The sequence below is a fragment of the Helicoverpa armigera genome, chromosome 20 (genome assembly GCF_030705265.1).
Source record: "Helicoverpa armigera isolate CAAS_96S chromosome 20, ASM3070526v1, whole genome shotgun sequence".
Lineage (NCBI taxonomy): Eukaryota > Metazoa > Arthropoda > Insecta > Lepidoptera > Noctuidae > Helicoverpa > Helicoverpa armigera.
Genome location: NC_087139.1, coordinates 1141230 through 1385022, shown reverse-complemented (window position 1 = coordinate 1385022; position 243793 = coordinate 1141230). Strand labels below are relative to the sequence as shown.

Genomic DNA, 243793 nt, shown 5'->3' with positions numbered 1-243793 from the left:
TAAAACACTGGTACTCAGCTTCATCCATCTAGAAAGGAATCCGACTCCAACAAAGTTGTGAAAACTGGTAGGTATTCAGCTAGGTATATCTGGCTAGAAAGAAATCCGACTCCAACAAAGTTGTGAAAAGGCTAGGCAGATGACATAAGAAGTTATTTCAAGTAAATACATATTTACAAGAAACTCATTACCCAGAAAATAAGCAGGTATCGATAACAATTACTTACAACCGCAATAAAAACCGTAAAAGTACTTAACGCATACAAGTGACACAAATCAATAAATTACTTACAAATTAAGTGAAACCACACTGAAACTTGAACATAGGTACATAAGTAGTTTTGTAATAAACTATGCTCAGCAATTTGTAAGGCAATATATTTCTTGTCACAGCGGAACGAATATCGGGAAACAATAATTAAAACTCGTAGTGAAATCGCGTGAAATATATGGTATGGTTCAAAGTATAAGAAGTAGCGATTACCTTGCAAGGGGCAACTTTTTCAGTAGGTATGTTTGACGATTTAAAAGTTTTTATAGCGGAGACAATTTGAATAAGAAATTAAGTATTATTGTTTATTAATTCTATTATATTTTTTTATCGTAAAGGACTTTGTTTAAGCTTATAGCTGGTAGCCACAGGTGGTTTAAAACTACATGCTCTGAAAAAATGTGTGTAACCATACGAAGTCGGGCGACTAGAATCCGTTGTACAGCCGTCTCACATTAAATAGGAAATATGATTAGGTATGATACAACTGTAATGACAGAATCTATAGCTTATTTTAGGCCTTTGCTTTTTGAATTGCTGAAAAGTATTTCCTAAAATGAAAACACTACACTCGTGTGAATAATGTGAATAAATCGACAATATGGACTACGGGCAACCAGAATCAAATGTGTATTTATATTTTTGACGTTCCTACGTGAATGTAAACGCCTAAATGAAATAAAATTATTTGACTTTTGAGTTTGGCAATTTCCTGTAACTTGTACCATCGCCGACAATTAATGCACCGAATAATCTCTAAACGTATGACGCCTGCGCCTCGCCAGACTACTTATCGAGCTCACTAAATATCCTACACTTTTTAAAGGATTTTTCATAATTTTAGCTCTATTGAATTTCCTACTTTTTAGTTTTTGTGAAATGCCAGACATCTTCGCATCGTTCCAGCGTTGAAATGTAGGTAAGATACCAAAACTGTTTTAAATAAACCTTTACGAAATTAATATAACTGAGGCATTAATAGATAGTTTTATGCAAAGACAAACAACATATGTTATGATTATGAATTACAATGTGGTAAGAGGTAGGTAAGTTATCAGAGAACACACAAAAAAACTGAATATATCCTCCTTTTTTTAAGTTAGTTAAAGTAAAAATACTAAGCAACAATACACTGATTGCAAAGCGTGTAAGTATTTCACAACTTAATTCCACTTAAAGTAAAAGACAACTATGCAAATGACAATTTGATATGCCTAAGTGAGTATTAACTTATACAATACTCGAGTTGGTCATTGTTGAGAACTAAGGTACTTTCACTGTTTGCTGTAGTTATCCTAAATAACTGGTTACATAACGTTTTCGATGTCTCGGAAAATGCTTTTACCTTAGGACAGATTCCACACGAACAACCGATGGATCGATTATTTCAATCCGAAGATAGTCTTTCTCACTATCCATAGATCGTGTTTTGATCGTCTCCTTCCTCTAACTAAAAGTTAATTAGTAAAGAATATTTTGACGTAATTATTAGCTCGTAAAACTGACTGAACACTAACATGTAGAAAGAAAAGAAAACAAAAAATTCACCTTAATTACAAAAATATTCATGTTTGAAGTTTTTCACGTCATGAAATCATAACTTATTCGCACAATTAACACTTATGTTCTGTACGTCAGTTAAAAACTGCAAGTCATCACGATGTATGCTCTGCTAGCAGGTTCATTCGTATATCCATTCTCTTATTTATGTACCTAAAATGTTCGATGAAAAAAACCATCTCTGTAAACATTTTTGTAAATTATATAACCGATATAGACCCAGTTACACTATTTAATTATAACGATAACCAAACCACAGCCAGCCGTATAATTGCCGCCCAGTAGCCAAACCGGCGATTTTACAACTTCAAATGTTTCGATTATCGTTAAGGTTAAATATTACAACACAAAGTAAATACCTAAAATCATATGTACAAATTATTACAGGCAAATTGAATTAAAAGAGACGTGTGCACAAAAAAGTATTCAGTTTGGATTTAATTAATGCAAATAAAAAAGTGAAAACAATCTTTCCGAACAGAGTAAGTATAATACATATATCTATCTTATCTCGTCAATACAAGGGTGACCATGATATTCATATTTTGTAAGACAATTCCATAATACATCTGTTTCATTCTGGCAGGACTTAATCGAGGTTTAAAGAATGTCAAGTCTAAGAATAATATATCATAAAGATTTTACCAGCTCTAAATCTACTTATAAAAATCTTTATATGACTAAGAAATTCGAATATTTATTTATAGACGAAAGAGATTAGAATCTAATTTTTTTAATTCTAATTTCCATAACACCTAGTTTGAATTAAAACATATGAATCACAAAATTCTTCCAAAAGGAAATAGGATTGTGATAATTTTTAATAAAAAAAAATAAAGATTCATTTTTATATTTCCCAATAATTATATAGGTACATATATAAATCAAAGAAGCCAGTAAGTTTGGAAACCAGTCGTATCCCTATAGGGGTATTGAGTTGCCCGGGTAACTGGATTGAGGAGGTAAGATAGGCAGTGGCTCTTAGTAAAACACTGGTACTCAGCTGCATCTGCTGAAACTAGAAGCCGACCCCATCGTAGTTGGGAGAAGGCTACGCAGATGACGATATAAAACAAAGAAAGTATCCTACACTAAAACCCGCATGATTCTCCTCCTACATTATACATGTCTGTATAAACTGCATATCTCCAAAACAGGTTTATCCCTCACACATCAGAACGCATAGTCACAACATTCGAGTGTACAGCCTGCGTACGTTTTGCAATACGAGAGTGAAAGCTCTCGGAAGAACCCACTGTGTCACTGCGCTGAGAGCAACGTCACTCGCTACACGACACCGGCGTAATGGTATGTAATACCTCTTTTTTATATATATTTTTAAGTAAGTCCTATTTTTTATATATTTTTAAGTAAGAAGATAAGGAATACCTGTAATGCCAAAAAACAGACAATTATTTGTAAAAAAATATACCTATAATTTGGTAATTATCTGTTGATTTGATTTTTGTTGGTTTTGACGAAAAGCATCATTCTTATATTTTTTTTTTTGGTAGTGTGCTAACCGCATTTTGCAGGGTTTGTTTAGCTTAAACTTAAGTCGCGTTTACACAGAAAGATCGTATTTACTATATTTTTCTTTACTGAATCTTATTGCAACAGGATGAGTAGTGTACATAATGCATTTTTTCCCCTGGACCCAGGATTATCCTCTATGTCAACTCGTTCTTACTAAAACGAACATACAAAACGGATAGCTGTGTGAATACTGTGTGTGAATGCGCCCTAAGGTGAAACAAGTGTTTGATTAAGACGACAGGTCCGTTTTGCAATGTTTATTTGACCTACAAACAGTTATTGAAGAGTGAGTGATTGTGCGTGAAAGTTAACTCTACAACAGAAATTGCGACGAAATGGTCACATATAAATGTCATATTGTGGAACGACACAATACCGATAAAGCGTACCTAGAAAGGCATTATAGGTATATACCAAAAAGCCTCATATTGTATTGTGTAATGTTTGTCGATGCAAATGTATATACAATAGGAGTATATACATTTGCATCGGTTAAGCTTGGATTCACTTTACCAATAAAGTTAATAAGGCTGTTTTACTGTGTCGCTAAGTTAATGTTGAACAAGCTAATATCAGAAAGTACTGGCCTGATTTAAAGAATTTTCACTGATAGAAAACCCATTTATTGAAGGAAGCTCTAGCCTACTTTTTATCCAGGTTCTTCAAACAGTTCTCGCGGAACGGAGGTGGACCCACGGGTATAAAGCACTAGTTAAGAATCTTGCATGATAATCTAGATTAATTACTGTAATGTAAAATATATTTACGAGTCTGTTTATTTATTAGAGCTCATTAAACTCAAAACTTAGAATTTTTCAGTTTGGTAAATATTTAAATAGGGCTTAATCAAGAAGAATATTAGATTTGTTAAAAACTTTGAAGTTTAAATACTTATAAGACATTATTTAGGTATTTTATTGTAAAACTTAAAAAGAAATGAAACTTGAATAAAATACAGCGCCTAGGTAGCTAGTGCTCATAAACATTTTATTTTATTACCTAGCCTGGGCTTAGAATGTTAGATTAAAAAAGTATTTAAAAACACAAAATTATGGTCATGCTCATAATATGTCTTGTTAGAAATATACTTTAAGTGGACATTTTATTTCATAACCGATCTCCACTCATTTATAAGGTGTTAAACAAACCGGTTGAAAAAAATAACTATAGCATATTAGAGGTATCCATGCTTGTGTGCTCAACGTGAAAAAAAACTTTTCGGTACTTATATCTTTTGTCTCATTCCCTCAACTTGGGAGACTCTTTTGTCCAGCATTGACATCAGCATTTTTTTTCTCATAAATCAATCAACAAAACAATTTCAGTGAAAATCTCAATTATTCTCTCTATACATTCCAGGGTGCCTCCCAAAGCGAGCACTCTAAGTCAGAGAAAGCTGAGCTGGTGAGGAAGATCAAGGAGCGACTAGCCTCCGTGGACCCCGACAAGGCGAAGTCACTAGGAGGGGTGTTCCTCTTCAACATTTTCAAAGGAACCAGCGTTTATTGTTGGAGTAAGTATTCAAGGTTTTAATTCGTGAAGATTTTTCCATCTTTTAATATGTAACTGGCTGAACATGTCAGCTAAATTGGCTCCAGACATGTTCTTTTTGCAGTTTTTTTTTTTGTTCCTACAAAGATGTTCTTTTTCTGAACAAAACTAATTAGCTGTTTCGCGCTGTTTTCTATCTCGAGAAAATTATTTTGAGTATCCGGATAAAAGTAAGCCTGCATACTCATCGATAAATAAATAGATTAACATTAAAAAATATTTTCAAAACAGGCAAGCTTTTCCACAACTATACCCTTGCCATTTCAAAGAGTACCTTGTCATTTATACCATGGCACATGATGAGGCGTGTAAATCGGGGAAAAATAATAAAAAATTAATGGATTTAATTGGGACAAATTTAAAAGGTGGAATGAAGAAAGAAAAGAGAAGTGCGGGATGCGGGAGCGGTGATTTCAAATCTTGAAAGTCGAATGCGGGAAAAACAATATGGCGGTGAAACTCAAATCGTAATTCAATTAAATCCCTGCCGATGATATTCCGTTAGACACCAATACCCACTACAACTATTTGCAGCAATAAAGCCCACGTACCTTGTGAATCCAGGGACCTCACTTAGAACCAGCGAGATGTGAAGATGCCTCGTTCCAGGGCGCGTGGTCGCGGTAAGGGCTGCCGGCCGGCGAGCTAAATCTAGGTTCATCCACCGGTGGACTGGTTAAAACTCGTGAAATCAGCACTGCACTATAAGTCCGCAATGTCTTCTAGCAGCAGGTTCAATTATTACACGAGAATCTTCAGGAAATCACATATAGGGAAATAATGACGCGGAGCGGTGTGTATTCGACACAATGCGAATGGCGGCGGGAGAAGTACTACGTCCGTCCTTGGCGGTGGCCAGACGCAACACTGCTAGCTTGTTGCGAGTATCTTCTAGAACACTCGATACGCACCAATGGGCGCTGCGGTAGCTAGTATTGTCGTTCGGATATCATCACCAGAGACTCAATTGGGTTATTATAAGTATGAAAATGATCTAAATAAAGTTTTAAGTTGCGGGAAAAATAACTTATGTATTTAATTTATTATTGAATAAATATTTGCATAGAAAAAAAAGACATTGACGCTTCACCAGCACAGTTACTGATGGTCATACAGCCTAGTACCAGCCTGTCTACTCGCGCCAGTAGCTCACCACTCGACTGGCTTATCTCGGCACACACTCGCGTCTAAAGATTTATGCTTGCACGATTTGTTGCTGCTTACAACCTATCTAGTTGTGGTTAGCCGCCATTTGTTACGAGTGTACAGACTTGTAAATTTTTCATCCTTTATTTTGCAATGAATAGGTAGGTTTATTACTGAGTAATAATCTTGGCAGTTAAACTTAGCTAGATTTATTTTCGTAATATGTTACAGTGATGAAATCAATGAATTGCGAAGTTGACACTTAATTGTTAAAACTTAAGCCCATTACAAAGATCACTGAATACTTACGATGAGTTACGCCATTTACACCGCCATTAAATATTTCTTCTCAAACCGGCATCGAAATTAAGGCTTTATGTAAAAAAACCGGCCAAGTGCGAGTCGGACTCGCGCACGAAGGGTTCCGTACCATAATTTATAAAACGGACAAAAAAATCACGTCTGTTATATGGGAGCCCCCAAAAATATTTATTCAATTCTAGTTTTCAGTATTTGTTGTTATAGGAGCAACAAAAATACATCATCTGTGAAAATTTCAGCTCTCTAAATATCACGGTTCATGAGATACAGCCTGGTGACAGACGGACGGACGGACAGAGGAGCGAAAACAATAGGGTCCCGTTTTACCCTTTGTTATACATATATGTACTTATCAATAATGGATTAACCTCTTCACTCTTGTATGCAGCTTATTAGAGAACAATAGAAAAATCAGTTGTATCTCGCGTGGATCCGCGCTCTGGCATACAGGGGGTGAAGACCTTCTTACTTCTACAATCCCTTACCAAGAACTGATCTCACCAAATACATATGGCAAAGCTAATCTCTAACCTTTGTTCCAGCCATGGACCTCGACCAACTGAGGGTCTACGAAGGTGAACCCGACCAAGACCCGGACACCACAGTCACCATGAGTGAGCACTACTTCAAACAGATGGTGACGGGCAGAGAAGACCCCAAGGTCATCTTGCAAGCTGGCCGCTGTTCCGTCACAGGGAACATCATGAAGGCGATGCAACTTGAACCTTTTATTAGGCTAGATTAGAGTTTGTTTTAGACTGTAAGTTATTGTTAAGTTTGGTGTGTTCAAAATGTGGAGTTAGTGTTTTGTTTTATGTAGAAGTGTTTTCGTCTCGGTTTGCTCAAATAACATAATTAGTTGTCTATTGATTCATTATCATCCATAAAGTTCATTTTCATCATCATCATCACACATTATTATCAATTTATCATCAATGGATTTCGCAAGCACAATCCTTAAGTATTATTCAAGTTCTCTCTCCATGTTAGAACAGTCTGTTCTCTTGAGATTGAACTACTATTTTTTGATAGCTACGCGTAGGATGATCATTAGTGTCAGAAATACTTTGAAGACATAAGATACGTTTGTGTTACTATTTTAAAATGTTAGTACCATAGATAACATGCTTTTGTAGCTGAATTAAGCACTAAGTTATACTTTATATGCACATTGTTACTTTTAAGTTTGTTAAGCTTTAAATATATGTTAATAGTTGCCAGTTTGTTTTTTTTTCGGTATTCTCTAGCTAGACTAATCTTTAGGCATATACGTTTGATTGATTTGATTGAACTGAGAATGACAATTAAGAAAAGGGCTGTCGTACCTTTTGCATTATGGGCCTAGAAATTGAACAGAGATTTCTCAAATTATTCCAAAATTTGACAAGGAATCGTACTTAATCACTTCCATCAACGGCTTTACAAAACCAGATACAGCGATCACTCTTGATCATCAGCGCATTTAGATAACCTAGCTTATCCGTCTTTTGCAAATTAAGAGATAAGATCCGCAGCAAGTCTGTATGTGAAGCCAATCGAAAACAAAGTAAGATATAACCTATGCCCAATAAGGTATTTATAGATTCGGACTTTGGCAGACTTTTTGTTAATATACCGTTAGCAACGGTATTTAATACTTATAAATTAATAGTTCATCTGATAGATTGACGGATGTGGAGCAAAAACTACTTTTATAATTAGATAAATTAAGCTTGATTGAAATTGCCAGTTAGCTTTCTTGTTGGTGAAGCAAAAAGTGATTTTAATGTGAAGCGATATTATCTGTAATACACGTGTCTTTTATTATTAATAACTAGCTGTTCCCTGCGGTTTTACCTGCATCTTATAGGGTCTGTTCTGCAAACCTAAATATAGAGTAATCTTCAGCCCCGGATCTTCAATTTTTTTCAGGCGGGGCAAAAACTGAAAAATGCCGCCCCACCCACCTACCTACTTATGTTTATTTTCACCAACGAAAGTCACTTTTTTGGTAGGTAAAGGACTTAAAAAATGTGTCGAAATGATTGTAGTGAGCCTGTTGGCCGGTTTAAATTATGAAAGTCGGAACAGATTAATGTACACAAAAAGTTAATAAGTTTTAAAAAGCGCTGTGAAGTAACAAGCAGTCGGAAGCGCAAACTTTTTTGTTTTTGAGGACTCCATAAATATTTTTTTTCCTACATTTGATTTATAAAAGGTAAGACAGCGTGGATTTGACTCAACAAGGTAATGTCTGTGTAATATTGCGCGAGCGAAGCGAGCGCGAAATTTTTTGAGTCTACGACACCAAAGTCCCTGATTAAGTACATTATCAAGCAACAAGTAGCCGCGAGCGTAGCGAGCGCGAACTTTTTTAAGTTATTTGTTTGAAGACTCACAAATTTTACTGGGAATCATGTACAAATAAAAAGAAACCGTGATTAGAGCGAGTGCCATTTGTGTTATTTGATTCGGTGCGTCAATAAAAAATAATAAACAATCAGAAAAACAGTATATAAATTGTCATTTAGCCGCGAGCGTAGCGAGCGAGAATTTTTTCACTTACTTGGAGGATGCTACAAGTGAAAAATAATCAAAATGATCAATTAAACAAAGCGAAGGCGACTTTTTTAGAAACTTTGCTTGTCAGTATCATGATACAATAGAAGTTCCTTATCAAACGGGTGTAATTTCATCGAAATTTCCTGGTGGTGGGGCGTCCCGCGGCGCCCCTGAGACCGAGGCGCCCGAGGCTCTTACACCATAGGTTAAGACGGCCCTGTAGGTAACTATTATGGTAATGTGTGATGTAGGATTTAAAATCAGGCAGCCGCCTGATTTTGCCGCCCCCTGAATTTGCCGCCCGGGGCATGGGCCCCGGCTTGCCCCCCCCTAGATCCGGGGCTGGTAATCTTCCTCGATAAATGGGCTATCAAACACGGAAAGAATATAGGCGATAAAAGTTAATGGTCTCCCATCTTGTAGTGGACAACCGGATTAAACATCTGCAATGCTCATCTCATCTGCAAGCCAACAGGTTTCAATACTTTGTTCGTTAATGGATTTTCTGGATTATAAAAATAGAGAAATATCAAGAGTTTATATCATTAGTCTTATGAGAATTGACAACTTGCAGATGACAAGGTATATGCAAAAACGCGCAGTGACAGTTGAACATAAAACGTACCGATTACCAAAAAAGTCTATGTACCAGTGGTTTCTCGCGGTAGTATACTGGTGTTTTCTCGCGGTTCTATCCAGCACAATACCTCAAACAACCAGATATCAAATAATCTAAAACTATCTCCAAAATCCCACCAAAAGTAACCAATTTCCATCCCAGTCGATTCAACCATTTCCCATAACAGTACTTACAAACAAACAAACTCACAAACTACATACTAGCAAAATCATTATCCTCAAGATCAGTCCACAACGTCAGAACCATTAAACTATCAATTAATGAACCAATAAGATACAGTAAAACAAAATGATCAGGTAGGTATGTGAACTGGTTTGCGAACGGTATCCACGGGTCATGCACCTTTGATGCTTGAAATAGAGACATTTTAATGGGTTAAGTTAAGGCCGTGTTTCGTTGTTAATTAGTGGGTTCTGCATGACTATTAGGAATTCTCCCTATGAGGGAAAGTGGTGGGTTTGGCTATGATTATTGAAGAGGATAGAAAACAAAGTATAAGAGATTGAAAGAAAACGTCTCACAGATTTTATGACAACATTTACACGGCTATACTTTTATCGGCTGGTCTAACTTCAATGCCTGAGGGCATTGTTTGCAGAGTTACCACAACCCTGGTATACTTAAGGGTTCCAGAGGGAACATGAGGGGGTTCTAATCAGTAAAGTTTTGACACTCAGTGCCTCCACAGCACCCACACCAGAAGCGGTCATCTGATGTTTTCTCACCTCAAAAAATACCAGCATCCGAAGGAAAGAAATGGTCTAGATTTAATAATATTTTAAGAGCGTCAATTTCACTGAGGGCTATATTCATAAAATAGCCATGTTCATATCAACACGATACATTGATAGTACTCATAGATTTTATATCCGTTCATGGAACCCATATAAATGTTTTAATCATTATAAAACCAGTCGACTTCGGTTGCAGATGTCAAGTCCGGTTATTAACTAGTAGATAATCTTTATATAGATCACTATCTGTGTCCCGTGGTTTCACCCGTGTGCAGCTTTTACGAAGCTGGATAAAAATGATTGTATGATTTACCGCACAGGTCGAGATATTTCGAGGCCATTTTTTTTCTTCAAATATATACTTAGTTAGGTACAAGAAAGGCTATAATAGGCTCATTATATGTAGGCTTCCTCAGTAAATGGGCTATCGAGCACTGAAATAATTTCTAGAGAATAGTGTGTTCAAGTGAACAAAGAAACTAATTCTTCAGCTCTATGAAAAAGTTACGAGAGTGTATGTGAAGAGGAGTTACTTTTACACATTTTTTATTTAAATAGACAAATAATCCACAAAACCCAAAGCACAGAAATATCGAGCAGACAATTCCTTAAATCGATACTTACTTGACAATTTTGATACAGACCTTCCAAATACTGTTCCAAAACCAATATTAATCAAGTTTCAGATATATAATTAGCCAGTGCACCACTCACAACCAGTTTTGCTAGCTAATTAGTTAGATAATCGTTAGAACGTCCAGGTGTTAAGGACAACTGCAAGACCCTTTGCAAGGAATAAATATGCACTTCATGTACAGGCGAGAACAGAAGTGTTAACTGTGGGAACAGCGCAATAAAGAAAAAAATATAATTTATATCACGATGTCAGACACTGGAATCAACAATTTACGCCTTTAATTAGAATTAAGGGATGATGCTGATAAAAGGGGCTTGAAGATGAGGCCATCTGAACAATATGTAGGGTTCGCTACCAGCCCAACTGGGTAGGCTCAAAGTTCGATAGGTACCAGTGTTTTCAATGAAACGTACTACCAAAAAATTCTATGGATAACACTACAAATATATACTGCATTTTAGGTTTCCCGGAAAAGCTGATATATTTCGTCTACCAACACAGCTAAGTTTTTATCATTCTTGATTCTAACACTTCTTTAACACAAACGATAGCAGGCAAACCCATATTTCTCCAAACACAGTGCAACACAAAATAAACACTACACAGACAGAAATACGATCTATATTCGCTCGGTACCATCTTTAGTACCAACTTCGCGTCTCATATCTGTGGCTCATCACTTTTGAACTCAACTGTACCGGTAAATCCAGCTTCCTAAGTCGTAGTGGTTTATTTTATTATTTACACGACGCTCTTGAACGGCGACCGTGCCAAACACACGCACAAACAGTTGAATTTTATTTTAATTTTTATATTTTTGTATAATCTGTGGGAGAAAAGAGTTTTGATAATGTATAAAAAGGTTTTGTTTCTGATTTTCGCGGCTACGCTGGCGAGTAGCGATGGTGAGTTTTAAATTTTTTTATTAAATTTTGGAGTTTAAAAACAGAAATTTTTAAAACCAACATAGTTCAGTTCAAGACAATGTGTTGCTAAAATGTAAATCTTCATCAGTATTTAAAATTCATAAGTTTGGATAAATTGCGCTCGATTCTGCAACATGGCTAGGTATTTTCGGGACGTTTTTCCTGGTCAAACAATGTTTAATAAGATGCCTTAGGCTTTTCACTTATTACGGCACCTACATGTTTTTTGTGACAAGAAAAGGGGATAGTTTTTATTTGTTTGAATTAAAACCAAAAAGTTTTTTTTGTTACACATTAAACAAAATCGAATAGGTACAGCTAGTATAATAAAATACTAAGTGCGAGTTATCAAGAAATAGATGCAAATGTAAGTAATCTAGTGACATACTTAATTATCTCTAAGTAATTAGCCAGGTACTAGGTATTTTAGAATATTCCATCTAAAATAACTGTGTCTAGAAGGTACAGTCAACATAAAAACTTCTTAAACCTTTTCAATTCAACGTAAGAAAATACTATGAAAATTCTAAGAATGTTTCTATTTCTAAGTATTTTTGTATAAGTCTTAATTCCCACGCAAGATAAAACACGATTAAAATTATAAAGAATAATATTTAGCCTTTCTACTGACGTGTACATTTTAATCATACTTAAAGTTATTCCATGTAAATCAATAGGTGTTCAACCCACAAATTACGAAATAAGCCGAAACCAAGTTGGCGGCGGCGGTAAGTTTTTTAGACTTTGTCATTACCACGGAGGAAGGAAATATAGCGGAGATGCCATAAGGAAGGTAGGCCAGGCGCCTTCTTGTAGGTCAAGCAACGTACAGTAGGCGTGATCAGTTACAACAATACAACAATCTAACGAGGCGTTCGGGTTCCTAGTCTAATCAAAACCAATCAGAAACTGATCTTCATTGACTGGTGATTTTATTTTGAAAATAATGGAGGGTTCCAAAGAAGCCGTGCAAGGGTGGCGGAAGCTAGTAGGTACGTTCTTCGTCCCCCGATTTTGCGTTATGACATCTCCGCTAGTCATTTTGTTCTCCATGGTCATTAATATTCACAAACTGACTGGAATTGCTCGTTACCATGGTATCCATAAACCATATCATTAAATACCATTCATATCACTTGTTATAAGCGCATGTGATTTCAAATTGATGATTTATTTGTCATAATATTTAATCTAAGAGCATGAATTCATTTCTGGACATAAATTCATGGATATGGGATCATTAATGTTACTAGGTATTTACCTACAATAGGCACCTACTATATTGACTAGGTAGTACCTAGTAGTAGTAAGTGATGACAATAAACTAGTTTTATTACTATCGGCAGGTAATGACGACAAAACTAAAATAATTGTACCCAGGACACGTATTTGTACCTACATAAATTCTTGTAATTATTACGTATTCAATAACAACGTAAACTACGTCTAAATTCATGTCATATCTCAATCATTCGTTCCACTAAATTAATTTCGTTTCGAGGAACTCCACCTTTACTTGCAAACCGAAAATACGAGTACCTACCTAGTTTAGTAAATAATACCCAACTTAATTACATGTTATTTCTAGTTAAATAACCAACTGTAACTAAGAGTTAAATAATTCTAGGAAACTGAATTGATTTGTCTGATTAAATGTTGGTTTGTATATAACAAAATGAAAATACCTACAATATATAAGAGTCTGAAATCGGCAATCCGCCTTGATCAAGCGAAGGGATTAACGCTCATTCCTTCTCTGTATGAGAAGAGGCCTGTGCCCAGCAGTGAGACAGTAAAAAGGTTCATGATGATGTCAGGCATACCGAAACTGCCATTGTAGATTAACTTACCAAACACATCACAATTTTTTTCCCATCTTGCCACATTAGAACGAGCAATGGTCACATAAAAAAAGAAACGTGTCATCTTTTCAATAACGTTACGGTAGACAAAACGTTAATTAGGTACGAACCTACACTAATTGCCTAAAATAAGGAAACTTGCAAGGCCGACGGTTTTTCATCTTCATTCGAATTGTTCTACTATATTATCTAGATGCGAAAATGTACCTTCTTAATTTATACGTCAAAAGATGCATATCTTGTTTAACATTATAACAATTAATTTGTTATAATGATGTTGTAATTAAGCACGTATTCGCTTCCCATTTAATTAAGGGCGTTTTGTACTTCAAATGCATGTTTTTGTCAAGGCTTTTTATTGTTATGTCATGGGTCGTGTGAATGAACTATGATTTTGGAGGCTTTAAATATAACATAATACTTAAGTATCTGTTATTATAAAGTAAACAATTTATTACAAATATTTTTAAACCTCATAATTAGCCACCTATTATTCTGCGTCATAAATATGGATTAGGTATTCGTTTTAACTATGTGCTATCCTATCAAAGGCTATGCTTGGTGTCCATCTAATTTAGTAATTTGTAAACCATCCTGCTCAATGGTGTCTTCTTTGCAATCAGAGAGACTATTAGATACAAACAAGCCATCTACTCATTGGTTTAACTTGCTACTGGCTGGCACTTCTTACCACCAAGGTACTACAGGCTTGAAACGCCAATAAACCACGGGACTCCATCTCACAGGTGCCATCTAACTAACATTCATAATCACCCACATTTAACAGGTTTCGGAATAAGAGAAATGCTGGGCTATTTGTTAGGAGGCAACTACGGGAACTACTACCCGCCGGGCCACTACGGACCGGGGCAGTATGGACCGGGGCAATACGGGCCGGGGCAATACGGGCCGGGGCAATATGGACCGGGGCACTACGGGCCGGGGCAATACGGACCGGGGCAATACGGGCCTGGGCACTACGGGCCTGGGATGTACGCGCCGCCCGGCCCTCCTGGAGCGCATCCTGGATGTCCCCTGTGTGATTCGTCTGTGTACAGCTACTGTTCCCACAAGCAAGCCCATGATGCGTGCTGCTGCAGTTCTGTTTGTAAGTATAAAAAGACATAACTTTTTTTTTTGTTTCGTCACTGAAAGACAAATTTCGTGTCAGTGACGCTACGTTGAAATTCCCAAAACTGACGGGCTTATGTGCTCTCCGAGGCACGGGTGTATTATATTATTACACACCACTAACTTCCAAACTAATGCTTCAAAGTTGCGTAATTTGTGAGTTTCTTGGAACCTAGAAACCGATTTCTGAATCCAAGTTCCTGAGCCCAGCAATCGCGTTTGACGTGCAAAAATTGAGAACTCTCTTTATTTCGAAGACGGTTAAAAAAATACTATCAGAGACACTACACGAATCACAGTCTATTGACAGCTTCTCTTACGAACTTCTTCATCTTTCCAGTCAACCCCTACAACTGCGGTAAAACCGACTGCAAGTTCCTGTACGCGAATTCCTGCGAAGAACATCAGCTGATCACCAACTGCTGCTGCGTAGACCTTTACAAGAGCAACGTGCAAGACGTCGTGCCTGTTGTGCCGGTCGCATAATAAACTTTATGAACGTAGCTATGACTTATATTCGTAGATTGTAGAGCCGATTGCATCAAACTGATGCGGCAAGGTTTTTGTTTGTTATTTACAGTACAAAATTTTCTAATTACTAATCTTTTGCACAAATATACGTATAAATTATGCCTTATATGTAGACGACTTGAGCTCGGTAGTTTATCGCTTTGAAAAGCGAAATTTTGCTTATAGAATGAAAGTTGATAAATAGTGAAGAGACGCTATTCAAAACCTTATTTAGTTTGATGCAACGGACATTTTATAGTTTAGCTTGTAATCCATGAACTCATTCAGTCATTGTAGCATTAAAAGTACATCGAAACTTTGTAATTACAATTTTTACTTATTTTTTCATCCTTCTCCATAAACAAATAGGTATTACCCATTATAAATACAGTTATTCAAAGGCAAGGAGTATTTTAAGAAAGTGGACAAAATACATACATAAAAAGAATCATTTTTTTGGGGAGTTATTGAATAACGAGCTTTGAAAATGGTGCTAGGGTGAAATGGAGCAACATTGAAATTGGGCCGGGTTAAAATTGTTGAAATTGGAAATACTAATGGCCTTACTACAAAAACTTTAAACCCTGATTTACACTTGTCTAATAAAATTTTGGCGGCAAAATGAACCATATGTCAACGTCATAATTTGTCATTTTTTTAGACAAGGCATAAACTGACGTTTAGAAGTTTTTGTGGTAAGACGGTAAGGGCCTTACTACAAAAACTTTAAACCCTATTTTACACTTGTCTAATAAAATTTTGGTTGCAAAATGAACCATATGTCAACGTCATAATTTGACATTTTTTTAGATAAGGCATAAACTGACGTTTAAAAGTTTTTGTGGTAAGACCGTAATAGTTTAGAAATAAAACAACAGCATTGCTTATAGGTACTTATTCATGAATGCACCACAAATATTCGTACACCATACACACAGTTGCTAAACCGTAGAAAACGCCACTGAGTGGCACATTGGCATCGGCAGTTGAACATCAACCTTACTTCTATTACAAGTGCTCAGTATAAACTAAACAATAGTCATTTTGTTAATGGCAGTTCTGAAGTTCAGCTTGGGGCTTTTAATATCAAAAATAGATAACATCAGCAAACGATTTTCTATGCTCCTAGTAATTATTTATGCTTATACTATATGTTGGAACATTATTAGAACGGTAGGCACTCGAAGCAGTGTTGTTATGTCCTTTCAAAGTATGTTTTACTTGGTTTGATTTATTATATACCTTTTACTGTCTGCTATCGAAGGACTTGTAGGTGCCTGAAATTTATTCTTACCGAACTGCAGTCCTTGAGAACAATACGCTACAAAAATAATATCAAATCTGTCATGTGCAATGTTCTAGCTCAAATATTATACCTATCGTGCTAAATATATACCTAAGTCTAAAATCACTGGGTTCACAGCTAAACTCTTGCGTACAAGAAGTTACTGGCATTTCAAAACTGCCATTAACACGTCATTTATGAATACAACAAAGTATCTTAGTACAGTGTTATGAAAATTCTATAATAACTCCCTTTGTAGGGCTTCGCAGTATCGTTTAGGCGGTCATACAAAAGTGAGATACCTAACCTAGATCATAAACATCGTCAAATTACCCCAACTCACTTTATTCGAGCCGACAATTAATTAAACAAAAATACTGATTGGTAAACACTGACTTTGTAAGTCAGTTTATTGTATTCAATTCGATAAACTAATGGATCTATTTTAAAACATAAATCTGTGTTGGATAACAAAATTATTTTGACAGAAAAACAACCATTCTAGCTCGACTCAATTTTATTAACATCTGATATCACTCAACCATGCATCAAAGAAACATATCAAAACGAAAATATCGTATCACACAAAAAAATGGAAATAAACCGAATAAAGTGAGTGGAAACAACTTAATTTTTAAGTAATTAAAAATTACGCAGCGACCATATTTCTTAGTATTGTTGTTACAAAATTCGTTTACTAGTTAATTACCAGCCTTCGGACGTTGTTATACTTGCCCCTATATACAAAGCGACAATAAAAGTATCTTTATATCGACATCAATTGTACATAAAGATAATTTCTCAATAATAAACTAGTCAAGCTAGCATTAGGACAGTGCCACAGCGAAAATGGCCTAACAAAAAATAGTGACCCCATTTACAACTCCGTTTATTTTTATATATAATGAATCAATTGTTGAGACAATTTATTAAAAAATAAAAGATATTTAAGTGTCAATCAAGCAAGGTTCAGACTAGAGTTAGGCCAATTGCACGAGCGAGATACATGCACACAACATTATATTTTCACAAGAACAAAGTAATTTTTAACTTTGAATATTATCAATACAAAAAGTTACGTTGACGACAAAGCAGTTGATACTGGCTGAATAATCACAAAATTTATTTTATTTTATCTATGGCCTCAAACCATGAAGTATTTGCTGCATAAAATCTAGATTTCTGATACAATCTGTGGCAAGGGAAACTGGGTATAAAAGTGTAACAGTGAAGGCTGGTTATAAACGCTAGCTGTCTCAGCGCATCCTATAATGATTCTTCTCCCGAACTTGGCAGAGTTCGCCTTTGAAATCAATTTCGATCTCGAAGTCCAAATCGCGGTTGTTCCGCGCGTTTTGACGCATCGAGAATGTTCCTGTGATCTCCTCGAACTTTTTTACCTGCAGTAATATTAAGTTTTGGTGAGTATTCAATTGATGGAATGTTACAGACTTATGATAAAGATGGGAGGAAAAAAAAGAGACTAATATGTAAAAAAAAAATGACTGATTATATATATACTGTTTGATACACATTCCTAGTTTCCTGAATGTAATAATGTAAAAAAAAAATATTTTATATTCCTAAACACAACTAATGATGTAACTAATGTCGCCCGTCGCCCACTTTTAAGATCAGCTTTGAAAATCGCATTGAGCGCACGTGGTGATTAACGCTCTATCCTCTGCGTGAGAAAAGACCATGCTTAGTAGTGAGACAATAAACAGGCTGAATATGAAATGTAACAAGTCAACAAAGGTGTTAAACACTTACAGTCATATAATCGTCGAAGTAGAAGACGGTTTGCTTCCAGTGCGTGTAGGGAGCCTCGGGCGCGGTGCTGAAGCCGAGCCGCTTGTGCGACTTCGTGAACTCCACGTTGAAGAACGTTACTAGGGCTTGGATGAAGTCGTTGCGACGCACCTACAGTTGTGAAACACTTTAGTATTTGCTGAATATTGTAGATATTATACGCCCGATCTCTCTCGGTTGGTGTTGGATTGCCACCCCATTGGACTATAAAAGTGAGGGAATAGTGTGCAGCTATATCGCCATTCAAGCCTATACTTGCTAAATAAAGTTTAAATTTTTCCTGTACACCTCTTTCAAAGACTTCCAAGCCACAAAAAGAACTGTGAGATTGGTAGTGACAATTTGAAGATCCATTTTGTTACAAAGATTTAACTGTATTTTGCTCTATCAAAATTACAATAACAATTTCAATACACTAGACTTCTATTACTTGTAGAGTAACCAATTATAGTGAATTTGAACTTACTTGTAGGTGGAATTTGGATTCGAAGTTAAGATCCTCCTTCTTAACTGTGTACAAGTCTATTTCTTTCAATAAGCAGGAGTTAGTCACCACCTGAAGATAAACAAAAAACAAAGTGTTACTTTACATATTGAAATATAATAATTATAAAAGTTATACAACATGAAATAGACATATGTAATATTCTTTTCCGAAAACATTTCAGGTTTATTTATAAACTCTATAATCACTTCATGGACTTTAATGAACTTCACAGCACAAAAATCGCTGCAACATTTGACGTCACAAACTTTTGACAAAAGAGCTATTCTTAGCCAACAAAAAAACAATAATACTATTATCTGCACAGTGGACAGTTCACTTCCTAAAAGACCTACTACAGACCCAAATATCCAGCTTCAGAACAAAACTTACCTGTTTAGCATCAACAACATCAACAAGAGGCTCGGAGATGGCCACCTTCCTGATGGAGCTCATGTCGAAGCCATACACATCGTCCCACCAGTTGATCTTCTCGTCCTTGTACTGACGGTCTTCAATGCCGCAGATGAATAATGTGCATCTGTTCATAAAGTTAGAAGTTTATCAAATAATGCTTTGATGCTTTGGAGTTAGCATTGTTTTCTTGTACAATCAATCATATACTATGAAACATGGAACTCAGTTGTACTGCTAGGAGAACTAAGTTTATTTTGGGTTTTATACCATACAGTTGGTAAAATATTGCTAGCTATGGTTCAGTGAACATGTTCGAAAAACGCTTCATAAAGGAGCTTTTTATATAAGTGATTTTCTATAGCACAATCTTGCCACAACTTTATCTTAAATGTAAGTATGTAATCAGGAATTCACAAATCAGAATATCTAAAAGGTATTAACCATCACATGCATACCTATAACTATAATCACTATAGAGCAAAATCAAGTGGCAATGTTATCGCGTTTAAATCCCCATTGTTTACAAATCTATTCAAATTGTGAAAGTTTAATACTTGAGAAGCTGGTTTTTAACTACTGAGCCTTCAACTATATATATTTTCTAGACAAACTGATTCTTACCTGTCAGGGAAGAGCATGCCATCAGCTTTGAGCCACTTGTCACGTGCATACAGGACGGTGTCCAACATGCTCTCGTAGAACAGGCAGTAGCCCATCCACTCCGAGATGATGATGTCCACCTTTTCCACTGGGAGCTCCACTTCCTCCACCTGGAGGGAAAAATTTATAGGAATCTGTGTAAGTTTGTTATTTTACTGGTATGTTGGTAAAGGGTGCAAATGGCGTGGTCATTTTTGAAATCTTTGAATGTAATGTATAACTGATTCCAAGGGTAAAAAAAATCAGAAGAAACATTAGCGTGCCTAATATTTCAATTTCTATTCTACTACTATTTATCTATATTTATATATATTTTTGGCACTATTTACCTTAACTATTTCATTATTGTACTTTAGCAGGCATCATTTTTTAAAATGTTGGAGTGAGCAACTAATGCATAAAAGATGATGAATTATGTACATTGTGATGAAATACACCAAAAAAAAAGAATAGATAGGATAGAAAACATAAATTCAATTGCAGGTAATTGATTTCTCACCTTTCCTTTAACAATCTCAATGACATCACTGAGTCTGTTAGCTTCTACAATCTTGCGGGCGTAGTCCACTATGTTGGAGCACTCCACCGCTATAACTTTAGCTGCACCAGCCTTCGCTGCAAACATGGACAAGATGCCCGTGCCGCAGCCAATGTCCAGGACTGTCTGTGGGTTGGAATAAAGAGATATGTTAACTGCAGCTAATTAGAGAACGATTGAAAATCTATTGTCTGCGTGGATTCCCCACCGGTATACAAGGGGTAAAATGTTAAGATTTTGATGGGAGCTTATGGCGGCCAATATTTATTTCTTGCAACAGGCATATAGTAAATAACCATTCTCTGTTACTTGGTTTTGAAAGTAAGTCTGATTTTTCAAATTAAGATTTTTAGTAAGAGGTGTTTTACTATGTAGCATTTTTTGAGTAATTTGGAAATAGGCTTGGTTTCTCAAAATGTATATTTAAAATAACTTTAGATCTTAATTTAAAAATCATTCAAAGTAGTTTCTACCACTTTGTAATGACCTCTTTGGCACAATGCCATTTTCAAACACAAGTTCATGGCTACTTGGCAAGTTCATGATTGTGTTGATGAATTGCATTATTTACAATACTCCTATTGTGTAATGCTTCAATGCAACCAACATAAAATGGCGCCAAAATTAAATGTCAGCATAAAATGCATGGTGCAAAAAAATGCAGGAAAATAGTCATTGTTGCAACCATAAACAAGTTTTTATATCGACAATAAATCATTCTGATAATGAAAATGTAAACAATGCGTGAATATTTTAGGTTATAAAATGTTTATCTTGTAAAACATGCATTGGTAACAAAGAGATTAGAGGCTAAAATGTGGCTTTCTGGGTGATGAATTAGAGGCTTGAATAAGTAACATACGGCATTTTAGATCGAATAACGAACGTATACTTACTTTGCCCTTGAACAGGTGCTTATTGTGGTACATAGCATTTCTGTAGGTAAGTGTTCGTACTTCGTCCTTCAGCATCTCCTCGTGAATACCAAAATGTGCGTAGGAGTCGAAGTAATAGTCCCTGGAGGTCATTTCTTCCGCCGTGACATTCTTATCAGGCCCTAAACGACAAAAGAACAGAAAAAAACTATAAAAAACCGAAGCACGTTTCCGTACACCCAAGCGGTCGGCTTAAACAAAATTTTACTTACCATTTTCACCCGCCGGCGTCGACGCCGCAGACGTACCTTCTTGTGCAACATCCATGCTCTCCATTTCGATAATTTACTTACAATAAATCAATTAAATCTAACTATTTTTCAATATAACCTGCAACTTCGCAACGCCGAATCGATCTGTCAGTAATTCACTAGCGAACTTATAAGTAATACCACTTTGGTTTGACGTTATTTTTAATAACAGCTAGTTCTTACAACTAAATTATGAGATTAGACGAACAATTATCACAAAATATAACAATAGTTTTACGCAAAATGCTCGAAATCGCTCAATACGATACAACGAGCTTTTTTCACGAAAATTGAAAGACCAATTTAGAGTTGCCAGTTCATAATTTAAAAAAGTATAAACAAAATGTAGCATTTTTTTACTATTAGGCGATTATCACACTGCCCCGCATGATGCAGCGTAGTGCGTGGATGCGTTTTTTTCCGTTGCCTGTAAATATCTCCGTTTGTATGGAAAACACGCATAGTCCAACACACTGAAAATGCATCCACGCGCGTTCATGCGGATCACGCACATACATGCGGAGAAACACGCACCCCCGCGCGTAGGTGCGGGGCGAAACGCAAGGTATGGCACACTGATCCCGCAGTGACGCGCATAGATGGTGACGCGCGTGATTTTGAATGGGCATGACGTGTATATTTGAAAATGGAACTCGATGAGAGCCGCTGTGCGTGAATTTTCAAAACGCACCTACGCGCGTGATTGCGTGAAAAACCCGCACGATGATGCAGATCTGCACTCCCGCAAGAGCGCGCGTAGGTGCGTCGACACGCAAGATGCAGCGTGATGCGGGGCAGTGTGAAGATCACCTTAGTAGGTAGTCGGTAAACTAAAATTACATTTGAAAAGTACATCAAAATACTAATTCTGTATTACAAAATAAATTAAGAACAAAATAAAACACATTAGATGTATATTTTCCTCGAAGAAATTATCCCAGGTCACAGGTATTTTTATCCTGGTAATACAGAACATTTGCGTGAAATCATGGCTGGAAACATTGAGATAGTGCTTGACCATAATGATAGCTGTACTCGATTGGGAAATGTATTGGATTGAAATCGATATTTATTAAATTGCAAATATTAAAAGTCATTCGATATATGATTAATTTTCTACCTTTGCACTTAAAGCATTGAACAATTTAACCTTCATTCAAGTGCATGATCAGAGAGTAAAGTAACATTGTGCATGATTGTCTGAAGGTTGCATATTTATATTTCGCACAATATTGCACTTTTTTACGTTTTTGACGTTGTATCTAAATATGAATTCTAAATAATTATTCTAACTTTAAACCTGAATGTTAAGTAGTTTCATATGGGTTGATTTTTTTAATTAAATGCCCAAATGTTTTTATCGATTGTTTGATTGAGGACCTATTTATTATCAACATTGATACTTTCTTTCCTTCTTACGAATTCGCAAAGCGAGCATGCTTACCACACATATGGGTAAAATACGTGTACTGCGGCGTTTTAATTTAATCACTTTTAAATAAAAGTAAGCCAGAGGTCGTCAGCCTTCATTCTGAGTCCACTTTAGTTTGTGACATTATACCAGTGCAGAAGCACGTCGATTTGTGTAATTTTTGGCGGGAAATAAACTTTATATCGAAAGTGATAGCGACATCAAAAGCAGTAACGTGAGTACGTACCTAAATAAATAAATTCGTTACCTATTAAAAATCTTCTTACGAGTGAAAATTTGAAGTTATATTTTGTAAAACGTATGATGGAAGTTTAAATTTTAAAAATTCACATGTTTGTTACGATAACGCTGAATTTGTAGGAGTGGTTTAGGTACAGTAGGTAATTTATGAATGTAAAATAGTGCGGTGTTTATTCAGATTATGATCTGAATGCCTTTTTGTACCCAGGCAAACCTATAAGAGAAATTATTTTGTTGATAGGTATATAGGTAGGTACCTACGTAAAGTTATAATTGCTATTTTGCGGGATGATTTTGTGTCTGAACTACCATGTATGTTGTGTATGTAATGTAGGTAGGGCTGCCATCCGTCCGGGTTTCCCCGGATTTGTCCTCGTTTTGACCCCGTCCGGGGAACGTCCGGGCGGGTTTTCAAGAAGCGTCCGGGGAAAACTCGGACACTTTTCATGTAAGTAAGCACCTTACTGTATTTATGTATTTATCGGCATTATGATACAAAACACTAACTTCATTCGGTGTAAGAGTGCCCGGGAAAAAAATGCGATTTACGTCAAATGTCCGGGTTTTTTTTTAATTTTTGTCCGGGTTTGGCGAAATTCGAGATGGCAGCCCTAAATGTAGGTAATACTGAAAAGATTTCAAGGTGGTCATGTTTTATCAAAATGACACACAAACCTAAGATAAATTAAGATTTAATAAGCCATTTATTTGAAATTAAAATGAGTTTGTTTTATTGTGCTGTAATAGCAAGCCCAGATATTAATGTGAGTAAATAGTTGTAAAGATAATAACAAACATTATATCCATGTTGTTTCGTATTTATTGCAGAGCTCATTTTCCTCATATCAAAAACGTGTTTGCATTTAAATAAACTAATAAAACCTGAATGTAAGTGCAAAATTATGTTTATCTCTTTTAGTCTGTAAAGACCCGAAGCATTGTAATTTTATTCATTTTCAGCAGAACCTATCTGTTTGTTTTTGAAATATTTTTCAATTAGAAACAAAAACTAGTTACTCATTACCGTAATTGCTTTCATTCAATTAATTATATTACCGCTAAAGCTACACGCTCACTTTACTCAAGCTAATCATGTCATTACTTAATTGAATTAAATTAACGTCTAACGCCACCATAAACAAGAATTATAACCCTATAAAACCTTTACCGTAATTCGTGACATCTGTGTAAACTTTTTTTTATTTTGTTTGTTATCAAACCTCTTTGTATTTACTTCGACGGAAGAGGCAGTTGAACGCCAGTCTGATAGCGGTAGTGACCAGAGAGTGACGTGTCTGTACGTTTGTGTAAATACAAGTGATCACCTCGTGATATCTCGTGAAATTTAAATAAACCTTGGAGTAAGGTAATTTGTATTTAATGTGGGATTACGATCTTGATGAAATGTTTATTTTAGTTAAGAAAAATCTGAGACGCAATATTTTTTATTGCCCACATTTTTAACTTTAGATAAAATATTTTTGTTTACTACGTGGTCGTATAGTAAATCATTCATTAGCAATAGTAGTTCGCAGAACTATAATTATGTCACTCTATCTTAGAGAAACAAACATTAATTTATGTTGTGTATTGTCTGGGTTTCTAATCATTAATCAGTTCCAAACTACATATGTTCATTATGTATTAGTAATTATTATTTTCCTAACGCTGTTTAGAATCAATCAATTTTTCTCATAAGAAGGTAGGTACCTGCATCTACTGTCTAAAACTTAGTTTAGTCTCGGTGTCTCAGAAATACCCACACCAACATTTAATTTTGTCCACAGTCCTAAAATATTTAACGTCGTTGTCCGTGCTTTACGCATATTTATAGTAGGTTTAGGAATAATACAACTTTCTATTAGCGAAAGAATTTCCGCAATTAACAAGTAGGAAGTTTCAGTGATTATTCCCGCTTACAAACCTAATTTTACCTCTTTATGGTTAGCTATTTATAAAAAAAAAACAGTCAACGTGATGCATCTGTGGAACACATGCTAACACTTGAAACACGTTATAATATTTACCTACGTTCTTTTATTTTACTACAAAGTATTTTATCATTGGAGACGTTTGTCTGTATCGGGCGTTACAATCTAACACGGCTGTCGCTAACTTGATAATAACGATAAACACGATAAAAATTACTTTATTTGGTAATTTAATGTTACAAAATTAAAGGCAAATAAAAATTGCAACACAAAATAGTATCAATAAAAAAACAGAAAAATTTAAGACCATAGATCACGGTTGAATTTTGATTTTAAGAACAGAATTTCCCTCCATACAAATGACATGCGCTGTCAAAATTTCGGCAAATAAATAAATCGCTTCAAAATTAATTTTATTCCCCGTTTTAAATCCTTTCAAATGCAGGAATAATGTAGATATGTTGATAAATAAATTGTATAAATATCCAACAATCTTACAAGTGAACTCCGAAGCCTTACATTGACCGGTCGTGTTGCGTGTGACGAATGCCATCGCGGCGGGATAGAATTCCAACAATAGACAATGTTTGTGTTATAGGACCCGACTCGCTCAGTTATGTAAATAAGCCCATGACTATTGGGATAGTAATGATTGGATGTATCTTTCTTAAATGAGATTCGTTGGAATTTGATTGTAATGCAATTTAAGAACTGGATTCTTATGTTTACGAGTTTTTATGACATAAGTTTTTGTTGAGATAGGGACGTACCTACTTATAGGTGGTCAACGTTTTTTAAATTTTATTTTTGCTTTTGCCCAGCTGTGGGACATTAAGTAAAGGTAGTCCTTAATTTTTAAAATTCATACGATACTTAGGTATACTCTCCTTGCCTAGAAAACTTAATCCTAAAAATCATAACACAAATAAAGTAATTCAATAACAAACACAACTATCAGAAAATGATGAAACGAAAGCAATATTTGATCAAATGACAAAACTGTCCGCGCTTGAGTGCAATGCCAACAGAAATATGAAGAAAGTTAAATATACTATAACAGTTGAACATCAGCCTTGTTACATGGTCTTGTCAGGACAACTTATTATAAATAATGAGCAAATAGTCATTTGTTTGCTGTTTGTTTATCAATGCCCTAAGACATGCTTTGTAAAAATAACCTTTCTTCTTTTACAAGCTTTTTTAGCTTATGTGTTTACAAGGGCTGATCTTTTTGAGGAGTCTTTGGTTTTCGAATAAAAAAAAAATTTTTTTCTTTTAAAAGTTTTACAAGGGTTCAAAATCAAAAAAAAAAATCAAAATCTTTTTATTTCACATAGGCCTTTGCAGGCACCTATGAAACGTCACATTAGTTGCACGGTTCCAAAAAGTTGGTCTCATGGAGAAGAGCCGGCAAGAAACTCCATAGACACTCTTTTTTAAAAAGTAATATATATATAATCTTTATTTATCAGACAATACACAGTCCATTTTGTTAGTAAAAACACAACTTAAAATTATTGTTAGTAGTTAAACATAATTACACAAATTTACCCTCACGCTATCCTCACTACCAACTTCACAAAATGCCTAAAGATAGGAGAGTACAGATTCTCCGCCACTGTTTTTAGGATTCTGTTGTTACTAGCCCGAATCCTAGTTATTATTGATGCCGTTTTTTTTCTTATTAAGGCGTAAAAGTCATCGGTTCGATTTTCCGCAAACATTTCCGACGCACTACAGAAGCGGGGTAATCCCAACATCATCCTAAAAATATTATTATATTGGACACGCAGGGCGTCCAGCGATCTTTTGGTACAGCTGATCCATAGACCCCCCGTGTACAGACCTTGACAGTACGCTTTAAACAGCGTAATTTTAACCTGATCGGTACAACGGTGAAATCTACGTGCCAACATATTACCTCGGACCGCCAGCGCCCTACGCTCCCTTTCAACGTCTGCATTATCTTTAAGGTCGTCTGTAAGTATATGCCCGAGATATCTGAAGCTATTTGTTCTTTTTATGTTCATGCCATTCATGGTAAAAATGGGTATCTGATCAGGGCATTTACCAGCGGCCTTAAAATCATGTACTCACATTTTTCGCATTATACACGAGACCATGCTTAGCTGCATAGCTCTCGCAGACTTTCAGCATTGATGCAATAGAACCTGGAGTCGGGCCCAGCAGCACCATATCGTCTGCATAGCTAATGCTGTTGATGTTTACACCACCAACCGAACAGCCAACACGCATGCTACTGAGCTCGTCTATGAGGTCATTTATATAGGCATTAAAAAGCCTAGGAGACGTTAGCCCTCCCTGCCTTACACCGCATTCTAACCTATATGTATTAGATAATTTGTTAGACCACTTTACATTATTTGTTTGGTTAGCATACCAATACTGCAATAGCCTAAGGAGCTCGTTTGGCACATTCCTGTCCCCCAGCTTTCTCCAAAGCACATCATATGACACAAGGTCGAAGGCTTTGGAGAGATCCAGGAAACAGGCATATACCGGAGTTTTGCGGTCTGTGTAATACTGAACAGTATTCTTGAGAGCCAATATTGCAGTTTCAGTTGAAAGTTTGGGTTGAAAACCAAACTGAGCGTCGTGAAGTTGTAGGTGATGTTTTAAACACGAGTCAAGTAAACTGTCCAGTATTTTAGCCGCAGTAGTAGCAAGAGAAATTGGGCGGTAATTTCCCTTATCAGATATATCTCCTGTTCTGTTCTTAATTATTGGCACGACAATAGTTTTCATTAGGTCGGTTGGTAGATACGAGTGACTAATGCACAAATTAAATAACAAAGAGAGGACTCTGGGTAGATGAAAACCTGCATATTTGAAATGTTCGATGCTGAGTCCATCATGACCAGGAGATTTACCTCTGTTCATGTTTTTGATAACAGATCTTATTTGTTTGGGTGTAAAGTACAAAAGGTTGTTTCCTGATACATGATCTGACTCAGCATCAAACGCCGTCACTGAGGGACCTAGAGGAGACTGTACTCTGAAGTGTTCCATGAACATGTTGGCTATATCCTCTGAATCATTTTTCTCACCCACACTCACCGGCAAGCCAGGCCGGATATCTAGTTTCCGAGTAGCTTTCCAAAATTTACTAAAATTTTTAGTCGCTCTTTGTTTCGCAATATTATCCATTTTAATTTTATCTAAATTTCTCTGACACCATTTCAAACGACTCTTAAATATTTTTCTTGCCTCACGCATATTTTCAAAGCTAGATCCAGTCATCGGTCGCTTATTACTAACCCATATCCTAAATAAACACCTGGCCTTCCGATAAGCGTCCCTGACATAATCATTCCAACCACATTTACAAGGAACTCTCCCTGACTTTTTCAAGGTTTTTCTCCTACTGCTGTGCTCGGCAGCTTCACGCAATGTTTGGATAATCTTGTTATAAAGGCTATCCAAAACCAATTTATGCTCAGCCTTACTGCATACACCACGGCTACACTCTGCAAGCTCTTGGGGAAAATCTATGTCACGAAGTTTATTATTACACATATTCCTGTATTCATTAATTTGAGAATCATCTCGTACACCCCAAGTGACCTTGTAATATAGTCACAGTACAAACAGTCTATTACATAACAATAGTATGCTCACAGAATTATACAATGCAAGAAAGTTTATTTGTAAATCTATACAATGCAAAGGGAGAAGAAAAAGTCGTTTAATTGCCAGGGAAGCCACACATGGAGAGATGAGTTATCGCCATATAATATCTTTATCGTCAACAAAGTCTTGAATTTTATAATAAGCTTTTTTAATTAGGGTGGATTTTAAAGTGTTCTTTAATTTTATATCCGTGAGATCGGTTACACACTTAGGCAGCTTGTTGTAAAAACGGACACAATTCCCTAAAAACGATTTATTTGATTTCGTTAATCTGAATCTCGGAACTACTAGCTTGTGCTTGTTTCTTGTATTAATGGAATGTATATCACTTTTAACACTAAATTGATTTAAGTTTTTGCGTACGAACATGATATTTTCTAGTATATAAAGAGAAGGTAGTGTAAGTATATCAATTTCTTTAAATAATTCTCTTAATGACTCGCGAGGGCCGAGGCCATAAATTGCACGAACTGCCCTTTTCTGGAGAACGAAGATTGAGTTTACGTCAGCCGCTGCCCCCCACAGTAAAATACCATAGGACATAATACAATGGAAGTAAGCGAAATACACGAGTCGGAGCCCAAGTGACAGACACGGACATAATCACAATTTTTTATTATTTTTGAATCTTATGCGGATGACACACCGCTTCATCACCATGTATTGCTACCCTCGTGAGTCGTGACAGCTCTCTTACTTCTAAAATTTCACATCTTACGCCCATATCTTTGAGATCTTTTAGTTGAGAAATTGGCTATGTTATACCTCTTCTTTCTTTACTGTCCCTCAAAAGTTGATAAAAGCAAATTGCCAAGTAAAATGGGGCTAAAAGTCACCAAAAATAGATTTTTAGGGAAACGTTTTTCCGTTTTCATTCCGTGATCAGGTAAACAAAAAGCCATACGTTGATACGGGCCAAGGTTATGAGTAGGTGCGACTCGAAGCTGAGTTTGTTCTCCGCACGTGCATGCGTGCATAGGAAGTAAAATATATGCTGTCAATAAATATTCAAATCTTGTAGCTATTTACAGACACCATAATCTGTATGAGCGAAGATACTCATTAAAAGGGTTATTTAAGCATATTCGTCTGTCAGACTATTGTGGTAAAATGTTTTTTCCAATATTCGGTGGGCATATAAAGTGTATTGGGTACATGGCTGCCAAAAGTTATTGAAAAATCTTATTTGTGTTTATTAATCCAGATTCTATAATTGGAAAAGTATCCTGTACGAATTATTGTCTGATTTGATAAGCCATAGGAAACTTCGAGTTACAGTTAAAAAATACAACATTACATGTGTTATTTCATCATAAACTAGGTCATATCAGTTTCCGCATATTTTCCTCAAATAATGTAAGAAGCGTAGCTGAAAAATAACACTATTGTTTTCATATTCAATGGATAAATGTTAATGAACGATTTCATCATGATACACTTCAGTAACAGACGCCTAATACCAATATACATATTCTACTTCTTCTACTGAAAATATTAAAAAAAAATACCAAAACAATAAACCCTCATAACAGTAATTTAAGATGAAAATTCCCACACCTACCCAAAATTAAAAAAAAAAAAAACAAATTCAAACGAATACGAGTATTAAGCCCGTCTTACGATTCTCTCTGCTGATACCCCTAACACTTCACTATCTCCACTAATTATCGTCTCATTATTATCAGTATAATTTATCGTAATTATTACGTACACGCTTACAATATATCCTTTATAATTATCACTTGGCAACAATTCTTTAATCATTAATACAAAACTTGTAAAAACACGTCATGTCATTGTTATTTCGATTATTGCTTAAAATATTAAAACGATTATTTAACATGTTTATTATCATGTTTTTTTTAATTGGGCAATTAGCCGAATAAATTATGAAAATATTTTTTATAACTTTATGTCTGTTTTTGATTAAACGACATGTTTGTTAAAGTTTAATTTTGTTAATCAAAAAATATCGAATCTACAACGTTACTCCTGACGTCTAGAGTGAATAATAGGGGTGACCAGGCTTTTGTGATTTTCATCAAGGATTTTTTAAGAACTATTTATAGTTAGTTATTTCTGTTTTAATATATGCCGCATCTGTACATATGTAGTTATTTAGTTATAGCAATATGTAGGTGCTTAGACCCGCTCACTTATCTGGCATATGGCAAATCAAAGAGATAAGTCGGGCAATTTAGTGTACGCAGGTTACATCTGTCTAACCCCATAAGTAAAACATTCGGAACGCCATGTTTATGCATGCAGTAGTATTACGACTCAAAGTATTAAAAAAACGAATAATCTCGCCAGTAGTAATAGTAATATACATAAGTAAGTAATAGAGCAGTTTGTACTTAGAGCCGCGTGCGTTTCAGAGCGTGACTTGAATATTATATTATTTTTTATAAGCCTTTTATTTCGGACACATACAATAGTGTTTCTTATACTACTACAGTTTTCTATAAATATCTACTTTTTTCTTGATTAAAATTATTCGCGTATTTGGTGCTTCTTTATTTTCTGTAAGTCCGTTTGCCATTTGGCCAGGCCTCTTTCCGTCCATTCTCTTCTTTCTTGGCCACTCTACTCCATGTTATCCACTTCTGATACCATTGACCTTTTCCACTTTCCTTCCCTCTTTCATGCCCCATCATTCCACTTCCATTTTATTTTTAGGGTTACATCCTGTACCTTGGTTTTTTTCCGGATATTGATGTTTCTCATTCTATCCCGCCTTTTTATTCCTAATATGCTCCTTTCCATAGCTCGTTGACAATTGGCTATTTTGTTGGTTGTGTTTTTCGTTAATGCCCATGTTTGGCATCCACACATTAATATTGGTAGGATGCAGATATTGAATAATTTACTCTTTGTTGTTGTGTTTAAAGTCTTGTCTTTCATTATTTCCCTTAGGCCCCAATATCTTTTCCAACTATTTGCTATTCTTCTATCGATTTCTTTATTTATGTTATTTATTTGAATATAAAGGTTATCTAATAATATTGTTCCATGCAGAGAACATCAGGTATCTATAGGGGAAAGAAGTTCTGTTTATAGATTTTTTTTTAATCAAAGAATATTTTGCTTCTCAAAAAAAGCTGTGTCCTTTTTTATTTTTAAACACTTCCCAAAACTGAACAGTAGGTCATCACACTTGCAAGAATTTAATAAATTAACATCGAAAAAAATCAACTTGCAAACTTCGTCTCGAGTTCGAAGAAGCGCAGTGGGTGTCATAACTCGTAAATCATGCAATTACAACAAAAAAGTGCATTGAATTAACGTGCATTAAATTCGGAGAAACTGATTTTCTGCTGTCACGCCGAGTGTCAAGTTCTTTTTGTAAAATAACCAGTTTCGAATTTTGTGTACGATGCACCGGCGCGGCATAATTAGAATGCAGCGTATATCTCGGATGCACTCGCACTCAAAGAGCATGTAAAACAAAGAAAATCCCTGTTCAAAAATAAAGCTAATAAATACTGACGTATTATTTGACGTTGGATGCAGGATGTAGTTAAAGATAACAAAATACGTAGCTGTATTATACTATTCACGGATCGGTAAATGCGGTGTCGTTGCACTTTGCCACGAGTGCAGCAAATGTTCCGTATTTGTGAAATGACTTTCGCGTTTTCAAGGACACTGATCATCTGTTTGCTATAAATTATTCCCGGTGTTTTAGCTTTAGTATAATTGTATAAACATGCCGTTTATTTTCATTGGTGAATATTTTTATAGGAGACGTGACCTAGTAGTCTGTATTAGACTTGACCTTGATTTCGTCAAATAGACGAAGGTCACGGTATTGGAAAATTTTCGCTATTATTTTCTTTTTCACAAACATTTGTGAATTTATTAGCTAAAGCTCTCTCAAAAAATATTTATTACGAAGAATGCAATGATAGGGTGACAATGACAATGAGTTATTCAGGACAATCCCATTCGTGTTGAACACATACATAGGTGAAGCTAATTTCGCCTGACAGCCCACACAAATTGTAAAACATAATTGCGGGAAACGACTAATGGGTTAATAGGACCATTCGCTGCTGGTGAGAAACGAGTTGTCACTGCACCCACTACATACACACAAAACTTAGGCAAACTTTTTTTTTAAAATAAAAAACGTGTTAAAACCTGTATTATATCCTGAAATTATTTTTGTGAAATTATTTCTGTAATCTTGAAATACTGACCATGAAAAAACTAGATGCGGAAAAGTATTTTTCATTGCATACGATTATTTACACCAAAGTGACCGTTACGCCCGGCGCTATCTTAAAAAAGAAAACCGTTCACAATTCTCAACAACGTAAATAAACGTAACCTTCATCGATCATATATCGATTCTTATCGATAGTTGTTACACTAATCGATTTAAAACGTAAGTAACTATGTGGAAATAAACTTCGGTTGCAGCAAGGACAACCGCTTACTTAGTTTAAAATGCAACATCTGGCCGATTGTGGTGGTCATATGACGCAATTTGTGTTAATCCTATAACAGCATTCGTGTTTACACTTACCTACTTACTTAATAAATCAAATATGTACACAAAATTAAAAAAAAAAAAACAATTGTAATTACGTTGTTTTAGATTCTTTGATCTAGCAGGCACTTGCACTTTCCTATCAATTTCATTATCGCCGAAAATATTTGCTTATTTTTTTTATTTTATCGCTAAAAACACGTTGTAGTAAGCGTACTGTTTCAAGCGACAAAATATCCGCCCACTTTTCGCTTCCTAGAAACAATATGACAAGTGAAATTATCAGTGTATTTTAAACCCTTAATAAATATGAAACTGCTGAACGTAGATGCAATGTCCACAAGTTTTTGCACAGCTATCTAAAATATTTACTTTATTCAAAAAGAAGCAGCTGATGCCCTTGAACGAAGTATTAAAGTACTATATTCGTTTCCTCTGCTTTATTTACTTTTCTGACTGCAGAGATGAATGCGACTTTGTCAAAAAATATGATAAAACTAGGCCAAAATGTTACTAAGGTATTTACATACTCAAGCATTTCGCACAAATTCCACTTAAAAACCTTCACATTTGATGACAAAGTTTAAGAAAATTAAACAAAACGTTTTACTGCGTTTTTATTTACCGAGATATAGACATAAACACGTCACAAACACGTGTTTAGGCGGCTTCGTTACCGTGACAGATAACTACATTGAATGAAGTAATGATCTAATAAATAATAACAGAAGCTGATGATATGTAATCAAGCGACGGAACAATGTCCTATCAACTGCCTTATCTAAATTGCAATTTGTGAGTCTATTAGATTAAGAGTATTGGCTATCATAGCATTTACGTGTATCGTGTAAACTTAATCAGAGATTAATTAATTAATTTTCTTGTGCCATGTGTAATGCTTATCATTTACCTAGATTCGGACCTTCGTCGGTACATCTTTTGACGCACTGTTTCTCAGTGACAGTGGCCATCATACTTACCCTTCTTGGTAATTAAGACTGTATTATTACATAGGTAATGCCTTTTTCTTTCTACATACATAATCATATTTGTGTTCTCTTATGAAGATTCTGGATGAATTACTTTTAACTAAGACAGCTATTGTTTCTGATGGACGGAATATCATTAAATGTCATCCTATTTTGGCTTAACGGGTGTTTGTGTCTCTAGTTGCTCCTTTGCTTGCTTAGCCTTCCAGTCCCACAGTTCAGCTGTCTCAATACCCTCTCCACTACTCCATACAATGGATTATTCTCATAGCAAGACAAAGTCTGCTTCATCAATTCATTCGTAATTCATCCACAAAGGGGTCATCAAATTCTTAGTCATACATCTGACGTATGAATTCCTTCATCCTGGGTACTTTAATACATATTTATAGCTGTATGTGAGGATGGTTAATCAATATTGTTATCTTTAGTAATACCGAAATAGGCAATATGTTGCTATCTAAGTAATCTGCGAGCTTTGATTAATACCCACCCACCTCAAAGATTACTAACGGCCGGAATTCGGATCACAATTCAATTCTCTCCGCGAACCTTTTAGCGGGATTAAATTCTATTTAGATAGCTAACAGCAGTAGGTATCGACAGATACTTGACTCCAATCAAGTTATTTAATCACGACTTCACCTACCATAACCAATTAAATTGACCCCTTAGTCTGGCTACATTTTGTTCATATTTTTGTACATTATTGGGTACATTTGAGCAGTATTTGATGTACTTAGATGTTGTACCTATCAGAATATTGTAACTATCAATAAGTCTTCATGTGTGAAGACTTCCTTACAATACCTACTGTCATTTCGTAGGCAACGACGCGTTTTCATGTATAAGTAATGTTTCATTCATATTTTTATCGTGTCAGTCAAGGACGGATTTAAATCTTTATCGGGCTAATTTTCTCCGATAAGTTGATTTGGCAGCTAGTCCTACTAAAATATAAAACTTTTTGGAGTATGCATATGATAGGTTCCATATGTAGTGTTTTATCACGGCATGCTGTTGACTTTATCAAAAATAATTCCTTTTCAAAAACCCTGGTATTTTTAAATATGTTCTACGAATTCCTTAATTGATCATGAAAACCGTGAAAACGTGACTTGTTATTTAGAATACTCGCGCTTTATCACCTTGATTGTGCTGTAAGTTTGCTTGACAACATAATACGTAGATCTTCATAATATTCGCAGAAAACTACGCATTTCATAACCGTTATATATACCTAAAATATATGTTAGTTTTGCAAATAACCTTTGAGCCTCTTTTTCATTATGTGTGTGTGTGTACCTAATCATGTTGTGGATCGATTTACCCAAATAATATCGAAAGATAAGATATCTACTGCATATGGCCACTCTCAAAAACTTAACCTAAATTGCTCAACAGTCCAGTGATAAGTGTGTCAAGCTTTACAATAAAAAGGGATATAAAATCCTGTCTTCATATGCTATTTATATTTAGAGAGTTCACCATAGTTCACGAATCTCGAGTGCCCAAAATATCAGCATTGCCATCCAACGTATGCGGGTGGTGTGTATGTTGACAGCAATGACGACCAGTATTTTGTTTTCTTTTTTTTTCCTTTAGAATTTGGACGGCCGCGGCATTTGTAACCAGCATTATGACTGCTAAAGTTTTGTATGCGATTTGTATTTTTTTTTCGCGACACACATAGAAATGTCATGTTTGGAAAAGGTCCTGTTAGGTATATTTCCAAAGGATGGTCAACCTTTTGATAGAAGCCACTCAAAACCTTTTGTAATTTTAAGTGGTTTGAAGTCATCCCTTAAGGCATTACTATTTTTAGTATTCTTAAGTTCTAAACCATGACAAATTGTGAAGAGTTGTCTTGTCAGACAAATGGAGACCCAAGTATTGATTAAATCAGACACCCACCCCATCAAATCAGTCGCCTGCGAGTCTGTGTACTTGACCTAGAACTTTGTTTGCCCTCAATTGTCACTACAATATTATGGGGTGACGTCCTGTGAGTCACCAGTGTAAACAGGGCATAATTATCACTGAACACACTAACTTCCCTTAAGTTAACATACCAGAAATGGTCTTTAAAATAAAGAAAAAATATTACGGGATTAGGTACGCCGCTAAGACGACCCACTGACCAACCTTTTCAGAAAACGGCGTCTAATAAGTATAATAACGAGCCGGCGAAAAAAAATTGACCAAAAAGTACCAAAAACTCAAACCCTTGCTGTAGTCGATAATCCATGTAAATAATTGTAAATACTTCTTATTATGAGCAGCATGACTTAAATTGTGCTCAATAAACTGTAATGATATACCTAATACCTTTGCCTATTGTTCGCGCTCGTTACAAAGTGCGGAATTTTGCAGGACAAATATTGAGTCACTCACAGCTGTTGTACGCATACGCAATGCACGTTATCGGTCAAACGTAGAAATAGAAATAATTGACTGTGCATTCACATTGAAGTCCAATAACATTCGTGTATACTACCTACCTATTTATAGTTTTTCGAGACTCTGTAATAAAGGATTTATAATACTGACCGTTTTCCAGCGGTTTCTCCCGCGACCCGTGGGAATGACTGCTCATAGTGCTCATACCCGGATAAAATATAGTCTATGTTAATCAATCTCAAATTTATTCTGTAAATCAATATCTTATAATTTTCGTCGGCACATTTGAACAACTGGAAGCACTATTTTTATCGTTTTCACATTAACACGATTCCTACGCATTTTATCCAGCTATAACTAATGGCATAGTATTATGTAGGCCGATAAGAGCGTTTAGCCGCTATACAGAACAAAACACCTAAATAATCTTTATGATTCATTTGTTTTTTTAGTAAGCACTTCATCCTCTGTTTAAAGAGGTACCTAAACCAGCAAGTTTGCATTTGTTTTTATTAGGAAAAAGTACTTATGTGCGAAGGTGGCAACCCGTCATTAACTATAATGATTATAATGATCCAACAGATCAAAGATAAAGATTTAATAAACAATAATGAGGAAAATGAGTAGAATATAGTAGAAAGTTCAAAAGTCACAGAACTGTCACGGATTAGTCACAAATGCAAATAATTGATAACCTACACAAGACAACTGTATTTAATAGGCTTACCCATACCTACCCATATAAGTACCTAGGGGTTTTTAACCAACTATCCCAGTTCCAGACTTAATGAATGAATATCGATTTTGTATGGAACTTCTCCCTTCCCTAAAGACTTCCATGACCTATTGCGTAATACTGGGTCTGCCAAGGTTAACCTATTGTCTATGGAGGCGTCTGAATTTCATATTTGAGGCAAACGAGCAAGGTTGCTAATATTCTAGCACAAAAACACTTTGGACATTGCCTCTCTCGAGTCACTTAACATAAATCCGAATAAATAGTTACTTTTTAGTTGAACAAGACTAGACTACGACAAAGGAATGAGATCTAGTGATCCTCAATGAAATAAAAAGGCCCTTTCGACTTTACTCTATCTCGCGTTAATCTGGGAACCAATATTGATTTGCCACCACCATTGAAAGCAATTTAAACAAAGCTTAACTAAGTAATAAAACTAGGTATACATAGAGTTTGCATAGTGCAATTTTCAGTTTCATGCACTAATCTTAAACGAATTAAGTGCAGTTACGACCATCGTAAGTTTTGTTATTCAGCTATTACGAGACAATCCGTTAGTAAGACCTAATCGATAAAAGGAGATATAGTCCGATCACTGTAATCAACACTTCACTATACTGTATTATCATCATAAATTGACAGAAAATGAGGTTTTTTATCAGTAATGCCTATATCGTAAAACGTATGAGATGTGTACGTAGGTACATTGGGTAGGTAGATATTGCTATCGGACAGAGATCGTCTACCACATTTTATAGCTCCTACTCATCTTTGTCTTGTCATAGTAGATGATAAAGAAATTCTTAGTCATCTTTCTTGCTATCCGGTGGGTCCAAAATATTCTCACACATGAAGACTATAAGTACCTAACTAATCAGATAACTACAATGAGTGAGTAACGTAATAGAATGCGAAGCCGAAAATAATCTACCATAAGGCCGCTGCCTCGAATTTTGCGGGCAGCGGGGCGGCAGCGGCGGCGGCGCGGGAGCGGCAGGATCTTACGCGTATAATCAAATGGACCGGCCCTCGAATACAGCGGCGCGGGGAGCGGGCAACGAGCGGTGAGCTCCAGTCAAAACGGTGACCGCCCGCGCCGCCGCCGCTGCCGCCCCGCTGCCCGCAAAATTCGAGGCAGCGGCCTAAGACTCATTCATAAAAGCCGACGACAGCTATATTATCTTGATTGGTTATAAGTGGGTTCACCTTCCTTGATTCGACGATGAGGTCAAAATTATTCCCATGCGACCTCTTACGTAGGAATCCTTTACGAACACGTGAGGACCAAGTTCATTCACCGTTAACTCGATTACATCCTTATGACTTCACTCGATGTTCCCATTCGATACTTACTACTCGATTAAAATGTTAAGATTTCAAAAAGTATCAGTAGCTGCAATGTACCATGCTGAATTGATGGAGTACAATAGGTAATTTGTGTTCAATGAATAAAGTATTTTATTATACAGAAAACTGGCTTTACCGTTGATAAATGCAACACTTAGGTGTTTTTGTATTACCTAACAACCAACTCCTTATGCGGGCACAATAGTCTTAAGAATATTTTAATGATTTTATTATGCAAGGCTTAGACCAATCTCCGTAGATAAACGAATGGCTAAATGGCTCGAAGTATGAGCAGTTGAATGCACTAGAATTCAAGAAATAGCTGTTCTTAGACCTAATTCACAAAACCCGATGAAGCGCGAAACGATCTGACGTCCTTGACATACCTATTACCAAATTAACCACTCGTTTCCTAATTCAACGCAAAGGAGTTACTCGTTAGACTCTAACAGCTACCGTAAAAGTCATTGTAACTGTTGCCTCCGCGTTAAAAATGATAATTTTAGAGAAAAATCTGAATAATAAAGGTGACAATACACGAAACTCGGTCACGCGACCCAATTAGTCGTGACGTGAAGAGTCTAATCAAATTGTATAATTTCTTGAACTGCTAAACATCCGTTGTCTGACTCGTACAAAGCTAAAATGCAATTAGCACTTCAAAAACATAGGATAAATGTTGGATTTTACGAAATAAGAATCTAATATCCATGTTCTCTCTCTTATATCTATGTAAATAGGTACTTACTTATGTATTCAGTTTACAATCCAATACTAAAACTGCTCAAGCAAATCTATTTATTATTGCATTTATGAATGATAATGTAATACAAACTTCACATCATAACAAGCTATCGTATGACAATACATAAATGCGTCTTGTTTTCATTGTTACAGGTAAACAAAAATGCCTGACAAAGAATCGGAACTGATTGAAAAGTGTGAGACCGGCAACGGCATGGCGAAGGCGTGCGGAAGCGCCGTCAAACTGAAACGAGAATTAGGACTCTTCTCAGCCGTGAACTTGATACTTGGTGTTATGATCGGATCTGGCATCTTCGTATCACCGTCCTCCGCCCTCGAACACTCTGGATCCGTAGCACTTTGCCTGATTATATGGACGGTTTCTGGAATAATATCCTTATTAGGTGGGTGTAGGTAAGATACCTATGATCACTTAATAATTTGCTTATAATTCCCACGTTAATACAGTGTTTAATGTATTATTGTATTTTAATTCTAGGAGCACTGTCATTCGCTGAACTAGGAACTGTAGTCGGCAAATCCGGCGCAGAATACTCATATTTTCAAGAAGCATTTGGAAACACACACAAATTTTGGGGGCCGTTGCCTTCATTTATATGTGCTTGGATATACGTTGTTATATTAAGACCTGCAGAAGTCGCCATAATAGTTATGACTTTTGCTGAATACGCAATTCAGCCTTTTACACCACATATACAACAAGATAATAAAGAAATAGCAATAAAACTTGCTTCTATATCAGCATTATGTAAGTATTATTACTGGAAATATTTTTTGTTAACTATTCCATTTTAACCGATTGGGAATTATTATAGCGATTCCTACTAATCGATTAGTCATCATTGGTTGGCATACAACACTACACTACACTATGCCAACTGTCATTCAAGCTTAACTGTCAGCGTCACTGTCAGTTATGTCAATTTCAATTTCAAAATTCAGTTGCAAACGGCATTGAACGCGGTGTTTTATGTTTGTGAAATTGTTTTCATCGAAACTTTTTCTATTGTGAGTGAAAAACAATCAATAAGTGATAAAGTTTAGGCCTGATAATCATTACTGCTTGTTCAAAGTAAGTAAAACTCTTTATATCTTAAACATTTGGCGTTGATATCAAACTTGTTTTGTTATGAACTTCTAAACATGCAGTTAAGTTTTAGGATGGCTTCCGATCGTAATAAAGAAACAAAAGACGACGTTAGACGTGAAATAAAAGAATTACAAGCGCGATGCCTGCACCAGTGGAAAGTTATCGACAATTCGCCTTTAGAAGCGCCGTGTGAAAGCTTAGATGAAATAAACGAGAAAAAGCTGTGTTACCTAGAAGGACTGGGCATGGAAATTCAAAATTCGAATACCCCGATAACGCTCGATGAAAACCTTCTTACCAGCCAGTTTCTGAAGGAAATTACCGACAAAACTGCACAAGTAGAAGAGTATACCGCATTTATAAAAGGAAGTATACATGATACTGATGCGGAGATAAATAGGTAAGCTTTCTTATATAAAAAGATTATTAACCTTCTTGTTATAAACCTCTTCACAGTGAGATTATCATCCACATTGATTGAACACAGTTTATACAAAGTAAAAAATGCTAGTATAAAAAATATTTAAGGTTTTTTTATGTGCTAACCAGGTCAATATTATTAATATTTCAGATTAAAAACTGTGATTACAATAACACAAGAAGCCAAGAGTCGACCAAAGACAAACAAGCTAGAAGTTAAGCCAGAACATCTTTTTAGAGCAAAGGAAAAGTTTAAGAGCATGAAGGCTGAATTACATGGATTGATACAGTCCTTATTTCCTAACTGTGATCATTTAGTCTTTGAGATTATGGGGGTAAGTTAAATAATTTTATTCATTTTGTTTTTTGTTTGCGGTGAGGATTATAAAGATACAATAATTTAAACTAATTTCAAAAAATAGTATAATTCCATAATATAACTTGCACAAAATACATACATTGTGACAAAGTAATTTTGTACATATAATTACAATTTCAAGTTATTTTTAAGAACTTTCAATAAAAATAAGTTTCTGATAATTTTAGTCCATACCGCAGGACTATTTTTATATTGTTTTTTTAACAATTCCTGGACATTTGCTAAAACTAAATTTTAAAAACTTTTTCTTTTCAGCAACTGATGGCAGAGAATCTAAATGAAACATCAAACGGATACATACCTATCACATCAGAGACATTCCAAATTATAGAACTACTGAAAGACATGAATCTTGTAGCTGTAAACCCTTATAACCATATGGAGGTCAAATTAGCTTGATGATAATCATCATAAGCATAGCATGGACATATCGCACCCTTAGAATGAAAGTGACCGAATCCAAAAAATGCAATTTGTGGGAAATGAGCAAAATCGTCATCAAAAAATTATATTACTGAATACATCTTAATATATCTCTTCCGTTTTTAATGGCTTACTATTGATTTTTACCAGATTTGTGGATTAGCCTTTTGAGATCACAATGACAATGCAAATTTATGTTTATAGTATTTTTTTATATATAATTTAACATAAAATATAAAGTAGTTTCAAATTAAGTCACTTTATTTCAAAATTATGTTTGCCATTCTATGTTTTTTTAAGAATTAAGTCTGTTTATGACACATATTGGAAATAATTCCGTAGACACATTAAATAAATAGGACACTGTCATACTGAAAGTTATTTGGACATAGGGTATTAAATTAAAATGCAATGTTATAAAAATCTGAATGTATTTATTTATTTCAGTCTTAATAACATTTATTCAAGTAACTGATTCGTTATCAGTAATTGAGAAAACAAAATCTACGGGACCTTTGCTTGTGTTTGTGAATAAAATAACAGAATGTATCCAAATGAGCAGGCAATGTCTATTAACCTCCTGCTTCTATTGTGGAGCCTTAATGTGGCTATAAGTAGAACAGAGGATCAAATTCCTACTTAAGTCTGCACAAAATAACAAATCACTTCTGCAATGAAACCTTTAGTGGCAGAAAAGTGATAAATATATCTTTTAAACAGTTCCGTTAAAAAGTCTACAATTACAGTCTTTATGCAGTTCTAACGCGTACATCAGCGGCAATAGAAACTTTTTAGCAGCTTTAACCCTTGAACATAATTGTTTGAACTCTCTTTTAAAGATGTAGGCTGCAAATGGGTTGTAGAATGATCTCTTGTAAAACCCAGAGTGACATTTGGTTCAGTTACTGCTGCCTTTAGTGATATTTACAGCTATGAGCAGCTATGAGCAGCTACGGAAGCAATAGTAGAACTTAAAGATACTTTCAGAACCCCTAAAGCACTACTGTACAACTAACAGTTGCCAAATAGGCTGCTATTTCCACTAGTGTGCTAGTTGGGATGGTTCTACTAGTTGGTTAGACCACTGCGTAGTGACAGACGCGGCGTGGAACACTGTTAGAGACGCTAGTGTGCTCTATGACGTGTCTTGGTCGGACCATTTACCTCTAATTATAAAGTGTGATCTTAAGTTATTAAGGCCAAAAGTTGCACCTGCACTTCCTAAATGTAACAAAGTAACATGGGGTGACAGAGCTTTGCAGCAGACTGAGTTATATAGCAATTATTGTAATGATCTCTTGAAAAATGTAGACTTTCCCTTAGAATTTACTGAATGTAGTAAAACCAGATGTAGAATTAAGAAACATGAAACTATTTTAGACAATATTTATGCGGAAATTGTGCGTATACTCTGTGAAGATCGCAAGTAACTGTAGGAACGGATTACAGCGCAAAAAGAGTTACATAACGGGCTGGAATAAGCATGTGAAGGACGCACACAGACAGGCTCGGATTTTCAAACCTGGACGTTGTTTGGTAGACCGAAAAATGGTGATTTATATGAAAAAATGGTGGAAAGTAGAAAGGTTAAATTGAAATGGTGCCAAAATAATAAGGACCAAATAAAAATGGACATCATTGCAAGTCATCATGACGCAAAGAATTTTGGTAGTTTTTGGAAAGCCACGAACAGTTTGAATCAAAGGTCGGGTCTGCCTGTGAGTATTGATGGCCTTAGTGATCCTGGTGATATCGCCAACCTATTTAGTAGAACCTTTAGGATTGGGTCTCCCCTGGGTACGTCGTCTGGTGGGCTGGAGGTGGTGTGGGGGTCTGAAGGCATGCCTATTAGGTTTACGGCCAGGGAGGTAGCTACTGTCATACGCAACTTAAAGAGAGGCAAGTCGCCGGGTCATGACAGCCTAAGTATAGAGCATTTGCTTCATGCTGGTAAGCACTTACCGCGAGTGCTAGCAATGTTTTTTAGCTTGTGCCTGAGTCACTCGTATCTTCCAGCGGATTTACTTAAAACTATTGTTGTGCCTATTGTTAAGAATAAAACTGGAGATGCGAGTGAAAAGAGCAACTACAGGCCTATATCCCTGGCTACCATCATTGCAAAGGTGTTGGACAGTCTGATTGACCAGCAGCTGGATAAGTACTTAATACTTAACGATGCCCAGTTTGGTTTTAAGCCAATCTTATCCACGGAAGCAGCTATACTATGCCTCAAACAGACTGTTCAATACTATACAAGTAGGAAAACACCTGTATATGCATGTTTTCTGGACCTCTCCAAGGCTTTCGACCTCGTATCTTACGACTGCCTATGGAGAAAATTGTGGTGAAAATGGAGAAAATATCAAGAACTTCCAAAGCGATATCATTAGGATGCTAAAGTATTGGTATAAAAACCAATACAATTATGTTAAGTGGGCGGGTGCCCTGTCGGATGCATACGGGTTGGAGTGCGGTAAAACGGTGTAGGAAAAAAGCCACATCAGGTTAATAAAATCTTATCATAACGTGTTGGAAATTAAGGTGAGAATCGATCAATAAATTGTAGAAATTCACAGATCTGAATACACTGATGTGTGGCTCTGTGTACCTAAATATCTTAACATACCACACAACTTTAATATTATAGGGGCATATTCCAAAAAAATTACAACTTAAACTTTTTAATTTTAGTAATAAACAGGTTCAATATTAAGAATAACAAAAATAATGAATATGCCTTTAGTCATAGACAGGCCTATTATTATAAGTGTCGTTTGTCTTTTATAATTATTTTTTACTAAATAGACCTAATCCTTAAAAGGTCACTGAATACTACCTACATATTTTGTTCTATAAAGACGTATTAATCAAAATATCACTTTATGACAAAAAATATTGTGTAACTTACCGTGGCAGTATTCGCAATAAACGGACACTTTTTGAGATTCGCCGATGTTTTACATGTTCACTCGCAAGCGCATCTGACGTAATACTAGTTCTGGCTCTTTCACACAATATGCGTAAACGAATAGCGGAACCAGTGAAAGAGACCGAAATAAGCGTAGTCTCTGTTATAGTTAGAAATAGGTCTCTTTTTATTTACAGGGTTATAGATTATGCTTTTTAAGGTCAGTTTATTGTAAAAACGAGAATTACAGGAATTTTGAATTAAGTCACTTTCATTCTAAGGGTGCGATATGGAATTCCCCCAATTTATTGTGCCATCTGAAAAAACGGAAGAACTCATCATGACAAATGGTCACCCATCCACAGGCTGACCACGGCTTAACCTTATCATAGATTGATCTGCGTTTTAACTCTTTTTAATAAAGTATATTTTATAATGGAATTTTGTTTTTGACCAACATAGCTACATACAAATAATGAAAATGTTTATAATTCATTGTATATTTTTGTTATAATGTTAGCTTTGGGAATAAAAGCATGTTATCTACAAAATGTATAAGTTTGGACAAAATTATGTGAATTCAGAACCAATGAAAGAGCAAGGGACCAATTTACGACTGCCAATATCAATGCAAAACTAATTTAGCACTAAGTTTAAATAAATAAACATTGTTTTTATTTTTATTCATTTTGTTTCATTTCCGTAAAAATGACATTTCCTGTGTGTTAAAAATATTTTGTAACCAACTCCCCGAAAGGGAACAAACAGGTGTTTATGTTCATACATATTTAGTTATTTTTCAAGAAAATAAATATTGTACCCATACAATACAACCTTGGTGATTATTTCTTAATTAACCATTCTTCGAGCCGAAAATCTCAGTGGCGTGCACTTGGAGAGGCCTATGTCCAGCAGTGGACTGCGATAGGCTGATGATGATGATGATGAACCATTGTTCATAATTATAAATCTGTAACTAATAAAGGCCCTATTTTTCTTCCAGTTGTAATGACCTACATCAACATAACAAGTGTGAAGCTGTTTGTTAAAGTACAAAACATATTCGGAGTTTGCAAAGTGTTTGCATGTCTCATCGTTATTGGAGGTGGCATTTATGAAATCTATAAAGGTAACTTTCCAAATATATATTCATCACTAGTCATTTTTCCTGTTTCACCCGCGTCTCATGGGAACTACATGTAGTAGTTAGGGAATACTGCCAATGTTACTCTGGAAGAGTGTAGCTTTCCAACAGTGAAAGAATTTTTCAAATCGGTTCAGTAGTTTCGGAGTATTTGAAGTACAAACAAAGAAACAGTAAAAAGTACAAACAAAAATGTTTCCTCTTTATTGTATCAGTATAGATAACACGAAAATACCCTTGCTAAGTAGAACTACTATTGATTCAAATTCGTGCCATACATACCTACTTTTGCATTCTGAGGTTAACTACTTTATGAATACCGGTATGACAAACCTCAAGTTAAGTTAAAATCTGATGTTTCAAAAAATGGAGATACATACAGTCATATTTACTTATTAACAAAAATCTTGGTCCCTTTAGTTGAAAACTCCTGAATATCCTAACCCTTCACTATGCAACATACATTTTTATAATTTCAGGTAACACAGAGCACTTAAACAAAGGTTTTGAAGGCAGCACTACAAGCCCTGGTGGAATAGCCCTCGCTTTGTACTCGGGTTTATGGGCCTATGATGGATGGAACAGTGTTACTGTCGTCACTGAGGAGATTATTAACCCTGGAGTGTGAGTATTTTATCTTGGAGACGTTTGCTACTAACCTACTTTGGCACAAGTTCTTACATAGGTAGAGAAGTACCTGTCTTTCATAGCTGCATGCTGGACTGCTTCAAATGCATGTTAAACCAGTGGTGTTTAAGGGTAGACACCACAATGTCTGACGAACTGTCCTACCCTGTGACTGGTCAATGTCAGATATACAGTCTTATTCTAGATACTACATTCAAGTTGTATCCATTCAAACTAGAAACTAATACTACATTTAATGGGGACAGACAAGGCAGAATTTTTTTTTTTTGAAAAATCAAAAGATAGATAGGCTTTATTAGGTTCACCAATTTTTACATGTTTGATTTGTACTAATTGAAGTAGATGACATAATGGGCGGTCTTATCTCTAATAGCGATCTCATCCAGACAACCTTTTCCAGACAAAAGATTTTTCATGAAGTACTACAGGTATACCTTCATATTAAACCATAATTTTTGTCCACAGCAACGTCCCCCTAAGCATATCAATAGCAGTTCCCCTAATCACAGCTCTGTACGTCTTCATGAACGTAGCGTACATGACGGTGCTAAGTTACGCGGACATGACATCAGTGCCGGCGGTAGCCGTGGCTTTCGGAGCCAGGGTACTGGGCCCGGCGAGTTTCCTGATACCGCTGGGAGTCGCTATAGCTACCTTTGGATGCGCTATGAGTGTGCAGTTTGGTGTTACTAGGTGAGTTTCGGATATAATAGATCTTGTGTGTGAGGGTGTAAGGTTTGAAATAAAGATACTTATGTTGGAATTCCATTGAAATTGAATTCTTCGCAAGGGTAAAATAAACCGGAAATAAAAAACTTTTAAGTCAGATCTTGAGACTATTAATCAGCTTTTTTAGTAAAAGTCCTCTTACTAAGCCTGCCCCTAATGTCTTATGTTCAATTTTTAATACCTATATGTCTTGTTTCAGAGTATGCTACACAGCCGCTCGTGGTGGTCACATGTTAGAAGTATTCTCATACGTTAATGTTAAGCGATTAACACCCGCCCCAGCTGTGGCTTTCCAAGTAAGTAGTAATAACAAAATTGTAATGTTAAAAAACCTGTAAAATTAATCAACTTTTCATTTACATTAATTAAAAATCTCTTAATTATTTATTTTTTGTTTCAGGCAATACTAACATCAGTATTCATACTGGTTGGCAACATCAAAACTCTAATAGAGTTCGCCAGTTGGTTCCTATGGTTCTTCTACGGTCTCGCCATGGTCGCTTTACTAGTTCTAAGAAAAACACAACCAAAGAAACATCGCCCATACAGGGTTCCGACAATAGTCCCGTGCTTTGTGTTGCTAGTGGCGATATTTTTATCGATACTGCCAATCGTACACGACCCATCCCTTAAATATTTGATGGCTGTGGGCTTCATATTGATGGGCGCTACGGTGTACACCGTGTTTGTATATTATAAGAAAACTCCGACTGCTATTTTAAGTGAGTATGAATTAGAAAACTAAAACTAAATTAAATAATATGTACTTTAGGTGATATTTTGTTTTTAAAATAATGTTGACATTTCAAAAATCTATTTTAGTTTGCACGTCACTATGACGTCACAAAATCGACTATCTAGTATTAACAATTGGATCAATAATATTGTACTTTCTCTTTTTTACAGGAAAATTCACATTCCTCACTCAAGTCCTGTTCGAAAGTGTGCCGCCAAGCGATCGTCAAGACTGATTTTATATTACTGTAATAATAAAGTTATATCTGTAAATATAGTACAAAAGTATACAATAATAAATATTTAGAGATAAGTTCAAAACGTAGTTTAATTTTTCATTTTAAGGTTACATACTGACCAAAAACGGTTACTGTCCATTTAAAATTCCCATAATTTCCTATGATTATTCTAAAACTTAGAGAACCTGAACCTGATGCTACACAGACAATATTAGTTCAATGAACGTGAAAGTAATCAAAGAAGTATAACTAGGCTGAGAAAACGTACAAGTTTAATACGAACTGCACACAGTACTGTATGCTGTAGAAGGGAAGACTAACAACAACAGAATCTCGAGTTCGATTCTCAGATTCAAAATCAGTTAATAGATTTTAAAAAACTAACACCAAGCGGCCCGTAGTCTGGAAGTTGGTTGTGATACAAATCTAACTCGCACCAACGTAAACTTTGGTCCTGTTTCTGATTCCTCTCCGGTTGATTCGGATTATCAATTGAGGGAATAAAGAGTGGAGCCGTGTTTGCACACGGGCTTGTACACTTTACAGATTCTGTTCTCCCGTTCCGTTCCCGTCTTCCATCTACTTCCATCCCGTTAGTTGACGTAAATTATGAACTAGCATCAAAATGTTAATTACTAATTATTTTAGTCGATGCTTCGTAATCTGTGCATCCAACAAACAATTCGAAAAATCTCGTTCGTTACAACACTAGTGGCGACCTCAAATCGGCGAATTGTTTGCAGAAATCCAAAATATAAATTTTATACACGATTTATTGTGAAAAATTAATGTGTGATTAGTGAAATATCATCATGGCTTACCACTACGTGGTTACTGCACAGAAACCAACCGCCGTGATATCATGTGTTACCGGTAAACGTCCATTTTCACCTATGTTATTGTCACATTGAGGTTAAAAAGAATAGTATAGATCTCGCGCTATTTTCAGATATCAATTGATTTTGATGTGATTCGAGGGCAATTCGAGCCATAAATGTATCATTTTAATGTTTTGCAGTCCGTATGATGTACCAGAACATATTTTTCATCGAGAGAATTTAAATGGATCGCAGATTTACCAAATCCTCATGCATGCTATTTTGCGAAAACAAATGTGTTATCGTAAACTTTTTCACAATGTTGCACCATATATTAGTTCCCTAATTCAATATTACCTATAAAAACAATAAGCTGGATAACTTGAGAACTGATTTAGGCGTTTAATCGGGAGCTAAAGAGTTAAATATGGCATATATCTATGAAGATATCTGAGGGTTATGAAAGGCGCACGTCAGGCGTTGCACTGCACATCTCACAACTCTGTACAGATCTTGGAAATAAAAACGAACAATTCTAATAGGATTTATTATCTTATAATTAATTTTATTTATTAAAAAAATTAAAATAGAATATAGACCAGCTGTTCAAAATAAAAATGAGTTGGAACAAGGACTATTCAAGACAAATTTTTGCATTGCATTTTGGCATTGGCATAGAGAAATACATTCCTTCCTTACCTACCTCTTGAAGCCTTATGTGACTACCTGCATTTAGTCACTGCTCTCACCGATTCTGTTAAGACTTTTGTATGATGATATATTATATTTATTTAATTTTGATTGTGGGTAGCAAACAGCTACTTGACTATAAACAACAATGTATGTAAACTAAACGAACATGCCCTTTTTCAAGACTTACTTTCAAACTATCTTGTTCTGTATCTATTGTTATTAAAAACAATTGACAGGCAACTTCACTTCACCAACGGACCTGAACCTCCTGGTGGCGAAGGTATCCCGGCTGGAGATGTACCTCGTCACCCCGGAAGGTCTGCGGCCAATGAAGGAAGTGGGACTGTATGGGCGAGTGGCCAAAATGAAGATGTTTAGGCCTCCAGTGAGTAACTATCAGTGTCGAATGTGTTCTTTGTCTTCTATTCAATTGTACTGTTACTTGAAAACTACTTTTCTTGGCTCAGCATGTTCTCTACTTCTATACTCTTCTATCAGTGATTATCATACGTAAGTTAAGTTGTTGTACTGCTGTACCAATATAGAAGAAATTTACAGAAATATCTGACTGACCTTAATGCGAACATGATGAATATAAACAAACAATAACAAATAATTTTGAATGGTTAAAGACCAGCTAAAAAATGCAGTATTTATAGTTTCAATCTTTTGTTGAATGAAGGCCACAGCAGAGGACTAGTAACTAATTGAATAAAACTTCCAAGGTGATATGTATGTTGTCTATTATATAGAATATAAAGCCAATTGAACATTTTATTTATTTCCTCAAAAGTCAAGGGTAATTTTAAAATTCTCTTTTCCAGTATGAGAATAAAGATCTAGTATTCATCCTGACAGCCCGTTACAATGCCATGATATTAGAATGGAGGACCACAGCCAACGGTGAGCTAGAAGTTGTCACCAGAGCCCACGGCAACGTGTCAGACAGAATCGGAAAGCCTTCAGAGAACGGCATCCTAGCTGTGATTGACCCGCAGGCGAGGGTCATTGGTCTCAGACTGTATGACGGTCTGTTTAAGATTATACCACTTGATAAAGATTCTACGGAGCTAAAAGCTGCTAGTTTAAGGTGAGCAAATCCTTTAAATAATCCTCTTGGAACACTAGTTTCTGCATTTTTTATTCTTAAATCTGAGTTGTTGGTTACGAAATGTGCCTGTTGCGATTTCTATAAATGAATTACAGATGTGCTTGGAACTCAGAATATAGCATTTCACTTATCTATATTCTGGTTCACCAAAATATAGTTTGTGAGAGATAACAATTATGTTTATATTTTAGGCTTGATGAACTTAACGTTTATGATGTTGAATTTCTACATGGCTGTTCAAATCCCACCATTATTTTAATACATCAAGATCTCAATGGCAGACATATTAAGGTAACAAATATCTGTCTCTTTTTTTTTTTTATAAATAACCTTATATAAAAAACCTTATTCTATTTATATCATTGTCCGGCCAGTTATCAAATATAATAAATAAAACCTACTTCTAATCTACTTCAGTACTACATCTCTACAGTACCTAGCAAGCATCAAAAGTAAACAAACTCCAAAACTATGTAACTTAAGGTTGTGTGATTGTTGCAGACTCATGAAATAAACTTAAGAGAGAAAGAATTTATGAAGATACCATGGAAACAGGATAATGTGGAGACAGAGGCTTCTATCCTGATACCTGTGCCTAGCCCACTAGGTAAGCTACAAGAAAAATTTTGTTTTCCTAATGTCTTAACTGATGTTTGTCCCACAATTTTATGAAATTTTTATGCCCATCAATGACCATAACTATTGGTTAATTACTATACATATAAGAAAGGTATTGTACACAGAATATTAAATTGAAAAATGGTTCTTCCAACCAAAAAGACAGACTTATTGTGTTGCTGGGGAATTTCTTGCGCCACATCTTCCCAGCAAGAAGAGAAGGGTTTTCTTGTATTAACTAAAATTAGAATATATTTTCAGGTGGCGCCATAGTGATAGGTCAAGAATCAATAGTATACCACGATGGACAGAGTTATGTTGCTGTTGCTCCACCACAGATTAAGGTAAATTAAAGTATTCGAAGCATTATTTCTGTTTTTTTTTTCTAACAGTCAATATCATCAGTCAATATTTAAAAATAGTTTTATATTGATGATTTTAATATGTTCCCTTATAAATAAAGACAATTTTCTTATCATTCCCGTCAGTCCCTTTAAAGACAAACTGGCTGTTCCACACGATTTCAGTCACGTTTCGGGGGAAACTTCTTACCGTAGTCGGATAAAATATAGCCCATGTTCAGCGCAGATAGTGTAGCTTTCTAACAGTTAAATGAATTGAATGCAAACAAACAATCAAATCTTTCCTCTTTTTATATTCGTATTGATAATTAACTGTATATTGTATATAATTGCAGTTAACTCCAATAAACTGCTACTGCCGTGTTGACGGGCGCGGCTTGCGGTACCTACTGGGTGATATTGCTGGTAGACTGTTCATGTTGCTACTGGAACTTCAGGAGAAGATGGACGGCACTCAGGCTGTTAAGGATCTGAAGGTCGAACTGTTGGGTAAGTTGCGTTTATCATCAGTCCTTTTGGTGGAATCTCCCTCTCCCTCGGAATGAAATTTTGATATAACCACACATGCACAAGCCGGGTTGCCGATATCAGCGTTTAAAGTCCAAGTTCCCTTATGACGTTTTCTGTTATGCTATATTTCTAATTGACTGATTTTTAACAAAGTAGTACCCTCATATTTGAGATATAATGAAAATGAAAATATATTTAATAAAAATAAAGCGTTAGAAGGCTTTCAACGCTTACACTCATAAAAAGTATATAGTTTGTGGTTTACTTTTCCATAAAGATGAAAACCCTATATATGCGAATATTTACGCTATACATCCGAATTGAGAACGTCAACTTTTTTAGTAAGCCGGTTAAGCACACTTAAGGGTGCGTCCGCATCTGGTAAATGCACAGCTCTCGAGCCATTTGCTCACTGCGCGCGTGCGGTCACGGCAATGGTTTGATGCGCTTCGTCAGCGAAACCTCAACCAAGGCGAGAATAAACATTCATGCGCGCAGTTCACGGACTCCTCGCATAGGGCCTGCGCCAGATGTGGAGGCACCCTAAAATACAATATGCCAAATTGTTTCTAGGTGACATCCCAATCCCTGAATGCATGACGTACCTGGACAACGGCGTAGTATTCATCGGTTCCCGGCTGGGCGACTCTGCGCTGGTGCGTCTGTCGGCGCTGCGCGACGAGGCGGCGCAGTACGTGCAGCCCATGGAGAGCTTCACCAGCCTCGCGCCCATCGTCGACATGTGCGTCGTCGACCTGGAGCGGCAGGGACAGAATCAGCTCATTACTTGTTCCGGTAAGTTCACCGGGTCCCGAAGAAATATATTCTACAATTACAGAAGAAGACCAGTCATGATTAATTATGATTCTCATCACGCCTAATACTCCTCTGGCTGCCCGCCCACGTCAAACTTTTTGTAAGACAGATAATTGAGCCTATATTTTGTAGCACTTTTTTGGTCGAATTTTTATAGATGTGTGCACCATTACTATCAGTATAGTCTATTTTAGTCCTACAAAAAATCTGTCACCGATTTATCAGACGTGAGCGGCAAAACCAGGCAGTCAAAAGAAAAACAAAACAACGTGTTCTCTCTTCTTTTATAGAACAGACATGCTAAATTATGGCTCTTCTACTAAGAGTCTAGTTCAAAAGACAAAAAAATAACCAAGTAAAATATTGCAGGTGCCTTCAAAATGGGTTCGCTCCGTATAATCCGCAACGGCATCGGCATCCAGGAACAGGCCAGCATTGACCTGCCCGGCATCAAGGGCATGTGGGCTCTCACGCTGGCCGACAACCAGACTTATCATGATACGCTGGTGCTGGCTTTTGTGGGACAGACCAGGTAGGAAGCTTAGAGGCATTTGTTTTAAGTGGCAATAGGAGTGTGTTATGTGTACAGATTTAGAACATTGATTGTGCGAGAACCGAACCGAATTTTTGTCGCTCTAGAAAACATTTTTATTATAAAAAATATCTGCCGCCATGTAATATACCATCATTTGATGATCATGACAACCTAGGACCATTATTTGATGATTAAAAAAAAACCCAGACTGTACCGAAACTGCCAACTATGCACCAATAGAATTTCGTAATTCAAACAGCTTGTATCCCATCCCCTCTACTCTCTAGAAGTAATGGAAAATTTATATGGTTCTTCTCTCCTCCAGGACAAATAAGCAAGCCGATTTTTGTAGGACGTTCCTATTATAAATGTTTATATCCTTATGTTATGTGGTATTTTCTTCACGTTTTTGAATTCATTTATTCTTATCAGGGTGTTAACATTAACTGGAGAAGAAGTTGAGGAGACTGAAATAAAAGGCTTCGTGTCAGACCGACAGACGTTCTTCACAGGGAACGTCTGTCACAATCAACTTATACAGGTTAGATTTTGTTACTATTTTTATATAGCTATTTATTAAAATAATTTCTAGGGCATTAATGAACCCTTTGAGCATATCATCGACGTATAGAATTGTATTTTTAACTTTTTGACAATTATACAGACTTAGAGTGTTTGGTCCCTTTTATGTTGGTCAGGAATTATAAAGCCAATGGGCTACCATTCCTTTCATACTGATCATTTATTCCCGCGTATTTAAATAAGCGTAGTTATACAGCAATTTTTTATGGCCCCTTCCGCTGTGGGTTAGCAGCAGCGTGAAGGAGTGTTAGACTTTTACTGAATAAACTCATCATGTTCTTTCTTAAGCCCTTTATGTACCAGAGCTGCGGTATTTTTTCGAATAATCCCTCAGCCCACAATCAGCAGCGGAGTGAAAGTGGCCTGATATATGTACCTATATGCTTTTTTGCCTACGAGCTATTCATCGATTTTTTTATGTTGCAAATAAACCATTATTAGAAATAGTATCATCATAATACATATAAATATCTTCCCTTCCCCGCAGGTGACAGACTCCGGCATCCGCCTGATATCCCGCGGCGCCGAGGGCTGGCGCCTGGCGGCGGAGTGGCACGTGGAGCGAGCTCGCGGCGTGTCGGTGGTGGCGTGCAGCGCCACGCGCGTGGTGGCGGCCGCCGGGCCCAGGATATACCTCGTCGCTATACACGAAGCTAGGCTGGAGCTGCTGGCGTGAGTATTTACTTAGAACAATACATAACAGCAGGTTCGAACTACAGCATACGTCTACAGCAACAACTGGGCCCTGCATATACCTCATAGCCGTAGTCCGCAGTCCTGGTAGTCCTAAGCCTTAGTCGTAGCTGACAGCAGTATACGTCGTAACGTGTGACAATATACATCGGAACCAAACAAATTCATCAGATTACAACACATAAGCCTAGTTTGACTGGTTATCAATAAAGTGTCATTTATTTATCTGATATTTAACAAATTGCAGTATGTTAAGAAGAAAACTCGCAGCACCAACTCCAAATAAAATTGGAGGATCTTGATGATTACTTATCTTATATGTAATGCCATCTACCAGATAAAGGCTACTTATAATTTCTGCCAGTTACCGCTATCCGAGACCTGTGAAACCAAAAGTTATAGTTTATCCGTCACATAAATTCCTGATTTAATACTAATGAAGCAATCAGATTCTTTATTAGTAACCAGTAAAACTTATAACAAAAACGAGAATTTTAAATCCACTATCTTATATCAATCTCAATAAAGTTCAAAATTCAACCCCAAACTACTTACAACTTATATATTTTCTCTTCCACAGTGAAGTATGCATGGAAGAAGAAGTGGCATGCCTAGACTTAGGCCCCGGGGGTGATGATGCTCTGCTCGGCGTCGGCCTGTGGACGGATATCTCTGTCAGAGTGCTGAAGCTACCTGATCTGAGGCCACTGCATACTGAGAAGTTGTCTGGAGGTCAGTAGCTGTTTTATGGATTTTTGGTTGGTCTTCATAAGATATACAAATGGCCGTCACAAAAATTCTGACTGTTTATAAATGAGCTCCTTTACTGTCCAACCAACAAAAAGTTACAGTTCTTTGTTTGCCATATTCCACACAAATTCTTGTATTTATAAATCCTAACATTAACTTGCGTAAATATACTTGGGAAGTACTTCGAACCTGGGCAAGAAGTAGTATGTAGCCGTATTGAACGAATTTTTCAAATCAGACCAGTTGTTACTGAAAAAATCGCATCCAAGCTAATAAGCTTTATGTAGGACGTGTGCGTTGCACTATTGCTATCAGTGATCAGTGTATTCTGTTTTTCTCTTACATAAAGTCGGTTTACCGATTATCGGACGTGGGCAGGAAGACTTATAAAATCATCCATCCTCCGAGCCTTTTTCCCAAACTATGTTGGGGTCGGCTTTCAGTCTAACCGGATTCAGCTGACTACCAGTGCTTTACAAGAAGCGACTGCCTATCTGACCTCCTAAACCCGGTTACCCGGGCAACCCGATACCCCTTGGTTAGACTGGCTTCTGATTACCCGTAACGACTGCCAAGGATGTTCAATGACAGCCGGGACCTACAGTTTAACGTGCCATCCGAAACACAGTCATTGGTGTCTAAGATATACTTAGAAAGTACATACAAACTTAGAAAAGTTGCATTGGTACTTGCCTGACCTGGAATCGAACCCGCGCCCTCATACTCGAGAGGTTGGTTCTTTGCCCACTAGGCCACTAGGAAGACTTATAAAATAAATTAATTTATTATCTTTTTTTTTTTCCACAGAAATAATCCCCCGTTCCCTCCTAATCTGCGTGCTAGAAGGCGTGTGTTACCTGCTCTGTGCGTTAGGAGACGGCTCCATGTTCTACTTCACGGTGGACCAGGAGACTGGAGTGTTGACTAACAAGAAGAAGGTCACGTTAGGCACGCAGCCTACTGTGCTGAGGAGTTTTAGGTATGTCCAAATTTACATAAAATCGACTTCCTGCACCCGGATAAAAGGAAACATATGTCCATCCTCAAGTTCTAGATTGATGTTCTCCCAGCCGATTATCGGCAACGGCGGCTGTTCTCATATATGGAGATCAGCCAGCTTCGCAGGACATATTATAGTGCACGAGCATTTGTGCAGACACAGGTGCACTCCCTATTCCCTCACTCTCATAGCCCGATGGAACGGCAATCCGACACGACCGGAGAGAGATCAGATTCTCTAGACTCTAGACTATATGTGTGCCAAAGGGCCATGGGCTCTTTTGTAGGAAAATTGTACCCACTTTTTCAGCATGGCTCAACAGTAATGAGAATGATATCTATGTTATTTGAATGCTTGTGAAAAGTGCAGTCATAACTAAAAGAGCTGGTACTATATATTTTTTTTCTGGTATTAATTATAATTTAACCCTTTATTTTATATTCAAATTCCATTCCAATACGAACATGCTGTTTTCGACTATTAAATATACTTAATATACCTACATATTGAAGTTTTATGTTTTATTCTATTTTACAGGTCATTATCAACGACGAATATATTCGCGTGTTCAGATAGACCGACGGTGATATTTTCCTCGAACCACAAGCTTGTGTTCTCCAATGTTAATCTTAAGGAAGTCACACATATGTGTTCGCTAAATGCACAGGCCTACCCTGACAGGTGAGAAACTTAGTATTAACTTAAATTTTTTCTCTGTTTCACAGTCGTATAAAAAATAGCCTGTATATTATTCTGGAATATTTTCGTCAAGCTATATATACGTGAAGAAGTAACGAACTTCATCACTCTTAATCACGGTCATCATCATCACGATCATGATCATCATTGACTTCAACATTGCCGTTTTATTTCGAAAGAGAGAGCTCGCTTTTAGTAATTATCTTATATATAAAATTAAATTGCTGTTCTTTAGTCTGACTAAAACTTATTTATTTGATTTAGCTTATTTTTGTTTTAAAATGTTAGTCCATGGAAGGTTTAAATTTAACAATACGAAGTTCGCGAGGTTAGATAGTTTGATATAAATATATTTTTATTTTCAGTTTGGCGCTAGCGACAGATAGCACGGTCACAATAGGTACTATAGACGAAATACAGAAGTTACACATTCGTACCGTGCCACTTGGTGAAACGCCTAGGCGGATCGCTTATCAGGAAGCCTCACAGGTAAATTGATTACATTTAATAATTTTACATGTGGGCTAGGTGTAACTGGCCATATGGTGCAGATCTTAGTTTTATTCTCTTATGTTTATTTAAAATTCCCATTATCATAGTGGCTATGTATATGAATTTCCCTTTTGTATACTGATTTTATTCTTTATTTAATAAACTTTTTGATGTGTTTGTTACCTTTATTCATTATATATACTATTATTTACTTCCTTATTCTTTATGTATGCTCTTATTTATTTCCTCATATACTTACTTATGTACCATCTATACTCTCTCTATGTATTACCCAAATTTATTGTACTCAATATTTATTCCGTGTAAGTATCAAAAACAATAACATTCCCAGACATTCGGCGTAATAACAATGCGGGTAGACAAGCTAGAGTGGACAGCGGGCGGCGGCAGTGCAGCCGTGTCCGTGCGTACGTCGGCGTCGACGGCGGCGGCGGCCAGCAGCGGCGCCCCGCTGGCGCAGCCCAAGCACGCGCCTAATGCACTGGATCTAGAAGTGCATAACCTGCTCATACTCGATAATCATACCTTTGAAGGTACGTCACAAATTGGTCTCTTGTTGTTTTGTATTTAAGTCTGTGCTAAGTATTAATGTAGATGGATGGAGAGGGAGAGGAAGACCTAAGAAAGGATGGATGGATTTGCCTTAAAGATGACATGATTAAGAAGGGAGTGAATTAAATAACAAATATATTCATCAATGAAGTAATCTTCATCAGATTTGATCCTAATTCACAGCTGCATATGAAAGGTATATAGAAAGTATAATCGATTTGTTCGACACATTGGCTTCAATTACTTCTAAAGACTAAAAAATATTTAGTTATTTATAAGAGCACTTGTTTTCCAGTATTACACGCACATCAGCTGATGACGAACGAGTTCGCGATGTCGCTGGTGTCGTGCAAGCTCGGCGACGATCCCAACTACTACTACGCCGTCGGCACCGCCATACTCAACCCTGAGGAGTCAGAGCCCAAACAGGTAACTATTACTGCAATACTAATCAAAATGGTCATAAGCTTAAAATAGCTTATCATAAACTTGGGTGTGCTTAACAGCGTTTATTTCGACTGAAGTAAAAAAAAATATTTTAGCTTTGTTTTTTTTTCTGTCATAAAAAATGATCTGATTTTCCCAGGGACAGCATTATTTTCAGTTTGCCTATCTGTGGAATCGGTTATCCTTATTTGTCTTTAACAATCGTCTATGATAATGTAACAGAGAACGATATATCAACTTGTTTCTGTGAATAAGTTATAGGTATTCACCTAAAAACGCTGGCATAAAAAAACGATCTAAAAATCATGATAAAACTTCTCCAAACATTTGTATAAAGGTTTCACTTGTCTATATCAAAAATGTTAATATATTAAACCGTGTTCTACAGGGCAGAATCCTACTGTTCCACTGGTCAGAAGGCAAGCTGGTACAGGTAGCGGAGAAGGAGATCAAAGGAGGCTGTTACACACTAGTCGAGTTCAACGGGAAACTACTTGCCACCATCAACAGTACTGTAAGTTCATTACACTTGATCAAAATAAGTGAGGAAACAAGTATTCTAAAGTCAACCCTTTTAAGAGTTGAGATTTTTATTTTATTAATTAGATACCTACCTACAAGATCCAGTAAACATTATTAAAAATACAGTGAAGGTCATCAAGAGATCGCTTTGTAGTCTAAGATGGAAGTGAGTGAGTACCGGTGTTTTAAATGGAACAACTGCCTATCTGACCTCTTCAACCTAGAGTGCCGGACTATGCCAATTATCTCGCAATTCTAATGTAAGACTGATTGAAGATCTTCTGGTATCTGACTGTCCATAATGAATACCTAAAATCCACAAATACAAGAACGAAAGAAAGCCTATATTTTTTTATATGTTTACTTTCACAGGTACGATTATTCGAATGGACATCAGAAAAAGAGTTGCGTCTGGAATGCAGTCACTTCAACAATATTGTAGCGTTGTACCTCAAAGTGAAGGGAGATTTCATATTAGTGGGAGACCTCATGCGGTCGCTCTCTCTATTGCAATATAAACAGGTGAGGGAAATATAGTGAAATTATTGTAATATTGTTATAAAGTGTAAAGGCTAATAATTGAGTGTCTGCGAAATTGCTGCCTCTCTGTACGAACCAGCATATAGCTGTGGACTCGCGCAGACGCATAATATTTTTATGTTCGCAAACCATTTCAATGTAAACGCGCCGTAATGGACCTAAATCTCTACTACATAGTCCAAAAACTAAAAATCTAAATAACTTCTACACCAACACCTACATAATTTCTACATTTTACATACCATTTAATTATTCTGAAATCTACTTTTAAAACAACGTAGAAAGAAATGCCTATAAATACAAAAAATATTTACTCCTTAATAGGTATAGTACTTAAATAGATTTATTTTGTAGATGGAGGGTAGTTTCGAAGAGATAGCGCGTGACTACAGCCCCAACTGGATGACCGCCGTCGAGATACTAGACGACGACACATTCCTCGGCGCTGAGAATAGTTTCAACTTGTTCGTCTGTCAAAAGGACAGGTAAGACAAATATATTTGTACTAAATCATTATGTAAGATAGTGTTTAAAATAAAATAAATCGTTTCGTAAATAGTCCCCAGGCCGCGAAAGAATTTTTTTTTGATCCACACAAACGTAAGATGTTGTGCCTTTTTTGCGATGATTCCGACCGGTCTACAAAAGATGCGCGCTCTTAGGTGCTCTCGCGCGCGCTCGAGCGGCTCAAGCGGTCACGGTAGTTAAGGTTTATATTAAATTGTTGTCTTCAAATGCGCTCCGCCGCGCTTCCAGCGGTGGGCGCTGGGCCTGAATCGGAATAATATTCAAAAACAGGGGCCCGATTCTCCTAAGATAATAATGTCAAAATCGAATAGAAATCGAATCGCAATAGGATCGCAATAGCAGTTTTAACCATATCGAGCATTCTGCTACTAATAAAAGACCAATCGTATTCGATCGACATTAGATTGGTGTGCGATTGGTCTGCTACTTTGGTACTTTTGGTCTATACGGTAGTTTTCTATACAATCATTTTGCAATCGCAAATCATTTGCAGACAAAATGATTCATTATTGAATGACAAAAAAGGATAAAAACGTTTATTTCAAAGAAAAAATAGCGGAATACCACATACGCTTCAATCGTAATCCAGTCGGAATCGGGATCGGATCTCAGTCGAATCGAGTCGAACGTGAATCGTATGTCGCTTAGGTAAAATTAGGAGAATCGGGCCCCAGAAAGAAACTACGTCAGTTGCCGCCTCGCTTTGTTCCACGGACGGGGTCGGCGGCGCGCTCTGTTCCACGAACATGATTAGTTGTATATGAAGCTTACCCCTCGTTAGCAGTGCGCGTTCTTCGACCGTGTGAGCAGTGCCCTGCGCCGCGTAAGAGTGCACATGGCATTCACACGCCTGAGGTTCCGAAACTACTAATCCGATTTAAAAAAATCTTTCAGTATGAGAAAGCTACATTATCTGCGCTGAACATGGACTATGTTTTATTCTCTTACCAGAAAAATTTTCCCCGTTACGCAGGAGAATCCGTGTGTAATAACTGGTTTTAAAATAAGGTTGTGTTTCTATAGTGCTGCGACGACAGACGAAGAACGCCAGCAGATGTCGTACATGGGGCAGTTCCACGTGGGTGACATGGTGAACGTGATGCGAGCCGGCTCGCTGGTGGGGCAGCACGCCGACACCGCCGCGCCCGTCGCCAACCCCGTGCTCTTAGCTACCGTTACTGGCTCCATTTGTAAGTATTGCGTAGCAAAAAATATTTTTTTAGTCCAGTCGAAACCCTGCGCAGGTAAAATATACCAGACCTAATGCAGAATATACTCGAAAATATCTTCTTCCACAAGTAGCATGCTAGATAAATTCCAATTATAATACTCAAATGTCTGCATGTACTGTTCATATATATCTCTATACTTTCATCGTGTGATTGTCCTGATAACCAGAGAGGTACAGGACTCAAAATATTTGAGGAATACTTGCTTCTCAAAATATGCTGTTTGAGGTATGATTGCTTATGAGAGAACGTCCTCTTTTTTGGGGAGTCATTTAAAAATGTCTTATCCATCTAAGCTACTAGAATCTAACTTCTAATTTCTATCCCCCACAGGTCTAGTAGTCCAATTAGCCCCCGAACTATACGAGTTCCTCCACCAGCTAGAAGAGCGGTTAACGCACACGATCAAGTCTGTCGGCAAGATCCCGCACTCGTTCTGGCGTTCCTTCAACACGGACATCAAGACGGAGCCGGCTGAAGGGTTCATTGACGGAGACCTTATAGAGAGCTTCCTCGATCTCAGCAGGGAGATGCAGCAGGAGACCGTGCAGGGTTTACAGGTTGGTCAAAATAAATTCTGTAAATTATCAGAACTGTGTTGTGTATATCTTGGACGCAAATGGCTGATAAAAAGGTGAAGGAAAACATCTTGAGGAAACCTGTACTATATATTCTGAAATCACCAATCCGCATTGAGCAAGCGTGGTGATTAATGCTCAATCCTTCTCCATGTGAGAGGAGGCCTATATCATAAATGATATAGGTTCTTAAGGGTCAATTCCCACTGAAAGAGCAGCGGCCGTAATTGCAAGGGATTGAGCGCGAGCGCGGCGCCGCACCGCGCCGCGCTCTTACATTTTCCGTGCTCTTACGGCCGCTGCTCTTTCAGTGGGAATTGACCCTAAAACAGATTACCGTATCTTAAAAAACGAATTAAACAAATAAATTAGTACCTAATTTGAATGAGAGTTCGAACTAAGACGAAGAAACATAAAAATTATAGGCAATTAACCCAACCGCTTTACCCAGCTAGCATTAGAACCTTCAGTTTTAATTAAATAATACCTACATTTTTAAATGTTCTATTAAACGATGTATGTATTTGTTTTAGATCGACGACGGCGGCGGTATGATGCGCGACGCGACGGTGGACGATCTAATCAAGGTGGTGGAAGACCTTACCAGGATACATTAGACCTCGGATTATGTTCTACTTCGTAATGCAGATTCATTAAATATACTTTATGTACTTCCCGTACTTGTTTCATTTTGAGACTGCCCAGACAGATATTACTTGCTCGAGTGCGAGCGTTAAAAAAAATCGAGAAAAGCTGTCCGAGTCGAGGAAAAATCGCTTTTATAAATAAAAATATGCATTTTCATTCCAAGATTTAATCACAGAAAGGCAATACAATCACAGTTATTATGTACCAATAAACTCACATCATAAATATAATGCACCTAATAGCAAAAACACAGATCCCGAATATACATACATATCAAAATTATTTACAAGCAAGTCTGTACTAAAACTTTCTTCAAACAATACAAATGAATCCGACTCGAATTTCGACCGGATTCTGACCGAATCTTCAGTCGTCCGATGCTGAAATGTAAAATAACATTAACAAGAGAAAATAATTTCTAAACAATCTCAAAAATATGAAAGGAGCCCAACACAATAATTTTAGGCCATACACAAAATATTATTTTGAAGACGTAACTACATAATTTCTTTAGCTTTCCAATGAAAAAAAGTGTTAATTTCATTATATTAAAAAAAAGCTTAAAGCCTTTGCATTTTAAATCTTAAAGAAGAATCTAGAGAATCTTACATTATTTCAATTACAAATATTTTATGTGCATTAAGATTACAGTTTCTTTCATTTATAAAACGCTCAATTGTACTATCTTACGGCCTAAGGTATTTTTGGGTGCAGTTTTTAAGCCAATTTTTTGTGTCAAAAATATCAAGAGTGCTTGTATATCCCTATTGACTGTGAAGCCAATTTCGGCCTTAAGTGTTTAACAATAAGTGTCGACACGGCTGTTGTTGTGCCGATTGTCGTTACGGCCAATGGTTTAATAGCCAAGAGCCTCGACGAACACCTCAGGAGGCTCTCGTTGGGCGGCTGGATCAAGGGACTGATTCAGAAGGCAGTACTCCTTGATACGGCACGTATTGTGAGGAGGTTTCTGTCTCTGGGACCCTAACCACCGGTACCTTGGACCCTGTGCCCGATATCGGTGGCAACCTATTTTTTATATTTTTAAATGTTTTTTATATTTAATATTTAAAAATGTAAATTATATGTTTGAAAATAAATAAATGACAAAAAAAGTTTCTTTTGCTTTATTATGGATGGAACTCCATTTGGTCAGAAATATGATCCTAGCCTATTTGAGCACCATGGGGTAGGTTGTAGTTTGAGCGACAGTAAAATGTTTAGACACACTGACGTTTTATTGATCTGAAATACATACAAGTATTACTAAAACATTACAATAAAGAATTAACCTTAATTAGCATTGATGAGTACATTCAAGTTCATTGACAATGTTGATGAATGTAATTATTGTAACAAGATGTAATTTTTTATGGATTTTTTTTAAATCGAATTATTTTTTGGGGACAATAGAGTGTATATATTATGCATATCAGAACAATAAAATCAGCTGTTAGTCTAAAGCATTTACATATTTTGAAAGAATCTTCATTTCTTAGCAACACAGCGGTGTAGCCAGCCACGAAAATTGATCAACAGTTATTTTTCTAAGGCACATTTTTGTTTTCAAATCTTTTATATGCATCGGCGTAGAGTCCATACGAATTCCCATAAACAATATTTATTCGGCCTCTCCAGTCCTGAAGCCATAGCGCTTGATAACGCACTTCTTCCAGTCTGCTCCGATTTCCGGTACCTCGGTTCGCTTATTCAGGGCGATGGCGAAATAGATCGGACAGTTACGCACAGAATTAACGCAGGATGGATGAAATGGCGGCAGGTAACGGGAACAACTTGTGACCCTCGTATTCCCCTTAAACTTAAGGGGAAAATTTACAAGAGTATGGTCAGACCTGCTGTCTTGTATGGATCAGAGTGCTGGCCCACAAAAGCGACGAATGAAAGACAATTGCATGCGGCAGAGATGAGAATGTTAAGAGGTATGCGTGGGGTTACGCGAATGGATAGAGTGAGGAATGAGTATATAAGAGGAAGTTTGAAAGTGGCGCCGGTATCAGAAAAACTGCGTGGAAACCGGCTGTCGTGGTATGGGCATGTGATGCGGAGGAATGAGAGTCATGTTGTGAGGAAGGTGATGAGTATGAACGTGGACGGATATAGTGGAAGGGGAAGACCAAAAAAACGATGGATGGATTGTGTGAAAGTAGATATGGTAAGAAAGAATGTTACTTGTGAGATGACGTCAGATAGAAGAATATGGAAGAAGAAAACATGCTGCGCCGACCCCAAATGAAATTGGGATAAGGGCAGGAGGATGATGATGATGAATATTTATTTCACTACTGATATAAATGATTTTGTAACGGAAATGTCAACCAATTGTCGCGGCTAACTACATCATACATTTAAGACTTGTCTTTTATTACGAGTATTCTAATGGTTTGTAAGGAACAAATTCACTGATAAAACATACTTATTCTACTGGGAAACTGATACTCAAGCAATAAAATCGAATATGAAGCGATTCGACGAACTCGTACATACATAAGTACATACCTTCAATGCGTTATCTATAACGAGTAACATAAACTGCAAGCAACTAATTGTTTACGCAATTATTACCATAATTACGAGATAGCCTAGCGACACTAGGATCAAGACCTAAAGATGGACCAGTCTATCTTGATACTTGGTAGAATTTATTTCAAAGATATCTAGCAATCTGCTACTGCGGATAGGTGTAACGGGACGGTCAATAATAGTACTATAAAGTTTTGAATACTAAAACAAAAAAACACTTGTCATAAGAATTACCGAATAGACTGAAGTTTTATACAACGAAACTTCCCTAAAAACGTGTGATCACAAAATCACGTAGCACCTATTTCTCATGCCAAAGAAAATCTCAACACAGCATGAATTTGTAATAATTGTTTGTGATGTAACTTTTGAAATAAGTAATTTCCTTTTCAGCAAGTATCAAGATATACTAGTATGACATTTACATCTGAACTAAAAGTTCAAAGTACTATTTCTTTAACTAATAATTATATTCAAGAAACCTGCATCCGGCCGTTGTAAAATGAAATAAAATAATTTGCATTTCAACCTTGCACTCGTAACAATGAGGATTGTCAATGTCAAGGACTGTGGTATAGCATTAAACTTTATGTGAACAATTTTGATACTTTAATAGAAATTAGTCATATAATAATATTGGTAGAATTTTTATTATTTGTAAATTCTTCATAGGTATAGTGCTTCAAAAATATACGGTAAATAAGATTCAAAGAAACCAAATACTTGTTTAAATTTTATCTGAACTTTGACCACCTTTTTATCATCGATTTACCACGTATACAGGAAACCAGCTATATTTAGATATGTACCTTGAAATACATACCAACATAAAAAAACAGAATCGTTATCTTTTTTGCATGTCTGAAGCAAAATTATTTTAGGATTATTAAGTTTTGCCTGATTTTAAGCAATAGGTACTCTATATTTTTACAACGACCGGCTTGCATTGTTTGCATTTTGTGCATTTAATTAAAACAATTTAAATACAATGATAAATAAAACACAGTGTACATACATGTTGCAAAAAATGGATCGTTTACAACGACTTTGCACTCTCCGCAGTATCTCTCAAATGATCTGACTTGACAGAAATAAAATGTTAATAAGTAGATATCATTTATCCATAATTAATTAGCATATTAATTTATTTATAAATAGTAGTTTTAGTATTGGCGCTTTTAAGTGTCGATAAGTTAATCTACTGTTTTTCTTGACAATAAAAAATATGGGACAATTTTCAAAACATATATTCCGTTTTCTACATACCCTTTAAAATCATATTTTAGGTGAGTATAAGACAAAATTATCTAAAACGCGCTTGATACCTTCATCTGAACTTAAAAACGCCAATACCACTAATTAGACCGCATACTTAGTAGCCGGGATTACACTGCATTGCAAACAAATTGACCTACTTCCTGTATCTGTCGGCCTTGTTTCGTAGGAACCACATGAGCGCGAACAGGCAGGACGGCGGGCTGTTCAGGGGACCCGGCCCGGAGATCCATTTCTCTACTTCAGTTATTGATTTTTCTACTACTTCTATAATTTCATCTTCGACGCCTCCACCTGGGGGATAAAAGAATTAATAATTATTATAACACTATGGGTATACTTTGAGATGAGGAGGTCAGATAAGCATTCGCTCCTTGTAAAACACTTTTACTCAGCTGCAACCGGTTAATCTTTTTTTTACCGCGACGTCAAAAGTCATCAAGGAGAAGGGTAGGCAGATGATGTAATGCCTTAATTTACAAAGAGACTATTTCCCGTCCACTTTAGCTGTCAGGGCTAAAGTGGAGTAGCTAGAAAAACTGACAGGGGCCTAATTATGGGACAAAAAGTTAACGAGACCAGGATGATGTCATTGTAAAATGACATAACCAATCGGTAGAAAAACTGCTGATAAAAATAACCATGGCTTAACTCTGATGATTGCCCGATATTAACAATGATTCACCCAGATGACCAATATTACTGAGCTTAGTACCTCGCCCTCATTACAAGGTCATAAAAAAGTACCAAGGTATGATGTAAGTATTATAAACGGAAATAACATATAGCATTGTATGCCTAATCGATATGGGACCTCGGAACATAAGTTCAGATCGATATCGCGTTGTTTCTGAGAAAGATAGCTGACATACCCATGGCATTGAACATATATGATAGAGTACCAGAATTCCCCTAACGTTATAAAACATAATTGTACCACTACAAAATGATTTGTTATAAGTACTTAGTAGATAACTATCTTATCTTCAAAATCAATAACAAACAGTTATTATATATCGATTTGATATTATTTAACGATATTTCCGTCGTACCTATGTAGTTAACGTTTATATCAGCCATTCAAAATTATATTTCTAACAAACAAATAAAAGATTATTACCATTCGTGTAATTGCTAATGTTATTGTATAACATACATAGTAAGATAGTTATAAGAATGCACGTTTAGAACTAGAATTAAGAATCAAAGTCTTGCCTGATCCAAAAGCTAACATACTTTTGCAAAAGTTTTAACATTGTAAACACGTTTTGAAAATTTCGACTTATGGCAATAGCAGTTACGCAATTCAACATGTAACCAACGTAACCAAAATAATCAGAGATCTTATTGACGATATGAATTGAAGATGTGTTACTGATATAGGCTGCAGTATTATATCATTCGCTATAATAAAAATAACCATTTATGATAACACTAGCTTCTGCAATCGGTTTCACCCGCATCCCGTGGGAACTACTTCCCGTACCGGGATAAAAAGTAGCCTATAGCCTTCCTCGATAAATGGGCTATCTAACACTGAAAGAAATTTTCAAATCGGACCAGTAGTTCCTGAGATTAGCGCGTTCAAACAAACAAGCTCTTCAGCTTTATAATATTAGTATAGATAAATCGCTGTATTCACTAAATACGAATTTTCCTAATCGTGTGCCATACTAATGATTGTATATTATGTTATATCTGGGTTTATGGTCAAGGCTAGGGTTGGGCGCCCTCGCGATACTTTCAACGATAACAATTAATTACCAACTAGCAACAAGGGAAATTGATCCCTCGACGTCCAAGTTGATTACAGGGAAATTAAATGCTAAAATGAGTGTCAAGTTATGAAGTTGTAGAGAAAGTTAGGAATTTACAAATTTCTGCTGGGTAGCAACATATATTTTTCTAAGGGTGTATTATTTCCAAATGAGGCAACTATGAGCCTAGAACCCGAGCATCTAACATTCGCTCGTCAACTTCAAACGCAGCCTGTATGTTTGAAGAATTAAAGAAGAATAATTTATCGGCCACACCAGCAAGTTTACCTATGTGTGAAAGTTATCTTGATAAACCATTATTCTTCATAAAACTTTCCTCCAATTTTCTTTTCAAATTATGTAATAACTTCGACCTTTATTACATGGAGGTTATTAAGAAATCGATTTTGTAGTTCTCATGTTTTTATTCTGAGCAAACAAACCGATTCTATAAATACTTCTCAGGTTTAATTCTTAGCAACAACCATTTCAAAGAAAATAAAGATATCGTTCTTTATTTACATTACAAACTTGCATGAATAATTGCAATAAAACTTGCAAATGTACCTAATAAGTATTTTAATGCTAATTACGCTACCATGCAGTTGTTAATAACTTATTTACAAATAACAGGTGTTTGTCTGTATATCATTTGTGTTACACTCACCTTTCCCTTTCTTCATGTCATCGGTGACCTCGCAATAAAACATTGTTTGTAGGGAACCCTGAACACCGACGCCCGCCCTGCGTGCAAAAAAATTGGGTCAACATAATTACAAAAAGCACGTATCTTCTAACTACTGTTATTTTTCAATTATCATATCGCTTAACGTTATTGTTACTTGTTTAATTGAAAACGATAACAGTTGTCGCCAATAAGGAATAGAAAATTGCATATCATTAAGTAAATACCAGTTGTTTGATAAATTTACGTCACGTAACTTAAGGTAATTTTCAGAATAAGTGGGCGCGAGCCTACTGCTAGAATGTGTTCACGATAAGGTTGCAATTTTTCAATGGTTCAAATTAAAAAATGTTCATATAGCATGCACAATGCATATGCCCCATTTTCGACATCGTCGCTTACCATCAGATGAGATAGTGGTAAAACGCGAGCTTATTGACAAAGGATGTATAGCATAAAAGTGATCAATACTAACCTGTAAGACGCAATTTGATGCAGCTCCTTCAAGGGTACATCATACCCACACTCCTCCAGCACTTCTTCCCTAGCTATCTCCTGTAGTGACTTCTTCTTATCCACGATACCAGCGCACATCTCCAGCGTGATGCCCAAGGAGGCCGGGTACTTCTCTGTGTCGATCTCCTCGTCTTCCCGGTCACAGGGTGGCACGCTGTTGAAGTATATCGCTGGGGACAATGGAGCATGTTACTGTTTGTCGTAGAAATGGTAAAATGGTATTGGCTTGTAGTAGGGTAATGCAGGCGAGACGAGGTCACTCTCGTTATCTTATAGATAGACAGAGTTGTATGTGTATTCGAAATTCAGGTTTATTTGTATTTGAACAAGGTTACGCAAACGGCCCAAAAGGACCACTGCGCGCACCGAAATAAAATGTAGCCTACAGCCTTTATCGATAAATACTTAAGCTATAGAATCTAACACTGAAACAATCTTTCAAATCGGACCAGCAGTTCCTGCGTGTGCGATCTGAATTCAACTTTATGACAGCGTAACCCTCGAAACTTAAGATACCGACTTCGCTATGTATCTCCCAGGACTACCGAAACTCACCAGCTCTAAAATGCCGAATCATCACCACAACTTTTCGTGTTACGTTAAAGACTATAACCAAAACAGAATCGTTGTCTTCCACGATATCCTCATTCCTTCGTTTGCCGTCCAACGAGTAATAGAAACGACACGGTTTCACCGGCGAATTCGACGGCATCTGAGTAATGTAGACATCTCCTATCGTCACTTTATCCATATTTTTCTCCATTTTTTTTAGAAAACTTATCAAATATCGAATTTGTATATCAAGAAAAATTTTATAGAATATATTTTTTCTTCTGTCAAAAAACAGCTGACAAGTGGAAAGAAAAACCATAAGCAAAATCATATAAAGTGTATAAAGAAGAAACAGTAAAGAGTTTTGTTGCAAGTACTTAATTGTATGTAAAGTCCAGTTTGCCGGGAATTTAGAGAGAAAGGCCGAGTTAGAGTCATAGAAGGTTGGGTTCATCTGGCTCTCCACCTACTACTTTATTGCGCAGGTCATGGAAATAGCTTCCTAATGTCGAGATTCTCCCAAAAGTGTTCACGGACATTTGTTCACGAACACAAAATAAGTACTTACTTTAAAATAAGTACTTTTCTTATGCGTCGGCAATAAGTGTGAGGGCGAGTAGACTAGCGGAATCTCGCCGCAATTCGAATTACGTAGGTTTTGTAGTAAAGGCTAGCGTAAAACATTACGATTCATATGCTATTTTTTATTTGATTGATTAGTGTAGTAATAACAAATTATTTAGTCATGTTTATGCCAGACCAAAGGTTATAATAGCACTAATTTGCGTGTATTGTTTAAAATGGGCTTATTTCAAACAATTAATTAAAACTGTGTAACTACTATAATACCACTTAGATTAAAATAATTATCACTACATGAGAAATGATTAATGTTTGCAATACAAATTAGTTTAGATAAGACTGCAGCAGTAAAAGTTTTATATAACTCTGTGGTCCAGTACTGTTAATATAGGCACTGGTTTTAACAGAGTATGAGGGTGGTCATAATCCGCTTATTGAATGTTATAAATAATATTTGTAAATATTCTTCTTTTAATAAAAAAATTGCATCCTGACCAATAGCTGGCCATAGTGCTGTTCTTTTAGAGGAGCCAGCTGGGCACACAAATAGGCACAGCAGTGTATTTTATTCACTCACTTTCATAGCCCAACAGTACAGCAACCCTACAAGACTAGAGAGCCATAAAGCATCAATCCGACATTTACATACTCTCTGATGGCCCAGGTGTCTCAAACACAAACTCCCAAACTCAGACTGCAGTTTCTTAATAGTATCATACGGGGTTTCAGCAGGACCTTGGAATTAAAACAAGTGTAGTAAAAAGTTAATTGTCTTTGACAATTAACTTGATTATATATCCACTCAAGCGTTCGCGTGCGACACCTGTCAACGCCTTGTACGTTCACGCGCTCGATCTGTGTTGAACCGCGTCGAGCGCGCCATGCCGTTACCGATTTAAAGTGTATTTTCTAGCAAACTATTACAGCTATAGCAAAGTAAAATATACCAGTATAAAGCTGAATTATTAAGGAATCAAAATATGTACTAATTAAAGTACAGAAATCAATCACAAATGCATAAAAAAAAGTTGAACTTAACAGAACGGGCTAAATTCAAGTAAAATATTTGTTTTAACAAGTTTTAACTAAACGTTATTTAACTTTTTTCATTGATTTATACTCATTATTAAACTAGATTAAATAAGCTTTTTTTTGATACCAATATTATATATACTTGGAATGAACAGTGTAGCACATTAAACCAAAACAAACAAGGCATTCCCGCAGCAATCTGTTATCGCCTCGGATGACGAAATGACGATAAAAACGTTAAATCGTAACTATTTCCGTTTCTTTTTTCCGCATAATTTTTTTAAACGTTAATTATGACCTATTCTCTTACTTACAAGAAGAATTTTATTAAAATATAGAATATTTCACACAAAAACTTAACGAAAAACTGGCACACAAAGGCAGTTTTCGCATGTCGACTTTATTTAAATGTAAAGACAACCTATCAAATTTTGGATTGATAGCACTTATGAATATTTTGAAAGAATGAATCTTGAGGATTATTTTAATATATAACACTAATACAGTAGGATGATAAATAAATGAATACTTAAATTTTAAATGCAGAGTTCCTAAACACTTCACAAAACTTGACACACAGTTTGTAAACAATTATTTTTTATATTTTTGCTGTACCTGGCATACTGTTTTACCGACCCATAGATGCGTTATTTAATACAGATCCATCTAGTGTAACATTCGTAAAGCTCTTTGAAACTTGTCACAGATAAAAATTCGTTTAAAGTGAACAAGTCAAAGAGGCTGCTATAGTCGCCCGGACGCTTAACGCCAAAAATTTTTGGGCGACTATAGTCGCCCGGACGCTTGAGTGGATATATATTTTTTTATATTAGTGCACTGTAGGACTAAGGGGTCTATTCTAACATACCCAGTATTGTATTATATTGTAAGAAGATAAAATTTAATTAATATTTCTGTTTTAACAAAATAAGAGATATTTTGTATTAAACATTATTTATCACAGATTTCAGCTTCAGTATGAAATAGCAACTAAAAGGATAGTTACATGAAAATATATAATTTCCCTTCAGCAATAGTGGTAATGAATGTTATCAATGTAAAGAGCGAAAATGTTATCAATTTAAGATGTGTTAGAGCCAGTATAAATATTTCTGTTATACTGTCACCGTACAATTATTGTACACGTATTTTTGTCATCTCAGGGGTGAATATAAATTGATGATATTATGTAGAGATAGATTGAAACTACAGTCATAAGAAACTCCTATTTCAGTAAAACTTTTGATCCAGGTTTCTGAACTACCATCTGCTTAGAGTGAAATCGCGGGAAAAAACAGCTCTAAATAAAATAATAAGTATGTTCTAAGTTTGAATAGTGAAAATCTGGCTAGTTTAGCTCACCGGGTCTGAACTGCTTGACGAACACCAACACGTTCCTGGTCACGTTAAACACGATGATAGCGACGCTGTCGTGCACCTCCAGCATATCCCAGTTCTTCTCCTTGCCTCCCTGCGTGTAGTTAAACCGGAACGGCCGCACGTAAGGCGAATCCGGCAAAGGAGTCATGTACACTTTCTTCAAATCTTCCATCTTCCTGAATCGTCTATACTATTGATTTAATAGCAACAAACAAACAAAGTTTACAGTTATTACCACTTCTGATTGTGGAGTTCGTAAATACACGCATGAATTACTTTTATTCTAATTGTATTATAGCAAAGTGCCACTTCAAACTTGCTGTTCGAACTTTTATCGCGATTTCGCGAATGCAGATCGAACTGAAATGATGAACTGACAGTAGGACAGCATAAGCGGCGGTGAATGACATTGACAAATTACATAAATGACAACATTACTTAAACCACTAGTGCAGCGAAGCACAGAAAACTAATGACACTTATTAATAAATTAATTGTTGGTCGACAAAGGTGCAGCAGGTAGCATGGCAAAAGTGACGATAAATCTCATTATGATGGCGACGAACTGCCAAAGCACTGAAAGCACTCTATATCTTCCCTACGACTTAAGACAGTTACGATGATAAATTGATATCGAAATATAACATGACTATTATTTATACAGAATAAATTCTTCAACAACATAACATGATTTACCATCAAGCCATAATAAACAAAATTAATATTAAATTCAATCAAATGAGGTTCGCACTATAAGCTTGATTTCAATGATTGAATTTAGTCATTTTTGAAAATTCAGAAGTAAGATTGGCCATCACTATACTTCACTTTTGATTTTGACATCTCGGACTTGCACTGCACCTGTATGGGAAAATAAACCATATTTTTATCGATATTTATCTGAAAGTAAAATAAAGTACAAAGTTTTAATTACTTTCTTTGTAAGTGTGTATGGATATGCGACATTAGAATGGCTCGTCATGATAAAGGTTCGAAGCCGGGCTTCGTGATCAAGTTATCAAATGAAACAGCGCAAAAATTGGCTGAAGAAGAACAGCAGGCCAAAAATCTGCTAGAAGTAGAAGCCGCAGCTAGTAAGACTGAGAATACAGATTCAAGCAAACCGGAAGAATCAATACCATCCGAGAACAAAAGTACAGAGGTCAGTGAATTGTCTAAACCTGATGAAAAAGAACTATGTACCAAACCCTTAGAAGTGCAAGACAAATCGGCTAAAACAGACGTAGATAGCAATGATGGTAAAAAAGACGAATCCTCATGGGGGGATTATGCTCCGTACATTACATATGAAGGTGAAGAAGCCATCTATACAGACCCATCAAACAATCAAAAGTACACATGGAACAAAGAATCAAATTCTTGGACCTTGAAAACTGGGCAAGAAGTTGTAGGAAGGGAATACAGTTATGAAGATGACACACATATCTACACAGAAGCTGATGGGTCTAAATTTTTCTGGGATGTTGACAAAAAAGCATGGATTCCCAAGGTAGATGATGATTTCCTAGCTATGTATCAGATGTCATACGGATTTGTAGACAACAAAGCAGAAGAGAAGGACAAGAATAAAGAGGAGGATAAAAAGAAGGAACAAAAGAAAGCTGATGCTGCAACTGGAGTGAAAAGGAAAGCTGAACCACAGTGGTTCCAGCCATCAGAAGAGACAAACACTAAAGTTTATGTATCTAATCTACCTCAAGACTTGACTGAAGAAGAATTTGTCAATTTTATGCAAAAATGTGGTCTTGTTGAACGAGACCCTGCAAATCAGAAGATGAAAGTTAAACTTTATAGAGATAAAGAGCAGGACTGTTTCAAAGGGGATGCTTTATGTACATATATCAAAATAGAATCAGTTGACTTAGCATTAAAACTTCTTGATGGCAGTGATTTAAAAGGTAACAAAATAAAAGTGGAGAGAGCATCCTTCCAAATGAAGGGTGATTACAATCCTGCTCTTAAGCCTAAGAAAAAAAAGAAGAAGGAACTTGAGAAGATAAAGAAGATGCAGCAAAAGTTGTTTGATTGGAGACCAGAAAAGTTTATTGGGGAAAGATCAAAACATGAGAGGATAGTTATAGTTAAGAACTTGTTCCATCCAACTGATTTTGATAAAGATGTCCAATTGATTCTGGACTTTCAACAAGATTTAAGGGAGGAAGCAGCGAAGTGCGGAGAAGTTAGGAAGGTTGTAATTTATGATAGACATCCTGAGGGAGTAGCTCAGATTACTATGAAGGAACCTGAAATGGCTGATGCCGTTGTAGCACTCATGAATGGAAGATATTTTGACAAGCGGCAGATTACAGCAGAAATATGGGATGGTAGAACAAAGTATAGGATTGCTGAAACTGATTCAGAAATTAGTAAGAGGATAAATAAGTGGGATCAATTTTTGGAAGGCAAAGAGGGTGAGGAAGCAAAGAATGCTAAAAAGGAAGATGCTGATGAAACAAAACAAGGGGAAGTTGTTGGAAACCCTGATGAAAAGATAAGAGAAGCAATCAGTGAAGTTAAGGAGGACATGAAACCTGATGATAAAACCAATGAGGTTGATGCCGATATTGAAATGAGTGATAAAATTGAGTAAAATCTTTTAAGTGTAAAATTAGTACTTATAATTGTTTTAAGTGAAATAATAATAGGTTTAAACTAAATGTTTTGATTTTTACTATCCACTCCACCCTCCACTCTGAATGAATTTTAAGATATTTTACATAATGATTCTATTTTATGAGTATTTCAACGATACATATTATATCTAAATATTTTGGCGCCTATTGTTTTGTTCTCACCCAATAGTCCCCTCAGGAATAGAACCCTTATTTTCACGGTTACATGAAAACATTGAATTGGTTTCTCTAAACTTAGAAATTTTAAGTCTAACATGTCTCTGTAAATTATTGATTATTGTATTCATAATGGCCTAATAAACTTTGGAACACATGATAGGGTTATGATCATGAGCTTTTGTCAAAATCAATTGACAATGATGATTCTTTAAGAAAATAATGTCATCTGCAGAGTCACATGAAAACTTGTTTAAACAAAGAGAATCTTCCCTTTTATACGATGAACGTATAGCCGTTTTGGTTATTATGTTTTGTAGTTTACCTCGGGCGCAAGTGAGGAATCGGGTCAATCACAAATAGAGTTTGTATAAAAATCTAGAAAAAGATTTGTGCAATCTATCTATGGTTATAAAACTCAAAGCGCTAGAACCTCAATCACTCGTAATTTTTAAAAGTTATCATACCATAAACAACAAGCCGTCATGTTGTCTTGTCTGACACCTGACTTTTTAGTTGCATACACAAATTTATCTAATTCGACGTTTTGTAATCAAAAACGTTCATAATAACGCTAGTTAACAAGGAGGCGGATGAATTAAGTTTACAGCAGCGTATTGTTCTACCATGGGAATTGTGTACGAACGCTTAAATTCGCTTCTGTACTTGGAGTGAGGTGTCACGTCTAATCGGGGCTTCTCTATCGGCTGACTCCATGAATATTATCAGGATAATATGTTAACATGGCTGTGCAATCGGACTCTGGGGGGAAGGACGACGTGAAGACACAGTTCGTGACGAGAGAAGGGACATACCGCTTGATGACGCTGTCGGAGTACTCGAGGCCTAATCGAGTTGGTTATACGAGCGGCTCCGGCTCCTCTCATGTGCGCGTGTCCCTGGTCAGCCTGCCGCCGGGGCCTGGGGGCGGAGCGCCCGGCTCCGACGGCCAGGGCTCCGACGACAGGATATGCTTCAACCATGGCAAAGAGCTCTATGTTTATGTATACAGAGGTGTTAAAAAGGTAATGTAACTTGTGGTAATATACTAAAATTAAGTTATAATTTTTACTGATCTTCACTTTCAAATTCTTGTATGATGATGTGCATATTAAAAGTAGATTAGATTGCATTCTGATGCAATAAACAATGAAACCTAAGATTACAATCAGTGGTGTGGATTATAGTTTCTCCACTTGCACCTGGTTTGAATATTATCAGAAATAGTCAACATATTAATTAACTCAAATTTTCACAACTGCAGCATGGTTATGAAAAAACCTAAAACACCAGGATGTAGATAATTGTAAACAACCTTAATTGGTTCATACGCTGTTGTTACCTGAATATATTTGTAACACTCATTAAAGTATTAACTAGCGAAAAAACAAACTATATATTCCTTATATGAGGGAATAGTTTTAAATCTCTTTGAATTTTATCAATGTTAGCTTTAATGATGTCATTCACCATTAAATTCTCTTATCTATTTATTAAATATGATGACGTAGTTATCATTCTATGGTGATGCTGCTATAATAACCTAACCCATAAAAATTGCACAATTTTAACCTTGGTTACATAGCAATACATGGTTTTCCCATAACCAAATTATATTATGGAGGTACTATTTACTCCCAAATATAATCCAGTTCATGTTTGTTTAATAATATAGTAGTATAATGTAGTTAATATAGTAGTAGAGTAGCAATACAAAATACTCATACATTTGTATGTCCGGCAGGGCATGTCACTATATTACACACTTCCTCGGCAGGCGGCAGATCTCACGAAGCCGGTTGACAAGAAGATGTACAAAGGAACAAACCCAACTTGTCATGACTTCAACACCATCACGATGACACCGGAAAGTGTGTCCTTAGTTATAGGATTTTCTACCGGCCAAATACAACTCATAGACCCTATTAAGAAAGAATTAAGTAAATTGTACAATGAAGAGGTGAGTGTGGATTTCTATAATTTAATTATACCTCTAGGGCTTAAGTTCCCTTACAACGTAAACATCAGTTTTTCTTAATAACAGATTCTTTGGAACTTGAATGTGAAAATTCATAGTGATAAGAAGACTGTTGTATATGTTGTTCGTGAACTTGGGCCTTAGTAAGACAGACCTTTTTGATTAGAGTTCTCTGAGGCAAACTACATATATCACATTTTAAAGGACATAAAACATCCTTTAAACATAAGGAACAGAGCTGTGTCACATATTTCTAAAGCTTATGTATTCATATTGCTATTGAGTTGGAGTAAACACAACATATCTTACAATATCTGCCCTCTATTATGTGTTATTACAACCTTTGTTATGAAGATTACGAGTTTCTTACAAATGTTCTATGTTGTTTCCCTTTCTTAGAAAGCCTTGAGGATTGGAAAAATAACATTTAAATGCTGTTAGTTTGCATGAGTTATTCATGTTGCAGATCGGAAATGGTGTATTAACTGAGGTTCCTTCCATATGGAGAATCACATTTACCCATAATTTAGCCTCATAGTTGAAACCATTAGGTTTATATTGCACATTGCAAGGGTTCCCCAAAGACCTGAGGATAAATAGTAGCCTATAAGCTTATTACACTCAAGTAAAATCTATTCGGTATCTTTGGCTTGAAAGATGATTAATACATATGTACAAACTTTCATTATATTAGTATGTAGTATGATTTCCCGAAATTTGGGTCATTATAATCGTCCTTCACACTTATGCACCACCTATATGATATAATATTGAGTGCCTACTCATTGGTGCTTATCACGAGCCAGTTATCGACGCATCCTACGTATTGTATTGTGTTACATGCTCTGTTATATAATGCGGTATTTTAAATAGGGAATGTTGATAAGGATATACTTATTTATATATTTTTAGACCCAGCTAGCAACAGGATTCGAATCGACCGGCCTTACGGCGGCATTGTATACGGTTAGACCAAAATTCATATGATTGTAAGTCTAATAACAGGTTAGGCTAAAAGAACAACTACTGTAGTCGAATATTTAGTGACTTTAGCATAGTAGTAAATGGTTCTAAATAAATAAAAACAAGAGCTTTTAATACGTCCATATAATTAGTATTAATGTCGTAGACTTGTCCATAATAATCGTGTCTGAATCGCCTTATGGCATTGTTTTAAATTAGTAGATGCCTGGTACAAAACAAACTTTTAATTGGTGTACTAAGGGCCGTGGGAAATCTGATTTCAGGTAGGTATTGTTCAAATTGAAAAATTAAGATGTGATTTCGAATAAGATAGGCTAACACTTCATAGTTCTGTCCCCATCTTTGGTACGACATGAAATATGACGTCACTCCCATCGATCGTAAATCAGAACCTTCATTTAGATTTCTATAACTTTTATGGTGCTATAAGTATATGGATAAGCAAGCATTCATTATCATGTCTATCAAATGAATATTTAAATAAAACTTATCGCAGACACAATCACACTTGTAGACTAAGTTTTCAAATCAGTCATTAATTATTCAGGCGGTCTAGTTTCTGAATGTGATTTTTTTATGTAAAAGAAACAGAAGTCTAATTTATATTGTTTTTATTACAGAGACTGATTGACAAGACGCGAGTTACGTGCATCAAATGGGTGCCCGGATCCAGCAACCTGTTCATGTCCGCGCATGCATCTGGCCAGCTTTATGTGTATAACGAGGAGTTGTCGTGTGGCACGGCGGCCCCGCACTACCAGCTGTTCAAGCAAGGCGACGGCTACTCCATCCACACGTGTCGCACCAAGTCAACCAGAAACCCCCTCTATCGCTGGCTCATAGGCGCTGACCCCAGCTGCATCAACGAGTTCGCCTTCTCCCCCTGCGGAGCCAATCTAGCAGTTGTCTCCCAAGACGGGTTCCTGCGCGTCTTTCATTACGATACCATGGAGCTCATCGGTAGAGCCAGGTCGTACTTCGGAGGATTCCTCTGTGTCTGCTGGTCTCCCGACGGCAAGTATGTTGTCGTTGGAGGTGAAGACGACTTGGTAACTGTGTGGTCGTTCAGCGAAAGACGAGTCGTAGCGAGAGGGCAGGGCCATAGATCGTGGGTATCAGTCGTCGCCTTTGACCCTTACGTAGTGAGCTTCAGTGAGCCTGAGAGTGAAGAAGGCGTAGAAGATGACAGACAGAAAAGTGAAAGTGTGCAGTGTTATAGGTTAGGCAGTGTATCTCAGGACACACAGTTGTGCTTGTGGGACCTCACTGAAGACGTGTTGAAGCCGCCGGTCCGCGCGCGAGCCTCCGCGCATCTCTCGCCCAACAGTCAAACGTTCTCCCCCAATGGAGTGCCCGGGATGAAGGTAACCGCGCCTAAGGGAGCTAAGACCAATAAAATAGGACATAAACACGCAGAGCTGAGCGGATCGAATGCTTCGGGCGAGCCTTCAGGCGCGAAGCCGACGAAAACGAAAGTGAACAATGTCTCAACGCTAAACATTAGCGTGGGGAAAGCGAAAGAGGAGACATCAGGGTCGCTCGGGGTGAACTCGTTAACTCAGCGGCTAGCCGGGTTCTCATTCGGCGAGCGCAGATCTGAGCACCGCAGAAACTTTAGTCTGACGAAGCCGGCGGAGCAGAAGTCGTCGGCATCGAATAGCGTGGCACTTAGAGGGAAGTCAGCGGGGGCACAGTCGGGGGATTCGTGTGACCCACTGAAATTAATCGGCACGGCGTCGTGTCCTCGGTTTGACGAGTGTCCAGTGTTGGAACCGCTGGTGTGTAAGAAGATCGCCCACGAGCGTCTGACGGCGCTGCAGTTCCGCGCGGAGTACTTCGTGACGGCGTGCGCGGACGGGTGCGTGAACACGTGGGCGCGGCCCGCGCGGCCGCACAACGGCGACGCGCGCCCGCACCGCCGCCTCGACCGCCTCGACCTCGTCGACTAGGCCCTGCCACTCACTGCCCGAGCCGATATTGTACCTATCTGATAATCAGCTTACTAGAGATACAATTTTGACATTAGCCCCATAAAAGTACTGTCAAATTCCTATCTCTAGTAAGCATAATAACAGATAGATACAATATTGTGCACGGCAGTTAGTGCCGCCTCGCGTACGGACTAGTGCTACCTTCACCAAGCAAACCAGTGCTGCTTCCACACGCTACAACAATCTTGTGATTGCTACCTTGGTAGTTGCCAAGAATTAACTTATTAGGTCACTCGTTCCCAATTTAATTTCAATTCTAGCAGCACTGAAGGTTGTATTATCCTGTATTACGTGCGTCTGAAGACACTGAAATCTATACAGAGGTAGCAATTTGATGACGTTAATAAAAATGTTGTGATGGTCTTGTTCTAAATGTATTTTGGACTGAAACTTTGGTTATATTGAAATACTCCTGGTTGTATGAGACAGTGGTCGTTAGTTAAAGTTGGTGAGTGGTGTTTGTGTGCTATTATTCCATGTTAGACACACTGTTCACATGTGTGAGTGTTTCTGTCTTGTCCTGGAGCTCTCCTGTGTATGCCGAAACTGTATTTGTATTTAAATCTTTCCCAGTTCGCAGCCAAACTTAGCTTAGGAAAGCTTTAATAAAATTCGCACTGATTTTGAGTAATTTATTCTTTGGATCTATGTTTCTATGCGAATCTGGGAATGGAAATTGTAATTTGATGTTTTAAGGTTTACAGGCAAAAGAGGTATTTTATTAATTTGACAAACGTATTAAGACTTTATGATGTTGATCATAGAGTTTTCATGTTTTTAATACTGCATGCAAGATGAGCCTAAAATTGTACTGGAAGTGACTAGGCAAATAGTGCTTTTGATTTATTGTATTACATGTTTTCCTTCTTAGGTGAAATTCGCACGACACATAAAGATGAGTACCTACACATTTTTAACATGTCCACATGAGTTATAGGTACTGAACCATTTTCAGTAAAGTTATTTGAATATTTTATTTTGCATGGATTTAATGCGAAGAAAACCCAGCATTTTGCATTCAGAAATAAATGACTACTTTTGAATTGTGGAGTGATGGTGTATATGTAACAAATGTGTACTCAACTTTACAATAATGCACACAAGCAAACTATAACTAAATTGTGATACTCCCTTAAATCTATAGTGAACTGTCCTTTATATAGTCCTGTGTAGAGCATAGCAACAGACTTAAATATTGTTAATAATTCCTTGATAGTTCTATCGAAATGTTTCAATTTATTCATAGAATAGTTTAAATTGCAACTGCTTTTATATCTAAGTCAATACAGGAAAGTTCCAGTCGTGGCTATGGTCCACTAAGCATTTTCTAGTGTTGTAACGATATACGATGAAAAAAAACATTTTAGATAGCAATAGATATGAGATTCGTAACTATGTATAGACAAATGTATATTGTAATTAAGGAAAACGGTTTTTTTCTCGGCTCACATTATGTAAATATAGTTGTTAGGTCAAGCGATCTGATCGCTTCATATTCGCGAAGAACACGTGCGCTTTCATATTAAAGCTATTTATTACGATTTTTTTATCGATTTGAATGTTGTTGCATCGATTTGACGTGTCTGTAAGACTTGCAGTGTTTAATCGTTTCACTATTTTTTTTTTATATCGTGAGACTCTTATAAGTTGTTAATTATTTAGATATTAGTTCGTTTGTAGTTTAGTGAATTTATTTTATCATAGATCAATATTTTGGTTCTATATTTTGCTCTCGTGTAGATAAATTAATGTGGTGGGCGCGGATTTGATGATTTTGAAAGGCCAACTTTCTTTTATCAAAATGGATAGAAACCTTGGTGATAAAATTTCATTCATACTCTGACAAGATTTGCACCCTGTTTTGTGAATTGCAATGAATATAGTAAAAATTACTCCAACGTCTCCCCAAAAAAAATGCTCCAAAGATTAGGCCTCATTAGAACAAAATACATTTGTACTAAATTTAAATTGTCTAAGCATTGAATATGTCTTCCTTTTCACAAATCCGCGCTCGAAATACTATTCCTAATCTATATTTAGATATTTTCACAATTTGTCCATTGCTAATTGCAAATTAAAACTTAGCAACAGTATAAATAACGGTAAAATAACTGTTATAACAATGCAATAGCGTAGTAAACATAACTAAATCTTTTCTTGTATTCGTCTAAATTATTTGTTAAAAATTATGATTTTTAGTCACTATTATTTATGTCTATAGCGTATAACGTTTTTATTTTAATCTTAAAAAAACGACTTTATAGAACTTTAATAACGATTATCGTCGCACCGTTATTTTACGTCAAATAAAATAACGTCTTGGAATAAGTGTTGTTGCGTGTTGCAGAATTTCAAAGTGGAATACTATTGTGTCATTTTCACTACCGTTAAGGAATGTTTTATTTGTTTTGTGGCCTTATAAATGTTACTTATTATTAAAATCAGGTGGCTGCAATTAAACTTGCCTTTCTTATTTATGTTTGTCAGTTAATTTAAATAAGTTTCTAATAAAGACAGTAGTTGTGATCCAGGGCTAAATATGGCCAATGTTGGAGCCAACTTTGGCCACAATGTCAAAGGATCTTCGCTGCATAATGTTGGTCCAAATGTTTGGCGCCAATGTATGTCTCTTGCGCATCGTGATATTGTCTTCTAATGTTTTAATTAAACTATAATACTATACTAGTCGTAATGTGCTATTATTGGTACAATATTGAGCCTTGGTAACGTTATTGAAGTAAATATTGATAGTTATTTGTACAGTATAGAGTAACGTCTTATAACTGTTCGATAAAACTAGTTATAGGAGAATAACGAAGTAAATGCAAAATACGTAAACATTGAAATTAAATTATTATGATCTCAAGCAAAATTCCTTTGACTATCGCTTCGTGATCGCGGTGCGCATTGTACAAGAGACTAATAAAATTCCTGAATATGTAAAATAATGTATTATTTATTTAATTGAAAATAATCATGATTCCTATATAGCTTCGTTCACTTTATCGATAAATAACTTGTCGTTTTGCAAGCAGCTGATCTGTTTCTGAGCCATTTGTTATATTTAATTTCATACTTAATACTAGGTTGTGCTCATAGATAATTTTAGCCTTTGAACAACATAACTTTTGCGCTGTTTTGGCTGTACACGAATATAAATAAATATTGCTCTTTCCGAGGCACTGAACACATGCCTTTCGATGAGCAAGGCATTGATTTAATAATCCGTGTTTTCAAATAAAGTATTTTATTGCATTTAATTTCGTATCTGTCTGTTAAAGGTACATAATTCCTAAAAATTGTATTTAATGATTTGATGGTGACTGAATTAAAGTTTAAACTTTTAAATATTGATAAATACGTTGCTAATTTTGCAAGTCGTTAGCAGTCAGTACAGCGTGATAATATTATATTTATTTTATTTCAATAATTCAGTAGACACAATACAAAGCGTCTTTAAAAAAATATGCCTTGTGGAAAGTGAGGCAGTGAAATATTTCTCTTTGCGAGGCAGCCTCGTGATCGTTCCAGCTGTCTCATCCAGTGGGTATCTTTGTATTGTGTCTTAGTAGAATTATTAGCTCTCTGTGTTGAGCAAATATTGTGGGACTAAGTTTTGTAAGACAGTCTTTGTATTCATTGAAATAGGACGATTGATTTGAATTTTCGTTTATATTTCACGGAATCTGTAATCGGACTTTTCAGTAAGTATAAAATTATTGACATCGATTTTTTCAAAATGAATTTTGTATGTTTTAATTAAAATACTGAACTGGTTGATTTAATATCTATACAAGACTTGTCTAATGAAAATTATTCCTTTCAAAGTTAACTAGGTCACTGAGACGAATGCAACCATAATTATTATGATGTTTACAATAATTAATTTATTGGAGTTCTTTGTTCAATAATAGTGAGACACGAATTACAAGCCTATCAAGATAATATTTAAATAGAGGATTCTCTTTATAAAGTTTTGTAGTTTTATTTCACGGTGCCTATTCCCCCTCACATCTTTAGCAGCCGATACAGGTAGTTAGAAACTAAAAGCTCTGATACCAGCTAATCTTACCATGGGGTTTCCCGAGTAACTTGGTTGAGGAGATCAGATAGGCAGTATAACACTGATAGAGTGACATTGAGCTGCAGCGGTTAAATTGCAAGCCAACCCCAACACAGTTGGGAAAAGGCTCAGATGAATCGAGTACCTAACCAGGAAAGGGGTCGGAAGGAAATAAAACACCAGTAAATAATCTAATATGTTTATGTTAGGGTAACTAAAAGCCGGGGTCCCAGGCCGTGGTGGCGGCGGCGGCTCGGCGGGTGTAGCACACGACGCTGTCGCCCGCCTGCACCTGAAGCGCCGGCTCGAAGCGCAGCCCGCACTCCATGTCGTTCTTTATTGTGGATACCTCGTCTTTGAGGTGCTTCATTGATGCTAGTTTACCTGGAAAAAATCGAATTGAGAACCTCTTGGACAGTCGGTTAAAAAATTTCAAAAGGAATTCACCTTTTCACCGCTCTTCCGACCATGTACAATTTATACAAAAATGGTAACTGATCCCAAATGTCTTTTGAACATCTTTGGCAGTCGTTACTGCTAGTTCTAAGTCTGACAACCAGTCTTACTATAGGGTTGCTCATATAACTTAGTTGCGGAAGTCAAATAGGCAGATTGGAAGGCGACGACGCCAACATACCTACTTGGTAAATGGCTAGGCAGTTGATGACACAGCAGATTTTTAGAAGAAGGAAAAGATCCGTTCATGTTGGAAAATAAACTGACCTTCAAAAATGACCTCTTGTCCCCTTATAACCCTATACAAGGCGTTCCTATTGAGCGTGCCCTTCACACAACGGCACCCAGCGACCGGAACTTTCTTCTTATTCTCCGTCACTATGAACTCTTGTAGGACATTCGCTTCACCTGGAAAAATTATAATACACTTAATTTATAGTTTCTGGGGGCACGCCAAGTAATGATGATTTATTTAAAAAAAAAAAAAAAAAATTAGTAACTTATAGAAAAATACCTTACTAAAGCTCGCTAATCTATTTTTAAACTCCGACGCAAAAGGCTCTGTTACAAGTTTACCGTGTCTGTTTGTCTGTAGAGGTATAAACCCATGTGTGTATATGTGGTATCGTAGCTCCCAAATAGATGAACGGATTTTCGTTTAGTTTTTTTTTACATCTGAACTTAGTCAGAAGAATTTTCGTTGTGTATACAGCTAAAACTACTATGCACCGCGATCTAATCTAACTTCATACTGAACACCTATTATCTGGTTTGAGGAGTAAAACAACAATAACATAGACCAACATACCAATAATCTCCTCCTCAGTCGTCTTAGGTATCCTGGCACTGATCTCCTCTTTCACATCATCAACCAGCCTATATATGACGTTATGCATCTTGATAGGTATGTTCTTTTTCTTGGCGTCGACCGATATCGCAGGCGGACAGTCCACGTTGAACGCGTATATCACAGCTTTGAACATTTCTGCGGTCTGCAAGGGGAAATGGATCTTATTTGTAGGGGTTGAAGGTGTACTTTACTATGTACCTATACTAAGTTTAAGTGTTCGTTGGAAAACGATCCTGTTAAGAACTATTTATCCAAATTGAAATAAACACATATTCAGAGCTAGATAGTCCACTATCGTCCGCTATAGTCCACGCTATTGGGTTATTTTGTATTCACGCAAATAAGGAGAAAGATTATGCCAAAAGATATTTTCATAAACTATAAATAAATACTAAACATTTAAGATTTTCTTTTAATTTATAATACTCCGTTTTATCGATTTGCTGTCATAACAATGGCTAATTGATTGAAGTAATCGTTCAGTCGAACAGCTAGCCTTACTGAAGAACGCCATTCAAACATTTAATTCAATGTCTTTTCAACCACTTCATGAGAACAACAATAATATTAATATCTAAAACTTACCTCTAAATCGTTAGGCGTGACGGGTCCTACACCGAAGTGCACCAGGTCCAGCCTGACTCTGTCGTGTTCGTCATACGTCTCCAAGATGTCCAGGATAGCTTCCACTGAGCCGTCCACGTCACCTAAGGGAGAACAAACAATGTAATTTGACTTTGCAGATAGTGCCGGTTCAGGTTTCCCCGGGGGGTAAATTAAGCGTAGTGAACACCTTGATAATGTAATTCTATATAATGTCTTAACAAAAAATGTTTGGACAATTTGCTAATATGGCAATGAATGAGGAACAAAGTATTCAAAGATGCATGTAGGTAGATGTCGCTCTTATGCTTTTTTTATATCTGTCACATTACAGGGCGAACCCAAATCTTCCATTACTTCCTAACTGAAGTTCAATGTTTTAAATCCCAGAAGTGTTAAGTCTTGACATCATCGCTTCATTTCTGTGTCTCTATAAATCGCCTTCTATCCTCTGTGATCCCCTGGGTGTATCATGCCCAAGTCTACCTACCTTTAACGATGACAGTGAGCGCGGGATGGTTGTCATGCTGTATCATCTTCTCCCTGGGTCCGTCGGCTCGCAGCTTGTAGCGGCCCAGCGCTCGCTTGCGGGCGAGCCGGGCGGCGTACTGCTCGTGATGAGCCGCCTCCTTGGCCGCTATGACCTCCTGGTCGGCGGCTTGCTTCTCCTTCATGCGCTGATTGTGGCGCCACCGCATTACTTCATTGGCACGTTTCTACAAGGAATTAGCACGAATCTAGGTAAAAATATGGGTACTTTTTTTTGACGTTATCCTAAATCCAACATGGCTGAATATACAAGATGGTGGACTAGTTATTTGTAAGGTACCTATACAATATGGGTATCAAATGAAAGGGATTGACAAGTAGAACACAATGCAATGCAATAAAAATGTGTTGCTGTGCTAAAGATTCTTCTCGCCAATTTTAGCATTCCATCACAGTTTCAGTGCCCATTTAAAATAATGATAGGGATATTATTCGAGCACAATATGATAGAATAATAAAATGGTATACAATAGCTTTGCAAGTATAATCTTCGACTTACCTCCGAACTAACTTCCAGCACCTGGTCACCGGCTGAAGGTAGCTCCCTCCAGCCGAGAACTGACACGGGAGTGGACGGCGGCGCCTCTTGTACCGACCTGCCTTCCGCTGAGTTTAGTACTCTCACCTAAATATACGAGTGTACATATGTAAAAAATTAAATGTACATTTTAGGAATTAATCATTATTACACAGAAGTTTGTCTAAGGAACATGCCATTTTGATATTCTCTTTTAGATCGGTAATTACATAATATGTACAAAAATGCCAAAATAAAATTGGAAAAGCTTAACTATGACAAAAGCTTGACTGGTGGTCATACCTTAGCCCATCCGTTGCCCGCAACAATGATGCTCCCTCGCCGTAACGTACCGCGTTGTACTAATACTGTAGCTTGTTTTCTGTAACAAACACCCAAAATACATAAGTTATGTACTGTAGGTAGATTTATAGGACCAAGTCATTTATGAACCAAATTAACTAAGAGTTTTTACTACAACAGGTTAAAGGGTATACAAAATGTATCTTGCTGGAAAAGCAATTTTGAATACCTTTTAACCTGTAGTATTGTAGTAAAAAATTAAACATACAGAAATAGTTATTTGCTATAAAAGAGTGCAAAGTTGCATTTTAACCGCGGCCCAATTTTGATGACCAAGTAAGCGAAGGATTGGAATAACAACAACCTCGATGTACCCACCAGGGTCTGCTTTCAACTCATTATAACATCAGACCCTAACCTTAACTCTACAAGTCTTGTCAACTACTCACCCAGTCCTAGGATCCAGCAGGGCTTCTATAACGACACCCTCAACATACCCTCCAGGGTCAGCCTTCAACTCCATGAGCTGAGCTTGCAAAGTCAGAGCTTCGACTAACGTGTCTAAATTCTGTTTCTTCAAAGCCGACACAGGTATCGCTTGAATGTCACCGCCGAGCGCTTCGCAAACTATGCCTTGTGTTGCTAGAGAGCGCATTGTACGTTCCTGAGGGGAAAAATAATTTTTAAGGCAAGTTATCGTAGTTAAAGGAAAGTTTTTGAGAATTTTATGGTAAGTCTTGGTGTCCCATAAAGAGACCTAAGTATTTGATTTGAATATGTGGGCCAGACTTCAAAAAAGCGGAGGAGAGCGGAAAGGGTTAGATACCTACTGAGTGGGCCGAAACGGGATTTTTAAATGACGAAATTGTATTGGTGGATCAAAAAAAAAACCGCATGCGTGAAGTTTTAATGAGTCAAGTTTGAGTTCGTCGTTAAGGTAACTTACGATTTTATTTCAACGACATTAACGCTGATTTTACATTACCTTGGCGTTAAAGTATTCTAAAGCGAATTAGATGATTTTCAGTACTGACTCAATATTTCTACTCAGCATGACGTGATAATTCGTGACAGATCATTATAATACAAATATGGAGTGAAGTAATGATTGATGATTAAGCGATGACAGTTGCCGACAGTAAAAAGTTAATTATCTTTTAACACGTGCCACGGTCTAATCTACTTATACTAATATAATAAAGAACTTTTTTTTGAATGTCTTTTTCGCTTATAATTGTTAATATGGTTTATTTTAAACCAATAGACCATAATATGTGGATGGGTTCAAAACACTTAATTCTTTCAATGAAGAAAATTTTTGTGTAAACAATATAATTTAAAACTCCAGAAGTACATTGGTACAGTTTACAAAAGTAAGCTAATGAACACTGGCTTCTCAACATAAATTACAACAAAAAACAAAAGAGAGAAAAAAACTTGTTACTTTGAACTGCATAAGTAAACAAAAAACCCCCGACCCAAAAAAAAGTACGCAATAATTATGACAAAAGGTTAAAAACGCTAAACCCTATAAAAAGCAAAAAATAACTTTTAACACTACGTAAACTAAATTTTGTCGTGTCGAGGGACCGCTCTAATTCATTACTTTAGTTAGATACCTACGTGTTTTTTTTTAAACGAATGTTGTAATTAGGTAGGTATCATTTGATTTATGTAAGTATTTATGAAGGTAAAAAGCGGTCCCCCGACACGTCAAAATTTAGTTTACGTAGTGTTAAAAGTTATTTTTTGCTTTTTATAGGGTTTAGCGTTTTCAACCTTTTGTCATAATTATTGCGTACTTTTTTTGGGTCGGGGGTTTTTTTAAATTTATAATTTAATTTTATTTCATGCTTTTTAAAGGAGCTCCTTAATTTTTCCTTCTTTCATTTAATTTATTTTATCTTAAGATGGGGTCGCTGTTTAACAATCCTCATGACAAACTGGCTCTGGGAGAATTGCACAGATTGAGAAACAATAAAGATTAACCTTTGGACATTCTAGATTTTCAGCAAAAATATAAATCGGTTTATCCGTTTCATTCCGGCATTTCAGGGTTTCATCCGCCACATCCCATTTCCAGCATCAGGTTCTCGTCAATTAGAAACATGAAGAGAACTCGTCAAGACAAATTCAACGAGCCCAAACTCGATGGGTTGGAAAGGCAGTTCAGGGTTACGTCTCCTACCTTCGTGCCCTAACAGCAGACCAGCTCAGTGGTTCCAAAAGACATTAGTGTTTCAAATTTCAGATCCCACATATACTTGCAAGTAAACTGAGCGTGTAACATTCCTATCACATCTAGCAAACGAGCTAATGACCTTGAAGACCTGAACCGATTTCCACCAAACTTAGCTAAAAACACTCCCGACTGACATACCTTTTAAACAAAAAAAACCGCATTTCAATCGGATCATCCGTTTGGGAGCTACGTTGCCACATACACACACACACACACACACAGACACGTCAAACTTATAACACCCCGTCGTTTTTGCGTCGGGGGTTAAAAATAAAGAGAAAATGCCAACAAAGATATAGAAAAAGGAAGCATACCTACAATGTTCACACCTGGTTTGTCGATTTTGTTGATCGCCACAAGTATTGGAACTGAAACAAGAAAAAATCCAATATGAGAAACTACTCTTTTTCAAAGGAAGTCAGATAAAAAAGGCAAGTAACGGCAGTTGAATGCTGAAGATTTTTAACGATTGTTAAATTAATTAATTTATTATCAATTAGTCGCTGGAGAAACCTATGACATTATTATATTCTAATATTAAATTATTAAACATAATTTAGGTACTGCGGATTTCTATGTACATAATTTACAAAGCTCGGACATAATTTATATGGAGCTTATGCCAAAATTCTATATCTGATCGAAAAAGAAGGGATAAGTTATAGAAATCCACCGTTAATCGATAAGCCACTCACCATTAGCCTCCCTCGCCATCCTAATAGATTCCACGGTCTGCTCCATGACTCCATCATCAGCAGCCACCACCAACACGACGATATCCGTCGCGTGAGCGCCGCGGGAACGCATCGCCGTGAACGCCGCGTGACCCGGCGTGTCTAGGAATGTCACTTTGTCGCCTGATGCTAGTTGTACTGGGAAGAGAGATACAATTTTTGGAACAATTTGCGAAAAAAAAATATGCAGTATATTATTCTGAAAGGAGTTACAGAGTTTTAGGGGTAGTGGTGACCACTAACACAACAATATCTGTCGCGTGAACGACGCGTGACTGGGTGGGAGTGTCTAGGAATGTTACTTTGTCGCCTGATGCTAGTTGTACTGTAGAGAGAGAAAGGAGTTTTGAATGGTACGAAACTATTATTCTGAAAGAGTCACATAATGTATAGAAGTGTTAAGGGTAGTGGTGACCACTAACACAACGATATATGTCGCGTGAACGATGCATGAACGCATCGCCGTGAACGCCGCTTGACCGTTAGTGTCTAGGAATGACACTTTGTCGCCTGATGCTAGTTGTACTGTGGAGAAAGACACAATTTTTTGGAAAAATTTGAGAAAAGTGAGAAAACACATATGTAGTATATTATTCTGAAAGAGACAGATTTTTAGGGTTAGTGGTGACCACTAACACAATGATATCTGTCGTGTGAACGACGCGTGACTGGGAGTGAGTGTCTAGGAATGTTACTTGAATAGAGAAGAGAGGATTTTTACTTTATGTTTTCAAAATAATTGTAAAATTCTGGAGGCGGAGCTTCGCGGGCGGGGCGGGGCTTAGGTACCGCGACTTTATTCTAGCTACAACTTGTAATATGTAGCTTGTAGCCTACAAGCTACACATTACTTAACTACACAATACCTTCAAAAGCTCCAATATGCTGGGTAATTCCTCCAAATTCCTGGTCTACTACAGCTGTATCTCTCAACGCGTCTAGTAGGGTAGTCTTGCCGTGGTCTACATGGCCCATCACGCAGACTACTGGCGGCCGGGGGCGGAGCTTTTCGGGCGGGGCGGGGGGCTGAGGTACTGCATCTTTGTTCTAAAAACAGATGTATGTAGTGTAGAAGATTATATTATTTTACTATAGGCAGTGGCATGAGATACTTTTACATTATGGATAAGTTGAAAATCTTTTTTTCTGGCAAGCTGGCTTTGTAATGATATTTTACCTTCAATATAGAGGAAACTTTATTTGTATCGTTAAGGTAGGTTTACTTTAATAATCATTATTTTTAACTGGCAAAAATAACTTTAAGTCTGGAAAATGTTGTACTCTATCACATAGAGAAATCAGTCACAGTTCAAAATACCTCTTCATCTTCTAAATCCTGATCAGGTTTAGGTACTATCTTGAACCGACAGCCGGATATCTTGACAATATCCCTGATTATCTGAGGGTTGTGTATCACAGTGTTCTTTGTGTAATTTACTTCGGAATTCTTGTCCGCGAACTCTAGCGCTTTGAATACATGATCTGAAAAAATATTATAAGTGTTTGTAAGTTTCATTTACAAAAGGTAACTTAAAAATTGTTTAAGAGATAAAAAAACATGTTTTTTGATTTTTGCAATAGATTTGACAGTTTGGTATAGAAATTAAAAAATAATAATTAAGCATTTAAGTTACTTTTCTGGTGTCACTTTTTAATAATCTTGGGTCTTAGTTAGCTAAAGTCATCGAAAATTATTGTGTGCTATAAAGGTTATAATAAATATTTATAAATGATAATTACCTATATCTTTGTCGAGGACTGTAGCTATTTCCTGCACGGTCATGTTACGCCATATGCCGACCACTTCTGAACTTTTTGGTGAATACCTGATTGCCGGCCTACCCTGATTCTCTGTTACCTGCCAATCCAGAAAAGCAATTAATTAAAAATATCAAGCAGTGAGTATTTAAAATAATTATATGTTTTTACATGGAACAAATTATTTGGTAAACAAATTCTAATTTATTTATTTAATGTGCCATAAAGCATCATATTTTTTTTTTGATTTTGTATTTTATAATATAAAAATGTCACAGTCCAGATTAAAAAAATATTTAGTGTTGATTTTTTTTTAACGCTCAATCCTTCTCCATGTGGGAAGAGGCCTGTGCCCAGCAGTGGGACGATAAAAAAGGCTGTAACTGTAACTGTTTTTTTTATTTGAAATCATGACAAGTTACCTTTTCCTCCGGCGATCTTCTTTTCTTACAGCAAACATAAGATATGGATAGTTGTCTAGCCCATTGGTGGCTAAAATTCAAGGGAACCTTCTTGAATCCACATACTTGAGGAACAAATTCAGTTTTAAATATTTTTGTTGGAAACCTGAAAAAAAATTCCATTCATTTTGCAATTATATTATTATCTAGGACTTTTAAAAAAGAATATAAGTTCTGTAAAGTTGGGAGTTAAGGGTTATTTTAGGGATGGTTTTCAGTATCTATATACAAATTAAAAAGAGCACAAATTCTTACCGTCTAAATATAAGAGTTTTATACATTTTTCTAGTCAATAACTGTATGGTTTAAGTCATGAAATAACCAATTGTTAGGATCTCAAGTTATCAAAGGTTATGTCATAAGTTTGGAGGTTATAAAGTACTATATTGTACTGTGATCTCTGTATCAGTATTCCCGAAATATTTCTAAGCTTACGGTGCTGACATTATCAGACATAATTAGTTAAGACAATTTTTATCTCTCAGGAAACATAACATAACCTCCACACGATTTTGGAAACGCTTGACAGGTGTCAGAAACAGAATCAGTTAAAAGCGCGTTTAGTTATTTCATCCAATTTTAGCCAGCAGATTGATTCACCTCGGGAGGAGGCCAAAACCCAGCGGATTGCTAGAATAAATTAAAATGATGATGACATAATGAAAATTACTTGGGTGTTTTTCTGAAAATCATCGCTCAACAAATGTAACTGCTGTACCATTGGTATATTATTATTCAAGACGGGAATTGCATCGCCTCACGGAATGTTACCCATGTTACACCTGCATAAGTATTTGTCTGAATTTGGAAACCTCCTGAAACAGGGTCAAATCCACTCTCATTCACATCATGCACCCCTTGTTATTTTATGGGGTTTCGATCCAAGAATGAAATCCATAAACAATATCCGATAAAACTCATTAAAAAGTAAATCATAGACAATTACTATTTATGTCCGCCATTCATTCTTTTGAGTTGCTTTTTCGTTTTACGATTCCCGAGAGCACGATTTGTCATCGAGATCTACGCAACACCATCGCGTAATTAATTAACCTACGTAGAAGCAGTTGAAACAATAAACTCCACGCGTTTAGGCATCACAGCCACCAGTGTAGTGTATCAGCCTTCTGACGTGATCAAAACCGTGAGATCGTATCTACCAGTGATGCTTTTGCTCGCCTTTTACGTTATCGGTTGCGACGTGCGTTCGAGTGCCTGATGGTGTGGAAACTATGTGCGATTAACTTAACAGTAACAGAGGACTCAGTATGGGGGCGTTTTTGAATAAGCCCGAGACTAAGAAGTACAACGAGAACGGGGAAGGCAATGGTCTTCGCTATGGCGTGGCGTCGATGCAGGGTTGGCGCGTTGAGATGGAGGATGCGCATCACGCGCAGCTAACTCTGAATGGTACTCTATCGGACTGGTCTTATTTCGCGGTGTTTGACGGGCATGCGGGAGCGCGGGTGTCAGCGCATTGCGCGGATAATCTCCTCGAGTGTATCCTTCAGACGGACGAGTTCCGGCGCGAGGATATAGCCGAGGCTATCCGCGCTGGCTTCCTGGACCTGGACAAGAAGATGCGGGAGTTGCCGGAGCTGTCCAACGGCGAGGAGAAGTCGGGCTCCACGGCTGTGTGCGCCTTTGTGTCTCCCAAACAGATATACATAGCGAACTGCGGCGACTCGCGCGCAGTGCTCGCTCGCAATGGGGTGCCGATATTCGCGACGCGAGACCACAAGCCGGAGCTGCCGTCGGAGAAGTCGCGTATCGTGCAAGCCGGCGGTTCGGTCATGATTCAGCGCGTGAACGGGAGCTTAGCTGTGTCCAGGGCACTGGGTGATTACGAGTATAAGAAGGTGATGAACCGTGGGCCCTGCGAGCAGCTAGTGTCCCCGGAGCCTGAGGTGTCTGTACATGAGCGGAATGAGGTGGAGGATGAGTTCTTGGTGCTGGCCTGCGATGGTGTGTGGGATGTGATGAGCAATGAGGCACTGTGTGCGTACATACACTCACTGCTCCAGCTGACGGATGACCTTGTGGCCGTCACCAACCAGGTCATCGACACCTGCCTGTATAAGGTATGTTGGAGCCAGTACAGTAATCAGTTGTTATTTCAGCATTCTATTTTTGAACATCCCTCTTTAAAGTGAATATTAATAGCTCATAGAGGAGCTACCTGTTATGAAAATAAAACAGGTGAACAATCCTTTCATTAATGTTTTTATTTTAAGGTTTTAACAGATATTTTTGGTTACTTAAAAATAACTGGAATGGTAGTATTAATTAATTAATGAATCTTATTTTATTTCTTATATATTTATTTACCTTTATTGTGTTGATTTCTATTGAGTCAAGATGTAGAGTTATTTGAATGGCTTCGTTTTTTCAATCTGAACTTACGAATTAATTAAAGATTTAAATTCCAAGATTCACAATAACTTGCCAATTAAGGCATTCTACAACTCAGAACCAAATAAACATCAAAAATGTAGTAATTAAAACTGCATTTCAGTAGTAAATAAAAAAAAGATGAACATGAAAATGAATGAAAAAAAATCATTTTGTTTACATCATTGAAGATGTTTTTAACTCCTCAATCTCTGTGTGGTGTTTTTGAGGAACTACTCTACTACTAAGTAAAATGTGTTTATGTACCAGTTGTTTGTGAAAAAACTTACTGACATATTAAGCTATTGAACATTTTCAGTTGTGCTTCATCTATTTTACTACACTTTTAACAAGCGTTTATTGGCATATAAAATCATTAATTCTTCCTTTTCATGCTAATGTAATATTATTTTTGAAAACTTTTATTTTGATGAAATTGTTTTGTTACCATTTCCTTTATTTGAATATTCTCCGCAACATGCTTGTGGAAAGAAATAGAAACATTACAATTACTTGCAAAAAATATCTGAGTTAACTTATTTTATTATAAGCTGTTTGCTGCCATTCCACCCAGGTGACAACCTATGACAACTCTCAGACACTAGTCTATCTATGTTCCAAATTTTATTTAAATTGGTTCAGTAGCCTTAGCAGGTAATAGCAGTAAGTATTTAGGTGATCCCAGTAACCCTTGTGGGAAACCAACACAATTAAAATAGGTATGTTGATATACAATTTATCTGTCAATTGTCTAGTTTCCTCATCCATGATTGAAATGACAAACACTTGTCAGAGACAAGTTGAGGTATTTTTCAATTTCAAGATTATAAATAAATTGCTTCAATTGTGTCAATTCCATAAATTGTACTTGTGCAAATACAAACAAGTTAACATACATAGTTTATTGTTCATTGTACTTCTAAAGTTATCAAAGAAAAATGTGACCACAACATCCATATTCTATTAAATGGTGGAGTGAAGATTAATTTATTCTTCAAATATAGTGAACTTTAAAGTTTGCAAGTTCTGAAACTATGTCATTGCCTAGACCTAAGTTGTATGACTTCCTTTCTACAGTGGAGCAAGGTCTTTTTGCCCCAATTTCTGTGTCATGTTCTGTGCCAACCATATCATTTAGTGCCCAAGTACATTTAAAAAAGTCAAATTGTTCTAACACCTTGCCCCCTTATCTTAAGTATAGGTACCACCCCACCATAACCTTTGCCACGTTTGCCACGCATTACCCACATCTCTAATTCGTACTTACAGGGCAGCAAAGACAACATGAGCATCGTGCTGGTGGTGTTCCCTTCAGCGCCGAAGCCGAACCCTGAGGCTCAGCGCGCCGACCGGGAGCTCGACGAGACGCTCCGACAGAGGCTCACAGGTTGCTATCATTCACTACTGCATGCCTGCTCACACAAACACAGGGACAGACAGACAAATGACAATCATGTTGACAGACAGAGTCAAAGTAGTGATGCTAGGGCGTAGGATGTGGATGCGACAGCGTAGAAGGGTAGTTAGAGATAGCAAAAAAAAGTACATTATAGATATACTATTGAATAGTTTGGACTTTGAGAGTAGAACTCACTTAGGAATTGACATGACCTCTTTGAGGCATAGGTCTCATTGAGGTTATTATTTTTTTTACATAGGGTTATTTGATATTTGTAAACGAAACAAACGCGACAGGACGACAAATCGAACTACTGAATTTTTTAGATAGGTAAACGAAAATGAAACTCATGACCGAGTTTCTGCGCTGTCGTATTTTACAAACAATGGGAAAAGTAAGAAAATTATAGTGCGTAATTTTGTGCTAAAAAGGGCCTTATCTGACAATTCGGTAAGTTTTTTAGAATCTAAAAATTTGACGATTATAGAATGAATTTAGGGATAGGATTACCTCATTGGTATTTTTACATATTATCGAGCTTTAGTTTAAAATTAATCCTTTTAATAAATAAGTCCTACACGATGTAAATGCCATTTGCCATATCTGCCAAAATAAGTTATTATTTTAGCAAAATTCTAGTATTAGGTACAATTTTATTAGTACAAATTGGTACATTTTTTATTCTTCATTAAGTCTATTTTTAGCGTATAAGGTGATGTCTTCTGCCTTAAGATTAAGACTCTTAATGGTTTTGAAATTCAGCACAATGAAATGTGCAATAAAAGTGTTCAACATTTTTAGAACACTAGTTTTATATCGGACCTTTAGAATCCTTAGATAAAAAAATTTGAATAAAAAAAAAAAACACTCCATTTTTTCGATATTATGTAAATATAGTTTTACATAATATACCTTTTTCTTGCCACTGCCTAGAATAAAATTTCACTGCGAGTTGTAGAATAATTACAACCTTCAATAGCATTTTCCTTGCCATCACAGACATGAATTATAAATAAATAATCATGCTGCCTCACACTTACCTAATCAGAGTGTAAATAAACCTCTTTTCACAATGACTATTACGTATTAATCATAACGTAATTCCCTGCACATAGAGTAGTCAACAAAATACGTAACTACTATTCATACTTTTACATTAAAACTCATTTTAGTAAACAATGTTTATTCATACTCAGAAAATAGTATGGCTAAGGCAGTTCGAGTACTGCGTATGTGCCATATAGGCACATATGCAGTACGCTTATGGAGGATGGAACCTACTCATGGCTTATGCAATCAGTATTAATTCCTTTACGAAATAGGGATGGCACTATAAGTCGCATATTCTTAAGGAATGGTACTTTACGTCTTCTAAAAACAGTGCTTCTTACTCTCATTCTTAAATAATCTTAGAACAGTGCCCTTGTACAACGCTTAATAAGTAATACTACTATTCTTAAACTGGTTATCGGACTGAAAAATAGTTTGTAATCAATACTAACACTTGTGCACATAAAATTCAAGGGCATGACAATAAAACAAGAAAGTTCTGCTAAATTACTCTTATAGTGTTAATATAAATTTTTAATCACATTTGCTTCCAAATTATTGCATGTGTGTGCTCATTGTTTTATTAAAATTTATTGAAAACTTAGATACCTATTCAATAATACGTCATTTTTTATGGGGTATATAGTGAGAATATGCTATGAACGTCAGTCCGTCTAGATACGTTTGTTCCTACAGTAGATAGACTCTTTTGTTGTCAAATGTATGTCTACCCACGCAAGAAGTAGAGGTGTAGTTTTCAAAAGCCATAGAGACTATGAACCTTTGCGAATCAACCAAAATTTTATTTGCACATTGACTTATGAATTAAAGTTAGAATTAGGGTAACCATAAATAATATTGAATTGGTAATCATTTAAGCATACTTCGCGCCATTGAAAGTATCTTACTACAGCACCAAAAAATCTAAGTTTTTTTAATAGACTTCTGTTAGAGATTGCATCCCGGTATGATTTTCAACCCGGCCACGCCACATTCGGTGACGGGCGAATGGGTGGGTGTCTAAAAGGGCAATCGCTAACTTCTGGACGTTGTTCCCTTATTAATGCAAGATCTACATTCCTAGATTAATACTCCATTAAATACGTCAATGTATAACAAAAAGGAAGACGTTTTGAGATTGTTATCATCACAGTTATGATATCACAATCACAGAGTACTATCAGAGGATGACATCATGTATTTAGGTTAGGCGCACACTTGTCTGCTCATGCGCAATCGTGTTATGAAAATAATTTCTCTGATGACCCATCTCTAGGCAAGATTTTCCTGTTAATGCTTTCATGAAGATGTTAAGTTTTCCTGCGTTTTCCAGTAGCCTTCATTAAGGAAAAATAATAATTTGTAAAGAATACAAAATACCAAAACAAACTTTAAAGTTATTCGTCGCCCAGGAGATCTGTTTATTACACCGAAGAAGGTTTTGCGAAAATTTGAAAATTAAAAATTAGTCTATATTTCGGACCATAAACTACTTAGTTTCCAGCGTGTAGTAAAAGCAGTCAACAGCTATGAGAAAGTGTATTCATGATGACTAAACTCATTTCAACTCATCAAACTCATGAGTTGAAATGAGTATCCATAGATGCAGTCATTACCTTAATACAATCAAACTGACGAATAGTAGAGAAATAAAATAGCTTCGATACTTCGTTAAATCATTGGTTATTTTAAGCGGTGTTTGTCAATCGAGAGTCTACGTAAATCGTGAGACGATATACGAGGCACGTGTCGCTTCTAACGCGTTTACATTTCAATCTCAACCGCAGATTGCAGCCGTTCCACGGATAAAATACTTCCGCGAATGTGCACGTGGATTTACTATGTTTTTTTTTAGTAAAATAGTATTATTTCTAAAGGAAATTTAATGATTACGGGATTTATTTAAGAAGTAATGTACAGTAACGAAACCTCGCATAGAATTTCCTATTTTATTTAGTTTTTATGTGATATGGGATTTCCAATTAGTTTATCCCTAAGAACAAACCCGGGTTATTGTTTTAACATACCTATATGCAACTCATGCGTACACTATAAGGTACATGATGATTATTGTAAATTATGATTTCATTCGCCGATTAGGTTGCCAAAGCCATTGCTTCCATGTTATTATGTTCAACATCACGAACAGAATACTAATGAACTATTATTACTTATTATCAATACAAACAATATAATCTAGGTAACTTGCGCGAACAAGGCTCTAGGTAATAACACTAGAATATAGTATACTTCATAATTTTACATAGTAGTTATAAGAGATCAATTGTCTTTCTATTTCAAGGTGTAGTGAAAACACTTTTCCGGTTTTCAGCGGTATCTAAACAATAGTTATTTTAGTATCATTATCGCGTTTAGATATCACGCGAACACTCATTCCGTGACTCATAGTTTTGAAACTAAACTTCTTATAATGAATAACATTTTAGGGTTGGAAAGTGGGAAAGTGGGAACTTTCTCCAAGGTGAAATGCACTTTATGGTTGATGTTTTTAGAGCCAGTTTCCCAAACACCTAAAGTTTATTGCTATTGGTAATCAAAAGTGCAGTTGCCAGTCAAAACTGAATATACGAGTAGTGGAAATGGTCCCGTCTATTGAAGGAATTGAAAGCATACTAATAAAGCTTCGTCATTAAACAGTTAGACTGTCCAGACACAGTACTTGTGTATGACACGTGCCCACCTATGACGATACTACAATAAATAATGAGCAATAATACTTACGGATGAATCTTCGGAATAATAAAATACTGAGGCATTGCATAACCACAAGTACAGGTAGTTTGTTTTAGAATAGCTCGAAGGAAAGTGATGGAAATATCACAATACGTACAGGAAACTCCTCAAGTAGAGATTTTTTGTTGGAGTTTTAAACTGACTTTCCTCTAAAAGTTATGTCATTCCACTGCAAATAACTCAAATTATTTTAATCCAATTCAGTTCCTAATTAATAATCGATTTTACTGATAATCGAATAGGTATCGACTGGACAGTACAGAAAAATCATCATTCGAGAATTTCATTACATTCTTTAGATGTTAAGATATCCGGTAGCTTCGATATTTACGACTCCTAAGCGTGACCTCATATTTAAATTAAGAGTACTTACATATACACATACATTCTATATCGATTTTACTATATTTAAGTAGTTCGATTCGATTCTTGCCATTATATCCTATCCTATTTAGATATTAGAGAACGTACGTAAAAATACAGGTATTACGCTAACGTACCTTTTTATTTTTTTACTTTATTAAAACGAGACCAACTTTTTTCCATTAATTAGGAACTTTTTATTTAATTAGAAAATTATTATCATTGATCGATTAGTTTTTAGTTACATGTATTTTTTATTTATTTACATTTTTACATGATTATTTTCACTAGTACATAATACACATAGGTACAACGAACAAATTATCTTCTGAAATCTATTGCTTATGAATATTTTTTATTTATCTGACTGTACAAGTATTAGGGTATGTTCACACAGCAGTTATAAAATAAAATAAAACCAATCTTTGAACTTAATCAGTTTTGCCTATGGTCATTATGTCTTGACACTAACAAAATATGATTTCATTAGGCAGGCATGTCTGAACAGATTTCTAAGTAATTTATTATATTACTACTCATATTGATTGCCTATTTAACTGCGATAAATGTTACCAGTTTATTTCTTTATTTATTATACAGAGTGTATATTTTATGTTATTTTCATTTAGAGTGTTTATTTTATTATTTATTTAACAAAAGGTATGTTATTACTTGTCAATACTCACAGATGCAGATTGCATCAGCGTTGAAGGCTTTTCAAAACGAAAATATAATAATCGGTTGTTTCTTTCTAAATCAATTTGTTTGCAGAATTGGTGTCAATTCATTTAAACGTACAATTGATCTTTAAATTGAATTCCCATTTTGTGTAGTATCTCTATCTTTCTTTTATTAACTCTTAAAAATACTCGGTAACTTTTTTGAAAAGTCTTCAAATTAAAGCTTAGCTTATAAGTATTTTACGTTGTACAAACTATTTAACTAAATATGTACTTAATCAAATTGTGATTTTCTTTCTATGTTAAAAATCTAACATGTGATATCTAATAACGATTAATTAAAAAAAAAAATACTAAAAAAAATAATCCTTTTACAAAATTTTTACTAACTTTTTATTGTGATACTAAACAAATCGCGCTAAATTTATACCTATTGTCTAAAAAAAAATTGTTACCCTGTTTTCTAATATTAAAGTATTTTTGAAAATATAACCGTCTGGTTTCATTGCTTTAGTCCTACCCTAGTCATGTCATTGCTCCATAAAAATTCAAAATTAGTTTTTTTCTCTTTTTCATAAATGGAAGGGTTTAAAGCAATGAACGACGTGTGTGTAGGTTGAAAGCCTAGGCTCGTGTGACGAGTGCAGTAAAAGAAACTAGGTTTATAAGATCGGAAGCCGCATAACGCACTTGTAATCTCGTTGGTCTTGTCAGCTATCGATTATGGAGTGCACACGCCGCTAATGTTCTTGTAATATTATAAATAGGCTCTGAATGACGAGATTGTATGTGCGATAATGTTAAACTTGAGAGATAACGCTCTGTTAAGGAAAGTTTTTGAAAATAATTGTACATGTAAAGAGGAAATTCATTTAATTTTTCTGGTTCAACAAGGCAAAATATGGCCAAAATACAATAATACAAAAGCAAAAAATTTATCAATTACCTGCTATAATTCCGTATTTATAACTAAATTCCTAATAAATAACCAAAGTCCCTAAATGGGATTAAAGAAGTGATTATTCCTCTTTAACAAAATTATAAAATTGGCAATATTTGGTATAGCAACACCATGACCCATTAATGCAATAGCAACACCTGATCTAGCAAACTTATACAGGGTAATAAACTTATTATCTCAAACCTTATTAGTTAGGTCTCGGGTAAATAATAATGTCAGATAGTCTATACAGTACCGAGCATTCACGTGAAGGCGATTCGACCTCTATTTACATGCAAGGGTAAAGATATTGATTGACCACTGATTTAGTTCTCACAATAGATAATTTCACAATAAGCAAAATGATATTATTGCTGATCAATCAATCAATCAATCAAAGAAAAAATCGGAACTTTGTACATACGTGCCTAAAGAATTCGTGAGTGAACTGCGTGTTCTGATTAGTTTTAGGTATGGGCATTCCCATTATTATTTACTATAACAATGCGGTAGATAAGCTAAATGTTATGTAACAAATGTAATGCATCATCAACACAATATTTGTGGTGAAATCCTTACAAATAAAAGTACTTAGTTCAGTTTTATAAATGCGAAAGTAACTCTGTCTGTCCGACTTTTCCTCTAATACTACAAAAAGAAGCTATGAAATTTGGTATTTCCTGAGCCAGAGAAAAGACATGGTCTACTTTTTATTTATGGCCTATATGTATTAGGGTGTGAGAACTAGTTCCTTTGAGATGCAAGTAAACCGCAGGGAAGAGCTTGTAGAAGAATTAATATTTCCAAATATTTGTATGTGCTTACTTTGTAGGTAGGCGGGGTCACTGGTACCTACTTTCAGATAATAGTGCAATATCTAGAATATTATGTTGTCACAAGTATTAATAGTAGTTATTTTTACAAAGTCATGCTGTTATTGGGTGAATTGCATTTTAACCGATATCAGAAAAATATTGCTGAATCTTGCAACGTCAGGCATATTTGGCCCAATTCATAGATTAATTTACTTTTAAGATAATAGTTTTATTCAACCCTTATTTTTCATGGTAATGACCTTGACCCTGACCCCAAAAAGGTCAAGGTCGCCTGTCAAATTTGACTTTGAAATGTGTCTGCAGCGTTACGTTTGGGTTGCGTGATTGCCGTCTATATACTAGACCATATACATTGGAAATAAAATAAGCAGCATTTTAGTCTACCAGTAGTTGTGTCATAAAATGTCGTGGTTGCGATATCGCCTGTTTTGGGGTTACCCCAGTTCTTGAGGAAGTTTTTTTTTGTTTTAGTTTGCTTGATATTGTATGTACACTTGCCTGTGACGAAATAATGATATTTGACTTTAGTAAAAAACTTCAGAAATGCAAACTGTATAAAATTCGCTCTCAATAGTTTCCTTCCTCGTTTTTTCGTCGTAGGCGCTAAGCAGCCATTCCATTTATATTGAACAATTGTTCACATGAATGGATACTTATTAATAGTCTGATTATGTCACTAAATCAATATTAAACGAACGACTGGTAACCTACTATTCCTAATCAGGGGTCAGTAATTACATTGGACCCTTGCGCGAGTATAATTATCTAAAACTTAACTTTCAATTTAATTATGTTCTGTATAACTAGCAACATAAGTTAAACGTTGGGTCAAGCCAATGTCAGGTCTCGTTGATTAGACAGGAAATATGTGCCAATTAATATTTGATTGAAGATATTTTCTGTATAGACAATAATGAAAATTGCATACATGGAATTATGCCAAAATCTGGATCGACAATTATGTAAAGTTACGCAAAAGTGTCATGCCATACCTATCATATAATGCTAATAGGTCCCATTGGAACCTCGAAAATTTTAAAATTGATAAACCCAGAAATACACTTACTTAGCTAGAAGGAGATTGTCAAGAATATTTGGCCAAGTTCCCAACTTTTATTGAAAACCGCCAATTTCCAACACCTTAACTTACAAACGAATAGCTTCAGTGGCCATAAGCCGTCCTCTGCTCGTTGGAAACCCATAGATTAGGGACAAGATTTCCTTTCTGACAGCCTCAACATTATTGATCACATCATATCCTCCATACAGACTAATGCTTAACATTAAATCCTCAGCGTTGATCGAGCGCAGCGCCGGCAGCGAGGAGCGCGAGGACTCGTCGAGTCACTTCTCGTGGGTGCTGAAGCAGCTCGTGCAGGAGAACATACAGGGCCTGCCGCCCGGCGGGGGTCTGGCTGCCAAGTGAGTGAAATCCTGCCTAATACTTTTTAGTAAAGATATTTGTAGATGGAGCTCTACAGAGTTTAACAGACGGAAACGCATATTTATTGATTGCGATCGGGTTAAGTGTCCCGACTATTGGAAAAAAGTTAATGAAGTTAAGGTGTCTGCTAAAATGTTTACCGTCAATAACTGGAAGTCTGACACTTGGATATTTATAAAGATACTGTTTGGAATAAAAAAAAATGTAGGGAGGCAACCTGAAGTGCCAATTTTGGCTCAAAATACTCTTAAAATCGTCGCCAATGATTATGAAAGAATAGTTTTGAAAAATACTTGTCAATCAACACCAGTGTTATGTATATCACTCAGTGCTAACATAAATCTTTTTCCAAATTCCAGGCAATCGCTACTGGACAAAATATACAGGGAGTTCTATCCTGACCACCCCGACAGTTCGGAGACGTTCGACTGTCAGACCGAGTTGGCCGACGCCTTCAGCGCGAACTAACGCAACACCCTCGAGCGGGACGCGATCGCATACACACACTTACCCACGGCACTCGCCACACACGGTGAGTAACTTAGGAAAACTACATTAAACTAGTGACACTCACTACTAAATTAATCGTAAACCCAACATATCAAACCAAAGCTAACTCCTCAAATTTAAAGTTTGACAAACTATGGTCACCAAGTGTGCGGTTTCGTCCCAAAATTAGCTGAATCAATACTAGTACAAGTCGAATGGAATTGCAGTTACATTACTTTAGAATTTTGAACGTTGGTAACATTTCGTTTTGTACATAACTGTCTCGAATTGGGTAATGTAGTTGGAATTTTGTTTGATGACGTAATTTCAGATGTGAGTGCTTCGGCTGCGTCGATGAGTCGGTTCTAATTACTTTTAATTATTACTATGATTGGGTAATCTAATGTGAAACTATCACATCTAATTGTGTTAGAGAGGAAGAGCATTTCTCTCTTTGGACTTAAGCTTATAACAGTTGTCGAGTCTGTACCCTGTAATACTATATTTGATTATTTGAATAATAATATCCATGTACTGACAACTCTACCCAGCCGAAGCATATTTCGAATCCAAAAATGCATATAATACTATGTAATACTCTATAGGCTGTGGTATGGCCTTCAGAATAAAGGCTGGAACACACCGCAAACGTGTGCAATGTGCTAAAACTACTTGTAATGTATGTGGGATGTCACAGTAAAGCAGAGCAGCGAATTTACAAGTCTCCGCACGCGACACCCGCCAGTGTGCTCCGGTTGTAATGTTTCGCATTAAACCTGTTTCGTGCAGCCTCACCACAGTCCCTTAATTGTATCACACGGCACAAAATTTCCTTGTTTCCAACCATGTTATAATGTAACCCTGCCGGATTGAAATACCCATCCCTTTCGAACCTTTACTTGTATAGCAAAACATTATAATTTTGTCGCGTTACAATTTTATTTTTTGTAGCTTTAGGTATTTTTGTTTCGTGTTAACATTGGCCATTCGTGAATGTCATAATATTAGATGTATAATATTAGATATTCGATTGGATGTTATAGAAAGTCTATGATACTTGTGTGAGCGGTTAAATTCTTTAGTTTTTGTTCCCGCGCTTAACATTTTTGTTAAGAACATTTTATACTAAAGTTTGTCTAGTGTTTACGGATAATGTGTCAGTAGAAATCTTCTTAATAACAGTGTTAAGCAAATAATAGCTGATTCAAAATGGCCAGTCGGATTTAGTGTAATCTTATGTTCCGTTTCACATGATAGCCTAAGAAAAATTGGAAAATTGATTTCTCAATACTATAAATAAATATCTAGTTTCCTTTTTGTACATATTTTTTTCTTTATTACAACATACATAGTCATTATCCAAAACGTCAAAGTAACATATTGATTTAAACAAAAATATAAACTAGCATTATTAATCGGGAATTGGAATATGGGGTAATATTAATTGTTAGTTTTTTATTTCTTAAAAATTATCGTACTTCGTTTCGTGTTACAGAGAAGATGAAATTAGATTTAATCGCTTTTTAAAAGTTACGCGTTATCGAAAGAAGTATTGGGTATGCTTTTAAAATTTTTGCTTCGTACTTAGATGAAAAAAAAAACTAATCTGTTGATACGCGTAGTGTCTGTGGCCGTACAATATACAAATTAGACCGAATTCCATTTGTCATATAATGTTGTTACCAAATTCTATGTGTACCATTCATTTCTGATTCACCTCTTGTAAATAAAAGAGAATAGAAAAGATACTTTTGTACCTGTTTGTGCGGTTTAGCGTGTAACTAACTAATTGTGAGGAGTTTATCGTGTCGCCAATCCTGGAAATACACATAACACCCTACCCTTTAATTAACAACTCAATTTGAAGTCGTATTCTCAACGTTTACGACTTCAAATAGACTTCAACTTTATGATTGCTTATTGTTCTTTTTGTACGATGTTACTATCGTTTAAATAATTATATGTATGTTTATTTGTAAAACTGAACCAAAATCCACCAGATTTTCACGAAATATTTTAAATATGGTATATGTATTTCCAGCGGGCGTCACAAAATGTAACTAAATAGTTTTTACTGAACAAAAATATTTCAATGGTTTTCAAATGTGACGTAGGAGGCATTGTTTTAGTATATCTTACAATTGAAGTAATAACGACCTATTATAATATAATATTATGTTTCTATTTACAAATGGTACTTGAACATCTAAAACACCTGAAACTCAAGACATTTTTGTAGTCGAAGCAGTTTAAAAGAAGTACATTTGTAAATTCAAACGATTTAATTGAAAATTCAAACCATATCTAAATTAGTTTAATATATTACGAAATAAAAATACAAAACATGTTTCCTAGATATAATATAATTATCTATTTTATTGGTGGTAGCAAAGCTATTGCGAGTTTATTATTATTTTTATCTCGTGCAAGTCAGCAGAATACGTATTTTCCTACTAATCAGTAGTAAATTGTCAAGGAATTTATGATTGCACTAATATTGAAGTTATTCGGGTATACGTACCGTGTTATGCTGCCTTGCGTTAGTGATTCGCTATGACCCCAAATAAGTCGGTTTGTTGCTTCCATCAATTATTTTCTATATATTTTTATTGCCCATTTCAACCCATTGTCGAGGTTCAGTAAGTTCTTTTTTTACTTTTATTACGTCTTAATTTTATATCAGTTTTGAATGCTGATTTGGAATTGTGCTTTTAATTTCAAGTTAGTATCACTAATGTGATACAACATACCTACCCATGATACCTTCTTCTCCATGTTATATTGTGAATGTTAAATTCGCATTCTTATCCACTATTTTTCACATTTAAACCAAATATTAATATTAGACAGTGGGTTCTGAATTGGAATTTAAAGTCCATCCGGGACGAGTATGTAGGTTGTCTGGTTGTTTTTTTTTAATTATTTTGCTTTCGGACAAAAGTCGACGTCTCACGGTGTGTCTCGTTTATTATCTAGTAGACGCTTGAACAATAAATACCTGTACCTTGACAACATATTTTTTATTTTGTTTTTTTTTTGTTTCCCGCTTTTGTGGTCTCGCAGTGTGGCATATTAGGGTGTAGTTTCATTGATGGCTGTATGTTTCAATCAGGCTTTATCAGAAAATATGAGAGCAAGATTACGAGTGATGGTCATAATTATCAAAAACGTTAAATAAAGGAGTCTGATTAAATATACAGCTCACAAATAAATCCTAGGTACTCGCCCTACTTTTTATTTCGGCATTATAAAACATGTTCCCTATTATCTGTCACGCGAATTATTTGGCATAGACAATATAAAGCTTACTTATCTGTGTACAGTCGACTCGAAAGTGTAATTTGTATGATATTAAAGTTTATAGTGTCAATAAGCGATATTTTTCAAATACATTCTGGACTATCTACACATTCACACATTCGAAGTAGAGTAGTGTTTAGGTTACATGAAAATAAAATATTTATAATGTGTATTTGTGTTTCAAACCGGTACTTAGAACTCCATAATTATATTTTAAGACTCCTCATTAATAAGAACACAAATTGGATTGTTAGTCACATAAAATAATTATAAAGTATGCGCAAGTGCTGCCGGAAACAAAAGAGCAATATGTGATAAACATGATTTAATCACGATTAATTTTACAAATTCCTAAGTAAGGTTACCCGACCGAAGAAAAAATCTGTTATTTTTGCACACACTGTCTAAAAGTAAGTATCTACATATTAAAAATCAATCATTTATAAGTAAAAATTAAAATGCAACGAATGTATTCATGCGAATATGATCGCAAGTCCTGGCCGAATATTTAAAATCTATCAAACTGTGACTTGAACGTTAAAGCATCTTGTCGTCAAGCCAAAGCTATATAAGGCCCAGGCTCCGTGAACACTAATTGATTTTAAACAACCAATACAGTTTCGTTATTCAAACATCTCTCCTTGAACGAAGAAATTCTATAGGATATTTAAGAACTTCTTCGCTTCGCTTGGATGACTACGGGTTAACCGAGTTTAGATCTTATTTCAATTTGGACAATGTTGTTAACAGATAAACAAGCATGAAGTAACTCGTTGCGTTGTACTATAAAAACAAGAAGTATTTAACTATAGAATTGCATGTTATTCATGAATTGTGAAGCTGTGGCCTGCTGCGAGAACTGCGCCAGTTCTGCCGAGTCCTCGTAAACATCCGGCTTGCGACGATGCAAGTTCTTCTCCTTCCATGTCTTCCTTTCCTCGGCAGCTTTCTATGGTGAGAATCAAGTGAGTATGTGAACTAAATGCCATCGTTGTGAATCAAGAATGAGACCAAATGTTCTATGAAAACTTAGAGAGGACTCTTTTAACTTCGTTAGGTCCTAGTTTACCGACAAAATAAGGGTGCATCTACACGGTGCATGCAGATGGAGCAAGTTAACATGCGCAAGTGACAAGAACATCTAATGGTATCTGGTACAGCAGCAAAGAGTGGGTATCTTGCTTTGGTACACGCGCGAGTCGTTGGACCCACACGTTTTTATCATGCATGTAACATGCGCATGTGCCTCAACATGCGCGAGGTACTTGCACCCTGTAGATACACCCTTAATACCATTCTTAATTTATGAAGGTATCAAAAATGTGAGGTAAAGTAGAATTGTTACTCTATAAAAACTTACTAATTGTTGCCAGTTAATTTATGGCTGGCAGCATAAATATACTGGCAACACATAAGGTATAAATAAAACTTACATCTCGTCTTTCATTGTAGAACTTCTTACGGTATTGGTCAGCTAACCTCCTTAGCTCACGTAATTCCGTATGGGTTGATTCAAATCTGAAATGTTCAGAACATCGGCTATTATCGGCACAAATAATAACTAATTTTGGAAGTCTTGCCAAAGTTATTGAGTGGTCTATGTAAATATCTTTGAGTAGGTACCTACATGACCTATCTAAATATAATGTTATCCTAGCTTTTTAAAGCGTTTATTTCACTGACCTGGAATCCAGTTCGAAAATGTAACGAAATGCATCCAGTAAAATTCTACACTTGTATCATTACACGATATGGTTAGAAAATGTTACTTGTGAGATATCGGCCGATACAGGCCCGCCGCTAGCTGTTTGTTCGCCTGCGTGCAAAACCGATTATGCCGCCCTACGACTACATATTATACTGGGTTTTGTCAAAAAATATACAAGGGGTCCGGACCCCCCCGCCCATTCATATCCATCTTACTTTTACAACAGAAAAAAATATGTACATGCACCGCTCTGATTGCAGAAAACGCACTTCCTTTTGGGTACCTACATAAATATTGCAATAGGTACATAACATATATTACACATAACTTTTTATTTACTTGAAATGCTCTAAGTCTTAGAGTAACCTAAGAAGTCCTGGATTAGCCCATTAGCAGACTAAGCAATTGCTTAGGGCATCAATGCAGTGCAATCATTACCCAAGTGGCCCCTATGTATTGAAAGATTGTGATTAATCGGTAGGTACCAACATAATGTATATCAAAGTGCTTAGAACAGATTATGGGTAACTTAAAGTAAAGAATTTAATTATCTATAGCAATGTTCAATTTCAGTAAAATATGTTATTAATGGTTTTTGGTGGGTTTCCCGTTGAAAAAGTCAACGCATGAGACATATTTCATATGTAAGGAAGCGCGAGCGAAGCGAGCGCGAAATTTTTTTAGTCTAAGGACACAAAACAAATAAAAACCACTGTAAATTAAGAAAGCAAAGTCAAAAAGTAAGATATTAACAGAAATGAAGTGCAAATGTACATGAAGCCGCGAGCGAAGCGAGCGCGATTTTTTCCTTAGAGTTTTCATGAAGTAAACATATCATAAAAAGCCAAAGTGAACAAAAAGCTATAACGGACGTGAGCGAAAAATGATTTTTCAGAATTGAATGCCTCAACAATTAAACAAAGATAAATCGCGATCAGTTCGCGATCGGTTTTTACTCTACCAGCGCCCTGGGCGAGATTTCTACGGCGCCCTCCAACTGCAATTCAAACCCATACGAAAAACAGAGACGTATGTAGTTACCGATTGCGCGAGCGAAGCGAGCGCGAATATTTTATTTCTAGTTAACAAGTCGAAGCAAAAATTACGTAAAATGTAGCCCAATCGTACATAAGTTATTGCTGGTTGAATAATGCAAAAACACTGGAACATGCCATGTTCTTGCCTTCTGATTGCGCGAGCGAAGCGAGCGCGAAATTTTTTGTTATATTTTAGATCTCAAAACAAAAATTCTTTGTTGATGATGGCGCCTATGTATTAAAATTTTGGGACTTAAAGTAGTACCGTAAATAAGAAAGTTCATATGGAAACTAGAAGTTACTTTCTTATTAATAAAAGAACTTAAAAACGACGCTCCCTTTTTGCTAGGGTAGACTAAAAATTTCTTGAAAAATAAAAACAACTGTAAAGTGAAGCAAGCCCGAAAATTTTTGAGTTTTGGATCACTAAAAGTCCTAAACATATATAATAAAAAGCGACTGTGAAGTAAAGAAGCCGCGAGCGAAGGGAGCGCGAATTTTTTTGAGTATTGGGACATTAAAAGTAGCTATATGTGATAAAAAATTGAAGCGTTTAATTGTAAGTAAATTTTTGAGTTTTGGGACATAAAAGTAGTGTTTTCTCAAATTTAACGCGGAATTAAACACAAATTCGCTTCGGCGCCCCTGAGCCCGCGGCGCGGCGCCCGGGTTATTCGCGCATATGCGCTGCATAAGATGGCCCTCATGCTATCCATTCATTTGGGTACAGTTCTAGTAAGTTGCAATCTTTGATGAAATTTAAAACAAAAATAGGAGTAACATTCTGATCAAGGATTGGTTGGGAGTAGGGGGCGCCTGCGGCGCCCCTTATATCCGGCGCCCTGGGCTGTAGCCCAACCGCGCCCTACCCTAAAATCGCTACTGATCGCGATATCTGACATGGAGGCGCGAGCGCAGCGAGCGCGAATTTTTTTGGGGATGCAAAGGATGAACCCGTCAAAATTGATAGGGGACGACCAAAGCGAGGGCGGCTTTTTCTGAAATTTTATTGCTAATCTACTCATCTATTTTTAGTAAAAATATTTTTATTACGTAATTATTAATTTTGCCGTATGGGTTAATTTTGCCGCCCCCTAAATAGTGCCGCCCAGGGCATTTGCCCCTCCTGCTCTCTCCCCCCACGCTACGCTAATGGTTGATCTTAAATCTTTTTTAATAATTTTTAATTTTGAAATAATCAACAGATGTAACTGAAACCGGCAGTGTAAGTTATATTCTTAGCGCTATTGCTGTGTTCGGAAATATTGAAATCAAATTATTGGTAAAAAGATATTGTATTTTTTTAATATTGCGTGATAGGTCGCTCGATTTGCCGCCCCCTAGGACGTGCCGCCCGCGTGCGGTGCACGCGCTGCACGCCCGCTTACGGCGGGCCTGGGCCGATAGAAGGGTATGGAAGGAGAAAACATGCTGTGCCAACCCCAAATAAAATTGGGATAGGGGCAGGAGGATGAATATATTATTAAACACTCCTGGAGAAGAAAGCACATACATATACTTCGCAACTTACCTGCGCTTCAGCAGTATATGGGCCATGTAGTGAATGGGATTCTTGGGCTGTCTACTGGCGACCTCATTCAACACTTCGGGCAGTATCATACCGAAGCTGTCCCAGAGGTACTTGACGGCTTCAGCGTCCAGGGTCACTGAAATTTACTCCATTTGTACTTATGTGTTGGAGTACCTACTCCTTCAAATATAGGCGTCCACAGTCCACAGGCACTTAAATTATGACTGAGATAGGTATACGGTTGTAATATACAGGCCTATGTGCGGCAGTGGACGTCCTATGGCTGAGCTGATAATGATACGGTCATACTCAGTCATAGACTTTCGCTTTGACAAATTAGCTATCAATCATCAGCTATCAGTGACCTATAATCATCAGCTCTAGAATTACGCTTAATAGTTCAAAAAAATAGCAGTTACAAAAAGAACTTACCATCACTCATATCAATCAGGTCAGTGTTCCTAGGCAAGATAACAACGTCAGTCAGATCCTTGATCTCCAGGCGACAATCAGGGTTAACTTTCTCCGAGTGTCCACAATCTTTGGTGACCTTCTTAAACAAGCCATCTTCGCCTAACTTGTACTCGCTAGTGCACGGAGCAACTTGGTGGAACTTCTCGCCGTTACGGAGAATATAGCGGCCATTTTCGTCGAAGTAGTAAGGCTCGGTTTCTAAATTCTGTTTTATGATAATATGAAAGTTAACTATATTTTATTGCCTATTGAGTACATAAACAAAACATTGGTGGATTTGTGTCTGAAGCTGCAATATCCCACGGATTCATAAAAAAATCTAAATAGAATGGAGAAAAGTATAGTAAGAGTTTGCTGATGTGATCAACCAATCAGAGAGGCTATTCTGAAGCACTTCACTTCTAAAACTAAGGATTGGATTGTTGCAAAAGTACAGGAAAGGTGTCCAGTATTAAATCTGACCTCAGCAAATTCTCCGTAGCAATTGACGTGGAAGAACTTCAAGCCGAAATTGGTGATGTAGTTCTGATGGTTGAACTCGTCGCAATAGTACGAGCCAACGCTGTCCGTGTATAGGATACGATCAGTTCCTAAGTTAAGGAAGAAAGAAAAATACATTTAAGAACTTGAAGATTGTTCTTCTAACCAGGTTTTTAGTCTCCAAAAATGTAATGTTAGAAATAGAGGCATGGGCGCAGGATGTAATGCGCTTTTATTTTTTTACCAAAATTAAGAAGGTAGGCAGGTAGTTACGTAACCATATTTAAGGGAATTCTATCGGCGTCAATTGCAGGAAGAAAATTTGACATTGCGAGTTGGCGCTCGAACTAATGTAAATGCTAAACTGAGCCAGGTATAAGGTAGGAAGTAACCACTTACCCCTCACACAGAAGAAAGTTATAAGCGTTTTGGACATCTCCAATTGTTTTGCATGAAGATACGCTATCCTCTCTCTCAAATTCTCACCAATTAGTTCAAAACACACGGTCTTAGCACTCGGTAATTCCATCGACCTTGAAAGTTAATTAATTAAATTGCCTGCTTTCTGATCATAGGTATAGTAACTGACTATGAGACTGTCAAGGATCGAAAAAGAGGTTTCTTTATTAGGAATTTTAATATAAGAAAGGAAACTACCTGTACCAACTAGGACTTTTGACCTAATGAAATGAAGTACGATAGCTGAAAAGAAAGTAAAAACCAAGGAAACGAAGTAAGGTTACTGCAAAATGCGACGTATTAAAGGGTGAGTAAAAGTAGTAGGTAAGTATGCCTAAAAGGATGTAGGCTGAAAGACGCATATGGGGCAGATTCATCGTGAAAACTCAAATAATTCACGCTTAAATTACCAATAAGCACGGTTAGTTGCGTAAACAGCATGGGGATGAGAAGAGAGTGCATGTAGCAGAAATGAAAATGCTGAGATGGATGTGTGGTGTTACAAGAATGGATAAAGTGAGGAATGATTACATTAGAGGAAGTCTGAAAGTAGCGCCAGTTATGCAAAAGATGAGAAGTAGAAGATTGTCATGGTATGGGCATGTAATGAGGAGGGATGATACGCATGCAACAAAGTGTGTGCTAAGTATCAATGTAGATGGATGGATGGATTGCCTGAAAGATGACATGAAAGGGTAAATGGAAGAGGATGACATATTGCGCCGACCCCAAATAAAATTGGGAACAGGGCAGGAGGAAGAAGTTGCGTAAACAGCAGGAGGACAAAAATTTTATTGTATTAGACTTACCTAATAGAGTTATATTTCTCTATATCTGTTTCCAGATGGTCGAGTTCGGAGCGTATTTTAGTCAGAATGGTGGCGATCTCATTGAAGTCCTTCAGTCTTTTGTTCCAATACCGGGTTTCTAGCTCCAATCGAGCAATAGTCTCTTCGTTACCGTACTGCTCTATCTTGTCCCTCAGCACATCTATACTTCGTGTTACCTGGATGATATTGTAAGTTTATGTTCTGAAATTTTTCCTCAGTTCGTGACTTAATTTTACCCCATGATAATATTTTCCCACAGCTAGAACTCGGGCCTTTCTACTTACTGGTTCAAAAAAAAAACTATACGGTGTTCCATGAGTTTTTTTTCTATTAGAAGGCATAGGGTAGTAATTATAAGGTACTAACTTCAGCAGTATCGACAGATCGCTTCTTATGTCGTCTATATATTTGCAAATGTTCCTTATTCTTCTCATAGAGATTGTGTATGAGTGCGTTCATCTTTTCGTTACACTGTTCATTGTATTTCCGCATGTTTGTGTTCATGCGGTCTACCGTCTCTTCCACGCTCACTGCTATTTCGTAAAGCTGAAATAATTTGTATAATATGTATAAAAGAAAAAGTCGTGTTACTTACACCACTTATAACTCAAGAATGGCTGAACCGTTTAAGCTAACAATTTTGGGGAGCTTAGGATTTTTGACACCATTCGGCTACGGGAAACAGTTATCTGGGGAAGCGATTGAAACCGCGGGCGGAAACTAAGTATTGATACCTAAGTAGAATTTCAGTGAATCTAGCCAAATGACTTGTCCAGCTAGGTCAGTACGAAAAATATTTTAATTTGCTCCCGCATTTCGACTGTATCGTAGGATTGCTTAGTTATAATAAGGTACCTAATACATGAACAAACATCTAGCGGTAGGTACTTACTCGGTCAGCCAACATCACCGAAAGATATGTATGTGCAAAGGTGCACAGGTAATTAACTTTCTTAAGAGACTCCTCGAAATATTCCTTTGCAAACTCGTGCAATCTGTCTTGTCTGAACTCCCAAGCATCTCTTGTTTGCCTGAGTTCCTCCAAGAACTTGGCCTGTCCGTCTATGACTTGTTGGTATTTAAATTTCTCCACTTCATTGTTCAGCGGTAGATACTCTTTGAGGAAAGCAGACTGGTTTTGCTCATAAATAATTATCGTGTCATTTATCAGTTTCACAAAAAGTTTGTTATCCAAGAAATGAAGGTATTTATCTATTTTCTTTATTACGTCATCTATCGTGAATGTAAAGTAATTCATGAACCCTGTGATTATTTTTTTTAGTTCCCCGTAGTAAGCGCTAGATCTGAGGCCATCATGGAGTTTGAGGCGTTCTATGAGGCGCACAAAACATTTGAAGATTGGCGTCGGGTTGTCAGAGAGAAGTACAGTGGAGCCGTGGAACATCTTCATCCTGACGTTGTAGATAAAGTCCTTGAAATTATGGGTGCTCTTCGCCTTGCGGTCGGTGTGGAATCGGAAGCCTGCATTGGATATTTGGGGTTGGTCTCCCAGCTGTTTCAAAATAAGTTTATTATGATATATTCTGAAGCTTAAAGGCTTTTTAAGTAAGGTCAACAAGCCCTAGTTCTAGTGGACTGGTTTAGCCACAGGATTCATTTTTAGTTTTCATAATTTACAACATCATGTGCAAAGCAGAGATAAAGTTAGGAGTACTGAATGTTTTGCCCAGTTGCCAGCTGTAAATTTTCAAAAAATTTCCGTTGTTTGTAAGGACTGACTCTTGGTATAGTTACCGGCACGGATATTGAGCTCTCGGCGGAAGAGTGGGGCTTTGCGCACTGCTACACATAAGGCAATAAACCAATAAATCGCTTCTGCGCAGCTGAAGGTCATGGCTCAATATCCGTGCCGATAACTACCTATATGGTGTTCTAATTCTCGCACATTTTAATTTATTTACTTTTTTGTTTTTTTTTTTTCTTTTTACGTATTTTATTTTTTCTGTGTGCTAGGTAATCGATATACCTATATTAACCAGTATATTAACGTATTTAATTTAATGTGATTAGGTACGACGTATGTGACACACTCTGTTTATGTCTAGAATCTAGATAGAGCGTCAAGTCATAATATAATAAATAAATAGGGCAGGTGTACTCAGGTCAAGTGTGCGCAAATATGTCAAAAAGTATCAGTCAACTATTGACTCACAGATGCTTACTCGCCAATCAGTACAGATCGTGTCGCTTAACTGTCAATGCGTATTACGTGCGCTAAGTAAAAAATAAAAAGTAAAAGTGCAGCAGCGATAAAATGACGTGCTGTTCAATTAAAATCTGTCGGAATTATAAAGGAAGGTTAAAAAGTCCCAAAGACATCACTTACCATCGGTAAGTAACCCAGAATATGCACATTTGTTTTTTGTTTTTAAGATGATTACTAAATCATGCCATATTTGATCAGTGTTGCCAGTTTCTTTTTTTAATTCTACCAACTTCACGTATTTTACACGTATGTTATGTATAGGTACAGGATTATTATTTATTTTTTTAAGCAGTGCGCAAAAAAGTAATAAGTGACAGTCTAGTCAATAGTATCAAATCATAGATTTAATCTCCATTTTTATTGCTGGGATAAACATTTTCTGACTTTCCAATAATCAACCCTTATCGAAAATATTATCTAATATTATTTGATTAGCAAATGATGGTCATCAACGTAACATCTTATTTTTTTAGAATTCCAAATGATCCTATTATTAAGCATCGGTGGATAGAACGAATTAGAAAAAGCCGCGAAGAGGAGACGTGGACACCAAGAAAAAGTGCCGTAGTGTGTTCCGATCACTTCCGCAGCAAGGACATGGGTACGGTCGACAAGAAAGGGCGCCGAAGACTTTCAAAAGAAGCAGTACCAAGCAAGGTTCAATTTTCCACAAAGTGTTTATGTGTATCCTATGTGCTTTCTCTTAATTATTGTTTGTTTATTTATTTTTTCTCATTTTAGAAATTATTTTTATCGTCAGTTCAGTCCAGCGAAAGTGAAAATTCTGATGACACCGAGAATGACAATAAGAATTCTGAGACAGGAAAGGTAATTTTAAATATTTGATGAATCATTTTATAAGTTACTAGCTGTTGCCCGCAACTTCGTCTGCGTGGGCAAGTTTCATACAAACTTTCATCACCTATTTTATCCCCTTGGGGGTAGAATTGATCAAAATCCTTTCTTAGCGGATGCCTACGTCATAACATCTACCTGCATGCCAAATTTCAGCCCGATCCGTCCAGTGGTTTCAGCTGTGCGTTGATAGATCACTATGTCAGTCAGTCAGTCAGTCACCTTTGAGTTTTATATATTTAGATATATTTATAGTTTTTTTCTGGTTCGGAAAGCTATCAGTGTCAGTAGTACAGTTATTTTTTTGAGTTGAAGCAGAAATATTTAGAAAAAATGTGTACATTAATAGTTTTATTTTCAGAAATCTAATGCTAATGAGGCTGGACCTTCCAATGAAGACAATGATGTGGGCTACAGTCTTGTGTTGGTCGAAGACCAAGTACCTAACAATGATCAATCCGACGCAATAATCAAAGACGAAATAGTCGAGGTGCAAATTAAAACTGATATCAATTATATGGACCAAGTACCTAACAATGATCAATCCGACGCAATAATCAGTGACAAAATAGACGAGGTGCAAAATAAAACTCAATCAGATGATGAGAAATCATTTTCAGATATTGATTCCGTTTTCGATACTCCAGTGGAACATAAGTTAAGACTTCATTTACGGCGGAAAATAGCGCTGGAAAAGAAGCATATTCTAAAAATTAAAAGTCTGAGTCAAAAAAACCTACGGCTAGAAAAGAAGCTTGCATCCTATAAGAAAATTATTGAAACACTAAAAAGAGAGCGGAATACAAAAGCTGAATAGCTTAAGAAGCGAAGTATTTGCTGCAGACTTGTACGCGAACTTGTAATTTGTGTTATTGACTTATTTAAAAAGGTAACAACTAAATAAAGATACTAAAACCGAATAACACTACGTATATACACCTAAAACTTATTTAATTAGTAATTGTTTTTATATTTATGGGAGAATCATAGAAGCTGGTAACATTATTTACGACGACGCGGAATGTAAAACAGCAAACAGCACTATGTATAATCAAAGAATGTGGAGTATAAATTAATGAACTATAAAAATGAGAACCTCTTTCTTTGCATCCCTTCTAAACCGCTGTATGAGAGCTTTGTATGAATCTGTTGTTTTTTCTTTACTGGAACTGAAACACGCAAACGCTGCCATTTTGTTCAAATTTGCCGGTTTTCTGTGTCCCTATGGCGAAGACTTTATTATTTTTTATTGTTCTGCCAGCATCCACTTGTCACAAAGACAATGTTTACCAGTAATGGAACCTTAATTAAAATCATTAATAAATTGTTATCAAATACATACATTGACTTAAATAGGAAAGTTAATAACAAATATTGAGTAAACATGTGTTGGTAAAGCTTTTTGCCGTGTCACATGTTTGTACAAATCTATCGAGAATATCAGTTGTATACAGGATAAAAAAGAACATCCGGTCTTTCCATTTATTTTATAATCTGTATTACAAATGGGCTCTCGAATAATCTGTCAATAGTTATCAAAATTTTATCAAAACGGGCCTGAAAATATGAATGATAACATGTGTTTCGCGACTGTTTCACATAACTTACGGTCAAAATAAGTAACGTTGACCGTGTCGGTGGACGTGCAAAGATCCATTTAGGAATCTTAATTGTAAGAAATTGGGATTATTACCCATGGTCCTCCGGCTTATTGGTAAGATAATCTTATAAAAAGTTCGTATTATTTTGAATCATGTAAGAAATTTGAGGTGTGTGTAGTTAGCCGCATACGTAATATGATGTATCTTTTGATAGCATTTAGTGCGGACATGTGCCGCTGTGTCATTTTAATATTCCGACTTTGGCCCGACTGTAAAAAGTTGAATGAACGTTGTTTACTTCTCAATACATATGCCTGGCTATGCCTACGTACGTGATCACGGTCACAAAGGCTTTGTGCGCGACCGCGGCGCCGTGCACTGCCGAACTTAAACATTCATCTTGTGACCTACATTGATTATGTTTATGTAATCGGATACACGCGGGTGATATCGTCTAAATACACGATTTATTATAAAAACAACATGGAAATTAACATTCGCGTCGTTCTCTCGTTACAGAAATAACGAGCATGGTGTTATGCTGATATTTTTCAGTACATTGTTTACAATCATTCCAGTAAGAAAATAGAAAAAAAGTGAAAAAAAAATGGCAAGATATTTTGAAAATACATCAACATTCAACTTCAGTTGGGATCAAGTTGCTCGAGGATATTGGAAGAGATACCCTAACCCACAGAGGTATGCTATTTTTCAATGTTTGTTAGGAAAAAGGCTCAACAAAAGAGGTGGTCAAAGGTCACTCTTGTAGTGGTTAGGATCGTACCTAGTATTATTGAATGAAATTATCCACAGTATTCAAGAGAGTCTTTTACTATTTAATTTAAAATAAAAGCAACAATATAAGAAGTCTGGTAACTATTTTTATGAAATAATACAGTAAAACCTGTGCACTTCAAGCAAATTACCTATAAATTATTATCTCAAAATGTAGATGGCAAATAAATTAACAATTTTAACATAAAGAGCATTCTATTATTTTAAAAAAAAAACGAAGCTCTGAAGTCATTGTATCAATTAACAATCAATACGCTATATCATGAAGGCCATGTCTCGTCAATAATGTCAGGGTAACATACATTCAACGCTGTTAAACATTCAAATATTCTTTCAATTAATTTCATCCAATAGTGACCAGTAGATATAGATTTATAAAAACTAGAAGCAAAAACCTTATTGCTTCAAGTTTTCTGAACACTAATTGTTTCAGTTGTCAGTTGAGTCAAAGTGATATTCACTTATTTATCTCGCTATTCACATTTACACTTATAAACTTTATCATAGACTAGCTTCTGCCAGCGGTTTCACCCGCATCCCGTGGGAACTACTTCCCGTACCGGGATAAAAAGTAGCCTTCCTCGATAAATGGGCTATCTAACACTGAAAGAAACGCGCGTTCAAACAAACAAACAAACTCTTCAGCTTTATAATATTAGTATAGATTGATTGTACTCAGATTCACACACACTCTATTTACTTATATGCATACAAGAATACACAATGTGTAGCTAAGAAATCCAATTAGTATTCTTGTAAAGTACAGTTTGATTATATGTACTATTGTCCCAGAATATTACCTCATATGATTGTTATAGTAATAATCCAGTTTAACCAAGGGGTATTGGGTTGCCCGGGCTACTGGGTTCAGGGGGTCAGATAGGGCAGTCGCTCCTTGTAAAGCACTGGTACTCAGCTACATCCGGTTAGACTAGAAGCTGACACCAACATAATTGGGAAAAAGGTTTGGAGGATGATGATGATTGTTATAGTAAATTTTCAATTCAGATACATTGGAGGGAGCATTTTTGATTTAATCCTGGATATTTCTTGTAATACTGGCAGCTTTTTTGCAGTTTACTCGTGTCTCATGAAAACTACTGCCTGTTCTTGATTAAAATATAGATTATGTTACTCGGAAAGAGTGTAGCTTCCCAACATTGAAAGAATTTTTCAAATTAGTTCAGTAGTTTCAGAGCCTTTGGGCCACAATTGTGCCCATTCAATGTTTACAAGCAAACAGTATATAATTAATTTGTATTTTAATAGCTGTAGGATGGAAACCTAATAATACGTCAAAGACTGACTAATTATACCTAGTAGGTAAAATAGCGTCAAGTCTTATAAGCGCTACTTAAGTGTAGGTTCATTAATTTGTGGGAAACTGCAGATTACCTTGAAGGACAATATGCCATTGTTGAACAGTAGCCTAAATGCTGATGATTTTATTGATTTATTCATCAACATTTTATAGTGTAACAGTAAATTAATATACAAAAATATATTTCATAAAAGAATCCCTCTGTCTATTAGTGAAAAACGTGCAGTCGATTTTGAGTTAATTGCAAATAGCCAGACTTAGTTTCTTAACATATTAAATGCACACAATTAGGGTTACAAGAACTAGTAATGAATTTCCTGTTGCTATACAACTTAAGTGCTATTCTAAACAGCATGACACAGTAGCATTATCAAACTATCTTTATTTTAATATACACAAATATGTCCTATTCATATTCCTTTACAATATCTTTTCCTTTCAGTACCCATGTCCTGTCCGAGGACACATGGAGCCGGGAAGTGAAGGACGGATGCCTGTACACAAAACGGGTCCTCACTAAGACGAACAGAGTACCTAAATGGGGAGAAAGGTATGTTTCTTACTGTTTTATTTGTCAATACGATGACCATTATGTAGTTATTTATTTATTTGACGTGATTTTCAATGTAGAAATTACTTCTATGACTCCATTCTATCAAGTAAGAAGTCTGGACTCTGTGGACAGGTGTGGAGTAAGTACAGCCCCCATGAACCACACGAAGAAAATCGGTTCAGTCAGAATCAGCTGAGTAAGCTGTTGAGAGGAATAAGATTTTTGTGTAAAGGCAGTATCAGGATATAAAAAAGAAAAACAATACTTGTACATTTCAAGTGCATCCAATAAATCTACATGATTGACTACAGTTTACGATCAGTGATATGAAATTCGCTGGAGCACAGACGTGACTAAGAGCTTGTAGTAAAACAAAATGGATGCACCAGACTTGCCACTTGCACTGAATATAAAATTACAGCGTCCAAGGTGAAAATAATAAACTCGGACTGTTGATTGTAATTTATCTGTTACTCGGTGGAACTGTGGGAGCAACCTCTTAGTTGATTAAACTAAATCTTGAAGAATAGTGTTTATATTAAAACTTGTAGGTAGGTACGTTGTATGTTATACATTTGTATCTAAACATGACCTGTGAAATGCGTGAGAGAATTCTCAGAAAGGAAATTGTGCAGGAGAATTTAAACAAAAAAAACCGGCCAAGTGCGAGTCGGACTCGTGCACGAAGGGTTCCGTAAATTACAGTTAAATCAACCTATCTCAAAAACTATAAGAGATACTTTGATCAAACCAAAAATCGTTGAAAGAGTTAATTAGCATGCATCACCTCTATTTTTTTTAGAATTTTATACCCCGTAGTTATAAAAATAGAGGGGGGGGGACATACTTTTTACGACTTTGAGAGCTGATATCTCAAAAACCGTTCACTTTAAGAAAAATGTTTTTTAGAAAACTTTATATCATTTTAAAAGACCTTTCCATTGATACCCCACACGGGTATGTACATCGAAAAAAAAAATTTCATCCCTCAGTTACATGTATGGGGGGCCCCACCCCCAATTCTTTTTTTTACTATTTAGTGTCATATTTTTGTAGCGGTTCATACAACACATATTCCCATCAAATTTCATCACTGTAGTACTTATAGTTTCCGAGTAAATCGGCTGTGACAGACGGACAGACGGACAGACGGACATGACGAAACTATAAGGGTTCCGTTTTTGCCATTTTGGCTACGGAACCCTAAAAATGAGGTTTTAAATGTATATTGCCGGTAATTGAAGACAGCACAGCGTTCATTACTTCCGCCATAAGAAAATATATAATTCCCGAAAAACAAGAAAATACGATTTGAACAGGTATTCATGAGATCATAACATAAAATGTCTATTTATCTTTTCGACTCTTATGACTAATTGTATGTGACCCAAGTAGTGTTTAAATAAAAAATAAGTAAACAAATATCACAAATGAGCATGATATGTAATCTTTTCGATTGTACCAAAATGACGTGTAATCAGCTTTACAAAATACCCCACCTTGTACGTACTGTAATCATGAAGTGACAATATTTTGTTTTTAATCTTTTTATTTTACGAGTTCATACTTCCAAGCATAGCTTTGTTTACCATAAATATAGGTATTTTAGGAATTACTTCGCAGTAGCTCACGTTATCATATTGAACTTTGAAATGCTAAATAAACATCCGCAAAAATACGCCTTTTTTGACTGACTGACTGAACTGAGATTCTAGGCTGTTGATAAAACTGTTATCTATCAAGGAATCCCTCTTGAAATAACTACCCTGTACCTAATATTCAGTAGTCGTAAATTCGTAGTTTTTCAATCATTCATACGCGTAGCAATGAATTATTTGTAAAGACGAGCAACTGAAATGCAAAGTATTTCAAAAATAATGTTGTTACTCATTTCTAAAATTACACTGCAAAATGTTTACACCGCTTGCAGGAATGCTGATGCATCTATCTGAGTTATTATACTCCAGCGAGGTAATTTTCAAACAATTGAGCAATTTTGTTGAATCTAGCGAATATTGTACACAAATTATAACTTTATACTAAGTTAGACGTTCGTCCATACTTTTCACTTTCACATGGATTCGCTCAAATCCTGAGGGACACTTAGCATGTATTTTTAATGCATTATTGTAGAAAAAGTTGCCAAAAATCGGTTCAGCCTTATTATTTGGTGCTTAATTAATACCTAAATTAACAGAATATTTATCTGTTTTCCCGAAAAGGAGGTTCTCAATTTCTATGTTAACAGTTTATTTTGGTATACAATCTATTAGTACACAAGCTCATCTTTCTTCTTAATTTACCAACAAACTTTATGTCAATATATTAATCTTGGGTAGTCAGTCAATGTCATTAGTGATTGTGCGAGCAACCTTCAATGTGACCTCTGAATATCTAACCAAAGTACTTGTACAGGAAATAAACACCTCTTTAATGTATTCTGTTGACCAGTCATGGTTTATCGAAAACTGTTAATCATTCGACTAAACAAACAGTAAAATTTTAGGAATTATGCTCTAACTTTGTTCACAAAACACATTTTATGAAGACTAAAAGCGGATACCTGGAAACTTTTTCTTGCCCAGATAAATACTTAAAACAAATTGCATGTCATGTTTTATTCCACAGAAACGACCTTTAAAATGAAAACTTGACGTCATATTGTTTGTAAACAAGAATCTAGGAAACTACTAGTCCGTTACTAATGTAGCGTTCAGTTCATACATAAGTATATAATTTACATACGGAATGTTAATAATTATGTAAATGCACATAGTACTTTATTGAATTATCAATCTTAATTGCACCGTAATGAAGGTGATAATACAATGACTTAAAGACTAAAGTTCGGTGCAAAGGAAATTGACCCCTATGTCTTAACATTAAGTATTCAAATATAAGAAAGTTGACTGCTGTTAAACTAAGCCGATAAGGAGAAAGTAGTTTATAATCAGTTAATTAAATTATGTGACGACTTATATAAGTCTCTATCAGTAGATAAAATATTGTTATATGTTGTAACTTCATACTTGGTTATGTTGCTTATGTTAACTTGACTTATCTCTTCGTACATAAAGGAGATAAGATTGTACATAGATACTGCTATTTATGTACTCTGGGATTAGCATGTGAACGAAAACAGGCATTTTTCCTTTGTTTTGTATGAATTCTTTGATGCAATCAATTTATAATCGCAATGATCTTTAGAACTTATTCCTCTATTATGTAGAAAAGCGCCAGTTATGCAACCATTCATCTTCCTAAAACTGAAAAAATAAACATTTTAGGTTCTCAAAAACTAAATTAATGATGATAATAATGTAATAGCAATTTCATATAAGTTATATTGTTACAGATTTTTTAACGCAAAATCAGTGAAGATTATTGAAGAAAGCATCGTGGATCCAGAGAAGAAAATATTCGTCACCTACACCAGGAACTTAGGATATACCAAAGTTATGGTAAGATCTTTATTACTTATTCTTATTTTCATCCCACTTCAGCAAAAGTTGAGGCTCTACAATAGGCTTTCCGGCGAAAAACCTCTTGGTCACCGATGCGAGAAGAGCTGCCATTTGTATGTACGATCTAAATCAGCACCTTAAGGTACATAACTTTAAGGTGCTGATTTTTTATCTTCATTCAGCCAGTCTTGTAAAAAGAGCTTGATATTTAGTTAGACGTCCACTGCTGGACAAAGGCCTCTTACTATGCCAGGGAAATTGGCCATACTCACCGCGCTGGTCATGCATGTTAGTGGGCGGCATGAATGTAGCTGCGCATACATATGTATAAGACCATTTTTTTTGGGTCTGTATATTCGAATTACTTATTAATCCCTTATTTCCCTCCCCTCAGAGCGTGGTAGAACGCGTAGAGTACCGCTCCGCTGGCCCGGGACAGACGGTCGCGTGCCGCTCCGCGTGGATCGACTCGCAAGTGTTCGGCTTCTCGCGGGCCATCCGCGCGTTCGGCGTCGATAGGTTTAAGAAGAACTGTAATCAGATGGTAAGTGACCTTAAGGAAATTTTGTAAAACTTATCTGGGTCTGGAAAGTAAAGTGCTCTATATGCAAATGAGTTTTTGACAGTATAAATCTAATATTTACACGTTACACAGGCATTTTATCTGTCAGCCCAAAAAGTGGCTTCTTATTGCTCTGGTTGTTAGGGTCTGCTGAATATACATGTGAGATGAAGAGGTTAAATCATACGGAAAATTGATTTCTTACCCTATATGATCTAATATGAAACCGTGGGTATCAGAGTCTGTTGAGTACTTTGTGAAGTAATCAGAGCATTATGGCATTCTTAGGTGTGGCATCTTTATCTCAAGTCGAACAAGAATTAGGTCATTACACGTTTCTGGGACGCCATATCACAAAACCTTGTCTAATGTAAACATTAAATCAGAAAAAAGTTTGTTATTTATTTTTTTTGGGTTTATCTGTTAGTGAACTCCGCGGTATTCAATCTAATTAAATCCCAAAACAGAAAAACAAAATTCTTTATTTCTAAACTAACATCAGTCATCATGAAGCCTGAACTAGGTAGAGCCTCTTTCCCAGAAGGCAGAAAGAGTCACTTGATGAATTAAAAAATATCCTTCTAAATTTTAATAATGTTTTCCAGGTAAGCGGCTTCAACCACGTCCTCCACAGCATGTTCCCCCGCCAAGTGCCATCACAGCACACAATGACACACACCCTCAAGGAAATGCGCGAAGCAGCCGCGGCCGCCACCGACCGCGCCAAGGCCAACGTGCTGTCCAGTGTCAACCGGACATAACCAGACGCTGACTGACCTAGGACTTAAGTGGAGCAAACCACCACGGATTAGTGTTAAAATGGAGTGCTTAGATAGTAGTGCAGTGTTTGTTTTACCAGTCTTGCAAAGGAGTATTGAGTTGCCCAAGTAACTCCTTGTAAAACACTGGAAGCCGAACCCAATATAGTTGGGAAAAGGCTTAACTAGAAATTATTGCTTTTTTTTTGTATGTAAGAGCTGTTGTTTCGTTCAAATAAAAGTATGCATTATGAATATTTATACTTGGACTTGCAATCTGGCTCTGTGGCTACTGAAACTTGATCCATTGGAAAAGGGTTTTGATATTGGGCTTATAATCAGTTGTTGATGCACAGTTTATTTGCACTGTTGCACTAAGTTACTATGTTGCACAGCTTATTAGCACTGTTGCACTCATTCCAATGATTATATCAGTTTCAATGTCACGTCAAAAAATGCAATATTTTCTTCTCATGAGCACTCCATGTTTTAATAATCTGTGGCAGAGTGATGTGTTATAAAGGAAAGTACAATAAGATTCCCATTGTGAAGGACTGCTGTAGAAGTTAGTAGTCTAACAAGTGAAGATTGTTTTATGATGAAAAGGTTCTAATCTACATGTCTATTTAAATAAGCACCAACTTGTTGAGAATAAGACTTTCAATGGACTCCCTTTCCGATAAGTGTCTCGAACAATTTTTATGCACCTAAATCATAGACTAACAATTTGTCATGCAAACTTTTTTTTTGCAAGTAACCATAGAGTTTTGAATTGACCTTTTTATGATCAAAATAATTATTTTTATCGAAAGTGAGTCCATACTGTTTATTTCAAATGCACAACAACTGTATTAATTTTGAATTCCACTGCCATTTTCTTCATTTACGTGCACACGACGCTACTGTACCTTCGCCACATTCCAACCGTGTGGTATATTGTTATATATGAGTATATTTATGTAAGAACATGCTTCTGGCATCGCGGACAGAGAAAGGTAAAATATGTCTGTTTTATGTACTTTAAGAAATACATAAGATAACAACAGTTTTTTAGGTATCTCATTAAATAAATGTTGCCTGTAAAAACCCGATGTATATTTTTGTGTTTACATACTGAAGTGAAATACTAGCGAATCTGGTATTAGACAGATTTCAGTTCTCAAAGTTTAAAATAAAAATATTTTATGGTTTATCAACATTCATTTAGTGAACTACTTACTTTCATACGATAATGGTCTTTCTCTTGAAGCGATGCATTTTGACTGAATTCTTGGATATATGATTTGGAAAGTGTAAAGTTAGCGATTTTGCGAGCTGCATCTATTTTTCAAAAGGGGATTTTATGATTATTTTTGAAACAGTTGTTTGTCAAAGCAGTTTATTGCTAGATAGAGGTCGCGTGAAGGATATATAGCAAAAATGATTGTTTCAATTATGTGATTATCAGTATTTAAGATTAAATTATTTAACTATACAAATATAATAAAGAGGAAACATGATTAGTTTTAGATGCAGATCAGTAGAAGATCAGAAACTACTGAACCGATTTGAAAAGTTCTTTCACTGTTGGAAAGCTCACTATCCCTGAGTAACGGGCGATATTTTATCGAGAAAACAGCCAAAGCTGAACAAGATTTGCGCCTGTTAAAAATTTTAGGTGCTGTAAATAGGCATATGGGTACTGGGCATAATAAAAACGAACTTATTTTCCTCTAGATAAGGTAGAAAATTGCGTGAAAGTAGAGCTAATGCTCGAATAAAATTTAGCCATAATTAGCTCGAAGAAGGAGTGTCTGATAACGTATACAAATGGTATTTAAGCGGATTTACAATTTCGTAAAGAAATTATCCACTAAGTAAATGGGTTGGGCTGAATTGAAATATTTTCCCCCTCCTTTAAGTTATGGTTTATTTTTAAATGAGGGTTTCGTAAAATGGCGTCCACGAGGTGGCAGCACCGAGTCGTCAGGTCCAAATAACTGTCAAAGTGCTTATCTTTACTATGAATAGTGAACGATTTTAGTGTTTTTTTTTTTTATTTTATAATTAAAGCACTGCATTATTGTTTTACTATTGCGGTTGAGTAAATAAAAAAAACTAAATCATATTGTGTTAAAAAAAATTTCAACAAGCTTTTCCTTAGTACCAGTGACTTTTGCACCCTCTCTCTTAGCTCAATTTTTAGTTCGGAAACCTTATTCTGACCGTAGTCCATAATAAAATCAATAACACTTCCAATATAACAGAATTTCAATAAACAATAAGTTCGGCACCTACAATTCCATACTATTTGACAGCTGTTTGGACCAGACGCATACGTGGCGCCACCCGGTGGCAGAAAAAATTTCAAAAACCCTCATTCAAAAGGCAGCTCCATCTCGCTAACTAGCAAAAAGGTTTGATTAATATGTAAACATTTATTTATTATTGATTTGTATATTGATTGAAATTCGAAAGTTATTTATTAATCCTATACTTTCCATCTGCTTTCTGAAAATGTGGTGTACTTGGATGATTAAAAAAATATATCTTTATACATATACATCCCTAATATTATGAAGGCAGATACAAGAATATGAATGTTATTAGAAAGAGATTTCATCTTTTCTCTATATGTATTGTCTATTTACTACCAGATAATTCCAAATGGTTTATTATATCTGTACATACTAAATCTTATTAAATGTATGTAGAAACGCGTAACACAATTTTATTAGTGTCTATTACGATGCGGAGTATTATCTGATGTAATTAACCAGATTTTAATGTGACTAGAAAAAATATATCTTAAATTACAATAAACCTTGCCATAAAATAAAAATCATAAAAAGGAAAAATGTCGATGTTTAAAATTTAAGAAATATATTTTTATTATACTCAAACAATACGATTTAGTCTAGTCTCTTTGGGAAATCATAGTTTACTTTATGTCTCTGCCTATTGCATTTAGGTGTCTAGTAACTACTAATAATTTTAACTATGATAAATTACTAATTGTTGGAACCATATTCAAGCTCTTATATTCTTCGTGAATGTATTTTCAAATAAAAATTGCAAATGTTAAAAAGCAAGTTGATTACAAACTCTGGATTGTCTATGAAATTGTTACTATTTAAATTATGACGTAATCAACCCATAAATAATAATTCACTATTTAAAATGTCTAATAAGGTATGGTAAATTTATGGTAAAGTTCATTTCAGTATAAAGTATAAGTTAGTATCGAAAGATTTATTAAGTACCAGAGGAATTGTATTCTATACGTAAAGTGGTCTATTATGGAAGGTTAAAACGTTATTAACTTGACTTCTAAGCTATTGTAGAATATTCAAAACACATGTTATCATAACACAAAATTTGGCAACGTTCGAGCAGATCCATAGTATAAAATTAGTATTAGTTACCATAATCAATGATAAGATAATAAATGAGTCTATTTAATTTGATGATTTTATTTTTGGAACTAGTGGCCCACCCTGAACCTTCTACAAGAATGATTACGAAAGCCCATGAGTTTTGAGTTTTGGAGTTTGAGCTTGCAGCGAAGTTTAAATGATACACCAAGATCAGTCTAAATTTTGTAATAGAAACAATAATCCTTAAAAAAAATTGGTATGTACCTACAACTAATTGAACTATTTGACTACACTATACAATCTGTAAAGGCTGTTTCACCACAAAAAATCTCATTTAATTTTGATGGCAGCTCGTAATCTAGCACTACGGCTTCTTGGATTTCTCTCCACTTCTGCATCACTGGGAACTTCTACGTGCTTATTGATGGCTTTCCAAGGAGTATCCAGCAACATGTTGATGGTATCTTGATCCTGAACTAACATAGGACTCAAATACTTCAACGGAACAGGATTTGCAACTTCATTGACCAAATTCCCTGCTATATGACGTTTAACTATCGTATCTTCTAATGAATGGAAGCAGATAGTCACTAATTTCCCATTGAGTTTCAGGAAGTATTTAGCTAAAACCATTCCATAGTTAATTTCGTTCAATTCATTGTTAACGAAGATGCGTAATGCCTGGAATATTTTTGTAGCATTTGACTGTGGTCTTTGCAGTTTATCTAATCGTTTTTCATCTGGGCAACAGGCATTGACAAGATCAGCTAATTCTTTGGTTGTCTCAATATTCTTGATCATATATCTTGCTTGTATGATAGTTTGTGCTATTTTTGCAGCTTTTTTCTCTTCCCCATATATTTTGAATATCTTGTAAAGTTCATGCTCATTAGCAGTAGCTAGTACTTCTCTGGCAGTTATTTGATTTGGATCTCTGCCAGCGTCCATTCTCATATCCAAGTAACCATTTTTGCTGATAGAAAATCCTCTTTCTCCCACATCTAGTTGCATAGAAGAGCATCCAAAATCAAAGAGCATTCCATCAATTGAGGATTGTTTTATATCATTTGCTTTCAAAAGCTCAGGGAGTTCACTAAACCTACCCAATAATGGTATTACTCTATTGGGGTACTCTTCAGCTAATTTCTGAGCTTTTTCATACGCTACAGGGTCCCTATCTAAAGTTATTAGTTTACAATCAGCAGATTCCAGAATTTTCTTGGAGTGTCCACCCGCTCCAAATGTCATATCAATGTACAGCTCATTGTCTTGAGGATTTAAATGTTTTATTGACTCATTTAACATAACAGGTGTATGATCTCTGTACCGTACATGTTCTGTGCTTAATTTTCGGGCGAATAAGGCCCTTTGGAGTCTTTGAAGCTTCCTTGTAATCATTTTTTGTCCCTTCCAAAGACTTTGCTGAAGAAACCTTTGTTTTCCTCCTTCAAATATTCGAGAACTTCGTTAGACAGGATGAGGTTGCACTCTTCAGTGTTAAGCCCTGTTGCTGTACTGCTGTGAGTTCGTTTATACTTGTTTTTGTAATAGTTATCAGCTAGTTTATTGAGTGAGTTGTACTGTCGGTTGCACAGCTCAGAATCCAAGTTCTGGCGCTCTGATGACTCAAACGCAGCCTTGACTTTATCTCTGATGAATTTTCCAAGGTCCCTGTAAATTTATATTAGTGTAATTAGTTGTAGGATACGAAGAGAATAGTTTAATAAATAGCTTAACCTCACTTTTCCTTACCTGTCGCCTTTTGTATTATCAACGGGCCATTTAGCTATGAGTCTGGTAAATTTCTTGTATTGAGTAGTCATAGCTATTTACTCACTATTTCATCCTATTATTTAGCGCTTTTATAGATATTTAAAAGTATTTTTAAGCAAATCTGATAAGCTGTGCAGTACAGATCTGACGTCTATCAATGTCATGTCATGTGACATATGCTGTCAAGTGTCAATGTTACGACATAGGAGTCTTCGTTCAGAAAGGCAGCAGCAAACGCGACGCACACGCAACGCACTCGCCACGAAACTCTCACTGACTGAGGAATGCACATTCCTAATGTGTGGTCGGCAGCGTAAGTTCAAATTGGTAGTGCGATATGGCGTTCAAATCACAAGTAGCAATTGTTAATTTATTAATACAATTTATGATGGAAAATGCATTCTAATCAAGGGGTATCGGGTTGCCCGGGTAACTGGGTTGAGGAATAGGCAGTCGTTTCTTGTAAAGCACTGGTACTCAGCTGAATCCGGTTAGACTGGAAGCCGACCCCAACATAGTTGGGAAAAGGCTCGGAGGATGATGATGATGGAAAACAAAACAAAACATGGCGGAGAACAATTAATTAGATTACTTTCCAACATATGACTGACAAGGACAACAATCAATAACCTCTGTCAAAAAAGGATCATCCAGGTGGTTTTTACCACACATGTACGATGTGTACAATTAAATAGACAATGAAGATCTCTCAGTTTTCAACAGTTTTCCGAGCAGTGAACGTGTAACAAATAGGCACGAGTTAGCTTTCTCTGCGGGCCATCTGACTAGCTGACATTCCTCCTTGTTCAACAACGTTGTAAACTCATGAATAATTCGGTGAAAGAACTAGCTTCAATGTGGGGCATCCAGTGACAGACCTACCGCTTTAAGCGTTGTTAACGCTGTAAACATACCTACATACAAACGTGTCGAACTAAAAATCTCCTTTTTTGAAGTCGGTTAAAAAAAGAACTATTTCAAGAAATATTTCAAGAAATATTTCAACTAAGAAATCCTATCAGTTACATTACAGTAAATAGGAAAAAAATATATGGGGATCAGGTGCAAAGTTTTTCAATAGTCGTTCGAAAAATAAGAATGCCTTTTCATTATTGTTATTACGTGCGAATTGAGTGAGAAAAACTCACGTACTCAGTTTCTATACCTACTTACTGAAATAATTGGGAAGCCATCTGCGGTCTATGGGATATCCGCCTATCCGCAGAACCAAGCAGACTCCGAAGCGACACCTATGAAGCACCTCTTTTTTACCCGACAGCACAATGTAAAGGAGGGTAAAATGTTTATTAGCCCATGTGTGCCAGTGGTAAGTATGGTGGTTTGTATCTTTTTGGCACTTTTTTGATCAAAAGCGTGGATCAATTTCGATAAATAAATACTTACGTCGTTTGATGTGTTGGAAGTTTAAAAATTAGGAAATAACAAAATGGCTGATTTCAGACGGCAGGTTGTAGAAAAAATGGAAATTGACGAACGAAATGCTGAACTGGATCTATTTTGCGCAACCTTTTGTTACTTTTATGTCAATAAATTTGTTGTGTCAATTAATATTTTTTCTTTCTTTCTAACTCCCATTTATCTAATGAGAATTACCGTTTAATTCAGGTAAATACGTGCACATGAATGGAGCGGTAGCAATAGCGGGAGTGAAATCAAGAACATATTTTTAACATTTTTAAATGTGTTAAAAGCAAAGTTCTTTGTTTTGTATAATATTTACAATTATTAATCACTATGTCCTGTTAGTAACGCGTACAGATATTACAACAATTTTATATGGAAAGTAAAATACACTTTTATGACTTTCGTCATTACGTTATAATTAGGTACCTAACTTATTGCATGTATTAAAACTAACTAACTAATACTAAGGAAACCAAACTTTTTGTAGTCAGTCTTTTTCCTCCCCATAGTAGGTCCTCTACCCTAATCAAAATTTCGTAGAATAGTGGAGGTTAGCTGAAGCTTCTGTCTGTCAGAGCAACCGAAATCGGTCCGGTACATTACGAACTTGTGATTTATTCCATCTATTTCGGGACGAAATGTCGAAAACGCCAAAGCTAAGAGTTGCATTTTTAACGTCTTTAAAATAACACTAACGATCTATTAAAACTAAGTGAGTTATGAGGCATTAATCCTATTGTATTTTTGTACTATATTAAACCCAGCTCGGGTTTAATTTTTATTGTTCCTATAAGAACTTGGTATGAGGAAGAAATAAAATGAAACTGGAATTGAGTTGTAGAAAATTCTTGGTTCCCTTTATTTTTATTTTCTTTGAAGTTAGTATTTGGAGTTAATTGGGATATGTGTTAACATGGTTTTCGACTATAGACCGATTACTTATAACCGTCTTACAGGTTTGTTCTTAGTAGAATGTTCATTTTTTTAGTGGAATGTTGTAACGATTTGACCTGCCTAACTGTATTTCATAATTTTATTAGGCACTTATTAAACTTATTTGTCGGGATAATTCCTATGTACGGCACTGTGGCACCATGCAACTAAGTATTAGTTACTTCCGTATATACATAATACTTTCAGTACATAGGTACGGGAAGTTTTCCCTAAAGATGCGGGCGAAAGCGTGGGATGCCCCTAGTTTCCTAACTAAGTACCTACATTTTAGGTTTGTTTAGATAACAAATGTTAGCTAATAACTTACTTAGAAGGCTTAAAGGTTCTGTTGTTATAAATAATATTCCCCTCTCAACTGTAAGAGGAGCGTGGGCGGTAACGAAAACCACGTGTGCCTGAATTAATGCCTCAGACATGATAGGAAAGTTGCGAGTTAATTTAGCCGAAAACCCGAAAACTAACGAACCTGTTCGGCTTTATTCCGCTGTAGATTTTTCCTGCATTTTTATCTGTGACAAAGAATTACTTCTTGCACTCGGCTAAAAAGTCTGTCCAAGTAATACATACGAGACGCGGGGTGACAGAAGTTAATGAATTAAAACATAATTATTTTTATATTATAAAAGTCTGTTTTTCTTCAGTTTCAGGATACAAACATAATGCGACAGAGTCCACAGCCTATTAAAAAAAATACGTTTATACCAACAAGTCGAGTTAGCTAAGCTGTAGCAATATTTCAACTCGATAAAAGATCAAATACAAAAGAATAAATATCATCGATACATATCTCTATATCTATATTTGCTCTCATCCCTATTACTTCATTCGGCTCGACTCAATTTCTTACTGCACATGTGAATTCAGGGGCTCCGTCTAAAAATCAACATTTTTTCACGACGACTTGCTCTCCTCTACTGAAAATATAATACTATAAGACTGCTCCAACATGTTCGTTATACATTGCGTTTTTTGTTTCACTATGTTGTTAAGAAGGCAATGTGTATGCAGCAATGGATGTGGAACAATTGTAGACGTTAAAATAAGTTGTGTGTACGGTACAAGGTAACGCTGAACGTTACAAAGTGCGAGCCTTTTGTCTAGATTAGGGTGTCGTTCTGATACTGCGTTTTGTCGTGGTGTTGTTTATTAATTATTTATTTTTTGGACAGGTTACCTGTTTTCGAGAAGTTATATAATTTTAGTTTTTACTTTCATATTAAATGTAGGTATATACGTATAGGATATAGCCACCTAGGTACTAAGTTCATTTTCCTGTCGGATAAAATCGAACATCATTTAAAGTGCTGACACAAAATCAGCCCAAAAAGGTTCCTCAAATATTTATGCTAAGTTAAACAAATATTTAACACATTTAGTATTATTGCAATACTATGTTTTTCTTAAGTGGAAATGCATATGGTTATCGGCGATATCCCACCCGCAAGCAAAGTACAAGTACCGCAAGTACTTACATCAGCGCGAGAGTAAAACTGTCGGAAAATCGTTCACAAAAATAACGTACAAAATCGCCCATCGTCCGCGGTAGAACCCCCCACTAACCCGAGGGCGGGCGGCGCGCGCACCCGTCCGCCATTTCTCTCTGCAGTCGTACCCCGCGCGGCCTCCTCGCGCCATGCAATAACCGAACGCATTACATAAGAACAATTGCCAAACAATCACCAACATCACCAGTGATCAGTGTTATATAACCAAATAACATTGTTAATAACCACGCGCCCAGTGAAAGTGATACAAATAAATTGTGCAAAAGGACGCTCAAGTTATCTCAGGTAACGTATCTAAGTATGTACGTTTTCGTACACAAGCTTGGTTTAAAGTATATAATTGTGTTATTTACTAACTTATTTTAGTATTTTGCTACATTTTCTATAGTTGTTTAGTGACTTTTAGTGTTATTTTCTGGTTTAAAGTGTTATTTTAGTTAAGTTGTCACAATTCAATGTTTGGTTTATCGATTATTCTCCGAAACGGTGTTAGTTTTGCCGCTTTTATGTTATGGTTTGTAATTGCTATATAATTTTGTATTTAACTGTCATAGAAATACGTTAATTTATGTATTTCTATATCTTCACGAATTTGATATAAACCAATTTTCGTTTTAGTTAAGGTTAGGTTATGTTACAAACGTATTTAAGTATTTACAATTATATAGATATTAGTATACTCAGAAATACGTAAAAAAGTAGTTAAAATACTTGGTATAGTATTTTACGTACTGAAAACTTGCGTACTACGAAGGTAATGACCCCGCGTTTTTCGATAGCGTCTGCTGAAGATTAATTCAAGCGTTTGCTTTGAAATTTTCTTTTTTTTCTTTAACTTTTATTACGAAGTACCAATTAAGTTCGTAGGTTCTTTATAGCTTAGATATAATTGTTGGTGAAAATTGCTTTACGTAATTTTAACATGAAATTAAAACAAATGAATTCACATTCACACTCTGAAACTTATATGTAAATCGTGAATTAGGTATTATTTCTAATTCAGAGTAATCTCTTTCACGTTTATCCATCTGAAACGATATTAATGTGCCTGTTTATAAAAAAAGATTTATTTGATCAGCGTTAGTGAAGCTGATACGAGCGGAATCGCGCGAAACAGCTCGTATTAGTCTCCATTAATGAATCTTAATAGGTGCAGCCTTTTTGCTGTGACAGCAGAACAAACGAACTTATACTTCGTAATTAGAATATTAGCAAAATTTAATAAAGAAAAGAAAAGTAGCCTATAGCCTTCAGTCACTAAATGGGCACTGACATAAACATCAATTTATTTCAGTCGTTCATGAGATGAGCACGTTTGCTTAAACAAACAAACTCCAGCTTTATAACTATCTAACAGTTTGAACGACGTCCTTAATTGGTTGCCCTTACGTAAGCATTTTAATGTGTAGGGTGTCCAATTAATGTAGGAATCTGAAGGTTAGGACAATAAGATAGGTGGAAACTATTCTCTAGGGCTTAAACTTACTATGTTGGCGTAAAGGGTCAAATTATGAGGGTCTGTTGCCACACAAGGTTCTTAGCAACCGTTAGTGCTCTTGATATACTGTTACGATTTAACACTGAAATAGGCTGTTTTAGTTAGATCTTGCTTGTTTAATATTAGGTCTAAATAATAAATGGTAATTGAGGTTATTCTTACTAATATTATAACCGCGAATGTAGCTCTGTCTGTCTAGGAATAACCTATGGGCCCGATCTATATGCCTACCAAAGTAAGTAAAAATTGCAAAAATACCTCGACTTTTTCTACATTGCATAGCATGGACTCTGAACAAGTTCAGAAAACCGTTGTTAGCACGTCTATTACGTCTTTTCTACCTAAAAACATTATCCCATGTAACTGCAGTGTACCAATACCCACAGTAATGTAAATAAGTAAGTCAGTAACGCGAGTGGCATGTTATTGCCCCCTTAATCCCCACTAATCCCCCACCCCCTTAATAAAGCCATACAATGCTCTCATCCTTTCTACTTGCAACGGTTTTCCTTCGAAATTACGTTTTCTGGGAACAAAGCCTTTGAAGAAATTACACTAAAGGATTATTTATTTATTTATTTATTTATTTATTTATTTATTTAATAAGTACAGTGACAGACTACAGGTTAAGACAATCAAGAAAAACAATAGTTAGCATACAGTACATAAATCTGAAGTCCAATTATTCCTGTACATAACATTCAAGTATTAATATGTGTGTGTCCATGTCTTATGTGTCCAAGTTATTGGACTCATTACTGGCTAATCTGATTAGTCTGACTTTTATAGGTAATCGGTCTGACACTGATATTTAATTTTGGTATCATGTCAAACAGGGCACCAGTTTTAGTAACGTTAGATAATGCGACCTTATTTATTCGGTAATTTTATCTGAAAGCAAGATTAACAGTATCCATTAAAAACTCCTCGAAAAAATACTTAGAATGACGTATTTGTAACCCAGAAGATTTTATCCACGAAAACTACCCTAGAAATTCATATGTCACTGTCAAATAAACGTCATTGGGAATGTCAATGACATTCGGCCGCCATATTAAAAACGACCTTAATCGCCAAGAAGAGGTATTATTCCACCTGACCGTAAATTCGTTAAAAGGGTGACGAAATGTTATATACCTAGACTGCTGTAGTTAGCCTAGATAGACAGGAGGGCGCGAGTTATAGATAGAAAATTAATCGATCAGTCTGGAAGGCGTCGGGTGTACGGTAAGGTACACCACAGACTAAATGCAACAGCCAGCGATGTGATTGGCACGTCATTAAACCTCTTTGGTCGTGTGGAAAACTGTGGTTTTAATTAATTACGGAGAAAATTGCATAATTTTCTTGGAACAAAAGTCTTTGTTATTTAAATAAGGGCGTAATAGATGATGTTAATAAATTGCGTACTTGTTTTCAATGAAAACTGTTACGCCAAGACACTATCTTTACGTAAATGTTATTGTTATGTTTGAAGAACTTTCATAACCATCGTTGTATTGTATTAGGCCCTTCTCTCTCGTACAAAGAAGACATGATCTTTGAAAGTTTTTGGTCCATTTTTCAATGATCTGCTTCATAATCATTCGAAGATTGCTCTAATAAGAACACAGTAACAATTTTCATAGTAGAAACATACTTCACATATCTACATATGTACAGTAATTACCTTTGTACAAAACCTAACGATCCAAATTGATACAGCTGTCCTGAATCAGGCTTTTCAGCAATTAGCACCCGTGTCTACACACAACTGCGAGTTAGTCCCGACACGATCTGTGGGCGGTAATTAATCACTAATCAACTACGACCACTGTTATCTTGTTGATTTCTTATTCTACTCGTGTCAGAGAGAGACAAGGGATTTTTTTTGGGAGTTTTAGCATGTGTTGTGGTGGTCGTGAATAAGAAGTATCTATTGCCCTATTTTTTTACTTTTGGGTCTGACGTAATAGTATTTAATTTACTCTTCTTCCATGTAAGCTGTTACACTACTGTTTACTAACGCCTACATACGTCTGATGACGATTACAGTCTTCGACTCCTTTTGTCGGTAACAATATTAAAAATAATGACTTTTCTATCAAAACTGCGTGCTAAACTATGTACATTTGAATTGATTCAGACATAGAGAGTATTTCAATTTATGCTCCCCTAAAATTATGAATTTCTTATCTTCAAAATGATGAGAGGTATGAATAGTTTAGGTTTTTTAATAAGCCGAACAATTTTTCCTAAACCTCATAGAACGTCTTATTTAGGCAGAGGAAAGTAGCGTGAAATCCCGTGTAATTTGAATTAACTTGACGCGAAGCCACGAGGCGCTGAACTCGGCCTGAAATAAACCTTCAGAATACATTAACTGAGCCAGACTGTTACGTAGGAGCTAGGCTTTATACAAGTGTCAAGAAGAAACAAAATCATGATAAAAATATTTTAATTAAATATAGTCTAAAGTCTACAAAAACTTACCATGTCTTAATCTTTTTGCTGGTTCTCACGTTAGTTAACTTATCTACGGTAACCGTATAATAGAGTCAATTAATAACGATTTTGAACTTAATTAAGCAGGTGTATAAAGGTGCATAAAGCTTCAAGGAAAGTATCCCGTTTCTGTGGATAGTGAACAACATGTCGAGAATATAATCAATAATCATTTTCCTGACTCATAAATAAAATTTTCCGAGAAACTGTTATGTTTGCCTGTACTTTTCGGAAAATAAGAAGACGGTATAGTAGTTATAATTTTTCCAGGCCTACCAATTAAAACCTAATGCTACTTACTAAATCCCTTACATAACCCTCTAACCACTTACTCGTACTAAAATAAATAGTTACCACTAAAATCATAATTTTGATAAACCGTTTTTCTAACCTTGGTAAAAGCTTTAACACTTACTTCGTAAACTGCCATTAAAAGTAGGTCTAGAATGTGGCAGTAAATTACCAAGGTAAGTCTAGGCTTAGGTTATACTAAAGCTGCTAAGCGGTAGGTAAAACACCTACATCTTTTTTGTAGGTACCTACCGCTTTTTTTAGGCTTCCGTACCCAAAGGGAAAATGGGACCCTATTACTGAGACTTCGTTGTCCGTTTGTCACTAGGCTAATTATCGTGATACTTAGATAGTAGATATTTTCACAGATGATGTATTGTTGTTGCCGCTAAAACAACAAATACTCGGAACCAAAATAAATATTTTCGGGAGCATTCAAAGTGATTTTTGAGACGCACTTGGTCGGTTATTTGTTTGGTTTTTGTTTGGTTTTTTCAAGTCACAGGCTATAAACCTAGTTTGGGAGCCAGGAGACCTACTATTCTTGTCACCAACTTTTTGGAAATAAATATATATATATATTTTTTTGTTTTTTTTTTTTATTTCGCCATCATCATGTGTCTATTATAAATTCCTTCAATCTGAAATAACCCTCAGTCCAGAAGGCTTTTGTTTCGTAGTGAATTGAAATAGACAGGCAGAAGTGTTACAGATTGGTAGCAATCTGGCCTCGACTGACGGATTTGAGATAACTTTATTTAGAAGTCTCAATCTATTTTTAACATCTCAATAGAAAGGAGGTTCTCAATTCAATGGTGTATATAGGTATTCATATATTTTTGTTATTTGAATGTCCCATTAGGCTGGTTAATACACTATAAAGCTCTTCTTATGGTGTACCAAAAGTAACTGTCTGTCTTTCGCGCTTTTGAGTTTATTAGAACTACTGAACTGATTTACTTTTTAGATAGTCTAGAGCCTGAAAGAGGACAGAGGCTACTTTTTACCCAGTTGCGGGAATTTCTTCTCCCGGGACGTGAGTGAAACCGTAGGAAACAGCTAGTTTTTGTATATAAACAAAAAACATCCCCCTGGAATTGAACTCACCGCGTGCCAATCGCTTAGACACGCGACAACCGCCATCTATCATCATTTGTAACAATTAAAGATATTAAAAGATTACCCATAGAAACGGAGAATAGTTAACTTAATTTCACTTTGTTTCAAATAACGTGGTCATAGAGCCATGGAGAAAAAAATATTAACAAATAGATAGATCATTCAAAACTAAGTTTAATTTTTTTTTGTATTACTTTTTTTTATTTTTTTTTTATTTTTTTATTAGAGCCATAGAGTGTGTAAGGATAATGCAGTTGACGGTCGATAAAAGGAAAATAATTTGAATTTATATCACTATCCCGTTTATAGCTTAGTAAAATTCTAATGTTCTTTTCAAGAATTCAAGTTGTCGATGCACTAGTTTAAAGAAAGTGTACCTAATACACACACAAATTAAATATTTTAATGCATTTATGCTGTTAAATGAAGTTATCAGCGGTCATAATGACATTTATTACATGCAGTTCCAGAGTGTCGAGTGGTTCCGATAGAACAAAGATGATTTTCATCAATTAAACACAAACCTTTTACAAACTACTATACCAAAACTTGTACTTAATAAAGTACACTCGAAGCATATACGATCATACTACTTAACTAAGTAGAAAGTCTTGCAGTTTTAATAGTCCCGTCGCTAGGTGTTTAAGTTTCATTCAAGCTACCCGTGCATAGCTCGCATGAATTCATTAGCGACAACTTAGAAACTAAGTCACATTTTACCTGTACTTAGTACTAACTTAGCGAACGTGTTACTTAAGTTAGTGATGACATGTTTTTGTGTTAGTTTTAGGTTCTCATCATATATCATATAGTTTATATTGCTTAATGCGCTAATGTTAGGAATCACATTATATTCAGTTTTATATAGCAAATGTATTAAGCCCATTTCGGAAGGCGTGTTGTTGTTACCATGGCTAAGGCAAAATCGCTAACTAGTCCAAACCATTCTTTAAAAATGTCCGATGCGTTTTTCATAAAGAAGAATAGATTTCATTTTTACTGCCTTTTTATTGTCTTTGAGCTCACGATATTTTGAGAAAAAGTGACTCTAGCATGAACACTTCAGCAATGAAATCCTTATCTTAATAGCAGTGAAAATGTACCTGTAACATTTTTATGCATTTAGAAAATTTTCGTCTTGCGTATAAACTTCCGGGAACAATTTACCTACTCTCACAAAATTTCTAGTTTACTGACATTATTTATTAACCATGTATATGTATTTTACATAATAAAATATTTTTGCAATATCGCTTAACCTATATTTGCCATCTTCATTGTTCAAACATTGTCACACTTGTGTTACAGTATTTTTTCGTGTAGGATGGTACAATGCCTTCAAAAAGGTCAGACACAACACCGTACTAAGTTCTGTAATTCAACAATGTGGGAAGAATGTGGGCGTTAGTAATAAAAACTCAGTTTATTTAACATTAGAGCAATGTTTACAAGCTTTTGTTCAAGTCAGCTTGTCGACTTGTAACGTGGTTTGTGTTTAGGCCTTCTTTTGTTTTGTAAAGTCGTGGTTTGAAGGTTGAGATGTCTGTGTGTTTAGAAGGTGTGTAGGACTTTGTATGGTTCACATACACCATCAGTGTGAAACAGTGAAGTTAGCGTTAGAAAAATGAAATTCAGTAGTAGTATCGGAATTTTTAACTACGATTTCTGTGCTTTACAAAATTTCCGAAAAAAAAACGTTATGTCGCTACTAAATAAAAATACTCTTAATAACAAAAACGTGCGGTGAATAAAAGTTGTAAAAAATAATTACGACTAAAAAGACAATTAAGTTAAACAACACAAACAATTTCCAATAGTTTCTTCTATTTACTTGACAACGTCCTAAAAGTACGTCATTTATATCCTAGACGAACCAAGGACAATTGACTAGTCAATCGCGCAGTTGCCATCAATAAAGGTCGATCGATAGCAATAATATTAAACTTCATATCAAGATACGACCTTTGACCTTGACTGCATCCATTATACAAATCGAAAAACACGAACAAACATAAACTATGTATATCTGTCAAGTTTTTTGACTTTTCTTTAAAAAGGTAACCCTCATGTGATATTGTCGTGGTAAGGAGACATTTGTCTTATCTTCAGAATTAAAATGCATGTTAAATATTTTTTCGCTGTTTAATTCGACAATGTTTCAGAAAGATCTAAGGTGGCTACATTAGTTTGGGATAGGACGTATCGTGTTAACTTTCTTTTTCGTGGAACTACTACACCTAAATAAAAAGTAGCCTACAGCCTTGTTGAAGAAAAGTGAGTTATCTAACACTGAATGAATTTTTGGAAACTGGACCAATAGTTTCTGAGACCAATACGAACAAACAAAAAAGTTTAAAAGCAGAGTATACTCATTTGACAATTGATTGCGGTAAGTGAGAAACTATCCTGAATACAGTTTTTATTTGTTACTACCAATCAAAAACAAATGAAGCTTCTACTACATGCATAGTCAACTTTCCACTACATAATGACTTTTAAAACTCCAATTAAAATGCTAAAATAATCTAGACCTAAAAACATAAATACTTAAAGCTTTAATTTGTGTAGCAGTTCATCAGCTCAACGCCCTTGACCCGAAGGTCGCGGCGTGCGCTTTCATTGGTCAGCCCAAGGGCACTGTAGTATGTGTTCTTACTACAACTATAGTATCACGGAGTAAGAAAGATGAGTGGAGATGCCATAATGCTGGTACGTCAAGGCGCCTTCTTATAGGTCAAATTCGTGCTGAAGGCATGACCAAAATGACCGGTTACGGGTGAACTAAGGCTAAGAACTCACGGAGCGATTTTGAACCGTGCCCGCCGCGGTGGCGGAACTGCGTTTTTATTTCCAAACTCACGAGACCGGTTATTTGCGCGGTTACACAGCCGTAGCGGTTGAGATTATCGCCCGCAAACGTGGCGGGCAATGATCGCAAGACGCAAGACGGGCAGCCTCTGCGCTACTGCGATCGCCGGCCAATCGACCGGGGAGCGCGCGGGCGCAACCCGCTGAGGCTGCGGGTGACCGCGGCCCGCGCGATTCTACTAGTTGCCCGCCGGTGCAGCGGGACCCGCAAACAAACGCGCAGACTGCGGGCGTAAAACGCGTCGTGAAATGTGCTTTAATTTTTTACATGTATATCTGCATTCTACAGAAGCTACGGGCCCGCAGCCGCGGCGGTCGCGGGTGAAAATCGCTTCGTGAGTTCTTAGCCTAACGAAGCGTTGGGGTTTTTTAAGACGTCTGTCAATGACTTTTGGTATTACAAAGAGGGCGAAAGCAGTAACGTTCCTTGTCCACCGTACACACGCATTTTGGCGCGCTATTTTCTTAGGTGATTTTCTATTATGGCACCTCCGCTAGTCATTTTGTTCTCCATGGTTCTTACTACAACTATACTATATTTACTAGAATAGAGTGACGTGGCCGGGGTCGCATTAAGTTTGAACAATAAATAACGGGGGTGATCGGAATGTGAAATTAGAGTGCATTTGTTGAAGCCAGCTTTATTAAAGACATCAGGTCGTGTAGGACACCTTTGAAAGTCCTTGGGTTGATGCAGTTTTTTTTGGGCAGTGGGCATTTTCTTTATTTAAAGCTTTGATTAGAAAATCGATTGAACGAATGTTCGTAGTTTTCTGTTATAATTGGAGATAATAATTACACCTGCGGTATTTCCAAACAATTATGACCTTCCAACCTTTGAGAAAAGTGTTGTCTCTAATTTTAAAGGCTTTTGAGCAGCCTTTCATCATTTTATGTCTGTCATATTTACTTAAAGTGCGACAGAAATTACTTAGTTAAAGCTAAGTACCGTTAAATTGCGAGGAAAGTATCTAAATATATGTCACTTTTTCAATAACCTCTACCTTTTAAAAAATAACTTGTTCAAACATAAACATAATAATCAACCCAGGTATTCCTTACCAAAGAGTGTAGAGTATACAATATTTTCCGGGTATAACTGGCGTGAGAAAGTAAGCATCTGTTTTGCAACTCGTGATACTAAGGCAACATTAACTCGTTTGGTTTCGAGAATAACCAGAAGGTCGTTATTTGGTCGTGTTCTACAGATTTAGGGCTTGTTTCGTTGAAACTGGTATCGTCTACTAAATTAATTTGTTTAATATTTCCATAATATGGTAGGTAGGATTAACGGATGCAAAGAATTGAATAACTGGGAATTATTAGGTGTATTCGCTAGGGCGGATTATCTGAAAATCTATGACATAATGTAGATTGGCGACGAAGAAATTACGGCATGCAGTTGTTTATGCTGTACTAATATTCTCATTTTATCATCATCATCTCTTGAGCTTTTATATACCTCAACTTTAACTTAAGTAGGTACATATTTACCCAATACTTAAGTAAAACAATGTACTATAACCAGAACCTTCAACTTTACTTCACATTACCCAATTTCCATTACAAAACTGTTACCCACTTAGTATTCTTTGACGATCATCATAAATTTATCTCCGGAACTCTCTACCGGCAACAGTTTAGGCATTATCCCGTGAATTCCGCAGCAGCCGCGGAATTCGCGGAATTTGCCGGAATCCGCGATCGTGGCGCGGCTGCAATTGTGCATTGGAAACGGAATTCGCAATAATGTCTATCGTAGTTGTAAGTTGTGCTTATGTGTTGGCTGGTATTTGTATTTAGCACCAATAGCGCTCAGTTTTAATGTCGATTTAAGGGAATGCTTTATTGATTTCAAGATGGGCGAAAGGAGAAAAGAATTCAATAAATAAATTGCAAGAGAACGCACTACTTCTTTTAAGAGCACAGTATTATTTTATCCAATTTTACCATTCAATCAAATTAAAGAAACTGACCGTTTCAGCCGAAGAATGTCGGATCTGAATTTACTTCAGTTTTTAGTATGAGAGAGAAATAGTTAAAAACCGTAGCGTGTAGTACCATTTCTACACATTTATTAACAAAAAAATATTCAAGAATTCTTTCACCTCTTTTTACAACTGTCAGTTTCAGGTTACCCAGCAAAATTCTAGTTCTCTGGTTACAAAATAAATAGTGTAAAGGTACGAGTCCAATTAACCTTGTTACGACTTATAATAACGTTTCCAGTCTTCGGGCGTATCGTGTCTAGAACAGATTTTGTATTCATAGTGGAGCTCCTGGCCTAGGATGGGGCGAATTAGTGAGCTCTCCGACTATTTGCTGGGTATTTTTTTATTCTGTTTGCTTTGGCTGATTGTTGAATGCTGATCGAATGGTGTTGTGGATTTGTGTGTATGTGTGTGTGTGTTTTACATATGTTCGCGTTGTTGTTATTTTCGTACTAGTTTCAGCAGAAAAAAAAATAGTTTTGCTCGATAAATTGGCTATCTAACACTGATGTAATTGTTGAAATAGGTTCTATAATTGCGGGATCATCTACTGCGCTTATAAAAAAAACTCTTCAACTTTATGATATTATAGATATGCATGTAACATTTTTATATAGAAGAAAAATAACGCGTGGTTTATAGTTTTGAAAGCTTATTTATTTGAAAAGGAAATCTGCTTTTAGTTAAAAACTTTTCTTAAAAACTGTTGTTTTAGGTAAAATAAAGCTTACAGATTAAACTACTTCCTACACAACTAAAGCACAACGTCCCAAGTCACTTAGGACCTCTAAAATCTGTTACAAAAAGGACATTTCCCACTATTCTGCAACACAGTTGGTCCCGAGAGCTGAGAGCGGTCTTATCGCGGTCCAAATTGTGCCTCATTATGTCCCACCGTGTGTGGAAGGCCTTATATTTTTGTTATTAGACGGCAGATATTATTTAGGATTACCGTGTAATGAATGCGAATGTGGGCTTGTTTTATCTTAGTAGGATGATGGATAGGAAGGACTAAAGATCATAACTATGGACCGTTTTTTTTTGTTAAGATATTATCGACCTGCACGGACTGAATGTATTAATACAATTTATACCTAAATCTCTCCTTATGGATCAGTTAGTGAAAACTGCATGAAAATTGATTAGGTAATTTTTCCGTGAAAGAACAATAATCCTGAATTGATGACATCAAGTCATAAAAAGTAATGTGTTTTTGTGTGTTGAGTAACATTATCAACCTGTTTCTTGTTAGACGGAATAAGCATCAATCACCTTACTTAAATTACTTGGATTTGAAACTAGTTACTTTATTATGTCGTAGCCTTAACCTTCAATCCAAAACTTAACCAGACTGCTTTATAACTTTATCGTTAAATAATTGTTTTTACCTTGCGTCAATAATTTCTTACTTTCGAGCCCATTATAGCTGGCATACTGGGACGAAAAGTTACATTAACAAGGGGGCATAAATAACGCATGGTCATAGACCATAGAGATACGATCTAGACGGAATAATGGTCGTTTGCCATAATATAGGGGGTCCCGCGGTCGTTATGTCTTGATAACACTGAATAATTCGCTTGTTTGGACGTTTGCTTAGATTTCTAGTAATACATTTTGAATATTTTGGGTATTCTGGGAGTGGGCGATGTTTGTTTGTTGTTTTGTTAAGTTGGTAGTGAATGTAGATATGAAGAGGGATGATCGAGAAATAGGGCAAAGCCCTTACTATTCTGGGCTATTTTAGAAAGAGAATTTGTTTTAATGTTATTCGTCGCAGATGCTTTTTTGTCGTATAAACTACCTCAACATAAGTAAAGTGTTAAAGATGTCAGCAATCCAATAAATAATACTTTGGCTTATTACACAAATCACGTTAAAAGGACGTATTCACATCTTTAATATGGTTTACTTACGCTTTTTTACAATTGACGCTATTCTGACTTGTTACATGTTTTAAAATAAAAATGTAAAGCAACGGACGCAAACAAAGGAAAATAAACTTTAATAAAATACGTTTATAACAGAAAATCCATTTTGTGATTCTCGCTAAAAGGATTGTAGTGAAATAAAACCAGCTAGAGAAATGAATTTCCATTTTTTTTCGCCTCCAGTATCATTTCTGTTAACATTCATGATCAAAAGAACTTTGAAAATGTTACATTAAATTATATTAGTAAATAATGAATAATATAATGAATGATAATATTAATATTTTGCCCCAACTCATCTGACGACACAGACAGGGCGCAAATAAAACTTTAAATTAAATTCGAAGGGCTCTTTAATGATCCATTATTATATAGGTGTAGGTTATTACGAATGTTATGAAATAATAAATAATATTACAAATATAAATCATTAAAACCAACATTTTCAAGAATAATACACGCGTCAGCAAAGTGTGTTCCCCTTCATATACTAATGCTGCTTTTTGCTTGCCATTAATTCCAAATTAAACTTTCCATATTCTGAACTTAATTGTAAGCGACATAAGATTCAAACTTTAACAACGACCTTCCCCATACTGTCCCCTCGCAGCATGCCGATGAACGCATGTGGGAGCTCTCCGAAGCCGTTCACGACCGTCTCCTTCACCTTAATGGAACCTATATCGACCCAATCCTTTAGCTGCTGTATAGCAGCTTTCTGCTCAGGCCAGCTCCATTGTGTGAAGCTGAACGATTGCACCTTCACGGTGGGCGGTATCGCAGGCACTTTTTGCTGCGTAGGGTTCCCATACGTACTTATAGACCCACAGACGGCCACACGGCCGTTCCTCCTCATGCACTGTAAGACACCTTCAGTTAAATCACCACCGACATTGTCGAAGTAGCAATCGACGCCGGCCGCCACTGCTTGTATAACTCCCTTAACATCCTTCACTTCTTTATAGTTGAAAGCGTGATCGAATCCCAAATCCTGGGTTAAGTACTTCACTTTTTCATGCGAGCCCGCAAACCCGATGACGATGCAACCTTTTAACTTCGCTATCTGTCCCGCCACCATGCCGACTGCTCCCGCCGCGCTCGACACACACACTACGTCCCCAGGCCTCGGCTTGCATATTTCTAAAAGGCCGAGGTACGCCGTCATGCCAGGCATTCCTAAAGTACCCAGCGCCAGAGACAGGGGCAAGTCCCCAATTTGTGGGTCGTACGGCTTAATGCCAAATATGTCGTCGGGTTCGCCAGTGAGGACTACGTAGTCACGCCAGCCGGAATGTGAAACTACGTTCATGTTAACCGGGTATTCGGGGTTCTTGCTCTCTAGAACTTTGCCCACTTGAAAGCCGAATTGATCGTAAGGTGCCATCCACCTATTCGCAAACGAACGCAAGTAAGGATCGGTACTGATAAACTCTGTTTTAACTAAAAACTGACCATCTTTTAGTTTCGTAAAGTTCTCATGCCTTACTTCGAAGTCTCCTGGGTGTGGAAGAAAGTTTTCGAATTGATTCTTTACGACGTATTTATTTATTTTCATTTTTTGTTAAGCTTTTATAATTATTTGCATGAAATGGTTTCTTGATTTATTGGCTTGAAAACACTTTTGAAGTTATGTTTAATAATTACATTTGCAACAGTTTGAGTAGATATGAAAAGTTTAATTTGAAAAAGAAACGCTTGATGTCCGACCACTGACAGCGCTGAGAGCGCACTGACAACTGCTAGCTGTCAGCTGTCACTCCGCTTGAAATGACGGCGCGTTTCGTTAATGCATTGGAAGAGTTCACTAAGTAGCTTTTAATATTAAAAGTAGCACATGAGTGCTTTTGTAAACTTAATATGGTTGGATCGATGAGTAGCACTTTTATTCATAAAGTGTTTTAGGACAACATTTTTCGTAAATTTATATACATCGTAACAATGCCAAAAACATAACATGCAAAAACATTCAAAACTTAGGAAAACCGGGCAATCTTTCAATTATCCCTCGTCATTTTCCTCATACTCGTCAAACAAGCAAACTTGTGTCTACAACGTAATTTGAAAAGGTAGCAAGTGTATCAAACTACGTAGTGACTTAGGCCCTTGTCGAATGAAGGGTGTTTATGGGCTGGACCAGCCGGGAGAGTTACTTCCAACCCGATGGTTTTGATATACTTGCTCATTTTGTATAGACGTGTATGGTGTAAAGTTGTATAGCCAGGTGGTGGGAAAGATAAGTTTACAAGGGTTTTGTGGGGTTTTCAAGGGTGTGTTATTTTTATGTGGGGTTTGAATTCATAATTTACAATAGCGCTGGTTTAAAAAAAAATCTTTTAGTTTAAATTTCGTATGTTACAACATTAATTTTACAAGTAATCCGTGTATACTTCACAATAGAAGCTTTGTTCATGAACTTTCATCAACTGATGGGTCGTCTGTTAAAGTGCAGTAAGCAGCATTTGTTAAACCAATCATCAGCAGGACTGTTATTTAGATAAGTATGTATTAGCCCACTTTAAGTTAAAGATACAAACACAAGAACGTAATTCATCTCTGGAAGTTTTACGAGCGCTGCCACATAAAACTAACCACACAAACTGCACTTAAATAGTAATCTTAATAAGGATATAATCTTAGACGGGAACTTGTTAACTTTATATATTATACAGCGTTATACTTCAGAAAATTCTTGCATAATGTTATTATTTTAGGTAAAAATGGCTCAAGAATGTGTTGTCATCATATCTACTCGTGAACATTTTATGATGAAAACAACTTTTTGTTTTTAATTGGTTTAGGTATATAGGACATGCATATCTACATAAACAGTGTATATTCTTCACCTATAATATATATTTTTTGAGATTATCAGCTGCTGGTCGGCTGATTTGAAAACGGTCCTGTAATTATTTCAGACTTAAAAAGTCTCAAGGTCTTTCAAAAAATTTCAAACGCAAAATCATTTAGTCTGTTTTTCTTCCTAAACTAAATATTCCCTAAAAATACAAGTTCTAACCGATCCGCAGCCCCTACAGTATTATAAGGTTCTGTAACATAAATCATTATACATACTTATGATATTAAGGGATAAAAAGCGGTCCTTTAGGGGACCGCGTCATACCCAACTTGTAACGTCATCTATATCCCTTGATATTGATCCGAGGGATGAGATATCCCTGGACAGAAATTGTAAACTATCTGGAGGTGCCTTGAGGGAATGAATGCTGGTAATAGGTACTTGATAAATTATATTGGTAATAGAATTATGCTGTTAGAGCGTCCAGAGAAAGTCCGCAGTCGGTACAGAAGTAAACGGTAGTATATGTACGTATAATAAAGAAAATTATGAAAATATTACAAACATTCGCAAGTCCTGCACTTTCACATAAATAATCTTAAATGAGAAATTATATTTGGATTTAGAGAACTGGTTCGGACCGTTTACAGGGAGAGCTAAACAAATTCACAGAGATATAAAGTTTGTACTTTTTGATATTTCTAAAAATGCATTAAAACGCAAAAGTAAATCAAGCAAAACCTAATACACAAAAAGAAAAATATTGCTTACAAAATACAGTAGTTACAGTAAATAGTCTCAAATACGTCCTTAACTTTTCCACAAAAATATAGTACCTAAACAGTCTACAAAGCACATATCCTTTACAAAAGGCAATTCTTCGCAATCTTCAGCAAGATTCCTCTCCACACACACACATATACACGTATAAAACATTTGATTTATCCATGTGTGTGTGCGACGTTTACAACGCCACTTGGCGGGAGTTCGGTTGACTCTGTGAAGGGTGCTTGTCAACTAGTTTAGAGAAAAAATGCTCAAGATACTAGACGTTTGTAAGATTCTTAGGGGTTATTCTAAAGTATATAGTTGGTTGGATTTTGTATGGGTTGTACTAAGTTATCAGGATAATTTTTAGCGCGATTTATTTAAGGCCTTTTCTATCAAAGGTCTTTTACTACGTAAGTAAACAATCAAAGTGCTCTTTGTGAGTAAACGAGAAACGATCTAATATTTTACTTAGTAATATTTTTCATAAAAATCTCTCATTCATTTGCGCACAAGGCTACCGTTCTCGCAATTACCCAAACAATTAATTAAAACTTCTACAAAGAAAACTCGAGGGAAGAAATTAAAAAAGCAAGCTCAACAAATCGAGAAGTTTCGCACGAGAGCACGTCAAATCAGTCGTCGGGCGGGAAAATCGTCTTTTGCCGAAAAAAATCCGGTAAAAACCGGCTGCAACCGGTAAAATCCGGGGTCGGTGCCAACTTTCCGCTCCGGAGGGATGACTGGGCGCTTCCCGCTCGGAATGACCCATTCACTCTAGAACTTTTGGATGAGGCATAAATTAATAGCGTTTTTTGGCTTTTAAACGCAGTTTGTTAGGAGAGAGTTGAGTTAGGTAACTTTTTAGTCGATTTTTCTTTTGGCCATGGCCAAGCGAAGATTCAATAAACATCAAAACCATGTTTTGATTTTTTCATAGTGTTATATTTGTAATTACTATAAATGTTGTGCCGTCAATTTATCTCACACAATAGTGATAAAACCAGTTCTTATGCACGATGTTACATTAAGTATCTCGTTTCACCTTTAACAAACAAAACAAACTATTTTCCTATTCTTACATTTAACTTCTCAAAACAAACTGTAAGTGACTCGTAAGCTCATTATTTAGCCATCAAGTTGCCTCCTCCATTCTTTCCAACATCACATTTCCCGTTTTCCGTCGGCCTACTTTCTTGAACATCTGCAGCTCTTTTGTAAAACCAAGTGCCTTTTACCTGCAAGATAGTGTATCTTACAGTCATATTTATTTTCTAGTATACTGTGCTTATGTTGCGTTGTTGTAAAGAGCATTTTCTATTTTGTGGTATCTTAGCAACGGTGACATGTTGACACCTTATTGTTAGATTTGAATTTAGAAGCTGGTGGTTTGAATATGGAATAGTTTCTATTCGATTAGGTGAGGACCAAAAAGAGTTTGTTGCAGTCTATAAAAGTTTATGGTTGATTTAACCTACACGCAGCAAGAATACGGTTGTTTATGGATATCATAATAGGTTACAGTTAAATGGTGCAACTAGGACTTAGTTAAATAAAAGGTTTTTATTTAATTCTGTGTCCTGTCATAAGCTATGTCAGTTTCAGATATTGCCACTTTTTCCTCTTTACAAATTAATGGTATACTATCTTCTACTATCATCCCTATGTAACTATACTTCCATTAAAATGGCTATAAAAACAGCCATAACATACTATGTTAATAAAGTCCTATCACACGTTAGTTAGGAGTCCAGCTTATCCCCTAAGGCCAGCTAGGGGTAGGTTATGAGGACCCTTCCTATCCCATGGGGCTCATAAAGGTGGCTAAGGGATGATGCCACGGGGATGTTTCCATAACCATCCCTTTTTGTGGCTCATACGTCATAGCATGAAGAGCACGGTAGCTATGAGTTAGCGAAAAAGAGTATTGAAATATTATTTTACGTATTGTTTATTGGTCCTTTGTAATATAGAAGAGTTTTTGGTGTATTGTACCCGATATATGTAAAGGCTATCGAGAATTTAATTACGCACCTACTTATTTCTTTTTCACTCTATTGAATAGCTATTTCAGTTCCTTACAGAGTTTCACATGCGTATTACAAATGCTACGCCTATCCGAAGAAAAACTAGCATGTAGCCTTCCTAGATAAATGTCTATCTATATAACACTCAAATATTTATTCAAATTGGTCTATTAAGTAATCAGTGTGTTTAAGCAAATAAATAAACAAACCCTATGCTTTATACCTAGTGTCATCATAAACACATTATAGTGTTATAAACTGTCAAAGAAAGTGTTTTCTATACTTGAAAAAAAATAGGTTAATGATTCGTCCTTCATATTGTCTAGGTTTCCTACCGATATTATTGAATATCTACTACTTATCTATTTCGCCTTGAAATAAAAATTACAATAAAAAGCTCTTGCCCTTCAGAGCGTCATTAGTCGCTAATCGCTGTACACATCATTAATCATTGTTATATCAATATTATTGATTGCTAATACACGCACTTATGATGGTAATGTGTGTTTGTAAGCATATTTTTGAGAGTTTATATTATCGTGACTAAAATATTCACAGCATTTAAGTGACAATGTAGTCATGATTTTTATAATCAACTAAATAACTTCCAATTCTACCCGCATCCTGTGGGAACTACTTCTCACACCCAGATAAAAAGCAGCATCGTCCTTTTTCAAGCTCTAGAATATAATATGTGTGCCAAATTGTATAGGTATACCTACATTGGTTCAGTTGTTTTGATATGAAAGCCAGACATACAGACCGACGCAGTAGTAAGGATTGGTCACTATTATATTATATTAGATAGTTTCTGTGTCACTATATTGCTCCGATAAGTTCATCTATCGTGTTTCTATTGACGATAAAACATCTTGAAAGAAGGATCTTATGGAACAGTAAATAACAGACCATTTCTGTTGTTACAGCCACAAGAAATGAAACGCAGAAGGAGTCTGAGCTCAGGCGTCGCGTGACGTGTTAACCAGCCATGCCTTCAGACGTCTCCACCATGCGCTACATACTATTCTGCCTCCTGTCTCTGTCCTTCAACAGAAACTTCGCCTTCGTGCTCGACAAACAAAACCCCTACTCGCAATTCCGTAAATGGAACGCAGGATTGAATGGAACACTCGAATTGGAGTTCAAAACTGACCAGCCAAACGGTCTATTGTTGTATACGGATGACGGTGGGACTTACGACTTTTTTGAACTGAAGCTGGTTAATGGAGCGTTGAGACTGAGGTATAACTTGGGGGGAGGGGCGCAGATCATCACTGTTGGCAGCAACCTCAATGACGGACATTGGCATAAAGTGCAGGTGAGTTTTGACCTATTTTACTTTTTTGTATGTAGGTACTCAAGTACTTGTATGTTGAAGGTAAAGAGTTAGTTATGCATATTCAGTTAAATTCAAAGCATTTCGGCATTCAGGCATACCACTTATACCATAATTCAGTACCTGTAAAAGTAGATCCGTCACTGTTCATCAAAACATTTTTAAGCGATATCTCGAGAACATATCGTTTATATCCATTTCTGCAACTATTTGGACCTATAATTCCTGCCATACCCATACTGTCACCTAAGCAGTACATTATTGTATAAACAGATAATGATCCCAAAACAAAAGACAGTCTACATTCATCAGAAAGGCCACGAAGATTACCACAGAACAAAAGCCTACACACATCAGTATACTAATGACGTCACGCTCTAATCCCCACAGATACACCAATGTATATTAATTATAGTTCTAAAACCGTGTACTCACTTTGACGACGATCATCGATCATCTATTCTATTTGTGTGTGTATCTATATATAGTATTTGTGTACCCGGCTTTATTTAGTTAAACCTTCTTGATAAGTGAAACTTTGTAGTTTTGTTAATAGTAGCAAGTACAACCTTTGGTAAAATATTTGTAAAGCTTTCCTAGAAACTAAGTGCTTACATACAATGCTTACTTCAAGGCCTTCGCTGGTTAGTCATTAACATGTAGTAAATCAATTTAGGTGTTGAAAAAATAAAGTCCAAATACTGAAAACGCCTGAATAGGTAACGAAAAGTGTTAAGAATTTATTCGCCCCCCTATCTGGAAAAAATATTCACACTGATGTGTATGTAACTTTTGACGTTTTGAAAACCGTGTTTGCTGCCCAATAAAATGATTTTGCGTTTAAGGTTACTTATCACTTTTGCTCCTCTTTCTACCAGGTTGCACGTCGAGATGAGCACACATCTCTCACAGTGGACGGTAGCACGCAGAGCAAAACGTCTCGAGGCAAAGAGTTTATCTTTGGCAAGTTCAACTCAAACTCCGATGTGTTCGTCGGAGGAATACCGCCATCGTAAGTCTAGTTTTTTTTAATTATTTGAATTTGGAACTATCCGGAAATGTCATTGTGTTTGACAGCAAAGAGGATAGAAGGAACAGTTTCAGAGTTGTAGGTATAAACTGTCGATGGTCCGAAAGATTTTTTTTACAAATATTTGGTTCAATTTGAACAGTAATTAGAGAGCTTTTCAAACAAATGCGTATGATAACAAAAAGAACAAAATACACATATCATCGTTTCAGATAATCTAGATAACAATAGGCGCTTAATCAGCAGAAATTAAATTATTGTTTCGGCGTACTGTAAAGCGATGAACTACAATTTATCATAGCTAATTAATTGCTGCCTATGATTTCAAAACGTAATTGTATTGTTAGTTGCCAATTCATTTGGTTGCGAACACTCATTTATTTCGTGTTGCGTGTTGTTGAAGTACTAAGTGATAAAGGTGTTAGTTGAAGTTGGTATTACAAAACTTTTGGGTAACAAATTGTGCAGTTACCTCAAGTTTAACAATTTCTTGATTACTTGGAGAGAGTTGGTTGCAACAACGGATTGATGTATATCAACGTTAAGAATAACTGCGCTTTCACACTAGCGAAGTTTACGCGCGACAACGCGGTTCGTACGAACGGTATCGTGCGTATAAGAACGACAAAAAACAATTGACAACTACTGTGTATGTGAAGACACTTGAAATCGTGCGACAGATTTTTCGCCGCTTGGAATGTGTCGCGCGTAAAATCCGCTAGTGAAAGCCTTCAGAGTACTTATGGCCTTTTTCCAACCCACTTACAGTCACCACAGTATAAACAACAATTCATACAGTCAAACCGCAAAACTACCAATTTACCAACCGCAACATATTCAAACTAATTAGGTACTCTACCCTGCTTAAAATCATACTATAATATTATAGGTATAGAGGCAGTTATACCTGCAGAGTTACCTTCTGTACAACTTTTTGTCTGTAACGCTTTTATGTCAAAAGTACTGAATAGATTAAAATGAAAAATTAATTTTAATAGTCGAGTCTTAGAAAGTACTCATGTCACCCGGGTACGGAAAATATTTTCCCCAATACGCGAGTGAACCCACGGGACACAGTTAATGACATAATTTCAGTTGACATCAAAAGAGACATTTTAATCATTTTGAGTTAAAACAGTTCAATCTTAACCGATGGTTCAGTCGGCGATGAATTGAGAGATTACACGCGTTTTACTTAATTGAAATGAGTTCTGTTTTGTAAAGTATGCTTTTGTGGTAACGTTAAATGATTATTTTAATTATTTCAGTTTATTTTGAATTGGTGGGTTTTTGTTATGATAGAGGTATATTTGATTTTTATACTAAAATGCGAAAGTAACTCTTTCAGTTTATGGCACTTAAAAGTCAATTGAATCGATTTAAACAAAATGTGGTACCTAGACACTCTATAGCCTTCCTTATTGTTTATTATCATAATAAGGAAGGGAAGTAGTTGTCGAATATCTTGTATAGACGATACCTCATATGAAGCGTTATAATGACCAATTAAATCAAAAGACACAACATTTCAAAATCACAAAAAAGCAAACACACATTTACTCTTAACGCTTAAAATATATCACAAGTTACTAATCAAAAAAGCAGCATTCGGAAAAACTATTACGACAATCGATTCTCTCACAACTCGCCCAGATTTACCAATCGAACTCGTATTTTTCTGATACCATCTCTTCCACTAAACAAGCTCACGTACGCAAATTTAAACCCTGAAATTTAAGTGTTAAAGTCGAAATTCGAATGCAAATTTTAGAAATGTGTCCCCATTGAAATTGGAACTTTAAATTTTATGTGTTAAGGTTTATATTGGACCGTACGTAAATACTTTAGAATGAAATGCATCGGTTGTAAGGTTAATTGGTGTGTCGAAAACTGTTAGTATATTCCGACTCATAGAGCAATGTCTGCGAATCATTGAAAATTTATTCTCGAGTAAATTTCTAACTAGTGCACTTTACTCAGAAAGCTTCACATTAAAATGCAAGCAATTTGAACGACATAGTTTTACGTTTACCTATGAATTTCTGTTTCAGTTAACATCAGTTATAAGCATGTGTAAAAGTTTGCCGTGAATTGAAATACTTTAATAGTAAAATCGTTTTTTTTTAATAGTACCGATGAATAGAATATGGCATTTTCATCGCCAGCCTATCGCAGTCCACTGCTGGACATAGGCCTCTCCAAGTGCACGCCACTGAGATCGATTTTCGGCTTCTCGCATCCAGCTCCTGCCAGCCGTCTTGCGCAACTCATCACTCCACCGTGCCTGGCAATATGGCATTTTATTCCTCTAGAATTTTATTTAAATAAACTTTAAATCGCTACTTCCAGCAATGGCTGAAATGATGTAAATGTAAATATGAAATGAGTATCGTATTACGTACTGCTTTGAAAACATTTTCATACAACGTTTCATTTCTTTAATTATAACTTTTCATGAGCAACTGATCTAGAAGACTTTTGTTTGGAGATAAAAAGTATGTTTATACTTTATTTTTCACAAAGAAAGAACAGTTCTTTACAATTCTCTTTGTGTTCATAAATATTAAATTAATTAAGTAATGATAGACAGAGATAATATTGAAGAATATTTTATGACTTACCTATTGTAATCTACATTGTTTACTTAATAAGATAAGTTTTATTAAACGTTAGAAAAAAAGTTGTGATGGCCTAGTGGGCAAAGAACCAACCTCTCGAGTATGAGGGCGCGGGTTCGATTCCAGGTCAGGCAAGTACCAATGCAACTTTTCTAAGTTTGTATGTACTTTCTAAGTATATCTTAGACACCAATGACTGTGTTTCGGATGGCACGTTAAACTGTAGGTCCCGGCTGTCATTGAACATCCTTGGCAGTCGTTACGGGTAGTCAGAAGCCAGTAAGTCTGACACCAGTCTACCCCTTGGTATTGGGTTGCCCGGGTAACTGGGTTGAGGAGGTCAGGCAGGGCAGTCGCTCCTTGTAAAGCACTGGTACTCAGCTACATCCGGTTAGACTGGAAGCCGACCCCAACATAGTTTGGGAAAAAGGCTCGGAGGATGAGAAAAAAAGTATCCTTTTTAGTATGGAAGCTTTTACTAGCTTCCACCAACGTCTCATAGGAACTACTTTGCACATTTTGATAAAAATTAGACAATAGCTTTCCTCGATAAATGGGTTGTTCAGAACAGAAAAAAAAAACAAATTTATTTATTTATTTATTTAAGACAACCATCAAATCTGGTTACAATGAATGTTGTTACGAAATTTTAAATCTTATGCTAAGTGTAGACTTAATTATAGGTTGCCACAGCATGCATAATATGTGGTCGGATCTTTGTTTGTTTTTCTTGACTAAAACATTATATTGCTTGCCTAGTCGATCAAATCGGTCCAGTAATGACTGAGATAAGTACAAACATACTCTTCCTCTTTACAATGCTATATATATAAATTAAGAAAACAATTTACACTTTTCTTACAATAGATTTTATAGATTTTCCCTATACGTCTTAAAATCCTAGTTTTCACCGCTAACGACGAACGTAAGGCATCAGGTGTTTTACAGCGCCTGTTATTGAAAACAAACGCCTCGCCGAGTGGTCCTTAGTTAGCAGATTAAATGCATCCTACTGGCATAATCCTTTACTACCCACGTTTATGACGTATACTTAAACCTTAAGTATAGGGAAACGCGTTAAAATTATAATTGGTTCCTTCGTAAGATTTATTTTGCAAGAAATTCATAGTTGGATTCCTTATGTTTATACAAAAAAACTTATACTTACTCCAAATGGGGTAATCCATCTTTATTTACATAGATATTTATAACACAAAAAAAACTATCTTAGTAAAACAATTAAAAAAATATATATACTTACTCCATATTATGTTGTCGAATCATGTTTATCGAAACATATTTAATTCTATTGCTAAAAGCTTTTACTCACTTATTACTCATTTTAGAGGTCGCCGATGATTTTTAAAATAAGAAATTCTCTGCCTATCCTTTTCCCAAACTATGTTAGAGTCGGCTTCCAGTCTTAACCATGGGCTGACTGCCTATCTGACCCCAAAATAAGTATTGATCAATAAATGAAATCGAACATCAATTTCTTTCTAGATTGTAAGTCAGAACACCTGCGTATTACAATAGTTATATTTTATTAGTATTCGTTCCGTCTAGGCTTTTGTTAGGCCTTTGTAAAGGACCTATGAATTAGGCTCAGGAACGTGGCTCGACTATAGATAGGGGTCACGGCTTTTGTATTGTACTGAAATGTTTTTTGTTAGGTTTTATTGGAATTGGTATTATTCTTCGATTATTGTAGGTAATGATAGATTTTTTTAGGGAAAGTAATAATCCAACTTATAAAATGAAAGACATAGATACACAGACTCCTTTTTTGGAGTCGGTTAGAAAACCATAAAAAAATACCTGACATTTTATATTGTTCTATTTAAAAATCTTAAAAGCAAATACATCAATTAGATTAATGATATTCAAATTACCATATTTTATTAATTGAAAGACTCCTAGGAGCAATAACACTCACACTAATTATCTTGACTTTAGTCTATAAAATATTCAAAACTAGCAATCTAAAATTCATTAAGAGCAAATGAAGAACTTCTAGTCATTATTTCATTGGATTAGCATTTATTTCTTTCGTCTAGCTCTAGAGATTTGATAAAATAGAAAACAAATAAGAATAAATTATTTTTCAGAATACATAATTCATCTCTACTTTTTTAAAGATTTCTCTAGAGATTAAGATGGAGAAAAAAACCATTTCAAAGTCTTGGTTTACAGGCAATGCCGAGGGCAGAACACAGTGAACTTAAAAAAATATTTACCGCCAGAAAAGTATTTTTGCCAGTAGTACAAAAAAAAGGTTTAACAACGAACAAAATACATTAGGAAAACAATCGTCAAATTGATAGCAATTAATATCACATTAATAACATTTAAAGCAAAAACAATTCATATAATTAACTTTGTGATTGCAATATTGTATTTATATTGAAATAAAATCACACAAGGATTATCTGCAAGTATTCATAATTTCAATGCAAATATTAAAACACAATTTGAATATTAATAAAGTACCCTATTAATTAATCTGTTACTTGTAAAATTAATTTTGCATTTCATTATTTTTCAAATCAAATGATTTTTTAATCACTGGAACGTTGAAATATTGCATTTACGCTAATAAAGAGTGACGTTTGTAATATAAGCGATTAGCGAGTTCTGTTATTTAATTAAAATATGAATTAAACGATTTTCTCGACTAATTGATAGTTAATGAATCGTTCTTTGAAGTTTTAATTTAATTTTGTACGTTAACATTTAAAAGGGATTGTATTTATTAACGCGATTGCAAACCAGAGATGATTTATGAATTTTTACATTTTTCAACTCATATCAGTAGTAATTATAATGATGGTCAGTCCAGCACTTCGTCTTCTACAATACGTCATTATTAAAAAACGCGTACATATAGTTTTATATCTATATTATATCTTTCTAATATTATACATGCGAATGTGAATTTATTGGGTTCACTTTTACGCGAAAATGGGTGAACGAAATGAAATTAGGTATAGAATTCATAAGACAGAGATAGTCTACTTTTTACCCGGACACGGGCGAGATACGGTTTTGAGTCACAAAATCTAGAAATAAAATAACCAGCCCGCTAATCCTTTCCCTTGTACCACCCACCAAAGCGTTGCGTGCCCACAATACAGCACAGAGCATTGTTAGTGCGACAAAGTTCCAACGCAAGTTAATAGCAGTCGCGGGCTATTGTTGCCTAATAATGCTCCTGCGCTTTTATATAAAACACTTTTTAATTATGTAAAAGGTTTATGGTAAAGTGCAGTTTTGCTTGCGTTTATTGGTAACAATTTTGTTTTCATTGTGCCACACAATGTTTATTCAGCTTTATAGAATGTGTCAAAGTAGCTTTACAGGCCATGAGAATGTCATCATCTGCCTAGGCTTATTCTAACTATCTTGAGATCGGATTCCAGTCCAACCTGATGCAACTGAGTACCAGTGTTTTACATGGAAATACGAAACACTTTGGCAAGACTGGGTATCAGCCTTTCTGGCTTCTGGCTATTCTTTACGACTGATAAAGAAGTACAAATGACATTTACGACCAAATTCCCCCGACTTTTGTAAGTAAATTAAAGTATTTCGAAAGAGATGTTACAAGTAGACCTTTGCTTTTGAGGTAAATATTGAGAACGTTTCATATAAATAGGAGTCTGAAAATATCTAAAAAGAAGCATCCATTAAGGTATTCAGGTATTCTTACAAAAATAAGGTTTTACATCATGCATACAGCCTCAGTCTATCTCGGTCGGCTGACTCCCACCCAGACCCATCACAAATACAGACTAACTATTTTACTAACAATAGCTTGAAACAGTCTTTCGGACGGAAGGTCGCGGGTTCGAGTCTGACCCAGTTGTTCTATTGTTAACCACTTCGGAAATAGTTTGGGAGGTCGGCCTATATGAAATTGTAGCATTAAGGGGTAGAAATGCTGAGTCAAATCCCTTTATATTTGTAAATTAAATTCGTATCGAAGCGAAATCTGTTTATCTATGAATTGATCGGCGGTTTAGGTTATTAGGGTCAAAATATTTTGCTTTATACTCCATTATGGTAAAGCTTAAGTGATTTTTGTAGCTTTTGCAGTTATTTAGCTTTAAGTGAGACCTATAACAATAGTACTTTTTTTTACCTTAAATTATTTTTAACAAAATCATGAATTATCGAGACCAAAAATAAGAATAATATTTCTAACTTTCTTAAAATATATTTACCACCTCTACTTACCCTTTAAACAAACTGTAGGCGTATTCCTCATCTACACAAATCAAAAGAAAACACCGAAAAAATGTAACCTACAAAAACCACACGCGTAGCAATCGTCGTAGCACTACGTAACTGCGCCGTAGTCGCCTACGATTTAGCTGTCTACGCCGTAGCTATCGAGGTTATTGCTTCCGAATTGTGACTTGCTATGTGGGATTTTCACATAATATTGGTACTTTCAAGCCTTATTTATATAGTCGACTTTGATATTTGAAATGGTACTTCTTGGTGCAGGGTGATAGTCGTTATCGTAAACGGTTTACCTTGATTTTGAATAGGTTTGCAATGGGTTTTAATGTTATGATCTTAACCTTCATAAAATAGGAAAACAATGGTATACTTCAATCGTCGAATCAATAAAATTGACAACAGATGAAATCGACGGTACCTTCAGTACGCAAACTGTATGAAACAATGACGAATACGTACATTCACGTACATAAATCTTAGCACTAGCATGTTAGAAGCGACAATAGTTAGTAACACCTGTCGTGTCGGGTATAAATTGTCGGCTTTACGCAGACATACCGGTGTCAAACGTTCCCACGATTGGCATCGATTATACTTGGTCTATCATCTATACGTGACGAGTTCTATACGTGACGAGTTATGTATCTGGCGAGTTTAATATGTGGCGAGTTTTATACGTGACGAGTTTTATACGTGACAAGTTCGATGTCTATTTATGGTTCTTTGATCCGAGATCAGATTTCTATTAGCCCACAAGCAGATACGGTACGTGGTTCAAACCTCAGAAAACAGCTAGAATGATATATTTAACTGAGATAGTTTAAATAATTTTGTCCTCAAAACTCAACTTCTAAAAACGCCAACAAAATCACAGTCCCCTGCAAACACAAAACTACATTCTCGACACGATTCTGCAACAAATAGTAACTGTATTGGAACTACAAAAGAAAGTGTCGGGTAAAGGATAAGGTGACCTCGATTGGTCACAACTGGGCCAAGGAGTATTACTGATGAGGCCATATCGAGATCAGTCCCCTTTCTAGCGAGTTTATACAAGACATCATTTGGTCCTTGTAGTCGTCTCGTTTTTAGGTCGACTTGTTTTGTAGAATAGTGTTTTTTTTTCATGTAGTGTTTTGTTTTTATTTGTTGGAATAAATAAATATGGTTTTAATGAAAGGGCAGTATTACTGATGAGGCCATATCGAGATCAGTCCCCTTTCTAGCGGGTTTATACAAGACATCATTTGGTCCTTGTAGTCGATCCGTTTCTGGGTCGTCAATTTTTGTAGAATAGTGTTTTTTTCCTGTGTAGAATAGTGTTTTGTTTTTTATTTGTTGGAATAAATAGATATGTTTTTAATTAAAGGGTAGAATTACTGATGATGCCATATCGAGATCAGTCCCCTTTCTAGCGGGTTTATACAAGGCATCATTTGGTCCTTGTAGTCGGTTCGTTTTTAGGTCGACTTGTCTTGTAGAATAGTGTTTTTTTTTCATGTAGTGTTTTGTTTTTTTTTTGTTGGAATAAATAGATATGTTTTTAATGAAAGGGTAGAATTACTGATGATGCCATATCGAGATTACTCGTAGTTTTTAGTTTTGATATATTTACCTACAGCCTTATTTTATAAAATATTTTTGTTATCATGTAAATAAGTATAAATGAGCCCTTTTTTATTCAAAAACATTGTAATTTACAGGTAGAATATTTTCAGTACCAGCAATCGATTTCTGACCAAGAATAAGGTATTTTTTGAGAACATTAACGTTACATTTTCCGCTGTAATATCACTCAACAACACATTAACACGGCCTACTTAGAAAGAAAGCTTAGTGTCAAACTCATCAACAAGTTAATACACTCGATGATATTTTCTTGGACATGGAATACTTCCACTGAAACTTTGAAACTGAAAGTATTGATCGAATGTTTTAAAAGGTTCTTAGAACGAACATTTTTAACTCACCTTTCAGTGAAGAAGTCATCATTTTGAAAAAAAGGGACTTTTCATTATATTTCTTGAGAATTCTTTTAATTTTGTAGGTATACATTTCTGGTCTAAAAACTGCTCGAATCTAGATTCAATAAAGCGTTCATGACAGAACGTCTCAGATCAATCAACCCGCGGTTTCGTGAAAAAATATTTCATGAACCCAGATAAAAAGGTCAGATTTTCACGATAAAAAGGCTATCTAATACTGAATGATATTTTCAAAACCGACTATTAGTTCCAGAAATGAGCGTGCTCAACTAACCAAATTCTTATTTTAATAACATTAGTACAAAAGTTATTCGTAATTTCTGCACAGTCAGAATCTCCTAAACCACTTGCTGAAACTAGTATCAACTAGTTAGCTTAGTTCCTAAGAATTTACAACAGATTTCACAAATCTTCAAACTTCGTCAATATCAAATCGAAGTTCTGAGTTAGTTTGAAATCAATACAACAGCTGGATGTGGGTCAAATCTGTGCTAGTTTCTAGTTGGACGTGTGCTGACAATTACTCGCTTAGATTCATGACGTCTTAGTATCCTCACACTGCAAACTTTTAGTTGCTCGATAGTTTGTTTGTTTCATAAATCAGTACACCCATTACAAAGATCAGGTATAAACTTTGATTGAATTCATGATTTTATAAAAAAAAACATTTTTCCAATCAACTGTCAACTGTCAGCTGACTGTTTAGTATGCATTGTCTCGGTACGCTTAATCTGCAGTGTACAGGCACTCTTAGAGTACTTTTAACTTTAGTTGCACCTTTAGTTTGTAGAATTTTACAAATTGAATGAAATATAGTTTGTCTCGATAGTCTGATTTGTGAATTTATCTTATCAAAATTACGGATAGTTGTAACACAACAATCACATAAAAGTGTGTAGTAACTCTTCAATCTTCAATCTTAAATAATGGCATATATGCAGGTTCGAACTATTGTAAAATCATTAGTTTTTAAACATACAAAAGTAAAAGGACCAAAAAGCTCATCTTTATAGAAATGAAAACTAACATCTTGTCAAAAATGACACACAAATCTGAATCCGACCTCACTCCGAGGGTTAGATCCTCTGGCCTTGTTCACGCCGCCGCTGAAGCAATAGATATTGATTCTAACTGCTCACTACGACAGCCTGAGCTCTCTCATCAGTTATACTGAGCGGGATTTATTTAACTAATCTTAGTGTATGAGGGTTATATGTCGTGTTATATCTCGTTTTGTTAGAATAATGTGTGTGTGGGAATCGTTAGTTCTTATTATATAGTTTGTGTATGAATGTTGTGCTAATAGTCATTTGCGAAACATTTATGGAAGTACATAGTTTAAGGTATTTAAGGACACTAGCAGTTGCTATTTATAATTCGAGTACGTTTCAAACGATTTCAAACTTAAATCTTTATCTCTTTAAGCTTTTAGTCTGTCTTACAAATTTTAAAGCGTTGTTTGGCTTAAGTTTCATAAAATGTAAATTGAGACATCAATTAAATCCGCCATTTGTAATGAGAGCTATTCGTTTCTAAGACGGCTTGAAATTGGTATCTTCATGTTCTAACTAGCTTTTGCCCGCAACTTCGTTCGCGTGGAATAGTGACTACCAGCAGATTTTTGATTTGACCAATAGATGGCGCTATATGTCCGGAATATTTTTTTTGTAATAAAAACTATCCTATGTCCTTTCTCAAGTTTCAAACTATGTCTGTACCAAATTTCACACAAATCGGTTCAGTAGTTTAGGCGTGAAGAAAAGACAGACAGACAGACAGACAGAGTTACTTTCGCATTTATAATATTAGTTTGGATAAAATGTCAAGCTTATTCTATTTTTTGTATAAAATGCACATTATTCTGTACCAAAAAATAACTACAAATTAATATCTTTCCAATCACAATAACTTACTACCGAATTCCGCTCAAATAAATAGCTACTGGTCCTTCGATCATAAATAACGTACCTCTTACCTACTACAATAAATGTGAGGTAATTTCCTACGCGATTTGTGCCCCACATTATGAAGACAATGTGACAGGAAAACAGCCGTAAAATTAGTTCGGTCTCCCAACGGACTTGGGAAGCGTAAATCATAGTTTTGGACCCAAATTGGCCTTGAGAGTTCGGACTCCTGTGCCAACGGGCGGGGTGAATTATTCACAATTTGAATACACAAAATGTGTGGAAACGCTTTGTAATTCATGAGAAACTGTGTTTTTGGTCTGTATTTTAGTGAACGAATAATGTGTGTTATTTTACAGTATTTTTTTTACAGTAACAATTTGATTCTAATTGCTCAAACTGCTCTGTCAGAAACTTTTATCAATTTAAGGATACAAACAAGGCATTATGTTACACATTTAGGTCCAATTTTAAATACCGATCGGTGCTGCAAGAGGGTTTGGTGTTATAATGCAAAAAAAAATATTTTTTTGCTTGACGTACAATGCTAAATGAATAAGTTTCTAGTTTTAAAATTATTGATATTACAACGTTAGAGGCATGCAAAAGCTAATAGATAATTCAAACATTAGCACACTGATACAGTATTCTGTCAATCTGATAATTAATTCAGAACTTTAAACCGTGTTATGTCAGCCGTGTATCAATGAATAGCAGTACGTTTCAATTTTAGTTGAATGTCAAAGCATTACACAGATGCGATGTTCAATCAAACACAGCTTTGGTGACCGAACGTACGACCAACAAAATTGTAATTAAACTAATGGTTCAGGTGCAATCCAATTTTGTTTTCGAAATATATTTGGCTTGACATATTTTGAAATATATTTTTATTGCACTTGATTTACTGTTTTATTTTATTTATTGATAACATGTGTTCAATATGTTTTTACAAGTAGGTAGATGTTTATTATTTTGAAAATATTTATCGTTGGTTGTTTGGTTTTTGGGCAGATATTTTCTGATTTATACATGTCATTGGCTTTCGGTTTCCAAAGTTTTGTGTCCACCACGTTGGGCGCCAATCCCCATCTATATACTTATACTCCATCTTATGCGTCTTCACAAAATCTATGATTCACAGTATCCAAAGGTCTCAAAGCAAACAGTTAACATGAAATATGAGGGCAGCGTTTAAGACAATAACATTTGTTATCCAATACACAAACATTGGCGGCGAACTTTGTCTAGTAAACAATGGTCTCCCTCGAGTTAGCGCATTGTTAAGCCGTGATTTGTGACTAGGAAGCTAAGATATTTGGATGAATCGTATGTGGGAAAAGCAATAATCATTGCAGAAATTCAGTTGGAAGAGCAATTACATATTGTTTGTAATCAATTCCTAATTTGTGTAAATTTTTTTTCTACATTCATATGAATTGGTTTATCTCGATTTCAACCACAATCTGGATAAAAAGTAGCCTTCCTCGATAAATCAGCTACCTAACAATGATTTTTTTAATGAGTCCAGTGAAAGCGTTTTCAAATAAACTTTTTAGCTTTACATGATTGGTACGGATTGTTATTTATATTTGTAGTAAGTACTTTACGACTACATATAGCCACCATACACTACAATACAAAGACCTAATAGGTACCTGTCTCAAACTCGGTCAGTATCAAGACTAAATCACCAGGACCCTAAACAGTAAACAATCAAACAAAATTGTCAAATACGTACCCAACGTTGGCGTTGATCATGGAGAACAAAATGACTGTCGGAGGTGTCAGAACGGCAAATCTCCTAAGAAGCACACCAAAATGAGCGGGAGACGAGGAACGTTACTGTCTTTGCTTTTATAGGCCTTTCATATCATTGACAGATGTCTTAAGGAACCCTAACGACTCATTAGTTCACTCGAAACTGATCTTTCAGATCATGTCCATCGTAACTATTTAAGCTACAAGAAGGTGCCTGACCTACCTGCATTATGGTATCTCCGCATCTTACCTTACTCGGTGTCCTCGATTCCCTGGTCTAACAAAAGCCTCCCCTTACGGATTCCGACGCATTGTTGCTTCATGATTTGTGGTCGGAAGGCTGTATGATTTGTTGTAAGTTACGCTCTTACTAAACAATAAACACTTCTAAATCAATTTACTAGTTTTGGGAACAAATAAGTTGGTCCTATTGAAACTGTACTCTGATTTAGCGATAGAAATCTCGAATCTAGGACCAATTGAATAGTGTTTGACTGTTTTCATGGATTGCACCAAAACTATGAAAGTTGGTGAGTGTGTATGCATGCATGTATGTTATTGTGTGTGTGAAACTTGGCAGTAATATAGCTACTACATCCGAATATCATACAGGGTTCTATTTACCCGGGGAAGTAACTCATTTGAAAGCGGGGAAACCGCTGGCTGCAGCTAGTACCGATAATGAAAACCAAAAGATTACTAAAAACTGTTTGAATCAAACACATTTTTCTTTTATTCTGTTTTAAAGCTGCGTGTAGCATTGATATAGCTACAAAACATTAAATAAAATGGGTACTAATATTTTGAACAAAAGGCAAGGTCTTCCTTTCAGTAACGAATTTTCAGTGCATTGTTGTTATCGTGATTTGTGGGAGAAAACCTGCTTTTATTATTGTGTGCGTCTTGCCATTGAAAAGGATGTTTTATAGTCTGCATATTATTTTGAATACAAATAAAAGTAAAGAAATATTTAGTAGACCGTATTTTGTATAGCAAAATTTCAAGAGTATTTAAACATTTTGTGGCAGTATTGCCATTTTATAATTAATGTTCGAAACAATTTTCTGGTACACAAACCAGAATTGTTATAGTAAGGGTCTATCTTCTACCGCAAAATGTCCTTGCCTTCAAATATTGTGGCCAACTTTACTGAACAAAGACGGAATTTCCTCCTTCAATTTAAGGGCATTGTAGCCCATGATTTGTGGTCACAAGCCTGTATGATTTGTTACTACAGTAATGATGGGTTCCTGTAACGAGCGGTTATCAACGTGATTGGTCCTTACACATTATGTGCTTGTCATTTCATTTTATTGTGAGCTGCGATTGGTCCTTATGCGAGTGTTCTGATTGGTCCTTTCCGTCTTTTTGTAAGTTTGCTTTTGTTTTTATATAGGAGTGTTTGAATGATGGTAGTAATTGGAGCAATTGTTTGAGTTATTATTTGTGTCTGTTTTGATTGATGATTCATATGAAATGACCTACATAGAGAAAGGGTTTGGATTCTGGTACACATTCATTCGGAAGTCTTTCAAACGTTACGAAGGGATGGCGGTCGGTTCACAAAACACAATGCTTAATCACTGTTGGCTTTGTAAGGAAGACTTATCAGATATTATGAATTCCCTTTGTGGTTTTTTTGACGTTTTTCCTTGTTTATCGCAAATTTAACGTAATATTCTTGTTCGTTTTCCTCTCAATTTCATTTCTTCTGACATCGATCTGGAAGGAAAATGACCGAGTATATCTTTGCAGTAAGTTGATAAGCCCGTTTTTGTAGCCACCGCGAAACAACCGTTCAGTAAGATCCCTTCAGCAAATATCGACTGGGGTTCAAAATGACAGAATTATTTGCAGTTATGCTTCTGTAATTTTAGAAAATCTTCATAATTCAAAGTGATTATTTATTTAAAAAATATTTGTTTAGTCATACTTTGTAGTATCTATTTAATAAATATTTTCCAAAAGTAATTACTTTCTCATTTACAATTTATTAGACAGCTTGATAGGTTTTGTGCTAAGCCCATAAAATCTTCTGTCGTTTGGTACCACTATAATTTATTATGGAATTATCTTAAGACATAATAATATATCATTCTTTAACTAATTCATCTCCATTCTTATCTAGTCTACAAAATTAATGAGTTTTCACTCAATATTATTTTATCTAACGATATATTTACAATACCCAAAAATGAGGAGGTTCTCAATTCATCGGAATCTTTTTGTGGTCCCATTTCTTTTATTGCATTATCCCCAAAAGAAGTATTCCTCAACATGACACATTAGACATTCGAGTACCAAAAACAAGCTAGTGTCTGTCCCCACGTTTTGCCCATTATTCAGCCTCTACCATATGGTGCCCAGGCCCAGATATAGTACAACCCCACTTAGGGGATGTTTATCGACTAATTTTATGAATTTTATACGCGAACAAGCATTTCAATTTGTATTTTTATTGGTTTGATGCGGTTTTTTGTTGTCAAATGTTTAATATTTGATTGGGTATGCGGACTTTGTGTTTTTGGCTATTTTGTTTTTATTGACCGTTGTTTAGAATTGATATTTTTTTGTTGCAGCTAGGGTTAGGAACTGGTTTCGTATTAAGTTTTATTTTATTACGTGGGCAGTGTCATTTTTATTTGATTTGATTTTTTTATTTTATCGGATGTTCTGTTTTTGGCAGTATGAAATAAAACAACAGAATTATGCCTGAAAAATGTACATCAGTATAAAATAAACATTATTTCTTATATTTTTGTGTCCATTGGTATATCAATCTTCTTTATATTTGGTATAGCAATAAATGACTGAAACTCAAACAATCCAAAAACCATTTGAAATATTGAATCCATGCTTTATTCTATTGAAAACATTAACCACACATGGCCTTGAGAAATGTGTGAAGTATTCTCCTTATAAAGAACTTTATGCCTTCTCCACATTTCCAAACTTCTATTTTTATTGCCTTTTGATGGCAGCAGCGATATTTTACGGCTGTAAATGTGAAATTTTCGAAGTGGCTACTGGCTTTTAGGGGAATACTGATAGAATAGTGCTATGACGCATAGTGTTTGGTTGGATAGTGATGAAGTCATTTATTTTGGATTTCTTACCATTAACAGTCATTTGTGAAAACGGTTACATTAAAATGTTATTATAATCAATTATTATATTATTGACTGCGGTAAAATTTGCATATGAACCTGAAACCTGAAATTCGACAAGTTGTAGCTGTATCCTTTAGCAGGGTATAACTTTAGCAGGTTTTTCAGAGGTCTAAAAAACTATAAATCAAATCCATATATATCTTTTTAATTTATACGCGAGCAACATTTAACCGTTCCACGTATCTAATTTATTCGGCGTTAGATAAAGCTTGCCACAGTTTAAAAACATTAAAAATACATTTCAAAAAAGATTTTTTGGTGTGGCAACGTCACAACATTTTACAAAATGGAGGACAAACATCATAAATCTCTGAAGCGGGCCACTTACATTTTAATTTTAAAAAAGGTATATTTTTCCGGGACGTATCTCTGTTTTGACGTAAAACTCCGGGTTACGACTGTTGCTACAAATGTGCTGGTCGTTAAACTGGCTAGTCGATTATTTCTGAAGAGCTCCGAGTACTCGATACTAAAAACTCGACTAATTATTACTTAGGGGTGTTTCGCGGATAAAATAGTTTATTTTCAATAGATTTATCTCTTTGAAGTAGTTCGTCGAAGCGGTTAATACAAATTCGGATTGGAGGACCAAGTTTTATCAGTCGGGTTTTCATTGCGTTATTTTACTCGTCTTTTAGTCTAATCTCTAAAAGATAGTAGTCTTAACTCTATTAAACCTTTCTTACAAAACTATTTAAGAAGTTAAAAACAAACTAACTTTGTCAAGATTGAGGTAATGATATTTAGAAAACTTCAATACCAGTACACTTTTGTTCCGTAATAAGGTCTTTTCACACACATATTAAACAAACTGCTCCATAAAATAAAGGTTCAGTTTATTGCATATTTATTATTTATAAATTGTTTATCTTCAGTAAGTTGCCTACTCAAACGGAGTATAGATACATAGGTAAACCAGTCTAGCAAACAAGCCACCATTCACTCAAACGTTCATGTATCATTCACTCAGAGTATCGGTCTATTTGCTTCGAAGACCGAGCCATTATTTATAGTGTCAAACCGTTTGGTTTCTCCAAGAAAGCAACGGTTTTCTCTCTAAAGAGGTCATTGGAACGTCTGGAAGTTTAGGGTCAACAAATAACCTAGAATTTTCTTTAACGAATGGATGTTTTTATCAATAATGTCGACGAGACATTTAATCTTTAGGGATGTCTGTCATGAAACGTAACTGGATCATCTGAACTAATATTGTGAAAAGGATTTTCTTTTAGGCTCCGAAACTGTAGAACCGATTTGAACAATTCTTTTACTGTTGGGAAGCCACACTATCCCTGCGTAACATAGGCTATATTTTATCTGGGTATGAGTTCTTTCGTCGGGACACGGGTGAAACCACGAGAAACAACCCGCATCCTATAAAGATTTGTGACAAAAAATATTCGTAGTCTTATTACTTCTATTTGAATAAACACGAGTTTGCTCAATGTTGTATACACAAGTATATGTAGATAAATGGCGAGTATGGAGTCCCAGTGACCTCGATATATCCCAATTCAGCAGATCTGGAATGTCTCCAATATTAATACAGAATAATACAGCCTACATTCCTTAAGCGAATTATGGCCTAACCTATTTATTATAGGCGTGGCCAGGATTCGGAATATATGGTCATTGGCCAGGATAAACCGGCATTATTATCTTTTTACATACTGCACTGTTTTTATATCGTGCTATGCAGGTTGTTATGTATTTCGTAGTCGTTCACAAGATAAAAAGAAATGTTAGATTTAACACGGATAGCATATTGCATTGAATAGAAATTGTGATACCTAGCTAAGCTGCCACTCGACCAACGATAAAGTTTCAGTATCTATTGTAAATTGCAATTTTTACATCTACTAGATCATAAAGTTAAAACAGTTTCAGCCACACACTACAACAAAACCGTTCAAATAACAAAGAAATATGATATTTTTGAACCAACCGCTTTGTTACAGTTTCTCTTACAACAAATTTAAATTATTTAAATTTATTACCAGCTGCGGACCAACTTAGATTACCTCGCGGGAATCTGAACTATATAACAAAGTAATAAGGTTTAAAATTGAGTGGGATTGTGTGTTAGTGGTAATGGGAATCTAAAATTCGGATTGTGTTACATATACAGGCAGTTTGGTGATATCGATTTTGTGACAAACTCATTTCGTGGAGCTTATTACGCTCATAATGATTATGGGAAACGATAATTTGAAATTGGTCCTTAAGTCCGCGCTCGCAGGTGTTGAGTAATTATTAATTAATTAATTTGGTGTTTTGGTATGTAATGTGTCTGCTTTATAATTAGATTAAATTGGCGGCTTGTGTTAATTACAAGATGATATCAATTTTCGTTCAGGTAAAACAGTTTCATATAGAAACTTAAAAAACGCCAAATACTCCATTCAAACATGAACACGCCAATAAAATAACAATTCCCAACAATCGAATTTTCAGGAAACAGCCTGAAAACAATCACCTACAGCCGTGACCCTCGACACTGAAAAAAAAACGCAAAATGATTAATCTGTCACTTTGACCGCGATAATCGAAACGCGAACACAGGCCAAACAAAATTAAACTTTATTAAAATGAATTAAGGTTAAAATCGGTTCGTGTGACATTTGTAAATGATTTATGCTATGCGTGAAATGTGAACAGTAATTGGCTGTATTAACTCGTTTGGATTACTTAATTTAAATATATTTCGATGATGGGGTACTAAAAGGTCTAAAATTGCTGATAAATGGAATCTGATGTAGGTAAACTGATCCACGCACTAATAGATTTAGTTATGTTATATTAATTTCTATTAGTTATTTAATTTAACAATGGGCGGAAATGATAGGTAAGTGCATCGAATTGGCAGTATTATTTGCACATCCATTTTCGACGACGAATAAGTATTGCTTAATGTTTGAAAAGTGGTCCTTTTGGTCCTTATATTTTAGTCAAAAATAATAACTATTTTGATAATAACAGTATGTGGCTGGGATGAATTTCTTTTTCAGTTTGTGTAAGTATAAATATTAGATAAATGCTTATCGTATTTAAAATTTTACCGAATATGTTTCTCAATAAATAAACCAATTTTTTAGAACAATATCTATACCAATAATGACCAACAAAACTTATCGAATGATTACGTAAGAAATCTCACATGTTTGCGTGTAGCGGCACGTCACGGCACGACCGCCGCCATCTTGGATTTGGTGTGCAACCGTTTTTATTGGCACGCGAGACTGGTTTGATCCATTGCTGTTTATGGATAGTTATCAATCAGATTATTGTTATATGTGGACTTATCTAAAAATAGGGATAGTTTTTTAGGGTTCCGTACCTCAAAAGGAAAAAACGGAACCCTTATAGGATCACTTTGTTTTATGTTGGTTGTATTTTATTTAGGTCTTAATGTGTTAGATTTATGGAGAAGCAATTTTCGTTTCGGAGAAGTTTAATTTAGATATTCTGGGAAGTCTAGGGAAAGTTTTTTTAAGCTGTGGCTCATATAGCTTTGATAACCTTTCTTAGTTATTTATTGGTTGATTTTCTAGTTGGATTTATGATAACACTAACTTGGTAATAAATAGTAATTAAAGGTAGTCCTACTTATTTCCATGTACGAATTTCCCGATACGTTCAAAAGTGCTATCAATAAAAAGTCTACTACTCTCTAAGTCGTATACCAACATAGAACAATGTACGTACATGTATTGTAGGTTATACTTAGCTAACAAGATTCAACGACCTATAACCTTGAACCGGGGCGTTTCGTTACACGCTGAAGTATTCAATCAAATGCAAACGACTTGTCCTCTGCGTTCATACCTCGCTGCAAGGTTATACCGTTACCTAATAGAGTTTTAAAGTAGTGGATTATTTTTGGATCGAATTTTACTTGACGACACCACTTTCCGGCTAGCTATTTGCTTGCGTTTGGGTGCTCCGTGCTGCTCTCCTCACCGCTGCCCATGTGGTGAAGCTGTCAGCAGCCTTGGACAACACGGCTTGTCATGTAGCCGCAGCGCCGGCCGTTTTGCACGGCATGCGAATATCAATGACATAATCCGTCGCGCTCTTGTTGCCGTCGGCGTTCCAGCCATATTAGAACCCAGTGGTCTGGTACGCGACGATGGCAAGAGACCAGACGGTATGTCGTTGTTCCCGTGGAAGATGGGTAGGTCTTTAGTATGGGACGCGACCTGTGTCGATACTCTTGCACCATCTCACCTTCCTAGCTCGGCGCGATGTGCTGGTTCCGCTGCTGCGGCTGCAGAGGACCTCAAACGGCGCAAATATAGTACCCTGGTGGGTAACTATACCTTTGAGCCGTTTGGGGTTGAAACCCTCGGGCCGTGGGGTCCAAGTGCTCATCTCCTATATAAGGATATCGCTAAGCGACTTGCTGACACTTCAGGTGACCCAAGGGCTGGTTTTTATTTTGGCCAAAAAGTAAGCATTGCCATCCAACGTGGCAATGCTGCCAGCTTCTTGGGTACACTCCCGGTGGGCAGCGATGAGGAGGAGTTTTTTGATGCAATTTTTTAAATATTTTTAATTATTTAAATGTGTTTGTAATTGTTAAAAAATAGAAAAATTTCATTTTACTCAACAATGTTTTAAAAGTATGTATTACTTTTTATGACACTACATTTTTCGTCTTCAATTGGGTATTGTTTGGTGGTGACTTGTAAAATTACTTCTAAAATTATACTACAATTACAACATAGTTGAGAAAAGGCTCGGAAGAAGAAGAATCCTTACTAATTACACTTCTGCGGTCAGAATGCGATGTTTGTACGAAAGCAGAGCAAAATATAACAACTGTCGGGAAAACTCTAGAGTAATTTCTTTTTAATAAGGTACACAGGGACAAAATAATGTAAACAAGCTTCACCAATCAATAGATTGATTGCATAAACAATAGTTGCTCACAAATCAATCGCTTTCTATGTTTGCATGCCGTTTTCAATTCAACAAATTGGGTACCTATTTAATAAAAGCATGAAACGGCTGCATATTTCCATCGTTAGCGTTTTCAGCTGCATTATTACATTGCAGTTTGAGTAAATAAATTCGCCTGAATAATAGCCTGAAACCTTCAGCTTCGCGAATAAAAACGTATATTTATCAAAATGTTCATTTTCATTCTTGAGACGTAATTTGGAAAACTGTTTTGCTTAAAATGTACCTTATGACTTAGTTGATAAGCTCTAAATTAGCATGCAAGGATAATGGAGTTTAGGACTTTTTTGTAATCAAATTCAGTGATTGATTAACGTTTTCGAAAGCGAACGTCAGATGGGCGAAAAGTTGTCAAAGTTTTACGACATCTGTTGTCTCGTAACGTTTCGTTTCACACAAATGCGACACATTTATTAGTTTAGTTTCTGGGTTTATTGTTCAGGGTGATCGGTGAAATGGTGTCAAATGGATTTAAGAGGTCTTAGGATTTATGGAAATTAGCATTTTATGACACAGCGGATGAATAAAAAGAACATACTTAGCGGTCGGGAACTCTTTCAAAATGGTTTCATGGAATATCCTCACGTACAAAAATATGTACAAATTAAAAGTATATAATAATATGAATATCTAATGACCGATTTCTGAGCAACTTTGTTGGTGGTTTATCTATTAACTTTTCCTTGAAAAAATGAATACTAAATGGCGATTTTTGTTTGTTCACAAACAAGACAGACAAAAGGATGATAAATATTATTTTTATGTTTTATACAATACACAAAAAAGTTTGAACTAAATAAATTTTTTGCGTTGACCTAAAGTTTTGGCTCAGATTTCCCTAACGTATAGAACATTCGAAGCGATAGTAAAGTAAGAAGGTTTTATTGTCGGCTTTACTTTTGAACAAATAGATCTGTATACTGTATAGTAAACATGCAGTCTCAATACACCTTTACTGACATTTGACGACCGTGTACTATCCTTGGTTTGTTTTAAGAGTGAATTAGGGATTTTTACTGAGTAACTTTAATTGAAGATCATTTTCACTTTTTAAAATAAAGTAATAGTTATAGAGGTATTTCAAGCCACATGGTCCCTTAGGGTGAGGTCCACTATAACGACCATCAAACCATAAACAGCCTTGTACTTAGGGCCATTGATCAAATCGGTGATTAAACCAATTAAAATAATTAGTTTATACATAATTACCTCTATAGTTGATGGTTCAACTTACCATTGGTGTTTCAAAGGGTTATTTTGGACATTATTATACAAGATTTGCTACCACGAGCCCCAATTTTTTTTTCAATGACTACAACAAAAAAAAAAAAAAACTCTATAAGCAAATCTACGTGCAAAAACTAGTATTTTAATACTATTAGCACAAAACGAGAGCAGTTTTCAATTTAACTCAAGTTAACAAGTCTAGCGACTAGAATGTTCTGATGTATGTTGGTATTGCAAACATCTCAGCTGTTTATATTTAATTTTCAAATGAGATTTTAGACTAATTAGTACTCTTAGAGCCGCCGTACACGGACTGCTTCAAGCAGTTGAGACCGACTGCTTAAAGCCGCGACCGCGCAGTGAACTATAGTCATTCATTCGCTGCCGTACACACGACTGCTCGAGCAGTCGCGACCGCTTCAAGCCGTCAACTGCATGATGAAATTCCATCGTGCCGTCGACCGCTCGCGAGCGGTTGCGAGGCATACACCGACTGCTCGAGCCGTTGACTGCGCTAGAGCAGTCGACAGCTCTCCGACTTCCCTCTCCCCCTCGCCCTTTGCAGCCTCGCGGCGTCTGTTTTCTCATTTGACTGCTCGAGCAGTTGGGTCGTAGCTCGAGCAGTCAACAACCGACAGCTCAAGCAGTCGACGCCGACCGCTCGAGCGGTCCGTGTATTTCACTCAGCCGCTAACTGCTCGAGCAGTCCGTGTACGGCGGCCCTTAAGCCTTGAGCATATTAGATGGAGCTCGGAGAATAAATATGTGGGTAGTTGTACTATTGTTGAAGGTAATGAGTGGGCTGAGCAAACTAAATAACTTGAGTATGTAATATAGTTTTTCGAGGGAAATTCGAGTGAAATATAATTGAATAAGTTTAGTTTGTTATTGTATTCTAGCTAATTTATAGGAATATTTTGAAATTAATTTTCTATACATTGTAATCAAAAGCTTTTTTTTCTCTTTTGCCCTCTTCTTTCTTCTGGCTGATATCTACTGTTCCTGACAGGGTTTATAAAAAAATCTATTTTCTGACGTATGAACTGTCATATGAGCTATAAAATAAAATAGTTTTTCTTAACAATAATCATTTTATTAAAACTATAGTTTCAATTACAGAAAAAATCACCAATTTATTTATTTAACAAACGAAAACCAAATTGGGAATAGGATCAACTATTCTTTCATGAACGAAAACCAACATTTGAAAATTAAACACCACCAAATCATAACCTACCACACTTTACCGGACCTTTTTAGCACAAAAATCTAGCCCAGATTAAAAGCAAGGCTTTTCAATCTAGCTCAAGTTTGCAGACGTCCTTTCGTGTATAAACTCTTGTCTCTGTGTGCGTGCCTAGGATATGAGTTGGCATAGCAAACAACGTCCTCAGATGTGCTTAGGGGCGTTATACAGATTAGACTATTGCGACTGTTTTTGGACGACTAATAAACATTTTGTTTTATTTTTGTGAATTATTAGTTCAGGTATATTCACGAAACTACACCTGCCTGTCAGTTTTGGTAACTGACTTCGCGAAAAGAAGGAGGTTTTCAATTTGTTTGCGTGGATAAATGTATAATCTTGTGGATGAGACCGTCAGACATAATGTGGTATGATTTCTCTATCTATCGAAGTTGCTTTTCAATGTTAATAAGTCTGTTAGATTTTCATATTTAAAATTAATATCTTGTAAAAAAAATAACAATGAAAAGCACATCCTATATGTCTAATTTTATTCCAATCGGTGTCAAATTAATTCGCATAAAAACGCAGTCGCAACTCTCAGTCGCGCATGTATAACCGGCCTACGTTTTCCACTCAAACTGAGCGTCGCTTCCCTCAAGAGATATCACACACCTACAACTACATACTATATGACGGTTGCATGCATGCGACATGATTAAAATCTATTCGCAAACACAGTCCAAGTTTGAAATTATCTTGTCTGTTCCGAGGTCTGGGGGGGAAAGTGGTTTAGATCCATTTGATTATAGTGCTTGTGTGTGAATAAATATGGTTTCGTTTTCAATGATTGATTGATTTTTTTGTGTTCCGTGAAAAAATGAAATGAATTCGACTAAACAAGGAAGGTATAAAATGGCAGTAAATTCAAGTTGCTGAGCTAATTTTGTTTTACTTTATTTTTCAATCATGACATATCATAAATAAAGTGATTTTTTACAAAAAATACATAAAAGATTCCAGGACGAATCCTTGTACCTAATTCCTTTAGCACTCTCGTAGAAATTATGTAGGTCAGTAAAGACTACCTATGTCCATGAGACTTCATTGAATTATCAGGCCCTTGGACCCAGTTAAACGGAAAGCGGTCAAGTGATAAGGACCTGTCTAGATCGTACTAAAGGCTCGGCGCCTCTGTCGTACTCAAGAGGTGTCCTGGACATTGTGTGTTTGACCATTACAAACGTAGGTAAGTATAGGTGCTATCAGCAATTACCAACGTTGATTGGTTGAGTTAAATCATGCTCGGTTTCTTTAAATAAAAAGCACGAACTTTTGAATTTAAAAATACATATGTATATGTTCGTTTTTAAGAAATATATCTAAGGGCCAGTGTAGCCTGAAAATAAAGGTATTGATTTGGTTTGATAAGGTTAAGCAATGCTTTTCGCGGTCGATCCGTGGTTGGACCATCTAGACACGACGAGTTTCTCTGTGTTTCGGACGGAACATTATATTGCAATCCGGTTGTCGTTTCAACATCTATGAACAGTCTTAACAGGTTATTTGAGTTTATATTCTACACATAGTATGCACCCATATCATCCCTACAATACGAGGAAAACTTCAAGCCTTAGATTTTCACGTAACTTTATCCCCGTGGCCCATATATCCCCCACTTCCCGAGTGTGTGCTCGATCGCTGCGGTTATCCGTTCCTCTTTAATCGCGTACCAGTTATTGTGAAAACTGGATGTGGCTGACAGAGTTTTTATTGAGTATATAACGTTCAAGGAAAAAAAGGGAAAGAAATTGTACTATTGTATGGTTAATTTGAAATATAGCTTGCGTTTATAGTTATTGTGTTTAACCGATCAAAAAAAAGGAGGAGGTTCTCAATCACTCGGAATTTTTCATGATTTTGACGCCTAATATCGACAAACAAGGACCAAACCGTATTTAATTGCTAATGTGATTTTTGACATAAACCAAAGTCGATAAGAGAAATGAGAAGATTATTCTTTGTAAATGTTGAGCATAAGTATAGTTGGCCAATTTAAAATGGATTTTCTGTCCTTTTATTATTTTATTATAGTATTGTTATTTATCTATTAAGATAACTTGTACACCAGGGCAACGAGGCCAATAACATTTGGCCAGACGATAACAGGGACAAACAAATGTGAATAATTGTATCAAGTACATAGTAATAATATAAGAAATTGTTTATGTAAACACATACGATAGACCACAGGAGACGTCACTGTCTAGACAGAAAATAAACAAAGCTTGTGAATCTTAGAAGTGGCTTCAAGCGTGACTCACTCGAAAATATGACAGACAAGGTAATGTACAGAAGGACCAGACCTTACAATTGAGAGTTTTAGTTAAACACGAGCGAGACAAAAACACTCTGTGGAAGTTTTAATATGTATTATATTTGCGCGGTCATTTGAGGAGTGTATTTTTTACCCGACTGCCAAAGAAGGAGGGTAATGTTTTTCGAGTGTATGTAAGTATGTAAGTATGTATGTATGTCTGTTCCTTTGTGACCTCCTGTAGCCTAAACGGCTTGATGGATTTTGATGTATGAGGTATCGTTAGATTTGTCTTGATTACGGGAGTGTCATAGGATACATTTTATCCTAAAAGTCCCACGGGATATTTTTTCTAAATTTCCCTTTAAAAAAATATGTATGCGGTATCATTAGATTCATTTCAATCACGGGAGTAATTAATATAGGATACGTTTTTTCTCAAAATTCCCACGGGAACATGTTAATTCTGCGTCAACGCAAAGCAACTCATGCGTTAGCAAGCAAAAAGCGATTCTTTTGGCGATACAATCACGTCGTCTTGATCAAATGCATGAACGTCGTCTTGATCGTCTTGAACGTCGCATTGGCGGTAAATTTATGTTGCGGAGTAACATCACTCGTAATCTAAAGCCAAATGTCGTCGAAATAATTTAAAATGGTACTTACATATACATAGTCTTCTACATCTACAACATTTTCGTTAAATAAAAACAGCTAAAAGTTATAAATAAAAGAATTATTATTAAAAAAACAAAATACCCGACTGCACACTAAAAAAAGAGTAAAACAAGCCCCACAATAATATTGATCAATACAACTTTACTGAATATAATTTATAAATATTGATGGAAAGCATCGCAGGCGGGGACCACCTTGACCGCCACCAACGAAAATTCTGCTAAATGGTGCACAACCGAAATGACTATAAATAAGCCTCTGTTGGTCCCCGCCTGCGATGCTTTCCATCAATATTTATAAATTATATTCAGTAAAGTTGTATTGATCAATATTATTGTGGGGCTTGTTTCATATTTAAATAACTTTTACTGACATTACACGGTTACATCTCCATACATTCTAGATTTAAATATATGTATGTTAACATTTTAAAGGATTACACCTTTAAAAAATACTTTGATTGTTGATTGTGACTCTCTACGTTTAGTATTTTGACCTTCTGTCTATTTATTTGACGATTGAAAGCACTTCAATTCGGCCACCAAGGATAACGAGTAGTGGTTTCACAAAAATTACAACGTGTCTTCTTTCAGAATACCTACGTTTGTACGAATCAATAATCATCTTGACTCATAACTTTACTGTCACCTTCAAAAAATATTAAGGCTGGATTACATCATTTAATTATAACGATAACCAAACCATAACTAGCCGTGAAATTGCCGGCTATTTGTCAAAACCACGATTTGACGCCTGGATTTCGGTTACCGTTAAACCTCTAGTTAAATCGTGCAATCCATCCTTAATGAATTAGATTTGCGAGTTTCTAATGGAATAATGACACTGTATTACAAGACGCTATATTTTTTTCAAATGTAAAACTGGATAAAATGAAATGAAACTCTTTATTCACATAGACATGACAAATACAAAAGGTGGTAAAAAACAAAATTCGTCTCTTAGCATACCTCGCCTTCAGTAAGCATGATAGACACTAGCATAAAGCATTTGAGACTGAAATAACACCAATTATTTTGGACAATCATGCTAAAACAGTAAAAAGTCACCAAAAACTAAAGCTACATACACACACACGTTTTTCAAAAGCCAATAAACTGGCATCACGGACCCGCCTCTGTGCACCCATTTCTCGTAGCCAGCGTTACCCAAAGTTCACAGCATAAATATTAATGTCCCCTAAATATTTATGTTCCGCTCGCTGTTTTTATTTAATTCAATTACGACGGTTTAGCTGACATAGATTTTTGGGATGTTTTCCCCGTTTTATTTTTGTGTGTTATGTATGTTGATATGCTTTTAGTGGGCCTTGGATCTTACGTTAATATAAGAGAGGATTATCCAGGGAATTAAAAGTATCTAAAGGCCTGAAATCACATTCTTAACCGACGTCCCAAAAAGGAGCAAAGAGGTTTTAAATGTTTTTTTTTAAGTGAAAATTATATTCCATAATCTATTTAATTTTAAAATGCAGGTAAATAAGAAAGCGGTCCTTCGAGTCTCAAGTTATTTGAATGTTTATTCTATAGTTGTTTGGTTGAATAACGTCGAGAAACTGAAAATATACAGCTATTGTTTTCGCCCACATAAGATGCGTGGGAAGTTCTTTATTGTACATTAGAGTATTGTAAAACAAAATTGTTCTTTACTGTAAGATTAATTTAAAGTGTTGCTTTGAACGAAGACAATAAAAAAACGGCCAAGTGCGAGTCGGACTCGCGCACGACGGGTTCCGTACCAGAGCAAAAATGAGCAAAAAAATCACGTTTTTTGTATGGGAGCCCCCCCAAAATATTTATTCTATTCTAGTTTTCAGCGGCAACAGAAATACATCATCTGTGAAAATTTCAACTCTCTAATTATCACGGTTCATGATATACAGCCTGGTGACAGACGGACGGACGGACGGACAGAGGAGCGAAAACAATAGGGTCCGTCCCATTTTACCCTTTGGGTACGGAAACCTAAAATTAAAAAAAAAACATTTTGACGTCTGAAAAAGAAAATTGATTTATCAGGACTCAAATCAAGTTACATGGAAGCGTACTTTACTATTAAAGATAGCATACTTAAATCTCTACACATGGACAATGACGCAAACACAAGCCATTTAGGTTAATGGAGAACCATTCACAGTGACACATTAATTCGGACTACAAGTAACACAGTTTTTACAACCCGCCCGTGCCAAGGGACGGTAATTAAAACTTTCTACATAAACACGGATGTGCCTACTCTGAAATTCATGAATATATATGATTTTGTTTGTCGTTTACAAGTATAAAGAGACCTAAACAAGTAAAGGGCTTGGCTTGGATTGATTTGAGTATAAGTCAATACAGTGATATTCAGATATTTTTAACCGACTTCAAAAAGGAGGTTCTCAGTTTGATCTGTATGTATGTAAGCGATTTAGTCACGCTTTTATGAATTTTGATGCGGTTTTCAGCGTAGCATTTTCATTAATAATATTTTTTTTAAGTTGTTTTCATTAGATATTCAAAGTAAATTAAAGAGAGGGTATATTCAATAAATATAAAAAAAATAAACACCACGGTGGCCTAGTGGTTAAAGCATCAGCCTCTCGAGTACGAGTGTGGGTTCGATTCCAGGTCAAGTACTAATGTAACTTTATGAGATATTGTATGTTGTGTGTTGATGTGTTAGTACATCTTGGACACTCGCTGAGTAAACACAAAGCAAAACATCTTCAATTACCTACCTTTGTTTCCCCAACTCTTTAAATAAAAAATAAACCCCAAAATACTCCCCAACCGTTCAACTCAATTACGATTAAATTGTTTAACCAACAAACTGTCAACACATGACACGACCAAAGAGATCAGTTATATCGAATTGAACTGATGTCCTATCATCGGATTTGTTCGCTGTCATTCTCGTTTTCAAAATCCAATATGGCGTACTGACATATGAATTATGTGAAATCTGAATAGCAGATTTTCTATTGTGGATTGTCTGTTTGAAGTTTTCTTTTGTGGTTCAATGATATTGGTGAAGGTTAAGCTACTTTTACTGAAGTTGATTTGGGGATGGGATTGCTCTTAATAGGATATTTTCAAAGTCAAAGTCAAGCTATTGAGTACAAGCTGTTTCACCGGGGTTTCACCCGCGTCCCGTGGAAACTACCATCCGTACCGCTTAAAAATGTAGTCTGTCATACTCACCGATGGTGTAGCTTTCCAATAGTGACATAATTATTCAATTCGGTCCAGTATTGTCGGTGCTTTAAGGGTTCAAATAGACAAAAAGGGTATTTTCTAATATTTGTAAGTTAGTATATAGATATAGATTTTAGTTAACCAGGTAAAACTAAATTAGACTCGTTATATTACACCAAATTCCAATAAATTGGTTCCAAATTGCTTTAAGCCCTTAAAGAGTCTACTAAAGCCTTCTGATTTACCGAAAGGCCTCTAATTTAGTAGGGTCGGGCTAATTTAACCGGAAATATCCGGTTACGTCGCGTAAAAAATACTGTTTGCTTAGGACCAAAGTTTGGTCCAATGTTTGGACAAACCTTGTGTGTAAGATACTCTTAATATATGTTGAGCAAAATTCAGGCTGACATGACACCTATTGTGTTAATACTATTATAGATATTGCTATTGATAATGACATTAATTAAGTACGATTATGTTAATCAAGGTTCATTACACCATTTTCCAAGAGTCCACTGTGTTATAAAGCGAGTTTAGTCCGTAATTTAAACTACATTCATATAAGTAATTCAGTTTGTCAACACTTTCACGACACAGGTGTACTAGTACCCATAATGTTACCCAAAGATGCTTGGAAAAGGGCTTGTCAGAATTTGAAGCTACAATTCTGCGGATCCAGAAACTTTTCTAAACCACGTTTCCTCAAAATGCTTTCCTTAAGGCTATATTTTAGACGTCTAATCTACTCAGAATATTTCAATTGATCCTAAGATCCTTTCTAGTATACATATATCAGTTTCCATTTCAATTCACTGTCGTATCTTTTGCTCTACTTTGTATCGACTGTTCATTATTTCTTCTCTATATTTTAAAACAAAACACACAAGGGAAGGAACTTTGAGAACTTATGAAGTATTTCGATCTCGTGCCATGTTACGAGATGCAAGGAAACTTTTCCTTTATATACTCTAACTAGCTAGTTAGCGACTGGCTTCAAATTGTTTTAACAAAGACTATTTTGTATTATAAGTTTAGAAACCGTATGAAATAAGAAGTTTGCATGTGTGTAGTCTTAATAGAACTAATTGGGTTGATGATAGTAATGTATTACTGCATAGAAGGCAAGATTTTTTTTTTCTATATTTTTATTTCTATTATTGATCTAGTTCCAAAGTTACTAAACAAATTACCCTCAGCCCTGATAACTAATAAGGATAATGTAACGAAACGAACATATATTAATAAACTAAGAAAGTATTTACTAAATAATTTAGGATTTACACTGTAAAATACTCAATGCTATAACCGAGTTGTCCGAGTAATTTAAATTTATGATAAAACGTGCTAAATCTGCCAACAAACTGCCATGCAGTTTGGCAGACTTATAATTTAAGAATTTATGATTGATGTTTTCTGAATAAATGCTTTTTCTTTTCTTTTCTTGTTTTTAATGTTTTATTACTTAGATTACCTGGACATAAAGTAACAAAGCTAAAGATTTGTAAAATATCAAACATAGACTATACCTGACGATAATCAAATCATAACCAGCTGTGAAATTGTCGCCATTTGGTAAAATCGGCGATTCGACAACTAGAAAACCCGTTATTGAAAACCGCATCAAACACAGATCATTAGTTTAGAAGATAGGTGGGAACATTACTTTACACAAACGCACACACAAATGCACATCTCTCACCCTAAACGCATATACCTGCTCCGTTCCGTCGTGGGTAAAAAGGGTTTGGTTATCGTTATAGGTAAATGGTGCAACTCGCCGAAGGATACAGTACAGTTGATTAGTGCAACCAGCCTCAGCAGTTTAAAATCAATGAGATCCGAACTAATAAACGCTACCGAACGTAAAAGTTAATCAAACACAAACTAATTAACTAATAGAATCGACGTTCCATTCAAAAGTGATAGTAAAGTAGTATTTTTTCACAAAATTACTCCAATAAAAGTGGGATACAGTTGCCTTAGGAATTTTAATTGAATTCACCGGTTTGGTGTGTGTTACAAGTTACAAGTCATAGGCGAAAAACTCAAGAATTTTCCTCTTTAGCAGACGTACATAAAAAAGTACTATTACCTACATTTTTAGAGGAAAAATAAATACGTGTATGAATGTAGTTTCTTTGTGAGTCGGACGACATTTCGTTTTCATTTTTGTATATAAAAAGTCGGCCTCTGTTTGTTTGTATGTTCAGTATTTGGGTCACAATTTAAAAGAGAGAGTTTAATTATTATTTTAGTATTGTAGTACATAAACGATTTATGTTGGAAAATAATTATACATTTTTGTGATTAAATTACTATTTTATTTTACCCAAAAGGTCAAAAATATCCACATACATACTTTTACCCTTTTGGCACTTTCACACAAAAGTAATTTACTATAACTCCGTATAATTTTATCACTTAAAACTAACTGGAGTAAAAGCTTCTGAAACAAGATGGTGTCCACAAAATATGGCGTCATTAATACGAAATTCCTTTGTTTTCCTCTTTTATCCCGACTGAAATAGGTTCTTACTATTCTCAGGTTAACAAAGATGTTTCTAGACTATCTATTAAGGTTGAAAGGGTTAATGACCTGAAGTGTAAAGGGCTGTATTTGTAAGTAATGTCTCAATTTGTATATTAAGGTTTTTTTGCTCATTAACTTTTTGGCGATTTTGTTCATAGGCACTTTAACTTAAGACAGAGTAAAGTATCTTTGAATAAAAGAAAAATTATAAATAGTTTTTTGTACCTTCTTCTTCTCGTAAATACCTCTTTTTTTCGGCGTAATTTTTTATTTCAGTTGGGTTATAGTACGTACTATTTATATACAAACTTGCTATCTACAATTAAATAACAAGAATAATAAAAAACATCGAAAATCTCCACAAAATATAAATTGATCTCAGTTACAATAATAAATAATGAATCCTGCACCAGCCTTTTGAAAACGGTATGTGATGTTGGCACTGCTATTGGTGTATCCATTGATGAAAAGGAGCTTCGCGATATCTACCGACTACCAGTGAAATCTACCTCCTCCAGCTCCCCGCGGCCAATTATAACGGAATTCTCAACTGTGCAAACTAAGCAGACATTCCTTACTGCCGTACGAAACTACAACAAGGGAAAAGGAAAGTACGACAAATTGAACACAGCTGTCATAGGTTTGTCAGGTGATCCGCAACCCGTGTATATCTCCGATCATCTACCAGCAAGCACAAAAAAGCTATTCTTCCAAGCCAGAGAGTTTGCTAACAAAAACAAGTTTAAGTTCTGTTGGATCTCAAATGGTAACATATTTCTCCGTAAAATAGAAGGAGACAAACAGATTCTTGTCAATTCTGAAAAATGTTTCAGCCTATTGGATAGCCAAAACCTAATTATTTGACTAGCACATAATATCTCTTGTTATTGTATAAATAATTCTGGTTCCCATATTGTTATCTCTGTGATCCTTTACTGTTTATTTTTGATTTTATTTTTAATGTTAAGTTTAACATCAAAATTAAGCAATATACTCTTACATTCATTCATCTGTTACATCTTACACATTAATACAGTCATACAACGCACACAAACTACTTTTACACAATTTAAATCACTCAAATACAAAATCTGTCATTATCCTCTTAACACACACGCGAATACAGTAATTAGCCGCTATACTAAAACGATTCACAGTATATTTCTCAAGCATTTCTATTTAAATAAAGCAATCCTGTCCAATTTTTTGCTACACAGTTTGTACACGAGTATTCCTAAAACAAATGGCTAATCAAGATATTATTAATAAGGAATTAGACGCGCTTCACGTTTCTAAATCATTCAAATGTCAACCTGAGAAATGCATACAGTTCATAAGAGACCCGACTAAAGGATTAAAATTTTACATTTAAATATAAGAAGTATCAATAAAAATTTTGACGAAGTTGTAGTGCTAATGCGGCTATTGGGTTTCCAGTGTGACGTGCTCATTCTCACCGAGTGTTGGTTGAGTAAACTGTCGCATTTGCCGACCTTGGATGACTTTACGTCATATTCCACTAATATCACATACAATCAAAATGATGGTTGTGTTATTTATGTTAAATCTTCCATTAAAGCTAATATTAAAGAACCAGTATTTGCTGATGCAAACTGCCTCGTTTGTTGTATAGAAGACATCACTATAGTCGCTATTTACCGACCACCTTCTTTTAAAAATATAGATAACTTTATAGACAGCCTCGATAGTGTTCTCAAAATAGGAACTTCTTCCGTGGTCTTGATTGGTGATATGAACATTGACATTAGGGTCGACAATACTGACAGTCACTCGGATGACTATTTAAACTGTACTGCCTCTAACGGACTTCTTCCAGCACATCTGTTTCCGACTCGGCTCTCAAATTGCTTAGACCATATTTTAATAAAAACAAATAAACGCGCTACGGCTTTCGTTATTGAATCATCCATAACAGATCACGAACCGACATTGCTATTCTTATGCAACCGGAGTGTACATTCGGATGTCACCCGAACTAGGGCAAAATTAGACTGTGATTCCGCAATTGAGAGTATTAAAACCCATGACTGGTCTCCAATCCTGTCTATATCTGATCCTAATGATGCCGCAGATGCGCTTATAGGTAAACTTTCCTCCATTGTTACTGAGCACACTCATATTCTAGTTGTCCCAAGAAAACAACGTAATTTAAAGCCCTGGATCACACCGGGACTACTCCGCTGTATAAGGCACCGTGATCGTATGCATATTAAACTCAAAAAGTCGGCTAACAATGAGATTTTAAAATCACCTACACTCGCTATCGCAATTATTGCAATTCCCTGCTGAGAAAACTTAAACGCTCTTACGAAAAAGAACTGTTTCGCAATGCTAAAAATAATGTTAAAGCTACGTGGAATGTTATTAAGAAAGTCTCGGAGCTTCAAACACAGTGTTCGCCTTCCTCTGAGCTAGTAAACTTATTAGATAACCCTAAATCCTCGCTAAATTACGTTAATAACTTTTTTGCTAATGTAGGCAGCAGTTTGGCTTCAAAATTTAAATCATCCTCTATGGTGTCCAATCCCGTGGCTAACTCACAGTCGTGTGGCTCAATGATGCTTCTTGAGGTTACCGAGCTCGATGTTGAATCCATTATCCTGGGTCTAAGGACTGACTGTGCTACAGGTTATGATTGTATTCCATCTAAAATTATTAAATGCGCGAGAAAAGTATTAGTTCCGATTGTTACACATGTCTGTAACCTGTGCATAAGTGCTGGTGTCTTTCCTAAGACGTTTAAAAAAGCACTCGTTCACCCTATTCATAAATCCGGGTGCAAAGATGATGTTAATAATTACCGTCCCATTTCTATTTTAAGTGCAATGTCAAAGATCTTGGAACGGGTACTAAATAAGAATCTGATAAGCTTTCTTGAGTCTAACAACATCTTAGCCAAAAACCAATACGGGTTCCGAAATGGAGTTAGTACTGAGGATGCAGTATTACATCTGTCGAATCACGTAGCTAGGACGCTAGACAGAAAACGCAAGTGCCTGGGAATTTTCCTAGATTTGTCAAAGGCCTTTGACACTGTCTCTGCCCCAGCTTTATTGAGAAAAATGGAAAGACTTGGAATTCGTGGACTACCGTTGAAAATCTTTGCAGACTTTCTCAAAGATCGTACTCAAATAGTTAAAATTGGTCAATATGAAAGTGATGAACTTCCAATGACTTTTGGCGTTCCGCAAGGAAGCATCCTGGGTCCCACCCTCTTTCTCATTTACATAAATGATCTCTGTACACTACCTCTTGATAACTGTATGATATATACCTATGCGGATGACACTGCCCTTATCGTAGATGGATGTAACTGGACCCAGGCATACCAAAATGCCGAGGCAGCGCTCTGCTGCGTGATGAAATGTTTGTCTGATGACTTGCTCACTTTAAATGTAGACAAAACCGTATACGTCCCTTTGCTATCAAGTCAAATCAATGTCCTTCTAATTCCTTGACCCTAAAAGCACATCACTGTGGTTCTTTAGCGCAATGTAGCTGCCTCTCCCTCACAAAACGACTCATGTAAGATATCTAGGAGTACTAATTGATCAGCATCTCAACTGGCATCCCCACATAGCCAAGGTCACGTCCCGTGTACGTAAGCTGATATACGTCTTCAAGAAGCTGCGAAATTCTGCTGATCTTGAAACACTTAAAATAGTATATTTAGCTCTGTGCCGCTCTGTTTTAACGTACTGCTTGCCCGTTTGGGGTGGAGCCACACAAAATGTATTCATTCGCCTTGAGAGAGCCCAGAGAGCTGTGCTCAAGGTAATGTTCTCTTCCGCGTAGGTATCCCACTATGCAACTCTATTCTGACTGCAATTTTCTAACAGTCAGACAACTTTATGTTCTCCTGTCTGCTCTTCGCAAACACTCTACACGTCCCCCAATGGATTCAACTTGCAGACGAAAATACAATGTTTTCACGCATGAACGCCATAGAACTGCCTTTGCCAGACGCCAGTTCTACGTTAATAGCGGTTATCTGTACAACTTTCTCAACAAAAATTAAACATTTATTCATCCCTAAATATCATTGTAAAAACTTACTTATAGACTATCTACATACACTTAATTACGACAATACTGAGGATCTCCTACTGGGTAAATTATTATAAATTTAACATTATTATTCCACCCATACTCTTTCATTACACATACAAACACACTTCTATACATTGACATACAACACATCCCATACATTCCCACTACAGTTACACTCACAATCACCCTAAACTTACTGCCGTACTAACCTTACCGTTAAACCTCTTTAGTTTTATTAAATTGTTTTTATCTCTCTCTTCCTCCCTACAAATTAGAACAGTTTTATTCTTTTTTGTTACCATTGCTCATTTATTGTAACGTCCTGAATCGCTTCAATCATATGCTTACTCTGACGTTTATTGGAGAATCACTGACTCCTAAGTCACAGGCACATGCCTAGTTTAGGAGCCAGAGTTTAATGTTTTACAAAACCTATAATTTATGCCTAGTCTTTACGGATGTTAATGTTGTGATGGCTTTTGGTGAAAATAAAGAATTTATTTATTATTATTATTTATTATTTATTATTACAATCAAAATGTTTCGCCGATATCTGTTTAGCAGTTATTAGGGTATTCACTTTGACAAACTATCAAATATCTAAGCAAAAAACTCTTATCACACAAAAACAAAGGTAGGTACATAAGTCTATCAAAACTAGAGCATCACAAAGCCACTGAAACCCGACATGTTACCGAAAATAAAATCCCCGTGTCACATCTGTATTCTATCTCATATTCTTTGCCCGCATTCCTATTCCGTGTTAAGAGTTTTTTATGGGGATAAAATGGAAAACTGCTGACTATCTGACATATGGTGACCGTATTTTCTGACAAATGGTTCTGACATTGTTTTGAGTTCGCTGCATTGTTGTTCAGGAAAATAGTATGGTCTGTTGGCTATTTTGTTATTTATCTTTGTTTGAGAGAAAGGTATGACAGTAGTTTTGTGTTTTGCATGTTTTATGTGTAGAATTAGGTATGTTTGCTATATTAATTGTTAAGGAGAGGTAGTGTTGAGGAAATTTTGTTTAAAATGTGATTAAGATATTAGCAGAAGTGAATAAATAACAAACGTTTGTTGGCTTTTTAATTCAGAACTATTGTAGAAATCAATTAGCAAGACTCCAACTTAAAGTAAAGCAAGTTTGTATTTTTAAGATAACTTTTACAGAGCTATACTCAATTTTTTACTTAGTATCGGAATTTCGAGTCCTTTTATACTTGTCAATAAAAAAAGAAAACAGATATCATTAATTATTATTCAAATTAAAACTTAATAATGTTGTCGTACCAGTAATGAGACCAGAGAGGTCCAAAAGAAAATATACATACTTGATAATAATTTCATTATTTTGGTCCTTCGCTTTGGGTCTATGAATCGATGTCATTAGTGGTCGCTGAATTAAGAGCTGTCCTGCGATTCTATAAAATTCGATCAACAACTCGCATTTCACTTCGATTCGTAATGTCATTTCATACTTTAGGGGAGGTAGGGGAGGGATGGGCACTTTTTCACATTTATTGCATAAAAAATTCAGATTTTACAGATAATCAACTTTTATTGTCATTTCTTATGTTTGGCTAGATAAAATCAAAGAGCTATCCTAAAAATTACAATCAGTTTCAACATTACGAGATATTTAAACGGTTTCAATAAGACCGTCGACACGTCAAAATTTTGTTTAGTCTGACATGCTTTAGTTGGTACTTACGTAGTGTTTAAAGTTACTTTTTGCTTTTTATAGGGTTTATCGTTTATAACATTTTGTCATAATAATTGCGTACTTTTTTGGGTCGGGGGTTTTTTTAAATTTATAATTTTATTTTATTTCATGGTTTTTTAAAGGAGCTCCTTAATTTTTCCTTCTTTTTATGATGGGTTCGCTATATGCGATCTCAGCCAAAGGAAGCTGTTTAACAATCCTCATGACAAACTGGCTCTGAGAGAATTGCACAGATTGAGAAACAATAAAGATGGACCTTTGTTGATCCAGGGTTATATATCATTCTAGGGTTTCATCCGCCACATCCCATTTCCAGCATTAGGTTCTCGTCAATTAGAAACATGAAGAAAACTAGTCAAGACAAATTAAACGAGCCCAAACTCGATGGGTTTACTAAAAGGCAGTTCAGGGTTACGTCTCCTATCTTCGTGTCCTAACAGCAGACCAGCTCAGTGGTTCCAGAAGACATTAGTATTTCAAATTTTAGATCCCACATATGCTTGCAAGTAAACTGAGCGTGTAACATTCCTATCACACCTAACAAACGAGCTGATGACCTTGAAGACCTGAACCGATTTCCACCAAACATAGCTAAGAACACTCCCGAATGACATTCCTTTTAAACAAAAAAAACCGCATTACAATCGGATCATCCGTTTGGGAGCTACGATGCCACATACACACACACACACACACACACACAGACACGTCAAACTTATAACACCCCGTCGTTTTTGCGTCGGGGGTTAAAAAGAATGGTTTGCGACGGGAAATTCTTAAAGATTTAATATAACGAGCAATACAAGAGGTATCAAAAGGTTAAAAAATAAAATTAACAGCTGATAAATATGGAGTCCCTAGATCAAGTTGGCAACGGTACCTGAAACAAGATTCTATAAAGGATTTTTAGCGCAGATTTATAACCTCACAAATTTTCACTGAAGAAGAAGAACAAAAATTTACAAATTATACATTACATGGTATGTCCAAGCCTCCCTACCATAAAAAAATCGGTAAAAAACTTAACTAAAACGGTTTTATCTTATGTGCACTGAAAACTAGAAAATAAAAAATAGTTACTTACCTGTCAACCTACGGTGGTCCCGGTCATATTAGACTAAAATAAAAACGTGGGGCCCATAAACTATTGCTGTAGTACCTCTTCTAGAGGTATAATAGGTGTGGATTGCATCGACTTACTATAATCGTAACTGGAGATTTTGACAATCAATCATTAATAATAGAAAATACACATACCTTTCATTAGTTTTCTCTTTATAACGATCCGAAACCGCAACAAAATATTTAAGTACTTTTACGAGTGTTTGTTCTTGACAACTCACAGAAATGACAGAAAGTCTATGGATGAACACCGTTACCAGTCGGTAACGTAAACTACCCAATGAAAAAAAACTATGATCAAATCAGAATAAAAGGACCCCCTTTATTCTGATTTCATCATGTCTCCCAACTGCCCATCTCTCCCTACCTCCCTATAGATAGACAGATTTTGGCAGATCTGTCAAAATCTCGACTTTAATTTAGTTCAACTTGTCAACACGCTCGATAGTGAAGCGCTAGTGTAGTTTGACAATGTCAATCACGAAACTTTAAGGTAGAATTCCGTGGGTCGCGATTGTCGCAGCCGCGCGCGACAAAAGTCAACCTATGAAAATGTATGGCACCGCTGCCCAGGGCCGCGACAGTCGCGCGCGGACGACGAATTTCGTGAGCCGCTCGCGGCCGTACGCTTCTCAACATGGTCTAGCGCTTAATAACATCTATAGAATTTTAGTAAAACCAGAATTAAATTGTTGACAATGCCGCGAGCAGCTTACGAAATTCGTCGGCCGCGCGCGACTGTCACGGGCCTCGGCAACGGTGCCATACATTTTCATAGGTTGACTATTGTCGCGTCCACGGAATTCCACCTTTAGATCGAAGTCGAAGTGAGAGTGATGTCGAAGTGAGTTGTGATATTTTATAGAATCGACATGCTGTATCTAAATTAAAGAGAATATCATGTTTTTGATGTTTTATGTATTAATCTTATAAATTAGCCAGCTTCTACCAGTAGTTTTACCCGCGTCAGCAACGTAGAACGCAAATCTGGATAAAAAGTAGCCTCCCTTGATAAATGGCTGTCTAGCACTGAAATCACTTATTAATAAATTTTGTGTCTAGCACTAAAATTACTTTTAATTATGGTCCAATATTTCCTGAGATGAGCGCGTTCTAACAAATTCTTGAGTTTTATAAAATAAGTATGGATTCAAAAATAAATATACTTTTTGGTTTCAAATTAACATTTTTCTCTTTTGCATTTTAATATACTAGAAATAGCAAATTCGTACTCACGTTGCACAGCCGCAAAATATTTCAGTCTAATAACTAACCTCAAAATACAGATGACAACGAAACGCTCTCACGCGTTATTATTTACACACCAGCGCAATCCGGTTCGTCGCGGTAAATTCCGGTAAAAACTGGTTCCGTGCGGTTAAAACTAGTTTTTCAAGTGTTAACTACACTTCTGCGTGACCCAGTTATAACTGGTTCGGGTTTGGCTCGTTACGGGGGACTGAGTCGGCTGCAGTCACGTTCTGCTGTCTGCTTGTTTGTCTTTCTGCATCATTATGCGCTAACTATTAATTTGTTGGGTTTTTTAACTAAAAGGACTAGCTTGTGAGTACGGACTTTTTTGTAGAAATAATGAGGTACAAGATATAGCATAGTGGTGACTTCGACTATCTCGATTGGGCTGCGGGATTGTTCGAAAGAGTTACCGCGGCCATGGCACATAAAAAGCCTACGAAGGAACAAATTTTGTTTTAGACTAAATTGATTGCTAATAATCTAAATATGATTTTCTTATAACGGATGTATGCTGAAAACGTGTCTTCCAAATAAAAGTACCCAAAAACGAGAAGACACATAGCTTCAATACGAAATCCTTTAAAATCCGGTGAAATTGACGTGTCGAACGAACTGGTTCTTTGGTACTATCTGGCGACTGCATTAAGGCTCCGTACTCTGAATCTAGGATTCTTTTAGAAACTGCAGCATCTCTTAATGATGAAGGAATACCTCCAGTATGTTTTATTGTACTTTTAGTTTGAAGACACGATATTTCAGAGATGAAACAAACATAACAATGGAAAAACTATTAATTGAAATAAAAGTATAAACATTTTTGTGCCAAAAAAATCATAACTAAAATTATAAACAGGCCTTTCTTAAAATAAAATCAACTATTTGCCTATAACTAATCCTACACACATCATAAAGTGGTCTTAAAAAAAATATCGTTACGGTAAAGTTTCATACATATAACTGCAAACAAAACGTATGCCTTGCGAGTGTAGTAGTAATATATCAAGAGGTATCTTCTTTATCCGGCCTCGGACGTAAGGACCAGGGTTTTGGGGAAGCGGATGTAGATTTCGGGGGTTTGGGCATAAACCTTTTTATTGTGACGTTTTATATTGTGTGGTGTACGTGAGTCTTCGCGATATTGGGATTGGATGCGTGAGTTGTATTGGGGAAGGTAATCTGTACTGGTATTGTGAAGCTGAAGAGTTGGTTTGTTTGTTTGCTGGAACAGGTAACCTTAGGAATTTCTTGCAGTATTAGAAACTAGAATGCTCTTTTATGCAAGAAGGCATTGGGTTATTTTTTAGTTCCCTCCGGACGCTAAACCGCTAGCTAAAGCTATGAAACATGTGAATTACCTAAGAAATTCCGAATTCCTCGTTGACATATTGCTAAAGTAATTTTAAAACACATACATTTCTAAAATTTTGGCCAAAAGCAAAGCAAATTCTCTGGTACAGTTACTATTGGTAACACGATACGATAATCGCTTCCTATCCGATCTACTCGTTTATCGAATAATATGTATAAAACAAATTGTCGGTATTACATTTTAATACAAAAAGCTTGCCCGATCCTTATGATTGATTCAAAGTATAGACGTAAAGCGACCTCGAGAAGATTCAATAAAATCCAGTACAATAACTTTACCCAAACGCGTAGCTACCCTACAAGGCTGTGACCTATTTTCCAGCTATTTTCTTAGGACAAAGAAAATAGAATAAGGCATAGCTGTACGGGATAATATGATGTAATGCCTAGCCGTTATACCGAAACTGTTTTAGTCTTTTAGTAATACTAGAATATAAAATAGAGTTAGGACTTAAATGTAATTGGATTTTTTTTAACAATATTTTCTTTTGGTGAATGAGGTTAGATAGCCTATGTTTTAAGGAGGGCTATAGGATACTTTTTATCCGGGTGCGAGAAGTTGTTCCCACAGGTCGCGGGTGTAAACGGAACATAAGTATGTTATACTAGTTTCCGATCGCGGCTTCGCCCGCGTGTTGGGTTGATAAAAAGTAGCCTTTATGTTAATCCAGGGTATCACCTATCTACATACCAAATTTCAGCCAAATCGGTCCAGCCGTTTTTTCGTGAAAGAATAACAAACATACATTCTCACAAACTTTCACATTTATAATATAAAAGTACGAAGTACGATATAATGAAGATTCGGCGCATATATTACACAACTGTAGTTTACACAAACACACACACCTTAAATATTTGTATACTCCACAAAAATATATCTATCGGAAATCGCTTAGATTTTACTGTTTCCGACGCGTTCGCGTTAGTCAGACCGCTTAGTCAGAACATGGACGATTGAAAGTCTAGACATGGTTTTAGTCTAGACTTATTGTTATTAAAACTATCGAAGTGCTAGTATAGTAGTTACATTTGTAGATATGAATTTAAGTGTACTTTTGTTTGGATAATACCATAAATTATTTAGGGAAATTCAGATATTCACGCAATTGTACATAACCGAATTTTCTTTCTTAATAGTACGAAATGAAAAAATGCACTTAACCACTTTCTAATTTTGCCATATATCGACTGAACCAATGTTGTTACCTGAAACCAAGCATAGAATAGACCGTTAAAAAATAAAATGAGATAATTTATCATTTATCTATGTAAATAAAATACTTAAAATTTATCATTTTAATATGTATTATTCAATATTCCAAAGAAACCAGACTTTCCCAATTTATCCAAAAACTTCACTAAATAACACAAATGTCTGCAAAAACACGAAACTTATTAAAATATATGATAACTAATTGTTAGTACAAACAAAGTTTTGAGGCCGTTCCGAACTCTTGTCTGAGTTTAGCTCAGACTAATCTATAGATCGAAGTTAGGCTGTAAACTTGTAAGACATTTACCATTAAGTATTCATTGCTTGTTGGAACTTAGTTATGAAGTTGTGGGTCCTAATCTAGTGGGCGATGGAGACGGTCCATTGGCTTTTAGCGCCTTTGGATAGTCCGAATGTACTTGTGGAGGTCTCGTTTTATTGTCTTTCTGTAACCTACTAGTTATTCTTTCTTTATCACAAAAAATTATAATTCGAAAGTAATTGTGTCGTGTGATTTATTTTTCATTTAAATCGGTTAAATGAAATTTACAGGCATATAGTCGAAAGCCTTAGAAAAAAAGTTGTATAAAAAAGTTGCGAGAGATATATGTGAAAATGTCCAATTTCATATTTTAACACGTCTAAAATATACTCAAATTATACGCAGAATAAAAACTGCCATCAATACGATTTCTACTTGTCTACATTGACTTTGTATCTTTTGTGATTTGCCTCAAAGTCAAAATATAAAGCTATTTCAGAATTGATGAAAAAACAGAATAGTTTAAGTTTCTCGTTAGAATCGAGAATTTGTTTTCGATACGTACACATGCATGTCGAATTTGTATTTGTTTCAAATCTCTGTTGGGTGATTTGATGGCGCCATTTTCTATCCTTTCGATATCTATTGTATATGCAATAATGAGTTCAATGAAATTTAGATCGTTCTAGATTTTATATTACAAATTCCGAAAGTAGGTCTGTCTGTCTGGCTATTCGGCTTCCACATCAAAACTACGTAACCGATAAAAAAATGGTATACCGATGGTCTAATCTAAAGCCTGAGAAATGACTTACGCTACTTTTTATCCGGATGCTGAAAGTTCACACGGGACGCGAGTAAAACGTTGGAGAATAAGCGATTACATTAAATATACAATTAATATCACTCCTGTTAATAGAATTATCATGTCCATCATTCGTTCAAACGGCCTTAATATTTCACTTCCATTTTCGCATAATTCTTCCTTCCGCCTCCATCATCATGAAAATTAACATCATCCCAAAAAACGGCTTCAGCAATATTCCTTTTTATTACTTTTGTGTTCCCGTGGAAATTATCTGCGTAACTTTTGTAAGTTGTTACAAAATTCTGACGGCAAGCGCCCATAGGGACGGGAATTTTTAAAAAGCAATAATTTTACAGTCTCCTAGAATGTTAAAGTAATTAAATAAGTTTGTTTTCTTTGCTGTTAGTTCTGGTGCGAGTTAATTGTGATATATATAGTTGTTGTTATAGTTATAATGTGGAGTTGCTTTCTTCTTAATTAAGATTATGGAGTCGGTGCTTTTAGCACATTGTGAGTGCATTGTGTGGTTTGTTATGGTTGGTCTTTGCTGGGAGAGACAATAATAGTCTAAGAAGAAACTCGGATATTTATTTTAGTGTAGGATGGGATTATCCGCGCACTTAGTTTTAAAAATAAAATAATAGGACAAAATTAAATCATATCCAGGCTCTTCTATAATGTACAATGATACAATAATAAGTGATTTTTAATGAATGTGAAATATTATTAATCATTATGTAAAACACCTCTTACAGTGTTTTGCTATCTATTTTAACTCTCTAAGCGACTTTTAAATATGTTGTGTTGAAATTCACAAAATAAAATAGTTTACCAGAATTCAATAGAAAGTCGTAAGCTACTCCGCACCGCATTCGGAAGACTTTCTTTTCCAACTATTTTACTTTGCGATTATTCTAGAAACAAAGCTACAGTAAATAGAGTAAAAGCAATTTTAAAGCAAGCTTCTAGCGACCATGTCACCCTGAAATATTGCTCTACAGTGCAGAGGAGGACGCAAGATAAATTGTTGTTAGCCATCTCTGTCTACCAGTGACGAATGTTCTTTAAAAATCGTATTTTATTAAAAATATTTTAAACTTATACCGTTGTGAAAACCTTGTACTCGAATGGGTTTTATTATTTGAAATTTATTTTCCACTTCTCATAGTTACGGCTTGAAATAAATCCAATTACTTTAAAGCTGAACGAGAGAAAAGAAAAATAGGATATGCTGGTGTTTTTCATCGTTTTATACGTACACTGGTCTTTTTTCAATCAATTTGGGAAATTGGTCCTTTGTTCAGTAACAAGATTTCTGGTCCTTTAGTATGTGAAACTTGATTCTCGCACTGTTCTTTATTGTGTTTTAAGGTGTCTTATTTTTAGATAGTGTTTCTGATTGTGTACCCTGTATTTTGACCTTTATAGCTAAGAATAGATATGTTTAGAATTTTGCTTTTGAACATTTATGATATCTTGATTGTTTTTTTTTTCTTGTACTTAGATACATGACAGTCCCATTGTACCTTATAATAGTTATAATATTTCAAACGAATAGGTACCAAAATTAATAAACATAAACCTAACTATAGTAATCCTAAACAAAACGAAGACTTACAAAACCATATAGACTCTTGGCCGCATCAGATGAAGGTGCAGTTAATATTTCATGGAACATACCTATATTGTTTTTAATTAGACCTATCTTGATTGTTTAAAATACAAAAATGGTTGCTGATGACTTTCAATTTTGCGAATAAAAAATAGTTTTAGATTACAATATTTGACTGTTTTCATTTTCTCTTACACTATCTTTTGTTTTGTTCCCAGGTACAACTCAAAACTGACAACATTAGCGCTCCCTTCAGTGATATTCGAGCCCAAGTTCCGAGGATCAGTCCGTAATCTGGTCTACTCCGACCTGCCTGGACAGCCGCCGCGGAGACAGGAGTTGAGGCATTCCAGGGATTTGAAGGTAAGTTTTAGAGTAATGTAGTGGTACTTTGGTAAATAATATGAACTGAAATTGGTTCTGTTTTACAGTGTGTTTAAGACTCGATCAGTTTTCCGATCCTTTTGGAAAATATTGTAGCTTATGTTTAACAGTGGCCATCCTACGACTGAATTAGTATTGAGTTCAGTTGTCTTTTAGGGTGGCATTTAGTCGGTTCAAAATCGTTAACATGATATGTGCTTTAAATTTTTTTTATATAATTATTTACCGAATATTATATTTACCATAACATAGCAGTTGTAAGTTGAAAAATATTTCGCAACTCCTAAATAATGACACAACTTCTTAGCTAGAGAAAGAAAACTGACTCCAAATATGTAACACAAGTCCTAACTTTATTTGCGCAAACTTTACATTACTTCAGCATACCAAGAATCAAAGTTCAAACAAAAAAAAAAACTACGTTAAAAACAATCAGGAGTTTCCCAGCAGTCGACAATAGGAAACTTATGAATAAATCTACTTAAATTCAAGACCTTGTTTTATGGTAATATAATTTACTTAGTTCAACAAATACGTTTAATGATTTTTATTTTATCAAGTGCGTTGAATTTATTAGCTTTGCGATATTAGGTAACAAACTATAAGTGAGTTGAGATATGGTAATAATGTGACATTTGCTGGTAGCGGTTGACGTCATTATTTTATGAAAGTTTTTCGAAAAAGTAGATAGCGTTTTTTCTACGATTGTAATATTTTAAGAATCTATACGAATTTAGATAATTAAACAATAAGAATATAAAGAGACGATTTTTTTATCAACCAAGTTATAATGTTCTTATATTCTAGCAAATACACAAACATTTATTTTCCACGGATTCGTTATTAAATTGGGACTTTACATCTTAATTTCAGAATTCTAGGAACCTAACATTACTTCTTGCCAGAATTCTTTTGATACACAGTTCTCTGTAAACCTCTTAAGTAATTACTGTTAGTACTTGAAACGCCTGAATTCTCTGAAACATATACGACGTACTATGAAAAACTCACATTTCAATAATTATGTATCTATTACAGAGAAATTCCATATGGAACGCCATAATTCTCAGAGCTTTTAACTGACTACAGAAATAAGGTATTTCATAAACGCTTGTCGTGATATTTAATGGCACATTATCTACAGATAATTTTCGAATACTCCGCGTTCTTTCAACAAAATCATAAACATAGCGATTTGCAAGGCATTGTCATTTCTTCATGGTACGAAACTGTGGGATTTTGAACTTTATGCTTCGGGAAAACGGTTGGTTTTCCTTTGCTGAACGAGAAGTTTTTGTTGAGTTGAATTTAACAAAGAAATTCCATTGAGCGCCGGTTTAACCTTAGTCATGAGTTTGAAAGGTGTGGTGCAAGTTAATGGGAAAAAAGTTTTGGTTTTCTGCAAATCAATGATAGTAATTTTGATTTTGGAAATAACACACTAATGATAATGAAATACAAAGTCCGTTGGGAACGATTTCCACACAAATCATGCTTTTAAAACTTCATCCTTTTTATCTCAAAATAAGCAATTTTATTACCTTTTACATACAAATACATATACCAAAAAAACTTCAATAAAATATACCATCACAAAATTATACAGTCAATTACCGTACCCATTTCACCGATGCCATCGACCCATACGTACGCTAATATATCGAGTCGCGATTACTATTAGTGCAAGCGAGGTGATTATAGCATTACCCCAGCGGGATCGTTCGTTAAAGCGGTTTATGCACTCGGTACCTACAGCCATCAGTTGCCTATTCGAATTAATTCTGGTACAATATCGTGTAATTGTGGTTGGTACGGATAGCTTTCAGATTATTGTGATGTGCTATTAGCGGGAATAAGCCTCAGGCATACTGTGAATTAGAATTAAGGATACTGATGTATGTTTTCAGTCTGATTTCGGATTACTTGTTAAGATATTTGTGGTAAATGCAATTAATAAATCTAAAAATAACTTTTTGATTATGATCAGAACCTCGTTATACTCAAACGTCAGTTTAATTTTTAGCTCTACATAAAATAGTTCCTCTGTCGCAGAAATCATAAGTAAAAGACAGTATGATGTTTGAAGAGTTTTAACGTTTTCGTTGCTTTTCAGTTTTGAGTAATTATGTTAAAAATTGTTTCTTATTGTTTACAAAAGATAGGGTTTGTGAAAAAAAGATAGAATTATTTTGCAAGTTGGCATAGTGATATTTTTTTTTTCCTTCGACACGTTACCCTCTTTTATACTAAACGCCTGCTTTCTCTAATTTGTGCCACACTTATAACGTGGATTTCTGTCTCAGCATAAATTAAACATGACAGCTCGATCGCTTTATTTATTTGTCTATAACACTTCCATATATTTGATTCATAAACTGAGTTGTTTAATATTTTACAACAACAACCATACTTTCCTAGTAGATTGTGGTTAAATAGATTTGTAGAACTGGTAACGTAAGTTTTAGCGATTTGCCAATCAATACGATGCTATTTATAGAAAGATTTCTGAATATGCAACCATTGCTGTCGCGAAATGGAACCGTTTCTATAAATTAGTTAAATTCATTTTCTTGAGAAAATGTTGCTATCCATGGACTTGAAATTATTTAATATGCACCGATTCAAAATATGATAAGCTATTGTTAAGATATGGTTGCGTTTGAAATTGGAAAAAACTTTTTATACGAAATAATTACTAAAAATAATTTGAAAAACTGCTTTTGGGCCAGAAATCACTGCGTTTAAACATACCGCTGATAAAATAAATCCAACTTACTGCTAAACGGCAGCTCCTTAATAAATCAAATCCAGTGTAATGACATAGATAAAATAAGATATAATCTCACTTCGTGTCCTTGTACTAGTTTTGCCATTTGCTTGGCCGACCGGTGTAATCGGCTACCCCTGGGGCTTAAGCCTAATTGCGGGGAAAAGCATTAATTTTTTCGTAACTTTTGTGGCTGAGTAATGTGTCTTTACTTTGGGGTTACCTGGGAATAAAGAGCAATTTTTTTGGGATTGTGAATTTTGTTAAAATATTTTTTAAATGTATGATGGACACCAATGACTAAACTTGAGGAAAAATAGACTTTAAAATCTGATACTGTTAATCCACCCTGAGTAAGCGTAGTGATTAACGCTCATTCTTTCTCCGGATTAATGAAAGATGAGGTTAAGATGACGATGAAAACATGAAAAAATCTAAATATACGTTAGAATGGATTGAGTATTTGATGTTATTAGACTGCTTTAATAATATATACGACTTTTGGTAACTAAGCCATCCAGAATGTAGATTTAAGTAGTCCTCACAGTTAATAGGAATCTAAATTAAGCCTGCTTCTGTCCAATTCTGATGAATTTGGGAGATACATAGCTGCACGTGTATCTCTAGGGAAAACAGCATTTCCAGGAACACACCGACATATTTGAGGTAAGTCTGGCTTTGTTTCTGTTACTTACTACTCAAACACGTGTATGTGCGTACAACGTTATGTAGTTCATAGATTCCACGAATTTGTGACAGCCCTTATATTTCCTCACTTATATTATTAACCGGTTTCCGCCTACGTTACACTGGAACTACTCTGTGCACTTGGAAAAAGTAGCCGTCGGGCTTCTTTTATAAGTGCTATCTAATATTGAAACTATTTTTCAATCTGACCTGACAGTTACCGACCTTAGCTCGTTCAAGCAAGTAAGAAAACTACAGCATTATGATATCTGTACAGATAAACTTTTATTTTGTGTGAATCCATATTACAACACTTTAATGACCAAAAATATGGCTAGTAAAGGTCGAATTAAGAACCCCTTCCTTTTTTAAGTCGGTTAAAACGTTAATGTCACATGTCTGCTCTGTTGGTCAGATGTAATCAGAGGTCAGTAGTCGATGAAGCGGGTCTGTTACGTGCCAACGAAAGGTTATTTGTATAAATAGGTGTATGGAAATGTCGCTCGATAGGTAATAAAAATTGTTGGGTTCTGCAGTGCAAGGTAAGGTAAAATATACGTGTAATTTGCAATAGCCTTAAAAAACACAGAAGGCAACTTCGCCATGTCTCCTTTGTCCTACCATACAGGAAGGAGTAGGCTATCTAGGCTTAATATTTAGCATAATCAAATATTTAATCTTCTTCATGCAAAATTATGTAAAAATCTGTTTTGTGTATATGTTACGGGTAATGCTAGAAGTTGGAGTAAACCTAGGTTTACCCGGGTTGACTTAGTATTACCCAAGCTTCTTGGGTAAAGTCCGAATAATAAGTAAAATACATTTTAATTCGGGGTTTACCCATGCTCACCTAGGTCTACCCAACTCTGACTGGGTAATGTTAAAAAATTGTCTAATTAATTAGTGAAATGAAAATCCAAGGTCATTTTAAACATTTATAATTAAATTATAACATACACAGGCTATCGTAATCGCTTGAAGAGCATAAACTTAATAGCTTTAATAGAAAAAAACTAATAACGGTCGTTGTTGTTCAAATTGAAATTATTTATTTGAGCAAGATAAACTGCTGTGACATTTAAAATTGCACAATTTTCCTGCAGCTTTGCATGAACACTTCTTTGTGGCACATTCTGTTTTGCAATTAAACCTTTTTAGAGTAACGCCACGGGCTCGAAAATTACGCAACACCTAACATTACCCAGTCAGAGTTGGGTAGACCTAGGTGAACATGTGTAAACCCCGAATGTAAAACTTATTTTACTTATTATTCGGACTTTACCCAAGAAGCCTGGGTAATACTAAGTCAACCCGGGTAAACCTAGGTTTACTCCACCTTCTAGCTTTACCCGTAACATATATATTATTACGCAATTCTTCACAATCAATTGAAAAAAATGCGCATTAATAATGGGTCTGGAAATATATTACTTTCTGTACCTCTCCTTGTTAAAACATTGAAATAAGAAACCATTAGCTAGCAATATATTTAAGATGTGCGTGCATTGACTTACGTTTAATGGCATATACGTATGTTCACACTACTCATATACACTCAACTTAAAAAGCAATTTACTTACATTACAACCTCAACAAGAAACTATCATCAAAGCATTGTACTGCGGATGTTATTAAGTTATCTACAAAACGAGTGAAGCAGGGAGCATAAAGAAGTGTTTCAATAATGCATTTCTTTCTATCTATGCCGTCGCTTAGTGGTAAACGATGTTGAACAAAAAGTGAGGTTTTGTGAGAACGTGATATCTGTATGAAGTGGGTTTTCATATGTGGTCTTTTGTAAGTAATATTTTAGATGGTAAAAGGTCTTTTCAATGTCTGTTGTGGTCCTATGGTAGAATTGTGCTTTAGATGGATTCAATCTAATTTTCATTTATCTTTTTTTAATAAATTTAATTCTAAGCTCGCAAAATATACATTCTCCTACGTGAGTTGGTGACGTCTATTTCCACGCAAAATTCAATCAAACACAATTCTTCTACTTCACAATTTCTATGTAACAAACTCACATTTCCATTTATATTTATTGGTAAATGTAAAACAAAAAATAACGAAAGATAATAATGAATTATTTACTCCGAAGCAGCGTAGTACAATTAATTAATATTCAAGGATACAATGGCGGTCTTATCGCCAACAGCGTTGTCTACACGGCAACTGAAAAGAAACAAAACAATTAAAACAGACAATTTCTGTATAAATGTAAAATATACGGGAGTAAAATTATGTTAAAATTGTTAAAAGGTCAACACCGATTCGTTTGTGTAATTTTCAGGAATTACCGAATCCATTTTCTTTGTAATTTTGGTACGAAGTCGTGAGAATTTAGTGGTTTAAAAAACCAGCCTGTTATGGGTTCGATTAAAGGTCAAGCAATTTCTATGTAATTTTTTCAAACTTAGAACTTTCTATATGAATGAGTGATAAGCATTTTTTTATTTGGTGACCAATGATGATGAATTAGTTCGCTTTAATTCAGTCATTGAAGTGAATTGAAACATCTTGTGAAAACCTGAATTTTTAATCCGCTTGAGAGTTCTTGGTACTAAATGCTCACTCTGTCTATAAATTACCATATACCTAACATTAGAAGGACAGTAAATAAAAAACTGATCATAATTCATATTTGAATAACAAACAATGTTCGATTCATCGTTCTTATAGTCAAAGGTTGATTTTAATCACATAAAACGATATAACCCAATTAAATATCAGAGCATTTCCACTCTTTAGCGGAAAATATTAAAACCTTCAAACAGAGAGGTTCTCATTAAAATATCCAATATTTTCCTTGTCAACGCGCATATCGGCTTTTCGTCTATCATGTAAAACATAAAGGGATGGTAATTCAATAACTTTCGAATAAATGAGATACGAGGGTAAATCTACACATCTAAAAACATAAGTTTGTTAACTTCAAATAAGGGCGGTGTAGGGTAAAACCTTTTTTCTTAAATCTTGAGTAACTGGCTATTTCCTTTGTTTTTTTACGCAATTCTCGAGGGGTGGCGGAGATTGAAACCTTATTGCTGTTGTTATGAAATCTAGTTTTGGTTGTTATGTTTTTGTGTGTGACGGAGACGTGGAAGTTAGGCGATTTGTGTCTAAATGTGTTGGGTTGTGGAAGGAGAATAGGATAATTAGTCAGCTAACTTGTTGATGCCAAAGACAAGGTTTTTAATACGCAATCTGCGCGAAAGTAAAAGCTTAGAAAATATCACTATAATCATAAGCAGGATAACCTGTACTTTCAGTGTTATATCGGGATAATACGATAATAGTATCAATCGTTCAAATAAACACTTTAACAAAAGAAAAATACACAACAATTTTTAAGAAAACGTATTCCCATATTACGGTACAACGTTTACGCGAGAAATTGAATTTATCCGCAGAAGTATTAGAATAATGTATAAGCTGACAGTTTGCTCAAATATTCCTTTGTAGTCAGAATTTAAATGTCAGTCGACACTATAAATATGAGTTCAATGCGTTTTTTGACCCCGATCTCTCGACCATTAACATTCGAAGTATATTTGACACTTGTTCATGCAAATGCTTTTGCAACTTGAAAGTTATTTGGATCGATGTGCTTGTTATAATGATTTGTAACTTTTGAACTGATTTGTTTTTTTTTTATGAGAGTTTAAATGGTTTATTTCGATGAATGGTTGAATTTTTTTTTTGGTAAATAAGCATATGCTACTTATATTTTTTCAACATGCAAAGTGAGTAAACTATATTTTAGATAGGTCAAAGTTGTGGTGTAGGCAAACATTTCGACTGTTATTACTGCCAAGATTCTTCATATAGGTACGACATTATGCAAGACACATAAACAGTTCATAAAAATACAAAACTTTGCTAATCATCCCATTAACAAAAATCTCCGCAACAAAACTGTAACAAGTGAAAAAAAATCTTCAATAAAGAAAAAATCACAACGAACATCAATCAATTGAAAGTACCAGGAAACTCAAAGTCTCCAGTCACTCTCAAACGAATGGTTAACAATGCAAACGATCGCTGCTTTACATTGACGGAGTGACTTTATAATTTTTTAACAAGCACCAATGGATAATTGGACTTTTTATATTGTCGTTTTGTTGTTATCATTTTTCATTTCATTGGGGATTGAACGCGAAATGGAGAGCTTGTACAGATTCTGATGTAGCTGTGATTTTAAGTTGAGAATTTTTTAATGATTTGTGTAAAGCTGAATGTAGAAATTTGATGTATTAAGGAGGGTGATATGGCACATATGGTGAGGTCTATAAATTATTTTGAATATTAATTTATTATCGTATGATTTTTAAATAGGCGGATGTGATGAACTTTTAAGTTGATGCAATGTATTTTTGACATGCTTTGAAAACCAAAGAATTGAAGAGAAAACTTGGCTATTTTCCACCTGAAATCTCCAATCAAAAGCTTAAAACGATATGTCCTTTTAGAATCACAATCCTAAACCAAAAATCATTTCACATTTCAAACGAATGCACACCAATTCAAAGTGCCAGCTTCCACTAACAAAGTTCACACAGAAAATATTTGACCCATACAAATCTATAGGAAGAACATCGGAAAGCCATCAAAAGCCATCGATAGCAATAACCTAGTCTATGTAGTGAAGTTGGAAATTGTAATGGCGTACGGAAATAACAACCTCTTTTGCCTACGTCAGTGAATCGATGCATTTTATACGTGTTCCGAGAAATATGTGTATGGAGTTGATATGATTTCTAGTGCTCCTTTTGTGACTACTTTATTAAATAGGTTTGTGTGATATTTGAGTAACTTTGATCTGGTTACGTAAATAAAGCTACTGTAATTTACATACCAGGATTGGGTAAAGTACATCTATACTAATACAATTAAGAAACTTTTTTTGTTCGTTTGTTGGTACACCAAAATATCCGAAATAATGAATTGATTTGACAAAATTCTTTCACTGTTGGAAAGCTACACTCTTTCTGAGTAACATAGGCTATATTCTATCCCTTTATGAGCAGTAATTCTCACGGGACGCAGATGAAACCACCCGAAAATACGGCTAGTTTGACAATAACATGTACTTATGGGTGACTTTGTGAGAAATTGAGAAAAAAATTGCGCGAGAGAAACAACAGTTGAATACGAAATTAGTTTTTGTAAACTGTAACTTCAAAAGGTACTTTCACCTTTTAAGCCTACTTAAAACTTAAACGCTGTAACTAAAAAAATAAACTTTTACCTTATCACAAAATTAACCTAGAAATAAGAACCAAAAGTAGGCCAGAAAACATTTCAGTACAAAACAGTTTCCTTTCAAAAATACTACAAAACTTCGACCTTGTTCAAAAATAGTCTTAAAGGTCAGGTCACTAAGTCTGTCCCTGAGGTCCAAACTGGTCAACGAGTGTCTAAAATTAATTACGAACTTTATTAACAACACTATAGGGTTCAATTTCGTGTGCATATGTTGTGGTCGTTACGTCTTTTTGTTAGTGAATTGTTTTAGTTAGTAACTTTTTGTTGGAAATTGGGCTTTAGTGATTTGGATCAGGTAATTTGGAGTGCAGTGAAAATTATGCGGCTGTTAGTAATAGCTGTGAATTAGTGGTCGATGTAATTGTTTACTATATGTGTAGCTATTCTCACACTTATATTATAAAGGAAAAAGTTTATGTGCCTGTTTATATGTTTGTTAATTTTTCAAACGCAAACGCCAGAACGGATTTTGATAAAGCTTTGCAGTAACTTTTATCAGAAAAACATACAGGTTGCTTCCATCCAGATAGTTTGAATAGATATTGTGCTTGAGAAGTTTCTTAAACTTGAAAAAAAGCAGATTTTTAAAAAAAATATTTAAAAAACTTAGGCAAAGCTTTAGTTCCTCACAGACAGACATACTTCACCAATACTTTAAACTAATTTAGTTACACTTAGTTATTACTACCCGCGTCAGCTTTAATCAATTAAATCGGGCGTCCATTTCCAAACCTAATAGATGTAGGTGAATATCGATAATTATAGTCCGGTTAACTGGACCTACCTCTATTACACATGTAGGCACCTACGTAATACCATATGAATAGACTATAATTTGAATTCCATGCTCGCTATAGATCTCCGAAGCATAATTAATTCGAGAAGATAACTAGAATAGAAGAGTCTATATTTACTTGCACTAACTAAGCCAGTAGTTTTGCCTGTATACCGTGGGAATTACTTCGCGTACCCGGATAAAAAGTACCTATAGTCTTCCTCGATACATAAGCTACATATTTTAAAGTTTTGTTTGTCATATTCGACCCAATATTTTCTGAGATCAGCGAGTTCTTTTTCGTTTTATTTAGTGAGCTGCAGGTTTAATTATCTTGCAAGCCCTAGTGTCACAGTGTTCTCTAATCTGCCTGATGGACTATGGAAAAAAACTCTTAAGCTTTATCTATACTAATGTCATAAAGCTGAAGAGTTTGTTAGTTTGTTCGCTTGAACGACCTAATCTCGGGAAGTACTGCCCCGATTTGAACAATTATTTAAGTGCTACATAGCCCATTTATCGAGGTTGACCGCTGACAGAAGCTACTAATATTAATATGTAGGTAGATTGTCCAACTAATGTTGGTTTGAAAGAGATTTACTTAAAGTATAAAGAGGTTTTTTAGCTTTCCAAATACCTGATCGATATTAATCAAAGAAGTTACGGTAACGTGAAAATCAAACTCATTAAAGACCACCATAATAGACGAAGTTTCTTTCAAAGACCGTTAAAGTTCCATAGAATTTCTTAAATGGATATTATAACAATTTAAACCGTTAGATACAGGGTGTCGCACAATTAATGTGATCTTCGTGACTTGTGTATTGAAGAAGTATCTACGGTGGATTCATATGTCTAGAGAGGTGTAGTACTTTGGAACAATGATTCTTTTCGTAAACATTGTATGTTTGTGTGATTCTGGGGTTGACTTTAAAAGTCCTTAAATAAACTTTAGCATGCAGATATCAAGTATCTCATCTAGACCGACGATATTCTTTGGTGTCGTATAATGTGAATACTTGACCAGGACATTTTGTTGTTACATAAAGTCATATATTTATGTTAGTCGGCCTACGAGCTATTATATGTATATGTTAGGTAAATGCAATAATGGGCGAATAGCATGCTTTTATTGAGGCACATAGCAAAAATTAATGAACGTCAGAACATTTTTTTTGCTCTTACTAACATAAGGAACGTTTCAAAGTGAATACCACTTAAAACGACATGAGTTCTCAAGATACACGTGTGAGATTAAAAATCTCCTCAAAGACACCTCGATCCCGATTTTAAACCACATTTACGAAAAAGCTTAAGCGAGACAAAGCTCATATCATCTCTCAAAATGTTCGCAAGAATTTCGTTAAGATCAAGAGAGTTTCTGCAAGAGAGGAATTTTTCAGAATGTAGGATTAATTTATTTGAGGAGTCCGGGGACCTTTGGGCCGGCTTAGCTTCGTCTGAGAACGGAGGAAAAATGAGTATGCATTTATGTGCATTACGTATGAGTATATGCATTGGGGAGGGTCGGATAAATGGGCATGGTATATTTTATACTTAGTTGGTAGGTATATTCTTGGTTTCGTTTGTAGTTGTGGTTGCGAATAGTTGCGTTGTATTTAATTGAATGTCGATTTCAAGTTTGGAAGTAAAAAGTATGGATTACGAAACGGATATTTTGCCTTAGTGATCGATAAAAGACCGTGTACCATCTTTGATCATAGTTAACATTTTTTCATGACTAGTAGCAACAAAATGCCTATTTAAAAAAAGATTTTTCCTTACGTGTCACATTTACGCATCACAACACGTCTAACAAAGACCACGTACACAATCCAGCTAATCTAGCGCACTATAAAACCCGCTAGATATCGGCTAGAGCGCGTAAATGGTACATCATTAAAAATCCATTACGCGCTGCATGCCCGATAGCTTTTTAATCTGAAGCGCTGCAGCGCTGAAAGGTGGCGTGACGTGCTTACAGCTAGACTGGAGGTTTATCTAAAGGTGCTCTAAAATGGGAGGATTTTAGACGTGTTCGTAAGGTACTGAAGTATGTCCTGGATGGGTTATTTTTAGTCGAAATTGTGTAGGTATGTGTTATTCTGTTTAAGTAGTAGGATGTATTAAATTTCAAGTATAAGATATTTTGTCTTTAAAGACACATTGCTTGAATTGTTTTTTTTACTATTGTAAAAGACAAATTAATTCATTGAAATTAGGCTTATTAAAAATGACTTTTGCCAGTAGACATATTTTTTCTTATTAGAAAATATGCATCCTATTACCTAAAAAAATATCATTACATTCCTGCGAAGGAAATAATGCCAAAAACCAAATATTACAAATTGTGGCGGATGAGGGTGCGCGAGGTGAAGAAAAGAATAACAGCTGTTAATTTTAACACTGGGAGCGATCATCAGCGGGGCATGCCCAACATACGCGCGCGATCACGCGTGGGCGTCTTCGTGGTCGGGTGCGAACTGGACTATACAAAATGGCGGACGCCGGTCGTAGAACGCGCCGCCGTGCGGGCAAGCGCCGAAATAATTTTTAAATACGCGGACGCGATTGGCCCGTTTGGAAATGCCGCGCTGAGGCCCCACAGATTATTTAATAATCAAACGAATCAATACACTGTCTCTTTAAAGTTACTATTAACTTAGTACTAAAGATAATTTTACAAAAAATCTTATTACTACGTAATATTATATTATTTCGATGGGCGGGCCGTCTCATCATCAACATCCTGCCCCTCAGTGTTGTCTGAGCAACACTCATCACTCAGTAAGAGAGCAACACGAGAAGCTGGACGCTTTACGACTCCGGTCTTTGTTTTAACATCTACGACCCTTACCCGTCCGTCGGATCCTGGATAGACTGTTTGTATGACGCCTTTCGGCCAGACATTTCTGGGTGAAGCGGGATCTGCTATGATGACAAGGTCACCTACCTGTAGCTGAGCTCCCTCGCGGTTCCACCTCTTGCGAGGCGCTAGAGTAGGCAGAACTTCTTTAACCCACCTAGTCCAAAACAAGTCCGCAAGGCGCTGGGCTATACGCCATTGTTTTCTTAAATATAAATCGTTGTCGTCAAAGACGCCGATTTGTGGTAGGTTAGATGACGATCCTAGTAAAAAATGATTAGGTGTTAGTGCTTCTGGGTCTCTTGGATCCACAGAAACATGAGTTAAGGGACGACCGTTGATCATATTTTCCACTTCACATAGAAACGTAGTCAGGGTCTCTTCTCTAGGGGTGCGCTCTTTGAGAAATACTTTTAGTGCTGTTTTTACACTCCTAATGAGCCGTTCCCATGCACCTCCCATATGAGGACTAGCTGGTGGAATAAACTTCCACTCAACTCCTTTATTAATCGTGTCCGATATTAACTGTTGTTGGTTGTCAACCAGCTCTTTATAAGCCTTTTTTAGCTCAGTATCTGCCCCTCGTAGGTTGGTCCCATTATCAGAAAACATTGTACGTGGCCAACCTCTACGAGCGGCCATCCTACGCAAAGCCATTATCATGGAGTCAGTCGTAAGAGTCGGAACTACCTCGATATGCACAGCACGTACTGTGAGACAAGTGAACAGCACACCGTACCTACGCACTCTCTGTCTACCAACGACTACTTCTATCGGCCCGAATAGGTCAACTCCGCACATGGTAAACGGCCTACGATGATGCATGAGTCGGCATTCAGGTAAGTCACCGAGACGCGGCGGTTGAGGTAAGGCTCTCTTAAAGCGGCAAATTAAGCATTGTCTAGCTACGAAGCGCACCGTAGGTCTCAATCTGATGAGCCAATATTTCTGTCGCAACTCATTGACTACCATCTCATTGCTTGAGTGAGCCGCGTTTATGTGGTAATGGGTCACGATGAGCCGGGCGATATGGTCTTTTCCATCTAAAATTACAGGACATTTAGTATACTGATCAACATTCTTCGAGTTCATAATACGGCTACCTACGCGCAACAAATTGTTTTCATCGAGTATTGGGGTAAGTGAACGTAAACGACTATCTGGCTTAACTTGTTTATTTAATTTAAGTGAATTTATATCATCTTGAAAAGAATGTGCTTGCGAATAACGAAGTAATAATAATTCTGCTCTGTTCATTAATTTCTCATTAATTAATTTTGTTGAACTCTTTTTGCATTTCTAAATAAATAATAACACCGTCGCAGTAGTACGCAACAATCGCAACCAGCTGGAAAATCGACTTGGTTCGGGAACAGGTAAGTCACATTTAATATTATCATTATTTTGAACAATGTTTACTTTTTCTAATATGTCGTCACTAATTATTATTTTTGTTTCAGGTCGCTGCGGCCAGCAGGAACGCGGTTGGCGCAGGAAAGATGGTCCGGTAAACCATTCAGAGTCACTACTCAATACATAATCATTATTTTTTGTCCCCAGGTCCGCGACGTTCAATGCAGTAGGCACATAGTGCCACTCGTCCGTCTGACTCAACTCGTCTATTTCTCCGAGTCTATTTGCAATAAAAACTTTATATGATCTACATTTATTTTTAATCCAATGTAAAACTGTAGTAGAATCAGTCCAATAATATACTGAATTTGGTTGCAAACGATGTTCTGTTTTAATTATTTTAAGGTACACGTTTAAAAAGTAAAATATCTTCGGGTATACGCTTAAAAGATAAGTCCAAAGCCAATACATCGCTGCGCGGGAACCATAATATGCCTAACGCTCGTTCTGCTTGTTTAGCAAAATTGAACTCTATTGCCATGTTATTAAGGCTGTCTTTAGGAATGTCACTGAGAACGGAAGGTACATTACTGAGCCAGTTGCACATATGGAATCCGCCTTGGTTATGAATAAATGAGATTTCTTTTATTAATTGTTTAGCTATATTTACATCTGTAACACTATCTATGTAATCGTCCATATATTGATTGTTTTTTATAGCATTTACCGCGTCTGGCATTTGATCACTAAATCGCGACGCGTTTTTATTTTGATTTATAAACTGAGCGATAAATGGGGAACAGTTTGCTCCAAAAATGAGTGACGTCATAGCACATTTACTTACAACACTGCTGCCCTTTTCCTTCCATAAAAATCGTAAGGCATTTTGGTCATCACTATGAATTTTAATTCTTAAAAACATATCCTTTATGTCGCCTATTATTCCTATAGGATTCTCTCTGAACCTAAACATAATACCGTACAAAGATTGCAATAAATCGGGACCTTGAAGAAGAAAATCATTAAGTGACATATCACAACATTTCGCCGCGGCATCAAAAACTAACCGTAATTTCTTTTTATTAGGGTTATCGACCCCAAAATGGGGTAAGTACCAAATATGGTGGGATGTTTGTTCGTCTTTACATTCGTTTTCATCCAATTTTCTTGCGTAATTATTGTTGAAAAGATATTGCATACGCTCGCGGTACCTACCTTCATATTCCGAATCTAACATTTTTCGTTCTACCGATTTTAATCGTTTTAACGCGACAGGATACGAATCCGGCATAATAAAATCATCATGTTTCCACGGAAGCCTGACCGTCCATTGACCATTGACTAATTCGGCGGACTCGTCAACTATTTTGATAGCTCTCAATGTCTCCAAGTTCTGACGCGGATTGTTATTAATACCGATTGAATCTAAAGAAAAAGAACGACGGATTAACTCGTGTAAATCAATGTTTACGTTATCGTTATCACACTGCATAGATAAAGACATGTTAGTTTGCTGCAATGATGTACTTGTGCATGCAATAATATTATAATGTTCGCTCGCGCCCGTGTCGCCGCCGCTGCTAGCCGGTGGCGGTGACTCGCGGCGGGCGCGCGCGGTCGACTTACCTTGCGGGCTGAGTGCGCGCGGGCGAGCTGCCGCCGCTCGGGGCCTGCTGACGCTGCTGATGTTGTTGGCGTGCACGGCGCGCTTATCAGTAAAATCAGTTTGGCGCAAAGCTCCATGCACACACCACCCTAATAATGTTTGCGTGATAAACGGCCCGCTCGACTTATACCTTTTACAAACAATTGGCGCAATTAAATCATAATTATCTTGCCCTATTAACAATTCAGGCTTAACTTTACTATCAGAGCACAAAGAGTAATTAATATTAGGTACATTATCGTAACATTCTACACTTGAGACAAGTTGTACGGGTAAGTTAAGTTCTTTAAGTTTGCGAGCACTTAGCTCATATTTATCACCGTCACTGTTGCTGATGGCACATTTAATAAGTTCAGTTTGACATACCAGTTCAGAGTCCCATGCGCCAGATGCGCGCATTGTCACCGTCTTACCGTGGAGCCCAACCTTATCAGCAAGGTCGGCGGCGATAAGGGTCACCGTGGCACCATCATCTAGCAACGCATGCGTGGTGACACTGTGTTTGGGTCCGTGAACGGTTACCGGCACTATTTTAAGCACTACTTTTGACCCGGATAATGTCTGTGATGCATTTGGCACGTTTAGCACTGACACTTCGGAACACTGCGCGGCGCGGGTGTTTGCGTGAGCGACGAGTTCGCTCTCGGGCTTCGGCGCGTCGCTGGGAGGCGGCGGCGGCGGCGCGGATGATCCGCGGCGCGCCGCCGCCTCCGGCTTCGTCCAGTGTAGCAGGCGATGATGTGGCCCACCACAGGCCTCGATGTCGCAGCTCTCCGCAGAACACGTCGCTGGATCTTGATGTCGAGCGCCGAGGCATTTAAAGCACAGTTTGTTCGCTCGAACAAATCGCCATCGGTCCTTTCTCATAGCTCGCTTGAACTTGCCGCAGTCGGATAATGAGTGCTCGGCAGTGGTCTTACAGAATCGGCATTTAGCCGGCGCTGTGTCGAATGCGTGCGCTGTCGCTATCAATACAGATTTCTTGTCAGTTTTCTCATATTTACGTGAGTATTCGTTCTGGTAGTGTATGTAGCTCACCCCGGACTCTGCTACTTTTTTAGCTTCGACGTATAGAAATTCTGATAGTAACTGTAACTTTGGAGTTTCTTGGTTTAATCTTTCGTGCAGGTATTCTACCCACTTGTTTATTAAATTGGTAGGCATCTTTGAGACGACGATTGATGATAGTTGTGGGCTTCTAAGATAGTCTGATTGTTTCAGTGTTGTAACTGCTGTAACATAGTTTTTCACCTTGATTGCGAACTTGACTATTTCAGAGTGGTAAGCTTCTGGTAGCGGGGATAACTTTCGGAGCTGAATTGACACTTGGCGCATTACGATCTCAGGTCTACCAAATCTAAGTTCGAGCGTGTCCATGACGTCCTGAGGTGAGGTGTTACCCATCAACAATGCGGATGCAGCTTCCTTCGCTTCTCCACGTAAACACTTACGTAAGCGCCACACGTTTTCGGTGTCACTAAACTTACAGATGCGCGTCGACTCGTGATATGCTTCTCGGAATTGGAGCCACTCTAGGGGGTCTCCGTAGTACTGGGGTAAATCCTTAGAGGTGGCGAGCCGCGTGAGCAGGGTACGGCCATTTTGAGAGGCCGTGGACGCCTCGACTGCACTCTTGATGGCGCAGGTCAGCTCCTGTATGGCGGTGCTCGCGCCTGTGTCCCCGACCGTCACTTTATTATCTCCATCGAGCGGCGGGCCGGGTTCGGCAATGGACTTCTCCAACCAGTTTTCTACTTTGCTTTTGTAGGAGCTTGCTGACGACTGTGACCGGCGTGATTGCAGCTCGGCTACATCCACGGCCATCTTTTTTTCGAGCAGCTCCTTCTGGATGCGCGCCTTTTCTTTGGCCAAATGGGCTTGGGCTCGCGCTTCCTCCAATTCGATCTCCGCTTTGGCTGTTTCATATTGGAGGCGCAACCGCCGCGCTGCGGACGACGACGTGTGCGAACATGCGCCATCGCGGGCGCCGCCGCCATTTTCGGTGCACGAGTTCGCACGTGGCGGCAAACATTCCAGGACGTCTTTGGATGTGCACTGCACTTCTGATTTCGCTAGTTTCTTTTCTTCGTCTGCCGTTGTAAGTTCCTGTTTAGTGTGAGCACGTGTCTTGACGCCACGCGTCGGTGAACGAAATAACGACATCATCTAGTTCGCGCGCTTGGTTCCTTGACCTCGGATCCGGCAGAAGGATCACTTTGTGGCGGATGAGGGTGCGCGAGGTGAAGAAAAGAATAACAGCTGTTAATTTTAACACTGGGAGCGATCATCAGCGGGGCATGCCCAACATACGCGCGCGATCACGCGTGGGCGTCTTCGTGGTCGGGTGCGAACTGGACTATACAAAATGGCGGACGCCGGTCGTAGAACGCGCCGCCGTGCGGGCAAGCGCCGAAATAATTTTTAAATACGCGGACGCGATTGGCCCGTTTGGAAATGCCGCGCTGAGGCCCCACAGATTATTTAATAATCAAACGAATCAATACACTGTCTCTTTAAAGTTACTATTAACTTAGTACTAAAGATAATTTTACAAAAAATCTTATTACTACGTAATATTATATTATTTCGATGGGCGGGCCGTCTCATCATCAACACAAATGGTAAGAACATTTGCTTACATCATCAAAAGTGATATCTTGCCATAATATACTTTCCCTGTCAAGTAAAGATATGCTATTAATTCCCGAACCAATATACAGTCGTTTCTTAGAAATGGAGACGAGATTAGCTGACGTAGGATGTAATACGGCATACTTGAAGTGTGATGCTATTCATATTATAAGATTTTGGTTATTAAAAACCTTACTAGTATAAATGTGAAATAAATAGCATAAAGAACTAATATAAATATTACATACAAACTGTAATACCATATTATTTTTAAAAAGAGTAACTATGGAGTTTCTTGCCTTTTCTTCTCCATAGGAAGCTACTTTTGCAATGGGCAACTAGAATCAAACTTAGTTATGTTTTTGACATTCATAAGTGCTTGTAAAGGCCTAAATTAAATAAATGATTTGACTTTGACTTTATTATGAATGTGAAAGTAACTCAGTCTGTCTGTTGCGATCGATTCAAATGAAAGTCTAGGCATAAAAGTAGTCTAACTCTTGAGCATAAGAAAGTGTATAGGCTACTTTTTACCCAGGTGTGAGAAATAGTTCCCTCGGAACGCGGGTTAGTAAGTAAATGATATTTAGAAAAAAACCTGTTATGTGAAAGCCAAGATATGCTTTTCGAATTAGATTTTTCTTATTATCTCTAATGTTTAATCTAGTTCTTCTTTCTAGTTCTTTATTTAAGGCTAGATATTAGATGAAAATAGGGAAAGATAACATTTTAATATTAATAATGTTTTTAGTTTAGTTTATGTAAATATTTTTTTGTAATTATCTTGCTTAATGAATGTGAAGGCTAGTTTAGTCTAGAAAATAAAAACCTAGAATAAATATTAAAATATTCTTTTGATATTTTTCTGATTACATAAAACAAAAATTGGGATAAGACTTGACACTTCTGCCTAAGATCTTTATTTAACTGAGAAATACTAATTTAATCAGTATAAAGGGTATTTGGTATTACATATATATATTTTTTTATGTAGGAAGAAAATCTATATTGTGAGTTTAAATTAATTACTACTAAATTAAATACTGACATCAGATATTTTTTTAGTAAACCGTTCATTGACCTCCGGTTTACAGCCCTCTGTTTGACATAAAAGAAATTTAACGATTCATATTTTATAACATTTCTAATCTTTGGTTTTATGACGACAGGTAAAGCTTGCCACGTTAAAATAACGCGCCTATGAAATAAAATGAAAGAATTATGATTAAACTGACTGCAGATAAGTTGTAAAAAGTTAATTGTTTTCATTAATCTGTGGAGGTATGGCGGTAAATTGTTATTAATTTTCGAAACTCTACAGAGGACTTTACTACATACTATGTTTTTGGTCGCTATGATAAAAAAAAACATTTTCAGTTACAAAATACTAATAATAAATAATATTAAAAAATAACTGCAAAGATTCTTCAGAATGTACTACACATACACACCATTTCATACAGATTACTGTAGCTGCTTCAGCTTCAAAACCATAACAATATAAACTCACATTAGTCAACCTAGTCACCCATCCACAATAACAAACTACAAACATCATAAAAATAACATCCCATCCAAAACACATTACTCTCAATTCTAAGTAACAAAACACTACCTGAAAATGTCACCCACAATAATACATGCACTTGAGAACAAAATGGATAACCGATACTGCCAAAAATGTAGGTATTATAACTTACTAAACTATCAAAGAAACTTTCGATCCTTTGTACGGCGGTTGAATATTGATAGGGGGAAATAGGGTCGTATGACGGAGTTAGGAAAGATGAGCGGAGATGCCATAATGCAGGTGGGTTAGGCGCCTTCTTCTAGGTCGCATTCGTACGATGGGCATGACCAAAACGATCAGTTACGAGTGAACTTACAAGGCGTTCGGGTTCTTTGAGACATCTGTCAACGATTTGTGTTATTAAATGTCCGGTTCCTATGAAGGTGTATAAGGGCGAAAACAGTAACGTTCCTCGTCCTGCGCTCACTCGCATTTTGACGCGCTACTTTCTTAGGCGATTTTCCGTTATGGCACCTCCGCTAGTCATTTTGTTCTCCATGGGTCGTATGGACATACGACAAATTTATCGATGGCAGACATATTTTGAAGTTGGGGTAGACAGCAACCTATTACCTTTATGCGTCAGTGAATTTATTTGTTTAATGTTTTTCAATGTAAAGGACAATGCTATTCTTTGTATGGAAGTTGGGCTCAAGAGTTGCCCACAGTAACTGCATAGTGTATTATGTTCCATAGGCTTATAATAGGTCCCAGACCGAAATATTTCGAAATCTATCCCAGGAGTCCTGAGAAAAACTGGTTTGACTCTTATTCAATATTACGAAAAATATGCTTACGAACTCTTAACTATTCCACTTTTTATTACCTTAATTGAAATGCATTATAATATTAATCGACAAATACGACGTATTGAACGAGAATTTTTTTTTACCGACTTCAAAAAATGGAGGAGTTTCTCAGTTCCTTTGTATTCTTTTTACGTAAGTACTTACGAGCATAACTCCGTCGTTTACCAACCGATTTAAACAATCATTTTATCATTTGAAAGGATTTTCCAAATAGTTCCTTTGTTATTCGGTCCAGGGTCTGGTGATAGAAACCTTAAAACAATACGGAACTCTCGGAAATTGTAAGCACATATCGAATAAAAACTTGTCATTCGGGTATATGTCTCCGACACCACAAAACTGTGGAGGTTAAGACCTGACCTGACGATGGAGACGACAGTGAGACGAGGGAACTCCTCAACGGTATCTATTTACTACCTCGTGTTCGAGCTTATTTTATTCGTCTTGATAAGATTTTTCCATTGCCATTACGGATATTAATTGCATGACGCTACTCGAACTTAGGACTGATTGTGATAGATAGAGACTGAAAAGCAAGAGAAACAACAATTACCTTTAAACGTCTATTTCTGTTTTTTTTTTATCCTGTTAACAGTGAAACCACTAACTATCTGAATGTTATTTCAAGAAAAGAGGTTGTTAGGTTTGTGGCTGCTTAAAATGGCCTTGCTAACAATGGCTGGCTAACATTCCCAACAAACAAGCTACTCTTATAAAATTGTATGTTTAAGGTCTAATTTCTTATAGTTGCTTTAAAATAGCTTTCATTATGTCAATGTTCCTTATTATGGCACAATATAAGAAGATTTGGCTAATACCTTTACTCTTATAATTTGGTTGGGTTAACCATAACAAGGCCAAATTACATGATTATAATAAGGATTGAAAATGTGTTATTCTCATAAGCGCAATTACAATGCTTTTAAGCCTTATAATATTCAAAACCTTATAAAAGCTTTTCATTTGGCTAACTGTTCTTATAATAGTAATGCATAAGCTAACTGTGATACTTTTACACTCATAGGATTATTTCATAAGATGTTTACCCAACAAACAATATTCTGCATTTTATATGGTCTTTACAAGAATGAAGGCAATCCATAATCACTTACATAGTCATTAAAAAGGTATTATTCTCTAGATGGTCATATTAAAATATTCTTACACCACTTCTACTGCTACGAGTATAATACTACAAAATGACAACCCGATACCAACAAATCACTTGAGGGTTCCGTCAATGATTTTATGGAAGATGACAATGAAGTACAGGAAATCAGTCAAGAAGAATATAACGGTAGTGGTAGTGAAGAAGACATAAATTTTCAACTAAATTTGAGTTGAATACGATGGATATCGGTGGTGATGTCTGTCTAATGGATAGGGTTGACTTTTGTGGTGCAGTGATTTTTAAAGAAAACAACGTGTGGTCAACTCGACGGTATATTTGCAACTAACTTCAACATAGTTTTAGTGGACTGTATTAGATATAAGTACATGTATAGATAGCCATACTCATTAAGCTTATCCATAGAAACGAACTAATTATTAAACTATTTGGACATTCCGCCCGCCAAAGAACATAGTTCTTTAATTACACACAAAAAAAAAACTTAACTGAAACAAAGAAAAATTAACAACATAATATAAACTCTCAGAACATACCTCTTAACAATATGTAGAAACTCAGTTAAATGAATACAAAACAACTTAACTCTAAATGTGAAAATTACACAATGCTTAACATTAAATTAAAGGCGTATTCAATTACGGTAAACAAACAGATTATCAGTAAGACGAAGTCGCGGGCACCAGCTAGTCTCTTGAATAAATCTTATAATCGATAGACAACTACTATAATATATGTAATTTAACAACAATAATTAAAATTAAAACAATATAACAACCAACTTCATTTAGTTAAAATACATATTTTACTCACTGGACGCTTATATTCTCCGGTTTTACATCTAACTGAAACAACTCGCGTTACATTATCAGGTCCAGGGTATTTTTTGACAATTCTACCTAGTAACCATTTAGCTGGAGGAACATTATCTTCCTTTAAAACTACAACATCGTCTATTTCAGGTTCATCCCGTTTAGTGACCCATTTATACCTTAAGTTTAAATTAACTAGGTACTCCTTATACCACCTATTCCAAAAATCTGTAACAATTTTTTGCGTTAAGCGCCATCTATCTAAACCAACAACATTGCAACTAGTGTAATCCTCCTCTGCAATATTTAACAATGGTTCGCCAACCAAAAAGTGGCCTGGTGTCAGGGGTAGAGGGTCATTTGCGTCATTGCTCAATACAGAAATCGGTCTCGAGTTTAAACACGCCTCAACCTGCGCCAGGACCGTCGACATTTCTTCATATGTTAGTGTACTATTGCCTACTACTTTTTTTAAGTGTGTTTTCGTACTGCGCACCGAAGATTCCCATAGCCCGCCAAAGTTAGGCGAGTGGGGAGGAATGTAATGCCAAGTGGTTCTTTCTAATGAAAGCAGCTCTGCTATTTCTCCAGGAAGAGAAGATTTGGCATGATTAAACATTTCTCGCATTTGCTTATCGGCACCTACAAAATTGGTGCCATTGTCACTATATAAGTCCTGACAATGGCCTCGGCGAGCAGTAAATCGCCTGAACGCAGCAATGAAACCTTTGGCAGTCATGTCTGTAACTGCTTCTAAATGGACTGCTCGTGTAACCATACACACAAATACGCAAATGTAACTCTTGTATGACTTAGCTCCTCGGCCTGGTGAAAATCTTATAAAAACAGGACCACAGTAATCCACACCAGTAGATTTGAATGGCTTACTGGGTTTCAACCTTGACTCTGGAAGCAGGCCCATTAAAGGAGTAGTCTTCCTTGTGGAGTATCTCAAACAAACAGTGCATTCTCTGAAATATTTTTTAACTCGTTCCTTAGCCCGTAAGATCCAGTACTTTGTTCTAAGGAAGTTTAACATAGCCTGTGGACCACCATGCAATGTTTTTGCATGAGCATCTGCAATTAAAACCATGGTAAAATGATGGTTACCAGGCATAATTATCGGGTGCTTCGTGTCATAACATGCGTCTGATTGTTCTATGCGTCCACTTACTCTTATTATCCCCTTTTTGTCCAAAAAGGGACAAAGAGGCCGTAACTTACTGTTTTTTGTCACACATTCTCCAGTCTTTAGCTGTTTTAATTCGACTGCAAACTCGCGCTCTTGTACTTGTTTAGTGCATGCTAATAAAGTCTCGTTCATTTCATTAGGTGTAATAAATTTAGGTATCTCAGATCTATTTTCTTTCTTAATTTTATAATTCAAAACTCTTCTACAGTAGGATACAACTCTCAATAATTTATTTAACGACGAATATTTTAACCAAAACAATTCATCTTCCACATTAGATAAAACAGTTAAAGACTGGATTCGTTCCTCTTCGTGAGTGTCTTCAATGTATTTAGTCTGTGTGTTAAATGTAGTTTCAGACAGCCACTGTGGTCCTCTCCACCACAGTGTATGCTCACTCAACTCCTTGGGCTGCAGACCACGTGACGCACAGTCCGCAGGGTTTGTTTCTGATGAGACGTGATTCCATTGGCGGTAATCCATAATATTTAATATGGTGGATACTCTATTGCTCACAAATGTTGCCCATCGACTTGAACCTCCCTTGAGCCAAGCTAACACTATGGTGGAGTCGGTCCATCCATAGAGATTATCATTAGGTATATCCAGCACTTGAGATACTTCAAATATAAGCTTGGCTGCTAAGGTGGCGCCACACAATTCAAGTCGAGGTATAGAAATCTCCTTTACAATCGGAGCAACTCGAGTCTTTGCGGACAGTAAATGTACATGCACTCTATTTGAGCTATCAATGATTCTAATATAAACTGCTGCCGCAAAGGCTGATTTTGAGGAATCGGAAAAAACGTGTAACTCTCTCTTGCATTCTTGTGTAAAGTTTACCCACCTAGGTATTTTAAGATTTTTCAAATCTATAAGCTCTTCTCTGTATTTTAGCCACTCAACCTTTAAATCATTCGTCAAACTATCATCCCACTCAAGACCAGATTTCCACAGTTTCTGAATTAAAATCTTCGCATTAACTACCACTGGGGCAATCCAACCTAACGGGTCATACAATTTCGCAACTTCAGATAATACTTGTCTTTTTGTGACTAAATATTTAGGTTCAGGTAAGTTTACTACGTACTCAAAATTATCCTCTTTCCTATTCCAACTCAATCCTAATACTTTGATTAAATCATTTAATTTAATAGGCTGTGTATCACTCAACTCAGTTTTGCCAATCTGCTCTAAAAAATGATCATTGTTGCTACTCCATTTCTGTAACTCAAAACCTCCATTTCTCATTAATTCATTCATCTCCTCATAAATTTTTATCGCCTCATTAACCGTATCAGACCCAGTCATTAAATCATCCATGTAATAGCATTGTTTTGTTATTCTCGCCGCTAATGGATACTTTTCACCTTCTAACTCTGCAAGTCTGTGTAACACCTTGACAGCCAAGTACGGTGCACATGCTGTACCAAAAGTTAAACGTAATAATTTATAACGTTGTATGGGTTCTGACTGATCAAATCGCCAGACCACTCTCTGAAAATCTGTGTCTTCATCCGCCACTTTCACCATTCTGTACATCTTAATAATATCGCCTACGATGCATATTTTATGCTGACGCCACCTCATCAAGATGTGCCTTAAGTCTGGTTGTAACCTCGGTCCAACCAGCAGCTCATCATTTAATGATATATTATTATCACCTTTGCTCGAGGCGTCAAAGACGACTCTTACTTTAGTAGTGTCCTTGTCTTCTCTCACCACTGCGTGATGGGGAAGATAGACTGCCTTGGACTCTTGCAACTCACTCTCATTCACTCGTCTCATATGATTCATGCTTAAATACTCTCTCATAACTTTATTATACTCTTCTCTCAACTTTGAATCTTTCGATAGTTTTCTCTCTAAATATTCTAACCTCTTGATAGCTCTCTCTTCTGTGTTACCAAATTGACACTTAGGTTCCTTCGTTGCAAAGGGTAACCTCACTATGAATCTACCTTCATTATCTCTCACTGTAGTTGAATCAAACAATTCCTCACATTCCTTCTCGCTATTAGTCATCTCTTTCCTTATTAAATTAGGCTCATCTTCCATCTCCCAAAACCTTTTAAGTAACTCATCTTCTTTCACCTGTACGTGCATGCTAATAAGATTATCCTTTGCTAACGTTCGAGATCCCCTTGACACTTGTCCTGACAAAATCCAACCAAACACCGTATTTTGAGCAATTACGTTACAATCAGGATGCTTCATCACACCATCAAGTAATATCTCGCTATAAACTTCTGCACCTAACAAAATATCGATGTTACCTGGCGTCGCGTATGTAGGATCAGCTAAAGGAAGATTGTCAATGTCTGCCCATTCGGAAGTACTCACGTTAGTCGAAGGAAGTAATGACGTTAGGGTATGTAAAACATAAGCGTTAACGATAACGTAGTTAGCTGGGTTATGACGTGATTCTAGACGAAGTGAAACCGTATTTTTAATCCTCATACGTCCATCTCCTAGCCCCGACACCCAGCCACTCATTGGTTTGCGAGCAAGACCTAATAATTGTACAGTTGACTCCGATACAAAAGATGCCTGCGACCCTTGGTCAAGCAAAGCACGAATTAATTGTTTAAAACCGTTTGAACGGCATACCTTAACCTTCGCCGTCGCCAGTAGCACGCTGTTGGGTTGCAACTCTCGCCTAGAAAATGTAGCCGTAATGGTAGTGTCACCTCGTGTTGTACTCGCTCTCTCTTGTTGTTGTTCACTCGACCCTACGGCCGCCTGCTCTCGATTACTGGCTGGCTCCTGATTCTCTCTCTCAAAGTGTAACATCGTGTGATGTCTTCTCCCACATTTCCTACAGCTGAATGTCCGACGACACTTAACTACTGCATGCGTTGGTGCCAGGCAATTAAAACATAATTTACTCGTTTGTACGAAATCCTGTCTTTCCTTAGGCGTCATTTGGTTAAAACGCTGGCACTGGTTGAGATAATGACCTTCATGACACATCGGACATTCTGGTTTGGCCTCAGACTTAATATTTGACTTGTTCTCCTTTTCCTTCTCTACTGATGCGTGAAAGGATTTCGACTTAGTAGTAGGTTTAACTTGTTGCGCGTTGCGGTTGCCGTTCGTATCTATCATTTCTAAAGTCCTGAATCTGTACTCTAAAAAATCTCTCAGTTGATTCCAAGTAGGTAATTCATCATTCATCATCATGACCTGCTGTTCCCATTGTTTGACAGATTCTGTGTCTAATTTTGAGACGACTAAGTAAACGACGGACACGTTGGCGTAACTAGATTCAGTACTAATGCTCAAGTTCTCCAAAGATTTAAGACAAGTCGACGTCGTATCCAACAAACTCCTAATTGCATTGGCTGACTCGGTTTGAATTTTCTTTATACCAAATAAAGTCCTCATTATGGCATTGCAGTTATAACGCTTGTTATTGTATCGCCGAACTAACTGCTTCCACGCTTCTTCATAATTTGCATCAGTCGTCGAAAAATTACTCAATAGGTTTAATGCTTCTCCACTCAGATTAGTTTTGAGGTAATGTAATTTTTGTACCGACGAAATATTTTTATTGTTATGTATTAATGAGGAAAACATATCATAAAACGTTTGCCACTCTTCGTACTTACCCCCAAACGTAGGTAATTGTATGCGGGGTAATTTCACATCACTGCAATTATTATTCGCACTGTTGGAAACTGCCGGTTTAGATAATTCAGAACTACGCGGTAGAAACTGTTGCAAAGCTTCTAGTAAACTCGATTTGTATTGGACATACAACTCCTCAAAAGTCTCATATTTTTCTTCAGTGAAGTATGTATCCGTCTTCTGTCTCGCTTTTGCAACTATCTCCCGATGACCGCTTTTAAAATCTTTAAATAACTGTTCTAATATATCCAGTCTCGTTTCTAAGTATTGTCTTTTAATTCGATCCTTCGGAGTTTTCTTGAAATTGCGTTCCGCTTTCGTTAAATTAACTAACAACTCATCTTGTATGGAAAAAAGTGCCTCCATTGTAGTAACAATAGGCTCAATTAGCTATCACTGCACACAACTCTCAGCTCGGTCACTATTTGGTTAGAAGTTCAACGTTTAGTAACAGTTTCTTTATATTAAAACTCGTTTGTCACTCACTCAATGTCCAGTTATTTATATTTGCACCAAGTCACATACACCTTGTTAACTAGTATCAGTTTATAGTACTCAATTTCACATAAATAACTCGATTCTCGTTTTAAAATTGTTCAATGATTTGCACATTAGCGATTAGCAAAACACGTGTCGCCGTACGACTCCTTATCGCTCTCAGGTAATATTCTTTTGTTCTCGCGGGTCGGCCGGGCACGATGCTCATTAGCGTAGTCCGGTTCGATTATGGACCAAAATGTCTAATGGATAGGGTTGACTTTTGTGGTGCAGTGATTTTTAAAGAAAACAACGTGTGGTCAACTCGACGGTATATTTGCAACTAACTTCAACATAGTTTTAGTGGACTGTATTAGATATAAGTACATGTATAGATAGCCATACTCATTAAGCTTATCCATAGAAACGAACTAATTATTAAACTATTTGGACATGTCAAAAACTGGGCAGTAAAAAATAATATTTCACAATGGCTTTGAGTGATCTATTAAAAATATTACAATCTATTTATTAAAATATCTATTTATTTACACTTACCTAGTAATAATTACTTTCCATTGCTAGGTATTGAATTTTTTTATTACTACTGAGAAATGTGTAATAAAATTATGGATTACAATATTCACATTCATCTTCAATAAAGATCATAAATCAAATACTCTTTACAATTTTGACAAAACAAGAAGGTGAATAGTAGCAAAACTTCTATTTTTTCACGACCAATCACAAAGTGTGAAGGTATGTTGGACAAAGTCTGATATTTGCAATGAAAACATTTTCTTCGTACGATAAAATGAGTCAAATGCCATGGCCATCTCTTGTTTTGGACAGTGAGATCTTCTCCGTAAATACAACCATTGTGATAATACCTAAAATGTAATATAGCTAATATTAATACAGCTACGGAATGATGAAAGGAACCCTAACGGTAGATAAAATGGCGACAGCAGATGGAATAAATGTTGCCATTACAGAGCTTATAATCTTATAGATTTCTAATAGACGTTGTGAGAATGATATTACCCTTGTAAAAGCGTTATAAAAAACATGCCTTAATAATTATTCCCATTTTTACGTAAAAACTACTCAAATTCAAGGGCGCGTTAATATAATTACACTTTTTGTACCACATTTTATCATACGTTTGAATTCCCACACAGTTTTCTCAATAAACAAGCACAATATACTCTCGGATTCAGGTACACTAAAAAAAATAAATGAAATTAATCATGGTTCTTGTTTTCTATAAAATACTCGTTGACGCTGCCAAACTGTGAAAAATCACTCAACAAAACACTTGTTGCAGAATCTCAAACACTGATTTTAAGGCGAATAGCTTTAAAATAGAATTTGTCTTGCCGCTATAAGTTTTACTCCCTTGTTGCTCGCCATCATAAAACATGTATAAGGTTGATTGGCTTTTTAAGAGCAAATCCTTTTGCTTTTATTAGTTTGACTCCCTTATTGCTTGCTATAATAAAGTACATATAAGAAAAAGAAGCTGACAATAAAGCAAATATAAGGGGGGTTTGAGGTTATTGTTCTTGTAATTTGTGCCCAAACGCACCCTTATTAGCGTTAATACGGCTTTTATAAGAAATTTATTTTTGGCATTTTTAGCCACTATGAGAGGATTTTTTGTTTGTTGGGATTAGAACCGGTTTTTCTCGGGACCTCTGGGACCGATTTCAAAAATATTTGGATTTTGTCTTAAGAGTGAAGTATAGAACCTATTTTAACCATTCCCACTATTGGGCAAATGGCTTGGGCTTTATAAAGTGACTGTTCAAGTTTGACATTAGATCCGATTTTTCTCGGGACCTCTTTAACCGATTTCCAAAATATTTGGATTTTGTATTAACAGTGAAGTAAAGAACCTATTCTAACCATTCCCACTACTGGGCAAATGGCTTGGGCTTTATAAAGTGACTGTTCAAGTTTGACATTAGATCCGATTTTTCTCGGGACCTCTGGGACCGATTTCCAAAATATTTGGATTTCGTGTTAACAGTGCAGTAAAGAACCTATTTCGCCCACTTTGACTACTGGGCAAATGGCTCAGGCATTGTTAAGTGACTATCTATGGAGAACATTTGAACCGGTTTTTTTCGGGACCCCTGGGACCGATTTCAAAAATATTTTGATTTCGTGTTCAGAGTGTCCTATGGAACTAGCTGGAACTACTCCCACTGCTGGGCAAACTTTGAGCCCAGACCCTGGCATTGTCCTTTTTAGTTCGGTGTCATTTTTGGGAGTAAAAATATTGTGTAATCGGAATGACGTGTTCATGTTATTAAATGACATTCGAATAATTGGTTTTGATTATGCAAAACTTATTTAAATATTTTAACATGTAAATATTTTTTTGTTTTATTTTGTGGTTTTGTGAGCTTGTTTTTGTGTAATTCGTTAATTCAATGGTTGTTTCAAATTTATTGCGATGGTATTTAGTGATCTTGACATCTTTAGAAATTGTTAGGTAAATTAGTGGTAGAAAATAAATGATTGAAGATAAGATAACCATCTGTACTGAAACCATCTGGAATAGATATTAATACTGTTTCTTGGCAGCTGTATTAAATTAATTATATTAAATTGCTTTAGTGGCCAAGTTATAATCTACATTAAGAAAGTTTCTAGACATACTCCTAGTTACTCAAAGGTCATAATTAAGCAGTTAGAGTAATTTACTCATTACCCATTATTTCTCAGCCTTAAAAATCGATATTGTGAAACTGTACATTACATACACACATCTTTTTTCAGTAGACTTTGCAAAACTTCACATAATAATAACACCCTTATTCACCAATTTCCAAAATGTTGTAACAACCGAACACCTATTCCTTCCCCTTAATAATTTGAAAGCAATGAACTAATTAATTTCGTCGATACCTGCAATTCTACATCCCAGTTAATATCACACTCGACTCGAGACTTGCAATAGAATAGGGTTGCCATGGAGACCAAAATAACAAGCGGAGATGCCATAATGGAAATCTCTTAAGTAGCGCGCCGAAATGCGGGTGTTTGGGAAACGAGGAACGTTACTATCTCCTTTGGAACCCTTTGATATTTTGTAAACCAAAAGTCATTTAGAAATGTGTCAAGAAATCAGAAAGCCTCGTCAGTTCACTCGTAACTAAGCATTTTGGTCACGCCTACCGTATGTATTTGACCTACAAGAAGGCGCCTGACCTACCTGCACCTCCGCTCATCTTTCCTTCTTCCTTGCATGTAACGCTAATATGACGGCCATTAATATTCAAGTGCTTCGAATGGCCTACTATAATTAGGTTAATGTATGTAATTTCATATTATTGTAGAGGAAAATAAAGTAAATCGAGTGTTTGTGCATGTGACATGTAAGTTTGTGTTTACACGCGGTGATGGAGAAATTACTAATAATGAGGCCACCATTAATATATCGGTGTAACATAGAAATTGTACTACAGAGGTCAGATAAAATAGATTAGATATGTATTGTGTAGGATGTTCTTTGTTACACGTTCTGGATTTATTTAGTGTTTCTGTTAGTGGGCGGTTTCATTGATAAAAGCAATCAATTACTCTATTTTTATCCTATTTATTTATATACCTACATAGTTCTTTTTTTGTCAGTTGGAAAACTACTTATAAAAGAGTGCCCCAGTTACCAAAGTATCTCTTTAGGGTATTGAATACCAATTTCATTCAAAGTTCTGGTTACTCGTTACATCTCACACGGCTGTAATTTGACCTGTGTTTACAAATAAAGCCTCCCAATTCTTAAAACAATAATTTAAGTAAGGGCTTTAAGCTCGACAACAAGCAACACTTAAACTCACATTAAAAAAAAATCCTAAATCACATTCATTCACCTCCCACAATTTCCCGCTCGCTCTAAGCCCTGACACTCAGTGCTCCACGGTGATTGGTGCCGCCATGTTGTCACGTCACAGTGACAGCCCGCCACGAAGTAAGGAAAGTAAAGCAGAGGTGCTATAATGCACGTAGGTCAGGCGCCTTCTTCTAGGTCAAATTTGTACGGTGGGCGTGACCAAAATCATCAGTTACGCGGTACAACTAAAGAGGCGTTCGGGTTCTTTGAGACATCTGTTAAAGATTTTTGGTATAAAAAAATGGTCCAAAAAAGGCACATAGGGGCGAAAACAGTAACGTTCCTCGTCCCCCGTACGCCCGCATATTGGCGCGCTTTGTTAGGCGATTTTCCGTTATGGCACCTCCGCTAGTCTTTTTGTTCTCCGTGACAGCCCGCGAATGAATGTTAAACCGTGTTGATAGTTGAATAAACGTGTGTGACGTAATACCCCATGCTCCTCTTAATTGATGCTTGTTTTAAGGACTGGCTTATAGAGTGCGGGGATTTTTTCTGTTTGATTATTAATGATAATTGTTCTCATTGAAATACTGGTTGCATTTTTAACTGCTTTCTCAAAAAGGAAGAGGTTTTCAATTCCGATCTTTTGATTTTTGGATGAACGCTCTTTGATGCTTTTCAACTTGTTGTTTAAATCACATTGTTGTAATAATTTAATTGGAGATAAAATATTTTACACTTAATAAATCGTTTTTTACTTCACTTTCTAATTTCTTTTTTACAATACATGATATGCAAACTTATGTACAGGTTTGTAGAAAAATATTGAAGTATTTACAACAAAACTAAATACTATTACCAATTGATTGAGAACTTACAACAGATCGATATATATATTTTTAATAGTGGGAAGTACTCTCCGCTGCGATCCGACGCCTGTTCATACAACTTTTCCAGGGCTTTCAGATATTTTTGAGTTTGTGGAACACAGTTTTTTACTTTGTACCTTTACCTATGTCGTTTTGTGATTGACGTTTGTACCGTTCCAGTGACACGTTGTTAATTGGGGTTATTTTTAGGGTTACAAAAGTACAGACGGATACAGAGGGTTTTGCAGATATTTTGATAAATAATTTTGACACAAAATTAATGTTTAAATTTCTATGAGGCCAATCTATACTAATATTATAAAGGGGAAAAAAATATTTTTGTTTGTGACCTCAAAAACTACGGGACCGATTAAAAAAATTATTTCACCATTAGAAAGCTATATTATCTGTAAGTAACATATTTTATCCCTGTTCGAGCAGTAGTTCCCATGGGACACGAATAAAACCACAGGAAAACGGCTAGTAGTTAATATATTCCTAACGTTTTATGCCACTCAATTTATGTGTACAAGGAAAAAATATTATACTGTAAGAGTTCCTAGAAAATCCTTCATGGGGAGCTAAATGACAACAGACATGCTTGTATCCCGAGGTGTCAATTCTTAGAACTTCTCAAGACGACATCACTGTCTAGTCTGAGATGTTTGATAGACGAGTGTTATTATTACATATTGACACACATTTGGTTGGGAGACAATCTTATTTTTAGTGCCATAAAAAAGAAAGAGGTGTATAAGTGATTTTTTACACACTATTTTAATCAGCCGTTTTATTCCTGCATTTAGATAAAAAGAAACTTGTTCTCGTTTCCAGAATATAAATAAAATAAAAAAGCCCTTTATTTCTACTACTTAATCATAACATATTCGAACATAACTTAGTTGTACATACTCTATAATTAGTATCTAACATTACTATTTAGTAAATAAATATTATTTACTATTCTTAACTCTTAAGTACTCTTAACTATTTTACATAATAATTTTGCCCTATAATCTTAGATTTTATTTGATAGTAGTAGTCGCCTCTGAGGCGTAGGCCTCCCCTATCACATTCCATGTTTTCCTGTCCCGTGCCTTTTGCATCCAGTCCGAACCACATGTCTTATTAAAAATATCTCGCCACCTTTTCCTTTGTCTGCCTTGTTTCCTTTTCCCCTCTAGAGGGGTCCATTCTGTTACTATTTTTGTCCATCTATTGTTCTCCAGCCTACATACGTGTCCTGCCCAGTTCCATTTAAGTAATCTTACTCTTCGTTTTGCATCTATGAACTTAGTCTGCTTCCTAATAGTACTATTGCTTACTCTATCTGCTATTCTGATACCGAGTATACTCCTTTCCATTTTCCTCTGACAGACTGCGATTCTTTCTTCATCTTCTTTTCTTAACGACCATGTTTGGCAGCCGTATGTTAGACATGGCAGTATACAACTTTCGTAGACTTTCTTTTTTATTTCTAGTTTGATTTCCTTATTCTTCATAATTTCTTTAAGTCCCCAATACTTTTTCCAGCTTAGAGCTATTCTTCTTTGTACTTCCCTCTCGGTACAGTTTTCAAACGACAGTATTTGACCAAGGTAAACAAATTCTTTAACATACTCTACTTTTACACTTTCTATTACAACATCGTATGTTTCCCCATTTGTGAGTATTTTAGTCTTACTCGTATTCAACGAGAGACCAACATTTTTGCTTTGTCTTGTTAAATCACTCACCATGTCTTGTAGATCTGATGCATTTTCAGCAAATACTACGATGTCGTCCGCGAAACGTAGGTGACTCAAATATTCTCCGTTAATTTTTATGCCTTTGTTCTCCCAATCAAGTCTCCTGAAGACGGTTACTAGTACAGCTGAAAAAAGTTTCGGAGAGAGAGGATCTCCTTGTCTAACTCCTTTTTCGACGCGAAATTCTAATCCTTCTCTTTCCAGCCGCACTTTTGCCGAACATTTCCTGTATATCTCATTTATCAAGTTGACATATTTTTGATGGATTCCTTGCTGAGTAAGCGCTTCCCAAATCGCATCATGATGGAGAGAATCAAAAGCTTTTTGGTAATCAATAAAGCACATGTATATTGTTATCCCATATTCGTTTGCCTTTTCTATTATTTGTGTTGTCACTTGTAAGTGGTCTATTGTAGAATAACTTTTGCGAAACCCAGCTTGTTCTCGTGGTTGACTTTCGTCTAAAGTCTTGTAAATTCTATTCAGAATTACTTTAGAGAATATCTTATATATATTTGTCATGAGACTTATTGGCCTGTAATTTCCTATATTGTCACGATCTCCTTTTTTGTGTAATAAAGTAATTATTGACTTAGACCATTGTTCTGGTGTTGACTCCGTATTTAATATGCTATCAAACAGTAACTGGAGTGGTTTCGATATTGCAAAGCAAAGCGATTTTAGAACTTCATTTGTAATATTATCATTTCCTGGAGTCTTGTCATTTTTCTGCGTCGTTATTGCATATTCTATTTCTGATTTCAAAAATCCTTGGGGCTCAGCTATTTTCTGGTCGACTGAACCGATTGACTGTTTTGTTACATTCAGTGGTATGGAGTTAGAACTATAAAGCTCTTTATAGAACCTGGTCGCCTCTTGTATTATATCAGGACGTCTTGTGAGTTCTCTTCCGCGTTTATTCTTTATAGTAGTGGCCCATTCTGACTTGTCTCGTAATTCTTTATATGCTTTACGTAAAGCTCCCGACTGTGTTATGAACTTTTCGAATATGCTTTGTCTAAACTTCTTCTTTTGATTCGAAATGTTTCTATTGATTTCTTTGCTAATCTTAGTGATGTTTGATTTTACTGTTTTAGTCCTTGTTTCCTTATACAGTACCTTTCTCTGTTCCAATAGTTGCATGGTTTCTTTGCTTATACATTTCTCTTTCTTTACTTCACCGATCAATAATTTAAGGAAAGCCTTGATTTCAGATACGAAGTGTTGGTATTGGCCTTGAACATCTTCAGCTTTCTGTAACGCGTCAGTCATTTTGCTCTCCCATATCCTTGTTTCTTCTTCTGTTAACGCTGGCACGTTCCTTGTGTAGTTGGTAGGCTTTATGGTTCTTCTTCTCTTTATATTATTAATGGATAATTTACAACGAACCATTCTGTGGTCGCTGTTGAAGTTCAGATTATTAATAATGTCGAAGCTTTTTACATTCAGAGATTTGTTTATTAGAATAAAATCGATTTCATTATATAATTTACCATTTGGTGATCTCCATGTCCACTTCTTGTGAGGCTTGCGTTTGTACATAGTATTTACAATTTTGAAATTGTTTTCGAGTGCAAAATCCGTTAATTTTTGACCGTGTGGGCTTCTATGCCCGTATGAAAACTTTCCCATGATTTGATCTTCGAACTTTTGCCTCTTTCCTATTTTGGCGTTAAAATCTCCAAGTAAGATGATGTTTTTAGAAGTGGCGTAGTCCATGGCTTGTTCAATCGTGTAGTAAAACTTATCTATGTCTTCGGTTTTGTAAGCTTCCGTCGGCGCGTAAACTTGGATTATGGTCCAGACTAAGTTATCTAATATTTGAATCTCTAGCACTGCTACTCTATCTGAGAATGACTTGAAACTTACTACGTCTTTTCTGAGATATCTTTTGACCAGGAATCCGACTCCATTTCTACCATGAGTTGCTGCTGTGTGGTAGAAAATAAAGTCGCTGTGTTCTTCTATGATCTCATTTTTCCTTCTGATTTCGCATAAGCCAACAATGTCCCACTTCAATGGTTTTAACGCTAGGTGTAGCTCTTCTAATCTACTATCAGATATAAGAGTTCTTACGTTGATGCTCGCTACGTAAATATCTTGAAGCTTTGTCTTGAGTTTATGGTTATTTTCCGGGGGTAATGTGTGATGCTTTAGGGGGTTTTGGTCTGACTCCTCCACGATGACCAGTCGGCTTGGAAGAGGTTTCCAGAATATACCTCATATTAACTCAGTTATTTTACCGTAAAACCATAACAAACAAGAAAACTTTATTGTCATTATTCACATAAAATACCACTAAACGGTAGTACGAGAAAATCAGTATTACCAAAACCCAAAACCCTTTATCTGTTTGGGCCGTCCCTGTCCGTTCCCTAGAATGACGATAACGTGCGGAAATCGAACGTCATGTCATCTCTCGATGATACTGGTTGTGCCCGTCACTCCGTCATGACTACGGTGCTACGGTGTGCTACGGCGTAGCGGGTACGGTATGCTACGGCGTAGTATGTAGGCTTTTGTAAACGGTATGTTGGTTTCGGGTAGTTTAGAGAGAAGATGGTTTTGTAAATAGTTTATTTACTATCTTAGGACATATTTAATCTATACTTCTATGCTACATTTTTTGTTTGTTTGTATCCTAAAGGCTCCGAAAGTACTGAATCGATTTGAGAAATCATTTCGCTGTTGCAAAGCTACATTCTTACGATACAGGCAGTTGTTTACATAGGATGCGGGTGAAACTGCGGGAAATCGGCTAGATTTGTACCTATATGGTTTTATGAGGTAGAAATAAATCATTAAAATGACATGAGCATATAAACGGGTAAAGTCTATAAGTATTGAAGTACTCAAGATTAATCATATTAAAAATAAGCTGTAAGCTACATTTCTCTATGCTATATAATAGAAGCAGCACCGCGGGCATAAGTTAGTGATACACAGCATAATTTTAATGCAGAATACTAAAACTGCGAGGAACTTTGTAACAACTAAACTTTATTTATTGTGTTTGATAGTTAGATTGTGTTCTAGTTCGATATTCAGAAGTTGGCTTTGTGTTATAATTGGCTGCATTGTGCGAGCTACTATGTTATACATTATATTCTATGTTTCTTAATTTCAAAGTGAAGAGGTATTTTACATTCTATATTCTATGATTTAATTGGAAGATCATTTCTATGAACTTTTCTAGGTTCGAGTATAAACGGGTGAACCGATTTAGATGAAATTTAGTCAGGAAGTAAGGAGAGTTAGAGTCTATTTCTTACCTTGATGGAAGTATTTCCCTTAGAATATGTATGAATTTGCAGGAAACGTCTAGTAATCGATAAAATCTACAATAATGCTCTAACAAAATAATATTTTTTCTATATTAAAGTGTCATAAGAGTGTGTCATACAGTGTAATCACGTGACACGACTCGCCTCTCGTGCTGTTAATTGAAGGCTTATTTTAAGGGGATGAAGTATGCTAGCAAAAGTTTAGTGCGCGACTAAATTCTAAAGCTTAACTGGGGTACCTACAAATGTTCACCAATTTTAAAATAGGGTACTTAGTAAAATGACAATTAAATAAATACTAAATGAAAGCTAAACACAAAAGCTAAAAAGAAATTCAATTGTGCATATTTACGTTATAATATATCATTTCACAAATTGTTTATTCAATTAATCTTCAAATTAAACGTCTTAACTAACTACATAACTGACTCATACATCTCCAAAAGCAATAAACTACCACAAAGGCTTGTAAAATGAAGTCAGACATACATTTTCACCAAATATTTAATCCAGACTTATAAGTCCACGAAAATATATCGTTCGGAAATAGTTGAACATTTCTGCTGGCAATAAACGTCGCATATTGACGCCGGATTTAATATCGACCTTCAGAGGAAACGTCAGAACGGAATATAAAATAAGTAACTGTATGTACTGTCGACAGAAATATCTACGAATACTTACTTGCTTTATCACAATATGTGTGAGTGTCACTATGTTGGAATTGGATTTTAGGCTAGGTATAACACTGCTTTGTTGGCCCCTTTTTTTAGATAGAAAATTATCAAATAATCCCGCTATGAGTGCAGCGGAAGGTAGTAAAACCCATCTTTTAATGATTATAACCACCACATGCTACTTCTGTACCAAGGCGGCAACTCTTTGGAACAATTGCGCAACCGTGGCAGGCCACGGCTTAATGGGACTTACTTATGGGGGTGACTTAGTTCACACACTTACAGCCTTACTAATAAAAATGAACTAATCATATTCTAAGCATTGTTTTAACTAATTACTACTTAAAGCCTTAAGTAGTGATTAATTTATTTTGACCTATAAACGTTGCTTAAGCATGTCTTAAGTAATGAACAGATAATGACATAAAAACATACTAATTTCTCAACACTACCGCAATGTTGGTAGCTTTAAAAAATATTTGTCATCAAAACGTTGTGTAATGGCAACAATGGCATCCGTAAAATATAAAATTAAAAAGTTGAGCTGTCAATAAACCGGAAATGAAAAATCAGCTGGTGGGAATCCAGCCATTTTGCTAATTAGCGGGTTAAACAAGGGTGTGAGGCTACTTAATTTGACAGCTCATTTAAGACATTGCTAAGATAATGATTTAGTTTAGCTACGTTTGTAAGTAAGATTTTTTCTTAAACACCCCTTAAGTATAAATTATTATTTAATTCACGTTTATAAGTAAGACTGTTAGTGAACAGGGTATCAGGTTCGATTCTCAACTCAGCATGGCATGAAGTTTGGGTTTTGGACTTTTCTATTTTTGACATCCGATTCCCAACAACAATCTGCAATAAAAACGTGTAACTTTTTGAATGAATTTACTTTCAAATGGAATATATTTTTAAAATAGTTACATAGTTAGCCAGCAAAGTCAAGCATTTTGCTACACATACCAATTGAAGGAAATATTCTAGCGAGCTCTATTCGGCAACAGCGAGGTTTTTGACAAATACTGCATATTTACATGCCCGCATGAAGCCATGTCAAAGGCTTTTCGCTTTCAAATAACTTTAAAGCTGTATCAAGTATAACTTGATATACGAATGCTGTTGGTGAGTATTTTTGTATATTCTGGTAATATTATTCGATTTTATATACTTACTAATAAATAATTACTACCTTCTTACTAATAAATAATAGGGTGATAGTAAAATGATGATGGATGCTGATCAAAGTAATCAATCATTAAAAAGGTTTTTTTTATATATTTGTAACTTAAGCACTCTAAAATTTTATGATAATACAATAGCTATCAATCGGGAAATACTTTGTAACTTGTAACATATGTATATTTATGTCATGAAAAGTTAAAAGTAATTAATTCATTCAAGCTTATTTTGGTTTTTGGTTTATTAACCTTGGTAATATTACACAAAAATCAGTGAATCTCATTTCTAAACTCTGCAGGTGAAGTCACTCACAAAAGTATATCTTACATTTGACAGTCATATCCACTTGTGTATATTTCACGAGTCATGTAGTCTCCCCCTTAGTTGACGTCAGTAACATGACAAATTAAGGATGTAACACACTGCCGCGTTTTGACGGAATATTATGTGAAGTGTTACTTGTATGAGTATGAGTATTAGTTATGTTTGTGGGTACATGGGTTACTATGCTATATTGCGAAAAAAATGGGCACTTGAGAATCTTAGTCTTGATTGGGTACTTGTTTATTATATCATGAGTCAGTTCACTATAAATCTTTGTCTAAAAGTACTGGCTATTATAGGTACTAACCAAGAGAGACGATTAACACTCATTTCTTCTCTGTCTGAGAAGAGGGCAGGTGTTGTAATTAAAGGTCCTCTCTGCATGAGAAGACGCCTGTGCCCTGTTGTGGGCAACAAATAGGCTGAAGAAATTAAAATAATAGGCTCACATTTATAAAAAAAACTGTAGTCAGATAGGCAGTCGCTTCTTGTAAATCACTGGTACTCAGCTGAATCCGGTTAGACTGGAAGCCGACCCCAACACGATTGGGAAAAAGGCTCGGAGGATGATGATATTTATAAAAAAAAAAAACTATTACATTATTCCAAAAATATTTTCGGTAACCTTTGGCTAAAAAGGAATTATAAAAATACACAAAGAGGCCGAATGTATCGTAATACCAATCTCCAGGAATCCCAATAATTTATTATTGGAAAAACCCTAACAAAATGAAATTCCAGAAATATTTAATTAATATCTAAGATCCACAAATACGAAGAAAATATATTCTTTAGACGCCCACATAACCCTCGACCTAATATCTAAAATATTTACATTAAAATAGCTAAAGAATACCGGAATACATGAAATTGGGTTTCTCCTGAAAATATTTTTCCAAATTCCTAATCATAATCAGGGCGTCCCAAAATAACATGTTTGAACGTACGTAATACACAGTATTTTTATACTATAATGATTGTCATGGTCTGTAAAAAAATTATTAAAATAACAAAAATACGGTTTTAGCTTAATCAGTTTTTTATAGTATACTAGCTTTTACCCGCAGCTTCGCTTCCGTGAACTGACTTCTCTACCCTATCCTACCCTACTCTACCCAACTTGCCCCTACTATACCCTATTTTTTTTCTTTATAAGAACCTTCTCCTGACAATAACAAATACAACGAAAAGAAAAAGAATTGGCCAAATTGGTCCAGGAGTTCTTGAGTTATAAGCTTACCAACACATTTAACCATTCATTTTTATATTATAGATGTAAGTGTCATCGAGATCCAGCCTATAAGATTTTACGTGAAAGAGGAACATCCATTACATACACACAACCATATATACAACTTACT

General features: G+C 36.0%; 17 protein-coding genes and 1 long non-coding RNA gene across 39 annotated transcripts; 12 read left to right on the top strand and 6 right to left on the bottom strand.

Annotated features, from left to right (window-relative positions):
* Positions 1 to 1051: 1051 nt before the first annotated feature.
* Positions 1052 to 7599, top strand: LOC110372513 (peroxisomal multifunctional enzyme type 2). 4 transcript variants are annotated; one of them, XM_064039936.1, is made up of 5 exons: positions 1052 to 1186; positions 2219 to 2313; positions 2989 to 3139; positions 4727 to 4880; positions 6928 to 7599. In XM_064039936.1, the coding sequence occupies exons 3-5, from the start codon at positions 3137 to 3139 to the stop codon at positions 7128 to 7130; spliced, it is 360 nt and encodes a 119-aa protein (XP_063896006.1). In that variant the 5' UTR covers positions 1052 to 1186; positions 2219 to 2313; positions 2989 to 3136; the 3' UTR covers positions 7131 to 7599. The 4 variants fall into 4 exon arrangements, with proteins under 4 accessions (XP_063896006.1, XP_063896004.1, XP_063896007.1 ...); XM_064039934.1 differs by having other exon boundaries at positions 1052 to 1190; XM_064039937.1 differs by lacking the exon at positions 2219 to 2313.
* Positions 7600 to 11674: 4075 nt separating this feature from the next.
* On the top strand, positions 11675 to 15690 carry LOC110372499 (spidroin-2). 3 transcript variants are annotated; one of them, XM_064039942.1, is made up of 4 exons: positions 11675 to 11842; positions 12541 to 12591; positions 14513 to 14833; positions 15197 to 15690. In XM_064039942.1, exons 1-4 carry the CDS (start codon positions 11788 to 11790, stop codon positions 15340 to 15342), a joined length of 573 nt encoding a protein of 190 aa, XP_063896012.1. In that variant the 5' UTR covers positions 11675 to 11787; the 3' UTR covers positions 15343 to 15690. The 3 variants fall into 3 exon arrangements, with proteins under 3 accessions (XP_063896012.1, XP_063896014.1, XP_063896013.1); XM_064039943.1 differs by having other exon boundaries at positions 11680 to 11842; positions 14549 to 14833; XM_064039944.1 differs by lacking the exon at positions 12541 to 12591 and having other exon boundaries at positions 11677 to 11842.
* A 556-nt stretch (positions 15691 to 16246) lies between these two features.
* Positions 16247 to 22064, bottom strand: LOC110372489 (protein arginine N-methyltransferase 1). 2 transcript variants are annotated; one of them, XM_049848761.2, is made up of 8 exons: positions 21710 to 22064; positions 21459 to 21619; positions 20524 to 20688; positions 19986 to 20134; positions 19341 to 19488; positions 18930 to 19019; positions 18427 to 18574; positions 16247 to 18056 (listed from the first exon to the last, which is right to left on the bottom strand). In XM_049848761.2, the coding sequence occupies exons 1-8, from the start codon at positions 21771 to 21773 to the stop codon at positions 17908 to 17910; spliced, it is 1074 nt and encodes a 357-aa protein (XP_049704718.1). In that variant the 5' UTR covers positions 21774 to 22064; the 3' UTR covers positions 16247 to 17907. The 2 variants fall into 2 exon arrangements, with proteins under 2 accessions (XP_049704718.1, XP_021184917.1); XM_021329242.3 differs by having other exon boundaries at positions 16247 to 18051; positions 18425 to 18574; positions 21710 to 22063.
* A 1139-nt stretch (positions 22065 to 23203) lies between these two features.
* Positions 23204 to 48534, top strand: LOC110372509 (b(0,+)-type amino acid transporter 1). Of its 5 annotated transcripts, none has more exons than XM_049848750.2 (9): positions 23204 to 23394; positions 39870 to 40120; positions 40216 to 40485; positions 45961 to 46086; positions 46581 to 46725; positions 47215 to 47442; positions 47678 to 47774; positions 47879 to 48200; positions 48385 to 48534. In XM_049848750.2, the coding sequence occupies exons 2-9, from the start codon at positions 39880 to 39882 to the stop codon at positions 48447 to 48449; spliced, it is 1494 nt and encodes a 497-aa protein (XP_049704707.1). In that variant the 5' UTR covers positions 23204 to 23394; positions 39870 to 39879; the 3' UTR covers positions 48450 to 48534. The 5 variants fall into 5 exon arrangements, with proteins under 5 accessions (XP_049704707.1, XP_049704706.1, XP_049704705.1 ...); XM_049848749.2 differs by having other exon boundaries at positions 23204 to 23398; XM_049848748.2 differs by lacking the exon at positions 23204 to 23394 and adding an exon at positions 24633 to 24786.
* LOC110372510 (uncharacterized) lies at positions 40673 to 42574 on the top strand. Of its 2 annotated transcripts, XM_021329271.3 has the most exons (4): positions 40673 to 40809; positions 40898 to 41227; positions 41399 to 41582; positions 41882 to 42574. In XM_021329271.3, the coding sequence occupies exons 2-4, from the start codon at positions 40899 to 40901 to the stop codon at positions 42023 to 42025; spliced, it is 657 nt and encodes a 218-aa protein (XP_021184946.2). In that variant the 5' UTR covers positions 40673 to 40809; position 40898; the 3' UTR covers positions 42026 to 42574. The 2 variants fall into 2 exon arrangements, with proteins under 2 accessions (XP_021184946.2, XP_063895823.1); XM_064039753.1 differs by lacking the exon at positions 40673 to 40809 and having other exon boundaries at positions 40837 to 41227.
* A 605-nt stretch (positions 48535 to 49139) lies between the features above and the next one.
* Pic (piccolo) lies at positions 49140 to 63224 on the top strand. The gene is made up of 23 exons (XM_064039751.1): positions 49140 to 49325; positions 50200 to 50348; positions 50788 to 51053; positions 51266 to 51365; positions 51576 to 51681; positions 51954 to 52036; positions 52390 to 52543; positions 53138 to 53359; positions 53750 to 53912; positions 54348 to 54456; positions 54985 to 55169; positions 55771 to 55922; positions 56748 to 56919; positions 57478 to 57621; positions 58005 to 58128; positions 58484 to 58685; positions 59000 to 59133; positions 59540 to 59665; positions 60046 to 60195; positions 60568 to 60698; positions 61765 to 61931; positions 62304 to 62530; positions 63082 to 63224. The coding sequence occupies exons 1-23, from the start codon at positions 49265 to 49267 to the stop codon at positions 63163 to 63165; spliced, it is 3411 nt and encodes a 1136-aa protein (XP_063895821.1). The 5' UTR covers positions 49140 to 49264; the 3' UTR covers positions 63166 to 63224.
* A 120-nt stretch (positions 63225 to 63344) lies between these two features.
* LOC110372500 (uridine diphosphate glucose pyrophosphatase NUDT14) lies at positions 63345 to 74377 on the bottom strand. 8 transcript variants are annotated; one of them, XM_064039900.1, is made up of 6 exons: positions 70526 to 70780; positions 69930 to 70140; positions 69437 to 69513; positions 67153 to 67306; positions 66753 to 66814; positions 63345 to 63576 (listed from the first exon to the last, which is right to left on the bottom strand). In XM_064039900.1, exons 1-6 carry the CDS (start codon positions 70731 to 70733, stop codon positions 63563 to 63565), a joined length of 726 nt encoding a protein of 241 aa, XP_063895970.1. In that variant the 5' UTR covers positions 70734 to 70780; the 3' UTR covers positions 63345 to 63562. The 8 variants fall into 8 exon arrangements, 7 of the variants coding, with proteins under 7 accessions (XP_063895970.1, XP_063895969.1, XP_063895973.1 ...); XR_010277499.1 differs by having other exon boundaries at positions 63509 to 63576; positions 66753 to 66818; positions 70526 to 70777; XM_064039903.1 differs by lacking the exons at positions 63345 to 63576; positions 70526 to 70780 and adding exons at positions 73499 to 73706; positions 74345 to 74377 and having other exon boundaries at positions 66550 to 66814.
* Positions 63875 to 66415, top strand: LOC135118307 (uncharacterized). Its single transcript, XR_010277500.1, has 2 exons — positions 63875 to 64007; positions 64313 to 66415. It is a non-coding gene; the product is annotated as an uncharacterized LOC135118307 (long non-coding RNA).
* On the top strand, positions 74336 to 76194 carry LOC110372506 (17S U2 SnRNP complex component HTATSF1). Its single transcript, XM_021329265.3, has one exon. It carries the CDS (start codon positions 74487 to 74489, stop codon positions 76125 to 76127), a length of 1641 nt encoding a protein of 546 aa, XP_021184940.3. The 5' UTR covers positions 74336 to 74486; the 3' UTR covers positions 76128 to 76194.
* A 581-nt stretch (positions 76195 to 76775) lies between these two features.
* LOC110372491 (WD repeat-containing protein 20) lies at positions 76776 to 85252 on the top strand. 2 transcript variants are annotated; one of them, XM_021329244.3, is made up of 3 exons: positions 76776 to 77351; positions 78071 to 78286; positions 79909 to 85252. In XM_021329244.3, exons 1-3 carry the CDS (start codon positions 77070 to 77072, stop codon positions 81235 to 81237), a joined length of 1827 nt encoding a protein of 608 aa, XP_021184919.1. In that variant the 5' UTR covers positions 76776 to 77069; the 3' UTR covers positions 81238 to 85252. The 2 variants fall into 2 exon arrangements, with proteins under 2 accessions (XP_021184919.1, XP_021184921.1); XM_021329246.3 differs by having other exon boundaries at positions 76777 to 77351; positions 78104 to 78286.
* Positions 85253 to 85525: 273 nt separating this feature from the next.
* On the bottom strand, positions 85526 to 94370 carry LOC110372490 (translation initiation factor IF-2, mitochondrial). The gene is made up of 15 exons (XM_064039820.1): positions 94071 to 94370; positions 93777 to 93921; positions 93337 to 93454; positions 92915 to 93078; positions 92463 to 92643; positions 91558 to 91734; positions 91181 to 91230; positions 89070 to 89284; positions 88621 to 88699; positions 88300 to 88425; positions 87742 to 87967; positions 87234 to 87355; positions 86607 to 86790; positions 86066 to 86206; positions 85526 to 85726 (listed from the first exon to the last, which is right to left on the bottom strand). Exons 1-15 carry the CDS (start codon positions 94094 to 94096, stop codon positions 85557 to 85559), a joined length of 2124 nt encoding a protein of 707 aa, XP_063895890.1. The 5' UTR covers positions 94097 to 94370; the 3' UTR covers positions 85526 to 85556.
* A 369-nt stretch (positions 94371 to 94739) lies between these two features.
* Positions 94740 to 109177, top strand: Alph (alphabet). Its single transcript, XM_021329247.3, has 4 exons — positions 94740 to 95896; positions 97476 to 97593; positions 105524 to 105650; positions 106032 to 109177. Exons 1-4 carry the CDS (start codon positions 95084 to 95086, stop codon positions 106138 to 106140), a joined length of 1167 nt encoding a protein of 388 aa, XP_021184922.1. The 5' UTR covers positions 94740 to 95083; the 3' UTR covers positions 106141 to 109177.
* A 602-nt stretch (positions 109178 to 109779) lies between these two features.
* LOC110372521 (uncharacterized) lies at positions 109780 to 120316 on the bottom strand. Of its 2 annotated transcripts, none has more exons than XM_049848741.2 (10): positions 120159 to 120316; positions 116873 to 117493; positions 116347 to 116526; positions 115960 to 116156; positions 115091 to 115224; positions 114674 to 114801; positions 114170 to 114416; positions 113738 to 113873; positions 110895 to 110979; positions 109780 to 110410 (listed from the first exon to the last, which is right to left on the bottom strand). In XM_049848741.2, the coding sequence occupies exons 1-10, from the start codon at positions 120252 to 120254 to the stop codon at positions 110264 to 110266; spliced, it is 1971 nt and encodes a 656-aa protein (XP_049704698.2). In that variant the 5' UTR covers positions 120255 to 120316; the 3' UTR covers positions 109780 to 110263. The 2 variants fall into 2 exon arrangements, with proteins under 2 accessions (XP_049704698.2, XP_049704699.2); XM_049848742.2 differs by lacking the exon at positions 120159 to 120316 and adding an exon at positions 118328 to 118452 and having other exon boundaries at positions 109783 to 110410.
* On the top strand, positions 118081 to 120115 carry LOC110372523 (peroxynitrite isomerase THAP4). The gene is made up of 4 exons (XM_021329285.3): positions 118081 to 118332; positions 118681 to 118864; positions 118949 to 119035; positions 119424 to 120115. Exons 1-4 carry the CDS (start codon positions 118256 to 118258, stop codon positions 119877 to 119879), a joined length of 804 nt encoding a protein of 267 aa, XP_021184960.3. The 5' UTR covers positions 118081 to 118255; the 3' UTR covers positions 119880 to 120115.
* Positions 120317 to 120559: 243 nt separating the features above from the next.
* On the top strand, positions 120560 to 131557 carry LOC110372503 (protein preli-like). 2 transcript variants are annotated; one of them, XM_064039710.1, is made up of 6 exons: positions 120560 to 120776; positions 121242 to 121362; positions 123222 to 123329; positions 126688 to 126793; positions 127191 to 127340; positions 127964 to 131557. In XM_064039710.1, the coding sequence occupies exons 2-6, from the start codon at positions 121271 to 121273 to the stop codon at positions 128117 to 128119; spliced, it is 612 nt and encodes a 203-aa protein (XP_063895780.1). In that variant the 5' UTR covers positions 120560 to 120776; positions 121242 to 121270; the 3' UTR covers positions 128120 to 131557. The 2 variants fall into 2 exon arrangements, with proteins under 2 accessions (XP_063895780.1, XP_021184937.1); XM_021329262.3 differs by having other exon boundaries at positions 120561 to 120776; positions 121183 to 121362.
* LOC110372493 (probable methyltransferase-like protein 15 homolog) lies at positions 130991 to 133423 on the bottom strand. The gene is made up of 3 exons (XM_021329248.3): positions 133225 to 133423; positions 132907 to 133143; positions 130991 to 132838 (listed from the first exon to the last, which is right to left on the bottom strand). Exons 1-3 carry the CDS (start codon positions 133293 to 133295, stop codon positions 131803 to 131805), a joined length of 1344 nt encoding a protein of 447 aa, XP_021184923.3. The 5' UTR covers positions 133296 to 133423; the 3' UTR covers positions 130991 to 131802.
* Positions 133424 to 137198: 3775 nt separating this feature from the next.
* Positions 137199 to 202931, top strand: LOC135118296 (neurexin 1-like). Its single transcript, XM_064039853.1, has 5 exons — positions 137199 to 137414; positions 155830 to 156221; positions 157118 to 157251; positions 202710 to 202854; positions 202923 to 202931. The coding sequence occupies exons 2-5, from the start codon at positions 155892 to 155894 to the stop codon at positions 202929 to 202931; spliced, it is 618 nt and encodes a 205-aa protein (XP_063895923.1). The 5' UTR covers positions 137199 to 137414; positions 155830 to 155891.
* Positions 149614 to 151028, bottom strand: LOC110372504 (prostaglandin reductase 1-like). Its single transcript, XM_049848763.2, has one exon. The coding sequence runs from the start codon at positions 150864 to 150866 to the stop codon at positions 149880 to 149882; it is 987 nt and encodes a 328-aa protein (XP_049704720.2). The 5' UTR covers positions 150867 to 151028; the 3' UTR covers positions 149614 to 149879.
* Positions 202932 to 243793: the final 40862 nt, after the last annotated feature.

Excerpts from the sequence above, each read along its gene's own strand:
- Alph (XM_021329247.3), top strand. The coding sequence starts at position 95,084 with ATGGGGGCGTTTTTGAATAAGCCCGAGACTAAGAAGTACAACGAGAAC. Across the intron at positions 97,594-105,523 it reads GCTCCGACAGAGGCTCACAG|CGTTGATCGAGCGCAGCGCC; the intron begins GTTGCTATCATT and ends TTAAATCCTCAG. Across the intron at positions 105,651-106,031 it reads GGCGGGGGTCTGGCTGCCAA|GCAATCGCTACTGGACAAAA; the intron begins GTGAGTGAAATC and ends TCCAAATTCCAG.
- LOC110372510 (XM_064039753.1), top strand. The coding sequence starts at position 40,881 with ATGCAGTTAAGTTTTAGGATGGCTTCCGATCGTAATAAAGAAACAAAA. Across the intron at positions 41,228-41,398 it reads ACTGATGCGGAGATAAATAG|ATTAAAAACTGTGATTACAA; the intron begins GTAAGCTTTCTT and ends TTAATATTTCAG. Across the intron at positions 41,583-41,881 it reads TAGTCTTTGAGATTATGGGG|CAACTGATGGCAGAGAATCT; the intron begins GTAAGTTAAATA and ends TTTTCTTTTCAG.
- LOC110372503 (XM_064039710.1), top strand. The coding sequence starts at position 121,271 with ATGGCAAGATATTTTGAAAATACATCAACATTCAACTTCAGTTGGGAT. Across the intron at positions 126,794-127,190 it reads TAGGATATACCAAAGTTATG|AGCGTGGTAGAACGCGTAGA; the intron begins GTAAGATCTTTA and ends CCCTCCCCTCAG. Across the intron at positions 127,341-127,963 it reads AGAAGAACTGTAATCAGATG|GTAAGCGGCTTCAACCACGT; the intron begins GTAAGTGACCTT and ends AATGTTTTCCAG.
- LOC110372521 (XM_049848741.2), bottom strand. The coding sequence starts at position 120,254 with ATGGCAGCGTTTGCGTGTTTCAGTTCCAGTAAAGAAAAAACAACAGAT. Across the intron at positions 117,494-120,158 it reads GAAGGGATGCAAAGAAAGAG|CTGGGAGACCAACCCCAAAT; the intron begins GTTCTCATTTTT and ends ATTTTGAAACAG. Across the intron at positions 110,411-110,894 it reads TCTACAATGAAAGACGAGAT|AAAGCTGCCGAGGAAAGGAA; the intron begins GTAAGTTTTATT and ends TTCTCACCATAG.
- LOC110372491 (XM_021329244.3), top strand. The coding sequence starts at position 77,070 with ATGGCTGTGCAATCGGACTCTGGGGGGAAGGACGACGTGAAGACACAG. Across the intron at positions 77,352-78,070 it reads TATACAGAGGTGTTAAAAAG|GGCATGTCACTATATTACAC; the intron begins GTAATGTAACTT and ends TATGTCCGGCAG. Across the intron at positions 78,287-79,908 it reads GTAAATTGTACAATGAAGAG|AGACTGATTGACAAGACGCG; the intron begins GTGAGTGTGGAT and ends TTTTTATTACAG.
- LOC110372509 (XM_049848750.2), top strand. The coding sequence starts at position 39,880 with ATGCCTGACAAAGAATCGGAACTGATTGAAAAGTGTGAGACCGGCAAC. Across the intron at positions 46,087-46,580 it reads CATTTATGAAATCTATAAAG|GTAACACAGAGCACTTAAAC; the intron begins GTAACTTTCCAA and ends TTATAATTTCAG. Across the intron at positions 48,201-48,384 it reads AACTCCGACTGCTATTTTAA|GAAAATTCACATTCCTCACT; the intron begins GTGAGTATGAAT and ends TCTTTTTTACAG.
- LOC110372493 (XM_021329248.3), bottom strand. The coding sequence starts at position 133,295 with ATGACTACTCAATACAAGAAATTTACCAGACTCATAGCTAAATGGCCC. Across the intron at positions 133,144-133,224 it reads GATAATACAAAAGGCGACAG|GGACCTTGGAAAATTCATCA; the intron begins GTAAGGAAAAGT and ends ATAAATTTACAG. Across the intron at positions 132,839-132,906 it reads TATTTGAAGGAGGAAAACAA|GGCCTTATTCGCCCGAAAAT; the intron begins AGGTTTCTTCAG and ends AAGACTCCAAAG.
- LOC110372506 (XM_021329265.3), top strand. The coding sequence starts at position 74,487 with ATGGCTCGTCATGATAAAGGTTCGAAGCCGGGCTTCGTGATCAAGTTA.
- LOC110372504 (XM_049848763.2), bottom strand. The coding sequence starts at position 150,866 with ATGAAAATAAATAAATACGTCGTAAAGAATCAATTCGAAAACTTTCTT.
- LOC110372500 (XM_064039903.1), bottom strand. Across the intron at positions 69,514-69,929 it reads CATCAAATTGCGTCTTACAG|GGCGGGCGTCGGTGTTCAGG; the intron begins GTTAGTATTGAT and ends TTTTGCACGCAG. Across the intron at positions 67,307-69,436 it reads TGACATGAAGAAAGGGAAAG|GTGGAGGCGTCGAAGATGAA; the intron begins GTGAGTGTAACA and ends TTTATCCCCCAG.
- Pic (XM_064039751.1), top strand. The coding sequence starts at position 49,265 with ATGGCTTACCACTACGTGGTTACTGCACAGAAACCAACCGCCGTGATA. Across the intron at positions 56,920-57,477 it reads ACTGTGCTGAGGAGTTTTAG|GTCATTATCAACGACGAATA; the intron begins GTATGTCCAAAT and ends TCTATTTTACAG. Across the intron at positions 58,686-58,999 it reads CGATAATCATACCTTTGAAG|TATTACACGCACATCAGCTG; the intron begins GTACGTCACAAA and ends CTTGTTTTCCAG.
- LOC110372489 (XM_049848761.2), bottom strand. The coding sequence starts at position 21,773 with ATGGAGAGCATGGATGTTGCACAAGAAGGTACGTCTGCGGCGTCGACG. Across the intron at positions 20,689-21,458 it reads AGCACCTGTTCAAGGGCAAA|ACAGTCCTGGACATTGGCTG; the intron begins GTAAGTATACGT and ends TCCAACCCACAG. Across the intron at positions 19,489-19,985 it reads GGCATGCTCTTCCCTGACAG|ATGCACATTATTCATCTGCG; the intron begins GTAAGAATCAGT and ends CTTTATGAACAG.
- LOC110372523 (XM_021329285.3), top strand. The coding sequence starts at position 118,256 with ATGACGTGCTGTTCAATTAAAATCTGTCGGAATTATAAAGGAAGGTTA. Across the intron at positions 118,865-118,948 it reads AAGAAGCAGTACCAAGCAAG|AAATTATTTTTATCGTCAGT; the intron begins GTTCAATTTTCC and ends TTCTCATTTTAG. Across the intron at positions 119,036-119,423 it reads AGAATTCTGAGACAGGAAAG|AAATCTAATGCTAATGAGGC; the intron begins GTAATTTTAAAT and ends TTTTATTTTCAG.
- LOC135118296 (XM_064039853.1), top strand. The coding sequence starts at position 155,892 with ATGCCTTCAGACGTCTCCACCATGCGCTACATACTATTCTGCCTCCTG. Across the intron at positions 156,222-157,117 it reads GACATTGGCATAAAGTGCAG|GTTGCACGTCGAGATGAGCA; the intron begins GTGAGTTTTGAC and ends TCTTTCTACCAG. Across the intron at positions 157,252-202,709 it reads GTCGGAGGAATACCGCCATC|GTACAACTCAAAACTGACAA; the intron begins GTAAGTCTAGTT and ends TTTTGTTCCCAG.
- LOC110372513 (XM_064039937.1), top strand. Across the intron at positions 4,881-6,927 it reads AACCAGCGTTTATTGTTGGA|CCATGGACCTCGACCAACTG; the intron begins GTAAGTATTCAA and ends CCTTTGTTCCAG.
- LOC110372490 (XM_064039820.1), bottom strand. The coding sequence starts at position 94,096 with ATGTATAAAACTCTTATATTTAGACG. Across the intron at positions 91,231-91,557 it reads GATGGCGAGGGAGGCTAATG|TTCCAATACTTGTGGCGATC; the intron begins GTGAGTGGCTTA and ends TTCTTGTTTCAG. Across the intron at positions 87,356-87,741 it reads GCTCACTGTCATCGTTAAAG|GTGACGTGGACGGCTCAGTG; the intron begins GTAGGTAGACTT and ends GTTCTCCCTTAG.
- LOC110372499 (XM_064039942.1), top strand. The coding sequence starts at position 11,788 with ATGTATAAAAAGGTTTTGTTTCTGATTTTCGCGGCTACGCTGGCGAGT. Across the intron at positions 11,843-12,540 it reads TACGCTGGCGAGTAGCGATG|GTGTTCAACCCACAAATTAC; the intron begins GTGAGTTTTAAA and ends GTAAATCAATAG. Across the intron at positions 12,592-14,512 it reads AAACCAAGTTGGCGGCGGCG|GTTTCGGAATAAGAGAAATG; the intron begins GTAAGTTTTTTA and ends CACATTTAACAG.